The sequence below is a fragment of the Accipiter gentilis genome, chromosome 7 (genome assembly GCF_929443795.1).
Source record: "Accipiter gentilis chromosome 7, bAccGen1.1, whole genome shotgun sequence".
Taxonomy (NCBI): Eukaryota; Metazoa; Chordata; class Aves; order Accipitriformes; family Accipitridae; genus Astur; species Astur gentilis.
Window position 1 is genome coordinate 5,865,433 of NC_064886.1, and position 243,793 is coordinate 6,109,225.

Here is a 243,793-nt window from a genome sequence, read left to right on the forward strand (position 1 = left end):
CGTGGGTTGTATGGGGGGGGCTGCGTGTGTCAAACAAACACGCACGCTCCTTATACAGTCTCAAAGGCCCCAGCTCTATTTTAAAGGTCAGCTGTGGCCAAAAGAAATCCACAGGCAGCAAGACCCCCATATTATGTGCCCAAAGCTGCGCAGAGGTCAGTGAGCTCCAAGACAGCTTTAGGACAGTGGAAGAGGGGTTCTGGAGTCGGCTAACAAGCACTTGCTGGTGGGCTGTCACCCTCATCCATTCATTAGATAAACGGCAGCAGGAACAAAAACATCTATCCAAGGAGAGGTGTGTCATCAAATCTCTGGTGAGATTTGCCCGGAGTCTCTAATGTGGAAGAGCCCTTCAAGTGGAGGTTCAGCCATCCTCCAGAAGCCAACAAACCGCAGATGCTGGTCTGTCACCCGTCACGATGCTGCCTGTTGCGCTGTGCCCTGCGACGCCAGCCCAGTCCCACCAGTGAGGGAAGTACCCACAAAGGCGTAACTCGGGCTTGTACAGCCTGTGGTGCAGTACCCCAAAGTTACCCCCCAAATCCTGACGCATGCCTCAAAGCTTAGCATTAGTGGATTCCTAGTCATCAGCTAGAAGAAAGGGAAAGACGGCAATTAACACGCAACACCTACACTGAATTTCTTACCATCACCTTCAACTGCAAGAACAAAGCTTCTTCACCCCTGCTTTACATGACTAAGTAAGAGATCACAAAATTTACGTCTCCTGCTTTTTCTGAGCATCTCAAACTCATTACCCTGCCACCTTTTCCCTTAAAAAATATGACAAGCATCTGCAGGAACAGAAATGAGCTATGCTCAGTGTATAACACTGTACACAGAAGCTACATACACATTTTTCACCTTCATTGAATTATCAACACTGCCAAACCCGGGGTATTGAATTTAACAATGCTGTGATCCCACCCTTGATGGTAAGACTTAAGTCTACTCTCCCTTGACCCCTCTGTTTCCATTTGGTCCATTTTGTCTCCTACTCAGCTTCGGCTGCCGTGCCTTCCTCATCTTTTCCTGGTCCCTTTCTCCCTGACCATATGGTGTTTATTTTGGCTGCAAAATACATTAATATTATTATTCATGAGAAAACCTCATTCTAATAAAAAAAACCAAAACAACGAAAACCAACCAAGAGACAACAACTGACAAACCCTAGTACATGATAAAATTAAGGAAGACATTTGGTATCTTCCTTGATTCGATATTTCGGTTGTGGAATGAAACATTATTAGCTTTTGAAGAACAGCATTTTTCAGTGGGCAGAAGCCACTAACGACAGCTGTGCCCAACAAAATTGATTCTTAGTAAAACACTAGTCCTTGCCTCAGAGAGAGAAATTCTTGATGGTCTTAACTATACATAGATTATATAATCCTTGAGCCAGAAAATGAAACTGCATTAAACACAGCCAAATGCCAGTACTATATACCTTAACAATGGTGATCAGTGAAAGGTTATCTTACCGTGTGTAAAAACAATGACCAATAACAGCACACAAAGTATATCAACTATCCACAAATTACTCTCACCACCCAATTCAAGATAATTTCTATTTCCATTTACTTTGGAACAAAAACATTTTTGCTATTTGCCTGGAAGTCTTAACAGTTTGGCTTTTACATAGACAAAAAGAATTTGCTTTTTAATCAATTACTGGCAGGGGAAGAAAAGAAAAGAAAAAAAAAAAAAAAGAAGTAAAAGCCTCCTCCTCATCCTACGTGGGTCACAGACCTTACCTTTAAGCTTACTTTAGGCACCCGACATTCCTGTCCGTATAGCTTCACAGGGAACAACCAAACCAAACCAAAAAAATACAAAAGCAGTATCAGTAGCTGCCATTTATTTGCCTGGCACATTAGAAAAGACACCTGGGGACACTGAGATTTCAGAAGCAATGGTTACCCAGTAAATCCTAAAGACATGTTATGTTTACATCTGATATGCAATATACTAAGCTGGACCTTGCCTATACTTGGATTCCAAGCTATTACAACTAGGATTAGACTGAAATCAAAGAAATTACTTCAAGTAAACACATAACTAACTGCAGCTTTACCATAATGCTTTTTTGTCTTGAAAATTCCACAAAATTATATTGCCAGGTTTCAGAAGTTGCCATATTAAGTGATTACTTCTGTTTGTAAGGATTTGAAGTTCTTGCTCCAAGTACCTTTACGGATGGTGTTTCAGACAAACATTATGTGTCAATGCATCCAGTGATCTCAGCGTCTTCACTCCAGAATATGGCTCCTTGAACTGAAGAACTACATAAACGGTACTTACAGAGAGATGATTTCACACATATAGAAGAAGAATGGCTCCTTTAGCAAACATCAGCAGTAATACCCATCGTGGAAGATGGCCCACAGCTGAGCAACACACTACTTAGTCATTAGCAGAAGGGCAGGTTTTGAAGGTGGCAGCCTGTGTAGTTCAGTCTCTGTAACTTCTTGAGCTTAAGTCCTTGAACTACCCGAGACCATACTTGGAATAAAAGACCATAGATTTAAAAAAAAAAAAAAAAAAAAAAAAAAGGAAAAACAGGTAAGAGTTTTGAATATAGGATAAAACACTTTGCACAGTTTGAAGATTAAAATGAATTTAGAGGAGATCAGCAAAGTTCAGATGTCTTTGCTGACAGGAACAGTTTTACTTACTCTTCTAGCTTTTCTTAACCCGCAAAAAATTAAATCCTCCTCAAAAAGCTGGACTAGAAGACAAAAGAAAGCTCAAGACCAGGCATTTTAGCAAGCTCTGGAGGAAAAAAAAAAAAAAGCAAGAAGCAAAACGCGTAATACCAAGGAATCCTTAAGAATAATAAAGGAAAACAACCGTTTTCAGCGACCAGATTCAATTAAGAAAATCAAATGCTCTGTCTTCATACATCAAACCCATGCTAGAAGTGCGGACTTAAGAATTTAAATGCGATCTTAAAGTTAGCCATACATTTAAGAATATACAGTAGTCAAAAAGCCAATGTAGTCTATTCTATTTGGGTGAATGAGCCCTTTTCGGCACTACTTCCACCAAGTGGTGTTCCATTTCTCGTAAGAAGCTGATTTCTTTTTTCCTGTGCCACCATCTAAAAAAATAAAGATCATGCCTGATTATCTAAAGCTACCATAGCCTATTACCAGTCAGTGACTATACAGTAGGCTACACAGTATATTTAGAATAACTTACACCAAATTAAAAAGTGAATGCTGAAAACATTACTATTGAAAATACCCATTTGCTTTTACCATTTAGTTACCTGATCTTTCCCACATCAGTTGCATCCAGCTCACCTATCACTTGTAGTAACTGAACAAGTTACACGAGCAGTTGCTAATATGGCCAAAATGGACATGCTCACTTGCTTATAAATTATGTTTTGCTCAAAACAAACAACCCAAAATACGAAAATAAACTTGCAATACAAAGTCTGCTGCTGCTTCTTTTTATCCATGGTCCAGTTACCATTCTTACAGCGAATGAGAGCGATCACTGTAGTAGTGGATCAAATGCCAACTTGTACAGCCAAATATTCTATGTGATCCCATTCACCATGTGTTGTCTTCCCCCTTACGTTGTTCATCAGCATTCAAAGATACTCACATAGGTGAAAAAGAATTCAGAGCACGTCTCAATGGGGAAGTCAACCTTTTGCAGGCAGTCTTGGCAACACTGGCTGACTCGGGTTCCAGGTCACACAAGACCAAACCCATCCGAAGAGGTCTGGCAGTCTTCAGAAAAGGAAGAGGCTTCCCACCACCCCGCTTCCTCTACCGCTTTCTTATCCAAGAAATAAAAGGAAGGGAGGAGCAATATTTTTTCCAGAACCATGGTACCTTGCCCTCTCAGATGAACAGAGACAACAGTACGTTTCAACTTTATTAGAAAAAACCCAAATGTTTATACAAAGCTCTGCATTTTACAGAAAACCACCTCCCCCAAACACAAAGAAATCTGACATTGCAAGCTGTATGCATTTTCTTTTTTCATATACATACATATATATATGTACATACACATATATATATGTGTGTGGGCGCACGCATGTGTATATATAGTGTGTGACGTATTTTTTTTGCATGGTTTGCATTCATTATTTTACAAAGTTAACATTCAGTAGAAAAAAAAGGATCTTTGTTACCATTATTTTCTCATATAAATAACTGTGAGCAGTCCCTCTGCAGATAGATAAAAAACACCTTTTCGTGTCGTTCTGTAAAAAACAGACATTACTGAAATGGTATTGAAATCTTTCACATTTTTTCAATACCACCATAAAAATATCATCTAGCCCCCAATTCAAAATGCTTGTCCAAGGCATTAGAAGAGAAAGGACTGTAAGACAATTCTGGAAAGATCAGTTCTTTAAGCCATCATTCAGGTAGATAATTTTTGCTGGACCTCATACATTGGTGTGAAATGAGCACAAACAGGAGGCCAAGCTCTCTGCCTGGAAAAGCTGGTTCTTTGCCTATTGTCACCGAGTCAAATTCCAACGAAGCACCCAGCAGTGCCAAGGAGCTGACAGACTCTCTCAGCTCACCCTTCTCAGCTCACAACAAAGCCATAGACTTTCTTGATGCAATTAAGACCTCTACCAGCTCAGCAAATTTCTCCTACTCCATTCACCTTAAAAGGACCTGTTGCACTAATCGTGGCATGGCTAGACAGACATTAGGTTGTTGAATTACTCAGAGAAAAACTTAACTAGTAGGGAAAATGCAAAAATACAACTAAAAGGAAGAAAATGCTATAGAAAAGAGCTACTGGAGTGACTTCCAAGGCTCTGGTTTGAAGAAGCAGGAACAGTAGAGAGATATGAATTGCAGCTCAAAACATCCTTGTATTTACTGAAGTTAAAGGTGACAGTGTGGTCCAAATTAATTAACTGCCTGGTAAACAATCATTCTTTCCGTCAAGCACCATGATGGGGAGAATGGCGAAGATTTTGAAGGCAATACAAGCGGTAGCAGTGGTAACAAAGGTAATGAAAGTGAAGAACACAATGATGCCAATTAAATGGAGAGTAATGCCAACGAAGATGTTTCAACTGCCAGAGACGCTGGCAACAAGAAGAATGGTTATATGGTTGGTGCTGATGATGGCCAGAATTCATTCATATGTCCATGTAGTCATCATCTTCATCAGTATCACTTTCCAGTGAGGACTCCTGGCTTGAGGTCTCTAAGATTTCCAAAGCTGGCTGACAAAGGCTCTCCTTCTTTACATTCGCTGCAGACTGAGCAGACAAAATAGCAGACTGATCCCAAAAAGAGAGAGAAAGAATATATTGCTAAATAGTCAGGATAAACCCATGATCACATGGATAAAAGCCAACTGGTTGCTATTCCTTCACATTCAACAGCTCTCTTACTTCCATAAAAGATATGGCATCCTAACATGAAACAACATAACATTTACCAGTAGGCTTCCCCACAATATTCTGGTAGCTTTCACTAACCTAAGAATTGCAATGGCTGCATTAGGTCCCTCACCCGTTTTTGTAATTCTTTCCAATTCCCTCAGAAAACAGATAAGGACTAAGATAGCTATGATTTCACCCATGGCCAGTATTTCACCAGTCCTTAAAAACTGGCTCCTGCTGATAACAGCTAGCATCTTCTTCCACTACTTATATGATCTCTGGTTATGAACTGGGGACAGGAACTGTTGCTCTTTTCATACAAGTACTTTATTGAGGAGAGAATTAAGATGAAAAACAATAATCTAAAAAATTACTGTTGCCCTTTTATTACCTTTAATTTTTGCTTGGTCTCTTCTGAAATGCTGCCCTTTGGAGAAAGGAGGGTGGGAGTGGGTGGAGTGACAGTGATCTCAGGTGGAAATTTGGTGACAGATGAAGGTATGAAAAGCTTTGGCATGTTGGGCAGAATGCGAGTTTTTACTCGGGTGCCATCTGTCTTGTTCTGCTGACTTCCCAAAGTCTGTGAACTGGAGCTGAGTTCAGGCTTGGAACTGGAGGCTAAACAGAAAATAGTAAGAAAAAACATGTTAGGAAGCTACCTAGGATTTCAGATGTCAAAGAAGAGGGAACAGTTCATTGTTAAGACATATGGCTGGCTCAAAAGGCCTTTCTTCAAGCCTTGCTTTAATCAAGGCTCAGAAACAGAAGAAAGGGCCTCAAGATTCTCTAATGACAACTGGAAACCAGTAATAATTTAAAAAAATCTTACCAGACAGCAGAAACTCAATCTGACCAAGCATGAGAAGTGGAAGTGTAGCACTGACCCATCTATATCTAGTTAGAAGGTTACTACAAATTTTCCTACTTGTTGTTTCAGATGCAATCATCTTATCTTTGCATTCTCTAACTGCCTCTCCATTCCGTAATGCAACAAATAAAGCTACTTAGCTTCACTTATGAGTCTTAATTTCCTCCACCATAGTGCTACCTCTTTAATTATTGAGATAGCAACTCCTCAAGAATTTGAGAAAAATATGTGGGAACACCCATCAAAATTTCCTCATTACTCTCTTCAAATCCTGCCATAAAAACCTCCTTGGTGTGCTCATGCCACTGTCTCCCACACTAGTTAGCATTATTTCCACATACTTCCCAAGTGTCTCAGTTTGTGGTCTTTACAATACAAACTTGCTCAGACAGGGCTCATCTCAAGAAGTAAAGAGGGATCCCGCCCCTCCCTAGGCATAATCACATTACAAATAATATATACACAACAATAACCAGTAGAAGACAATGCTTTCACATTAAAAACTGAGAATTTGTTAAAAGATTTCTTGGTTTCTTACTAATAATGCTGCTTCATATGGAGTCAAAACTAGGGTTTTTTTAAGTTATATGAATGAAAACACCAGAGTCTAATCTCAGACTGATAATAATGACAGGTGTTCATATACATTTTTTCAGATTCAGTCTTGTCAAATCTATCTCTTGCCGATTTCTGGAACTGACATGGCCACTTAAACACAGCAAAATAAAATGCCAGCTTCCTGATGCTACCCTGAAAAACAACCAGCAGTAGAACTAACTACTAAAGGGATGTAAAATTGAATTGTATGTTCTCAGCTGTACACAAGAATGTAAGAACTGCCACAACAGATGAGCCACAGCTTTCCATCAAGGTCAGTGACCCGTCTCTGGGCAGCCAATCATTTCAGACTACAGTACCAGAAATGATGCAGTCATCAGATGCAGAATACTCTACCTCTCACAAATAAGGAAAAACGAGATACCCCAAACATGAATATCTAGATTATGCCCATCTGAAATACCAAGTTTTACATTTTTCAATTAAAACACCAACTCCTACATCTCTTGGGAAAGGGGCAGAGGAGGGATAGAAAGCATTAACTGCTGTAATGCTGGTTTTTATGTTTACTCAGACTGAGTCAGGTTTTGTGAAAAATTGTCTCCTTCTGCTAAATATTGCAATAGTGTAATCCAAAGCGTTGCCATATTGCCCCGTGCAAGATTTCAATTAAAAGAAAAATTCTGCTTTAAAGGATGCACAAACTATATAGCATGATAGCCTGGTACCGGGAGGTTTTTATTTATTTGGCTTTCCTGCCGTGGTATTTAGCATGTGAGTCATGCACCAAAAAGAATAACCATTAAGGGACGACAAGGCACTTTCCCAGGAAGCTGGGACATGGCCAGGAATGCCTCTAAACTCTGGAATACTTGACTGGAAGGCAGGCAGAGAAACTGAGGAATATGAATCACAACTATCCAATCAAGCAATCCCCACAGACTGATCCACAGCTAACCACCCGTTTACAGAATTCTTTGAAGCATAGAAAGCTCATACCTTGGGTACAAACATGTCCCGAATTTGTGCTGGTCACTGATTCCACTTGCCAGCAAACAGGTTCTGGCGATGGTGCAACAGTAGCCATTTTCATCTGCTGACAAAGCCGTGACTCCTGTTGCTGAAATCCAAGCCCCTCCAAAGGCACTTCAAGCTCTTCTTCCTCTTTAGTAATGAAATATAATTCACAGATTAAGAAACATCCTGATGTCTCTCCTAAGCCTCAATCCTTTTGCTGTCCAACCAACACATAGAAATTTTTTTTTAACCCTTGCTCTAATTTCTAAACCATAACATGACTGAATGAAATTAAATACTGGCAAGCTAAGATGGCAACACCAGCTTTTTCATACTTGGTACCATCAATTCAAACTCTTAAGAAAAAGTAAATGTCATTAAAAAAGCGAAAGAAAAAAATCTTGTTTATGACATTTTGTTATCTCTGCACATCTGCAAGAAAAACACATGCAACTGACCATTCTCTTTTGGAGATGTGAGGGTTGAAACACCTGCCACACATGCAGAGCAAAATCCATCACCCTTAATGATGAGCCAGCTGTGATCAGTGGGTGCCTCTCTGATCTGCAACCACACGTACAGGCTACGCTGAAGTGCAGCTTACTGGTAAGTAAGATTAATTACTGGGAACATCCAGTAACAGGGCCAAATCTGTTTTTTATTAAACCAATATCAAGTTATACTAAATGCCCACTTTTCACTGGTATGTCCACGGTACCTCTATAAATACATTAGTCTAAAATTCCCACCTTCTGTTATTCCAGAACTTGGGATGCTTGTAACTCAGAATCCACATATGTGTGTGTACAATCTCTTTATTACGTACAAGCTGTATCTGCTTTTAAACTAATGCAGTGTTAAACCAGTTTTCTTACACACTGAGCTGCATATTGTACAGAACAGGAGTAATTTCCACTGAACTACTGAGAGCTACTGGTGCCCTTTCTGGGAAGGGCAGACTGAAACTGCAGCAAGCCTTTCAAGGCTATGGACACACAAACAAGCTCTTATTCTCCGATAAAAATGAAGATACCCTTCAAAAACAATGGGCTGTCTAGTCTAATTTGAACCACCTTATATTTACACAGGCTAAGGTGTGCACAAGTAGCTATCACAGACCAGCAGATGCAACGTATATTCAGTCTAACTTGCTCTGAAATTCTTTGTATGTCCATGCTCTAAATTAATTTAGGATTTTGACAGTGTGATGTCTTAAAAAGGAATATATATTTCAGCTTTTTTTCATTGGAAAAATACTCCCACCCCCTCAAGTGTTGAAAACACTTCTCCATCTTCATCAGTGTAGATAAGAACTTGGAATTTACCATGGTAATATTCTCCTGTACAAGAGTTCCCCTTGCAGAAAATGCTTGAGACAACATTACAGCTTGACAGCTTGGTAAAAGTCAGATCAATGCAGTCTGAAAGATGCAACTTTTTAAATGAATCAGATTTTCTAGGGTTCTTGAATAATTTGTACAAAAAAAGGCTTACCAAAGCAGGCTGTAAGTTCTTTCATCCACTAATTTTCATTGGTAAAGAAAAGAACCCATCATCTAAACTTGTAGCTGATAGCCAATATAAGCCTTAGGATAAATGAGTTTGCTTGTAGAGAATTCTCCAATAGTTCCCAAAAAGGAAAGGTCACGCACTACAGCAAAAATCACAGGCAGCTTCTGTTCTGTGATGTTCCACTCACTATCAAGCACAAAATGGAAAGGTCTAATGCAGAAGAATGTAGTTCTCATTCTCAGCACTCTCTTGCACATTTCTCTATGGATACTTCAAAATACAGCATTGGAAATAGGAAAACAATACTTGCATCTATACATGTATTGTATTAATAGACCAAATCAGCTTAAAAACAACACAGAAGGAAGTACTTAACTACAGGAATCTTGACTAGGAAAATCATAATTCCTTGTTTCCCTGTTTAAGAAGCAGAGGATAGCTGAAGAATCATTTTGTGTATCTGCCTGCCCTTTATACCAGATACATGTATGATTTAACAACATGCTGACAAAGTGCAAGAGACTGTATGAAGAAGAATCAGCCCTAATGTGGCCTGAAGCCAATATACACATATCCCATTACACTGCTAGCGTCTGACGATAAACTGTAGTCTAAACCCAGAAGACTCCCACACTGAAATGGCTACAAGACACTTGATCAAAAGATAGGAAGAAACATTACATCAACATTTGAGGAAAAGCAAGATGAAAACGATGATTTCAGAAGATCACCCTACAAGACAGCTAAGAAGTCAACTCCTTTTTAATTTACTCCAACACTCCAGAATCACAGTCTTAAGTATCTAGGGTAAGTACTAACAGAATCTTTCTTATCCACTTACTAATCAAGAATACAAAACATTAATAAATTTAGCAGATACAATACTATATACGAATAAACTGCAAATCCTACAACCTCAACTATACTGCTAACTGAGAACAGTTTTGTATATACTCGACTGCTAAATTACATTAGGGACTTATTAGTTCACCATTCAGAATAAGAGCTCTGATTTGCATTATTGTTTAATGACAAAACTCTACCTCTTATGCTGATTACAATCCTTGTTTAATTATAAGATATATCATTGCTTAAGATTTGCTGTGCTTTATTTTAACTAAAATATGCCCCACTGACAAAAGCTCTTTTGAGCAGCCTATTTCTAGGATGATGCTACAAACACTGGTATCAGTCTATGTTCTTTTATGAGCAATCAGCATACTCATATGCATCTCCATCTTCCATGTCATATTTGTTTTTGTTAAGTTTTGAAGATCCAGTTTTATAGTGTAGTAAAATTAGATTTAATTTGAATAAAATTATGTGTCAGCCCTTTTTCATGTAGAAGTGAATGGAAATGAAAGGGCAGGAGTCTGGCACATTAAGCATGTTATTTCTATCACTGCACTTCTGGAAACAACACTTGTTAATATTCCATTAGGCTGCGTCTTTCAGTACATGAGAAATCAAGAACCGCTGTCTGTTAATCGATCCCTTGCTGTCAGAGGTGTTAAATACATAGTGACTGAATTCTATCCCCTGACTGGGTCATACAATATATTCTTTTAGGACTGTGCAATTTTAATTTTTTTTATTTTTTTTTTTTTTGTAACAGTCACTTGAGTGCCATTATTTCTAAGTTGAAAATAAAGTTAGTAAATATAATATTTTTAAGAATTCTTGAAAATGACAAGAATTGTTTGTTTCAGGTGTATATATCATATTTATAATTTAATATAGTGCACAGATATTTACATCTTTTTTCATTACAGACAAAAAGGGCAAAAGAGAGAAGGATAATCAAGAAGAAACACACAGTTGGATCCCCTATTATTTGTCTAAAACAGATTTCTGAAGAGAATGTCTTGATATTTGTCTTGTGGAAGGTGCTGTTATAGCCCTGAACATGATGTCCTAGTTTTTCTAATAAAAACTTTCCCCAGGGAGGTAAAGACTCCACTAACTCACGAGCCACAATATTCTGCACAAGTGCAAGAGCACAAGAACATAAGTACAGCACATTCTGAAGGTGTTCAGAAGCTCAGCTTTAATATCAGTTAACAAATCTTTTGGTAATACCCAGTACTTGTACTGTCCTGGCAGGTTCTCAAACGTTAGCTCTACAAACCCAGTTTAAAATAAAATCAGTTTCTGAAGACATCATATGCAATAGTCACTTCTCTCCAGGCTGAAGACGGGACAGGTACTGTACTCTGGAGATCCATTTAGCACTCTCACCCCACAACACAACACACAAAAATTAAGCGCATAGAAAAACCCACAGCTTTGCAATGCAAATTATTATTTATATTGAAAAGTTCATCTCCAATCGAACTGAATTACAAGTATTTTTTTTTAGCCTCCCCTTTCCCAACAACTGTCTAAATACATATAAAAGAGTATACACATAGAAAGAGGGACATCATACCTTTCAACATCTCCCTGCTTTAGTGAGGAAGAAACAAGCTGAAAACAATTCAATGCAACAACCTACTCCAGCTTTCCTCTCCAACCTCTTTCCACTTGTTGCCAGGGTAACCAGTGTTTGCAGATGCCTATAGCGGGCGCCTGGGTTCATGACTTCATCACAGTTAATATTCTCGCTCTCGGTCTCTCTTTATACAGAGGATACACTATATACATATATCCACACACTATAAACATACAGATTATACAACTCCTGCAACCGGTTTTGTACTGAGACAATTTACTTTGCTATTCTGATGTGTATAAACTCAAAAATAACACCGTAAAAAATATTCACTTGGCAATTTGCAGATGTGGAGAAAGTTTAAAAGCAGTAGTACTGTAACCAGTAAACAGCTGCTCTGGTTTCTCTGCACTGCACTGTACACTTAATCATTTGATTTCATCAGGCTGTCAGGTATGAGAGACATTAACATTACAGTGTTATAAAACATTTTATGTGGAATTTCAAAAAATCCTTTAGTCATGCACTAAGCCTACTTCATGACAACTGAAAGACAAGCCCAGAAAATGTGACTAGCACCTGGAAAAAAACGTTTTCCAGTTTCTGACGGAAGCAGTTTGAAGTATTATAGCACAGATATGTTAAAGGATACAAGCAACTTACAGTGCATGCACAAAACATCATCTCATTATAGGAAAAAGGAAGGAGCTGAGCTTTGAACTCCAGGACAGCATACTAACATGATTTCAAAAGCAAATGCTTGGAGAAATGAACAGACAACAGCCTCAAGTGATTAAATAAAGCACTTCCACCACTTGCCTTCATCCCTCTGCAAAACACCTTCCCCAGCAGTTCTGTGTGTCAAGACAAAACGCCTGAAAATACATTACTATGATTTAGCAAGTCTGTACTACCCTGCCTTCCAACCACTTCAGAAAGAGTAAGGACTGAATCCCGTGTGCCTACAGACACTAGGAAATACTTGTTTTACTAGTCCCAGTAACAACTGGTTTACTTTGTATTTTAATGGCCACCCACAGCACATGCAATTGTTCACAGAACTGACTGTTACTCCTTTACCATACAAGGTAGGCTTTTTTTTTTTCATGGTGATGGAAATGGGTCTGATCCTTTGCTCCCTGGCACAATGGAGTAAGTATCTTACCACATTTCCAAAGAACAGTGCTAATGTGAAAACAATTACTTTTCTGTATTCCATCTGCCTCACCCTCCAGCGTGCTGGGAATTAATACAGTTTTTTTCCCCATACAGCAGTTGCAAAGGCCATGGAAAGCTTGAATTTGAAGAAGCTCAGAGTTTCCTCATATACTGTCCTACCAAGTCAATGGAAAGACTGCACTGGAACACAGGTTAGTTCAGCTGAACACAGTTTGGTTAAGGATGCTGACTTACAGAAATAATGAAGGCATCAGCCCTCAAACTGTATCTGCCATGAGGTACTACACCACGGCAGGCAGTGAGACTACTTGGTTCACCACAGGATGCAGTAGGTATACTTGGCAGCCTTTCCTTACACATTTTCTTTCTCTAAATTCATTCCAAATACCCTGCCATGAAATTTATTTCTAAAAAACCAACACTAAGTCATAGCTGTAGAAATAAGTATTTGACTTGAAATGCCACATTCAGGAAATTACATTCAAAGCTGACATACAAAGCCATGTGTTAAAAATTAAGCGTCAGGGTAATTTTGGAGGCGAAAAGCTGCAGAACACAAGTTCTATTGCCCCCCGAAATGCAAAAAATTCAAGCAGTCTGGTGAACAGAAGTTCGCACTGTAATAGCACGGCATACTGCTATATTTATCGCTAGGGTCCTGAACAGAGAGTCTACTGTACAATTATATGAGACATACCCCAAAATGCTTCCTAATGTTGAGGTCAGCTGTCACAGCACAACATTAATGTGATTAAAACTTAGAACAGGTGGCTGCTCTGAAAGTGCTTCCTAGAAATAGTCCCTGGCCCAGTCTAATGGCAGAGATAGTGGAGTTCCCATGTCCAAAAACACCTCCTGCCACTACCAAGTTTCCTAGAGGTGCAGAAAGCTGGCATCCATGTTGGTAAAGAAAAGCCCTGAAGTTCAATACTAACTTTCTCTCTCTCTTTTTCAAACAAAACAAAACAGGACAAAATAAAACTTCAATTAAAGAAACGCGTACGGGCGTAGATCAAAAAGACAACAGTTTGATGTTCAACTATATGAGCTTTCAAATGGCATTATAAAAATACAGCTAATTGATATTTGTGTGTTAATATCTGACTCAGCAAGCACGCATCATCTGGAGAGCATCATAGTAGTACCTGTGGATAGTTAACAGTCACTCATTTGTGGTCTACGGCTTCTGAATTTTATGTACTTGTTATCTAATGAAAGCCGTAAAGCCTTTCACGCTCTGTATTTCATCTTTCTTTGGCCTGACAGCCAGCTAAGCACAATGCAAATCAGCAAAAGCAGCTGTTAGAAAAAATCTCTTAAAAGAATATAATGACACCCCACAATTTTCTACAAAGTTTGTAAGTAATGTAATACCTATGCAGTAGGCTTACAACTAGATCTCTCTCCAGTCTTCATTTGTGCAGGAATATATGTAAATTTTATGCTGCTGGCAGTAATCTAAAACCAGTGAAACTGAAACATATTGGAACAATATAGTATCATTACCATGTTCTTTTACAAAAGGTCTCCAGAAAATGTGTTCCATTAGTGTAATATATCCATAGATCAGTGACTCCCCAGGATTTTCAGGGGGGATGGAAGGGTGCAGGGGTTAGAAAGCCTCTTGGACCACAAACCTGCCCAGACCGCACCAAACCCCTGGCTACGTACCATCACCTCACAGGCCACAGCTGGGAAGCTGCTGCTCCTGTCCTATTTGTTCTTACTGATCTAACACGGGTACATAAAGACGATGACGGTTTTAATTTCAAAGGATTTTCTGCACAGCATTGGATTGAATAAGTAAAACTTTAAAAATTTGAAGAGCAAAGATCAGAAATAGGCATTTAAGTGTACTCAAAAAAATCTTCTGGAATGCATTTGTTGCGATAGCAAAGCAAACCAGCGTAATTCCAAAGGGAAGAGGAAAAGACATGACTGACTGGTACTGTCTAGGCACTAGGCAAAGAGGAATTAAGAGTCATTCACAAACAGGAAACCTCCTGCTGACATTCAGCAGTGAAGTTGTTTTCAGAGTGCACCCATTGTGAAAAAGAAAAAGCTTCATGAAAAGCAAGGATCAGACAAGGGGAAGTGAGAATGCCAATGCCAAGGAGACTGAAGCAGCAAGAGATCAGAGAGAGCAAACGCAGAGCTAGCTGAAGGCAGCCTGGTTGATTTCTATTAGCGACCTGGCAGTCACTAACAGGTGGATAGGAGCTTCTACCCTAGGATGGTACAAAAGACATGGGGTTACAAGTATTTAACAAAGAGTTTTTAAAGCCTTGGAGGAATTCAGCCTTGGGAACTGAGGAAGACAGCTGCCGAAAACCAGGATAAGTCAACGCAGGAAACAAAGGAGAAAGTAATGAAAGGAAGTTGCATACAAGTGACACAAGAAAATGGAGTACAAGAACATGTGCATTTAAGAGAGGATCCTCATATGCCAGGCAACTACAATACGAAGAAGGTTCACATGAGGCCACAGGTCCTTGGCCAGCCTAACCTTTTCTGTGTTTCAGCTTTTTTGGAGCCATCTGTTGAGAACAACTCTGTGCTCTAAAGCACGATTTTGAATTCAGCAGAAAAAAACAAGGTAAGACACTGATTGCAATTGAATGTTACTACTTCCAGTCATTTAAGAAGTACCTGAAAGTTTGAATTGAAATCCATAGTTAAAATAAGGTATGGCCAACAGGGCCATTGTTTTGTGTAAGCAGAAGGTTTTCTGTGCATTGAATTACAGGCTCTTAAAATCCATGTTTTGTCTTTAGAAATTTAGGACAAGCAAACTCAGAAGACACCGAGATCAGTATGTGGCTAAACTCCATTCAAGATGACAACCTAGAATCCCTATTATTTCACTCAGATAGAAACAGGTATTGTGAATGTCCACTGATGTCTGGATATCCAGAAACCATAAGAAATCAAGGTGAACCCTTGTGGCATGCACTGTTCTAATACAAAGACAGATGCTACGAATGCAAAATTATAGAGTTGACATTCTTTGCAGTATTTCTCTCCTCCTCACGTAAATTGCCTCAGTCTTCTGAGAACTCAGTATCAACCTAAGGTCATTTATCTGTTGTTAAAATAAACTAAGCCACAGACTTCTTGGAAAAGATGCTCTTTACACCTTAAAGTACTCTTATGACTGTGACGCCCAGTTAAAAGCCTACAGGATGAACCACCATATTACATCATTACCAAATTCTTAGGACTTAACACTTCAAACCCCTCTTTCTTTTGAACATCCGTCTTTTAGGGAGTCTGCTGCTGCCTACACACACATAAACAATTTAACTTCATTGCTCACTATTGCAATAGTGCTACTTACCTTTCCACACAGCTGTCCTCACTTCCATTTACTTCTTGTACTTCTAAAAGTTCTACAGGTTGACATACATTGACACCTCTACTTGCCCTGTTATGCCTAGACAACAAACATCTGAAATTATAGCAGGATATTCATGTGGCTTATTGAGGGCAACTTCCCTGCACAATACAGAAAGAATCGTCTTCCTTAGCTCTCAAAGTTTGGACAGCTACATCATGACTCTGGTTTTATATTGAAATGCTCGGGCCTTAAATGGACAAAAATTTAATGTGTGTGTGGGGAAGTGTTACCCCTCTACTCTGATTTTATATTCCAATTTGGTAAATAGCTAGCTATAAGCAAAACACATAACTTTAAATCAAGTATAAAAACCTTCTTTCGGTATCAAAACTCAGATGTGAATGTTTTCCTGTTCACCCCTTACAAGAATCATTATTAGAATAAGGATAATGAAGAAGAAAATGTCACGATTTTTCAGCAATTTAGAACAGTATAATACTGGAACAGCGTGACAGGCTGCAGAGGGTTTATCTTAATTGTCCTATTTTAGTTTCCCCACAGAAAATTTTAGGCTGAGCCACAAAGGCCAATAGTCCCATGTACATTTATGCCTAAATGTAGGAAGCTCCTGTGCTGAAACTACTGCTATCATTGCTTTGCTGCTGGACTTCATCACACTGTATTCTGTACCAGTTAGTCATGTACTAGACAAAATCTCACTAAAATATTTACAAAAGAAATGAGTGGCATAGCATCAACACTGCTTGGAAAGCCATTCCTTTTTCTGGCTGAAGTCACAGAAAACAATAGCAGCTAATACTCTCCGATGTGGAATACTTTCACATGAACAGACAGGTACAGGAGGTGACAAGAAAGAAAAAAGATGAAAACAGATTACTCTAAAAATGGGAGGAGTTTTTACAGAAACAGAGCTAACGGAAGGCAGATGAAAAAGGGTTGTAACAGAATTATTTTAGAGGAGGTGGATGCAGAGATAGGAGAATTAAAAAGAAAAGCAGAAGAAAGGACACAGCAGTAATTGGTATGTGTCTCAGCTAGAGAAATGACCTGTCAGGTAGGTCTGAGAGCCAGAAAGCCAGATACAATGCATGCATTCAGCACTGGAATAAGAGCTCTGCAGAGAGAGCCTCTTGATCTTCAGACACTGTTTCAGGGGTGTAGTTCTGGCAGCTAATCCTTCCATCTCCCTCAACCAAGATGATGTATAGAAAGCACGAAAGAAGAATAATATGTAACTTTACAACCTTAACAAAGCCTAGGAAGTCAAAAGATTAAAATAAATGTTCCAGTCACTGCAATGTGGCCTGCGAAATTGCAGAGAGGAAAGCACCTCAGAAATGCTTGTGAGTTTTGTTTGAAAACCAAAAGAATGCAGGGGTTCTTAGCTGCATTGTCATTCCTACCAGTCTCCTTAGTAAGCGTACAGCAACTTTACAGAGGATTCTTTTTTTTTCTCCCCTGTTGTCTAGGCACAAACCCGAATTACTCCCTGTTGAACAAGCCTGCCAAGATATCTTATGACACCATGCAACTCCATTCCTTAGTTTCATAAGGACAATAACAAACGTCATTTACACATTGACTAAGCCATTTCTTCCTTATCACTCCCCTTTCCTTTCTTCCCCTCCCAAGACAATCTCTTCCTGGATTTGTGAAAAAGGAAAATTAGATGATTATAATGCAACTGCTAATATTGGATGTTAAATTTCAGTTTCGTCCTGTACTCAGAGATTAGCAAATTGGGAAAACTGATTTCTCCCTAATTTGTTCTTCATTGCTGACAAATTCAGAAGATGATGTGCATTCGGATGCTAAGGATGATTACATATGGAAAGAAATTAAATAACAAAAGTATAAACATAAAAATTTCAGAACATCACAATAACAGATTAACAAAACATCCAGACTAGATCAGTCTACTCATTATTAATATTATGCATGATTAAGTCTCACAAATCCAGGCACTATTTCCACTGTATCCTCACCTGTCACTTTCCACAATAACTGTTATGTATATGGTTCATTCATAACTTTACCTGGGCTCCTATGAATTTGTCTATGGCATTTTGTGAGCATGTTAGAGCCCAAGCTTGTGAACAGATGGAGTGAGCACAAGCAGCAGCAGACGCTTTTTCAGAAAGTGTTCTTGCTAAGGTTGCAAGAAAGTGCAGGCTATGGCAGGTGCTCTGCCACCTTAACATGCACAGTATCCCACAAATAAGCACAACCATCTCTTTTGGGCATTCGAGGCAAGTCTGAAATAGGGTCTAATCTTACTTAATTCCCCAAAGTGGAGCAGTACTGCCCTGCACAGTGATTTTGACTACTGCTAACAAGCCAGCCTGCCATGACAGCAGTAGAGACAGAGACAGCAGTAAAAAAAACCCAACCAGCATTCTCATTTAATTCTTTCCTCATCTAGACAAACTGTATAGGACCGAGTACATAACACAGTCCTAAAATCACACAATCGTGCTATAGAATAACATTTGTTGTGTTTGTGTTTCTTCAATCCTTTTCTGTACTCTAACCTTGCACGTAAACATACTAAGGCTATAAATAATGTATTTCCAACATTCCAGTCCTGCCAGATGCTTCTTTTCTCAAATGTGAAAAGTAACAGTGATAATACACTAACATTATGAACCATGTAGAAGCTTGGAATTTTCACGGTGTTATGTATCTCCACACACATATACAGGGAAGTGATAGCTATGCATCTAACTATGTTAATCAGGCACTTGTAAGTCAGCTGTAGGCTGTCCACCAGTTTATTTCAATTGCAATAATTTCTAACTTTTTTAAAGATTTAAGGTATTTTAAAGAACTAGATCCTCACCTCTTTGAAGAAAATAAAACAAATGGGGACGGGAGGGGGAGGTTATGCTACTAGACTTAAATTCTCTATTTAAAACATATGACTATTTTTAAGCCGCTATTCCATGATTTCACATGCAAGTTACATAGACAGTGGTCACTCTTTTAATCTACCCTAGTAAGTAAAATACATATTAATTGTGTAGATGTGCCCAATTCAGGACCAAGACAAAAATCTCTGTTTGTGTAGCCTTTTTGAATGTGGTCTAGTGATCATAATATGGGACAGAAGCAGAACTCGGGCACTGACTCACCATGTGGCCTCAGCAAACCATTTAGAGAGGGCCAAACCATTGTTGTCTCTCTGAGACTTACCACGTGTAAGATCACTCATGCTGGGAGCAGTCTCTACATTTTGACTCCGGAGATGCTCAGTGTCCCTGTGTGACTCCTGGGATGGAGGTACTGAAGATGCTGAGGAAGAGGAGGAGGAAGAGGAAGAGGCGGGTTTGGATTTGGAATGCAAATCATTCAGTCTCAGGAGATTTTCAGGAGTCACAGTGTCTGGATTCACTGGGGTAGGATGCAGTGTGGCTGGTGTAACTGGGAAGAAGCTCTCTCTGTTGTCCTTTGTATGCTTTGGGGTTGTGGGTGTTTCTCCTGTGGACTACATAAAACAAAAAAGGGCAGGCAGAGAAAGTGAGAAAATACGTGCCAGTAATTCTGCATATGCTACCTGCTTCAGTGACAACTGCAAGCAGTACAACTTTTTGTAGACAGAAAACACTCTCGCTCAATTGAATATAAAACCAGTCACTATTATAAAGAAATCTTTCTCCTTTACGGATTATTTTTCTGTCTATTTATCAAACTAACACTTGGTCATTTATTCACATTCACATTTACAATGCTTTATTTAATAAATCCCTCACAACGTAATATACTTTCCTGAACTCTGTTTTTAAGCACGAATTACAAACTCCCATGAACAGAAACACATTTCTTTCATTTAAAAATATGTTGACAAACCCTTGACCTGAACAAACAGACCTGCAGTGCTTTAAGGGAATTTGCAAATTCTTAAAAGAAATTATTTTTAATGAACGATATGAGGAAAAAAAGAAGAAGGCATAAAAACTTATTTCTTGCAAAGTGATCAGCCTAACCCCAAATCATAAATTCCCAGTAACTGCAGAACTGAGTAACATTGGTGTCCAACTTGGAACAATGCTCTGGAAGATTTGGTGCCTTTGCAGTGGCATCAAAAGCGATGCTCTTCTCCAAAGCCAGAGCTAAGAATTCAATGCAGTGTCACTGATTATATAGACAGAAGGTAGAAGGGTGACATAAATTTACCAAAGAAGGGAATGAAAGTACCCATAAAACAAGTATCTTCCCTGTAGTTTTTATCAGCAACCAAATAAAGTATTCTTGCCTGTCATGCTCTTTACAGTCTTCATTTAATGGATACTTACTGGACCGTAAAAGATACAGTTGAATGGAATCCTCAATTGTTTAATTGTCTGTCTCATACCTCTGCCTCGAATGAAAAATCATTTTAAACACGGTGATAAGAGTATGAGTGTTTGAAATAGAAATACGGAGTTCTGGTGTCAAATGTAAAATCAAATTGGGCCCTAATGTCCTAGATGACCAAAGATTTATTACAATGCCAGAAGAGTCAGCAGAATTTCACTGAGAGAACAGAGTAAGTTTCAGCTGCAGAAAATACATACTTAAAATGCAGAGGTGGAAAGCACACAAGTACTTTTTTTTTTTCCTTAATAATTGGTGGAATGTATTTTTGAAGTTCCTGAACTTGATTAATCAACCTCTAAAAAGCATACGATTAAAACCTGCCAGATTCCATCTGCACACAAAAAATAAAATATAGCAGCTATAGTCACAACAATTACCATATTGGATCAAAAAAGGTCTCTTCTGCCTCTGAAAGCAACACACTTCTGACTTTTAAAGCATTGGTTCCAGAACTAAAGGTCTCAAGACACAGAAATGGGATCACACAAACCTGAGGGAAATTAAGCTGCAGAAGAAAGCCTTAAGCCAGAAGTGAGATCACTAGAGGAAATGTTTTCAGCCGTGATTTAGAGGGAAAACCCTTCACACCCATGCACTTCATTAACTTACATAATACATTATGTAGAACCTGACGTTTCTGTGCTTGTATTGTATCCAAAATTTTCTCAGCAGAAATACACGAAGGTACTACTAGTTAGGTACATATTTGTTAAAAATATATCTGCATCTCAGACTATAATTCTATAAAAATGCACAGCTATTTCCAGAGACAGAAAGAGGACATTTGGAAAGGAACTCAGCAATATTTGGATAGTACTCAGAAGAAAAATGATTAGTGAGAGAAGGGGCACAACGTCACGGAGTAATTCCTGCTGGAACGGACCTTCAGAGGTCTCTAGTCCAACTCTGTGCTCAAAGCAGAGCTGACTTCAAAGTTAGATGAGCTTACTGAGGGCCCATGTCCAGCCCAGTTCCAAATACCGCCAAGGATGGAGATTCCGTAACTCCTCTGGGCCCCTGTTCTAGTGCTTTACTACCTTCACAGTGAATATTTTTTCCTATCACTTCATCCAGATTTCTCTTGTTGCAACTTTATATAGTGCCTCTCATCTGTTTTCTTCCTCTCTGGTGAAGACAGCAATTCCATACCCCCACCCTCCATTAGTCTTCTCTTCTCCAGGATGAAGCAAGCCAGCTCGCTCTGACTTCACTGCCATAAGGGCACACCGTTGACCTGTGTTCAACCTCTTGTCCAGGGCTCCAAATCCTTTTTGGGAGAGCTGTTCTCCAGCCAGTTATGGTGCACAGGGGTCATTCTGGCCCAGGTGCAGGACTTTGAATTTCTCTCTGTTGAACCTCCAGGTAGTTCCTGTCAATGCAATCCTCCAGTCTACTGAAGTTCCTTTGAACGGTAGGTAGCCCTGCTCTCCAGCATACCGGTGTCACTCAAAGAGTTCACTCCAACCCATCATCCAAGGCATCAGAAAGGATGATGCCCTGGTGTAAGTCTAAGGAATGCCACTGGGAACTGGCTGCCAGGTAGAATCCCAGTGGTAGGCCAACACGCATTTAACTAGGCAATGGAGGCAGTGACAAACATTGAAAAGGCCATCTTGTAAGTTGTAGATGATCCAGCACATAGAAAAGGTTGAGACTGAAGCAAACCTTATTGGTGTACGTAGATAGAACCAAATTCATATTTTATTTCTCTCAAAATGAAGATGATGTATCAGGGACAAGAAATACACGTAAGTTTTTATTTTGAATTGGTTCCTCCAGGTTAAGATGTGGTTTGGGCAGAATAACTTTTTTTGCAGAGAATCAACCTGCCTCATAAAGAGAGTAACATTTTATTTGCACAAAAGAATAAAGCTGAAACTAACGTGATGTTTCTGTCTCAGTATAATCATGACTAAAAATTCTAATGTGTAATCAAAAAGTGCAGCCTTGTACCAAAGAATGGCAACCAAAGATTTATGGCTTTAAAAGGAATCTTCCAGATGTGACCTGGTGAAGAGTTGTCTAAAGCTTCTGTAAATAGACAGGTTCTTTTCAACCCAATGAAACAGAGCCCTTGAGAGGAGGAAAAAAACCCTACCTGCTCAATGACTTCCTTCTCTCGGAAGAGGGGGTGGGGGTGGAAGAAAAAGGAAGAGAAAGCGATCTTTAAAATAAGAGTCAAAGTGTTAAACACACCCTTGGCTACTGTGTATTCTGCAACTTGCATGGCCCTAAGAAAAGGGATTGAAACCTGCTTTGTATGTTTTTACTGGACCCTGAAACTGAAGACCACCCAAAAGCTGTAAGCAGAAAGCTAAGACAAGCACCACAATGAGGCATATGTTCCTTTCTTTTAAGAGATTTTGAATTTAGTATAGGGGCAAGAATTCCAGTGCCTCTGATCACTAAGTGATGCTACTCACAAAACCCAGGTCAGGGCAATGTCACTAACTATACTACTCAAGACATATGGGGCCACATTTCATCAGCCTGCAGGTGACTGCCTCCAGGAAAACACAAGACTTTGTAACACTGCATCTGAGAAATAAACCCAGAAAAACTCATTACAGGAAGTCTTGGATTTCCCAGAAGCACTTTATGTTCATCTAGTTCTACTGCTATACCAGTACTAAAGCATAATAAAGATTATTTTCCACAAACATACAGTAGGAAACTGAGGAATGGTGACAATCCTTTACCAGTGTTTTATGTGGTTTCTCATTAGGTGTTTTTTTTCTAGTTTTTGCTTTGTTGTGGCACTAAGTAAAAACTACAGAAATACTCCTTCCCCCTCTCCAAACCACCTCACTGTGCTGAGCGTCTGTTACCACCACCGCATTTGAAATACAGCAGCTTTATTACAAAGTGGCTTTAGTCACCAAGAGGAAAGGGATCTTTTCTTACATTGATGAGGATGCTACTTACAGAAGAAGTGCATATAACTGAAATAAGAATAAAACTCTTTTATCTGCCTTCTTCCTATCTTTCATTGTAATCGCAGGTTCATTTTGTCAAGATCAGACTTCCCTCTGGATTTTTAAAAACAAGATGAGGTACTGAAGAGTATGCAGTACTACTTCTGTCTTGACTACTATACTATCAAAGTGGATGTAAGAAACATTTAAGGCTTATTAATATCCAAATGGCGTCATAGGCGGTGAGAATAATAATCCATTACTTCCATAAGTATCCACTATCTTATTTGCTTTTCTTTAAAATACTTAGCAAAAACATTCTTTGTTATGAAGTCTGTATAAAGCTGAAATCTAAATGAATAATGAGCATGCATGTTTGTGTGAACTGTGACTATTTCTGACTTATAAAACCTTGAATATTTCAGCATACGCCTCTTCTCGGAGAGTTCATTCAGCTTCACAGAGATTATGGACAAACCCTTCCCATGTTGAAAGCTGATGAAAGTAAAGAAAATGCAGGAAAGCCAGCACTGGGACAGCCTTCCACCGAGAAAAGTAGCAGCAAAAGTACAGAATTTTTTCAGGGATGTTAGTGGAAAAAACAGCTCCCTATAGTTTCCCAGTGAGGCACTTCAGTAGTGAGACAACAGCGGTGGCAAAAAGAAATTCAGCATTAAGATAAAACATGAGAAAAATTTTACTTCCTAGACTAGCTGCAAAGTCATAAACCAGACAACCTGACCAATGGTTTATTTTTACCATACTTACTGTTGTTTTCAAAACACATTTTGATAAACAAACAAATCTTACAGGAACCTTACTGACAATACTTCTGGAATGGCTCACTGCTCCAGGCCTGTGGGAAAAATTAACGATCAAATGTTCCATAGAACGGGAAAGCGACAGTCTTCCCAACAGAAGTTTCCTAATGAAAGATGCTGGCACTGCAACCATTACGTAACATTTTCTTGGGTTTTGGTTTTGTTTTTTTTTTTAATTATTCCCATGTCTGAGTTTAGCACCCTAATGGGACTGAACTCAGAATCCACCTAACAAAAAGGTGCATCTTTTTAAAAGAATACCAGCACATCACCACAAAGCCTGGAAGCTGTCACACAAACTGGCTAAACAATATGCTGGCCACATTCCACAAATACCACTCCAACTTCTGTTCAACATTGTGTTTTAATTAACCTATGCCTATTCATATTTTTTTCTCAATCGCTCTGCAGCAATATTTGAAAGAAATGTCCTTTGGAAGTTTTCTTCAAGGTACATTAGAACTAGCAGTAATATTCATGATCCAGATTCTAAAGAACCTTGTATTTCCTAAGATTACAGTTTTATTTCCCAAGATTAAAGTTTTATATACAGAAAATAATGAAGGTTTATATACGTATGACTGAACTGCACTCTAGCCTAACAAAATCCTCCATTTACCCAAATGCAATGCAGGGGCTTCATGTCCTGCTCTACACAAGCAGCCATATTCCAGCAATGCTTCCATACACAAAAACATCATTATTGGATCAACAGAGATAAGGTAGTAGGATGAAAAACACTGATAGACAAAGTAAAAGATAAAAAGTGACTTTTCTTTCCTTCATGTTCACTTAATGATTGCTTTCTGCAGGAGACAGAAGGAGGAGAGCTGTTAATTATATCAAGAATACACCTCCAGGATAGAGTGAGAGGGGGATGCCATGGCAACTGGCAAATGCAACAGTGAAGAAAATGGTCACCCTTTGGTAGGAGTGAGACCATGAAAGAGCTCGTCCTTTTGTCCCCCCTATCCGCACCTCCTCCTTCCCCCTCCTTTCTTGTCATCTTTGCTGCATTAATAAAGCATACCGACAACTCAGGAAAAACAACTTTTTCTGTAAGCAGCCTCTGACGTCTTGATGTGCAGGAAGAAAAGATGAAAATTAGCAGCATGTGGGTGGAACAAAAAGGGGGGGAAAACACGAGGCAGAACTAGAGATGATTATTTTATAATTATTTAATATTTTACTTATCTCCTCCCAACCTCAGCAAAGTGCCTTTATAGAAGGCTTTTAGCTGTTTCTTGAAGAGAACAGCTTGGTGGTTTGTTGTTTTGTGGTTGTTGGGTTTTTTTAAAGCGAGAATTTGAGAAGAAAATGCTCTAGACATTCAAGGCAGTTCAAACAAGTCGCTCACAAGTTTTCTCCTTGAAGAAAAAAGCCTGAAAGACCATGTCACTGCAGTGCTGACTGCATTCCACAGCAGAAGGGGAAAAATCCCCTGAAGTGCCCTCTAGCTTCACTCACAGAAGACAGTTTTTTCCATTCCAAATAAAACGTCACATTCACTGTAAGGTCCAACACAGAGATTGTAACACCACTAGACTGATGCTGCAGAGTCAATCTGAGCACTTCTGAGGTTGCGCGGGGTTCCAGCTGCAGGACCCCCCCCAGCAAGCCCATCACCTATGATCCCCTAAAATTCTTCAGTACTAGGCTGCAGTTTAAGATTACCCATGGCCAGCACTGGGAAGAGTTAAACAGCGGTGAAAGGAGAAAACAAGACCTCAGTTACTTGTTTTGGAACGAGGGTAGGGCAGTAACAGCAGCACCGAAACAGTGCCTTTCCTCAACAAATACTGCTTTTGTATTATAGAAGCAGCAAAACTTTGTAAAACCAGGGATCACGTTGGCAGCCCGCCAGGAGCCTGAAAGGCACGGCTGATTTGCATAACCTGATTGTGCCTTTGTGTTTATAATAAAATTTATTTGTTTTGATTCTACTGGCAGCTTCTTCAGGAAGCATCATGTTTAATTAGATCTGACACTGAAAGCTGCTGAAGAGTTTTGACTGCAGGTTTAGAAAGGGAAACAATGAGAGCACTGGGAGCTTGGCACCAGACAGTGGGAGAAGGTGGTCATGGATGTGTTACTTTGGAAGAGGCAAGTGAAGCTAAGGGAGAAAGGGAGGATTTGATCAGCCAGAATGGTGCAGGGAGAGCTCGAGGTTTGGCAGCTGGAGCGGGAAAGGGTGGCTGAAATTTTCTTTTCTCTCCCTCACTCTTCAGGGATGGAGTTGGTCCCAGAGCAAGGATTTTTTTTGGCTAAGGCAGCAGTGAGTCTTAAATAACTCGGTAATGTTGAAATAGTCCCTTCTCGTGACATTTAGATGATATACTATACTGTGAGGAGCCAATAGAAATTTCAGCTGCTACAACGCTACCCATTACTAGGACTTTCTACATACAGTCCCATATTCTCAAGGGTCACAACACAGGACTAGACACTTAGTGGCATTTTGGAACTTTGCCTTTGAACATTCTTGTATTTTTAGAGATGTTAAATCCAGCCCTGTGTGCAATGTTGATGTCTGCAACTTTTTAAGCTATTTGTTTTATATAAATTCAGTTCTCAGGATTGGCCATATGCAGTATAACCTAACACACAACCACAAAGTTTTACCTGTCCTCTTTAGGCTATCTGTTGTGACAGTTTAAACAGTAGTGAAAGCTGTAATTTTAGTATTAAGGCATTCAATATTAAGTCCACAGTAATAAAAATACCTTTTCAAATTGCAAGTCAAGAAAAAAAGACAACAGATATGTTCTTAGACTGAAGTATCTCCACATGCATTAATAGAGTATTGTGCACTATGAAGTTTCATCCTAGCTTGTGCTGCAATAACCTTCCCATGTCGACACGTCCTTAACAGTACCACAGACATCATCATTCTATATAAAATTACGAATTTAATATGACCAATTTTAAGCAGTCAGTGGAAAGGCTTATTAGAAATTCTGTCATTATCTAGAAGCCTCACAACTGCTTTCTGCCAGCACATCCTCTCCTTGGTCCTCAGGAACACACATTTAAGTGTAATGCTACATCAAGGTCAAACTAGTCTGCCTCTAAATCTTTCACTGTCCCTCAATAAGGCCTCCTTGGTATTCCATTTCCAGGGACCATTAATTTCGCATGAAAATCATAGTTGGCAAGACTAAAAATATATCTTATAACTCCGAGCAATAGCTGACTGCTTTCAGGATCTGGAAATCTTTTTGATAACATTCTTAGACTGAGAAAAATCAAAGAAAAGAACAAGCACACTTCAAAATGCTGCTTGACCACAAAGTGAATTAATCTCTAGTGTAACTTTAGTAACTTAACTACTAATGACACAGTGACCAGTACTGCATAGCAATTTCAGCCCATTTGATGCGTGTGTATCAAAAATCTTGCTCACACTGAAGAACTTAAACAGAAAAGGACAAAAAGAGGAGGAATAACTTTCATCCACACCTGTTCTCCAGTCCTGTGTGCTGCACGGCCATACAAATGCCTGTGCCAGCACAGAGGAACATACACCACAGCAGAGGAAAGAGCAGCCACCAAGGAAGCAGGCTTACTTCTAGCAGCAGTTCTCACTTTAAAGTGCTGATTTAACTATGCTATGTTCTTATACTATGACTCACTATCATGTCTTCCAGAGGTATTACTTTTAACAACAAGAAAGTTCAGAAGACTCCAAGACCATCACAAGTCATTCAACCAGAACTACTTACTTTCTTCCCTCAGTTACTGCTCTCCCACCTTTTCCAATCGCAGGACTACTCCATGACTTTAAATACTAGCATAAGCTATTACATATATTTGAGTCACAACCCCACTCCTGATGGGTCATTACTGGTGGTCATACACCCTTTTTTGGAAGTTGCCATAGTCTGAACTAAATTTAATTAGTCTCTGGAACTTTGGCCTCTTGTTTTTAAAAACAGTTCAATAGGCTAAAGGGTCAATAGGCGATACTAGAAAATGTGAATATTTGGGAAGATATTTTGTTAAATCCTCAGCATACATTAGTTTAGTCATATGATCAACTCAGCGATTTCCAACAAGAGCAGTTAAATATGCAACAAGCAGCAAAACAAAATTCTCTGAAGGGCTGATGATTATACTGTTGTAACAGATAAAAAGATATTTATTTTCAAAGTCTTCACTGGGCAATCTTCTGTAACACTGAAAACTGATCAGACAATATTGCCCTTGTCCTCTTCTCTGAGGATACAGTAAGAAAGATAAACAGCAGCATTAATATCAGTGTTTAAGAATGTTGCATCGCTACTCTTTAGATTTTGAACAAAAGTGTGCTGAAATTGATGAATACATCACTTTTAAAAATTATTATTTTGGAATACCAAAAGATATCTCCCAGCAACTTACACTGAATACATTTTTATATCAATTACTGGAATCTCATCCATGCTACTCTGTTCCCACACACCATAAAGTATTTTCCTTTTCATTAAACACAAAAAAACCCTGTGTACATTTTAGTCTTCCCCCCCTTTCACATTCACGTTAGATAGTGTTAAAAGCTCAGGTTTTACTTCACCATTATGGTTTAACAGTAAATACTTCTTAAAGTAACACTTAAAGAACCTAGCCAAATACAAACAAAGTACAAGTTATTCATAAAGTTAAGATCTCCCCCCCCCCCCCCCCCCCCAATATGGTAGTATACACGGATTAATTTATATTGCATGTACTAGCAGCTTCTTCAAGCTCACAAGTCTCTCTTTGGTAGCCTCTTTGAATGACTGTTTCCCATCTTCAGCTGCTTCTGCATTAGACATTAAAAACTCAAAGCCCCCATGAGCAGGATTTGGTAAAGCAAAACTGCGTTTGCTATGGCAAAACATCAATTACTCCTGAAAGCAAGAGTTGGATCCAATTAAGTTTGAGAAGATGTTTAATTGATAAGATGATGCTCAACTGATTTTGCTTATCTGGTAAGGTTCCTCACCCCACTAGAGGTCTAATGTTACAGCATTTTATCCAAGCCTGTACTGAGTACACATAGGTGCACCTTTCTGTTAAAGCTATTACAGTCCAAGCACAAGCATACCGTTAAGCATCCTGTAAAGACATTAAGCAACACCTGAACTATGAACAGCAGCCACGTGTATAAAGGACCCCTTGCTGAAACACAATCTTCTGTCCCTGGCACAAGCAGGCTATGTCGCCACCCTAGGCAAGATCTCATGACAGAGCATCTACACTTGTTTCTTCGTTGATGTATCATATTTCAATAGAGAATACTTCAATTTCAACAGTTCTCCAGGAGCACAGGAACTTATTGTAGCAAGGTTTTGTATCACCATGTTTTTCTGCCTTCTTCAAAGCTGGGGGCCAACCTTTCTAAGCCTCCTCCCCAAGTATTTAGCTGACTTTGTAGAAGAAGTTGTTAAGAGTCTCATTGCCTCAATACATGTTAACATTGGATTAGTCACAAGGACTACAGAGGATTTCTAAAATCAAGTGAAAGGGTCATAGCATTGCCAAGCTATTAAAAAGATTAGATGTCATCACAAAAGCATAATAACCCACTCCGTCAAATTCCATTTACTGATTGCTGTATTGTTTCCTGCTTATGCCTGAAGAGGCACATAAAAAGATTTCAACGGAGTTGTTAAATATTTAGGTTAAAAACTCTGACTGGTTTGGAAGAAAGTTGAAAAGCCATAATTCAAATAATTCCTAATTTTAGTAGCAAGTGAAAACTTTCATAAAGAAACCATATACTGCCTGGACCTGTAAAATACAACAGCCAACAGAGAAAGACATACATCAAGGTGGATTTTGTGTTCACTTTTTTTTTTTTTGACTGTCAATTTCTTGGGATAAGTGACTGAAGAACCACAGGCCCTGTAAACCTACTCAAACTATCCAATAACAAAGCACTTCTCTGTGCTGCGGCAGCTCTATACATGACTCATTTGTTTACAGAAGGCAAATACTTGCCAATTTTAAATACAACAGGATTCAGTCTGTTGAAAACAGACAGATGTCTACGAGAGTGGCTATTCCTGTGTCTCCACACTAATTCGTACTGTTACACTAGCAGTAGGGCAGCTTCACAGGGCTTACAAGATCCTGCTAGAAACAGACAAAAATGAGAGTGCAGTATGTAATAGTTTCATTAGCTGGGACCGTTTCCTAAAACAGAACGCGTGCAAGCTTCAAAAGTGCATCACATTAAGAGGTATGTTTTATTTCAAGTGATTTAACAGGAAATCTCATCACTTCCGGCGCAGTTAAATACTAGCTCACCTATTCTATCTACTTTCAAGATTAGTTTGTGTGCAGGTTTTTCACCATTCTGATGTTTTGCCACATGCCTCAGTAACTGTTGACTTTGCTGGAAGAGCTGGCATAGCAATCGCATACCCAGAATCCTCAACAAAGCCCAGCAAGTAACTTGGCTGATACATGCAAGTTTGTTGAGCGGTTTTTAAAAAGGTGAGCACATCCAAAAAGCAAACAGTAACATTACTTTTTAAAGCAGCTTATTAGCAAATTCTTTTTATTTTGAAGTCATAAATCAGTGTGATGCCGCCTGTTTTTTCCCTAAGATAAACTAAAAAAGCCTTAACATACTGAGCCCAGATTTCTTTATTAAAAAAAAAAAAATAAAATCTTAAATACCAGACTAGGAACAAAGAAACACTTCTATTAGAATACCTCTCAACATTGCTGTTCATTTCTATAGTTCAATGGAAAAAAGTTACTAACTTCCTGAGGGGCACAAATTGGAGAAAGTTACCTCCAAGAAAATCTAATAAACTCCCTTTACTCTTACATGCTCTCCTGTTACTCTGCTAAGAGATGCACTGTACAAATGCACATTTTAACTAAATACACTGTTAGATAATTTTTATCCCAGTATTAACAACTGGAAATTTTTATGGTTACTCAAGACTCATACTTTCTACACAGCATGGGGAAAAACACAGGTCGGCATGCCTCCTGACAACTAAAATTAACACCATTTCAGGAAGAAATGTAGTGTGAAGGTAATCTTGTCTAGAATAAATGCTGTGTAACGGAGTCTGCCCTGAGGGTTTGAACCTCCTCTACCCTCCTGGTCAAGGCAATAATCACCAGTAAAACAATATTCATCAAAATGAGATGAGGAGAACAAGTACCCATAGATTCAAGAGAACAGTGCATGAAAACACAAGGTTCAAGCTCCACTGAAAGGCACATATCTTAAATGGAAAAAACAACAACAAAAAATCTGGAACCTTTCACAAAAGACACAGAAATATCTGCTTTTCCTAAAGTTGCAGAGTAGACAGCACTAAACCTTGTTACAGGAGTTGACCTACAGCCTCAATTTTCTTCAGCTCCACTAGGTGGAAAAAACTAAAAGGCTGGCCTCTTAACTCTATATAATACAGAAGGTTCACCTTCCAAGTTCTTCTACCTATTAACCAGCACCTCTAACACAGTTGCACTTGAGTTCTGAGAAGCGTTTGTCATGTACGTGCAACACATTGAAGGAAGGACCAGGCAATGTGCATTATTTGAGGTTACGTTGAAAAGATCTAAAGAACAGAGACAGTGTTCTGGTGATAGACAGGGGATTTGCTTCAGGAACTGGAAGAACTATCTGGAGATTTAAAAAATGCATTTATTTTGAAAAAGACAGGTGAGGTAATGTGAAAAGGATTTGAATACCTAAGACAATACTTCACTTGCTAACATCAGAGATGGACCTCCTCAAAAGCTTATGTTTTTGCAAAGCAGATGGGTTTATTTTACAGTAGAAAAGCCTCATCCAACTATGGAGGATGAAAAGAAATTCTGAAAGACTTTTACTGTCCTTCCATTTTAATGAAAATTAGTGCCTAAGGCAGAGGGAAAGAATCAAGTGATGGAGAAGCAGGCAATTCTCCCCATCCCTGCAACCATAATACTTTTCTTCTGGTAACTGGCAAGTTGGAATGCAGTGAGCGGGTATCTCTAGACTAGTCAATAGCATGTACTTCTCCTTGCACACTTCTACTGGGTAAGACACATGACAGGAAGTTACAGATGATAGAAGATGAAATAATAGCGGAAGAGATACTTGAGGGACAGAAAAGACAAGCCACAGAAAACCAGAATAAATTTCTGCAGCTCATAAAACAAATGTGTTCAAGACACTTCTGAAAGAGCTCTACTTTAAATCAGTACTGAAAATGATTCAACAAATTCATATAGTTATCTACCTTTCTTGTACAGAAAACCTTAGAGATGGTTCCTGGTTTACACTTAAGCATGATACAGATCACCACACTCAAAGACAACAAAAGGTTTCTAAGTTGCACTCCAACAGATTTTTTTCCAATGTTTTTAGACAAATATTAATTACTTTTTGAGCTAGCAATCAATAACACATACTACGTTTTCATAGCATAAAACATGCACAAAGCCCCGAGCAGTATTAAAACACAGACTATTAACTAGGAACATAGATTTTTCTTCTAAACATGCTTTATCTTCTAGTCAAAATCTGCTGAACAACTGCTTCATTGTGTGCTGGTGGCAAAAATTACGGGAAGTACAAAACTAGAAAATACTTTGGGGCTTTCAGCTGATGGTTTGCTGGCAAAATGAATGACCACTAAACATGTCATTCATCCAGTTTTCTTATTGGCTTTGATTTCACATTAAGGACTGATAAATAACCATCCCTTTAAAGCTCTCTAACTGTTTGCTGGATAAACCCAGAAACTACAAGCTAAAAACTAAACTGAGTAATGTAACAGAGTTAAAATCAGATTCTCGACCATGCAAGTTGAGAGGAAAGATATTGGGTATCTCTGGAGCAGAGTGCAATATTAGCAAGGGAAGAGCTGATGAGGTTTTTAGCCCTTAGGGATCAGAGAGAAGTAATTACCATCCATGAAATGCTAAGGAAAGACGTGGACATTTAAGAAAATGGTAGTGAGCCTTAAATATTTCAATTTGAAAATTGTCTGGGGTTTCCCCAAAAGCTTTTGGGCATGCAAACTATCCTTCAAGCGTGACATAAATGGCAGCAATGACCCTAACAAAAGGGATGAGCTTCCTACACTGATGTGGCCCAACTTATCATAGACGACAACTATACAAGGGAAGTAGATATTTCTAATTGCTGCAAACACTCAGCAACAGACATGATCGTGCAGACTAAGTAATAAAAGCTTGTTACAAGCAGTCAGGGACTTCACAGAGCTTACCTGTTTCTGTGCTGATGCCCCCATATGCACCTGGCAAAACTTGACTGCCTGTTCAAGTGCTGCTTCTTCATCCACCTGAACAGAGAATCACAACTAATGAAGCTATAATTAGCTCATCTATAAATCTAATTAAATTCAGATGAAATGGGGATGCAGAGCATGGGAGTAAGGAGGAGAAGCAGCACTTCTATGGCTGAACAGTGATCTTAAGTTATTCATGAGGATTTATTCAAAGATACACAACTCCCTCTTAATTCAAACTAACATTTAGCATGATCAAATCCCATATAATTGGTATTATAGCTCTTCAACTGATTTCAGACATTTAGTTCCAAAACATGGAGGGTCCTACTTTCCCCCCCTCCCCCTGCAACAGTCTTGTCAAGACAGTGGTTCTTCAGAGGTATTTATCTCCCCGACTTTTGAACAGATATAGGGCCAATTTTATACTGCTTTGTTTGGCAGTTACTGTTACTCTATAATCACGTCTGACATCACACAGAGAAATTACAATTAATGATAAAATACTTCACCTGTTTAATCAGCATGTACGTTTCAGACATGATCTTCTCAATTTTACCCAGGTCGTAGGCCATAACTTTCTGACCTTGCTGCCATACTCGATAAGCATCAAGCAGAAGTGTTTTCCCAGACTCCACATCCTCAAGTAATTTCCTCTTCCTGCTTGATCTCTGGACAGGTTCTTCTGTAGGTACTGCCTGAACTATTCCTTTAGCTGCCTGCTGCTGATGTTTTGAGCTGATACTTAGCTCTTCCAAAGAAAGTTCCGGAGTCCGGCTCTCTGGAGCTCTCTCCTTTGAGTTCCTGCCAGATTGAAGACGGTCTGGCTCACTGCGTTTACATGAAGAATCAATTTTTTCAGGGTCATTGGAATATCCATCGAGATCCATAGGCTCAACTGAACCAGGCCCAGGGAGCTCTTTAATTTCCTTGTCATTCTTGTCATCTTGTTCCAATATGTCCATAGCATTGGGAATTTGTCCCTGGGTCACTTCCTTTACTCCATTTTCAGTACTATGTACTACTCCATCTGATAAAACTGTTTTTTTGGGAAGGACATCTTTTCCCTCTTCAGCACTAGCTTTATTAGAGACGTCTGTTGTCATCCTTCCTGAAGCAAGGTTGGAAGACTTGGAATTCTGATCTTCTGAAACCTTAACAAAAGAAGTCATTCTTCTCTGTTATTATTGAAATCAGAAAGCACTTGCGCACAGCTATGACTACCACAAATGGACCATGAGTACCTTTACATTGCTGTCTCTGCTGAAGAAAATCAACAACATAGGCTCAACCAAAGCTGCAATGTTTCCCCACCCCGCCACTACTTCAGCCTATACTGTGGGATCCAACTAAATGAAACCCAAGGTCTTCATAGCACAAAATTTTCTTCTAACGTATTGCAGTAAAAACTGAACCTGTTTCTTTTGGCAGCTGCAGATCAACCTCAAATTTAAGAATCTTCCTTTTGGTTGCTCTTACATAACTTTCTTCTTGTTAGTAGATCAAGAAGTACGCTAAACTCTGCTATAGAATTTTAATTTTTGGACCTTTACTTTGGTGATGGTCCAAAGGTAGAAAACCTTAGTACATCATCTCTTCTTTCAAAAATCGCTAGTGATACAATTCTTCCATCCAGATTTACGAACGAAGTATTTCATACACAGAGTTCCAGTGTTCTTAAGGATGTTTTCACTTAATTTGTTAAACCTATACTCTGTTAACTTGGAAAACCCTTAGGAACAAGCTCTTCCTTGAATGTGTTTGCCAAATAAACTTCCAATTTCCAGTCATCTTAACCTGGAAACTGATTGGTCTCTATATGACTTTTGAAAATTAAATCTAGATTATAATTAAATGTAATAGTAGGTGTGGTGCTGTCAAGGTCTAGCAGTTAAAAATGGCTAGGCATGTCATATCTAGTTGTCTGGTTTTGTTTTGCAAGAGGAATCTTAGTTCATTTTAAAATGAAATCTCCAATAGACCCCACCTGAAAATGTAGCTGTTCTTATACTCCATGTAACTACCCTGATTTGAAATTCCAGGGACAGTCAAACCAAACTTACTGCAATCCATTCTCAACAACTGCATTTGTTCCTGGATTTCAAAAATGAAAAACAACAATGCTGGAAGAAAGTTTTCTGTCTGGTTGCATATAAACAAAAGGTATTAGAAGTAAGTGATAGTAATGTAGCCCTTCAGCCTCAGGAGATCTAAGGAATGAAGAGTAAACTGAACCTAGAAAAATCTAATTACTAAATCAATGGCCATTAAACACACTGCTGCCTTACCTGCGTCAGATCGTTGAGAGTGTCCTCCAACACTTTCACTGTAAGCACAAAGGCTTGTTGGGCCAGAACTTGGCGATCTGCATCACGCAAGTACTTCCTGTGCCACAGTAAGAGAACAGAAATTAAACTAACTGCCAAAATCTTATAGGACTTTAAAAGCAAGAACCAGGACATTAAAAAACCAAACCAAACCACAACACAACACCAACCCCCCAACACAACAATTTTAAAACAAGTTAGAAGAAAGCAAACAAAACATATACAGTTGTATATTGAAATATTACACTTTAGCTATGCTTCCCTCCCCTCCGCCCCTCCCCACAATCATCAAAGATGATGTGCATAAGCAAAAGAGCGCTATCTACAAACAGAGGGGAGGAGAAAAAAAACCCCCAAACCCAAAACAATAACAAACCAACCAATCAAACCGAGAGCAAAACAGACAACCAGAATTACAGTTTTCTTGTATCAAGCCTTCTGTGCCCCTCAAATACCAGCTTTTTGTTCAAACCTTTTCTTGAAAAAGAGTATTAGTCACACAAAGCTATCTTGGAACTGTCAGGTGATTTTCATGTTCTGGATAAACCGTGCATGGGAGATTAAGGACATGAGCAAATCCTTTCTCGTTGGTCATATCAGTCGTCTTTGAATCAAGTTTTTTTTAGAGCTAAAACACTGGTGTGGCAATACCTTTATTCCTATTTAGCATTGTAAAAAGATAATATTGTGCATGTAAAACTTATTCATTCTACAGCTTCATTTAATTTTCTACAGCACTGTAACTTCTGTGTATTCTGACACAATGCTTTAGTTCACTTTCAAGGAAAATGTTTCCAGCCATCAATCCCACCTAACTGAGTTTGATGGAAAACTGAACTTCTATGTCAGAATTGGTTGGTTTTATTGAGGGCTAAAAATCAAGTAAATAACTTTGAAGGGTACTATTTCAGTCAAAAAGCCAACATTTTTAAAACGCCTATTTTCTCTCTACAGTATTACATTAAATTGGTAATTTTACGGTTTGCTTTTCAGCAAAAAGATACAAAAAACTGGCTCCTCATTACTTCAGTAATAACTAAAGTTCAGCTAAAAACACCCTATTTTTAAAAATAGGGTAGTTACAGGCATATACCAGACACACCCAGCATATTTGCATTTATAAGTTCCTGTAACGATTATAGTTCACCATAGCTGGCACTGGCTGATCCAACATGTCCAATTACTTGTTTGTTAAATTCAGTCTAGACTTATAAATAACATAATATTTTTAGTACAACTGTGGGCTTGCTTAGGACAGAATTTAAACCTTCTATGGTCCAGTACTTCTGATATGCTAAAAGTCAAAGTATTTTTGGCTTCAAGCTTGCTGGACATGTGGCGACATATTCCCAGACATACGACAATCTATGCAAAGTCACATGCACTCACACTCAAAAACACATGAAGAAACCTTCATTGCCTCCAACTTATTGCCATCAATCTTTCAGTTCGACTTCTTAAGCATTTGTCAGAGACTAATTTCAACATTTCCCACTCGGCAAGCTACTAGAATTTTACCTCAATTGCTTCAATGTTTTCCTTAGATGTTTATTTTGGTCTTCACATTGATACAGATCTGTATATAGCTCACATTAAATGGCTTCTTTTTTCTTAAATAAGGTTAATGCAATTAAAATTAGATCACCCCTGAATAGGATAAGCTTTTTAAATAGCATCAGCTGCCAACAAGCACATAACCATTGTTCGGTCTGTCAAGGATTACAGGAAGGCAGGATGCCTGGGCTGTGACCTCCCTCACTGGACACAGCTCTTATGCAAGAGGCCAGCAGAGGGGTGCAGAAGTCACGATGCTCTGTTCCACCAGCGAATCCCTCCGCATGACAGAAAACCTCTGCAAGTCTGTTAAGGCAGCTGTATGGCTGCTCCGAGTTTCAAGAGAAATTCAGAGAAGTTCTAGACTCTAATCCTGAGAAAAATTACCCATCATTCCACTATATTCCTGAGGAAATCTGTCTAACCACTTTTTTTCCAAAACTAAGAACATCTTTAAATAAAATAGTTACAAATTGAACCAAATATACTCAAAGCTTTACAAAGTAACAGATTAAAATAAATATATCATACTTTCCCTGATCAGGGGTTCTCTGTAGCATAGACGAGACTTTCAGCAAGGTGTTGTAATCCTTTAGCTGTGACAGCACATTGAGCAGTAAGACAATAGAGCGGTTCATATGAGATGCAAAACTGCCGGGGCGGTCGATCTCATCCACGGGGATGCGCCAGATTCCCTGCAGAAAAAAGAAAAGAGGAAACCTCTACAGAGGGATCCAACTGAAAAGGACAGAAATCTTGAAATACGAATCGGATTCCACAGCATACTGCATTTCACTGAGGGTCAGATGAAAAATGGATAGACAAATGCTGTGGTCCTTCAGACACAGAGATCTGGATTTAAAGCCAACTGATTCCTGCCAGCAGCGAAAGAGGGAGGCTTGCAGGAGGCCACAGCACACCGAAATGTTCTTCTGAACTATTCCCAGAAAAAAAAGCAAGTAAAGCCTAAATTATACTGTGCATTTTTCTTATTATGTCTGTGAACATGTCTTCCTAAGCCAAAGCTCAACTACCATAAAAAACAAGGAGTAACTTAAAGTAAGCTTTCCTAGCCTGAAAGCTGCTACTTTTGTGCAGCCACAGCAAGCTTCTACCTTCAAATAATCTGTTACTGAATGTCTTAGGAACTTGGTTACTGCCTTGATATCATCAGTGTTCACCATGGCACTAACCAGTCTGTTAGGAAGAATCAGATTCCTCAGCAGTATCCATTTTCCAATGGCAGATTCAAATCCCTCTAATAAATTTTGGGACAAGGGAATCTTTAGAGAGCAAGGCTGGACACCGATAGAAAATACAATTTAGTTATGGTTAGTCAGCTCAGATTTGCAATATCTAATAATTCTAAGGAGATTTTTTTCAGGTGTTTAACATGGATGCTGTCAACACACTAGTCAACCATATTTGAAAAAATGCAATGCAAATATTACTATGCTTGCATGTTAGTATGTAACTTATATTATGACCTTTCACAAAAACTGCTGTTACATCACCCCAAACCCTTCCCTTGTGCTTTATTCAGTTCTGAAACTTTTCCTGTAGTAGCTCTTTAAGATGAAAATCCTCTGGTCATGTATACCATTTTGTGACAATACAGGAAAGAATAGTTTCATTGATAGCAGTACTTGCTCTCAGTACCTGACTGAAAATGAATTCTGCCTTCCAAACCTGTTCAGAGAGCAGGATATACAAATATTTACTCTTTTATCCTTGTTTAAAGGTCTTGCTTTGATATTTTTAGCTTTCCTTTTAGTGTGAGCAAAATTCTTCAGAACTTAATGCAACGTGGAAGCAAAGAAAATGATTACTACAATCATAAATGACATTTGACCACAAAAGAAGTAGATACGTAACGGGCCTGTCTACAGCGGACCCTCCCCCTGCATGTCTTCAGGGAATCTGCAGTTCTACTCCATAGGATGCATAGGAAGTTGGGAAAAAAATACACACAAATATCAGTGTTTTTAAATAGGAAACAATGACTTCAACTAGATATAATGCACAGACTGTTCTGCCAAATTTTCTTACTCTTGCTTTTCCTCATGCTCTCTACTGTGATCACTGGGGGGGGAGTAAGAGAAAAAGCCATTTTTCCTCTTTGCTCCCTGAAGCTTTCTTGCAGACTTTTTTTTGTAGCTTCCCTTTTCTAGAAAGTACCTAAAACCGAACTATGACTGACCCCTGAGGCACAACCGTCACTTCCTCCTATGCCCAGCTACCAACGTCCACAAGTACCTTCTGCGGCTTGGTGGCAAAGATCTTATCTGCTCATGCAGCTCAGTAGCTCTCAAGCATGTACAGATCTTGTAGGTAATAGTTCCGTAAAACAGCACATACTTAATTTAAACAGACAAGCTTTTTCTTCCCCCAAACTATACAGTGACTTTCCTTTCAGGCTACAGATGAAACACACACATTCTGGAGCTGATATTTTTTGCTTCTCTGCACATATGTAAACTGGGTTTCTGCCAAATCCTAAAACAACTGAATGCCTCATAATGGCACCACATTGCAAGAACCTACGTAGCCAATTTAACTATACAAAACAATTTATGGTCAACTTAGATGCATACTGTAGGAATGGAAGACAGCCAATGTGTAGGTTCCTGGTCCTTTTCAGCATTATCTCATCCTTCATTTGAATTAGGCACATCAGTTGAAGGGAGCTTTCACATGCCGTATGTGGAATCAGTTGAAAATAATCTTGCAGCTCCTTCTCACATGTCCTGTGTATACATTTTAATGCTACCCCAGAAATTAGAATAATGCAGTAAACCCATTCGCAATGACAGAATATGCTAATTGCAGCTAGAAAGCTGTGAAAGTTATAAAGTGCCTCTGACAGAAATAAAGTTGTGTGTTTTGGGGAATGCTGCTCTTCTTTCTACAACAGGGCACCTTGGAATAGCTTAAATTAAAACTCACACTAGGAGTGCTTGAGTTTAATTTATCATTGGCATTACAAAAGAAGGTCTGATTTTAAAATGAAAGTCACTACCTTTTCATGTGTTGACTTGTAGTTTTATAAATGCAAAACAGCAATAAATAAGATTACTGTCCTATGTAACATACCTGCCTATTTCACATGTAGCCTCAAGCCAAAAGCAGAAAGAAACCTGCCATCAGGAGTCAGAACAATCTTCGTTCCACCATGATTTTACTAAGCAATACGCAAAACACTGATGTTAAAGTGAGTTTATCAGAATTTATTTAATGACTGATGTTGAATTCTTTTTAAGACTGCAATTTGAGTCAGAGACTGAAGAAACAGTCTCATTCAAACCTCTCCCAAAGAGAAGTTTAACTAAGCCCATCAGGCATGAATTTTTCCTTCCTAAGTATCAATAACCTTCAGGAGGAATATTTCTGAATTCAGATCATATATTACAATTTTTTTAAAAAGCTGAATGCTAGGCTTTTTATTTTTAACAAAACTTTAAGAATGATACAAATGGAAAGCTTGTAATGAAGTAACTGGGGAGGATACTGGAAACAGTTATTCAGTTTGACTAAAATTACAGTTTTCGAATCATCATTTGAAAATTCAGATTTGTTAGAGAAGTACCTCTCTTGAAAGTACACACACAGAGGAGTACAGATCCTTGCGACAAACATTTGCAGTTCTTTGAAAGGTTTCGTTACTTTATCACCACTCGGGCCACTTGACAAAATGTCTCCGGCTCTGGCCACCAAAAGGATTTTACGTCCAACACACCGCTCCTGTTTGCTGGCCACCATTCCCACAGTCGAAAGGTTCTCCTCCCTCCCGCAACAGCCAGCGAAGCTGTTTACATGAAACTAGAGGAAGGAGTGAGATGCTTCCAACAACTCCAAAATGCCTCTCAGGATCCAAAACGTCAAGCTGCTCTCCATGCCTTCCTGGCTAAACAAACACTCTGTAAGAGCTGGGGGCGGGGGAAGCAAGCCTGATCTGGGAGCATGTGAAAACGCTGTGGATAACTTAATACTGAATTTTACATTAAATGTGAAACTGAATAATCCAGTCAGTACGCCACATTCCCGGTGACAGTTTTTTAAACTGTCTTTCAGCTTGAAACCTGCTGCACAACCTCCCCTTGCAGAAGAACTGAAGACTCGGGAGGAGGGTGAGGAAAAGAGGACCACGCTGCACAGGGTTTTGTGAGCATGAGCTACAGCAGTAGTGGATACTTTCTAGCTCAGTGACTGAAAATAGAAAGGAAGGAAGTGCTTATTATTCCTCCACGCTGCTTACTCCAGAACTTTACGGGAGGGGATTCCCTGGGGTTTAGGAATGCCTCTCTGAGGAGGAAAGGCTGTCAGTTCTCAACAAAACCCAAACTTCTCTGGGGATGGCTGCTGCTGACACTGCAGAGCTTCAGAGTAAGCCATTTTCTAAGCCGAGATCAAACTTTACTCTCTCACTGCTCCGTGGTTTCTCTTAATGAAATGGAGAAATGCTAGCCATACTTCAGATGTTCCAATCCACATATAACAAGCAAATGCATATAAAAACTACTGCTACAAATAAAGACCTCCAATTACTTACGACTCAATTCCCTCCTTTTTTTTTTTTTTCTTTCTTTTTTCCCAAGGAGTCCCAGAAGTGCAAGCTGCACCACATAAAACAAACTCAATTCCACTGCTGCCTTCAAGTGACCAAAGCAAAAACAAACACTTCATTTGTCAGTCTCAGTAATGTCCTACTAAGAAGTGCCTTTAGTAAAAACAAAACTAATTTAAGCACTATTTTAAGATTGTTAGAAAATATGGCAAAACTAACAAACCAACTGATAAAGTGGTGCAGGGAAGCCACCAATTAATAATGCAACAACCTACACAATATTTTAAAATCAGAAGTTGAACTGGGTACAATTACATAATCCCTGGAAAGCTCACACTTCCCTAAACTTTTTTTTTTTTTTTTTGAAGTCTCTGTTTTAATACAGGGTTAAGCACAACATACTGAAGTACTACTAGCTTTACTCCTGCCCTCTCTTCACAGTTACTTAGGTCAACATTAACATCTTGCCCTGCAGGCCTGAAAAGAAAGGAATATGGTTTGGGCTGAACAGTTTCAACACACAGGATTTGAAACTTCACTCTTTTCAGCTAGGAAAGTGCAGAACGGACCCCTGAATATCCCTACTCCTCTTTGTAAGCATCGCTCTATTTAATGTTCAAGTCAGTAAGCATGTGTTTGCTTTACTCATGACTTCCTGCTAGTTCCGAGTATAACCATTAAAACCACTGTCCCCTCCCCCATTTAGCAAATTACTAAACCACCTTTTCTCATCCAATCTTAACATGCTCCCATATCTCTTATTATTTTACTCTGCCACCTGATTTTAGCTTTTCTTCTTTTCTACAGACAATTCTATTATTTTTCTTCCTCGGTTCCTCATTTCATCCACACAGCTATTCAGTATGTAGTGGAACAATTCCACCCCTGTGAACAGGAATGCAAGTGGGTACAAAGGTATTAAGAAATGAAAGCAGCTATATTCAGAATATTAAAATTATTAGCTGCAGGGACTTGTGTCATCAAGAAAAAAAAAAAAGCAGCCCCTGCTTTCTGTAACTTTGCCAATTTCAGAAAAATCTTACAAACTTTTACGGAGTATTTAAGGAGCACTCCTCTTGTCTATTGTTAGTCTTGTTCACATAGTACAGTAACAGAATATAAAAAATAGCATGACAATAAATAAATGACATTTTATCAGCCTGGAAAAGGAAACAGAAATAAGGCAAAACTGCAGCAACTTCCTTTCAATAAGTCAGAACCAAGCAGGATTACAATTCCTGGTCTACAAGGTAAATATTGTCCATTTCTTTTTTTCTTCTTTTTTAAATACACACACACTTGGAACTGAATAAACAGCATGTATGCCTTCTGGAAAAACTCTGGAATTCTGCAGCATTATTTTAGCAAGGGAGCAGCATGAAAAATACTGACAAATGAAAATTCTCCACATGCTCCAATTATCATATGCTGATAAAGAAACATAATGGACAATTTTCACCTCTTATTTCTCTCTCCAAAACACAACGCATTTTCAGAGTCTTAAATTTCAGATTTTTCAATTTCTAGAACAATCATTTTACAGCTGACTCGACATTAAATTGGTTTTAACCCTATGAAAAGAACACTCAAGCCATATCCACTTGGAGAGACTATCATGTGTAAGCGTGAGTCAGGGATATACACACACGAGGCAGGGAAAGGGAGTAATTTCCTTGCTGCGTAAGCAATTACAAAAAAAAACCCAGAAATGCCTTGTTAAGATGATGAGTTACAACTTCAGGTGGAATTTGTGAAACAGAAACCGAGGTCTACAGATAGTTTTGCAAAACATTGGGTTTGGCCGTTTGCCAGGCAGAATCTAGAGGTTTTTGTTCACTCTGTCAGGAGGCTTGAGGAGTTTTTACTCAGATGGTTCCCATGTACCATGTGATTTCACAACAACGTCAACAGAAAGTCACATCGCCTCTTTTTAAAGGGAAATGGCTAACTAGACTATAAAAAGAGGAAATAAAGAATCCATTCTACTCCATGGCTACAACGGAAAGACAGACAGAGAAGACAGTGAGAAGGAGCCACCAGGCTGTTCTCTTAAAACCTGTTTTGAAGGTGCAATCCTCTTCAAGCAATGACACAGCTGCGTTCCCTCCGGAGCTCTGCAACGGTGTGCCTCAGGCAGACATCACCCACTTGAAAATCCAGGAAACACAGGAGGTATGTGCATAATGCATCATCCCCTGGATGAAGGCAACTGCTCCCCACACTAATTTTCTGGGTTAACGCCGGCAGTGCCGGTGGAGTATCCTTCCCCAGAGTACTCTAAGAAACAAACCTTAGATTCCCTCTTGTCTAGCCCCTCATTTCTCTACTCTGCAAATCTAGGGTGCTAAAGAAAAGATGGATTTGAAGATATAGCTGTGGAACGCTGATTTCTTTTTTATTTTATTTTTTTATGCGTTCCCTCCCCGCCCCCACTGCCAACATTAAAAAAGGTTCCCTTTTGGACAGCTGGACAACTCCTCAAGCTGGAAGGTCAGTTATTGATAAAAAGACTTTTGGACAAATTACTTTAGTACATTCATTTTATTTCCTCAAGAAGTTGCTCCCTTTTACCAGCTGTATTTTAGGAAAGAGAGAAAAAGTGACTGGTCGGGAAAGGAATTAAATTATCAGCAAAGTTTCACTCGCTGTGTCTTGCAGCCAATCCAGGGTTTAAGAAGGAGAGAAAGAAGGTTGCCAAAGGGATGCAGAAGAGCAGGAGTCATCCAGAGATTTAGTCAGGCACTTTATGTACTGAAAAGAAAACACCGAGCAAGGTGTCTGCTCACCCATGTTGGAATTTCTTATTCTGCCTTTGTTACTTCAATATCTTTTTCTGGGGTACATTTTGGTTTATGTCCTGTCCCTGTCAGAAAGAGCCTGGAATTCTTTCTTTGGGAGGATATAAAGCACAGAAATCCAAAGAGTACAGAGTGCTTCTAGATCTTCTAATAAGCAAATAATTTGATACAGAAACCTAATAAAAGAATATGAAACCCTCAACAGTAAAACTACCAGGATTTTGCATTTCCTTAGGCATTCTCAGGGGCCAGACGCAGGAAGATTTCTTTAGCACCAAAGTAGGTGGTTAGCAGGGCACATCTAGAGATTGACAGGGGTTCTGGTTTTGTCTAACAGACAGCCTTTCTTTGTCTTAAGCAAATTTTTCTGCTTAAATCTTTTCTGCATACCTGCTACAACCAGACTGCCTGGCATCAGATGCAAATGGTACTCAAAGCTAATGAAACAAGCTTGGTACAGTCCATCCATGTGCCTGGAAGTGGGCAGGCTCCTGCACTAGCTCCCCTGCAGACATTAGCAAACTCTCTTTTTTTTGACACGTGGGATTCATTTAATCTAACTCCACATTTTATAGATATGATATAGACACATTCGTTTAATGGTATCACCCAGAAACCTTTTACAGAGAGAAAAAGGCATTTCGGGAATGTGGCTCACCTGAGCTATTATAGGCTGCACCTTAGGATGAGATGGCTACACACTAGAAATGACCATCTCCCTTGAACGCAAAGGATGATGACTAAGTCATAAAAGATGACAAATGTTACAAATGCCAACCAGCAAGTCTGCAAGGCAGTTCTGGTCTCTATCAGTGGCATGCCAAGGTCGAGCCCCACTACTCATTCTTATTCCTAAGGGAGGTGCTACAGAACCAGAAACAGAATTGGGGCTAACACAAAGCTGTCGGTTGCTAGAGAAGAGCAGGTTTCAGGATCATGAGATTTTTTTACCTAGACTCCTACAGTTCTGTCACTAGAGTGACTGTCCCCATCTTCCCAGAGGTTACAAAATAAACAGTTAGCAGTGTACATGCATTTTAACCACTATTAGATTCTATCTGGTGGAGGGAGTGTTACCTCAGCCTAATTTTAAGAAAATCAAAACCTGCTTCAGAACACAGAACCATCAGCTATCATCTTTGCCTACATCTGGTAACAGCCAAAATTAGTGAACCCAGCACAGTGTATTGCTAACGTTATTCTGACAACACTCCTGCCTTAAAAGAATACAAGAGCAGTACAGCATAACAAAGCCTAGGTATGAAGAAAAGAGATTAGAAATACCTAGCAATCTAATGCAAGGACATAAGAGTTAAAGTATGGAGATAAGTCTCAAATGCCTCACTCTCCAAAAGGTAGCCTTTCCACTCCTCTGGGAATAACAACAGGACAACACTTAAACGGAGAAGTTAAACGCAAGACAGATGTTCAAAAGGATGTGAAAAACGATACAATCTGTGGAATGTCCAAACGGGCCAAGGGCAAGGCAGCTGCTACAAGCAAAAGATGACAAGATTTTTCACAGGACCATCAGCTAATTTTCAAATTGGGTGGATGAGTACAGTATAGGCAAAATGCTAAATCTTATCTACCTGCCTTACAGGTGCCTAAAGTTGTCTATCTCCAGACAGCTTACACTGATTCACCTCCATCATCTAGTGCAGTATACATGAGACTAGAAAGGAAAGGAGGACCAGAACTTCATAACATTAAGAGGTATGCTACTGTTGAGATTTGGCACACTGTTAACGTAGAATTACGAGTTGTTCGGAGATTCTTCATGCTGAAACACTGCAGAAAGTGTCTCCTTCTAGTACAGGATGTCACCTTTTACTATTTCAGTAGGCTTGAAGGATTTCACAGGGTTTAAATAAACACATTTTCACCTATTTCAACATCCACATTCTAGATGTAAACTACTGATTACCCAATATATAAAATGTGATTACCCTTTTAATAGCAAGGCAGTCTCCACATACAAGACTCAACTGATTTTGAGCATTTTAAACTAGGCTGTCAGAGTGCTAAAAAGTTCTTTTACCAAAATACTCAAATTTTTATGCCAAGAAAACCTGCTCATCAATCCTACATCCCTTACTTTTCAGCAAACAAAATGCTTAACTGCCCACTCCTGCCCCACAGCTGACATTCAGCATCCCTGCACTGACAGCACGCAGTGTCTTTCAGCTTTTAGACTCTCTTCTACAGAACGATGCACACACTAAAATATCAAGATGAGAAGCTGTAAAACCCCAGTGTTTGCAAAGTATTTCAGCATATTCATACAGTGCTTAGAAAAAATATCATCATCCACCTGTATGTTTTACAAATATATCACCAAATTAGACTCAAAATCTCAGAAAATACCAAAAGCTAGAGGGTCTCAGGTTAGATCAGTAGTGCGGAAGAAAATGCTATCATTTCAGAAAACAACATTGATGAAGCGCTCAATGTTCTTTCTTGTCGGCATCAAATCACTAGAATACAAGGCATTAGGAGATCATGTTGAAAGAGGTCTTCGAGCCTTAAGGAACATAAATCAAAAGGTCCAGAGAACACTTGCTACTAGTTTCCATCACAGTTTTTGAAAAGACAAAACCCTCTAAAGCAGTATCACATGGCAGCTCATAAAATACAATCAAGTGATATCCTTTAAAACTACTAGGAGAAGAGCCTTCAGCTTAATTTCATCTTGATAGAAAATTTCATCTTCATGTAACATTACCTAGAAACATTCTCCTTACACTACCTTCTGGCTAAGATGCATCCTTCAGACACATGAGTTTCTCTTATCTCGGAGCACTGTGGGTGATCATGCAGCCACATCATCTAACTTTGGGGGCCCACATAAGGACTTTTCAAAAGAGTACATTTTTCCTCAGCAGCAACCCGTTGGGCATAGCTTCTGTCGACTGACCGAGCAAGTACGAAAAAGTAAGTAGGTTTGAGGTGATGCAACACAAAACCAAACAGATTTGTGTACTGTACATACTGCAACTTGGTCAGAAAAGAGCCATGTTGTCATTAGTAGGTGACATATCAATATGTAGTTGTAACAACTACCTCTGGCTGGATACCGGCAATCTTTCATCAAATTTTCTTTAGGGTTGTTATGACCTCAGACTCATGTTTAGTAGCGTACAAGCCACAGCCTTCAAAATATACATAGGTAGGGGATTCTGCGGTTTATTTAGGAACAAATCTAGATTACGGAAAAAGCTAGTAAATTTCACCGAATAGACTGTGAAGTTATTTACAAAAATTAAGACAGCTGCATATTCGAACGTAATGAAGAACTGTCAATATTTTTAATAGCATGAATATAAACAAGTACCACTAACCAGGAGAAAACATAAAATGCCACACATACCAGGAACGGTACTAAAAAAACTATACTCAACTGTTTGTTATTAGCCATCAAATTCTAAAAGCCTTTTCGAAAGCAACAAGAATGGCATGTTCCATCATCAGCTGGTATTTCGGTATGCACAAACTATCTGGAAGGGCAGAGAAATACTTGCATCTTTTGTCAACATTGAGAGCAAAAGTAACAGGGAGCTGAAATGAACAAAAATTTAAACTCCTCTAGTGTTCTGACAGAGGTAAAGTGACAGCAGGAGCTCATGGAAAAGCCTTTTAATCTCAAATCAGAATCCTGTAAGACCTGAGTGGGGTTCCCTATTCTTTTTTTTTAATGCCAGTTCTATAAAGATATGTGTTTGCAAATACATGACTTAGGTCATATTTGAAGGTCACAGTTCTGTCTGAGGTTTCATACTGACTTAGGAGTGACAGAAGCACACGTCCTGGATTTCAAACTGTTTGTCAGCTGAAGTTGAGGGCAGAAAGCAGCTTATTTAAAATAGGTTCTAAGAAACAAATATCCCATATTAGCAGTTATGAACCAGAAAAAGACCTATGCAGCGGTAGAAAGCAGGCAAGCCTTGGAGAAAACATATCCTCGCAAACAACGAAAGCTCTACGTGAGTTTGCACATTTCATCCTCACCAATTAAGATCTTCAAATCAAGTTATTAGAGGCTGACAGATAACTCATTTCATTATCTCTTCTCCACCCACTACAGCAGCGTCCATAGAACACTTCCCTTCTCTGTCCAGCAAGTGGAGGCCCTGAATGAATCCTGACTGCTATAAAAGGCAAAAAAATCTCTTAGTGTTATGCACCCCATAGCTAACCTCGGAATATCTTTTCTCCTCTGATACAGGAATTCATGCAACAAAGCAGAATTTCAGTAACCTGCTATTCAAGTTGGTTGGTTTGGGGTTTTTTTTTTGGAGAGGGGGTGGAATGTGTGTTAACACCTAATGCTGTCTTGCTTTCAGAGACTCCCAGGGCTTCCTCAACAATACAGGGTTTAAAAACAAACAAACAAAAGTAGTTCTTTATCCAATTACAAGAGTTAGTGGAAATGTCTAATTCGAGTAAACGTTTAGGCAGAAGCCTGCCTAGCACCCCAGGTGAAGTTGACTGATCTCTGATAACACGAGAGGAACAAGACATTGCAGAGAAGCTATAATTCAATTACCCTATTTACAGTAATGTAAATCACAGTATACACAGGGGATCTTCCATATTCAACCAGCAGCAATACTACGACAGCTTAATCTAGCACAAAGCATGGCAGTGACTCAGTTAGCTAGGCAGAAGACAGGGTACAGTCTGCTGGTGTTTGATTTCAGGGATATTGCGAGATAGTTCCTATTTGTTTGAGAACAACCAGAGTAATTACGGAGGGGGAGAAGGAGCGAGGAAGGCCTCAACATTTAGAGTATTTCAGACTCCGGTAAAGATGCTAAAACCACACAGAAGTCCTACTATTGAAAACAACCAGAACAATATCTGGGTATTCAAGATGTCAACCTGAATATGCTCCAATAAAAAAGACACATCTCGCAGCTCCCTGGGTAATAAAAACCTCCACAGCATATGCTTTAATTCCTAGATCTCCTAGATCTGCTTCACGCAAAATACCCACAGCACACACAAAAATCTGCCGTTGCACAAATAAACACATGCTGCAGTAAATTAAAAAAAACAGAAACACGAAGCTGCCACAGCCAATGCCGCAAACAGCATGTGGCACTCGCTTTATGCACAACACCAGAATTTACTGCAATTAAGACATACGTTCTAAAATTATAAACACGTGACCAAAGCCGACTGGTTTTAACAAACTGCTAATTAAATTGGAATCCTCTTATCCTCTCTCGCTCGCTCTCTTGAGCTGAATGAAGCGGTGACTGCTACAGCATAGTAGCTCATGCAAAATAGATACTGAACAACAGGCTTTTCTGTTAGGTCACCGTTAAGAAGGGGAATCTCCAGCGTGAGCCTGGCTGTCGTAGGCAGAACAGCAGAGCGCACACCAGAGATCACAGCTGGGCTGCTCTGTGCCAGACGTGATTTTTACAGACCTACCATCTCTTTTTCCTTCTAGACACGAAAGCCTCCCCTTGCAAGCTTTAGGGCTGAATTGAAAACGAGGGTGCTAAATAATTCATCCCACTAAGGGGCTGGAGGAAGGAGACCGAGAAATCCCAAACAATGCAGGCAGAACAAAACAAAAATGCCTCACCCTTTCGCCCCCCCTTCCAAACTTCTCTCCGCTCCTCCGTTCCCCATTGCTGTCAGGATTTTCCTCCGCGCAGCAAAAGCAGGTCTGTTACACCCTCTCACCGAAGGCGAACCGAAAACTAAGGGAATAAGTATTTCCCGACCACGGCGGCAAATGTCATCCGAGCGCATCGCAGCCGGCTGCCCGCTCGGCGCTGGGGGTGAACCCTGCGGGCGCCCGGTGCCCGCCCAGCCCAGCCCAGCCCCGGGGAAGGGATTCCCCGCGGCGGCCGCGGGGAACGACCAGCTGCTCGGGGAAGGGCTTTAACACCCGCGGCCAAGCCGAACGGGAGGGAGCGAAGGCACGCCGCGCCGAGAAACGCCCTGCGATTTTTTTTTTTTTTGGGGGGGGGGGGGGGGTTGTTGGGGAAGCCGGCAGCTATTTGTGCTTGTGCCGGCAGAGAGAAAGCAAACTTCGCCACAACACCTCATCTGTCCCCGCCGGGGAGGCCCCCGGGAGGCATCTCCCCGCAAGCCCAGCGCCCTGCCTGCAGCCAGCAGCACCGGCGCCTTTTCTCCGCCGAGCGAGAGGCGCCTTCCCCTCCCGAACCCCCGGCCCGGGCCTCCCCACGGGGCGGCGGCGGCGGCGGGTGGGTGGAAGTTTCCCTCGAGCCTCCCGCACCCGCCCCACGCGGGGCGTCCGTCCCGTCCCCCCCCCCCGCACTCACTCACTCACTCACTCACCATTACCGAGGCGGCGGGCTGGCTCCGCCGGAGTTCCCCGGCGGCCCGCCGAGCCGGAGCGAGCGCGCCCGCCCCCGCCCGGGCCCCCGCGCCGCGCCGCCCCCGCGCCCCCACCTGACCGAGCCCCGGCTCGGCTCACGCTTCCTCTCGCACCGGAGCTGCGCGCCCGGCCGCTGCAAACCGCGTACCTTAGATTTCCTGCCGCCGCGGCTATCGATTTATTTAATTTCCACCCACCACCACCTCCCCCCCCCCCCCCCCTTCTTTGCAAGTGGGGGCGGCGTGCAGGGCTGGAGCTGTTTGCTCGCTCTCCTGCCGGAGGACGGTCTTGTTTGACATAGGATGTTGCTCCCGATTATTGTCGAGCCTGGCTCCGAGCCATCCCGCTTAGGGCAAGTGAGTAAACAGCTGCTCCCGTCGGTTCGCAAGCGTTAATAAAAACCAGTTATCTGCTTCCACCTGTCCGCCGAACCTTCCCAAAATATTCCCTGACCCAGTTTAACCCCGCCGGTGCCGCTTCATCGCCCTTCACCTCGCCGCCACCGGAGGCCCGTTCCTGACCTATTTTTCTCTCAGCCTGGCCGGGTCCCCGCTCTCCTCCCCGCAGCGCTGAGCCGGCGGAGCCCGCCGGGGTGCCGGGAGCGGAGGGGAGAGGCAGAGGCCTCCTGCCACCCGCCGCCTCCTCCTCCTCGCAGGCGGCTTCCCCGCCGGCAGCAGCTGCAGCCATGGCTGCTCGGTGCCTGCGGGGGCCTCCGCCGCACGCAGCAAGTACAGCTGGGCGGTCGCCCCCGCGACGTGCGACACTCCGGGGCTCCCCTTCGTGTCACCGAAACACCTTTCACCCGGGGGCAGGACAACCCTCTCGCACCGTTTCCTTGTAGTTAGATGCTGTCACCTCGTCCCCTCCCCCCAGGACTGGGGGGGGGGTGGGGGGGGGGGGGGGTGTTAACCCATCTCCAGCTTCTGCAGTGCCAGGGGGGCTGGTGGCACCTTTCTTGCACCGGTCCTTCGCCACCTCTTTCGTGACATCCTTCTCCCTTTCTCAAACTGTTTGAGGGAGAAAACAAAGGTCTGCCCTTGGCCTTTCCCCCCCGTAGTTCCCTCTCCCTACTATTGATGATTTTGGTCAAGGCCGTATTAAAAGAGACCCAAACCACGCGCCAGTCCGCTGCCAACCTCAGTCCATCTAATCCTGCCTCATAAACTGACTGGTCTTTCTCAATCTGAGTTTAGCACAGCTAACTTATCTTCTTTTCCCAGCCACTGCTCCCGATTACCTTCACCACAGAACTTTAAACACTTTATCTTTACTGGTTCCTTTTTCTCACTTTTGCAAGAGGGGCAATTGCTTTGACTTCCTCCTTGTCTTTCTAAGCACTGCAGGGGTTTATTTTGGTTCTCCCCCCCCCCCCCGATTGCTAGGATTATTCTGAAGTGCTCAAAATCCATCCTATTTACTAACACCTCAGGTTTAATAGCCTGCTCCACAACTGTGACAGTACCTATATGCTCTGTAGAAGTCTGTTGCTAAGATTATCTTTTTTTTCCCATGATTTTAGCCACTTTTCACCCATCTTTTAATTTCTTCGTGTTCCTCTTAACACTTCAATTCTAGGCTTCTCACACTGAAAGCCCTGGATAGCTTGCCCCTTCCTACTTATTTGCATACTTTATATATATATACACACACATATTTATGCTTAACAGCATCTTGACAAAAAAGCTAAAGAATCATTCAGCTATCCTATTTATCTGTTATAAGATTACATTAAACAACAATAGTCTGTGTCTCTCCACTTAAAGAGACCGCTTCTTTGTTTTAAAGATTTCACTATGGGCATTACCACTCTTTAAAATAACCCATGTCTTTCTTCATCGCCTCTTACATCTTGCTACCAAAGGCAATAACCCATTCTGTACTGATTAACAATGCAGCCTTGGCACTACCACTTCAAAAATCCATTAACCTTTACTCTTTTGACTGTGTAACATGGATTTATGTTTTAAGTACAGAACTGAAATGAATACTTTCTTTCTATATATTTATGCAAACAGGCATCTTTTTGACCTGCCCTTTTTCAGCTGCTCATTTAGTCACTGTTAACAGCAGAGCTCCCATCTCCTCTATTGCACTGGAGTTTCCGCCAATGTATTGTCATTTATTTATGCAAATTAAGTCGTGGTTGTACCTGGAATTAACTACATCGTAAAGTGTTTAAAGGTAATAGCCCAAGGACTAGATGTTCACTAGATTGGAAATTATGTCATATAAAAGTTCTGCACAACTAAACACCTGTAAGCCATAAGCATGGCAATGTAAGGGGATTTTGTTTTCTAATTAATACCTCTTAGCTGTTGCAGCGAACAGTCACGGTACCATAAAAAGCAGCAAGAACACAGACAGCTTTAAATGGTAATAGAAGGTAAACAAGAATTATAAGAATACTTACTTACTAGATTTCAATATGCTTTACAAACAAGCAAATCTTAAAAATATCACTAATTGGAATATTTACTACATGTCTGATTAATTTTTCCTTTTGTATAGAAACATTATTTGGTAAAGGTCCATTACCAACTTAAATTCATGAAACAAATTTGTCTCCTTAGAGTTTAAAAGGATATGTTTTTCACCACAGATTATCTTTGATTCTGTCCAATTCCAAAGGTTTCTTACCAATTCTTCCCTCTCTCAATCAGCATGTTTATTAATCACCATGAAATTTCCCACGTTTGCACTGCAGACTCCTATAGCACACACTATGCAGTTGTCTGAACCATCACAAGCAGAATGAATTTTGCGCTCTTTGCACATGCAGGCATGCAGGTGTTCATAACTTACGGGGCTACTGAGCAAAAGAATTCCAATTTAGTTACCTAAGGTAAAAAATACAGACGCTCAGTGAAGTGTAAGTGGCATCCCCTGTACTTGCAGGAACCAGCAACGTATCATGGGACTTCCACATTCTGGATATGGGAGGTAATTACAGAGACACCTAAATGCAGTAGGGTTGTGGCAAAAAGTGGATAAGACTATTTACTTGGTGTTCCCAAAAAGGGAGTAAGTGTTCGGTGCTCGTGTCAGAAATAACCTCGAGTTATTCACACGCACCCACAAGCACACCTCGAAGCTACACCTCTGGCTTAGGTTGTCCTACTCCCATTGCTGCCTGCTCCAGGCTCACTGGTGAAACGGCTGCTGCAGAAGATGGCTGGCACCATTACGCCCACATTCTTGGTTCAGACATAACACCATGTATATCAAAGGCCCTTTCATTATTTTTACACAGCACGGTACTTGGGACACTATTCAAGTCTTTTGGCTGATTGGGGGTAAAAGATGATAGAGTATTTTCTTCTTTAATTAGGTGGAGAAACTGTGCAAATGAGGGCTGTAGAAACAGCTAATATCTACTGCTTTTTCAGCTTAATTTAGGCGATACAGGAACAAAACAATGTGACTTTATGCATTTTGGCAAGGAAGGATGGATGGGAAAAAGACTGATAGAGCAATTACAGGGAACTTGAAACATGCCCAGAGTCAACAAGATGACCTAACATTTGTCCTTTTAAAAATAAATACTCATAATGAATACTGTCAGTTGAGCAAACCATCTCTGAGAAAGAAGAACAATTATTCTAGGTGCAACTGTTAATCCTCGAAGACCATATCCTATGCTCTTCTTTCAGTTTTTTATGATGGGAAAGGAGGAGGGGAAAGCACTATTCCAGACCATTAAAAAGTGGCAAGTTTATATTTCAGTCCACGTTTCCTTCTTTAAGAGTCTCATTTCATCAAATGCACTCCCCCACCCTTATTTTTTTAAATCTTCTGTACCTTCAAATCAATAACAACCAGAGAAAGTTTGAGGAACATCTCAGCCAGAATCACCTATTGGATGTAAGCTCTAGCCCGTGCTCTCCAGTGCCACAATACCTGGAGCCAGATGGAAGTGATTTTACACGTTGAAGCACTTTCAACTTTTGCACACTGGGATTTCTTGATGAAATGTTCTGGGGTGAATAACGAATGTTCAGAAAGATTCCAGACCTCTCTGCGTTGTCGATATAAGGGTGCTAGCTTTCCTTGCAAACACGGCATACGAGTTTGTTAAGGTCAATATATTTGAAATTCTGTTCCTTTCAAATTATTTTCTTCAGTTCAGAGGATACGCATTGTAAATCCTAGCATGAACTCTATTTCCACTTAGGAAGAGTCGATTTCATCTTTTGTTTTTAAGGAAGTAGGACATTGTTTTCACTTATATATAGCCTTTTTTTTTTTCTGCTTGTAGAGATAAGAGCAATCTTAAGTTTCCAGTGCAATGGAAGTCCTGCAAGAACTAGAAAGTATTCTTCCTTCAGCAACAGTATTTGCTTCCTTTAAGTAAAGTATTTTTCATCTTCTTGCAGTCAGTCAGATAACAATAGCTACCAGATCAGAATATTTGCCTGGAAAACCCAGTCTAATCCAGCGTAGCAAGTTTTGTGGTCTTATGTAAGTATTTTCCAGGCAAATTTCTCTTGTCCATCACTCTTGGAACTACCGTAAGGAGACCACCAATGCTGAGCAGCAGAATTGGCTGCTACCACCAAAACCAACAACGTACCTGCACTAAAGTTAAACCCACACAGTGGTCAGTAGGTAACGGAAAGACAGAGGTTAAGGAGAGTGAAGAGAAGGGAGGGGAGAAAAATGTATTTCACATTTCATATATTCACCAATTTTGTTATCCAAAGATGCTATCCTGTTTATACGCAGGTTTATATTTCTTGTTTATTAGGAGGTAATTTTATTCCCTTCAAATTTCAAAGAGGAACATAAACCAGCAAGTGTCAAATCTGGACCTTCAGAACACTTGTACCTTTTCAAAATCTGTCTCTTTCCAATATTTAATGAGTAAGGGCAATTCAATCCCTTCTGACAATTACTATTTTGCTTAAAAACCACAACTTTGATTGTAAAACAATATTTTAACCAATTAGATATTATTTTATACCTGACAAACTTACTCTTAAGAACAGGAATTTCTATGGATAAAGCTCTTATTTGGCGGATTTCATATGGACCATAAACTGTCTTTGTCTATAGACAAATGCAAAATAATACCTAATTATTTGTCCACACTCTACGTTTAAACTGCTGTTCTTAAAGGGGCAAACGGGAGAAGAAATAATAAATGCAAATGGAAAAATAGGAGAGGAATATGTCAAAAGGTAGCAACAGGCAGAAGAGAAACTGAAAGGAGATTTGGAACACAAAACTGTGGTATATCATCTTGCTGTCTTCACCTTGCTGCCCACATACTTAAAAGACTTCAGATTCAGACTCATCTCCTGGTGGGCCTTTCATTTTGTCAGCTTCAGTCTGCCGCTGGAGACAGCTCTCAGACGGAAGTTTTCAGGAAGAAAGACACTTTGCTTTGCTTTACCTTATCGATTTAAGAACATAGAGAGGCAGGAAATTTTTTTTTCTGGCTCAATTATTCACAAATAGCAAGCAGAGACTTGTCAGATTTTGAAGGGAGAGAAGTGACATATTGAAAAGACAGTGACAAAATAACCCAGAAAACAGGCCTACATGTGAATGGTTTACCTGCCTACATTGTCACAGTAATGCTGTGCCCAGAATATACTGTCTGTGATTTCTAGCAAAGATCTCAGAAAGACAGCAGTACTCACTGATTGCTAGTCTACAAAGACGAAACCCACCCTTCTGCTTAAAATTATTCTCCCTTTTTCTCCCATACTTTGTCAGCAGGGTCACATCGACTGATTGTCTAAATCCTAGGCTGAGAACTCTCTGGGCATGAAATGTGTAAGGCAGTTAAGATCTCTCTGTCTGTCTGTCTCCTCTTTTCTTCCCCAATTCAAATCTTTTTCCTTCCTAAGTGCCTGGGTGCCAGGTGGCACAAGATGAAATCATAACTTTTATGACATGGTAGTTGATACTTCTAAATTTCAACATAGGAACTGACTTTCTGAAATTTCTCATCCAGACTGATGATCTCTGAAGCAGTCAAGATTAGTTTTTGTAAATTTCTTCATTTGAAATTCTGTAATGCAACCTAGCAATGCTGAGAACCCACACATGTTTCCTGATCAAGGCCCATTAGACCCTCCAGTTCAAACACAATGTGCAGTCCCTCATCACTGAAGTACAGCAAATGCACCTTAAAGCTCATTTCCACTCTTTTCTTTGTGATTGAAAATAGCTGTGACTGGACTCAAAAGTATTATTTCATTCTTTTTAGCTTTCATACGTATACAAGACATTTGAATAAACTAACAATATATTTGAAGAAAGTACATTAGTATCTCGCTATGCTACTATCTTCTCACCAAAAGCTTAGTTTTGGAATTCAGTCACCGGAGTAGGACTAAGTCCTCTAGCCAGCTAGCCACTGTTAAAGATAACATTTCTCTCCGATTAAGGTTAGTTATATTGCCTAATATATTTTAAAATAATAGTTCTTTCATTTTTACCCTGCCTTAAAAAGTCTCTGTTCTTCAACACTATAACTGTTCTTCCTCGTAAAATACACATAAACACATACACACGTGCATGCATACAGAGTAAAACTCAAAAGTCCTTTTACTGTTGCTCCTGTTTAATCTCTGCAAGTCCAGAATTCACTGCCTGCAGAACCCATTTTACTGATGACAAAGCATTCAGGATGCATTTTCCTATGTGTTCCCTGCTCCCAGTGGAGAAAACTGTTATTTCCTTTCTTGGATAATATATGGAACCATTGTGCTGCAATGACTGAAGACCAGCTATGAAATGGTGAAAAATTTCATTCCTTTCTATACTATTGTTTTGGGGGAGTTACTGTTGCACGGTTAGGATGATAAAAAAAACCCAAATCCCAAAAAAAGCCCTTCGTACAACAATGGCCACAAGAACTATGGGGGGCAAAGTCTGAAGACTCTTCCTGTATATGGCACTAACTGGTGAATTCTCATTTGCTTAAAGTGAAAAAAATTATTCACAAATATTTTTTCTTGCTTTGCTGTTCTTGCAAAGCAGCAAGAACATCTCATTATAAAACATACAGAGGAGATGCCACGTGTTTAGTTCAAGATTCGTGCAAAGGAAGAACTAATAAGGAACAAATGTGCCAATCAAACACTAATTGTTCAGTTTTTCATTCTCATCAATTCTGATACAAAAACCAAGACTAGCTACTGTTAATTTCAATTTTCATCAGTTTCTAGTACTTTTATACCTTAGTGTTTATTTACAAACTATATGCAATATTGCTTATTTGCTGTTGCAGTTTAAATATTAAAAAAAAATTTAAAAAAAATTTGGTAAAAGCTTAAGCTTCCAAAATCTCAGTCTTTGTTTTTAATTAGCTTAACTTTCAAAACATCAGTCTGTATATATAGTTGCACATTTTACTTGAAATGCTAAAAAAATGAAAGTTGGGTTTTTTTGGTCCCAAAAGCAACATGTACTTTAGTATAATTAATTCAGAAAAATACTTCTGCTTTCTTGATTATTGGAAAGAAAATTACAATGAAAATATCCTGATCTAAAACCTGTTGGGAAGTAATTTTCAGTAAGACCTGTAGTACAGAGCTGTCAGACTAAGGGCAAAGAAAGCCAGATGTTTTTTCTTTTGAGCCTGCTGAAACAACTACTTCATTACATGCAAGAAAATATCACCTTTATGTGTCACCAAATATAATTTTTAAAGATTAAGTTCATCCCACCGTCAGTATTTCAGCTTACAAAGTAATTGGAATGTACACTTTACTTCAACACTTGCATTCCTGTTATGAGTATTTTCTCCTACGCTCCAAAGAAAATGCTTTTGAAATCACTGCACTGCATTCACATCAGAAGTCCCATCTTCATTATACAACTATATTGGCCTGTAATCTGTATTTCTTTTTAAAATCTGCTTCATAATTCTATTGAAGTTTTTTAACACTTAATCTGCCACTAGCTGTGATACATACATGGATTATAAACAGATGTACTCTTATATCAGGCAGATCAGTCATAATAAAAGTGTTGAAGTGTCACAGAGTTAGGAATGGCTACACACTTCTCCATGGATGAGCTACATAGACATAAAAACCTGTCCTGTCTTCAGGTTTGTCCAAATTTTTCCCACTGGAAATACTTTAGTCACTTCAGAGTCAGTATCACTGGAATAAGAGGAGCTCAGTGACCCTGAAATATTGTAATTGATAGTTAGAGCATTAATTAAGGAAAAACAAGCAACAAACCCCAACACATACTCTTAAACCCTTAGTGCAGTCTGTAAGGAGGAACAAACTAGGCATGTGTAACAAGAAATCATTTTAGCTGTTATGCCAAGCTCATTAAATTATCTCAAACATCTGAATACTTAAGAAAACGCCATTATATTAATGACTCACAGTAGTTCCAGTCTACTAAGCAGGAGATCATAGTATAAGTGCTGACATACTTTGAATATACACACAGGGAGCAGCTGAAGAGATAAAGATTTAAATAGAAAATGACCTGGTAGGAGTTTTCAATTCTGATTTTTATTCTGTGTCAGCAAACCAAATAGCCAGCAAAATTCATAATTCATTCTGAATAATTGTTAGGAAGTGCTTCAAGTGAAAGGTTTGTGTTTTTTCTGATTTTGCTTCCTCTACCCTACAGAAAAATTAAACAACTTCATAAAAGCAAAACTTGTGAAACTGTTTATTGACAGGAGGCAAGTAAGCAAACTGGTGGCGACAAAGTGTAGGCAATTGAAGTGAACAACGGTCATAAAGCTTCTGCAAAATAAGCCATTTTTCACTCAAGCTCTTATAGGAACTTCCCTTCTGGGATCACAGTAATACATTTGAGTGTTCAGAGGAGCAAGCTAAAATACTGACCACTATGAACTTCATTACCTTTGCTCACCCACTCAAACATATTTTGTTTTAATTCTTTTTAGGAGACTGAGAAAGTCACCTTGTTTAAGTGGTCAACCCTTGCTGTTTCACATAGTAGCTATCACGCAAACTCCAAAAGTGTTCATATTATGCCAGGAAATCCTACCTCCTCCACAGGAGCCAAACAGTCTGGAACAATAATACACTATACAATATTCAACATTTTTACTCCTCTAACTTTAGGAATTTTGCCAAAGATGGAGTACTATTACTCAGAGAACTCCTGCTTCAGTATCTTCATCTAAGCTCCACACAGTGATATTGCAGTCAGCTAGCAAACCGTTCATCATACACGAGCTACTGCACAACCACAAAATATGTTCTTACCTATCATCATCTGCCACCTTATCTTCTCCATCTTAACGTTTTTAATTTGGCCAATTATATCCTGCTGTAGCCATTAAATTAAAATTTTTTATCTATAAATGCTATCCACTTGCACAGACGTACACATGGACTTGTATCATGCCGCTCTCATCCCACATTATTCTGTCTTCATTTTTACACTAAGGCAATGTACATCCACAAAAAATACTTTGATTCTTCTGCTGAGAACTGTAATTCCAGAAACATTTCTCATGAAATATGCTGCTTTAATAAAATAATTTCACTATTAATTTTTGTCTTTCTATAAGGATGAAAGTTATAATAAATCACCATAATGCCAGGTAAAGTAAAACCATCACAGGTGCAGAATGAAATTGTCACAGGGTTTCAGAAAGGTAGTATGAGCCGTTTGTCTGATGGTAGCTGGTTTTATATTCACTTACTGCCATTTGGCTCCTTTAACCTTCAGGGTGAGATTGGTATTTTTACACAGACAAGATACAGGAACGAAAAAATCTGTCATACCTGGAATACGGAATAGACAAGTGCTGTATACTGAGCAAGATCAGATACAGTCTGATATCTACCTCAAAAGCAGTTCTGGAAATATCTACAAAATTAAATATATAGAAGAGGAAACTGCCTTGATTAATGTCACAGAATCCTCTTGACATACAACTGGTAGAAACAGCTCACTAAGAAGAAACATACTTCATCTTGGTTATACCACACATAGTTTCTCCTAAGAAAAAAAGCGCTGAAGAAAATTGCTCTGAGTATGTCTTCATTCTGGCTATATATCCATTAAATTTATGTTCCTCAGAGTAATGCTATCGGTTTTAGAACAAAAGGAGAGGGTATTTAAAGACGAGGTATGACTTCAGACACTTACATACTATTTGCCTGTTCAACACACTTACACATTGATACTAAAAGGAGTTCTGTCAAAGCTTTCAGTCGGAGCCTATAGGAATTTGTGAGGGAAACGAAAATGTTAATGAAAGCTAATTAAAAAGATTCAATTTCATGTCTTACGATCTTCTTCTAAGATTTGAAATTTCCTCTTTGCTGGTTTTGTTTGTTTTGTTTATGCAGCATTGTACACTGACGTAACTGTTCTTGCCATTTATTTCTATAATAAAACTAGGATAAATAACTCATAATAAGAAAATGCAAAAACTAGTCTTATAACCACATAGCAGACATATAATATTAAAATACATTTATTTTAAAGACCTTTCATGGCTCATCACCTTTAAAACTCTGCTCTCTTACTGTATTTAAAAATCTATTTAGTTTTTTAAAAATACTATTTAGATTTTTTTTAGAAGGAAAGAACCTAACCTAGGCTTAAAACTAACCCCACTAGGTATCTAAAGGTAGCTCTCTCATCCATGTGATACACAGCTGGCAGATGGAAAAATCAAATTATGGATTTATTCATTACACATTTATAAAAGGACGCTCTTCCAGCAAGCCTGCACCTTTCAAATACTGTTTAGAGTGGGTGAAATGGTTACTGTTAAAACTTTTAAGATTCAGCTTTAAAACTGCCTTATGTCCTGTAACACACTACAACCTCCATGATAATGGCACACTACAACATCCATGACAATCTCTCTTCTACAAAGCTGTATCTTCATTTATTTCATGGTTATTTGTTCCCTAGCCTACCTTCATCTAGAAAATTAATCTACTCAACAAAAGAAGAAACTTTTCCTAGGGAAACAGAATGGAAAAAAATAGCTGTTTAATATCCACTGGCACAAACGACAGTTCAAAACCCCATGCTTGTATCTCCAGGGATTTAGATTTATTGGCATCTTTACTAGCTGGGTCTTGGAAGCCTGCAAAGTTAGCCAGAAAGAACAGAGTGTATATATTGAGACAGAAAACTCTGTGAACGACGGACATTTTTCACTGATGAGTTCTGTTTTTCCAAGAGGATGGAGTGAAGAACTGTAAATAACATGTTGGGCAGAGGTTGAAAAAGTTATCTAGCTTTTTATAGGCAACTTTAAGACTTCATTGCTTACTTGGTTTCTGGTCTTAATCCAATCACTATGAAAGTTTCACTTGCACAGTTAACTCCTTGCTTTCCTTTGTTTTCAGAGTTGGTATTAAGGTTGCATAAGAGAGTGAGCACACACGAGAGCAAGTGAGAGAGAATGAGAGAACAAACTCCTTTGTACCTACTAAAAGCATTCTTCCAATTAAAACATTAGAAAATCTGGGCAGGAGATGTACGAGTAGAATTACATTAACTTTACAATTGAAAAAAAAAAAGGGGGGGGACAAAGAAGGAAAACGGCTTGCTACTGGCAAAAGAACAACTATCAAGGGTGAAGTCAGAAAAGAAATAATGAAATTTTTAGTCTTATTGTAGGGGCAACTAATATCACAATTTCCCACTTCCCCTTCCTCCAGTGGAAGCCACTTACCACGCTAGACAAGAAAAACAATGGAAATTAACATTACTTGACTAAAATATGCAGATTCTCGAAAAGCTACCTTTTTCCACACAGAAAATATCTGCCTGTTTCAAACATAGACATTAAGATGAGTAAATCTAATGGAGTCAGAGAAAACTAATTCTCTTCCATACATTCACTTTTCTAAAATTGACTTTTCAGTCACGGTTTGAGAGAAGGGCCAGGCTATCACCTCATTATGCATTTTAATGAACCAACTTATCAAAAATTTAAGCATTCATTAAAAAAAAAGTTTCTAGACTTGATGCAAAAATAGCCTTGTATATATGAATTATATTTAATCAATGCAAATATGCCTTCCTGAATCTGCAAGCAGGTGAGACAATGATTTTTTCAGTACGAGTTCCTCTATCCTGTAGCTCAATGGATATTCAGTGATGGGTGTTGGGAGCACCATACCTGTGACACGGTGTTGCTCCACACGAGATATAGTGGAGGGAAGTGGAGAAAAGTAACAAAGACCAAAAAGGAAGAAAAACAAGGAACAGAGGATGGGAAGACACTGATTTGGTTTCACTCTTCAACCTTCCAAACTTTAGCTTATACTATAACCATAAAACAACTGCCATTTATACAGCTGACTATTTACAAATCAAGGCATAGGATTATACAATCATTTGGCTCAGAAGAGACTTCTGGAGGGTTTTTTTATTTATTCCTCAGCAGCTTTCCACACAAGTATGTCTTCACCACGCCAGAAATGGTTTCCTCACACAGACGAAGAACAATAGCTTTATAATGACATTATTCAGGAACGTAGGAAAAGCGATGAAATACTAGTTAAAGTTACTGAGGAAGCAGGCCAGGCAGGCAGCATGTTAGCTCCAACATATCTCCAATGCAGTACAGCAAGGCCCTCGTTATCTCTTCTTAAGGAGAGGTACTGGATGACCCATAGAGCCTCGGCTCACACAAGCACCTCTGCAGCAAAGCTTCCCCGCAGCATAGTGCCTCCTTACAGCACACCAGCACGCTGCTGACAGTCCTAGTTTCTAAATTGTCAAATCATTTCATAAAGTAGCTTGCTCTTCCTAGCACAAGAAGAAAATACATAGCAGGGAGATGTTTTTTACTTAACATCCAAATACTTCACAGTCAGTAGAAAGCTGGCAGTAAGAATCTGCATTTACTGAACGGCACTTTTACAAAGCAGAAAGCTCACTCTTTCAGGGCCTATTTCCTGCACAGTAAAAACACACATATTTCATGGCTACAATATGTCCATCTCCTGAAAAGATTAAAGACAATTCTATCTTTTAAAGTAGGTAGGGATTTAACTATCCTCTAACCAGATGCCCCTATCTGCCTACCCTAAGCACAAAAAAGAAAAAAAGAAGCATAAAAATATTAGACTATTAACATGTGTTGTTGTTATGGTATCGTTATTATTTCATTTTATGCAACTACACAGAAGGTCAGTGGTAATGCTGGAGGTCACCTCTTCCAGACACTTTTTCAATATATATATAATATACTGCCTATTAAATGGTACTAAGTCTAATAACTGGTTTCAAGTGTTATCTAGTTGCTGGAATAAAAAAAAATCGGGTTTTGGGTTTTTTTTTAAATGATTCCTTTACGGTTTCTGTTCCCTTGTTGTTGCATAAAAATGGCATCTAAAACACTCAGAAGCAAGAAGGGCAAAATTGAATAACTAAACCCTTGTGATTTCTGGGATGTCACTTGTGATTTCTGGGATGTCACTTGTGATTTCTGGGATGTCACTTGTGATTTTTTTTTTTTTTTTTTTTTTTTTAAACTTCAGTTGGCAACCTCTCATACTCATTTTCACACAAAGTGTTAGAAGCACTAAAAAGACCAACATTTTTTCAGAAAGTTGCAACCAATCATGATCAAGCTAAAACACAACCATTAATTCTCTTAGAGCCATTATTAAACTCAGATTCTCACCACACCGAGACAAAATCTCGACTCACATGGAAACACAGTTAAGTTTCTTCAAGTTCTTTCCTCTTCCCCCAACCTGACTCAAATGGCACTATTTTTCTCAGAAGACTCATGTTCCATATAGCAGATGTCTAGGAGCTGTAAGCACATTTGCCAACTGAAAAGACACACACCAACTATGAGCAGGAGGAGGGTAACTCAGATCTATCACCAGCCAAGGACAGGAAGGAAAGCAGAGCAGTAAAAGTTCTAGGAAGGTGATTTTAGTCTGCTGTTGCCTCCAGTTTCAGTTTTCCAGTACATGGTAGAAAACACTGAACCTGAGGCTTCAGTCAGGTTGCCACAGTCAGCCTTGAAGAGCTGCCCTTGGCCCTGCGTGGTATTTGGGGGTTCTTCAGGTCAACATTAGTGGCAACCTCAGACTGGGCAGAACAAATGTCTAGAAGAGGTTCAGACCACCCTAAGGATTTCCTTTTTCCCTTTCATGATATATATCCAGTTTTCTCTATTAGAGACATTAAAATCTGTAACAAATGTTTAATTTTAATTCAAGTCATGGGAATCATTAATGCTAAGGTTACACTTCAGGACCTGGGAGAGAAACAAAAGGTGGCTGTATCAGATCAAAAGAAAATCCCATATACTCACTCAGTACCGTATTTCTGACAGTGACCAGTAATGTATGTCTAAGGGAAGGTATAAAAACAATTGAGGCAAACCTCCTTGATACAATTGCCCAGCTTCTGGGAAAGCTGAGGCATGTTGCCTTTTTTCCCCTCAACAGTCCCGTATACTAGGGACTTCAGAACAACCTTCTTTCCTACATCTCAAATTCACCTGTATGGCTTTGGTTGTACAGAATCCCAAAACAGAGTCAGCCCTTGCACCTTGCTCTCCTTTTCAGAAACAACTTTTCTCTGGTAATACAGAGAGACATAACTCTTAACCTGAAACACAACTAGGGAAAGAACCTGCTACGCAGGGAGAGCAACAGAGGAAGCACCCACTGGTTATCACCATGCTATAATAAGAACTACATCTAGAACCTTGCAGCACTAAACTTAGACTTTATCCTTCAACTACTCAGTGTCCAGAATTTGCAGTTCTGCACAGCAGAAGTCTCCTGCCAGCACCCAGTCACACCTGGTATGAACAATGGCTAATTAAAGTGAAATCACTGCGCTCTCTCAGCATCTGACTCCCAGTGGATGCTGCTACCTTAATTTGACCCTGATTACTCAGACCACAGAATGAAAAGCTTCAGGAATACAGCAGAGAATAAACATACTGTGTTTCTTTTGGAGTTAAAAATAGAACAATTATCCTTAACAGTTTGCAGCAAGACTTCATGCACATGAATGCCTGCATTATAGTATATTGTTTGCATGCACAGCTTTCATATGAGGGGAACAGTTACCAAAGATGGACATCACAATCTTTGTTACAACAGATTATTATTATTACCACAGAAGATGTGCCAGGAAAATACAAATACTGTATATTAAACAATATGGAGAAGTTACTGGTACACTGAGCTCAACCATCAAAACGCTTCTTCCACAATCACCACCCACCCACAGACTGATGAATACCCATCATCTGTGCACAAAGTTTAACTTTATTAATAGTGGCATGAAATCTGAATATACAAAAAAAGTTCCCTACTATATAAAGCAATGTTTTGTGATTATTTTTTTTCTTCTGGTGAATTAATTTCTAATTTAGTTACTATAGAAACCATCCTGGAGCCCTCTTAAAAAAAAAAGTCTCTCTATATTTACACACACACAGACACACAGATAAAGGATAAAAGCTAGAGTGTACCTGTACATGCAGTTATAGAGAAACATGTAACTGGCCGACGAAAAAAGATTTGGTATTCATTTATAGCAACACAGTTAAAACTCCTTTAAGTCTAACTGCAGTAATCATTCATACAATGACTGCCATCGCTAGCACGGCCGTCAACATGCAAACACCTCTGGTCCTAGAAAATCAGGGCCATTCTTTTCTGTTTGGGAAACAAACAGGTACCATAAAGCAGTTAGCATTTATTTTTTTTCTTAAAACCAAAAAAGGTAAGTTCTATGCATCCTGACATTATTCTAGTATGTCAAATGACAAGAAATCAGGGCTAAGTGAACATGCCTTTTTTGCTCATTCTGAAGACAGTAAAAAATGAATTCAAAGAGATTTCGGTTGCAGCTAAGTGACAGCTAACAAATTAGACAACAGACCATGACACACAGATTCAGACCAGCAGTTCTGCAGTAAAATTTAACAGGAGACAGCTTTACCCAGGTTTCTTTCTTTTCATACAGTGCTATCATAAACATTTCATAAATAATTCTACTAGGAGTATGCATGATTTATAAAATGTCTGGGAGAAGCAGGCTGGCACAGTCCCTGCTTGTCTTTGAGCTGCTAGCTTTCTCTGTTGCACACTGTTGTTTGTACTTATAAAACTGAGTCAGCTATAATTTCAACAACCCTGAATCTTCTGTACAAGAGATTAAAAACACTAGTGCCACTTGCCCCAGAAGAAAAAGGTATTTCAATAGTAAAGTATGCACAGAAAGCCACTTAGACATTCATTTAACTTTTGTATCATGAAGGCCAAAGAGTTTTCAAAAATAAAACCAAATGCATTTCATGGAAGCAAATAAACACTTCAGGCAAATTGTTTCTCTTGAAAATAACCCAGGAGGACATTAATAAGCTTAGAAAATCTTAAGGTTGGCCATTTAATTTCTAAGATTAGATGCGACTACTCACTTTTGTAGAGCTCTGTAATTTCTGTTTTATCATCCGACTCTGTATATGAAGACACTAGCTGGGACAGTGGGCTCTAACACCATCTGTATGCAATGGATGACACACAAGTCTGTATTCTGAGCACTGACCCAGATGGTGCAGTACATTTGCTTACCCACTGCCTGGCTAGGAGCTTTGCATGAGAACAAACTAGTTGAGGTTTAACCCAGACAAGGTCAACGCAGTGTTGAGAGATTTTTTTCCAAGTTGTTCACAGATTTAGGTTTGTCCAATTCTGGAATGTCAGATGACACTAACAGCTTTTTTACATGGGCACTTGTAGCTCTTTCTCTCTCGGATCTGGATTTTCTCACTGTGCTATGTCTGTGTCATCTGTACTGGATTATTGCCACATGTTCCACACAGAGTGTTACTTGAAGAGGATTTTGAAAATATAGCTGGGTAGAAAACGAGACCACCAAAATATTTTACCATGCTAAACTCATAGCGTACACTGTACCTGTTAACAGGAAGACTAACCTACGTGTATGCAGCAATACATCAAGATGTTAGCACCAATTCACAAAAGCCTCAACACGTTGTTTTGCTGTCTGAGGCACTCCATGTGCTAGTTATGCTATCGCCATAGCTGAGACACACTGGAGTTGAGTCCCCGAACTGAAATTTCTCAAGCCTGGCAGCAGCAGACTCCATAGAAGACTCTAGACTAACATTGTCTTCATCTGTTGGTAGAGCCACATTCAAGCTGAGAATGTAATTTTCACACATCTTTTCTCTTTTCTAACAGTATTGCCAATATATTGCACTGGGCTAGCATATACCCTCTGTGGAAGGTTCTCTTTCCTGTCAAAGCGTATTTTACTTCTTATTAAAGAAAATTAATAATATTAAATTATAGGAATTAAGTTTTTCTTGATTTACAAAATAGAATTATTATACAGCTGTCTAGTACCCATACTAGCACTTTTCATCCTTCAGAGTATAAAAAGATCAATATGCAGAATAAGTAATGATTATTTTTTGAAAGAATGCTGGAAATATCCACCTAGGGATACAATGGAATCTACCTTTAAATTAAATTATCTAACATTAGTATTCAAAAACGAGACACGATTTAGGTCAACCACTGATCTCTCTTAATGTGGTAATTCACGTTTTCAAGTAGAAACACTCCCTTATACACACTGCTCACTTCCCTACTTACTGCTCATGGTCCTCATACATGAAAACATTGGATACTCTTGACACTTAACCCTGCAATGATGAATAAGTCAGCCTTGATCATGCAAAGTTCGCACTTCACTTGAAGCATGTTGAATAATTTCATTAACTTCTATGTGAATACTTGCGTTATCTGGATCTGAGCCAAAGTATTCACCAGCTTGAAGTGTTAATCACACTGCAGGATTCTTGTAAGGAAAGCAGGCAGATATTGCAGGGAAATAACCAGAACAAAGCCACATAGTCATCAGTCAGGTCACAACCGTTTGGTCTATACCCTATCAGGCTTACGGTATTTGTTAATCAAAACTTATATCCAGAAAGATGGAATGACATAGAAGCTCTTTTTACAAACTGATCCACGATACAATTTTGAACCATTGTCAGTATTCCTTAGTTGTGCAACCCACCTGAGGGAATATAATCAGAGAAGAGCATTTACCTTATACTTAACAGAAGTTTGCACAGAAGTGCTAATTAACACAACATACAGCAAAACTGAAGATAGATGTTAACAGATACAAAAAGGAAATAAATTTCACAATTAAAATATTAAAACAGAAGCACTGGATGGGAAAGCAGAGACATAGCCTTCTGTCACTGCCATCGTAAGCAACCATGTAACAGCTACACAGTCCAGAAAGACAAACATAACATCTCCAGGTTCTCACCACACATTGCAAGCCACAGAACAGCTACAGAATCCTATCACAAAAGAGAAGAAGGCACAAAACCCTAGAACATACCACAGAAAAGCCAGAGGTACTGGAGACAACAGCAATGTTTTAAGTTGTAATCACAGCAGGGAATTTGATAGATAAATGCTCATGTAAGTCTCAGAAGTATTCTGTGTCCCATGTCACCGAGAGGCACAGACACCCCTGTGGGCTAGAAGATATCACAGACACAGGGACCATCTATACGACAGTGCTGCTACTACACTGTTGGACTTGGAAATACTCTTTCTGCTGAACCACGCTACAAAAGCTGAATACAAGAAAGCTCCTTCCAACTCCGGAAATTTCTTAGAGCAACCAAGCACTATTTTTTTTGTCATGAGAATTGCAAGTCTAGTTGAGAAACAGTAAACAAGAGGATAATTAACAGAATTAGAATTTTTATAGAGGGCTGAACCATCAAGTATACGGTAAATGATGCATAACTAAGAAATGTTGGTGCTTGTCTCCCCATGTTTTCAAGCGCATTGAAAATAATCCTTCTAAAGTCGTTCCCTTCAAGAGAGGAAAATCCCAGTAAATATCTCTGTAATACGATTCTGCCTTTCTTTTAGCCATTCATGGCTTGTTTAATGCGCCTTTGCTGAATTTCACATTACCGTCCCTTTGCAAACTTTTCAAATGAGAAACAGGTGTTAAGATGATGGCTGAGAAAGTACGGGTGTGTTTATCAGCTGTATAAACTTACGTTGAAGAAATTTGTCTTGTTCCTCTCGCAGAATAGGCCCTGTGCAGGCATGTGCTTCAGCTGCTGCCAGGGGACCCCACTGCCCAGAAGCACGTCGCGGGCCCACTGCAGGTTCTGTGGACAAAACGGGGTAGGTGAGTTGCAGGCAGGAGACAGAAAGGCCACCACAGGTAGAACTACAAAGTGCTCACTTGCTTTTATTTATTAACCTGCATTGTCATTTCTCATTTTCTACATAGCTGCTTCCGACAGTATTTGTACAGGCATATGATTTGGAGAAGCCATCCCTCAGGAGAGAGAAGCCAGCTTGCTTCTCAGAGCAAGCATCCAGACTGATCAGCCCCAGCAGACTAGCCAGTCCCCTACAGCTGCTGAATCCAGCTTCATATCATCAAGTTTTGCTTTCTCTTCTTTTTTTTTAACCTGTCTTCATTTCATTGAGATCCACCCTCCATCTCCTATCACCTACAGAAACCTGAACTCCAGGTATATTTAAAACACCTTCATTTTTTTTTAAAGCTGAATTTTAATGCTCAATATAAAATAATTTATATATAAAAATATAAAGTTTCTAACCAAACAGTGGAACTTACTGTCCTGGGTATCCTGCAGTGTTTCTCCACACACAAGGCCCCTCACTGCCTCCCCCAGCCCTCCCCTATCCCTCAGTCCCTCCAGTTTCCCCCCACACACACACTCTGGAAGCCATCCCACAGCTCTTCCCTAGAGCTAACTACCTGTGAGGCATAGCTGCCAGCACCCAGGCTCAGCAGAAGAGGCACCTTTAGGCTTAAACTGCAGCCTTCTTCTAGTGGGGTGGTGCATTCAGGCTTTTTACCTCTACCCAGCTGTTGCCCTCCATGTAATTTCACTTAACCTCTCTGGAAAATTCCATGCCTGTCATCAAATTTGGTTAATAACGCTCAATGAGTTAACAAGAAAGTATCAGCAGGAGACCAAACGATAGACAACAATCAAAAATTCATAAAAGCACCCCTCTAAGAGTCCAGTGCACGAACATCTCTTGTGTCGTTGAGAACGAGGGACAGCTGTTGGCTCCAGGCAAAACATTACTAACAGATGGGACAATTATTAATTGTAGGGTTTCACTGATGGAAGTTTTGTTTTACTTCATTTTTTATTTCAGTATTAGAAAGTAGCATTTGAGTTGCATTAGACTGGCTTTTTTAGAGACAACTTCACTACAGAGCAGATAAAGAGGGAGATGTTTGGTTCATAGAGACAAATGAGAATGTTGAATTCTGATTTGTGTTCTGTGGGCTGGAAATATGCTTCTGTGAATCATAAATGATTAAATTATGTCCATCCAAGAAGTATATTCCAGTTGTAATATCTTTTTCTTTTCTTTTTTTTTTTTTTTTTTTGGGGGGGGGGGGGGGGGGGGGGGAGAGGAGGGTGTTATTAGCAAAGTTCTTACCCTGTCTTCCAGATTATTTTCTTTACAAGACACTAGTGAAACAGTAAAAGCGCTGCTCAATCATAAGTGCTTTTGTCCTAATGACAGTAATCGTGCAGAAATCTCCAATGTCTTACCAGAATTAGAGCATCCCCTCTAGCAAAATGCTGATTATGGATTCATATGTAAGAGCACTGAACACTGGAAATACTAACCAGATATTTACGGATGTCAAAAATCCTTCATTCAGAGAGCTGATGTAGGTACTTATACAGGACCTTCATGATTATAGTGTAAGACAGTCGAGGGGATTTGGATAGTTTTCTTTTGGTATGGAACAAATACATGTTCACTCATAAACATCACCAGGCACTTTCTGGCTAGTCAGGGGAACCAGTAAATTTAATTATTATCACTGAGTGTCAAATTTAATTAAGATTGAAGCAAGCAAAGTATATAAACTTAACTGTATACTAACTTTTTCCTATGGTATTTCATTTGTAACATGTATTTCTGTAATCCTGTTAACGTAAGCCTGCAAAATACTTTGAAATACGTACAGAAGAAAATACAAACCAGAAAAGAACCTACAAAAATCTGGTCTTCTGTGAAAGTCATCCTTTTTTGAATAAAATCAGAATCCAGCAAAAATAAGCCTATCATAATGTCCAAGATCCAAGCACATAAATGCTTTATTTTATTCCAATCATAGTCCTCAGAAACATAAGTAAATTCCAAGTGTGAAAATGAAGCAAAAAACTGCCTAATGTGTGGCAATCTGAATCTTACAGTTAAAACTATCACATAAAAATTAAAGGAAAACAAAACCCTTAAGAAAGCTACCACTACAAACCTTAAATATAAAATCCCAGTCTAAACAAATTTTAGCTAGGGATGTATTCCTGAATCTAAGTTTTACAATGAAAATGTTAAGAAATCATTAAGTGTAGCATCATGCTCTGGTGATTGCTGTGCACATTACACTGACCATCCATAACATGTATTCAGTACGTATAATTCATAGGCTTTTATTGAACAAGATGATGACAGTAACCTAGCTAGGAGGGAAAAAGATCATTCAGACAAATGAGGCAATTACATGGTAACTTCACACAATCAAAACTAATAGGAATAAAAGACGTAGTTACAGATTTTCCACTACCCTTCCCCTAAATCAGCATGATCAGTTATTCCCAGTAAATACGCCTGAGCAGGTCTCAACTCATTAGATTTCAGAGTCTGCTCTGCTTGGTTTTTAGCTGATGAAGTTATTAGGAGTGGGTGAAGGGATCCAGGACATAGCAAAAAGGATTTATTCTTCTTGGCATACTGCTTGCCAGTCTGAAATGCTGGATTTGGCTGTCTGACTCAGGGCAATTATGAAGTACTCTTTCCACTTCAGCTGTTGCCTCCCACATCTTTATCACCCCAAGATTCAAAGACAAGATGACTGACAGGGTACAATAACTTGCAAAAAAGTTTACCAGCGTTGTTAAAGTGGAAAAGGAAAATCTCTTATGGTCAACCAAGTGGAAATCTGAGTCACCTGAGATGGTCACCTCTTAACTCGACAGTGTCAGAAGCCACCTTTACCTAACTTGGAAACTCCATGACGTGCTGCTGAGACGTGCACTAAATATCCTGTTACACCTTAATCCTTCCCTCTGTTTTCTTTTATAGTCTGTTAGAAGGCTTTGTGTCAAAAAAACCCCTAGGGCTACTGCATCAAATAAAAGCAAAATAAAAAGACTATTGACCTTGAAGAGTAGCCTTCTGAATGAACTATCAAACTGTTGCTACTTGAAACGCTTACATCTATTATGCTTACAGATTATGCCTGTCTCCAAGTATATATTAAACCTACATACATATATATATATAATCTTGTAATTTTTACAAGAATGTATTATGGCTAGTTTGACGAAACTGTCATGCTACTGATGTTATGTCATACCTGACAAATTTCCCCATTAAGGGTTCTGTTAATAATGCACATAATAGAAGATACAAACTACCTGTGAGCAGATTCTTTTGGGATTTAGGATGTATTTTATTTCAAGATAAAAAAAAGCATGTAGGTAAATATTTTTATTTCCTGACAATCTGGTGGTGGCAGACCATCAGACCAGTTCTACATACTGATCCATAAGGACCATAAGGCAAACACTTTTCACACAACTTTTTAGTTATACTGACAAACAGCATCTTGCCAAGTCCTATCTTCTCCTTCCAAACTGTGCCAACACTCATTTTGGAGGTAAAAATCACAAAAGGAGTAAGACTTTACTTCAAGACAGAGAATGGGAAGCTAAAACTACTGCCCAAACTGGCAATGAAGTAACTTCTGAAAATTCATCCTCACTTTCCTGCACATTTATTCCAGCAAAAACCAGCTATGTACAAATTTGCTCTGATAACAGAATAAAACAAAGAGAAATAGCGTCCAAATAGTAAGCAGGATTTTGCAGGGGGAAAAAAAAACAGAACACATAGCCAAACAAAATGTTGAAAGATTTTGAAAAGATGTTAAAAAAAGCACTCAACAACTATTTTTACTAATCCCACAACAGCAAAACCTGTAAAATGGGAGAAAACAGATTGCATATGGAAAACTTGTTTTTCTATGCACTATGGAGACCTGCCAATCCTCTCCTTTCCCAGCCAACCATGAATTTTGGCCATCAGTCTAAATTCTTCATACAAATTCCTGGCACTGGTACATAAATGCTGAATTTTCCAAGATGGTTATATGCATTTAAAAATTAATTTCAGCTTTCTAAAATTTACCAGTAATTCACTCTTCCCCCACAGCAACTCAACCTGATGTAATTGATCTCATTTTTTAAATCAGGCTTATCATCAGTATATCTAAGCATACTTCTTACTCGTTACTCCTGAAAATGCATAGATGCATTTTGTGTTTTACGTTTGTTCAGAAGCATAACTCCCACTGAAGACATATTAGTGTACCATTAAAACACAGACATTTGACACTGCTCTACAAAAGAACCTGAATGAGTCATCAAAGAAAGAAAATTACAACCTCATAAAAGTATGTAGTATACACGTATCAGTCAGAAGTTTTTTCTGCAGTGTTAAGTAGTTGTTTGTTATGCAGAGAAGTAATAAAAAAGGACAGTAAAACCCAACAATGCTAGTTGAAACCAACCTGGTAACTACTAGTCTCAAACAGGCAACATTCAGTTTTTCTGAGTTCCAAGAGGAGATAGGTTTAGACAACAATGCATATTTCATACAGAAAAATATTACAAATTGTTAAGTTGGTATTTATATAAGAAGAGAGATACAAAAAGCAAAAGAGAAGGCTTCATCAGGAAAAAAAAAAGAAGAAAATATTTTGCAAGTAGTTCCTCAGGCAAGGACATGTTATTTGAACCAATAAATTGAAAACAGGCAGCCTTTTTTGTTGAATGTTAATACAAAATCATTTGTCAGCAACAGTAATGACAGATTGCAGAAATATACGGCTCCTATTAATGATTAGCTCTATGGAAAAATTAACAACTGTCACATACAAACAGCATAAGAATGTTTTCAAAACAAGCTATCTTTAAAAAAATGGTAACATTTTTCTGGATAATCACTGTACAGCCAAATGGAATATGCATCACCTTTCAGTAGATTGGCAAGACATGCTACTGGTCAATTTGCCTCTACTATGAGGCAAGGGGTATGATTTGTTTCCATTACCTTCCCTTCCCTATTATTCACACAAGCTTCAGTACTGAAGAGGAGAATTCAGGAAGCCATGCAGCACAGCATATGACATAAAATAAGACTTCCAAATACGAAATCTGTGAGTTCAAACCTTGATTATGACAATTAGTGAAATGATTCTGATAATTTCAACATACTATTCATAAGCATTTTACTAACCGATACTTCAGAAAGACAAAGGATTATAATAACAGAAGTATGCAGAAGTAAAATAAAGAATGACATAATTTTAAAACCAAAGCAATGATAATTCATACCAGAAGGCTTTTGAAATTAATTTTATTATGAAGCATATGCAAGGGGCATGCTGGAAGAAGCAAGTTATTTTGCCCTGACCTCAAACAGGAACTGATACTATTACAGTTACCAAGAAATGGTTATTCCTGTTTAATCCAAAATCACTGGCTCGTGAGCAGTAGGATCTCCGACTGACTTTCACTTGGTGATTTCTAAACAGTAAATAAATTTTTCCTACTCAAGATGACTATGCTCTGACAATAGGAAAACTTTCATTCTACAGACAAAGACCCAAGATACCCAGAAAGTCTGTGTCACATGATGTGTTTACACCGATACTGATGAATTTCTGCTTCCAAGTCACTTTTCAGTCCACTTATTCAGTAAAATAAATAATTGCTGTCATTTTCACAAGATGATCTTAATTTATGTGACATATCTAAAAGGTAATTCTCTGCTGAATGACAAAAAATCACTTAGTTCCGCAATAAAAAAACCAAATTTTCTACTCAACTGGCCTCACACACATGAATCAGACAACCTAGGAGCTGAAGACTTCCCAGAGCACAGTTCCAAACTAAACTGCATTAAACAAACTTACCTACTGTATTTTAACACTAAGATTTCTGTATTAGTACAAATGACAATACAGTTTGTTTAGTCGGGCAATAAACACAGTTAAGTCAGCTTTGTATTAATGGTCTGCTTACCTTGTGTGTTTTGCTGTACGTGTACAGGTATGCCAATCTGTAGAGGCTCTTGTAGTGCTGGGGAAAGCGGCTGAGACACAAACAGAAGGAGGCAATACACTGCTCTGTCAGGAACTTTCGCTGTTCCTCAAGGTCTGCTGGAAGACCATGAGGAAATTCAGATGCATCTCCACAAGGTTCAGCTTTCTTTTTGCAGTCCCACTGTGAGGGTGGGGGGATTGCAGCTTTGATGGGATTGCCAGAGGCAGACTGAGGATCCACCAGAATTTTTTGACCAGTAGGTTCAGCAGGATTGTAAGATTCTGAGCTCTCCAGCAGCTCTTCTGACTTTCCTGCAACTGGAACATCAAGAGAAGACAAGTGTGACAATGAAAATGACAAAATGGCAAATGAAATATACAAAATGACAAGAATTAAATGCAACAAATGGTAAACTTTTTCTTCATTAAGGCATAGACAGAATTATTGAGTGGTTCCTGAAAAACTGATGACTATTCCTGATGTTTAATGAATAAGTAATCTTCAGCTCATTAACAAACAGAGCCACACACTGGTCTCTCCATTGCCTTTATCTGGATTTTTCCCTGAGCTATAGTAAGAAATCAGCACACCTTACACAATGCAGGATTTTATATACTGTTGGAAGATGGGGGAAGAGGGGAGACAACAACAAAATGAAAGTGTAAATTCAGTAAAATTCTATTGCAAAGAAAGGAAGAAGAAACAGAAAATTAAAGCCATCCTGCCAAGTGAAATGTATTATTATTCTTAACAATCTACCCAGAAGAACACAATTCCAGAATACAATTTAGGCTTAGACAGAATGATTAGCAGCAGCTAACCTGGCCTTCTGGATAATGTAGGATCTACAGTTCCATCCAAATATTTTTGCAATTAACTTGGTAACTCATGGCTCAATTGACCCATCTTTTCTTGAAGGACACCAAATCTTTCTTCAGAAAACATCTGACACAGTGAAAGCTTCCATGTTTCCTGTTAGCTAATCATTATTACTGAAAACATGCATGCTACATGCAAATTAATTTTTTTATCTTTGATTTTTAGTCATGGAACTTTACTGTGTCTTTGTCTTTGCTAGGATAAAGAGCCTCTTACATTAGATCTTATCTCCTAGCAGGCTACAGATATACTAAAGTATACTTCATCCTCAAGTACACAGCTGCTCTGTAACTTTTTCTCTGATAAGGCTGAACTTTGAGTCAAACATATTCTCCAGAACAGAAATTTTTCAAAATTTACTTGCACAATCTATGTGTCCATTATAGTTTTACTCTACAGATAGCTTTATGGAAAAATACAACTTTTATTCTAATAGATGTTAGTAATGTAAGAATGCATTCAACACAGTTTTTCTGACAGACAACTTGTGACAATAACACAACTCACTGCAAGCCTGAGAGACATGTTTTTAGTCTAGCACCCAAAAGATTACTGGATTTAGTGATTATGTAAGTACTACTTTACAAAACTAGGAACTGGCATCTATTTCACCATATTGATGCAAACATTACCACAGACTTCCCTAGCTTAGGCAAGACTGAAGTAAAATATTCTTAAAAACAAGAAACCAAGCTAATCCAACTCTGTGAACAAAAAGATCACTAGTCAGCAGTTGTTCCTAGTGAGAGAGATCAGTGAGTGAATCAGGGCTATCCACATACCATGGTTTCTGGATCTATGAAATTGGAAAAGACTAAAGTGTAGCGTGAACTGGCAAAAAAGACTTAACATCCTACAAAGGGCCACAACCCGGAAAGGTGGGCAAAATTTAGACATTGGTCTTATTTGTCTTTCCCTGCTGAAGTCCAGCCTCTCTATCTACTGCCACATCCAACTGTACAAACATCAGACAGGGAAATTCCAGCTAATGGATTTTGAAACAATTTTTCCCATGGAATACAGAACACTTAGTACTATTATACATGGAAAAATCTGGTAGAGAACAATTCTGCTTCTCCACTGAAATAAAGTATCCAATGGAATAAAATATCTAATTCCACTACTTGTGCTCTTCTATGTACTAAATATCAAGCCGCTAATGGGCCAGAACAAAAAGGGCACATATACCTGGGGAAAGAAAAAGAACTGTTTTGCTTGAGATTATCTTCAAATAACTACTTAAATTATTTAGAGATGTGAAACACTGAAAAAAGAATAAATAATAACCTAAAAGAAGGCAAGCCAGTCAAAGGGCCACCACAGACAGCAGTTTATCATTATTCTTTTCTTTGCAAGGTTTAACAGGTAGTACAAATTGGGATGATGGCTATATAAGCAAAGCACAGTTCCAATTTTAAGCTACACACATACATGCAGCAATAATGCCTAGTTAAAATCCTCAGTCACAGTGCAGTGTATTTCAGTACTTCTGCATGCCATAACAAACATTTTAATGAGAATATATCATCTGACATTATTAGATCAGGCATACTCTTTTCCTCTGTAGATCCCAGGGTCTCTTTGCTGGGCATCAGTGTATCAGCACAGGTAGTAGAAATCCTCTTCTCTGTGTAAGTCTTCCTCAGGCTGTCTTGAGAACTGGCAGGCTCATTAAACATATCCTGCGTGGAACTGGAGTCAGACAGCACGGCTGCAGTGCTATCCTGACTCCTCTCTGCAAAAGAGATAAGGAAGGAATGCACCATTTCATACTCATCAAGCCGTTACTTGCTGCTAACAGCAACATAAAACTGCAGCCACTCTGCAGACCTCTTACAAGTGCAATACAGGATCCTTAACAACCACCAATTCTGTTGTCTAAAAGATATTTATTTTCTTTTAAGTTGTCTACTTCAAATTATCATTTTCCTCTCACTTCTTTGTGCTAAGAAATTAAAACCCCAGTCGTCTTTCGCTAGGTATTACTTAATGCTAATGTAATAGAGAGGTCCCAGCCCCACCACATTTCTTCCTAGAATATAATCTTGGAATTTGATTCAAAAGCAATGATGCTCAACTTTCAAAAGCAGTTAGGCTGAGGATGCAATATTTCAGCTAGTATGATCCTATAAAATTTCCCAGGTTTACTGTGCCATTTACCTTGAAAAGCACCCAGTATAATTTTCAGTCTGACACAAGCAAAGCTCAGTTGACAAGAGAAAACCATGAACAACAATACTGGTAAAAATTACTTGTGAAGGACAGAAAAACCAGTACCATTAGAGGGCAGAGACTTACAGGAGTGTTCACTGGTGCCATCTATCCTTCAGGTGTTAGATGCTGTTCACCAAATGTTCTGAAAGGTGATTTGATATGGCAAATAAACAATCCATCAAAGAACTAGGTCTAAGATAGATAGGAAAACTCTTGGACATCAAGGCAGTAGACAGAAGAAGTGACTTTGTCTTGAGAGTGGAGTAGTGTATGTTGGCTGCTGACTACATTACAGTTACAACTAAGTTGTCAATCTGCTGATAGCTGTTACAGCACAGAAGAAATTGTACAAGATCGTGACTTTATCACGGGGGATAAAATTCACACCTGAGAACAAAACAGGCAAGTGAAAACCTTCCACCCATGTCTGAAACCTGCCCGATATAACCCAAGTTCTTCTCCATCAAGAGTAATCAGACACAACCCTGCATGACTAAAAAATGCAGTTTAGTAACTCCAACAGAAAGATGCACGCATATTCCTAATGAGATGGGAAATTAGTGTTTTTCTGTAATATTGTGCCAACACAATTCAGTGTCCAACACAAAATTCCAATATACGCAATTTGTCTAAATCTGTCACACAAAAGATTAATTTCCAGTTTCTGCTTAAGATACAGGAATAGCTTAACCAAGAGGCATGTTACCTACATTGTCTAGGTAGTTCCACTGCATTCTTATTCATTAATTTTCTTGATAAGATCAAGAAAGAAAATTAAAAAAGCAAAAGCCCTTGCTTTGAGATGAGCTGATAATTTAATTAAATTTCTTCTGTTCCATCTGAATTGCACTTGTTCAGGAGAGAGCTAAGGGTCTCCTATGAATTTATTTTATCAAGATAAATCCCTCTGCAGACCTTCAGCTTGCAGATCAGGTTCTGCTTATTAGGATTCCAACAAATTTAAACCAAATTTGATGCACTCCGTAGGCTTTTCACTACCACACAAAGAAAACCTTCCCTTTCAGTGAACAGATCTTAATAAAACTGTATCTGGAAAAAGAATGGGGGAACAGTATTTGCTTCCTAATTGGAAGTTATATAGCTGGTTAATGATGACAAGTTTTATACAGAAAGAATATAATTATAAAGAATGGGAAGGGAAGGATTCTGAAGAGAGGTCAGTCAAGCTTTAAATGACTCATTTATAAAGCTTTAATAACCTTCTGTGGTACAAATGGATACTACTGAACTCCCAGTTGGCATCAGGGAAAACATTTACAGTAGCTCCCTTGATATTTTTTTTAAAGGAAGTTTCTGCATCTGTGACAAAGAGGCTGAATTACTCATCTAGGGGGAAAAAAAAAAAAAAAATCGCAAATTTCCAAATGTTGCCATAAGCCTGGAGGTCAGTTCTGATGTGTGGGTTATGACAGATGAAGCATTAGAATGTAAATCAAGAACTGCTAGACCAATATGTGAGAACGATATCAGATCACTAGGAAATGACACTAACTTCCCAGCATGCAAAGATAGACAATGATTGAGCATGTTGAATTTCAAACGTATGCATGACAGGCAAGCTTCTCCCTATGGGGAACAAATGTAAATACCACCTTACAATTAGCTAGCTACCTACTTTTATTTGAAATTTCTACTAAAATGAGTGTAGCTCTAGGTATGTATGTTCACTCTCCTTTTCTTTCAACACATTAACTATATAAAAAACAATAATGATATTAACATTTGGCTCCTTAATCACTGAAAAACAGAGGAAGACTACTATTGAGACAACTTCCTATTATTTTAGATATTTCCTGAATGCAGTAGATGCTTTCAAACTAAACAGGCCTGATAAAAAAAACACCACAGTAGTTCAGAAATTAGCAGCAGCCACCAGTTATTAGTATTAATTTCTCAGAAGTCACAGAGGATTGGTAAAGTTCCATGGAACGAAAAAAAAAGTGTAGTACCTATCTTTACAAAGGATAAAAGGTCAAAACTATTAGCCAGCTGGCCTTCATTTTCCACAGAATTATGTGAGCATAAATAAATAAATGCATTTATAAGCACTTAAAATATAACAAGGTCAGTAGCAGAAAATGTGTGTGTATCCCAGCACATATATTCACATGTGCCTGTAAAGAATTAGTGATTCTCAAGCCAGAAATGGCCAAAATGTCATGCTATTGTAAAAGCAATCCAGTAAGCTAGCACACTTGAATGTATAATCAGTAACTTCACAGAAAAAATACATGAGAGTCTTCCTGTTCTGCTGAGCGCTAATGAAAATTAAGCTTAATTATGGTGTCTTTTTAAAAATGTGCGTCCCAAATACAGACACTGAATAACTAGAATGAATTCAGAGGAGAGGAAAAAAAATGAGGAGGAAATTAATGAGATGGCATATAAGAAAAAACATTGGGAGAACTGGACTTATTTATCGTCAAAAAGATGAGGGAGAATTTCCAAATACATACAATTAACCAAAATAAAAATACAGTAATTGCTTTTCATATTCACTAAGTACAGAGCAAGAGGCAATAGATTTTAATTGCAGCAAGAAAATTGCTTTTCTTTTTTGTTTTTTTTCCTTAATCTCTAACTTAACTGTTACATACAGTTAAAAAATTACATAAAGAACCTATAGAATTGCTGGAGGTTCTCAAGGACTGGTAGACAAATAGCTAGGTTACCCAAGATGTACCTTAATATAATAATTATATAATATAATATAATACAATAAAAAAGCTCTGTCAATACCTAAATACTGCAGTATGTAATGCAGAACTCATGGCAACTGCACCAAGTCACATCCTAACTCTGCTTTTTTTAAAAAAAAACAAAACCAAAAACACCCCCCCCCCCAAAAACCCTACATCATTTTCATACATGAAAGTACTATGCTTTTCTAGCCTAACTCACAAACATCTTTTATATATACTAGACAGACATATGGCATATATTTTTACATTCATTGTGTTTTTCCTTCAGCTTTTCCTTCATCTGGTAAGTTGACTGTAGTTCAGACAGTCATTAGTGTTATTCAACCTACACGCCAAAGACCACTGCAGCCAGTGAGACATGAGAATTAATTCCAGATTCCCAACTGCTATTGATACCTGTCATTTTGAAAGATGCAAATCCAAGAGAACATCAGTCTTTTTTAATAATTTCTGCTGTAATTAAAGACAATTTAATGCAACTCAGTGTAATTTAAGAGTTAAAAAATTACGGATTTTGGTATTTTGTTTACCTAAGGTATTTTCTAAGTTCCTCCATCTGGCAATAGCAATAAGACAAGCTTTTCCAAAAAGCTGAAGTAATCCCTCAGTTATAAGCAAATGATAAATCAAGGACTAAATAGTCTTTTGAGGTCCCTTCCTGTAAAGTTTCCTATTATTTCAAAAGCTAAGATAAAAATACAACTGGGTATTAACGTCCCAAAATTATTATCTATAGTGGAAATAGAGAAAAGAGAATAGGGAAAAAGGTCTACTAAATTGTGCATAAGCAACTGCAACAAAATACCTGTTAAAAATATGTCCTGATACCAGATTCTCTCTTTGGTGTTGTTATATTTTGTGTCATTACTTTGTTGCATCACTCCTTAGTTTCAGGAAGATTTCCAACATGATGAGCTGAAATCACTATTCGATGTAAAGTTAAGTATTTCATGTTTATTTCTAAAGATTAAGGAAATGGTACTTGAGAGCCTTTTTTTTTTTTTTAACTCATTCCTCATAATGTATGCAAATTGTGACATTTCAGGGATTTCCATGTCAGACCGTATCACCTACTCTGTCAACAGGTGAAAAAGAACAGCTCTGGACAGAAGACGTAAAAAGGTCAAAAGGTAGAATCTTGTTAATTTTCCAAGATGTCAGTAAAAAAATATTAATTATCATTGGAAAGATGTCATTGGGAAGAAAGAACTTTTATGTTCATCTATACTGCCAAGACCTTCATTGTATCACAATGAAATCCTGTCAGTCACTTGGATATTTAAGAAACTTTCATTACTGAAACACATCTGTCTTAGAAAAATACCTGTAGTCCATTTGACTTAATTCTACGCTCAAGAGCATTTTAAGATTAATCTTATCCTGAATGAAATAGGTTTACTGGGTTGACTTAAAAAATCCCTATTCCACACTATTCCTCCATACCAGAAAAAGCCATTAGCATGTCATTGTTACTGCTCCATTAGCATTCAGGCACAACACCTGCATGCCTACCAATTAACAGTAAAAAGTTGTGTTAAACTTTGGGGAATCTAAATGACTATTTAATTTCAAAATACAACAGGAAAAAAAAAAGCTCAATACTTCACTAGCCATTACTCTGTGCCAGCGTTCTCCCATGGGCACCATAAGCCCCGTGGACCATATACCGTAAACCTTGTTACCTAAACTGTGTCCACTCACAGGGCTGAAGGAGGGAAGAGAAGAGACAGTGATGTGTTACAAGTGTTAAGTGACCTGAACTACCAAACATACAATCCTAATGACAGAGCTCTTACTGCTAAGTATGCTGACCAGGTAACATCTCCCATCGTACAAGCTTACATAATTTATTCTCAGGGGAGCTGAAGTACAGCTTCATGGCGCCAATATGAATGAGGTATTCCGTCTTTGTCAATTAATTACTATGCAGCTCAGTAATCATGTCGTCTGCCCTCCATCCTCTGAAACTTTTTGGAAATTAAGAGGAGGGAGAAGACCTCTGAAATATCCGCATATAGGGGTAGGTTAACAGGCTCAGAAAGCCAACAGAGTGTTAACTCACTCTTTCTGAATAATATCTTTTTCTGTCTTAAATATCTGAAGGAAAATGTATGCCCAGCTATTACAAGATGGTACCTGAAATGTGATGAACAACCAGCTACAAATCAAAAATCAGAAACGAGGGGGACAGGAAGCTTTTCTAAAGAGCTATATACATATGCTAACTCAATTTACAGTAAAGAACAATCCTGCTGTATAGTTCGGAGCTTATAACTAACTATATATTATTATTAAAAAAAATAATCTTGTCTCATGCAATAAAGGTGGGTTGTTCACAGGCTGTGTATATACAGAGTCTCTCTGTCCTGCCTGCCTGGCACCATATCTCCCCTCTTCTCTTTACTTGTATGTATGAGCATTTTTCTTTATTGATCTGTAGTCAGAAACATGATGTATCACACAATTCTCTTTCTTGAAACAGATTCCACCCGTAACAGAAGACAACATTCAGCTTTGTATCAAAAGGCACTTGCACATTATTAAAAACAAAAGAATTGCAGAGATTTGCATGGGAGCAGATTAATTACTTGAGGACAGCAAGTCCTCTGAAAGTTTAAAGGGAGTTCTCTTATAACATGAGTCAAAGATGAGAGTCTATGTTTTGTCTGGCTGCACTGAACACTGAATGTGTATTGGTAACTTGCAGTCATATATTGCTGTTCTTCTGTCTTTAAGCGCAGAGCAAAAGTATCTCATCAATGTTCCATTTATTTAGTCAAATTCTTTTTACATAATCTCACACTAAATGTCAGTGTGATACTTTTACTAATCAGAGAGAGGTTAAATTGGGGAAAGGTAAAAATGGAGCATACTGCAATAAACTGTATCTGATTCATTATTCATGTAGTCCAGTATGCAGTCCCCATGAACAGTCAGTACCATGTGCCAAAAAAGGATATGTACTACAGACCAAAAGATTTCATTTTAAACTGCTGGAGAGAGAGAATTTTGAAGGGTAAGATTTCAATGTTACAAAACGCAATGTGGATGTTCTTTTTATGCACAGAAATATCCACTCCATCTTAGAAGCATATTTAGTTTGGCATGAGTGACAACCTGGTGCAAAAAAGTTTCTCAGAGATCACCTTTGTCTCATCAGGATGTTGAGAACCCCCATTTACAAAAAACTGTGCATCTTCAGTTTGCAGAATTACAGACCGACAAACTATGAAGTGAGACTTCTCCCACAGCATGAAGCAAGTAGCCTTTCCCAGTGAGTTTATCATGCAGGTTTTGCCAATTATTAAAAGCAAGCCGTGACAGGTAAAAGCAGGAAGAGAATGCCTGGGGAACAGAGATTTGTATAAAGGTTAGAGGCAGCACGGGCAATATTGGTTGCAAAAGCAATCAGGCAAAAGACAAAACACCAAAAAGGACGATTACATCTAACTACACACAACATACTACATGACATGGATGAAGACTTAAACAATATGACATTTTAACACTGCAATAGCAATGGATACTGAATACATCATCTGCATACCACCACATTAATACAGAATTGAATATCAACACAACAGCATACTACAGCAAAAAAGACCTCACAACACTCTCCCAGTCCACTTTTTGGGAAATAGATTTCTCACTCAGATTTTTTTTTCTTTTAATACTTTTACTGCTTTCTGAAGTAACTTTAATGCTTAGCACAAAATTCAGGTAAATTTAAACTGCTTGAAATCTGTACTGCAATTGGCCTTTACTGACTACATACATCCAGCTTGTACACAGGAAGACAATGAGCATGTCCGTTTTGATATGTAACACTGGCCATTTAGCTGTGCAAATACGGTGACATCTCAGGTAATGGCAGTCTTGGTCCCTGCTGAGTTCCTAGTTTTTCTTGTTTCCTACTTTGCTCTTGGAAAATAAAGAGAGTCTAAACCTCAGGCTTCTACTGTCAGATGCAAGTTTTCATTTTGGAGGATTATAACACAGCAACAGGTAGGGGTGATGACAGGAACGACAGGATTAACAGAAGAAAGGAAATATGTTGCCGAATGGAAGGACAAGAAAAGAGAAAGGAAGTTGCCTATTTTACACACATGACAGCAGCTAGTCAGCCAGCAAATAACAGCTGCCACTCGGCAATACTTCTGTCTCCTTGAAAGAGATATATGCTAGCAGCTGCCACAAGGAAAAAGTAGTTTAGTTACTTTACAAGCTGTTATTTACTGGTTGCTTTCTCCCGTTTCTATTAAATATATGGCTTAAAATTAGTATCACCAGCATTCACTGGATATAAAGCTTCTCAATACTCTCAACTTTAACGGTGATTTCTGCATATCCTGGTCTTCTTTTTCCACCAGCAAAACATGCTGGAGAGCTACAGAATTATAATGAACATTTAAATATAATGTATCCAAAATAAGGCTGCCCTCACAACTTTACCTATCTACAGATGAATGCTTGAAGATCAGAGTGCCAATATTTTGAAGAAAAGATGTCTAGCTGTACAGTAATTCTCTCCTGCTTATAATGAGATAATTTGCTGCACTAGAAGGCACATTGTGGATATCTTTAAAAAAAAATATCAAAATCCCCACAAACAACATAAAATTAATAGAAAAAATAGGGCTCAGAAGGAACTGCAAGAGTTCAACTAGTCCATTCTTTTTTCCATCAGGATAAATTACATCTCCATCACTGCTGGCAGATGGCTGTATTGCCACTTTTTAACTACTTCTAGTGCTGAAGTGTTGCAGTGTTATACTACCCCCAAGAATCTACCATAGTGTTTCACTTTTTTTTGCTAAATAGTATTTCCTAATACTACTCAAACACCATTTTCTAATGTCCAGATTGAAAATGCACTTTAAGTCTAATATTGTGTGTTCAGTCTCCCACGGGCATGGAAATCCTGGGGTTTTGCCTCCAACTCTTTGCACAGCCTTCAACACTACTTAGGTCACACTGCTGTCAGGTCTCCCCTTACCCTTCTCTCTAGACAAACCATCCCAATTCCTTCTCTCTTTCCTCACAGGTCATGTTTTCTTGAAGCAAAGCACACAAAAATGGTCAAAAGAGGTCTCACAGGTCAGCAATGACAGGGATCCCAACTAGCATGTTTGCTTGTGGTAACACGAAGAGAACTTTGTAGGTAAGACTCTGTAAAATGCTCTTATTTTGTTTATGTCGTATATGATCAACAATATCTATACAAGAGTAAGAGTAAATAAGAGCATTGTCAGGCCTCAGAAAGAATAAATACCTAGGCTGAATTTAGGCCAAATTGTGAACAACAATATAGATAGTTTCATTTGCTATCAGAATGGTGAAAAAAAATATAAAGAATAATCAAATGATGGATATTTTCTTGCTATTTTTAGGAATGGTGTAATGGAAACACAGCGACCAGTTTTCTTCAGTGATGTGATTATGTGTAAGATGTCAAGAGCATTTTACTTCAAACGTATATATGTTAATACAAGTAAAATGCAAATCCACGCAGAGGAGCACAGTATTCGTAATAATGTAAAAGTGGAAGACTTCTGGGCATTGCTCAGCCTGTTAGCTCTCCCTCCGCCTGTAATAGCCCCAAGGCAAGCAAGTATTTCAGTTTCCTGGGGCTCTTCAGTATGCTGTACCCAGAGTTTAGTTGTGCCAGCAACTTATAAAACATTATGAATGATGCAATACTTTGCAATTCTACTTGTCACGGTTATACACAGCCTTCCTAAATGTCACCCTAACTTCGCTTCCTTCAGCGCCTGACATTAGAATTGCTTTGACAGCAGCAAAGCTTAGTCCTAGCTAGGCTAAGTTAGCAGATCCAAGAATTGCTACTTCAGCCGTGGCAGAGGTAGACGTTCCTTAGCTTGCACCTTCAGGCTTTGCTAAGCAGCCAACTTTGCTCTCATCGGGCAATTCACATGCCACAGACCATAATAACTTACTTTGAGTGAATGTACTAACGACACATACTGGAATATTTATCCAAATTATGTATCTCCTGGGAACATTTCAACAGTGTTCAGGACCTAAGCAGACGTAGTCTTAGGCAGAACTGCTTCTCTCGGGGAATATTGTTCAGGACATATTTAAATATTTGCTCCCTTCTGTGTTTGCTGTGTCAGAAGACATCAAAAGGCTAATATAAGAGCCTAGTCACTGCATAACCCGTTCACACTAACACACTACCTGTGATATTAAAACAGTCCAATTAATTATTGCTGATTGAAATGTAAGCATGAATAAATTGAACATTTCTCTATTCAATTTAGTGAAAGAGATGAAGGATCTTCTGTCAATTTTGCCAAGTTTTCTTGGGGAAAAGGAATAAATTCACCTTGCAGAGTTTCCAGGCATATGAACATTTGTTTCAAAACTATGTCAAAGTTATGTACAAATTACTATTCTTCAGAAAATGACAATAGAAAGCAGCCCACCCTCCAGAAATAAATTCATATCACACAGAGCATTTCTGTGGGGCCTGCCACATTCTACCAACACTATGCTATACATTGCAGATATTTTAGTCCTTCTTGAGTGCTGATAGTCACAGATCCAGATAGATAAACAAATGGCCAGAAAAGAAGAATCAGAGTAAAATTCCTAGCCAAATAATAATGTCAGGTTACTTAAATAGTAACTTAATTTCTACTATATATGTATATGGCAAAATCTTCATTAACACTGTGATACCACCCTACCTTCTGCATTTATAAGCCAATTATTTATTATATCACTTTATATTCTATAGAGATGAGCTGCTAACCAGTCATTGTAAATGATAAAGAAAAATTAAAAGATGAAGTCTACTGGACTGTCATGCAAATCACTTCGTGCTGATACACAATATATTCAAAATAGTTGCCACCTGCCTCCTTCAAAAAAGGATAATACTATTTTGCCTTTTTAACAAATTGTCGTTTCAGCCACAGTTCAAATTTTCACCTGGTCATTTCACACAGGCACTGAAACACAGTGTGCGGTTTTCTGAAGACTGAACTCACATCTTTTCTAATAACCTTAGACAGACATTTAGCTCTGGAGGGGGGGGAGGGGAGGGGAAATCACTGAAAATTCAGTCAGCTGCATACTCCTCCTATTGACATTCCCATTTTGACTAAGTGACAGTTGCCAATGGTGGCAGGTGACAACTTTGAATTTTATATTTAAAGCTCTGACTGTACATTGATTCTATTTAAAGCACTGAATTTATAAAGGTAATGAGCTTCAATATTGCCCGTGTTACCACATACCCATCACCCTCCTTGAAATGAGCAGTTTGATCATTCCTGGTCAAACCCCCCATGATTAGAGCACCTCCCTGTGCTGCCAGTATTGAGAACAGGGACTGTACCGTCCGGCGTTGCCTGCTGACGGGGTTTTTTACATTTGACGTAATCGTGGTCAACTGGAGTGGCTGTGTAAGGTGGGGATGTCAGACCTGGACCAGAGGATGAGGGGAGGGAAGTCCCAGGGCCCGGCACTGTTCCAGCTGAAGAGTGAGAGTCTTCATCAATCATGCAAGCTTTTTCCCTGGGAGGGGCAAGAAAAAAAATAAAGTGTTAACATACTAGGGAAATGTACAAAGAACAAAAGATGACTACATGTTCTTATGACATTTCCAATACAGGAACTGAATCTTACTAACAAATTCTAAATGATGGATTTTTAAGTACAGGTTATATTCCTCCCTTGTCACTGGTCAATAGTAAAACATTCTTTATTTTGTAGTAGTTAATGAGACAAATTAAGAGGTCTAAAGTCTCTTATCCTTTAAAATAAAGGCCATTTTTGCTTTTGCATTTGTTAATAATTGATTAAAAAAATAATTTTATTAATAGAGTGGCTTCAAAATGGATCACAAGATCAAAATTGTTCTATTTTATTCCCTTCCCATCTACACTGTGCCAATTACTGAGAAGATCTCAGAGTAGCATGTAATCTTACTGTTCATGATACCTGAAAACTGCAAACATCAGAATTAATTCGAATAACTTTGTTTTGTTTATATTTCATTCAGCTTCATTTTAATAGTTTATTATACAGTAGTTTATAAGTACGGTTTCAAAGGATACTTTGGAAATTTAGCACTCACTTTTCTGCAACTTTTGGGGTGTTCTTCTCCTCACCCCTGGCAAATGGTCCCTCAGAAGCTTCTTTCATGAAACTAACTAGTATCTCTGCATCTACTCCAGAGTCTGGTTTCCCCACAAGTTTCAAAATAGAAGCATGAAGTCGAAAGTATACCTAGAAAACACCGAAGTCCATTTGGTAGCAGAGAATTCATAGCTCTGCAACCTATTACAAATAGTCTCTTCTCTGTAGAAACTGCAGGAGTTAGTAAAGACAGTCACTTGTTACCTAAACTTACCTGAATAAGACTTTTCCTGCCTTTGAAAGTTGCTTGTAAATTACAAGATCTGAACACTGTAAAAATTCTGCAACTGCAACCTATGGAATACAACAATGAAAGGAGACCTGGTCTCCTTGGAAGCAAGTCCTTGGGTATGTTCTAGATACAATATTTTTACCAGACAACACAGTGAAAGCAAAGGTGTTGTGGCTACTATTCCAACTCATGCATGAACTTTGACTTTCACAGGTATGCAATCCTTGTGAAACCTATCCATGTCTGATTTTGATAAAAACTGACTAATGAACTGTGTGCAGCCATATCCAGAAGTGGAACTTCTGCCTGTCTGTCCAATACTGAGACCGTATGCATAAACTGCCTTTAAAACAAAACCAGCCTGAACAACAGGCCCCATTTTATTCTCCAAGTTAGTCCTGTAAATGTTCCCAGATGCAGAGCACCATGTACATATGCCTAATAGTATGAACTAATAATGACTGGTATTCCATTATCTGTAGAGAACAAGGTTTTCAAGCCCATGTATTTATCTTTCTCTTACCTCCAACGCTTCCATGGCAAGTTCTGGAGGATTATGGTAGTGAATCTTCTTTGGGTATCGGGCAGCCTCCTCATGCAAGTAATGACCTGCCTGTTTGTAATGAAGCAGATAGACAACAGGAGGCTGTTTCTGCTTCTCTGCAATCTTTCCCAGCATGTAGTGAATAAGCCACTCCTCTTCATCGCCATCTCCCTCACAGCGAGATGCTGACGTAAAACACAATTTGGCTGTCTCCAACATACTGTCTCGACGCTCTTCCATCTGTGATCGAACAAAGTGTTGAGAATACATGAATTCACTGTGGCTGGGATGAAAAATTCTAAAAATACACTCCTGCATATAAAAGTGCATAAACAAGGTACATTACTTAAAACACTTTCAACCTAGAAGACACAGAACATATCCAAGTGATCAAATGCATCCTGATGACCCACAAAATGTGTTTAAGGATAGGTTTTTGTTCATTCCAGTAACTGCTGACACAAATAACCAGAACAAAACAGTAAGACGGAAGTGTAAGAATATGCGTATAGATATAAATGTGAAAAATAACAAAGATACACATCTAGAAAAATTTTACCACTTTTTCAAAGCTGTAATTATCTTAACTCTTAAAAAAAAAAATTATTTGTTTTGTTCTGCAACTGAAGTCTGCTGGAGCCACACTATAGACCACTATCATTTGTGAAGAAATGTATTTCATCTTGCTTGCAATGCATCTAATTTTGAGCTGAATATGGCAAGAATACTCTTTTTCACACCCCCCCCCCCCCAAGAAATTAAAACCAACAGCACAAATTAAAGTTAACTGCCATGCATTAATGTAATTTTCTCTCTTTGAAAAAGTTTATAAATTTAAATTGTTGGGCTATAACAGAATCCTAAGCACTTGTTGCACTTCAAGAACTATAACATAGCCTTTCCTTTCCTAAATATTTTATAAGGAGAAGAGAATAATAAAGTTTTTATGTATGAGAAACACATTCCTGAAGAGATATCTCTCTGGAAGGGAGATTGTATTGTTCCAATTTATCTTTCACTATAAAAGCACTTTTCTTAGTAAATTATGAGGTTTTAATACATTCACTTGAAAAAAGAAAGATTCAAATAGTCCCAAATAAACATTCTGATTTAATCCACAACTTAAGATGGCTGCTGTGTATTTACCCTTTATCTGATAATAAGAAATAACTTCAGCATTATCCCTGGAATTCTTCAGCAAGTCCCTCATAGCCAAGAGGCAAGACAGTAAGACCAAACTTTTGATAGATCGAAGGCATAAAATGTAATAACTTCATTTTCTGAGTAGTTAGTTGTGGAGCTTTTGGCCGTAATAACCCTCAGAAAGAAAAATCTATTGTTAGTTGTAATTTCAAACATACTATTTAATAAGCCATTTGTTCTCCTTTAATATGCATGCTTTCATTGTCTTTTTTCTTAGAGGATCAAATGCTGTGTAAGTGTCTCTGGGAAGTGCAATGTTAATACAGTTGCATAGGCAGATGCAAGACCCATCACCTTGCTGTAAATACGTTCTCCTGGAAACAAAGGATGTTCGCAATACCGTTCTCTATAGTTCAAACACTTAAGGAGTTTTTACAAATTACAGCAGGTGCTCAGGAGCAGCACTTCTCTTTTTCATTCTGCTGCCAGTTGTGGACTACATAATATTTGTAAGTCAGAAGAGTTCAATCAGAACTAGAGTTTACTGGTCCAAAAAGACATACAAAACATTTCCCCTAACAACTCTTATGACTGCCTGCGAGTATTTAGAATTGCTCATTTCGGCTTAGCAACAAATTTCATAATAACTCTTTTTCATCATCATCATGCATAAAGAGCTAATGAACTTTAAACAACTTTGTCTATGAAAATTCTACCAATCTCCTAATTTTGATCATTTGTTTAAGTAAATAGTCCAAAAACAGAGAAAAGGGGGAGGATGTCTTTAGATACAAGAGATGACATATGGACACAGATACCAGAGCAATTCCTGATCTTTTCACTATTTAAATATGTATACATTTCACCTTTTCCTGGAAACATTATATGACATTTACAGAAAGGAAAGGTAAATATAATCCCCCTTTCCAGAAGGTTACAATAATTTTGTGTCACCTTCAAAAGATAATTCAAAGATCAGGCTCAAACTAATTTTACACAGGAAGAAAGAAAGAAAAAAAACCCACCAAACTTCAAATACGGCTTGACACCAGCAGCTTAGATGAATGAATATTAGAATTTCCAATATTACGAAGTAACCATACAGTCTAATATGTGGTATACAGCATGTAAATATTTAATTTAAAAAGTTACAGTGTTAGAAAAGATAATTTAAATATTTAAAATTTCATACTGCTCTCAGTTAGACCCCACCTGCTGCACAACTTCAGGGGGGAGTTCTGATTTCCACTGCTTAAGCTGTCGAGATGCAAAAGAATGTAGGGCGTAGGAAATGGTGCCATATTCTATCCACAAGGAGAGATTAGAGCTGTCAATCTCTAGGGCTCGCTTGAAGCAATTCAAGACAGGAGTAGAGTGCTTCCAGATTGGACCATCACTTTTCAATTCATTAGAGTTCAACTTGTCCTGAATACGACTTGCTCGAGCCAGGGCCATCCCAGCCCATGAATCAAACCTATGCAAGCAAGAACATAACACATGAACAATTTCCCCCCTAAACATTACACTGAATAGCAGAGACAAGATTCATTTTGTTATATCCGCAACTTTCTCTTCCTTTCATCATACATTCTCACAAAATAGATTTCTGCACCTCCTCCTCCCTTCATAGCAGAACAGAGGCTGTATAGCCTAAACCATACTGATTTTATTAAAAATAGTTCCCTAATAAAGCACTGTCCCCAGTAATTGTCACACATAGAAAAGATGAAACAAGCAGCTTTATTTCCCACACAAAAATAGCATATCTGTATTTCTAATGGCAGCACTCCGACTGATTTCCTTTCTCAGTAACGATGCTCTCCTGTCCAAACATTGTCACCCTTTACTTCTGTAGGCCAGCAGACAGCCATTATGACATTTCGTATTGTTGGACTGAACTGTGAATGGTCTTTATCATCATCATCATCATCATTTTCCAACATAAAAATCAACAAAACCAAAATGCATTCATGCAGGAAAATTCTGATGAACAATAAAGATTGCTTACTGAGGGGACCGTTCAGGATCTAGTCCTGTGTTTATTAGATCATCGACAACACAGTCTGAAGAGTAGTTTCTATATTCCATAACCTCACATTAACATCTGGGGTCAATGGGTCTGGAATTTTTCAGTTTTACCATAATTCTAACACCAAAGGAATAATCATAATGTTCTCACATTTTTTCTTGGAATTTCTTCCTGACTTCAATTGAAAACCCATTTCTGGGTCAAGTGACCTCAATAGTCATATTCCTGAGGGGAACGGAAGGGGAACTGTAATACAGACATTTGAAGAAGTAACATCTATGACTGGGGTAAAAATACTATGCTACGACATAAAGTATCTTCTGAGCAACAAAATGTCACACATTAAAGTAAAAATGCATTCCACTGATTTATTTATGAATTTAGGTTTTAAAGTATCAAAACTACAGAAAAGGGGGGGGGGGGGGATACTGGTAAATTCTTTATCAGACTTCAAACAAGAATTTTAGCAATCTGCTAGTCACAGTTCCCAGACTAGAAGATTCAATAAAACATTAAGCTACAGCTATTTCCTTGTAGATTTCACATGTAAAATTGCTCTGTGCCTTCACCTTCCCTTTTGTCTCTGTTATGTGACCGGATTTAGAAGTAGTTTTCTTGTCTCAAACCTATCAATCTAGAGTTTTTGTCTCTGACCCTCATCTATCAACTTCAAGAAGAATTTAAATGATAGCTAACACATAATATGCAAACCCTATATTTAATCACTAAATTTAAAGGTATTTAATTTCATTTTAGAAGACTTATTCAAAACATGCTTTATTTTTAAAATGAGAGTGCTTAATCTTGGTGGTATTTCAGTAAGTTGTAAATTATCAATAAACAAGGTGTTTTAGTTTGAATAGCACTTAAATACTTTACTTGAGCTTGTATTCTCTGAGTAGTTGTCTAGCAGCAAGATCAATACTTTTAGAAAGAGGTCAGCCTAAACAGTTAATCCACTAAAGAATGCTGTTTGTGCTATAGCTATGCTATTAACCAGTGATATTTTTCATTCCTTGTCATGTAGAAACATGCCAAAAGAAAGAACAAAAGGTGTAAAAGAGAAATATGGATTCAGTCCTTGCCCTTCCCAATTGTTCTTTATTTTAATATAGCTTCCCCCTCCCCATTTTTTTGTTTTAATTTCAAAACAATCAAACACTTAACACTAGGGTATAGGTTTGTTTGTTTTAGAGATGCCTTTAATTATACAATTGACTTATGATAATGGATCACAGGTGGGTTTTTTAGGTTTGTATTTTTTTGGTCTTGTTGGGTTTTTTTAACTCCTAAAACCAAAGTAAATATCTTTTGTTGTCCACTTTTCAGTACTGAAAGAAGTGAGAAGAATGAATGATGTGCAGCAGGATCCAATAATACCAACCTGTTTGGACAAATACAAATGTCGTGCATGTAAAATTTAATGGCCTTAGACTGTTCTTTATTCTTGAAATGATAGTCTGCCAGAAGATAGTACAACTCAGTCACCACTGGTGGAGAATAGTCTGCACCATCTGGGAGAGATGGTGCCTGAAAATAAAAAAAAAAAGTAAAGGTTCATATTAAATAAGATGTTCATATTAAATGAGCTGCACACTTGCTTCTTCCCTGTAGTGAAAGTAGCCTTTTCATCATGGAATATGAAGGTATTGAATATGAAGACAGTGAAAGCATTCCACAGATATACAGAGCACCTACAAACACTAACGAACATCTCATACTGACTCCCTGTTAATCAATATCACATCTTGCCATTCCAAAACTAAAAGCTTTGGTGGTGTCATTCTTATTTCATTTAAATGCAATTACCCGAGGAAATCCAACATCACGGAATAAATCACTCCCCCTGTCTCAAAGTCAACATAAAAATAACAACAATAATTTTTACTCCTTTCAATTTTTTATTGTTTTTAAAGCAGTTCATTATACCTTGCTGCATGTTCCTTCAATGTAGGCAGATACAGCATCTAGGCTCAGCATAGGCTTGTCTGTTCGAGGAACAATTGTAGCAGTCTTCTTCAAAAGGTTGGCCAAATCAGCAGACACAGTGCTGGTTTTGTAACTATCAAATTCTGGAAGAGTTTTAGGCTTAAAATATTCAAACATGAACAAAGCATCTTCCCATGTTAGATCAACCTGAAGAGGGAGGTAGATTAGACGGAGAAAAAAACTATCTGAAATTCCAAAATTCAATAGTCTACTAATGATGAGTTTCTATGGCTTTTCTAGTTCATAAGAATATACATATTACTCTAGCAGGAAACAAACTTCCCAAGAGCAGAATGACTAAAGGCACCATTAATTTATGCTGCTCACAAATATAGCAAACTGCTCACTGATTTAAAAGACTAAGGTATTGAGCTGTAACTTATTGTATGCCACTGAAAAAAAGGTCATTCTATTTGCTTAGAAGAGTTGCTCAGAAAAGTTGTTTATAAGCAAGAGTCAATTGCAAGCATCCTGAGTGACACTGAGATCATAGGTAAGATATGGAGCAGAAAAGCTTTGCACCTTCAATTTCAAACTCAAGTAAGGAGAATAAATTAAACGGGAATCAGACAAAATTCTGAGACTCAAAAATCTTCAAACTCTCTACAGAAAGGTACTTTCAGAATTTATTCCTCATTTTCCTTTCACTTTTCTTTCTTCAAAATAGTAAATAAAAAAATAAAATAAATTTACAGTTCTCTTTTGCTAGACTAAGTTTTTCTCCTTTTATTGTTCACCTCATTCCTTACGTAAATGTTGCTTCTGTACTGAAAATGGGGAAATCACATTACTAGAAATCTATTTGTCAATTATTCCAATAAGAACTTTTTCATCCAGAATTGCCCAAATGTAACAGATGGGGGGAGAGCGGGGCAGGGCGCACACAGAGGGTAACGTCCTTACCCTTCCCTTTTTCTTAGTTATTCCCATTTTCTTATTATCTTAATTTTCTAACAGGTAATTTTAAGAGACAGAATTCACAACTATTCAAGAAGTAATAACATAACAGTATTTGTGTATTTAAAAAGGTCTGTTCAAAGGAGCCAGAAAATTGTTTTGCTTGTACGAAACTGTTCTTCATTTCTAACTCTCTAATCACTTGTGTTTGATAAATGCAAAAATCATCTGAGCTTTCTGAACAAAATCAATGATGTTTCAAGGCAGAGGACTACCAACCTGCTTTTTCTGTCCCTTACTTAATATTACAACCCTCTTCCCAAGGCACTCTAACTATTCTTCTCCCAAACTCAACTGAATTTCACACATTTCTCATAAAAAGCTACCAGATATTTAACACCATAGATTTCAAAATAAGCTATAATATAATTTACTTGCATAACTTTTTAAAGTGACATTTTTCACTTTCATAAACTGCAAGGTTTGCTGCTAAAGTTTTCTTCTCCCAAGCTGACCTTTTTCCTCTCTAATTTTCCTCAAACTTGAACTTCTTCTCTGTTGAAAACAGGAAAGTCATGGCTCAATAAAATCGATTTGTCAATAGTTTAAAAAGGGCAGACTACTGTGAATAAGATTATACTAGCATTTCATTTCAAATATCTGACCATCTATGTTCATAAAGGCTTCCATGTTTTTTAAATTAGTTTATTTTCTACAATATGTAGAATACATAAATTTTATAAGGAAATAAAACTAATCTTTCTCAAAAATATATTAAGGTGCATTAAAACCAAACAAGGGTGTATCTTTCATCACTTCAGGATATTCCATGACATTAAATAATATGTATCTTACCTGCTGTACTGAATGTTCTTCTAGGTACCTTGCTTTGCTTTTTTTGCTAGGGAAGCCATATAAACAATAAAAACACTGTTCCAAGGCTGTTTCCAGCTCTTCTTTGTATGGATGAGTATCTTCAGAAGTGGATGCTGCAAGTTCTTTTTGTAGTACCTGAACCTACAACACCACAAATATCAATGAAAAAATCAAGGCAATCTTCAGCTTGCAGACAAGTTGCCTAGTTGTCTGAAGACAGATGATGAAAACGACACTAAGGTACTACACGTGCTCTTCCCCAATTACAACCAAACATTACCCATATTTCTGTAAACTAGTCTCACACAAGAGTTTTAAATGGTATTGTAACTGCAATAAAGTGCTTTTACTTTTCTTCCTATGTTAATTCATGAACTCTTGTCTTCAATCAATGAGATTAGATACTAGCTTAATGTTTCAGACTTAAGATCATTCAAAGTTTTCCACTACACCGCAAGTTGCTTCTATGAATATAAACGCTACCATTTGTCAACCCTGTGAATAAGGAAAAGGCACAGAAGAATTTCTGCCCTAATTCACAAACATCAATTTCCTCTGCATGGAAAAAGGGGAATGGAGAGGACTTTGCAGAAAAAGAAGGGATGGCTAACGAAAATCTGGCTAAAAGGGATATAGAATTGCATAGTATGAATAGTATTATACAGATGGCTACACACCAAGGAAAGTGGCTGGATTGATCCCAAATGACTAAACACTGTAGCAAGTTGCTATCTTTAACTTCAACATTACAAGAAAAAGTACCCAACACTAGCATATTTTGGAAGATGTTATTGCTCTAAAACATTCATTAAAGAAAACAGCAACTGAATGCCAAAAGACAAAAGGTTAATTCTTTGAAAATTTTCACAAAGCTTCCTTAAAAAGCAAACCAAACAAGAACACATTCAAGGAAGACATTTCAAAGTCAGTAAAAACATGTTCACCAAGAATAACCTTTGTAGTGGGATTTTGCATCTTTATTTCAAAACCAAAACAAAACCCACACTTTTTGACTGAGGTTTAAGAATCAATTCCAACATGTCCCACTACGAAATTTAAATTTAAATGAAATGTGTAAGTAGAAATTACATTCGTATCTTACACATGCAACAGTTACATGTCATGTGGGTCCCCAGTATCAGAATGCACCTGTTATGTCTAAAGAAAACTCATTTGAGGTGGTAGAAGAGAAATGCTTCTACTGTAATCATCACTTGGGATACTGAAGAGTATAGAAAAATACCAAGTTCTCCACTGTGATTTGCCTCTAAAGTTTTAGGAAGCTGTATACAACCAGGAGAGTTCGATTAACTGGTAAGTAATTTCCTTTAATATTTTTCCTCTGATAGAAAGCATCAGCTTTCATTTATTCATTTTAGCAAGATCTGACCTCTCCAAATCAGCCACACCCATTCCTCAACACACTGGTTAAATTTAAGAGTCTCCTCAACGGAAATTTTGCAGTCATAAATTGAAAATGCAAAACATTCACCTATTTGCAATTCATATAAAAGCTCGTCATATTACTTTTAAAGTACTTCAGCTGCCTGTTTATCACCATTTATCGTTTTTAAACATCTAGGATTGTAAACTCTATTTATGTATATGATGCATGCTACAAGAAGTTTCTTGTTATGATTGGCTTTCCTGACACTACAAACACTGCACATCATCACAAGGCAAAATTCTGTCATTCTACATGCAAGAAGCTCATTCGTAAGCGCCGAGATTAACTATAAAATGTTAATTCTCTTTTGCTTAAAAGATCCGTGCTAAGAACAAGGTACTATTTATTAAGCCAAAACCCTGAGAAATTAAAGACAATTCTTAGAAGGCATTTCAATTAAATTTTGAGTCACAGCAATCGTCTTTGAGTCACAGCAGACACCTGATTTCCACTATTTTTCCTGTAAGAATCTGTGAACAATGTTTGAAATTTATCAAAAGTGTAGATAAGTAAGTTGAAAGAAGAGGTAAGCATCACAGGATACTGTAACAAAAGCATGATATTCCTACTGCCGCAAACAAAATCACATCTAACACCACTAACAGAATTCTCATTTGAACCGTGTTCAAAACAATCTCCTGTGTTCTTATAATTCTTGGCAGTAACCCAGGATTGTTCTTAGTAATTCAGACTTTGATTATTACTAAAGGACTTAACTACATATTAATATCTTCTCTTGCACACTACCTTGAGCAGACAGTTCACCTACAGAAAGTGATCATTTAATATCAGTCTTTAAAACATACTTTTGTTTAACATTCTTGAAGCTGCCTTTCTCTTCAAATAATTCACTCCATTTTATCTTTGTCTTTCCTTACCTTTCCAACACACTCTTGTCTCTGAAAACAAAATCCTTGTGCTCAATAATACTATGTAATATTTCAGTTTAAGGAGTAGGCAATTCTGTGGCTGAAAATTGAAGATTCTGTTCAAAGTACCTGATGACATTTGCAAAGATCTAGCTGTAACTACATTCACAGCTCTCAATTATCTGTAGTTTATCCAGGTTCACAGAGCATACTATCTGAGTCCCCAGGCTGTGGATACAGGCAGACTATACAGTCACAATTTAGATTCATCACTTCGGAGCACCGCATCTAAGAGCAAGCTCGAGCCTGGAAACAGGCTATCTATTTTCATGAAGCACAGAGCCTGAGCTAATAAGCCCTCTGCACCCAAGGCAGACCCATCCAGAGACAACTCGGGTGTATCAGCATTATGTTCCTAATACCAGGGAGACTGAGGAGAGTAGGATGCAGAGATAATCCAATAGTCCTACACTAAATCAGCCTCAGTTCAAACACTGTTCATTAGCTCCAGCCCTACCAGGGTGAGCTGACTCCTGTAGAACCCCTCAGGCTCTCCGCACCATCCTTCCTAGCTGTCTAAATTACTGTCCTAGACACACTGCCGCTCAAATGCAGAGGTAGATGTGGTCTGGCACTGAGCTGTGGCTAATAAGCTCCAGGGAGTGCTGAGAAGGGAAATTAAAGAGATTCCTGAGTAGCTCTATGCAGAACTCGTCATGATTTTCTCTTGGCTGAAGGTAATAAACCTCTGTGAAGTCAAGCTGAATCTGTAAAGTGCCACTGAAATATCCCTGTAGAGCAGTGCCCAATGAATGCCATGGTACTGTGTATCTGGGTTTTGCCAACAGCCAGGCTACCCCAGACTGTCAGTACTTTGCACAGTGAAAACCTGACTGCACTTTAGTTTCTAAGCTAAGGATAAAGTGAGGCAACAGCAATACACAGGAAATTTCTTTCCTGGTGTAACAACTAGACCTGAAGGAATAATCTTAAAAAGGTCAACAATGAATGGGTAACTCCTTTCATCTAATAATGCTACAGCATTACTGCCCAGACACCCACTTCTCGAGCATATTAGATCTTTTAACACACCGATTTAAAAAACAGATCAAAGAACAGCCTTCACACACAGGGAAGTGAAGAACTGAAATAATTCTTCATTCTCATCATCTTTGTTCAGTAGATGAACTCTAGATGTATATTTGAAGTTACATTTAGTTAATAACATGAAAACAATAAAATTACTATTTTTTTCAATCTGTGGTATAAAATCAAGGCAGGTATAAGCAAACAAATCAAATTTATCAACAGCAGAACAGCCAAATACATCACAGCTTCAGGACCAAATCTGGGTAACACCACACAGTCTGTGGGCAATCAGTAGCATTCCACATGCGTAACTGAGGACACACAATGGCCTGCAAAGCTTTACTCTTGTGACTTGGAAGAAACATATAACCAAGTTTAACTGCAAAATTCAAAACGCAGTTTTCCTGGCTGACAGTTAAATATGCTCTTTTTTACATGTTAAATAGTATTTACCTATATTGAAAATATGCAAACTTTACGTAACACTTGACAAATTCTGTTCTGTAAAATGAGCAACTTCTTTAGAATCACTGAAACAAGATGAATATGGAATCCCAGTGGGTTATTTTAGCAGCAATTTTAAAGAAGTAACACTGCAGTTTTTCTCAGCGTGTGAATGAGGTACAGTACTATCAGACTGCTTGGTTATTCCTACTTCTCTTTCAAATCCTAGGAACAAAATAAAATACTAGTGGAAGAAGCAAAACAGAGGAGAAAACTCAGAAGAAAACAATTATTATTCTCAGCAAGGTAAGTCCACAGAACAAGGGGAATTATGACAGGAAATAAACTGTTCTCAGGTTTATTTTTAATTTTATATCAACACTCAAGTGTTCATTTCTATTACTCACCAGATTTTAGAAAACTGACTTCCAAACAGGACATAACTTTTTTATTCTAATACTTAGGTATGCTGTCATTCCTCTTATATTTACTACTCTTAATGTTTTCTTTAACATAAGAGTTCTCGCAATTAAGATTTTTGAATATCATTTTGATTATTGAACATAAATGAGCATGATTCTTGACTTCTTGTCTTTCTAAGAAATCACCCTTCAATGTATTTTTAAAAGCAAAGACTATACCCATTCTTCCTCTTAAAGGTCACTAATACTTGAAACTTGGTCTCACAGTCTGTGGTAACAGAAAAATGTCCTTAAAAATTTAATTTTGCTTTATACAAATTTAAAATACTTCAAGCTTCATCTGAAAGCAACAGTTACACTATTTTTGGTTTAAAAAAAAAAAAAAGTCCATGTACTGAGTTGCTCAGCTTTGCTGTCAGCTATCCACATCCCTACTACCAACTATCCACATCTCTGCTGCATCCATTCTTACATTTAACATCTTTGACAACATGATAAGGTATGTCAAGGATAATCACTCCCCCCTTTCAGCACAAGTAAGACTTCTACCCAAGCTCGCTCTGTATCTTGAGCTAGCAACTTTTGTGTTCTGGAGAGCAATAAAACAAAAATGAAAACCTAGGAAAAACCCTACAATGAACAAAATAAGTTACGCAATGCTTTACAAGAGCTTTGAAAAAAGTCTTTTCTGCATTTTTACTTCATGTGAATGATTAGATCATCCTTCAAAGCACGAGACAGTTATCTTTAGCAGTATCTAAATTCTGCATATCTTCAGTGGTACTATAAATTATAATGAATTAATGATGAACTCAGCATTGTTCAACAGAAAACACCTCAAGTGGCTGCATATGACATTAAGTATTTCCCTTTCCTCCTTCAGTCTATTATTTTAAATCCCTTTTATCCTTGTGTTATTGGACTGGGAGAAAAAAGAAAAGTAGACCTGAATATAATTGAAGCTGATGGGAGGAAAGCACATGGAAGCACATGGGAGGAAACAAAAGTTTGCATTGTCACATCATGTCTGTCTCACCTATGCATAACTGAATAGAATTCTAATACCATCAATTATGAGTGTTAAATCTACTTAACTGCAAAATCCTTATCAAATACTGGAACTCTGAGGAAATAAAGGCACAGTACACAAGAAAACTGGTCTCTCTCAGGAAGAAGAGCTATGCAACATTACTGGCAATCACTGCAACAGCATTTTTCCATTCAAGATACCTGGTACTCATTTCTGGGAAATTAACTGGCTCATTCTCCATGCTATGGTTTGGTTACTTTCTGGATCACACTCCTTGTGGGTAACCAGGGTTATCTGCTCCTACAGCAAACTCTGCTAAGCCCACTTGCTTTTTTTTCCTGTCTGAAAGACTGAAGTGCACACCCACCAGAACGCACTGCTGAGATGACACACAGCTCTTGCCCAAAGTTTGCCACTTCCTACCTAACTTACCTCCCGGCTGGGGGACAAAAGTCGTGGTCACTGCTGGAATATTGGAGCAGGAAGCATGCTCCAGCCACACAGACAGCTCACCTTCCAGCAAGACACTTGAGAAATAAGCAGGAAAGATGGGATTTTCTGGTTTGGCTGTTATTTTTCCTGACAATCCTCATGTGCGAACTCTCTTTCTCTCTAGCTAGCAGACTCGGGGCAATTGTTCACCTTCAACAGTTATGAATCTAGAATTGTTATTCTTAATCCTCAGAGGACAGCTAAAAATTAAGAGTTATTATGAGCAAAACGTTATTTGGATATCTAAAATAAAATTTTGAATTTAAATCAGAGTAAACCTTTGCTGCAAGCAGGGCAAGGGTGTGGCTGAACTACCAGACACAGAAGGAGAAGATAAAGCTGGATATAGATTCAGTATTCAGGTGTTCCCTTTCCACAGGTCACAAGCTGCATACGGTTTTATATGTTCGTTACCAAAAATAAAACCCAAACCACCTCTGACTTTACCACATGGAAGAATATACAACAATGACAAATTACCATATTACCAGTCATCTGGATGAATGCTGATAAGCACCAGAAATTTTTATTAGCTTCAAACATTACCTCTGTTCATTTTTAAACAGTAGAAGATGCATCTTCTGAAGCTAAGCACCACAAAATTCAAGTCATTCAACTGAAGTTTTATCATGATCAGTGGCTGATACAGGTCCACATTTATCCTAAGTACTCAGAGTAATCACTTAACACTACTCCAGTGCTTTCTCTTTCAGGGCAAGGTAGATTATTTACTAATTCCCATCTAAGATGGTTTTATAGTACAGAGTTGGTTATCCAAATGCAACTCTTGTCTGACAAAAAGTCCTGTTTAGAAAGCATACCGATGGGTCTGGAATAACAAGCCTTTGCTATTCAGATTAAACTGACTGAAACATTCATGTGTTTGTCTGGGAGAACAAGGAAAGTGGATTTAAAAGTGTATTTTTTTTAACATGAAGGCAAGGCAATAAACAATCTAATATAACTTTGAAGTTGTTCCCTGCTTTGAGATGGGGGTTGGCCAGATGACTTTCAGAGGTCCCTTCCAACCTAAATCATTCTACGATGCTAACACTTACATAGAACTTGAGAAGAGCGCCATCCGAATTGCAACACCAGGATCTTCTTCCCAAATACTCATGAGCAGTGTTCAGCAGCATGAGTGAAGAAGGCAACATAGGGGTATCTGGACTCACTGGAAGAAAGAAGTTGGCAAATATTAAAGAAGCATAGAACTGAGTTAAATCCAACTAGCCTGTTGTGGTTTAACCCCAGCCAGCAACTAAGACCCACGCAGCCGCTCACTCACTCGCCCCCCCCCCCCCCTTGGTGGGATGGGGGAGAAAATCGGGAAAAGAAGTAAAACTCGTGGGTTGAGATAAGAACAGTTTAATAGAACAGAAAAGAAGAAACTAATAATTATAACAGCATTATTATAATAAAATAAGAACAGTAATAATAAAAGGATTAGAACGTACAAATGATGCACAGTGCAATTGCTCACCACCTGCCAATCGACACCCAGTTAGTCCCCGATCGGTAATCCCTCCACCCCACTCCCCCTAGTTTATATACTAAATTTGACGTCCCATGGTGTGGAATACCCCATTGGCCACTTCGGGTCAGCTGCCCTGGCTGTGTCCCATCCCAACTTCTTGTGCACCTCCAGCTTTCTTGCTGGCTGGGCATCAGAAGCTGAAAAAAATCCTTGAATTTAGACTAAACATTACTTAGCAATGACTGAAAACGTCAGTGTTATCAACATTCTTCTCATACCTAACTCAAAAACATAGCACTGTACCAGCTACTAGGAAGACAATTAACTCTATCCCAGCTGAAACCAGGACATAGCCAACGCTTCATCTGGCAAAAAGAAGTTTCCTCTGTGATAAGAAAGTGATTTTTGCATACCCCTCTACTCCCTTGAGCCAGCAGGATAAGATGACAAACAAGTATTTTCTTATTTATATTCCAGAGTTAGATGGTAATGAGCTCAGCTCCAATATGTAAAGGAGCTCAGCTCCAATATGTAAAAATGAATAATTAACCAACCTTCTTCTCCCTGGTTCTGCTGCTGCTGCTGCTGCTGGGAGCAAAGGGATCGAAAAGCATCTTCCTCATGCTGGATGATCCTGTGCAGGATAATCCATGGAAGCACTGAGGAGACATATGGTTCTTTTGGTTCTTCTTGGACTGACATGCTGCAGTCTATGATCTAATAAAGAAACAGACATTATACACACAAAGTGATACAAAATAAACATCAGGTGTGAACCCTTTCCAAACAACCCAAAGTTGGTAATGCAGTTTATCCTAAGGAAACAATCTAAAGGTGAGTCTCAGCTTCTCACAATGAGTGATGGTAAAGTCCTACAAATAAGATCAACTGGTATGGGGAAGGGTAGAAGATCATTTTCCCTACCCTGACATTCCTCTTGCATCATCATTTACCAACTAGTTATTTCTCTGTTAATACCATATACAAACAATTCAAAGTAAGCAAATGCACAGCATAAATTCTTAGTGTTAGTAGGCCTCATTACTGTACAATTTATCTACAACCCAGCAAGGAAGAGGAACTTAGTTAAAAGAATTCCTGAATTCTTTACCAGGTCTTACAACAACTGTTAAAGACCAACTGAATACATTCAGAGCAACACAATACTGTGTCACAGAACTGTTGCCCTAGCATTTCTCACAGACAACTGCCCATTTTATTCCCACACTGCCAGAAATTTCTGAAGTCCTACACTTTTCTTACATTCTTTCACACATACAACAGTTTTTCTATTGGTATTTATGTAGCTAAAGAATCATATTTATTATTACTACAGAAACCATTTAGGATATTACAATGAATACTCTGTTCTCCAGAATTCCATTACATTTCTAACATAGTAACACACACAACTTTACACAATGAGAGTATGATTTTGTGAGTAGTGAAGGTCCTTGGCTTTTACTCAAGTAAGTGGAGATTTAAGAGTTGCAAGCACATTGAATTTTGACATTGACTAGACTAGCTTCTTAACAGAACTGGGAGTCTGCCATTTGTTACCTGGACTGAAAAATATTCCTTCAGTAGTTTTAAGCTTTGAAGGTACCTTCTTTAAAAGGCTAAAATTAGCTGTATTCATAATGCTAGAAACAGTCCACACATCACTTTTTTCCTTGCCCTCTTCTCATCGCCCTCTCTGTTTTTACTGGAAAAAAATCTTAGCTTGGCCAGCACTTGCAAGCAACTCTACCATGTTCATAAGACTTATGAGATCTTGTTTTCTAGCCCAAAGCACATACAGCCAAGATCAGTGCCATAACTTACAAACTGAACCCAGCCAGCTCAATCAGTCTTCCCCTTATCACCATTTCAAATAATGTAAGGAAATAGTGTTGTTCCTTGGGTTGTCTTAACTACCATTCTTTGATTATTTTAGGCAGCTTGGTGTTTGAAGGTACCTGCTGCTACTGATTCTAGCACAGGTGTGCTGAATGCATCTCTAACATATTGAAATGAAAATCTTTCCCTGACCTTCCCCCAACAAAAATGTAACCCAAAACGTCACTGCAAGTGGGTGGCAATTCAGACAGCAGCCGTATCATGTCTGAAGGTCTGTAGCACACAATACCTCTTTCCTAGCACCGCTGAACAGGTTACCTGAATCAGGTTGTTTGTTAATCGAATGAGGCTTGGTGTTACAGAAGAGTCTTTCAGGATGCTGTTGACTGATGATAATGAAGTATCTATTCCTGTGAGCAGTTGTGTTACTGTAGCAACCCACTCTTCTTTAGCAGAGGCTGCTGTCATATTAATCATCTGCTGAATTGCTTCATTCAAGGCAACTTCTGAGCGTTCAAAGCATTGCTTGTAATCTTTCAGTTTGAGCAGGGAGTCCTAGGGAATGTAAATATGAAAAAAAATCTATTACAAGGATGAAGGGTTTATTTTAAACCATGAACACACAGCAAAGCAAAGCAACACAATATATACGGTTAATGTGGTTACTTCAATGAAACGATAACAGGACACCTTTAAATATGACATTTAAAAAGGACAACAGGAGGTCCATGGACCATGGATGACAAATATACAAGTAGGATCTAGATTTCAAAAAAATCATCACTGAATCTTTCTGCTTTAGTTAAGAGATGCAAGAAAAAAAATTATTCAGGAAAGGGATGGCTGTAGGTCTAGAATTCTAATGATATGCAGTTGAATAGAGGCCCTACAGAAACAGGGTTTGGATCTTTATGATCTTGTCCTACCATTTTATTACTTCATAAATAACAAAATAGCAAGTATAAGGCTAGCATTATAGCAAAATCCTCCTGCTTCTTTCTACTTTGCCAAGTTTCAGTCATGAAATGGCATGGAGGCTGTAGGATTTGGTTCAATCCAGTGAAAAGAGCATTAGTCTTTTTTTGTGCAACCTTTTTTTCCCCCCCAGAGAACCTAATAGGTTCAAATTGTTCCTATAGCTGAGCTCATTTGTACACTTATTTTCATAGTGTCAAATGGACTAAATCTACAGCAATTATACTGGATGTACTTACCAATGGTTTTTCCTTCACGCAGGACAGATACACTACATCATAAAAATCATTCACATGCTAGGTAACTTTTAAGTCGCAGAATGATTGTAAATTGCCATATAGTCAACATCAGCAAAAGCAGGAAGTATTCACAGCAGATGCAGATAGCATGAATCCACCCATAAGATAACTCTGCAAATGATTCAAGTTTATTTGAATTCACAATTTTTCTGGCCACTTCACATAGGCCTCAGACATCTTGTATCTTTAGCCACGTTCTCAGTTAGCAAAAGCTGGCATATTGCTAATGATGTCAATAAAACTATGCTGTTCAGACCATTTACAGATTAGGTTCCATGTTTTGCTTTGTAAATAAGACTCATTAACTATTAACACTCACTCTAGAATTCCTTTCATCCTGTTTTCAGAAGTAAATCCTAATCCGCTACTAAAAAAGATTTTTTAAGAAACAAAACAAACCTGTAGGAGAAGCAGCTGTGCTGGTCTCTCTGGTATGGATGTTACAAATTCCAGATGTTTTGCCCTGCCATAACCATTAAAGCATAATGTTGGACGAAGCAGATGCACCACTGCATTATAATCCCCTGCCTCATACAGTCGCTGGATCTCTTCCAAAGACTGGCATCTCTCCAGAGATTTTAGGTTCTTTTCAATCTGCAAACATCACAGGTGGTACAATCCAACTTTCATTTTGTCTTCATATACATTTGACTACTGCCATTTCTGCTAGCAGTTTAGCTGTAAAGCTATGTGAACTCTACAGCTACATCCAGGAATATAAACCAGGAAGAAAACACCTGCTATGTAACACTTCACCCATTCCACAGATTTTTAATTATTATATAGTGTATGACTTCAGTACTACAATGATTTTTAAACTTTTTTGCCTCAAATCCCAAAATCACACATTTCTGTACTGCAAGAATACATCCATCAGATGGACTTCAAAGTGAAGATGACAGCTCCTGTGTTGGAGTTCATTCCCCAAAACAGCAACAGAAAGAATAGAAGACGGACATCCCTTTGTTTAAAAGTATATGGAAATTGTTATGTGGAAAACAGACTGCTGAAGTAAAGAGCTCATTTAAGGAAAGCTGAAATTTGTTTAAGAACAGAAAATGAAACACTAATAATCTACCATTCTACGTGTAGCTGCTCTAATATTTTTATTTTGCACAAAAGCAATCTTAAGTTGTACAGGACCAACAGATCCAAAAGGCATCTTTTTGAAAAGGAGATGATGGCCTTGACATCATCATTAAACTATGAACCTGTCCTTTCGGTCTTAGAAAAATTCTAGGACAGGTATGGTAAACTTCCATCACGAGAGAGCTAATCCATAGATGACCATGAAAACTGGGAGGGATGGAATGGGAAGAATACACCTACAAATTAATTCTTACCTCTTCTAAAGAAACAACAGAATCAACATGTAGATTAGGTAACCGTATTACGATGCTGCATTCATTGCCAGCTTTAGCTTGCATTGTAGTGGAGCTCTGTAGCATTTCAGTGCAGATATCATAGTTTTCAAGTGCCTGTTCCATGTCTCCCTACAGAAACAGTTCAGGGGAAAACAAACAAAAAACCCTACAGTTCTGTCTGCAACAAGGCTTTCTAAAGCATGTAGAAAATGTTGAATTTCAGTGCAAGCACTGCTAGTGTGATTACTGCACATCCTCCCAAATAAAAAACAATTCCAGTTCATAATCTCAATTTTAAAAAAAAGCAACCCCCAAAAAACAAGTATATCTTACCAGTGACTTTAATAACAGGTAAAACAAATCAGAGAAATAGAATTCAGCTTCCATAAATCTGAAAGATTAATTTGGATTGCTAAAATGCCTTTCCTTTAAAAACATGGAAGAGTAAAACAGTAGAAATAACTCTTCCATTTTTGCAAATAAAAACACTGAGTCAAGAAACATTCTTATATTCTGCAAAGTGAATCATTCTACTCGCTCTGTCCAACTGGAGTAGATACTGAAGCTGAGTGGTCAGGAGAGGAATGCAAGCTGCACAGGCGAAATTTTACTCTGTGTATCTAAAGAAAAAATGGCAGTAGCCATATAGGAACTCTCATTATTCCTCAAGTAAGTTTATCAGAAAGGAATCCTTAGAATAAAAAAATAAAAATGGAAGGAACTGGTTAGTTCACACTTACAAAACTGACTCACATTATTAGTCAACAATTGACTTAAACATGATTGATGCATAAACAAACCCTGATGTCCTCAGGAAGCAACACGTGGAGAGAAAAAAAGGTCTGGGATCAAATAACATTTCTTTCAGATTATTGCCTTAAAGATAGGTTTAAAACCCTCTGCTTCAAAATCTGCATATTAAATTAAACGTCTCCAAAAGAAGAATCATGATACCTTGAAAAAGCAGAGGGGAGAGTAATTAAACATACAGTCTGCTTCAGTTGAAAGCTGCATTTTGTTCTGTCTGGGACTTTGGTAGTATCCACTAGTGTAGGTCCCCAAAAATCCGTGTTCTGCAGTTACACAATACTACTCCAAACAACTTCAGTTCAAATATGTTTTTTTAAGCTGAACATGAGCTAATATAAACCAAGACTTACATATTAAATATATCTGAATATTAGCTTAGCATGTGAGACCTCCTACTTCATTTCCACCTCTACCCTTAGGGATAGTTAATTATATTAAAAAGTAAAATGAAATCACTATTTTTGAGTTGATTTTATCCGCACGCTTAAATGAGCTGAGATTCCCAAATCAGCTGTAGCGTCTCTGAACAACATTCATTTTAATTTGGGAAAATTTTTATTTATTAAATCAAAACAAACCTGCAGTGCTAGAAAGCGAGCTTTCAGCCAATACACCCGAGTGACAAACTCCATCCAGCCTTCATCAAATAAATCTCTCTGTGAGGATGCAAATGACAGCTGCAACAGGTCTCCCAAGAAATGAGTTCCTGGGAAGTCAGGACCAAACTTTCCATTCACAGAGGCAGCAGGGCAATTTCGTGGAGAAACTGCAAATCAATTAATTACATTTTATCATAAAGTTGCTAGCACCCCATGAAAAGAGCCCCACATAATAGTATTTCAAAAGTACTGATCTACTTTAAGGCAAACAATTGATAGGCCAATAAAATATAGATCTGAAAGATATTCCTTAAGAAAAAATAGCTTCAAAATCCAATGAATTCCTGGAAACATTTCTTCATATACCTTGAGTGGTTTTAGAGTCTGAAGAAAGTAACACCCAGTTCTCACCTGTAGAACTCTTCCCTTTTGTCAGTAGCCACTGATCTAATTGCAGTTCCATGCAAGAAAGGCTCATCAACATCATATCCTTCAGAAAAAGTATGGAGATAGCAAAAAAGAGTATACAGGAAGAAACACATTAAAAGAAGAATAAAAAAACCTACCACTAAATTTGCAATTTACTTCAAAGAAAACCTTCAATTTGTCCTCTTGGGATTTCTATTCCCAAGCTGTAACTAATTCTTCCTCTGTCTTAAGGTGTGTAATAGCATTTACAAATCAACACATAAAAAATAAAACAATACTTAGAAGAAGCATTAAAAAAAAACTCAGCTCATTAAAGAAGGCATTGCCTGATGTTAGAAAAGAGTGACATCCTTAATTTTGTATCCAGCTGAAAGAAAACTGTATTAGATTGCTAAATCATGCTAAAAGCATGTTTCCAGAATATAGTAGAAGTACTGATACTTGAGAAATAAAAAGTCTATAATTTTTTCAGTATTTAACTCCGTGAGACCAAGTATGTACTCTAGTCTTACCAGCTTATTAATGCTTGCTGGATAAAGTTCAGGAATATATTAAAAATCACATCACCATGGATCTCTGCCAGGTAGTTTTGTGCAGTGAAGAATATACTACTTTCTGATTAAATTGATATCAATAAGGGCTACAGGTCCAGCTGTAAAAAACAGGTGCTTGTGAAAAGGTTCAAAAGTCCAAACACATTACCATAATAGCCTTTTACAACCTTAAAACCTGCATTTATTACACTCAGGATAGCTTGCAGATCAAGTTTAAAATAAATTCAAGGATGAAAAAGAATAGACAAGCATGAGGACAGTGCTGTTTAATAGTATAGCTACAAAGTCTTGACTTTTTAAATTTTACATACAAGCAAGCAGTTACGCAGTCATAATGAGAACCAAGGGAATACATTTATAAATATATTTATATTTGTTTAAAAAGGGTATGTAGGTATGAAAAATATACAGAAATACAAAAGCCACAGGATGTATAAAAAATTTAACAGCTGCTACATAGCAATACTTTGTTTTGTAAACTAAGTCAATGAAACATAGTTTTCAGAATTCATTTTTAATTTGCAAAAAAGTAGAAACACAGTTGAGCTGAAAAAAAATATTTCAAACTGCAGTCATACCAAAGGCAAATAACTTTCCAAATGAATACACATTGCTAACATTGAAAAGATAACATAGGCAGGCTCAGTGGACAAGAAGTATCAGTACTAGTTTTTAATTCAGGAAGTATCATCTTGTGTCACTAAGCCAGTTTAACACTAATTTAACAAACTTACCATTTTTTCCATTTGTATTTGTGAACTCTACAGATTTATAAAGGTAATAAAACGGTAATACTGGGGGGGTGGAATTGGTTTTGGTTTGTTTGGGTTTTTTTTACTGTAAATTGCAGGTTATTTTAAAATTAAACGGTATTTACTCTATTTAGAGCAGAAATGCTGACACTCAATCAGCCAGTGTGAACAAAGCAGCCTCTCTACTCACCTGATGACAAAACAAAACTTTGTGTCATATCAGAAGCCAAGGGAGGAAAGAAAAAGAAAGAGCAACAACAGAGTAAAGGAGTAAAACATATTTATGTCTATAGCATTTATATTACATCTGTATGCATGTGTACATATATATACACACAGATATTATGTATAGGGTATACTTGCATGTAGCATCACCCAGATATGTTCAGGAGCTCAGGAACAGTTAGGCTAGCTGCAGTATACCAGTTTCTGAAAGATGCAACAGCTAGGACAAGCAGCTCCCCAGAGAGAGCTAAGTGAAATCTGGGTCTTATTGTTAGATTTCAATTAGGTACTCTTGGTGCACAGAGAGCAACACAGCAGCAAACAGAAGTATAAGGAAAAGTGTTTCATTACCTTGATATGCTGATTACTTGAGTCCCTCAGTAACGGATTGGGAAGACTACTACTGTGCTTTCTCCAGCTATTATAGATACTAAGGACCACCTCACACAAGCCAGGAGGCCACTTCACTAGGAACTTTTGGCTGATGACTTTTAGATATCTCATCATCAGCTCCAAGATCCCACCATTGTTCAGGTTATCCAGCAGGAATTCATGAACGTCCTGCTTTTCTAGAAAAAAGCAGATAGACACAAAGCCATACATGTTTAAGGTCAAGGCAGACCATAACTTGAAACAATTAAGTCTCAACAGTGTTTTATGGACTAATCTTGCCGCAGTTCTCCTGTGCTGCGTACATGCAGAATTAAGTTAATGTATTCCAGTCTGTTCAAATGGGAAGCTCCACACAATTGAGCTCTTGCACACAGTAATTAAGCAGTCCCCAAGACTTTAAAAAAAAAAAACCAAACAAAACCAAAACACAAACCTGTTAGCAAGATATTTCTATGCCATAAAATTATACTTTTTAAAATAGCATATACTTCTGTATCTTCTAGATATGATAGGAAAACACAGTAAATAAAGCATGCAATATGGAAGAAACAACAGAGAAAGAGTGAAGGTTATAATGAAATCCTTACCAGATTCCATAAAAGTTGTAGAATCAAATGACATTCTATGTGGTCCAACGTGCTGGAAATTCTCCTCTTTGATCTCTGACTGTACCTCATAGTTATTGAAAGGATCCTCCTCCTCCTCTGGATCTAATTTCCTTAATCTGTGTGAAAGGGGGGGGGGGGGGGGGGGAGTGGGGAGGTGGGGAGGGCAAAACCCACGATATCAACAAAATCCTCATTCTTTCTTTCACTAGTAAGTGAAACCTAAACATGGCATGTTGTGCATATTTTAACAGTGAAAGTACATTAACTGAAGCAAATTCAGAGATTTACATCCAGTCCCCGTATTTTGTCCAAGCCAAGATTACCTTCTTTGTTTACCTTATCCATTTTGACATCTGCATTGTCCTCTAACTCAATTTCAAGTTAATAAAAGCTTTCTTATTTTTCAATTAGGTTTTAGTAATTTTCACTAAAAACAATTTTATTAAATTTATGAGAAGACAACACATCACATGTGCTTCAAAGAATAACATGGGTTTAGTGGTTTTAAGGTTGGGGCATATCAATCAAACAAAAGCCCAAACAGCTTCCTCTACTTAGCTCTTGAAATTCTCATAATGAAAGTTACTGCTGTACAGTACCTGGAAGGAAGGAATTTCACCAACAGCTCTTGAAAGTCAACCTTCTCCTCTTTTTTACACTTGGTGTTCCGGACTCTAGCAGATCTCCTTTTTGCTGTTTCACCACTATCTTCTGTAATTCTCCTTCGCTTCACACCTTTCTTAGATTTATCACCTGCAGATATGTCACCTAGAAATAGAATTAAAAAAAAAAAAATACTGACAGGTTAAATTGCCAAACAAGAAATGGATTATTTTTTTATTAAAAAAAATTTATTTGTGGCTGACAATTTATTCTACAGCAACACTTGAGATTCATTGGTTTCCTTCTAAGACAGTGCAAAAAAATTTTAAAATAATTTAAAAATTCACTTTAATATAAACTGGCTATCTCATTTTGCAGAAAAATGCTGGTCTGAGGCAAGAAGCAGACTTACTGAAAATTCTGCATTTCATTATTCATTAGAATTCATTAGTTTAGCCTTCAAGAAGTTTCTGAAATGGGAATCAGAGCAGTCTACCTTTAGCTTCACTAACACCTGTAAATTCCCATGAATATCAACAAAATACTGGAAACTCCTTGATAGTTTTAGATATGTAAGTACTTAATACAGCTACAGTATAAAATATTCAAACCTCTTGCTACAGATTTCAGACAAATAGAGCTGACAGCTTACTTCTCTCAGGTTCTTAAAGTAACACATGAGCAGAGAATAATCCAGTCATCTTTTTCTATAACAGCTCATTCATTCTAAGGAGCTCAAGACTCTTCACAACATTAAAAGCTTGATATGCATCACTGTTGGAATGGAGTCATGATTCTTCTAATCTTAAAGACTGAAAAACTGAAGCATGAGTCAATAGCACAAAACCAGAAAAGGTTAGCTACTCCTGCACTGGAGTATCAAGAACAACAAATCAAACTCTCTCAATTCCATTAGATAGGAAAGTAAGTCCATTGTCCTGAACACTGGTCTTACGTCTTAGTCAGGAATCAATGATTTTCAGGCAGTTTAGGTGGCCTTCCTTTTCTAATGTAAAGGGTTAACAGAACTTAATTTTATAGAGCTCAACTTCACTTCTTTTACGTGATGTTATACATATGCCAAAAAGGTTCTGAATCCACCAACGTGCAGTTTAAAGACAGCATTTCCCAATGAATTCTGCAGTGTTTTTAATACCCAGGTAAGTAGGAAAGATATCTTGAATCTTAGACTGAAGTACCTTGCTCACCTACAGTAGCTCCTGGTTCCAATGAATTCTGACTGTGACTTGGAAAGTTGGGTGTTGTTGGAGTGTAAGGTAATACAGGATCTGGCATTGTCACCACCGGATTAGTGCTGACAGGAGTTGGCTGAATAACACTGACAGGAGTAGAGGTAGGAGAAAGAATCAAATGTTGAACTGGGTCTCGGTATTCCGAGAGATCAATTCTCTTTCCCAGACTGGGTCGAGGAGGATCACATGTGGTGAGGTAGTGATACATGGCAAGTAAAGCTTCTCCTAAACACTTCCACCTGCACATGGAAACACAATGGCATCACAACTCGATTAATTCTCGTCGCATTATTTTCTAAATTATATTTACAAACTTAACAGCATTCAACATTGTTTTTCTCCTATAGCTTGAGAGGTGATAAGAGCAGCTTTTCAGTGGGAAAGGAATACACCTTGGAGTGCCAAAATCTGCCCCACAACTAGAATAGCTGGAGAGTAATTTTCTGTATTTCCTGTGGACCATTGACAATTTCAGGCCTGGAACAGAGGTCCTTAGATACTTTTCTTCAGAATACACCACTTAGAAAAACAAGAACAAACTGTGGCAGCAGGCTAAAGTTTTCAGAGAAAACTGGTGAGTTGGCTGCAGTAGGAAGAAAATGGGAGTCAATTATGTGCCTAATCTCAAAAAAATGTCTCTAATAAAAAAAGGTCTATGCAGTAGTTGTTGAGGAAATTACTCTATACTGAATCCTAAAAAAAAGTAGTGTCAAAGGCACCATTTTCAGGTTCTGCATTCAATCAACAACAGATCTCACCTTTATCCACAAGTAGAAGCAACTTCTCTATAGCAGGATCTACCTGCAGAGTCCATTAATATTCCAGAAGAATATGTGCAATAAAAACACCAAACCAAACCCCAATCCTTTATGCCTTAATAAAGACATATATAACAACTTATTAGAATCCTTATTTCTTTCTGCAAATAAAGAACTGTAATTTGTTTCCAAGTTGCTATTATCCCAATAGTAAAAACAACTTTTAAAAAGCTAAACTTACTTTGAAGTTCATATGCAAACTAGTCATATATGAAAAATCCAGTAAAACACTTAGAATGGCTGCCAAATCATTCTTAGTTAAGATCTTTTTTTTCATCACTGGTTTTAATTCAAAGGTTCAAAACTGATAGATACGGGGTTTATGCTAAAATTGTAAGCACACCAAACCAACATATAAACTCACAAAATATGAAAACACTGAGGGGTTGGTTTGTTTGTTTGCTTATTTCTACAAGAAAAAAAAGTCTTCTGAAGAAATTTGAAGTGCAACACAGTTGTCAGTGTAAGTGGCTTCAGAGAAACCTTTTAAAAAGAGAAGATATAAAGACATACGTGAAAAAGGGAATTGGCTGGACCAGTCTGAGGTCTGGTTCTCTGTCACGCACTAGCAAAGCTTGTCTTTTCTTACGTAACTCCAGTGCTTCGTCTATGATTCTTCCTGTTTCAGCTGCACTCACATTTACATTATGGATAGACATGTCACTGCGAAATAGTAAGAAATGAAGACAAGTTAAAGTTTTTGTTTGTTCGTTGGTTTTTTGTTGTTTTGGTTTTTTTAAAGCCTGGGGAGATTCATTTGATATCTTCCTATACGGTAACAAAAATAAGCAGCGTTAAAACAAGCACTCAAATAACGTTATTTTACAAACTTTATAGCATGCATATAGAAGCGTTCACCATCCGAAATCGTTGTTCTGCCTTAAAAATTAAAAGATAAAGGGAGATTGTCCTATTCCATTTTCCAAACACTTAGAAATGAAAGGAAAGCAGGAGGTTTTGTTTTCTTTCTGGGACAGAAGTTTTTGGTTCAGAAAAAAAAATGGTATGGCTGAGAAATCCCTTTCATTCCAAAGTGCTATTTCGAGGAATTCATGTCATCACAGATTTGTATAGTCTGAATCTTGGAAGGAATTTTTTAAAGTGAAAAAGAATCCACTTTTTCAGAGATATCACAATCCAGAAACAAAAAACAAGTGGCTAAGAGCCCTGGCCTAATTCAGCATGTGACTCATTTTAAGAGCCAGACCTAAGGCAGCTTAATAACTAAACAGGACTTTCTGTTAGAGGTCTACTGCTATACTTAGAATCCTAGAGCCTTAAAATTTAAGTTATCCTTTCTCTTCTAATACCTTCTAAATACTCTGTACTTTCACATTTTAAATGTTAAGAGTATAGTAGTCAAAAACGTTAAACATGTTTTTGACTGATTTATTGCATAACTTAAGGATGCGTGCCAAGATGCACACTCCACTTCCATTTACTACATACAACTTATATAGGGTACTGATGTTATCTGCACATGCAGCAATTACTATTCAGTGAGACTGAACTATAATTAAACTAAAAACTTAACTTTCTTGAATTCTGCTAACCACCACAGCAACATATTACAGTATAAGCAGCAGCTCTGATGCTGAATGGTCTGTTAACTTAAGTCAGATCCTGTGAATTTTACAGGCCTCTACCTTCTTTTCTCCCTTTCCTCCTACCCACTCACACTACAAAACCCACACAGAAAGAGACAGTCCACTTTGCAGAGCTACCTGACACCAAGCTTTTACATCCTGCAATAAAAAAATGTAATAGTAAAGGACTAAAATCTCAACCATAATATTGCAAAATATTTTCAGAGTTACGGTGGTCTGAAAGCTTAATAAACTAAGAATTTCTGCATCTTGGGTACTAATGAAACATACGGTGTCTTCTGACTGTACTCATTTGTCAATAAAAATCAGTAAGACTTACTGAAATGTACTGATATGAGAAAATTGTATCAAGTCCCAAATATGTAACTGCTTAGAAAAGCAGTAACGTGCGGGTTTTGGGGTTGGATTTTTTGTTTGGTTGGTTTAGATCTTTAATTAGGAAAACTAAAATGAATGCTGCAGATATCAGCTGCAAATAAGTAAAATAAAACAAAGGAAGATGATTACAAGAGATCTTGGTATGAAAATAAGTGAGCAGCAGCCAATGGATTTTTTGCCTCTACCTCCCTCCAAAAGTAATTACTGAAGAACATTTTGTCAGCATCACCAATTCTTCACAGTGATTTATTATTTAGAAGGCAGGTCAGCAAGACATTATTATAGCTTAAAGCATTGTATCTCACCAGCTTTTCTGAACTACCCAAAACCCCAAATTTACACTCCAAATGCAGTATATACTACAAGATGACATTCACCATTTGAGAAACATCCTTAAGGAATCTTTCCGGAGGCAAGGCTGCTCCTCAAAGATCTTCTCCTTCAGAACCAATCCTTTGCTATATAGACAGTCTTTTTCCAGAGCTTTGCAGATAAAGTACAAACATGCTGACAGAGAAATAGAAATTGAATGGTCAATCGCCGTTTTGGTTCATTCAAAAGCTCCCACTTCTGGGCTTCATCATATACAACAAATTCCAACTAAATATGACATTTACATAAATTAGAGCAATAGCTTTGTAACATGTCAAATAATTACACACATACAGTTAAAATAACCTATTATGTCTTCCCAAGTATTATATCCAGAAAAAGAATACCACTAATCTTGTTTAAACAATGTTTGCAGTACATCTTTTATTTACTTTCAAGACTCCATTCCTGCACAAAAGAAATTAGAATCATAAAGCAGAATCACAATCATATACCATTTTCATGTTACCAAATGTCTTAACTACAGATTCCATTAGTGTAACAAGCAATGTATTCCACCAGGTTTTTGCTCGCATGGGTAATTACATGATGAGAATTAGGATCATTCCAGTAGGACAAACCTAAGGAATCAGATTCAACGTTTCTGCCATCTTGCAACTTCTCTCCTAACTTCCTTTGAATCAGTTCATCCACTGGATACTACTCAAATGTAAATTCTTAGGGTCAGTTGTATCAACTGCTGTAACTACAGCTAATCATACTACTATGAACTAGACTGTAGTTTTATACCCAAGCCCTGGAACTATGTGGCTGGCAATGACTAGAAAGACAAAATTAACATACATTGAAAGGCAAGAGAACAGGGAAACTTCTTGCAGAGGCTCTGATCTAACAGACCACAGGCATTTATTTCTAGGGTAACCAGAATTGATACAAACCATTCTACTTTATCATGAAATAAAAAAGTCTCTATCGTACCCTGATGTACTGCTTATGCAAGATACACTTTCTCCTATACGATTGCATTGTTACAATTTTTTACTGATACGTAAAATTACACATATCTTGAGATTTTTTTTGGTGTACTATACTTACTTGTGTAGTCACTGAGTGTGTATAAGATTGTGATAAGGTTATCTAAACAAGGCCAGTGATCAGGATTACACCTGAGACCTTCTTCAAAAGCATGACGAGCCAGAGGTAGGCGAATTAGTTTTATCGCCACACGACCAATTTTATACCATAGGTTGACATCAGTAGAATCTAGCATTACAGCCTAGAAAGCATAACAAACAACATTATTCACATTTCAGACACGCACAGCCACTTGTCTATAGGGATTGGCACTGCTTTAGTTTTCAGCAGGGTTCTGATTTGGGGACTGAATGGTGGACCAGTTATATCACATATAATGTCAGAAAGTACACATTCAAATTATATATGCTGAAAGGTGTACATCTGTATTTTGGCAAGTTTTTGCAAACACTGAGGTCCCAGTGTTTTATTTCAGCTGTACTGTACCTCCAAGTAAAACTCCATGGCTGTCTCTAAGTCATCCCGTTGTGCTGCCAGTTGTGCTAAGTTTTTATAGGTGGAATATTTTAACATTAAGCCTGGATGTTTCAGCCCTTCTTTCTCATCACCAGAAAGAACTGCCTAGAAATGATAAAATAAATGCAACAGGGGCATTAGGAATTAGACAAGTAAGAAGAACAGCAAACAACTTGCCAATTGAACACTGACATTTCTAATTAGCCAATAAGAAATGAAGTAATACAAAATAAAATAGTTTCTAGAGTTTCATTCTCTAAAGGTCACTGACCTCTCGCAGAAGACGAATCTCAAGCAGCTCATGATAAGCTTTAGCAGACTCTTCAAATCGGTCATGTTTCTGAAGGTCTAAAGCTTTGTGGTACAAAGCAAAAGCTTCTGCTTCCTGTGGTTTAAAAAAATTAGAACCTATTTTGTAGGGCAACTTTATTAAATATACTTATTACAATATATTTATGATGAGTATCAGTGGTTTCACACTTTCAATACTTTCTGCTATATAGCAGTCCACATTCAGACTGTATAGCAGAGCATTAGCCTTACCGACCTAATACAACTCATTTGAGTGAAGTTTTAGCTTGCTAAAGGAGGGTTCAAGAGATAAGACAGTAACACAACTTTCTTAAAAACAAAGAATTATAGCTGAACGATCCCTGCAATGAGAGGACAAAAATCCCATCAAGACAAAGCTTCATTAAGAAAACTGCAGGTTTACTTACTTGAGCTTCTTTTGTCTGTGTCTTATGACTTTTGAAGGTACCTTCGTAGTCATCCTCAATCGTGGAGCTGGCATTCAGTGCTGCGATTCGAATCTAGAATGACAGTCAAGGTGGGACAAATAAATGTTACATCTACATGTGTCACAGTTTACTTTGCAAACTGGATTTTTCTCTTTTTTTTTTTTTTTAACTTTATTTGGTAAATGGACAGTACTGAGAGATCTCTACATAAAGTTACAAGAACTGTAATGAATTTAGTCATCACTAATTGCGAACAATAAAATATCAAAACAATTCCCCCCCAAAAAATCAGATGAAAAAACAAAATTTCAAGTGTCTTGCAAGCAACAACTTCCCTAGAACAGATGTGTGCATTACAGTGAATTTTTTCAAATTCTTAAATTTATCAATAACTACAATCACTCCACAAATAAAGTTCTCATTATGCTAATTTATTCTTAGTCATAGGGAAAGAGAAATTTTTCTATTTTATTTCTACCAAAACATCTCTAAAACCATCCCAATAAGCCCTTACCATGTTCACAGCTATTCACACTGTCTTTCTCCAGGACTAGGAGGAAGGGCCTAACACAAACAGGTCTGGAAAGCAAACAGGATTAGACTATTTATTCTGTCCATAAAGAAAGCATTCAGAAGTAAAAGACAGGCTGGGAATAATTTAATCAATAACCAATTAACCACCACCCCATGCCAAGAGATAAATTGCCCTACCACATAGGAACAATAACATTGAACTGAATTTTAACTAGAAACAGAGAATAAAATATGAATTTAAGCACATCCATTACTTCAGGATGGCTTTCAAGACTCTAGTCCTGGCAGTCAGAGGGGGAGTGTAAGTATTGGCAATGTAATTACAGCTATAAGGTTATTCAGTTGCTGTATAATATTTTATGAACATACATTACATTAACAACATTACAACATGAATCCCTTTAATGACAAATGCTAAAACCAAAAAAGCTTCTTGAATACTCTGACATTTTATGAGCATGAATCATTACAGCTTATGAGTTTATCTTCCGTTCCTTTAAAAAAAAAAGGGGGGAAGTTTTCCGCACCTTTTAACTATAGCATAAACCAGAGTGCTCTCTCATGTCTAGAAACCACAGCACTTAATGGATATTTACAGAACAGAAAAAGAAAAAAAATGAAGGTTATCTGTGTCAGATTGACCTTGCAGCAGGCCAGAGTGGCTAGTTGACCCATTGCTCAAAACATTGTCTGCGCCTGGAAATTCCTCTAATTAAAAATGTTTTCATTACTGCTATCCCTACTAGAACAAAACCAGTGTTTATAACAGAGTTGTCTTTTCCAACTATGCTGACCAACTTCTACAGACTACTTCTAATGCAAAAGCAAGTTATAGCTACTGCATATGCACTTAGATGTATTAAATTTATGCAAACAAAAGAACCTCAACTTTTACTAACTAGTATTTCTTCATTCTGAAGGAAGGATACTAATATTTCCAGTCTTCTTACCACTGATGAAAAGTTTGAAGGCAAAATATACGTTTATAATCTGCAAGTCATTTCTCCTCATAACTAAACCCAGAATTTATATTCTATTAACTGCCTGAAACATTGTATTAGTAAAGGCAAAAAATATGAAAGAGTTCTGCGCTGCTGTTTTAGAAAAGCTTCACTGCTATGTGATAAAACCTCCCCATCAATTCAAACAAAAAGACAACACATGCAAGACAGGCTAAAAAGTGTCTTTAATATTGGAGACCACATTAATAGAACAATAAGTCCAGAATTAACCACAGCAGGAAGCAGTGGGAGTTTTGAACTGTAAGCTGAATTGACTTATACATCATCGTGATTAGTTCTGCATGTAGAGAAAATAATGCTTTGACAGGAATTTCATTCATTCAGCAATGGTATTTTGCTTGCCCATGCACCACTTACTTTCCTTGCTTGCAGCTAAATCAGACTGACAACTGCACAGCAATAAAGCATTTTTCTCTTTAAGTCACTAAATAAACATGAATAAAACCTCAACTCTCTTTCAAGACAAGGCTTCCTTGTCCACTTTGCATATGGATAAAATATATGCACAGAGTAATGGTTATCTCTTCCAGAAATATTGAATGCCACAGGTTTTAACAGAAAGCGCAGATGCTTATGACATCTAAATAAATAAGACTGCATGATCCCAAATCAATTACATATGTAAATCAAGTCTTTTTAAGTTCACTTACAAATATGCCTATATTCAGAGATATGCTCAAGTCTTTTGCTGAATCCACATAATCTTGCTCAAGATGGCAGAGGAAGTCAACAGGAGAGAGACTACAGTCAGGAGCTTACTTCCGTGGTTAGACAGCCAGTGAAACTGCAACTACAGAAAAGGTGGGGAAACAATTTTAACTCTACATTTTTACAGAAAGTTTGTAACAAATATTTAGCACCTCTCCTCTCTGGTGTTCACAAGTTGAGAGAGCACAACTGAACAGAACAATGTAACACTTTTGAAAAAACAGGACAAGGATATTGCCTCTGCACAGCTTTTATACTGGTGTGTCAGGCAGGTGGGGGGGGCTGTTTCATTTTATTTTTTTTTAACCAGGCACTGTACACAGCTATAAACCTAACTGTGGACTGAGTTACAACAGTGTCATAACATCTAGGAATTAAGTATGTCACTACAAGCACTTTCAGAGCAACATAGCTGCATCAATTAGGCAGGAAAAAAAGAATTAGTCTTTAATAAAAAGTATTACAAATCGGTTTGAATTGTTTCAGTTACAAGAGTGTCTCGGCTATAAATCTGTGGCTATGACAGGGAAGCACATCCTCAAAAGGCAACAATACCTCTTTAAAGCCTTTTGCCTTCAAAATCTTTTCTCTTTTACCTCAGTAGTTTAAAACTTAAGTAAAAATCTCAAACGTCAGCTCCGGTTCTCACCCACTGCTTGTGTGATTCTCAACTTCAGAATAAGAAACAAAGGGAGTGACTTGGGCTTTCCTGGCTTTTGTTGTTGTTGCTACACTTGGGATCCGTACACTGCAAATACACGTTCGTTTTTTAAAAAAGCCACCTCACTTTTGGGTTGCTTTGTTTTTTTGTTTTTAACATTGCCAAGATCGCCACCGACCTCATTTTAGCAAAAGCCGTTTTTACCGAAATACGGTCGCTTCCCGCAAAGAGGAGCGGGGACGCCTCTCACGCTGCTTGCCAGGCTGCTCTTCCCGGAGGCTGGCACAAAGGGCCGGGAGCAGGCGGGGGAGGGAGGGAGCCCCCGCTCCCCTCTGCCCGTGGCTCCGTGAAGGGGAGCAGCCGACGACCCGCCGCCTCAGGCCGGGCTCTCGCAGCCCTCACCGGCGCCCTGCCCGGGGGTAGGGCCAAAGCCCCGGCGGCCCCTCCGGCGCCTGCCACCGGGCTGAGGCGGACGGGACACTCACCTCGCAGGGCCGCCCCCGGGATGCCGGCGCTGCTCCCGGCCGGCGGGGAGCGACCGCCGCGGGGCTCCCGGAGCGGCTCCCTCAGGCGAGCGGCGGTTCCCCGGAGACGGTAACCTCCTCCGAACCCCCCGGAGCCCCGCGCGCCAATAAAGACGTTGCTCATTGGCCGAGCGGCCGTTCCGCAGACAGCCAATCGGAACGCTGGGGACGGGCAGGCGCGGAGGGGCGAACGGGCGGGGCCGCGGTGAGAGCCGGGTCTGTCAGGCGTCGAGGCCTGTGCCTGTGTGGGATGCGTGTGGAAAAGCTTCAATAAATTCCCGATGCTCTTTCTGCTGGGTGTGGAAATCATCCCGGAGTTACTGGTTTTCGCTAAAACTTGCCGTGGTGCTAGCCACGGAGATGGGGACGTGATTTTATGCCCCTGGGAGGTGTGTGTGTGTGGGGGGGTGTTTCTGTGTGCTGGCAGCGGGACAACGTGAGGCAGCGGCCCAAGGCAGGCAGTAACCGCGACGGCTCCCGGTGGAAATAGTTTTATTTAAATGCAAGGTGATCATATCGCAGCGAGTCTTGAAGAAAAGGCATGCCATCTGCCGCCCGATGGAGGCCGCCTGGTGCGGGCGCGGCGGCAGGACAGCCTCTGAGCAGACAGGATGACAAGGGCAGGCTCGGGCCTTGCTCTGTCTGTGGGGTGTAACCACAGGTTTAAAGCCACCTCTTGTTACGACAGGTCACATCACACTGGTTAAGTTTGTGCTCAGGCGTTTCACTCAATCAGCATTTAGCACTACAAGGAAGAGTCCTCTTTGTCCTGAATGTGTGAACTCCGGGGTCCTCCCGTTCATGGGGAAAAAATAATGCCCATCTTTCCATCATGACAAACTTTCATCCTGAACGTGTGAACTTGGGGTCCCATTCATGGAAAAAATTAAAGCCTATCTTTCCGTCCTGACAAACTAAGAACAGGGTTGCCGTGGACAGCAGCACCACACTGTTGTGCTTGGAGAATAACTTCCAAGGCTACTGTGACCCTGTAATACTCTTCTGTCAGTAGTGCCCTTCAGTGTGCTCAGGGCCTCGCTGGTCCTCTTGTGCAAATACACAGAAATACTGTCCTCGCTTCAAAGGTTTGAAGCTAGGAAATGGTTACACAGCGTTCAAAATCAGGTACTTACCTTTGAATTTGCAAACATGCCTACACAGAGTTCTCAAACAAACCAACAGAGGCCCTTTCTGGGAGCAGAAATATTAGTCAATCTTAGGAGGTTAAACCTGGAAAGTTACAGAGTCAGTGCAATGGTAAAAAGATCTACCATAGCTGACAAATACTAAATCCAGATGTGAGGCAGGCTCCTTACCATGGAAGAGGGACAATCTGCACATAGCATTCTAGGGAAAGGGATTTTATAACATTATTGCTGAGACTTAGATAAGGGTGGCATACCTAATTTTCTCCAGCTAGGAAACACAAGCAACAGAGATGTGACAAAATGTTTCCTACTTCCGTTGGTTTCTGTGTGCGTGCTCTAGGGTGGGTTTCATGGGGCTGCATAACCCCTTTGCAGGGTATGCTTCTTGAGCCCTAAAATATTGTACGAACCTACTCTAATGTTAGCTCAGCAGAGGAAAAATAGGCCATCTCTTCAGATCCACATTAACATAAAAAGCATATTCAGCATCAGCAGTTTATGAAGGAAAACAGCCAGCCGCAAGCTCATAGGACTCTCTGAACCTCGTTCTGTGCTGACAAGCCCCGGCACCAAAAAAGTTATCAATTGGCTCAGACCAACATGCAAACAATTCATAAGCAAATTATCAATCCTTTGATTAATATTTTAACTGCTCTTATATAAGAAAGCTCAAAGTCCATGAACCATATCATTCTCTAGATGGTCCTTGACCCAGCACTTCCACCATGATTATGCATTATTCTAGGATGTTTTGTCAGATAACGCCAGAAGGCAGACACAACATGGAAGTGGGTGGGAAAGTCACACTGAGGACCCATTTTATTCACACGTCTTTGCGTGGCATACTCTTTTCCAAGCTTTCCCTTTCCTTCCTTATCTCTTCCTGCTCAGCGCTGCAATGCTGGGAAAGTCACTCCCAGGTGTCACGAATGAGATTTTGTTACACGGCTTTGGTTTAGCAGCAATTTAGGATTTATTAACATTTTTGAGATAGATCACAAGATTAGGTTGTATAATTTTAACAGTACTTAATCATCAGCCAATTTAACAGAGTGATTGGGTGGAATTTGTTACAATTAAATTTGCGACTTAGTTAAAGATTAGAAAATGGCAAGGATCACCCGAAACTTACAGAAGTGTTGCACACAGACAGAGGTTAAATCAAATCACACACAGAGACAGATAAAACAGTTCTGAACAACACAGACACACAAAATGGTTTTGAACCAAACCACACAGAGACAGGCAAATAGTTCTGAACCAAAACCACGAATGCACACACACAGATAAATCTGTTCTGAACCAAATTTTACCTACACACACACACAGAGGTTAACCTATGATTAAAATTTCCCTTTCATGAGTTTCGTTAATTATTCACTTTTATGTGCCAGCATTCAACAACAGACGGTTAGCAAACCTCACAAAATCAAGCCTTTAAGTCCCTACGAAATCTACCCAGAGAGGCATCCCAGCTCAGGGGGAGATACTGGGTCACACAGCCCACTGGGGTCTCAGAGAGCTCAAAAGGTCTCACCTTGGATCACTATTTATAGGGTCTCAAAATGATCAGCTTCGGTCATTATTTTACATTCTGGCCACAATTTGTGCGGAGTCATTCCGATACAAAATTCAGGCAGCAAATGGCCCAGGTGTGGCCAGGGTGTGCTTGGCCACCCCAGCCCCAGGCTTCTACACTTGTAATCATGGTAACAGCAGAATGGGAGGTTTTCCCAAAGCATGCACAGCTTATCCTGAGATGTCAGAATGGCCCTGGGGGGGGCTGCAACACCACACCAGCCGAGGGCGAGGGGAAGCCACAGAGGCTGCAGTAGTGCCTAGCAGTGGCAAACTTGGCCCGAAAAAGGAGAGAGCTGGGGCACAGGGCAGAGCAGGGTTTCTCTAAAGGAAACACAGGCTTTGGCAAGAGTTTGTGCTTGTTCATGGCACAGAAGGACCTCCAGGAAATGAGCTGTCTACAGATCAGAATTAAAGCGTTATTATTTTCTGCATTTCAGAGTATTTGCCTCAAGTTGGTCAAGCCCTTTGCAAAGCCAGGGCTGTCCACCCTCTTCCCTGCAACAGAGTACTCCTGAGTTACATGGGTGTCTCAGATTCAGTTCACTCACCTGTTCATTACCTGAGTTTCAAAAACTTCTGGTTGAAGAGACCTCCTGAGAAAATGCAGAGACCTGGGCAGCCATGATACCTGTCTCCAAGCACTAAGACCTACAAAACCCCAATGTTGTAAACCAATAAACTGACACTTAACAAAAGAGGCTTCGATACATTTTATTAACCAGATAAGGTGTAGTCCCCCCTAGCCTGATACATGAATTTGTGTTTGGTATTATATTACTGACAGATTTTGCAAACATAGAAGATGTTTATGCTGCACAGAGAACAACCAACTTCAAATGGTAATTAGAAGGAATATTTTCAACTATCTTGAGACCTCAAGTCATCATCAAATAAAACTCCAATCAGAATGACAAAGGAGCGCAGAAGCACCCTTCAGCCTTGCATTCCCATGTCCCAAAGGCATGCTCTCAGTTCCTCCGGGCTCCCTGTCTGCAACCTGACCAAGTCGCAAAGTGGAAAGGAAACTGATAAATGTTTTCATTACCGGTGGAAGGCAAAGATGACATTACACACAAAAAGTACCGTGCTTCTGTTTTAATAAAATGCCATGTGTATTCCAGTTATAAAGCGAGGGAGTATATGGGTCCTAAAAGCCCAAAACACTTCTCTGCAGGGACAGTGAGCTGAAAATACCAGCCACAGAACACAGTGAGATGCTCTGTCGTCCCAAAACTCCCTGTAACAGCAGGGTGAGGAAAAGTATTTTGAACAATTGGGCAGATAACAGGAATTAAAGCAGTAGCAGAATCTTCAAAATATTTTCCTGTGGCACAGCGCAATTCTTCACAAGCAACTCCCTCCTCTACACGCTGCCATCAGCACACAAACATTCAGCTGTGAAAATCTTGCGGACAAATACAAGTTTGTAGGAGCAGCCACCAGGGGTGGCAATGGTAGAGCACAGAGCACAAGATCTGACATAAGCCTTAAATAAAAAAATTATGTAAATGCATAAACTTCCCTTCCGATAATCACATCCCTTTCCAGAAAGGCCTCTTAGGGACCCTGAAAAGAGAACAATTTGTCTTAGTCAGCCTGGGACCCTTCTGCTGCCAGAGAGAGGATCTTTCCGCCTTGCAAAGGACGAGGCAATCTGGATGAACCCAAGAACCTCTCTGGTTCTCAATAAAGCCAAATATGTTCTGGAATTAAACTTTTCACTGCTATGAGAGCTTTTTCTAGACCCACATATGGCCATTTACCAGACTGCAATGGCTTAGCCATAGGCACCGGGAGAACCTTTGGGCTATGAGACAGGCTTGAGACAAAGACCTTGAACTATTTTAGTAAAATCAGTATAGCTGATTGCCCCACTCTTCAGCTTTGTGTGCACAGGATGAAAAGACAAAAGTGAATCGTACAGGTGAAGGTGCAGAGCTACACAGATTTGATCATAAGAGGAAACAAGTAGATGGAAGGAGCTGATCATCTCTGGGTCGTCTTCATCATTGCTTTGTTCCAACTGGCCGCTCAAGGGATCACAGGAACGTCATGACTGTTCTGTTCTTGCCGATCTGCCAGGGCTCCAGTGGGTAAAAGCGGATGATGATCCTTTTTCGGGTACAAAAGCAAAAATGCAGTGGACAGGAAACATTATTTTACGACTACGATAAATATTATGCCCAGTTTGCAACAAGGTAGAAAATCTGCGCTAAGCTCTTGCTGGCTCACACTTCACGGTGTTAATTTAACAGAAGCAAAAATAAGCTGTGTACAGGCAGGGTACAAACAGGTGCCAGACTCCATCCACACAAACTGAAAAGCAGACTGAATTTCAACACGGTTTGTACGAGACACATTTCTGAAGGACCCAAGCAGCTTGTAACCTTGTCGGCCGTTTACCCTGACAGCATGCAAGAGGCAGGGAAATGCTATTACTCTCCTTGGGGAGACGGGGAAGAGGGGCAGAGAGGGACATGGCTTACCTTCAGGAACAGCCCTGTTCCAGCATTTGGCACGGTGACCCCACAGCGAAGCTCCACCAGTTCCCACGGGGTTCTGCGCCAATTACACCAACTGGAACTACTCACCCTTCAGAGAACGCTATTTCCCAGACTGTTCAACAAGCGCAAAGCAGTCCATGGTTTTACCTGGACCTAAACAGCCTGCCTGGGCCTTCGGCACCCAAGAGCACTTAACGTTTGCAATCTACTCTTGGCTCTACGTTCCACCTTAACCTCACAGAGGACGTAGGAACCTACACCATCATCATCACCATCACGACTTTTCTTCGCTGTGTTTCCTACCCACCACAGAAACCTGACGAAGAGGCCGTCTCCCCCCCCCCCGCCCCGGGGGGGCAGCCACGCAGTCCTCGCCCCTCAGGGCGCAGGAGGTGCCGAGGCAGACACACCCCCCCCCCCTCGCCGGGCCCTCACTCACCGCTCGGGGCCGAGGCCCAGCTTCGCCGTCAGGACGTCGAAGAAGCGGGCGCTGTGCCGCTGGTTCTGCTCCGCCGAGCCCACCACGCCGATGGAGGAGACGAGTAGCTGGGCGCAGGGTTCGGCCGACCCCCCCAGCACCATGGGCAGCCCGCTCCGCACCGTCACGTTCACCCGCTGCCGGCAACGGTGGCACCGTCAGTCACCGCCGCCCCGGCTCCCCGGGCCCCGCCGCCGCCCCCCCGGCCCCCGCGCTCACCTCCGCCGGTTTACCCAAGATGTCGGCGGCGGCGGCGCACAGCTCCTGGGCCAGCCCCGGCGGCAGCCGGCCGGCCGGCAGGCTGGTGTCCAGCTCCAGGAACGGCATGGCGCCTCGGCCCAGCGCAGCGCAGCCGCGAACCGTCTCTGCCCGCCCGGCCCGGCCCGGGCTCCGCCTCGCCCCCGGAGCGGCCCGGGCAGCGGAGCCCCGGCGGGGGCGGGAACGGGAACCGGCAGCGGGGGCCTTGCGCCATCCCCACGGCTCCCGGGACCGCCGGCAGGAACGCGGCGAGCATCTCGCCGCCCTTCCACCCGCCTCTCGCCTCGCACTGGCCCCGGGGGAAGGGGGTGGTGTTGGGTTTTCTCTGTTTTACCCCGGTTTGCAGGAGCTGGCTTTCGGGCCTTTTGCTTTTTACGGTGTGCGTTGGTGGGATACGTACGGGAGGCTGTCAGGGCAAAATATGTCATCTCACTGAACGGAAGGGTGAGACGAGCTTTGCGATGGTCCTTACTGCCGGTGGGAAGTCATTTCTGGTCACCGCGACGGACGCTTCCGCGCCTGTCTGCGCGGGGAGGGTTGAGAATGGAAGAGCAGTGATCTCGGACCAGCCAGCGCTACAAAAAGTTAAAAGGCAAGCAGAGAGGTTTATTGTTTTATCCAGTATATATAATTACCAAACTAGCCTCTGCAATCAGGACTTTGAGCTCCGAAGTTGATAAAAGTGACCCCAGCAGGCTGGCTCGCAGGGAAGATCAGAGGTGTCTGATCTAGAGATCAGAGGTTTCTCAGAAGCTGAACTACTGTCCACTGAAGGTTGCACGTGCTCATTTACAGCAAAAGGTTATGAGCCCGCTAGATTAAAAGGTCATCTCATCTAAGACACAGCACTGTTGTGAAAATTGGCCCTGTATAATGTGACGTTTTGGTTTTCTACAGTTCTAGACAATCCTAATGAAAACTGATGGAATTGCTCATTTTTTTGATGGGGTCATTGCTTGGCCTTCACTTCTACTAACGACAATACTGACACGAGGAGCAGTGTGTATAAACCAGTCAGCAATAAGGCTGGAAAAAAGATTTCTAGGAGAGAGCTTGTGGAGAGACCCAACCGCAGAGGGGACAGGGCACGGCAGGCTGGCGGGGGGTGGCTGCTTGCAGTGGTAAACAGTAATACAGACGCTCCCTTCAAATCCAGGAAAGCAGCAGAAGAAATAACCCAGGAAAACTGTTAGATTCCAGGGTTAATTTACAGAAAGATATCATCTTATAAAGAGAACAGATGATCCCAAGTTTGTCACCGAAATGAAGGCAGTGGGGGTGTTCTGCCACCTTGCAAACTGCGGGTGCAAGCCCACCACCGCCTGATTGCTGGGAGTCATTGCCTCCAAGTAAGATGCCATTTAGGATCCATTTTTCTATTTCTTTTTCATTCCTTCAAATACTAAAAATATCTTCCAATTCCAAGGCCAAAACCCCCCACATGACAAGAAGCCAGCATATCAGGCAGCCTCCAAAAGGCAGAGAAGATTCAAGTATCAGATGTCAGCAATTACAACAGGACACGGGGCTGTCAGGAACATCTTTAATGATATGCGTTGTCCTTCACTCTTGATCGTTCACCATGTGAATGGCAGATTGTTCATGACCTCCCAGAGTTTTTAAACTAAAGACATTTGTTTTATTGTTTCTGTCTTGGAGAGGGCAATTAAAATGCTTGTAGGGGGATGAACATACAACCAAGAGAAGACAGCACAGCAGCAAGTGCTCTCAAACACGCTCAGCCTTTGGAAAATCATGGTAGCTTTTTTCCCTCCTGCAGACATTTGCATGTGTCATCACCCACTTAGCAATTCCACTCTCAAAATTATCAAAAGAATCAACCACTTCCCACTTAAAATTTAACTCAGTTGTAGACAATATTTTGTAAATAAAACATCAGTAAAAACATACTATTCGGCTAATGTTTAGGAAGAAAAGAAGGGTGGGAATGAACATGTGCCTGTTTGTAATATTTTTAGTTCATGAAAAGAGAGGGCCTTCAGTTAGGTCTCTTGTCTTTGTAGAGAACATAATTACAAAACAAAATTTCCTGCTAATGCAAGCTGAAGTATATAATAGAGTCCTCTTTCCAAACAGGGAATTTAAAGATCTCCCTAGGCTCTGGACTAAATCAGTAGTACCCAGAACTGAAACCTTAGTGAAAGACATCACCAGAACACGTCTGGTTTTAGAGAACTTAACAGCAGAAATATCACAGCCAAGACATGGTAGTACTGGAAAGAAAAGAAGATATTTGATTAGCGAGAGAAGCTATTCCTGAATTATTTACTCATTTTGTCTTATTCTTTCCAGGAAGAGTCCTTGGGCAAGGATTTCAGGGTAAGGTTCAAGGGCAACAACTATTTATGAATGGAAATATGCAGAGATATATAACCCACCAGTTTCTGCATCCTTTACAATTTGCTATTTTCAACTGAAGAAACTAGAAATGGTTGGATTCTCTCAGTTTTACCTCATAAATTGTGCTGCAGTACAAAAGGGGTTTGTATTTGAGCTACAGCTAACCAGAAATAAACACAGCCAAGGAAGAGCCCAAAAGCTCCAAAACAACTCTCTGCCCTTTTATTGTGATGCAAATGTTGCTCAATGCACAAAATCTCTCTTATTACTTCAGCTGCACAGGGTGACTTACTTGGTGAACTTCCATTCAAAACAGTCTCAGAAAAGCACATCTAGATTTATTCCCCCTCTGCATTTTCTAGAAGAAATGTGGATTGCTATTACAGTATTATCGCAGAAAAAAAAAATTTGATTGCTGTTATATTCTCTTTCAAGAAATCACTATGAATGCATTCTTTCAGTGTATTCCCTATATAACATCAACAGAGTAGGTAGGCAGTTATTCGAAGGCTGTGGCCACCCTCAGCTTTTTGAAGTTGCTTGGTCTTTACCACACGAATCTCCAAGAACAGCCCCTGCCACATGTGTACTGGCAGACCAAGCATCAATGAAACCCAGGCTTTCAGAAATTGAGAGTAGTGGTTAGACTTAAGAATTAACGAAGATTCACAGTTGTAGATGAATATGAAGAAACTTTTCACAGGAACCTAAAGGCAAATAGAAGAAGTGTGGAATGTACATGGACAGCGAGATACCTCAGCAATAAGAAATTTAAAAGAAAAAATAAAAATTCAGTGTCTTTTTTTCACTTTTGAGACTGCCTGTAGTTTTGTTCTATACTTGTCTATGCGGACATGTGCTGGGAAAATGAGGATCAGGCACGTTTTGCAGTGCTTGTCACTTGAGAAGGAGCTGCAAATGTTAAAAACACATGAAAACAATGATCCTCATCCTTTACAGTTCTCTTAATGTTCCCAGTTTGTAGGCTGGCTCCAATTTTGTCAGGAAATACCATTCGTGTCTCTACCATCTCTGAGAAGACTGACGCTGAAATAAAACCCAGATGCACGTGTTAAGTGACCTGTAGGGCCTCAGCCTTCTGTATAAAATTAATGTTTCAGGTCTTAAACCTTCCCCAGCTACCACCCCCAAAGATACAGGAAAGGCCTGTCGGGGGGGGAAACACCCTGCAATTTTGCAATTTCTGTGTTAGAATTACAGTGCTCTTTCCAGTTACATGTAGAACTGGAGGTCAGAGAAGAAATTAAAAAAAAAGGGCAGGAAAAATGTAAGATAGGTTAATTCATTTCAACATCTTCATCAACATAGGTGCCAGATGCTCTTTCAGCTGTGGATCAATTTGAATGTTGCTCAGTTCTTTGATATTGAGGATCATCTCATGGGCTTGGAAGAAAAGCTCCTTCCCCACAGCATCCTCCACCCGCCTGCGCCACTCCATCAGCCTAGGTCTGTCTTCAAAGATGTCACAACCAACTCCAACAGGCTGCAGAAAGGGGGAGAGAGCAACGGTGAGGCATTGGGCAGTCACTTCTTCACCAAGACAACAGGTACCAAAAGTCTACCTGCAGGTACAGGTAGAGGAAAAAAAAATAATGAAGAAGAGCTCATAAAGGAGCACTAGGAAGGAGGAAAAAATCCTCTGGTCGGGTGTATCTATCTGGGGGACACAGAAGCTAGCCTATATTTAAAGGGCACTTACAAGTCAATTCCTGAGTGCCAAAACAGCTGTTAGGAGCAGCAGAGATGACTGCGGTTTCCTGGGAGTGATTTTCAGCTACAGCATTGAAGACATGGAGGGCTGACAGTTCTAGGGACAACTGCACAGTCCACAGTATGGAGTGCTATATTATATAGCAAAACCACAACACAAAATTCTAAGCGTTCAATTGAACTGATGTCTTAATTGACATAATCTATCCCCCTTCTACTTTCTGCCTATGCCACTCTCTGGAACACACTGCTGTAGAGAAGCAGAACTGCTATTTTTCAGTCTCTGGGATATAGAACTGGGAGAAAGAATCACTTCTGGGCTGCAGGATCCAGGCCCTGATGGTCTGGCAGAGAACAACTAGTTTGTAACGGACTTAATTTCATTGCCTCCGTCTGAGATTCAGTCTTGCATCTTCCAGACATGGCATGGGCAAGTACCATCTGAAGAAGAATATTCTTGTATGATAAAAATATTCCTATATAATTTTCTTATTTCATCAGACCTGTCTGCTATTGCTTCTCACTTTTATATATTACCTCCTTCTCTGGAGGTTAAAAATAAAGTCCCAATAAAGGATGAAGGAGAAGTATTGTTAGAGAAAAGAAACAAAAGGGATCTGTTGCTGCCAGTTTTTTTATTTTTTAACTGGTTTTCTGAACCTACTCCCATAGTGTCCTCATTGTCTTAGGCTAGTTTTGTTGAGATATGCCCTCATTCCTCTTTCTAGTGAAGTGTTGCCACATGCTGCACCCCTCCCTGCCCAGCAGCATCAGTTTTCCCTTGTGCTGACACTTCCTTACCACCCTCCAGCACTCACTTGCATCAGCTCCACAATGGCCACAAGGTCTGCCAGAGAGATCTCACTCCCGATGATAAAAGCCTTGTCCTGCAGAAACCTCTCCTCAAATTGCTTCAGGGAAGTGGACAGCCCCTCCATAACCTCCTGGAGCTTCTCGGAGGGCAGCGGCTGCCCTGTGAAGAGGGGAATCAGCACCTGAGGAGAGAAGAGACTTAAGAGTACAGTCATCCATCTTCTCATGGATCTGGTGGGAGTCGTTTACATTACACTCCATGAACTACTCATGATCATCAGTGATCCTGCAGCAAAGCTGCAGGAGGGGATGATGCTAGAGCTTCACAGGCTGCTATGGTTCCACGTAGCTCATGGACAGAGAGCACAGAAACAGTCCTAAGTGGCTGATCTGCCCTGACAGTAACCTCCAGCTAAGGGGCAGCAACATGGAGAACGAAATCAAGGATTCATCTTGTTTTGTGCCTGGCAGTTGTGCCCCCCCCGCTCCACCTTGGTGGGTTGCAAAAGAAAAACAGCCAACAGCTCCAGGGAAGACAAACGTCTGCCACAGTCACCCCTGCTATGTCCTCTGGTTTCAACAGCCTGCCAAGACGTCTCGGCAGGCTGCCTGCCCACCAGCCACCCGTGCTATCCACCCTGTTGTGTAACTGGGTGCTGGCGGCAAGCAGACAGGCAGCTGCCTGTCCTGCAGCGTGATGGAAAGGAGGGCACGGTGGTGGCTGGGTGGTGGCTGTGGCAGGGAGCGTAGGAGGGACTGGAATGCATCAACACTGGCTTGAGAGGCAGGAAATGCATGACAGTAGTCAGTGAGGCTGGGAGTGGGCAAGTACCATTTTTACACCAGCCTTTCTGTCGCCTCCCAAGCATAATTTTTTAAATCACTAGAAATTTCTTCCAGAGCAATCATATAAGCACGGTCCTTGTCCCCACGGACTTGCTGGCACAGGAGGTAGTTGCCTTTCTGTGAGACTTGTCACCGTTCACAGAGGCATACGCACCGTCAGAGCCCGCAGTGCTTCACAACTATGCTGCCTCCACCTACCACAGCTAAAGAAATAGAGTTTATTTAGAGAAGCAAAATTAAAGATATAAATTTCTGTCAGTGGGAACGGACTGGATTTCTACTTACTGCTAGCATATTCAACAATTCAAATTGGGATTGCTTAATCCAAGCCAGGATTTTTGCCAAATACATGTGGAATCTATTTAATCAGAAAATTCATGGCCAGTTCTCTTCCTAAGTGGTTCCAATTATGCATGATGGGGTTGCTGGGTATAATCACTTGAAACAGCATCTTCATCCTTTTCTGTATCTCAGGGTAGTCTGCCTTCTCCCATGTCTAGCTAATATGCCTTCTGTTATATGGTGGCTTTATACGCTTCCCTATTTTCAATTATTCTGAGGACCTGTCCTGTATCTGGGTTATCTAAGCAGCAGCAGCAATGAGTTGGATTTCTTTCCCTTGGAGCACTGCAATAACAGCCTGCAGAGACTGGAAGAAACTGCTTCTTGTATGAATCTGACTCATATTTGAATTGTTTCTCTGTGCCCTCTAGCCAAGAATTCAAATGTCAATAAATCAAAAAAGCTAAATGAGTCCTGATATGCTTTGTTAGGCACAAACAAGGACAAACTTTACACAGGAGGAGTGAAGTTCTTACCTGCTTACTGGCAACCCTGATTTCATCTGAAATTCCACACCACAGCTGTACTTGCAGGACTATATTTGCACCTGGGTCTCTCCAAGAATAGTTGCATTAATGGTCTGGTGAGTTGGCTTGAAATAGGGGTCCAGCAAAATAATCTGATACTAAATGATTTTCTGTTGCAGGGTGATTCTGGTAATTTTGCCTAAATGTAAATTGATCTGACCACACTCAATAAAGAAATTCTGCCATTCTCTCTGTGTCTCTATTCTGTCTATCCCTGACCCCATTTCAGAGAAGTACCTAAGTGTGCTGGAAGCAGAAGGCTCCTTCTGGATTTCCACCCTGATGAGGCCACAGGGACTTCCTGTATGAAGAACACAAGCCTTTCCAGCAATGAAGCACATGCTCGCCAAAGAAGCAAAACTTCTGCCTATGTGCACACTCTGCACAGCTGTGCAGTGAGGGGGAGGCCCTTGGAGGCAATATCCAGTCTGTTATATATTTGTTCACAAATCCAGGCAATGGAAGTCTGTTGGGCTTTGAGACCTTCTGTACGAGACCTACTTTAAGGAAAAAAACAGAATGACCAAAGCTGCGTTTGCCAGATCCTGACATTGAGCAATTAGGAACAGCTCCCTCTCTGACAGCTCCTCTCAGCTAGGAATGGCCTAGGTTTGTTATTTCAGCATGATAAACTCCCTCTGAACTGGGGCTGTTCAAATGCTTAGTATTCGCCCAGGAAAACATCACTTTATTTGCATTTTAATATTGAGTCTCCTTACCTTGATCCACATGGTCTTAGGAGCATTAGCCCGGATGTTAGCATGATGCCATGAGAGGTATTCGTCTACCTGGGCCCGTTTTTGTATGTCTGATGGGTACCAGTGGTCGGGAGTTTTGTACTTTCGACTCAGATACAGCAGAATGGCAGTGCTGCTCAGACATTAACAAGAGAGAAGAAAGTGGTCAGGGAGTCATGATGCAGAATGCTTTTGCCTAAGCTCTCTTTCTCCTGCCCCTTCTGAACTTGCTGCTTCCACTAAAAAGCATTCCAATCAAGATTTCCAATGGAGTCTAGGGACCATATAGAGGCATCTAATTCATGTTGACATCAGAGATGGCCCTTAATCACCTTAGCTCCCGTGAAAACTTTAAGCTGCTGGAAAATCACAGCACTGTTTTGTGGTGCAGAGTACTGCTGGATAGTACTGGGGTAAACAAAAAATAAACCTCCAAAATCATCTATCAGCAATGTTAACCTCACTTGTTCCTCGACTGTTCTGACCCACGTCTGCGAGACCTGTGCATGTTTATGTGCCTGTGTACTAAATGAAACTCCCTAATGTTGCCTTTTCATCAGATCTGCCTCTAGCCTGCAGCTTCCACTGAAGTCAGTGGAAGTCCCAAGAAGGAGAGCCTACAGAATCTTTTTGTGTTTGTCCAGATGTTTATACTTTCACTAATTGGCAGGAGAAGTCAGATGGAAAAATATCTTAGTCATCTGGAACAATATGTAGGCTGTTAATACAAAAAGAGATGCCACAGAAAATCCTGTGCAGACAAAACAGAAGAAAATGCAGACCCTCCTACTATGCTGATACTACTATAGTTCAGTGATGTCAGTATTATGACACCATTAACCAGTCTCCATATTAATCTTATAATGTAAACCCTAAATTTTATCAAGTAGGTGTTCACTTGGCCTTTATGACTAATTCAGATAAACAGAATTTTTTCCTAGGGTAAAAAGGATTTTTATAAGCTTTAAACATTTCCCAGAAATGTTTACAATCCCATTTTGAGGTAAGTGCATTCAGGGTAAGATCAAGAAGTTAAGTCAGCTGATTTGTTTATATTCTGAAAGATAATTCAAACAGAAAATGGAGACAGAGCAAATGAGGTTATACTATTAAAAATAACCAACACGTTCATAAATTCTGTGATCCTTAATCATTTAGCGGGAATGACATCTCCTAAATGCTGCACAGATTACTGGTACCCAAGGAAGTCTAAGGACTGAGTTCTTACCATTCTGCTAGGGTGAAGTCTCCGTCCTTTAGTGCTGGTACTTTCTTCAAGAGGCTGACTTTGCTAGCTTCTTCACTGTTTGATGGCCCTAAGAACATGAACAGACAAGTCAGAGGTTAGAAGTGTACCTGCCAGTGAATGATAAATCAAATACCTGTAGCCAACTGGACAATCAGTGAACTGTGTTAGGTTTTCCCTATATGGTGATATTTCACAATTAAAAGGTAATGAAATTGAAGAGTCAGTGTAAAAGCTATCTGCAGAGGGAGGTCAGCTCAGGCCAGGCACGTGGCATGGAGCAGTTCACATTTCTATACAGGAATTCTATTGCTTGACTCGGGTACCAGTAACACTTGCAAAACTTACTGAAAAAAAATCACTCCCTGAGAGGCACTGACATACCACAATGAAGGTACTAGTATTGAAAACACTATTGCAGATAACCAGGAACAGCTGACTTGACTTGAGAACAGTGTGTCCTACGGCTTTAGAGACGGGGGGCGGGGGAGACAGAAGTTAGGGTGAAGACAACTGAGCACCTAAAAAATACTTAATATTTGACAAGGAAGCAAGGTCTGGAAAAGTTGAGTTTGCATGCAGAGCATCCTCATGAGTGCAGACAGTTGCTATTCCTACTCCTGTTCCCACAGACAACACCAAAACAAAGTAATCTTCCCGCAGTTTGTAAATTTGGCTGACTAGCTAGGACGGAGTCATGATGGAAAGCAACTGAAAAGCCTTGTGCCCACAGAGACCACTGCAATGGCTAATTAATCAAAGAGAACCCAGCTGGCTTACAGACACACAGAGCAAAATCTTTTTCCTGTTTGTTTGTCTCTGAAGAGCAGAGGGAATTGAGCATTTACAAAGAAAGTAAATGCTGTCAACAGAGCTGATCCTTCAGCAGACATGCAGTTGAGGATGTTTCCAGGGTTTTTGCTGGGATGGGAAAAACATGAATGCCAGCAATACAACAGTAGGCTCATGAAATCATTCACTCTGCCACGGTGGACATTCGCTAGGGGCAGAGAAGCTCAAACACCTCTACCCTGCATCACGACTGGCCCTGTGCTACTCCTGGCTCTGCATGTCAACCTACCTCTGTCAGGAAAATGCAGGAGGGCGACACTATCTCGTAAGAGTTTGAACTCCACAGTCCCTTGGAGTTTGGAGGTATTAACAGCTGACTATCTAATCAGGTCTTCAGTTTCCTGCTGCAGGCACTAGACTTGCCAGTCAGCAGTTAAATGCTAGGGAATTGTACAGAAGCCCAGGAATGCCTACGTAAGAAAATGTGCGAGGAGTTTGTTTGCTTTGCTTGTTTTAAGTGCTCTCTAGGAAACATGACATTTAGGGTGCAAATCCTGATCAAATCAGCATGATCAGCAGGAGATCTTGTACAAAAACACCTTTGTTAAAAAAAAACCTGTAAGGGCCGTTAACTAAGGGACAGTGATCTACATTCCCAAGAACTATTTGCCCCCATTCAGGAGGCAGTGGCAACGTCTGCTTTACTGGACAAATATGCAGCAGGAAATAGTCTCCAAGAAATAAAACCAGCCTTTGGACTATCACATTTATTTGCAGTTGGCTTTAGGAGGAGGTGGGAGAAAGAAAGGTTGCTGCATCACAAATTACAGGCTACTTTCCCAATATTGATTTCACATAATGAGACAAATCAGGCAGAGCAAACATTACCACCCTAGCTTCTACCTTGTTTCTTCTTTGAGAAGTGCTTTTTAAAATTCTGGCGTAAGTAGCTTCATCAGAGACTAAGGTTGACATCCATCTGTGATCTGAAGGGATTCAAACCCATGTCTTCCATCTCACTGGGAAATATCTCTGCCTACCTGCAGCGATGGTGGCCTCCAGCTTAGCTGGGTAAGAGGTTCCACGTGCACAGCAGAACCAGGCAGCATTGTCAGGAGAGGTAGGAAGAAAGGGCTTCTTAAGAATATGAGCCAGACAGAAAGTGCAAGTTAAGCCTAATAATTGAATTTGAATATAAAAAAAAAAATCCCCAAAAATCAAGCCCCGCTTGCCAGCAGGCAAAATATAAGGACAAGGTGCCTTACACCCATGATTTATATCATAAAAAGAGTGAAGCAAATTTGTGTAAATCTACTATAATGCAAGGCACTGCTCTGGGAAGCTGCTTGGTCCTGTGCTTTTAGAAGGGCTCCAAAGGCCAGTGGTCATCACACACTCAGCTCTGGTGAGATCTGTAGAGTTCAGGTGGTCCTTGGAAAAATGCAGCAGAAAGTTGCAAGTCAATAATGCTTACAACTAATGATCAGTCAATTCTCAGACCTAGCTGTCTGGTTGTTCTGCTGTCTGTATTATCCAAGGTAGTGGGCAACTGAGAAACAACAATATGAGAAGTAAGCAGCAGGTGAGGGCGGCCTGAATCAGATTTCAGCCTGCTCTCATTGTGCAGCAGTCCTAGCAGGAATACTGAACATATTAGTACCCTGATGGGACTAACATGTCATTACAGCAGGTTGAACAGTAGGTCAGTGTCTGTTACACAGACTGCACCACAGCCCAGAGATGGCATCTTATTTGCTTTGGCTCATACAGGGTCTTTGCATACATACATAAAAGACCTGTGCCGAGACTCCGCGACTGAGCTGCAAACTGATAAAAAGCCTCGGTATGAACACTAACTCCAGGTTGCTTCATTGGGACCGATTGCTTATTGTATTAAAATACAGACCAATGTTTGTATTTGCCGTTTAGCAGAGTTGAAGCTTATGCCTCTCTTTCAGCAAGCAGAGCCGGCCTTTCTGTCTAGTGGTATTAGATGGCCCATCTTTATCATTCCTGTGATGTTGACTTGACTTACAGTGCTGTTTAACATCAGTTGCATCTGGTGCAATTAGTTCTCAATGTCCCCCAAGGATATATATATACACACACTGTCTGTATTGCTGGGCTTTGAGGAGTAACTTCAATAAGCAGAGTGTACACTGTTAAAAAGCAGGGCAGGCTGCACACAGGAGGCATTATTAAGCATAAGTCATAGTGCAGGGAAAGACATCTACTGGTGGGTAAAAAGAGCAGTGGAAAAGATTTCACAGAAGTAGAAAGGAAAAAAAAGTCAGTCTATTTGCCAATCACGTCCCTGCTTAATCATCTCCCCAGCCAAGGATTTCCAAGTACTATGCTTTGCCTTAGGCAAAAAAATAACAATTTACTAGGAAAATGCAATATGTAAATAGGCAACAGTCATCTTGTACAGTTGGACAAGTCTGAACAGCTGAGTGTTTCTGCTAAGTACACAGTTCCCAGAGCACTCCTCGGCTGTCACTGTGACTAATTTGCTAGAAATGGCTGGAGGAACATTCCTTGGGGATCCACAAAAATAGATGTGGCACAGCTATGAGTCCGCTCTGGGAATAAGAGCTGCACGGTCAAACCATTGTATTCAGGCCCCTCGGCAGCGCATGCATTTAAAATCACTCAGGTTACCGGAGGAGCTAGCCCTTCCCTCCCAATGGGCCAAGCCGAGCTTCCAGGGGCTGGGGGCAGATTCCGCTCCGATGGACAAGTCTGGGCAGGCTTGACCTGTTCACCCTCCCCAGGCAGGATGGGACCCTGTCCTGAGAGGACACCAGTGTGAGACCACAGATAAGCCTCCTCCGAGCTCTGCACCCCTGCATCCCTCTCACAAATAGGTGATGTCCCGCTTCCACTAGCTCCAGCATTTTGCTAGCTTCCATGGTTCAAGCGTGTCCTCCTTCGGCTGAGGCTGAGCCTCCCCAGGGAGAGGACCCTTGCGTCGCTATTCATCTGCAACAGTCCAAACCGGCTCAATAGTCAATTCCCAGAGAAGAAGCAGCAGCCCGGGGCAGGAGAGTGAAAGGAGGCGGCGGGACCCTCTTCAGGGAGCCGAGCCGGAGGGCTGACGGCCCAGCACCCCTGCACGCTTCTGCTCCTCTGCCAGGGAGACGAAGGGGCTCCTCTGGGGGCCGTGAAAGCAACACTCCCCCCCCCCAACACACACACCCACCACGGGCTGCGGGATCCGGGACCGGAGCGACGGGCCCTTCTGCCTTAAAGGTCGCGGTCGGGGCCCAGCGCGGCGCTCGGCCCTGCCAACGGCCGGGGGCTCTGCCCGGCCCCGGCCCCGGCCCCGGCGACAGCCCCCGCCCGGGGATCGCGTTACAGGGCCGGGGAGCTGCCAGCGCCCCGAGCGCGGCCTGTCCCCTCCTCGCCCGCCGGGCCACCGCCAGGCACCCAGCGCCGCCCGGGATCGGGCCCGGCCTGACAGGACGGACGCCCCGGAGGGGGCCGGTGCCCGCTGTGGGTCTCCCCCCCCCCCCGCTTCCCCTCACCTGTGCGGGGCTGCTCCGCGCCGCTCCCCGCCGCCGGCTTCTTCCCCAGCACCGAGTCTGCCAAGAGGCAAGAGAGGGGCGCTGAGCCCGCGGCCCCCGGTGGGCTGCGAGCCGCCCCGCCGCCCGCCGCCCACCCCCGCCTGCGGGACGGCTCGTTGGCGGGCGGGCGGCCGCGTCCGTCCCACCTTTGAAGAGCTCCACCTGCTTGAACTCGAAGGGGATGTTGTTGCTGCGGGCGAAAATATAGATGGAGCGGCAGGGCTGCGAGAGCAAGTCCAGGTACAGCTCCAACCCCATCCTGCCGCCGCCCGGCCCTGTCACCCGCCGCCCGAAGCCGCCCGCCCCGCCTGGGCAGGCGGGAGGCGCCCGCCCCCGGGCTGAGGGGAGGCGGCGGGCGGCGGCGCTGAGGGGAGGCGGCGGGCGGCGGCGGCCTGCCCTGGTGTGAGGGGCGGGCGGTAGCGGGGTCTGCGCCTTGAGGGGAAGCTTCGGGGGAGAAGTCTCCTGCGGGGGGAGGACGGGAGAATGCCGGAGGACCCCAGGAGGGCGGGGAGGCACGGCCGGAGCCGGGGAGAGGAGACGGGGGGGTGGGGACGGGACGGGGACGGACAGGGTTCCCCGTCCCACACAGATAGGCAGCCGTGGGGCACTGTGCCTATAGGGCAGCTTCGGGGAAAGAAGGTGACACGCGAGTAATGGTAACTTAGGAGTAATGGTAAATTACCAAGCTCAGAAGAGAGGTCGGTACTAAGTGCTGAGGGAGCAGGGGCTGTCGTGGCTCCCCCCACCCTGCCGCAGCCCTGGCTGACAAGAGGAAATGGCCTCAAGTTGAGGCAAGGGAGATTTAGGTTAGATATTAGGAAAAAATTTTTTTACTGAGAGGGTTGTCAAACATTGGAATGGGCTGCCCAGGGAAGTGGTTGTGTCACCATCCCTGGAGATATTCAAAAAGCGAGTGGACAGGGTACTTCAGGACATGGTTTAGTGGGCATGGTTAATGGTTGGACTCGATCTTGAACGTCTTTTCCAACCTAAATGATTCTATGACAGCACAGGGGCTCGGGAGCCCGCGCTCACCCGCGGCATCCCACCACGGCTCTCGCAAGGTAAACGCTTGGTTTTGTAACGCGGTCCCGCAGGGATGCGTCACGCTGCAAACGGGGCCCTTGCACGACGTCCTCTAAGCCAGCGTTAATCTCGCACCGCTAGATCTCAGTATGGTTTTCAGTTCAAAAGATAATTCTTTGGTCACGTAGTCTCTGCCAGGCGCTGCAAGGTGACGCCTGAACGGCAGTGAAGCATGGAGGACTTCTCTGTGGGCATTACCTCTGCATACTCACAATGAAGTGACTTTCCTCTCCCCCTGGTATTTGTCATTTCAGATTTCCATGCAAGCGGAGGAGAACTAAAGAAGCTCAAACTGAATTCAAGCCCTTGCATGGAGCCCGCAGCATTTCACAGCTGTGTGATTCAGGGAAAGTGACATGCTGGTTGAGCACAGGGACTTCTGGGTCTCTGCAAGATAGAGCGGCTGAACCACTCGGAGCAAAGTCACCCCCAGTCAAACCCACCTCGGCTCAGCTGACACCTTTTTATCAGTGCTGTGCCAGAGAGATTGTACATCACGCATGAATCCTTGGAAAGAGCCAGAGGAACCTCAGGGAGAGAGAACTGTGTAAAGGATCATTACAAAGGGTGGTGAAAAGGCTTGGATACTGAGCCAGGAGCTCGTCAACTGGATAATTTAGAAACTAGGAACACTTTCAGGTGCTTCCCTTTATACCACTTTTCCAAGACTTCAGCTCTGAGAACTCCTTAGGAATGGGGCTTACTGTTTTCAGACCAATTCAGTCTGCCAGTCTGGTGAACGAGCTGCGTCTCAAAATGAAGTATTGAGTCTTCTGTACCACGCACCTATTTTCAGAGTAATTGTTCCGATTTAGAACTGCACGATAAGAGTATTTCAGTTTCTTGGCCAGAATAGGGAGAGGGGCTGTGAACACCCTTCAGCTCCCCTGCAGTATAGTTTACCCTCTAAAGCACCTGCACGCAGCACCAACACACCAGAGATGAAGGCTCATAGAGTATTGTGGTAAGTGCTTGAGTTCATGTCAAACTCCTTCAGTGCAAAGAAATCTTAAGGGCGTGGGGGAAAAGAGTGTGAGTGTGGCTCTGCACAGGTAATAGTCCAAGAAGTCTTTGTGCTTCAAAATAGCTGCATTTCCCCACTCAGAGATAATCACTGAGAAGAATTTGTTGGTCTCAGCGGTGGGTAGCAAGATTAGCAGCGTGGATTTGCTTTGCTCCTTTATTTCTGGTTCAATTGATCCATTAGTCCTGTCTGGACTTCAAAGATCTTTTCATGTGCCTCCTGGAAATGTTCCTTCCTTAAGCTTTTCTCCAATTTGCTGCGCTGCACAGCCCACACAACCAAAGAGGTATTTTTCTCTGGTCATGTTATATGGCATTTGATTGCATTATTCCTGGTCCTAGGCTAGTGCTCCTAGCACTGTATTTTCATTTGGCTCCGTCACCTGAAAGGCCATTTTTCCTGCTTGTGCTTTCTCTTTTGGAAGTGGGAACAGCATAGAAAAAAATGCAGTAAGTTTTGCAGTTTCTTTCTTGTTTAGAAAAGGTCTCAGGACGTGTATCTGTTTTTTAAACATTCCTCCCATTTTATGTGTCCCAGCTTCATTTTATTGTTTCCAAATAGCCCCTGGCAAGAATTGAGGAAATTGACTCAGAACAGCACATTAAACTGTCACTGAGGTGTAATCTCTCTCCATATTCAGGTGAAAGGGGAGTGGACACAGAAGAGACCTTGCACTGAGGAAGGCAAAACTCTTGCACAACCTGTTGGATTTTGGCAGGCAGCTCTTGGGCTTTCAACCTAGGAGGTGGAACTGGCCAAGATCAAATGACACAAATTAACAAAATGAGGGAGGTGGAGGGATAGCAAAAGGCAAAGTACGAGGACAAGATGACTTATCTCCACGATTTATTTCAGAGCAAAAAAAGAAGGCAGATTTATCTGTTGTACAACTCTGTTGCCATCCAAGGAGTTACTATGGGGAGGTGCTTTGTCTTGCGTGCATAGAAGGGCCCAAAATACTACTGCTGACTGCACACAGCTTCATTGGGGGAGTGAACCTACAGTTTGGGTGGGCTTAGCACAGAGAAGACTATAGGAAAAACGATTTAAAATCTCCTTTTATCACCACGACCACGCTGGACTGAGGCAAGTGCATTTATCATTTGTGATGCTGGCAGCTGACAAGCACCAGACAACAAGCTCTGGACATAGTTCCAGCTTGTTTTTGAAGGCAGATGTCCTTGCAAGAGCACACAACGCGTGACACGTAAGGAACTTGTGCCTTATTCAAACAAGCAGAAAATTGGCTCAGGACTCTCTTATATGGAGCTCTTGTGCTGGAAGTACCATAAATAAGAAAAAAAAAAAAAAGACACTTTATTTCATTTGGCTAATGCAATGGTTTTGCATGCACAGCAGCCCTATCTTGAGATTCTGCAGGGAGATGTGTATCAAGAAAGGTCCTGCTACCAAGCCCAGTCTGAGATCTGGCAAGATTAGCACTCTGTAGATTAGGCTCTTGGTTTTGATTATTTCTCTGCCCTGCTTCTACTTGAACAGAAGCTGTGTGAAGCACTTATTGTGCTGGTAGGATGTTTGCTCTCTACAAGAAGCGGAAAAGTTTGAGGTCAGGAATCTGGAAGTTAGGCAAAGTACAAATGTGCTAACAGGAGAGAGTACAGCAAGGCTGGGCAGCTTTGGTGAGGTAGCAAAGAAGGACCTCCTATATTCTGGTGGTGCACAGAAGCCCAGCTGGTGGCTGCGGTAAGCTGCAGGTTACAGAGAAAAGGAAGTGGTTGGCGGTACAATGTAAACAGGCCATTTTTTTGTAGGTTTAGCGCTGCAGGCAAGCTACTACTGCAGAGCAGCAGTGCAGTGCCTACATGGGTTGCTGCTCAGGCACCAACCATGCAAGCACTCTCAGGATGAGAAGAAAGCTGCTGTCACCGACTTTGCAGGCTCTCCTCAGCAAACTTACCAATAAAAAAATCAGATAGGAAGACAAATATTCCTGCCTGTGTCAGCACTGAAACTGAAAGAGTTTGGGGGCAAACCTGCTTTTTCACCACTGACATTTAAGATTTCCTGCAGGTTGGAAGAACGAAAAGGGACCAGCCTGCCTGCTTGGCTGCTATAGCTCAGCGCACAGAGATGTGTATTGCAAGCTGTGGTTCGTGGTGCCCTTTTGAACTAAAGGGCAGGTTTACTCAGGAAACGAAAGCAGAAGAGGCAGCTGGCTCATTCCCCAAAACCAGTAAGTCCAGCTGAAAGGATGTGCAAGACTGGTCTGAGGAGCTACTTTCACGTTTTCTGAGCACTGTAATAATTTGACTTGCATTAAGATGACTGACATCTCACAGTCAGCATACTATGCGGCCATCTCTGGGGATGGTGTAACCAGCCAGCAGAGACAAACAGACTTCCAGATACAACCAGAGGTTAACAAGGAGGGAAAAAAAACAATTCTGCAAACTGGAACCGTCCTCATGGCTTGTACCTGGAAATGGAAGGTCACAGGGACAGGCAGACAGGAAGGCGGGAGGGGTACAAAGGGACACAGGCAAGAGGTTGTGAAGGGCCACTTCCTTCCAAATCCCGATTACAAATCCAAACAGAGCTACAACACACGGTAAGCGTAATCATTAACTTTACTGGAGAATCTCACATGACAGAAGAGCAGTGGAACTGTACTTGAGGCGTTACTCAGCTCATACCCTGTGTGTTCTGCTCACCCTGGGGCTGGCCAGCACAGCTCCCTCTACCACCAATGCTGGCCCAGCCACGGCAGCGCTCATCAGAGCCTCCTTGAATGGCTTCCAACGAGCTGACAAAGCCGCTCTGGGGAAAGGCCAGAGCACTGATACGGTTTGCAGAGGGCAACCGTGTGGTTGGCAGCAGCTTCACTTCAAAAAGCAGCTTTTCTCAACTGGGCAGGCTGTTCTTTGTAGAGTATGGCATGAGTCTATGGTTGAGGATCTTTATTCATGGGACTAACCCCATCGTTCCCAGAAGCTGGAGGCCTCACTTGGGTACCTGCCCAGCCCCTCTGCTCCTAGGCACTGTGTCCCTTTGCTCCCACAGGTGACGCAGCCGCTTCTAGTGGCCAGGTGTTCTAGGAGAGCCCTGGCAGGGTCCCCACCAAGGGCTGGGTCCCGGCCTGTCTCTTTAGTAAAGAGCAAAAATCTTCCAACTGAGCGTCTTACAAAGTGAAAGTAATTTTCCATGATTTTTCCTTGTTTCAGACAGATCTGCTCTGCCATACCCTCAGGAAGCCTTTGCCCCTTCTATAGTGCTGTGACCTGGAAAACTCAATAGGGATGGAAAGGGCAGTTCTGAGTGGCCCCAGTTCCCACATGGACTGAATTGCCTCTGTCCTCAAACAGATCCAGTGGTGTTGGAGGAAGAAAAAGCCTATAGAGCTACAGCTCATACCTGTAGTGGACAAGAAGGGAAAGCAGCTCACTGTAGTCTGTTTAAGATGTAGTTTTCTTCCCTTCTAAGTTGCAGAAAGGCTGTGACTGAAGTGCGTTTTGTTGAATGATGTTCCTGTACGTTTTTTAGAAGAAATGCTGAAATACTACAAAAAGCCTGCAGAAAAGAATCCATTTTACTTAGAGTATAACCCCCTAATTCTGGCTGGCCTGCTTTAGGAGCTGGTGCTTGAAATGCTCCAGCAGTTCGGGTGCGATCTTATCAGCAGTCAAGTTCTTGATGTTCAAGATCCCTTCATGGGCTTCCTGGAAGAGCTGCTTCCCCACTGCTTCTTCCACCCGCCTGCGCCACTCTGCTAACTTCGGCCTCTCCTCAAACAGGTCATAGCCAGCACCTACAGGCTGCAGAGCGAGAGCGAGTCAAACAACACATTTACCAGGGATAGGACCAGAATGACACACAGATATGTTTTTGGCTCAAGGCAGCAGAGAGTCATCACATAAGGTGGAGTTCATCTCTGGTTCTTAGCTAGTAGGAAGCAAGTGTTGTCATCCTCAGCAGCTGCTGTCCCCTGGGAAGTGCTGCGAAAGACCACTGCCATGGCTAATCCAAGAACTGTCTAATGCAGAACACAGAGGTCCATGCACACCAACACATCTCTTCCAAATATCTGTACTTTCTCTGCCTAGTTTGTAATTTATCTTTTTTCTCCTGAGGAATTTTGCCCATTCTTCTATAGAGACAACTGTCTCAAAGTAGGTGTGCCCTGGCAAACTTGATTATGGTCAAAGTCAAAAAGGAACAAGATTTAACTCCACTAAGGAGTTAACTGCAGGGAGAAAGATCTGCCATTAAAGAGGTGGTGCTGCTGCAGCCACACCTTGACCCGGCCTGGCCATAACCCAACTTGTGGGGGGGCTTGATGCTCACCTGCATGAGCTCCACCAGTGCTACAAGGTCTGCTAGGGAGACCTCGCTGCCCACGATGAAGGGCTTGTCCTGCAAGAACTTCTCCTCAAACTGCTTCAGGACAACGTTCAGCTCTTCAGTAACACTTTCCAGTTTCTCTGGAGGAAGTGGCTGGCCTGTGAGGAGAGGCAGCAGCACCTGACAGGGAGAAGAAACAAGTTGCTTTTTACATATTTCCCTCCAAACTCAGTCCACACCCTCCCACTGCTGCCTTCTAAGGATCCCTTGCCAGCCACGCACGAGAACAACCGGTACTGCTAATCTCCTGTTGCAGATTAACATTAATGTCAGTCATTAATTCCCGCTTGTCCTTGTCTCCTCCCCAGAAAGTCTGAACTTTCAGCCACGAGAGTCTCCTCTCAAGGGAAGGCTGCACCATCTGCAAGCAATTCCATTTTGTTTTCCAATGGGAGGTTTATTCTTTCCATGAAGCTGAGCAGAAGGCAGTGTGCAGTGTTTGGTGTTAGTGGCTTACCCAGGACGAATCTGCTCTGGATCTCACTGCATGCCCAGACCTGTGGCAGCAGCATGAAGTATTCGGGACACTTCAGTTAGGCTCAGCTAAGCAGGCGAGTCAATTCCAGATCTAGTTTTGTTCCTGTCTGTCACCTGGCTTGTACATTTGCTTAGAAGGGCCCTGCACACAGGAGGTACTTCCTGGGCCATTGGCTAAGAGCCACAGCTCTTAGCACTTAGTTTTTGCTATACAATGGTCTTACCTTCATTAAGAACAGCTTGCTCCCCTTCCCACGAATGTTGACGTGCTGCCACGACAGGTACTCATCAACCCTAGCCCTTTTTTGCAGGTCAGATGGGTACCAGTGATCAGGAGTCTTGAATTTCCGGGCCAGGTACAGGAGGATTGCAATGCTGCCCGGAGAGCAAGACAGACCAGTGAGCTGGTAACCTGAGATAAGAGCACCAGCTCACAGATTTTTCCACAATCAACGCTGGTCAAGTTGCTTACATGAGGAAGCTTCTCATGAAATACAGGTTTATGTTATGTACAAGTGGAACCAGTAGGAAGGCGGCAAAGAAGTACCTGGGCTGGAGTCCCAGTAGCGACCGAACGGTACACTGGCAGAATCCAAGCATTAGGATAAACAATACTGCAGTATGGGCTTGAGCTTATTTGAGCCTTACCTCTCTGCTAAGGTGAAAGAACCGTCCCTTAGCGCAGGCACCTTCATCAGGACATTCACTTTCTGGAACTCCTCTGTCCTGTGCTGCCCTGAGGAGGGAAATGAGAAGTTGTACTTGGCAGTGATGCTCAGGACCTGTCTGCAAACACCGGAGGAATCTGTGGGGACCAGCTGGCCTCAAGTTCCTGGTTTTGAATGTACAAATACAGTCTCATTTAAGTTTATAAGCAATCAAAATGTGCCACAAGGTAAATAGGGGGTTTGCCCTATGATGTCAGCCTACTTGCTTATTGCCTGCATACCAGAACCACCTCTCAACAGAGGTCAGAACGGTTAAGAGCCCTTTCATACCAACAGTGCTTGTCAACTCGGGGCTCTATCAGCTTTAAGGTTGTGCCTGGAGGTACCTGTCCCGTATAAACCCAGAGTGAACACTGAGATCCTTGGAGGAAATGTATCTCAGTATCAGAAACATGAACCACAAGGACAGTGAGAAAGCAGACTTTTCCCCCCCCCCCCCCCCCCCCCCCCGGAAGATAATGTAATTTATATTCAACTCTCTTTTTAGTCCTCAGATGAAAATAAATTTCTATGATTCCATATAAAGACATGGGTACTTCATTACAGATCTATCAATCAGCTCTCTTTGCAGGTTTTGCGTATCTTTAACAGAGCAAACATGGATTTGATTGTGCTTTTAAACTATCTTGTAGGTCCCCCCGGAAAGGTAGGCAGAGTGAACCGGACAGGAAGAAGGTGCTTTGTTCATCTGAGGTCTCAGCGTGCTCCACTATGTTTGAACTCAGTCCCAGAAGCCTTGTTTTACATGACTTGTTCGTGCCAGCCTCTTCCAGCTGCCAGCTTCAGTCACACATGTGTACTTCTGTATTCAGGCTTCTCTAACGTCTAACCCAACGCCATGTCCTGCTACGTGAGTCACCTGAGAATCTCTGTGCTAGAGGATATGCTCTGGAAACAGTTTTAGTTTTCCCACTACTTGGCAAACCTCATTTCTGACTATTCCTCTGTCACTTGGCTCACAGCCCGTCTTCCCCACCCCCTTTCAAAAAGCCACTGGGATTTCCTGCACGCGATGCGCAAATTCCAGGTCCTCGGGTGGCCCTGGAGTGTCGCGTGATTTCTATCTGTTCTCACTCTTTCTACCCATTTCGTTGAGACCTACCCTACTGGGGGCCCAAGAGCTTTTCTGGGGGGACACATTCAACCCACCAGCTCAAATCTGAGTATATGTTCCCTCACCTGATCCTTACATACTGTGCAGTGATGGGTACTAGTGCAGCGAGGCTGCCCGCACCGTATCCCTGAGTAAGTGCACATTTGGGGGCCGGTGTGCCCACACGTGTCTGCCGAGCAGCTGGATGCCGAGCTAACCCAGCTGCTGGTACCAGGAGTGCTTCCCCACGGCTTGGGAGGTGGGCACACTGCAGGAACGGGCTGCACCTCTAGCATTCCTGTAAGCCAAATTACCCATCTTAAATACACTGACCAGAAGCAAACGCTGATGCCACAGGGCACAGAGCACTGGGAAACTGGGATTTAATTCACTTTCCTTCCTCTCAGTTCCCTGATAACTGTATTTCAGTTGTTCCATTCTCCTTGATGCTTCCATTGCGTGCCTGCCAGTCTCCTCTCCTTCGTACCAGTGTCTCACCACAACAGTTTATTTATTGGGAGAGAAGGAGAAGGACACTAGATGAGCCTGCCCCCCACCAGAAAAAATAGCAACATCTTTTTCCTGCAAGACAGGTCTGAGGAAAGCCGCAGTAAGGTGCAATCAATGCAGAGCTAAGGTGTGCAGGGGAACACCCAGAGACTAAACCACAACACGCCTGAGGTTTCTTCAAGTCACAGGCTGGAGCCTCTTTTGTTCCTTTATCAATTTCAGCCCCAGAAGCCTTCTCATCTTTCATTGGTTTTAAGCATTACTTACCAAGGCATTCTTATGACCAATACATTACCTTAATTTCAACTCCCGCAGAGCTTTGGAAAAGTTGAAGGATAGCTTTTACCAGCTTCAGTTACAAAGAAAGAAGATATAGATCTTTAGGCACTGTTGGGTGAAAATATATGATACCTCCTGGGCAGGCTCCTACCAATTATCAGTTGGTTTGAGTACAAACTAAACCATGTTCCCTTCATTTCTCAGCATTCAGATCCCTGACGGCTGCATTGTCTCGCTCCCCTGCCTTCGCCGAGCCTGTCCTCAATCCTCTCAAAATAACCTGACCATAAACAGGAACAACCTAAGGGGTGGCCTGCCTGGGGAGACATCAGCAAGCTCTCTGCGTGAGGGCTCTTCCCAAGGGGCTCTTAGCCCCTGCTAAGAAGGGGAGAAAAGCTGCTCTGCAGCAACGGCTGCTGCTTAGTGGAGCACAAAGTTTTCTAAGGAAGTTGAATTAGAGAGCAAGAATCGCACATCTCCGCTATCCTCGCCCATACGTGAATGTCCCATCTCTGTTGCTTTTTGCTTCTCGTTTAGATGGGGAACGGCCTCAGACCTAGCCCATCCTGAGCGTTTCTTCTCAGAAAAGCAGTCCTTTTTTCGGAGGCCCACTTTCTGCTGCGGTGGGGCTGATTTCAAAGATACCGCACGCCTTTGTCGTTTGTTGCAGAGGAGCGCGGGCACCGAGACTGCCACTTCAAGTCAGGGTTTCTTTAGGAAATCAGGTTTTGCTTTTATTTTGACACCAGAAGCCTTCTGCAGCTGGAGGGCCACCCCACCCTCTCGAAGCATCTTGTGCTGATGGGGACGATTGAGTAACCCGGTCCCACCCGCGGAGCGGCTCTGCGTGGGGGGGTGTGTGGGGGTGCTGGCAACCAGCGGTTTGCCCTGGAGATGGGGAGCACCGGGGGGACCCCGGGGTCCCAGCACCCCGGAGGGGGGGAAGCAACTAGCCCCTCCTGCTAACCCAGGGACTGGGGGACAGAGAACCACCCCCCAGCCCCGCCACAAGCCCCGGCCCCCGCTCACCCTTCATCAGCTCCACTTGCTTGAACTCGAACGGGATGCCGTTGCTGCGGGCGAAGATGTAGAGCGCCCGGCAGGGCTGCGAGAGCAGGTCGAGGTACAGCTCCAGCCCCATCCCTGCCACCGCTCCTGCCGCCGCCGCCGCCACCACCACCCGGCCCCCGCCCCGCCAGCGGGGCGAGGCTGCCCCGGTTCCTCCCGCGGCGGGGGCGGAGCCGTCCCGGGGAGAACTCGGGGCTTCCCCCCCCCCCCGCCCCCCGCTGCCTTACCGGCTTCGGCCCCGGAGCGGGGCTTCTTCAGCCCAGAGGGACCGTGGTGCTGAGCAGGACCGCTCCCGGGTGGGCAGAGCTGCGGCCGGTGGCTGCACAGGACGGGGGCTATGGCGGTTTTCCAGAGCAAAGTTCCAACCGGGCTCTGCCGTCTCCTGTTTGAAACTCGGGCTTGGTTTAGTGACTGCCCTGAACTGCCTAACGAGAAGGAAAACCAAAGCCAGGGTGATGGGTGTAGGTGCACAAGAGGTAGATACTTGCTTTGCTGACGGGAGCTCACAGCTCTTGCAGAAGAGAACTTTCTTTTCTGCTACTCTGACGCCAGCCCAGGCACCCGTGCTATGCAAAAACTGCTCGAGTCACACGGTAGGAAGCCACACACTACTTCACTGCTATAAAACCCCACATTGCTCCTACCTTTACAAGACACAACCACCCTTCCTGACACCCAACCCTCCAAGATTGCCAGCCCTTCGTTTTGCTCCAACAATGTATTACTAATGCTGGTGTACCCTTACTTTGTTGTTTTACAAAATAATAAAGCAGAGCTGGGGCGGTTCCTGCCGAAAGTCTTAAAAGAGTAGGTGCAGGCTGCAGCTACGTGGTAGCTCTGAGCCTTCTGCCAGGGGCAGCTAAAAATAGCAGGGGCATGTCTCAAATAGATTTAGGCCTTGTAGTGATACTAGCTGACTCCAGTATATTCATATTGGACGTCCGACATTTTAGTCTGCATTAACACCAACCTAACACTTAGTAAGACCTGCTGTTACCACTGGTAGTGAATAGTGGAAGGAAACAATATGACAAGAAATGCACGAAACTATAGAAGTGAAAAAGCCCTTCAAGGCAATCTCCATCCCTGTACGCAGGAATCTTTATTAGACACCATTTTAAAAATATATATAGTATTTATTTAAAAGTTACAGTCACTTCAGCCTAGAGCAGCTCTCCAAACACACTTCTGCTATAGGCACTGTATATGTGTTTATGCATTTGCAGATACAGCTGCCTGTGCAGTGAGACGGAACCATTAGTTGTCACAGTTCAGAGGCACAAAGGGCACAGCCCTCACCTTTGGACATCGGCAGTTCCATCAGGCCCATCCTCAAGTGCTGTGTAACAGCTCTTCTCTTCACTGGGGGTAGTTTTACATATACCAGCAGGATATAACACAAAGTCCTCTTCAGAACAACTGTATCTCAAATTTTTTTGTTTGTTTGTTTTAAACCAGTAACTGAACTCTGTTTGCAGTGTCCTTGAAAGGGGAATGAGGCCTGTAATAGTTGACTTTGCATAGGATAAGGTTGAGGAGCCAACCATTCAGTGACCATGTCTCATTGTTACCATGCTGGGTAGTAGCCCGTGACCTATCCCGCTCAGCAGCTTCAGTGCCACAAAACACAACCTTCTCAGCTTCCATTCATTCAGGCTCGTTTCTGTGCTCGCTCGTTCTGTTCAAAATTAAAAGTTGAGAAGGTGACTGAAGATGCCCCTGTCTCAGAGTCACACAGAAGGGACTTTGGGGAGCAATGGGACAATTTAATAATCCTTTCTGCCCCAGTTCTCAAACATTCCTAGTCTACAACTCAAAATCATCATTTTTCAAGGAGTCCTCAAATTAGAGAGCAGAACACTTGCCTAAATCATACAGCACAGAAAGTCTATTATGGATCCCCTAGCCCACCCATCTAGCAAGTTAAATGCTACCCTGCTTCTGTCTGAAAGCTCTCAACCTTCCCACGGGTGTATTAAGAATGGCCTGCAGAAAATTATTTCCTGGTTTGGAATACCCAAACTTCTAGTCAGCATAGCTGTAAATTACAGTCTTATAACTCTGTAATGACAAAAGGTTTAATCTCTGCGTTTTGTTTGCCCTCCTCTGGGTAGTTGCCAAAATCCCAGCTCCAGAGGTAAGAGAAAGGCAGAATAGAAAAGGAAACACCGCAAATCATAGAATCATAAAATAGAATCATAGAATCATTTAGCTTGGAAAAGATCGAGTCAGCTGTAAACTTAACATTGCAAAGTCCACCACTAACCCATGTCCTTAAGCGCCATGTTTACATGTCTTTTAAATACCTCCAGGGATGCTGCCTACCTTTCCTTTAACAGAAAACCTCTTTCTCTCCTCCCCACCCTTTCTGAGTATTTCATAATGAGGCACCCACACATGCTGCCTTCACAGTGAAATGGAAATGTCTCAGTTAAAGGAAAGGGTCCTGGACACTAATACTTGTGCTAGTCGTGAGTTAAAATATACTGTGCAAGTCGTAGTTCGAATTTTTTTTTTTGTTTTCTTCCTCATTTTAATTACCTTGACTGTCTTCTCAAGCTTACAGAGAGCTTCCTCATATTTCTGCACCAATGGCTTTAGTGAGTTGCCCTTCACCGGGTGCTTCTTTATGTCTTGGATGCCAGCATCCTTCAACATCCGCAGAAACCTACGCTCCTGCATAACAAAATGGACACAGGAGATGAGACACCCCACTGCCTATCAGCTAGAAAATGAGCACATTTTGGAACATGCTGCCTAGTCAGGAAATAATCGAAGTTTCCAAGTACAAAGCTCAGCTGACTGGAAAAGGAGGGAAGTAGTATGAACCTTATCTTCCTTATGCCCCTGCATGCATCCTTACCAAATGAATCCCACACCAATGACGTACCTGAATTCTAAGGACCAAGCTGAAAGCGACGCCCACTTTTCCTGCACGAGCCGTTCTTCCAACTCTGAAACAAGAAAAAGTAGCATCAAGTCAGTTTAGCCACACAGTCACTGCCATTATCAGCTCCAAGAGTCTGATTCTGAAATTCTCCAGATTTAAGAAAGTCTGATTCCAAGTTTTTTGAGGTTAGCACAGCAGGATTAGCCATATGTTACAAAGGGTGAACACTTTCAGGGCTCGTTCACAGCTGCTGTGCCACTGCAGTTTTCTGAACATCTAGAAACCCAATACTCGATGCTGTCTAGGACAGTATTTCTAGTTCCTGTAAACTACATTTTCTGTAATAGGGTGCTAGGTGTCTGTTTCAATGCTGCATTACTCTGCTGATGCTACAGGCTTAATTTCAATTAGAAAGCTATTTGCATATTAAAGTACAAAAAATCCAAAGCTAAAAACCCTTTTAAGTGCACATCACCTTTGCTAAACATTTCAAAGTAAACCAAGCTCAGACATCTTCCCTTTGTTCCTGGTTGTCTTACCGGTGAATATATGTCCTGATGAACTGTGGTGCATCATAGTTTATTACATAATTCACTCCTTTAACATCAATCCCTCGTGCAGTGGCATCTGTACTGATTAACCTGGTTTTAAACATACGTATAGTCATTTTCAGGTAACATCTCTTGCACTACCGCAGAAGCAAAGCACAAGTGAACTCAGCACAACTCTTGCTAATCTCTGTTCAACCTGGGCAGCCAGCCTCTGACCTCTGAGCATGACAGCAGCATTGTAAGTCACTCCTTATTGCTACTGGCATTTTTAACTGCCTGCAGACCTCCAAGCATCACTGCAGGCTTGTCACCTACTGTTGTGCATGAAAAGTTACTGGGTGTTTCCAGGTTCTCCAAGCATGTGACACTAAGCCAGACAGCTCCCACCACGTTGGAGGTTACAAATCTGTAAGCTACCTGAACATTCCATAAAGGCACTTTAAGTGACCTCTGCAGACAGCAAGGTGTGAAATTCCAGCAGTCAAGGAGGAATTTAAACACCGGGTTTGGATAAAAAGAAAATCCAGAAAATAAGTGTTTACCTTCTTCTCAGAGACATTCCACAGATGCAATCCCATACAGCTACCAAAACCACATGGCAAATCAAACACATGGATAGAAGTAAGTCTGTATACCAGTCTGATCAGGGATTTTCTTGGTAGGAAGCACTAATACTATAAGTAGTTCTAGTACCAACATCTATTTTCTTCCAACAAGTGCCAGATGCCAAGCACACACATTAAACTTAAGGTTTTCTGAACTGTATGTGTTTTGGGCAACTATATGAACAAGCAGTTACATTTACTGCTTGTTATAAAACAACACACAGAAATTCAGGTTACAGCTAGATTAGAATAGGCCAAGTTACAGGCAGGGTAACAATTCAAGTCACAAGTCCAAGTCTCACACCCATTCTGCAAGTTGGTTCCTGCATGCTGTTTTACACAAGACCTCATTTAAGTGTGTTGGTTCTACCTAGCTCCTCACACTGGAAACGGCCTATGTTGGAAGAGACACAGGAAACTCATTTAAGATGCTCACAGTTGTATTTTTCCTTGTTCAAATTCTTTCATGGTTCTCTGTCTTTCATTTGGAGGTAACCGAGAAGAAAATTCAGCCACAGCGATGCCACCAAAGGCTTGAACCAGCAGGAACAACCTGTAGGTAAATGGGATGGAAACAGTCACTTCATTACCTCTGGAGCATTACTTGACAGATACCTACTATAGTGATCTGATTAATATATTCACCTGTGAGAAGCTTCCCTGGAGTTGGTAAAGCACAACACACGGGTAAATTTCATTTTCAGCATGAAATACAAGAGGAGCAAAGGCTTAGAATTCAGGTCACAAGGCACGTAACATTGCTGCAGTTGACAGGGAAGAAGTTCAGAGAGAAAAATTACTTCTTGCCAAGGCTGTCTACTCTGAAACCCACCACCTGTCCAAGACCTACATAGGCTTTGATGTTTTACAGCTGACTAATAGCAGCCAAACCAGACCCCCTTTAGAACAAGGCCACCCCCTTTAGAATAAGTCACAGTTACAGGCTGGGATGATACAACACAGGGTAGAGACAGGAGATCTGCGTTGTTCTAATGTCCTCACTTCTCCACAGCAAGTAACAACACACACTGCCTTCTTGTCTACAGGGTGACCTCTGTCTACATGCCCCAAAATGCATGTTATACGTACGGACTGTTGATAAGTGCTACTACATTATTATTACTTCATATCTTAATTCTGCATGAAGAGTTTAATTAAAAAAAAAATAAAAATTAATCCAATCTTAACGACATGAACACTAAGCAATGAGAAAACAAACACGCAAGAGATAGAGCTCTCTGGGTCATAAATACTCCCAAAGCCACTTTCGCCCAGCACCTCTGTCGTGCAAGGAACCATATGGAAGACATATTTGTTTATAGGGTAAAAACAACTACAGACTCCAGAGTTAAACAGATCTTCAAGTATAATTTGTTCAAGACAATTAATGTCATACCGATAGCCCCTCGGGGAGTGTGTATTTCTTAGTATCTTGTTCAGTCTCTGTTCCAACTCCAAATGTTTTTTTCTCAGAATAGACAGACGTGAAGAGGCGAGGCTGGAATAAGTCCAGCTGCTGCAGTTTCTCTGGGTCCTGAGTCAACGTGGCTGAAAACAGCAGTTTCTGTAAGGGTATCTGAGGATAGCAGGAGCTGAAAGGAATAGCACATAGAAACAGCTTTGAGGACAGGGCAAAGGAGCTCCTCCACAAATGCCTTCAGATGATGTTATGAGGGAAGCAATTAACTCTTTTTGACACTCTTTTCCTGTCCTGGGCCTTTCCTGTAGGTTCTTTTACACCCTTGTTTTATGGTGGAGTTCACAGATGGAACTGATCAGCGCCCTCAACCAATTGCAAAACCTGCATCTGTTAGCCCTGCACACATTCTTGCATCCTAGTTACCTGTGTCCTCATTCTAGTAGCTTCCTTCCTTGGTTGATGATCTCTGTTTCTGATACATCTCTACCATGCTGTATGAAAAGCAGCAGCTGCAGATAGATAATTCCAACAGTTTTTCTTCAAATCCATTACTCAGCTCAACTAACTCAAATAGTTACCATGCAAAAGAATCACAGACTTGCAATATTTGTGCATTCTTTTGATGCTCCCTTAGTCTAGTTAAGGAAAGCCTAGAGAATACAATACTTAAGCTTCAGTCTAAAAGACATCCTGTACTATCAGCTGTTCACTGCCTGCTTTTTCAAGCTTTGAAAAAGCAGCTGCCTTACTTTGGCAGACATTTCTCCAACTAAGCAAACTTTGGGAGTGCCTGTGAGAGAGTACCGTGAAGCAGGGCAGTGACATCTAAGTGCTGGTGTCCGCGCTACCAGTTCAAAGAAACGCATTCTGCAACTTACCTGGCTGCTGTTATAGGCCCTGGTTTGGTCCTCTGAAAAAGCATGTTGGAGCCAGAGTCATTTTCTACTTGGAATGCAGCTTTGACAATTTGGTTCAGACAGTTCTGGTGCATGTCATCGATCATACGGTCAGCTTCATCTACGATCTGAATTCACAAGGACAAAAAACACTACTTGTTAAGTACCATCTAGCACTAGGGAGCTTTTATTTTCCTTTTGTATCTATAACAAGTGAGCCAGAGTGTAAGATAATGGAAGCTTCTAATCAATAGAAATATTTTCTTTGCCTATCCTCCCTCAAATGAAGGCAGAAGTTTCTATCCCAAAACTGAATTTTGCTTTTGTTTCAGTGGCTCAGTAGCCAGCCTGACACTCAAACTACACACATGTTCATTTGCACATAAATCCATTCCATGTCTCCGAAAAAGAGATAAAAAACTCCACATCATGAATAAGATTGCAACTATGTTTCTGCAGACTCCTATGTGGTGGAAGCTACTACAGTCTGATAATTTACCTTGACCTTGACCAATAAGGCTTCACTCTGAGTTTGTGTTTGCAAGAGGCTAGGAGAGAAGTGGAAGTAGGTGGATGCCTGGGTGTCACGAGTTGGAATAAAACATCTCATCTTGGGACCGTTGCCTGAGCAATCTGGAGCATAGAACGGGACCATACAACAGTTCCAACAGAGATATATTTATGTACCATGCAAGAACAAAGCAGTAATTACAGCTCTAATGGGCCTTGCACTAAGATGGGAGACCTGTGGAGTTGACTCACCAGGAAGCGAAGCTGCGTCAGGCTAAACCCCGCGGTCTGGCTAATGTGATCTGTGAGCCGCCCTGGTGTAGCCACAATAATATCAGCCAGGCTGCAGTAGCCTGTCACTCTGAAAGAACAAGCGGCCCATTAGTAAGTTTCTCCCTACACCATAAAGCACGTAACAGAGATCCTTGGTCAGCAGAGCTTAAGATTTTCCTACTACTCACTTAACTGAGAAAGAGCAGAATTCAAATATGCGCTTTATGTGGAAAGCATGCAAAGGCAGTGCTGGACACTAAACCCTCATTTTAAACAAAAAGCATAATTCTTCATTGCTCTTAAAAAAAGCTTAGTTGCAGCAAAATCCTGTAACAATCATTTGTACCTGTGGGTATAAGTTAAATGTCTGCATTCTACTCAGCTGGTGAAGACCCCCCAAAATCTAGTAAAATACAACAATCATAAAAAAGGAGTAGTAGCAGGCACTTTTGTCAAAGACAGAATGACCAGTGTCTAGCATATAAACCCACTATCCAAAATTATTATTGCATGATGGTGTGATGCAATAGCCTATATTTTGACCTCTGCTTACTGAGATTAAATAGTTTACGATCTCTATAAACCTTATCAAAAGACCTTTTAACCTACTTTTTCTGGACAAGCATCTCCTGCTCCTTTGCAAAAGATTTCTGGCCAGTAATCAGAACGACCTTCAGACCTGTCCCATCAGTGTAAATGTTGAACACTTTACTCACCTGCAAAGAGATGGGCTTTGTTAGCCACAACAAAATCAGTTAAAGTAATACTTTCCATTACGCTAACAACATCAAACCCACTGATGGGTCTTCAAACTGCTTCACAGAACAGCCAAGCAAAGTACTGTCTGCACCAGCCTTTCCCTCGGTCCAGTTCCACTCAGAGAGAAGGTGAAGAGCCACATACCTGTTGTGCCAGTTCTTTGGTGGGCAGAACAACCAGAGCTCGTACTTGGCAAACTACTCGATCTAGCAGAACCTGCCAAAACAAAGGCCGAATGAGTTCCTGAAAGCAGTGGGGAGAGAAGGAGGTTCTTGTATCTAAAGAAGGAAGAAGAGATGGGCTTGACACATCCTCACGGAGTTTTATGTTTCTATTTTACTTCCCTCCACCCTCCCAACTTCTCGTGCTATGCCTTCATGAGATGAAGGGGACTAGTACAGCTCCGAGCTAAAAATTTGCTGCTTTGCATCCACAAATTCTTTTCTGACCTACTTTTGCTTGAACAAAAGCAACCCCAGCATTTTCCCTACAGGTACTTTACTGGGAGTAAACTCACCTGTACTATGGGTATGACAAAAGACAGGGTTTTACCACTGCCCGTAGGTGCTGAGACGCAGATGTCTTTGGGGCGGTATCCTCCCTGCCCAACCAAATACCCATTGGATGCACTCTGTAGAATAGCAGGAATCACCTCTGCCTGAACTGAAATAAAACGGAAACAAACATTAACTACAGAGTTAACTGGACTAAAACCAGTGTAGCCAGGAAAGCAGTTATATAGAATGAATCTGTTTCTACTTCTATGCTGTTGTTGCTATAGACATAATAGAGGAAGAAATCAAAACCAGTTGTCAATAGAAATGCTATCTGCTTTCACCTGGTTCTTGTTCATGCGTGGAAGCTTAGCACTGAACAGAGAGATTTTCCTCTCCAAGAATTCAGCTACTTCTAGTGCTCAGCTAGGATGTTACTGTGTTAAATATTGTTTCCAACTCATATCTGCCTTCTTGTTCTCACGTTAGGATGGCACTGGACAGATTTAAAACCTATGAATATTTATCTGTAAGCATCCTTTATTTGAAGTACAAACTGCTCTTATATATATAAACACAGAACATGCAGCACGGCAACACAGCCTTACTGGCCAAGGAGCAAAATGCACAACTCCTATACGCTTTGGAGTTATTCAAGTTTGCCGCAGGAGAGTACACAAGGACTGAAGCAAACAGTCCTGTGCAGACAACAGCTTTGGCTGTCATGCACAAACTCTCTCCTTTCCCTGTCCCATGACGAGCCCTGACAAACCGGCCAACTTTGGTTTATCTATGAGGTTTAGCAGCCAGGGGATCTAGCTTCATGACAAGACCATACTCAGTGATGCATATGATGTATGACTTCAGTGGACACCATCTCTACCAGACAGGGCGTGACACTGCTTGATTCATCTACTACCAAGTGCCATAACCTGGACTTCACTTATGAGAGAACACAAGAAGTTGCTATCAGTAAGCTGTTATGATCTTCCCAGACAAAATAAGCAACAGCAGTTAGACTAAAATGTTATGTAACAGAATATAAAAAAAAAAAAAAAAAAGATGACACATGCTGCCTTTCCAATGTAACCTTGATGAGTCTCTAATACAGTCTAAGCCTCCAGGCTCAGCTGGACCAAGTAACTGACTGCAGGTCAGAGATCCCACCTTCCTCCCTCCTCTCCCATTGCCTCCTTTCCTTATCCCTGTTTCCAGCTGTGCTTTCTATTTATTTAGGAGCTGGCACTTACTGCACTTTTTTGCAAAACTAGTAAAATAATGGAAAACCAACTGTTTTTTTTTCTTGAATGGTTTTCTGCTGCTTTAATGGGGTTTCTAGAGAGGTCCAATTAGCAGCAGAGATGGTGGAAGGTAAGGAACTAAAGCACAAGCCTGGTGGGAAGGTGGGAAAACAGGAGGACACGAGTAAGACCTCCCTCTTTTGGCAGCTGTGTGCTATTACGTCAAGCTGTCATATTTTGTGGAGCTACATTTATGACTAGATAACACACTTCAGTTACTCAGCCTAGGTAAAACTTTGAAAAAGAAGGGTTAAAACTAGTACAATCACTTTGATGCATTAAGCTTGTTCTTTTCTATGTTTTACTTCACTGACTACATAAAATATACAGCAATAGACTGTAGGAACTACCTAAGTCAGTTTAGAAAGAAACAAAAGCACTATCAAATTACCTGGAAAAAAGGACTCTATCCCATTCATTTGTAGCTTTTTCAACAGCCGGGGATGAATTCCTGGAACTTCTCCGATTGGAACTAGATTATCTTTGATACGTTTTTGCACTAGTTTGGGTTGAGCAAGCCACTGCGGTAAGAAGGCCTGAACCTGAGGTGGGGAAAGAAGAATAACAAAGCATTTCTGCCATCAAACAGACAATACCATACATAAAATAAGCTGTTAAGATGCATGCTCCTTCCTAACCATCATCAAAATTCAGTCAAGCTAGTTACCTTCTGCACTGGCTTTCTGTCATAGTCTCCAAGAACCACCAAACTGGAGGGTGGAAGATTTGTCTCTTCCTCCAAGGCTGCTAAGGACAGCTCCTCCTTTGTACTCTGACTTCCTTCAGCTCTTGGACTGTTCTCTTTCTTCCTTGTTCCAGCTCCCTTTGTTTCCTCATCTGCTTTCTTCCTTTGAGAAGACTTATTTTTAAGGTTGCTTCTATTTTCCTGTTGCTTGATGTCTTCTTCAGAATCTGGAATTTGGATAACAAGAATACAAAGCTACAGGTCAGAACGTGCTACAGAAAAGGCATGTAGGCAACATTTTACAACAACAGACTTCAGCAAAACTTGCAAGCTCCTCCTTCTTCCTAAATTCAGGTGCAAAAGCCAAACATTTGTTTGTTGGTATGGAGGCAACTGAAGACCGAGGTGACATGCTTCCCCCCTTCCCTTACACTAAACTGATCCCCAAAGTTTGCAATATGGGGCTTTCCCCTAGAAAGCGAATTACTTTGGGAACATATTAAGCAGAGGAAAACAAAATTTACCATCAGGTAAATTCAGTAGGTTACTCAAAGGGTAACTTGTGTCTCCTTCTCCGCTGAGAACTGTCGACCCCAATGAACCAAAATCCTACGGCCTCAGTTTAGCGTTACCTGCTTCAGTCCTCTCCTGCGGCACTTCCGATTTTCTTCTACTGTCTTTCTTCTTCGATGGAGTGCTGCCATCTGCTGCCTCCTCGGCGTCCGCCCTTTCTTCAGAACAGCTGCGAGGCCGCTGTTTCTTCTTGAGCTTCTTCTGTCCTTGCGCACAGGACTGCTCTTCACTCTCCCCCTTCCTTTTCCTCTTTCCGCCCCCGGGGCTCAGCCCCGGGTCGGCTCCTCCGGACGGCCCGCCTTCCCCTCCCTCGGGCTGTGCCTCCTGCTGCTTCTTCAGCTGCCGGGCCTTCGCCTGCTGGCGCAGCCGCTCCAACAGGACCCGAGCCCGGGCCTTCGCCTCAGCGTCCTCCTCCTCCTCATCCCCTTGCTTCTCCTCCTCCCCGCCGTACCTGCAACAGCCCAGGACAAAACCTCCTCAGGCACAAGCCGCCCGCTCCCACCGGGCCCATCCGGCCAGGCACCCCCACTCGAGTCCGTGCCGCTGGGGGACGCCGGGGCTGGGCCGGCAGCGCCTGAGGCAGGAGTTACCTGTTGATGCAGAAAAGCGCCATGGCCGCGCCGGGCCGCGCCGACGGGGCGCCCGGAGATGACGTCAGCGGAGCCCGCGCGGCGCGAGGCAGCGGCGGAAGGCTCCAGAAGGGCGCGCGGGGCGGGGAGGCGCGCGCACCCGCCCGCCCCCGCCTGCTGGGGAGGGGCGGTCGCGCCGCGCGCCCCCCTGAGGGGAAGGGCGGGAAGGGCGGCTGAGGGGGAAACGCTGGAGGAGGAAGGCTGGGGAAATGCTGAGGGGAGAAAAGTACCTCACAGTCCCGGATCCCCCCCCACCCCGACACGGAGGCCCAGGAGAGCGCACCATCACTGCGGGGACTTGTGGGCAGAGAGCGACAGAGGCTTACCACAGTACTGAGGGGCACCCCTGGCTGCCTGAGGGGAGCCCGTGTAAGCCATATGGATAGCAGCGTTTCAACTCAGTGAGCAAAAGTACTCCTTCCTTGCTTGCTTGGTTGGCCTCACACAGGTAGCATGTTAAAGGAAAGCCTCCCTGAAGCAGCAGGCACAGGGCTGGCCCAAGGACTGCTTCCGCTGTAGCAACGGAGGACATAGCCAAAAAAACCCAAAGAAAACTCAGAGCAACGAGAAACCCTGAAGGCACCCACAGCCTCGAGCCCAGCAAGGTAAAAATGACCCTGGAGTGCTGTCAGGCACGTGCCACTCAGTCTAAGTGTACTGTGAAATACCATGTCTGAGACACAGAAGCAAGCTCAAAAGTGTTCCTTTTGTTTGCTTCAGCAGAGTGAAACAGATATGTTGCCGATTTCCCAGCTCCATCCCCAATGCACCAAAACCTACACCAGACAGCTTACTTCTAAATCTTTATTTGTTTTCTACACAGAGAAAACAGGAATGTTGAAGCAGCAATATTTAAACACACTAGCAAGGAGCCATCGATCTGTGAGAGTGCACAAAATGCAACACAGGGCCATTTGTGCGGTGGTCTCTGCTAAGGGGCAGGATGAGGGTAGGTCCAGGAGCAGCCTCTTCAGACAGCCGGGAGAGCTCTACGCAAAGGTGGAGCCATTCCAGCCCACGTTGGCAGCGTTCATGTCGAAGTAGTTGATGTACACCCTGCAGAAGAGGCACAGAAAGACACAATGACCTTAACTCATTTATATAAGTAATGAGCGAGACAGGACAACAAGACAGGGGACAGTGCTTCCCATTCCTCTAAAGAAATTTCAAGCTTAATTTTTACTGAAATCTAGCTAACTTCTCTGGTACAGCCTCCAGTCAATATTCCTCAGAGTCCCTAGAATTGTACTTTTTTTTCTTTTTTAAAATACAAAGTCTTCTTCAGTCAGGGACTGCCCAGACACCAGACAGCTTTTGGTTAGCAGCCTGTAAAGATATTTGAGATCGAACCCTTTTGTTTCCAAATGCTGCCATCCTTCACACATGTCAAACAGACAGGCAGCCTTACAAAAGCCAAACAGGCCCTCGGGGCTGGCTCTGCACTTCGTTCCAACCCCAACATGTCACTGGCAGCAGGTTCTTCCCAACCTTCACCACTGTACGCAGACACTCTCCCAAGGCTCCGCAGCCTGCAAGGGAGCTGTTTACAGCTTGCTGGTTTCCACTTCTGTCTTTCAGCTCCAGCCAGTTACTGCTCCTCCCTTGTGCTTTCAGCCTCCCATCACCAGAGGATACCACACCTCAGGGGTGAAAGGCACACTACAACTTGTCAGACCTCTGGTATTTTTCTCTACTCTGAGAACAGGAAGCCATTTAACAGAGGACTCTCACGGGAAAGACGTAGGCATCAAACTCTTAACTGGACATGAAAACACTGCAAACGATCACTTGTTTCTTTTCTCCAACACGCAGACTTATTCCTGGCTCTTTGTATTTTAAAATAAACTTTTCAAAGCAGTTTCAGAAAGCCAAAAAAATAAGGTTAAAATCACATCCCAGCCTTACCTGTCTGCAGATACATGCAAGTGCTTAGAGATCAGATCACACAGGAGCTTGGTGTAAGTCTTGTTCTGCTGCCCTCCTATTTTGCCGATGCTGTAAAGGCTGCAGAGCGCGCAGGGATCGGTGGAGCCCCCGAAGGACATCATCTGATCAGGTATGATGTGCACAGCGATGTACTGGGGTAAGAGAACAAACAGTTACAGCAAATCTCGCCTTCCCTCTTCTGATGCAAACTTGCTTTAGGTACCAACTTTACGCAGCGCAGTTGTGTGCTGTATTGCGGCCCAGGCAGTTCCCCAGCGCTGCCCTCTGCCAGGCTCAGTGGCTGCAGCCCACACGGGTGGGACGGCAGCGCACGCTGTGTGGATCCCCCCGAGCCTGGCTCTCAGAACGAAGGTTGTGTTTGTGTGCAAAGCCACAGGCGAGATGGGTACTCCTGCCTGCCACAGCACTGCCGCGGCGCAGGGCAAAGGGCACGTGGCTGGAGGTAAAGGCCTTAAAACAGTATTTCTGTGCCAAAATTCACACCCTCAAATCGCTGACTGAGCCACCGGGCCTGTCTGCAATTCAGCCTTACGGGGGTTTGGCTTCTCAGGCTGCAGTGGTCTGAGAGCTCAAGAGGGGCCGTATCTGATCCCGGGATAACCAGAAGCAGCTCGGGCGGAGGAGGCAGCCCGGAGGAGAGCTCCGGTATCCGTTACTTCGCTTTGCCAGGTTCCCTGGCCTGGCAGATACCAGCCCCTTCCCCCAGACGTGCCGCTGGCACAGCTCCGCGGCCGAAATCCCGACTCCTTGGCACAAGCGCGGACAAATCTCCGGTGTTGTAGGTAATCGAGCACCGAATTTACCGTAGGTCACGCCGCTGCTCCGGGAGGCCAAGCCGATGGGCCTGGGGACGGGCTGCAGCGCAGACGGAGGCGGCGGGAGGCCCGCCGCCGCGCCGCGGCTCCCTCGCCACCCCACCCTCCCCAGAGGGCTCCCGGGGTGGGGGAACGGGCACAAGACCCTTTCCCTCGGAGCAGCGGGGCCCGCAGTCCCGTTGTGCCCGCAGACGCCGCCCTCGGCCCCATCCCCGCTTCGCCCCGGCTGGGCGAGAGAGCGGGCGTAGACCCGCGGCCGCCCCGCCGGGGCCTTCCCCTCGGCGCCGGGCCCGCCGGACCCTCCCGCCGGTCGCCGCACACGTGCTCGCCCCGCTCCCTGCCCAGCCCCCGCCAGGGCGGCCCCACGCTCCCGCCGGGCCGCGGCCCTCTGCCTCCGGCGGCAGCGGGCCCCACGGCCCGCCCTCACCTGCGCGGGCTTGCCGGTGGCCTTGGCCAGCTGCTGGGTGAGGTCGCCCAGCAGGCTGTCGGGCACGGCGTCCTTGCAGACATTGGTCTGGATGGCGAACATAGGCATGGTGGCGGCGGCGGGAGCGGAACGGTGCGATGCGGCGGGACCGACGGCGACGACAGAGTGGAACGAGGCGGCGGCGGCGGCAGCGCTTTTAGTGGGCGCGGAGCCGCGCCGGCCTTAAAGGGGCCGCGCCCGGCGGGGAGGGGAGGGAGCGGGGCGGAGGGGGACTGCCCCCCCCCTTCCCCCGTCTGCTGCCCTGGCTGCGGCTTACGGCTTCCCTCCCGCGGCAGCGTCCCGGCCAGAGCTCTTCCCCCCTTACCGCCGTGATTTGTTTGCTTTGTTACTACCATTGAGCATTTTGAGGGGGGATTGGTGTAGCTCCTCCCTGGAACTGAGTCCTGCCGCGCTGGGCAATTCATAGATAACCTGTTATCAGCGCATGTGGTACTACCAGTGTAGTACTCCCACTGGCTTTTGCAGGATCAGGGCCAAAAAGGACTAGAGGCCCTAGCTTGGCAGTTGCAAAAAGGGATACTTGCCCTGGCTCCGAAGGGAATTTTTTTCTTTTGCAAAATGAAGGCACGTTTGTACGGTTTTTGTTTTAACTGCGTGCATAGTTTTAACGGGATGCAAGAGAAACATCTGACTTGCCGACGTGTTAATTAATCTCTAACGTTTTTCAATCAAATTGAGAGTGATCTATTACTCCTCAGCATCCTCATTTTCACAGCATATTTTTCTGCTGGAAATAGGCAGAAGCGATCTGGCTTTGCTTAGAAATGAAACGGTGCGTGTCTACTCGGAGGTGAGAGGTAGCCTGCGAGATGAGCCTTCTGCTGGGCTGTGTGATGCGATGCACGTAGGCTGCAGAGGGCACGACTCCCCACCCTGCCTCTTACACCGCCGTGACTGCGGCGCAGCTCTGCTGTGCTGCTTGGAATGACTCACGGGAAGGCAAAGGAGGATCAGGCCCAGAGCCCTCTCCACACAGACATTTTTACACACAGAAATTGAGCACGTGTTAGTTTTTAACAAAGTCCCAGCACTGCTGCTGCTAGAAAGCTTGACCATACATACATGTTACACATGTGAACACATGTAGCCCTGAACAAAAAGTAAGGGACAGTATTGTATGGAAATGCTTTAGAGTGGCACAGGCTAGAAGACTGAGAACTGGCAGGACCAGAGCATTTATTTTTTTAGTGATTAACAGTGCTATTGAGAACTAATATCGTCAGCTCCCTGCCATTGTGTAGTGCCTCCCAGAGTTGTTGCATGGAGGTGGGGTGGGAATTCTGGCACCACCAGTGTGCTTGCTCTGCGGCCTGCGAGGCCCAAAGCAGCAGACCCTGCCCATGCTGCCACATAACAGAGACACATCTGTGTTTTCATTCTCCTTCCCCCCCTTGACTATGGAAGATGCAGTGCATACATTTTCATAGCTTCTAAAGAGGCATCTTTAGAAGTTAACCAAATACCAGTGTACTCGTGCACACCCCTCGCTCCAGTGATTGCTCCGCACTCATGCATTCATAATACATTTTCTTGGTGAACAGCATCTGTTTTAAAACACAATCGCCTGTAATTAAAATAGGAGCAATGAAAAAATGTGTCTAAGAGCAAAAAACTGCAAGGTAAATTGTTTTGCAGAAATATACTAAAGAGCAGTCTAATGATGTGCCAGAGACAAAGAAAGCTTTTACATTCCCTTTTAGAGGGTATAAGGACTATTAGCAAGTAGAGGTGGTCTTAATTGTACTAGTGCCATGAGGTACCGTAGGATCACACATTTTGGGGTTTGGATGCTCTGAGAATAACTCTGAAAGCACCTAGCATAGGCTTCAGAAAATATGCGGCGCAGGCTGAAGCCTTTCCTGGAGGCTGACTGCAAATAGCAGGGCTGGGGCATTCACAGTTTGCCGTTGTACATACCCACATGCATCACAGTCAAAACCTGAGCACAAAGCAACTGGACCAGGAAGGAGGAACCAGGATAACGTCAGAGAATGCTGGTGCTGTGTCTTCAAGAACAGGCAGAGGCAGCATTCTTTGACCAGGTGGCTCTATGAAGAAGGCAGAGTGATTTCTGGAAAAGGGAACTGCCTCCCCATGGAAAGTTCTGCTGTGTTTAAGGGCTGCGTAGCCAATCTCTGCAAGCAATTCTGCCAAAAGACTACCTACCTCGTGCCATGTCTTTCTTCCTTGGGCAGCTCTGCAAGGCATTAAATGGAATGAAAAATATTTAATAAGATACACTGTATTTAGGTGCCCAGAAGCATGCTGCTTCATTGGCTGTGCTACTTTGCTTCATCAAAGCAGCTTTCATTTGTTATCTGAACAAAGCATTTTTGCAGGTCAAGGTATAGGCTTGTGTTTAAAGACTGTGGCTGCAAAGCAAAGCTGTGATAGGGACAAAATGGGATGTTCACAATAGAGCTCAGAACAGGGGTAAGGTGGGTTTGTTCTTCCAGGAAAAAAAAAAAAAAGTCACAATACACCTAATTTTAGAGATTCGGGAAACAGATCTGTACTCAATCTTTCTGTTTCACTCTGGAAACAAATGCTCTTATTTGACCCAGGGCTTGGATAATAAATATTTATATGGAAATCTTCCTTTTGTAAGTAATTCATTGCTTTGGCCTCTGGGAATGGCTCACTGTGCCTCTGCCTCATTTTGAGCTGTGCTCTAATCTTCCCTGTCACTGCAAATTGTTCAATGGATGAAAAGGGGAGGGCAGAGCAGTGAACAGTGGGTTTTTCCACTTACTCCCTCTGCCTATCTGGAGCCCTGGGAGACTCTTGCAGCATGAGTTTTTCTGCTAAACAGCTAGAGGTGCATGGAGTGTTAAGATCTAAGGAAGACCTGGTCTGCAATCCATCCCTTTTAAATAAGAGGCAATCATGTCTGTCTTCTTTTTGAAGGGAGGGCCATATGCCACATGGATAGCCACATCTAGTGACTTAAACGTAAGTGTATTTTGAAATCGGGTCAATATAACTGTATTTAAATTTGGCCAGGCTGTCCTGCACAAATAGTGCAAAGGCATACCCACATGGAGTGTTCATCTTCACACAAAAGACTAAGTTCTTTTTAAAAAAGAAAAGCTTCTGTTAAGAGTATTTTGAGAAAACACCTTCTATCTCAACCACATGCCTTTCCAGAATAAGACAGTCTCAGTCATAAGGGTCCTGCTGGATTTTTACTTTTATTTAAGCAGCAGACAAGATGTTAAACAGCAGCGGGTAGCAGCAACTAAGGTACCACTGCCTTTTGCATTTGTGCCAGATACCGGTAACATGACTAGAAATGCAGCGCTCAAAAACCACCGTGAGGGTTCAGGAATAAGCTGTTACCACCCGAGGGCACCTCAAGCAAAGGTTGTGTTGTTCCAACCTACGTTGCTGGCACTGATGTCAAAGAAGCTGACATAAATTCTGAAAGGGAAGGCAGACACCGTTAGTTGCCGAGAGCAGAGCACTGCAGGCTGGCCAGGGTGTTCCTGGAGCAGGACACACAGAGCCATGCTGCAGACTGTCCCGCAGGGCTTTATGCTTCTCAGGCCTGCACTGTGTCTCAGCAAGTTACACATTTCCTTTTGCAAATTCTGGCAGGTATGTTCGAGTGTTGCATATTCCACATGCCCTCTCCCCACTTTTAATGCCTTGCCTACTTGCATTCTGGGGTTCCTGGTATTTTTCTACTTCTTTCAAGGAGATCTCAGGATGCTGTGTTTTATTTACAGTCATTTCTGGAGCAGAGTGGTGTACCTTCAGGAAAATGACTAGAAATGCTTTTATTTAAGCAGAAGCTTTTATAATAGACCTTCACTTGTACCCCACAGGCAGCTGGGAAGTGTTGGTACATGTTACTCAATTTATCAATTAATGACATCAGGTTATTCTGCCTGTACCTGGGGTTTCACACACATGAGATCTGTGAGTACATGCAGTGCCTGAGTCTCCATCATTTCAACTAAGAGAAATTTTACAGCTTTTGGGCATTGGCATTGCAGCTCATGCAATTGCTCCTTTCTTCTTTTTAATTGGAGAGTTGCTCCACTGACTTCGCATTAAGCCTCTCCAAGCAGAATGTTAATAGAGGAACACTGAAGGACAAGTGTGGGTTTAATAGTTTTAATCTGTAGGAAGCCATGTCAGACAAGTTGCTGTATGAGCTCACCTGTCAGGTGATATTTTCAGCTGTTTGTTCAGCAGGTCACAAAGCAATTTTGAGTACACCTTGTTCTCCTGCTCCCCTATCTTACCAATGCTGTAGAGAAAGCACATAGCACAAGGGTCTGTGGAGCCACCAAAGGACATCAGCTGATCAGGAGAGATCTGTATTGCTAGATACTGTTGGAAGAATAAGAAAAGAATGTTATTTTCCTTTGCCATGTTAGGAAAAGTTTTGAAAATCCATGAAGGTATTTGTGTGCCTAAACTGCAGTGAAAAATAGGTGAATGCCTATCACTCAAGCTTTTGAAATTCTCCTGCATGTACTTCATTGCACTTCCAGACTTCCTAAACATTTTTCTGCAAGTCAAAGATGACAAGGTATGAAATACAATCACATTCCCACAACATACCCTTTGGGAGCAGGCACTGCCATCACAGTTCTTTCATCTATTGCAGAATGGCCGTATTCTTAACTAAAAGTACTAGCAACACATAAAAATAATAATTATAAAAGAGAGCAATCCCAAGCACTCAGAGATGCTTTTCACCACTTACTAAAACACAAATAGCTTCACTCTTCAGTTACCCTGTTGCAAAGATCCTTCCCTGACTGCTGTCTTGCAACCTTCAACCCCAGTATACCCAATTACCTACTGAATGATGGGTTCTGGATGCTCAGCCCAGGTGCACCATTAGAAGGAGGACCCTGCAGTAACATCTCTACCAACTCTGAATTTTGGGTAGAAAGTTCAGGTGCTCCCAGAGCTCAGCGACCTGCAATATCTCCAGAACCTCCTCTGAGCCACTGGGCTCTCCCTGCCTGTGCAGGAAGGCTGGGTGCAAGTGGGGGTGTGCAATTTCATTGCTGCTGCCCTACGTTCCAGAGAGATTTTGCACCTCACTGGCTCCTGTTGCAGTCTTCCCTGCTGAGGTACATGTGAACTGACACAGCAGAGGTCTAAATCAACATCCCCCTCATTAAACAAAATACAGCCTAATCCCACTTTTGTTCTTGATAGCAGGAAAAATAGAAGAAAGTATCTATGTTAATATTAATGACCAGCCTGCAATTTTCCCTGCTGCTAATACACAGTGTCAGATCCACACAAGGAGGAATCCAGGGATCAGTTCCTTTGGCATCCATCTGGCTCCTGTTCTGTTCTTACCCACGTTTATTAGCAGCGCATCATTGAAACTCAGCAGCAATTAACCCTCTTGGTAAAACAAGCTAGCCTGAGTACCAGGAGTTGTCTGGGTAATTAGCCTTGGCTGTCATTTACAGCTTGTTTGGGTGCAAGATGCATCAGACCACAGCAGTACAGGTTAAGCCAAGGAGATCCTGCTGAGGTACCACTTTGCTTGGCCCTGTTCTCTCCCCTGGCTGGACACCCTGTGCTCTCAGTTTTATACCAGATGTAGGTACCTATATGCCTTTAACATCTACCCCAGAAGCAGATTACTATTAATAAAAAAAAAAATCAAGCTGAAGTGTTAATCAGCATTATTTTCTTCTTAGAGCAGTTTGAAAATGTTTGAAACAGTTTCTCCAGTAGAAAAAACCCTATTTGATGAAAAATAAAAATCAGTTTTTTTTTCAAATGGTACCATTTCCTGCAAGAGGAAAGCTCTGCATTCCAGCCCACCCTAATCCTTTCCTTCTTTCTGTGTTATAACTAAAAGACTCTCCCTTTCCTATTGCCTCCTTTGTCACGAAGAGCTTGCATGTCCTCTTCAAAAAAATCTTTGTTGTTCCCTGTATATTTTTAAGTCCCATTACATATCCCTTCCACACTGCTGCACAAACCTGTTCCAGCTGCATCCCAGCCCTGGCCTCTAGCTTTATATTCAGGAGCTGTTATGCAAGAACTACCAGATGACACCACTCCACACCACCTCCCCGCTGCTGCCCCCCCCCCCACCCCCAACAGCAAGTACTTGTTTGCTACATTGATAAAAAATGTTTTTTTTTTTTTGAAGAGGGATAGAACACACCAGTTTTACATAAGAATTTCATTATATTACTGCATGTGTTGGAAAAAATATATCGTACTCCCATTTACAGTTTAGCCTGCTTTCTGTGGAGACAAGGTTTATACAAGCCTAAAACATGCTTCTGTTCCCCAAGATAACTGACTTTGGTGAAATTTGGCAGAGACTGATTTCCTACATATCTAATGAGACTGGTTGATTTCATAAAGCTCCATTACTGTCCCTAGAGAAAGAGGGACCCCTTTATCAGACATCAAACAATCTGCCTGGAAGAGACACAGTAGAACCAGGCTTCTCCAGGTCGGCTGGCTTTTTAACTTGACATCAAATCAATTTGATGAGAACATCCAACCATATAAAACTGTCTTTTAAAGTCTACAGCCACAAAATAACAAATAGAAATATTCTAATTATCAGTGCTGAACTGAGAATTTCTAATTGGTCAAAGAAATGTCAGTGTTATTAACCATTCCACCACTGGTAGGGTTGATGGCACAAGTCCAATGCAGAACCTGACTGGAAGTCACAGAAACTTTTAAAATTTTCCTGCAAGATCTAACTGAAATCTTGCTGCAGGTTAAGCCAGCTGCTTCCTGCCTTATGCCAGAGAGGAAGGAAAAAAAAAATGTTCCCATCTTTTCCATAACAGCCTCCTTCAGTCTTCTCTCTTCTAGAAGAGCCAGAATATCTGTTGATCCTTAAATTCTCTTATTTCTCTAGTGTTTTTGCTTTGGTGCATCTCTAATCTGCCTACATCTTTCTCACAGTAGAGAGGATGGATGGAGTATTCCTGCTGAGGCTTACTTCCACCTTGTGCACAACAAAAATGAAATTCCTCTCCTCCCAAGTATTGTCTTAACTCTTATTTGTGTTGTAACCCATAATGCTCCCCAAATCTGTTCTGCTTATATGACTTATTCTTTGTCTTTTGTGCAGCTTGACTTATTAATCAGCTATTGAACGAAAGCCTCTTGATTTGAGAGGATACCTCTAATTACGTTCTTGAATTCTTACTCTGTCTCCTGTGCATACAAGCTATTGTCATCTGCACACCCAGTCCACCGAGTTATTAACTGGAAGTGTGGACTAGATCTGAGCATGACACTACTGTGGAACTATTTAAACTGTTCCTGGTTTTGACAAAACCATGCCAGCTGCTCAATTTTCCTCTTACCATTTTTAAGACATTCAGAAGTTTGTTCTAATATTCCCAGTTATCCCACTTGGTTTTTATGTTTGGGTTCATTTTTCCCCCTTCTTCACTTCTCAGGACACTTCCACCTGTGTCAGTTATCAAACGATTGATAAGGGGTTCCGAGACATCTGTTGCCATCTTAAGTAGACCAGAGTGACTACCATTTCAGAGCGCTTTGTTTCCATGAAGAGCAAAGACCTGCTCAAGAGCTTCAGATGTCCCAGTGGCAGAAAAAGTTTGCTGGGGAGCCCTCGGAATCCTTTCTGTAGACACCAGAACTTCATTCTTTCTACAGTTCCAAAGCATCACTCCCAAAGTAAAATAAGAAACATTTTGTGAAAACACTCATTTGCTAGTGAATACATAGTCAGTGCACTTCACCAAGCTGCTAAAGATCTACAGGCAATTCATTTAAGTTACTACTGCTACAGCAACTGAGGAGTAGCTCACGTTATAAAGCTTACAGCTCTATAGAGAAGCATTCCCTTTGTTTTTTTGTATTCATCAACAGTCTTCAGTAAACAACTGATAGAGTGACTAGTGACCTTTCAGGATTAATTAAGAAAATGAAAGCCTTATAAAACCCTTAACAATAATCTTTCAGTACTTTACCTCAGTAGCATCTTGCCAGGGGTTTTGGCAGGTAAAAATCCCTCAGTTTTCTAATGAAACCAGCAAGCAGATTTTATTCTGGTGTTTTGACTACAAGTAGCAAGATGTTACATGGGCATTTTGCTAAGTGTCCAAGCAAGCTGAATGCCTTATTTTTTCCTTCAGCTGTAACAACTAGGGTACCAGCAATTTGGTGGCAGGTAACAAACAAATTCATCAGGACTCAGCAAGGAAGTTAGAAGGTGAGGCTTGCTTTTGGTCAGCTAGATTCTTGAGAGATATTCACAGAGATACCTGTGTATACATACCACCCCCACCACCCCCCCAGTGTCTTGATCTACATGGAATACCATCATACACAAAGCTAGTTTAAATACTTTAGGTGTTTTAAGACCTCAAAAGAGCTAAGTCACAGCAAACAAGTATTTGACACCTGTACAGAGAGAAAGCTCTAAATACTGGTGAGCTACTAGGTATATTAGTTTATAGAGGCTATTGCTGAGAAATAGCTCATTGCATAGGCACAACTGACTAGATAAGGAAAACATTCGAACATCTGTTCTTACCTGTGCTGGTTTGCCCATTGCTTTTGATAACTGCTGGGTGAGCTCTCCCATTAAAGGCTCTGGAACTTTATCCTTACTAATGTTTGTGTTAACAATGAATTTAGGCATCTTTGGATCGCAAGAGGGCTTGCTTTTCAGCTCACCTCGTGCACAGCTTTACTCCTAACTCACCTACAAGACAGCTTACCCCACCGTGCTACTAAGTACCTCAGGAGCCTTTAAATAGTCAGTGGTACCTTCCGCAGGTGCACCTGGAGGGGTGGGAGTGCCTGGGGAGAGGCGAGGTTGCATGTGCCATCTGCAGGCTGCTGGCTGCTAATGCAGATAGTCAAGGTACAGCTTTCGGGGGGCGGGGGAAGCGGGCTTTTGGCACTCTGGAAATCAAAGCATCCAAAATGGCACTGGATACAGCCTGATCGTGAAAACCAGTGAAAAAGCAAGTGTTTCAGGGACTGTTTGAGAGTGGGAGAGTGATAATGTGCCTCTTTATGCAAGTCTCATAATTATTTAAAAAATTTAGATGGACATCTTAATTGTGAGGTCTGGGGCTCTTTCTGTGGAATAGACCATAACAGAAAAATCCCGGTAACACATGTTGTGGAAATCTTCCTGAACTGTGACTAAGTCATGACAAAGATGCCTTAAAATCAGGGTCTTGATTTTCCACTGTGGTGAGCACTGGATTCTACATACTCAGAGGAGGCTTGTTTTCAACTTGCTCCTTCGTTGTGCACATAGTCCCGTAACAGTCAACAGGATCTCCTGAGAGACAGGAAATCCACAGGCTTTCTAAAATGAGAGGGTTTTATCCAGAGCGGAGCATGTGGCAGAGCTGGGATCAGTTCTCTTTGCTGCCTAGTAGAGTCTTACATGAAAGAAGTGATTTAGAGGGGTCATATGGTAATTGGTAGGGGGTGTTCGCAGTGAGATGTGTGTGTGGAAAGCAGGTTGAAAATACTGACGGAGATAAAATAAATGTTTTTTTTAATCTCTCCATGTTAAAGGTGATGGGTATCTTTATGCCCAGTAGTTTCTGTGAGTTAAGGGCTTTCCTACTCACTCCATTCCCTGGTCTGTGGAAAAGAGGGAGAGCTTTCTATAGTTTATGCTAAATGTTTGTACTGCAATGGTGTAATTTAAACAAATACTTTTAAGTGGTGAAAAACCTCCATATGAACATGTTTAAGTTGATTGTGTGGGGTATGTTGATTTTAAATCAGTTCCTTCATGGTAGCGCCCTTGCTGTAAAAAGCCAGCAAATAAAAACTCAGGAGATTAATTACTATGTGACAGTGCTCCTCTACAGCTTATGTTAGTGGATTGTGCCTCCTGTATCCAAAGCATTCTGAAAATAATGAAAATCCTGAAAAAAAACCATTCAGAAATAAAATCTGTTTGTGCAAACAGCCTTTTCAGGACGTTTGCTATGTCAAAGCACTAAAAACAAGTGGCAGCTCTATCTGTAAGGAGAGGAACTGCTGTTTGTAATATTGATGAATCTTTTCTGCAGTGATTAGTTGAAAGCAGGTGGCATGATCCAAAGCATTTAGTCACAAATCACACTATACTTCTTCGTGGTCACTTGGAAAAACTTAGACTGTATTTCCAATGAACTTCACAAACTATTTTTTCTGCTGGGTACAATAGTCACTCCTTATTCGCAGTTTGCTTACATAACAAGAAAAACATTTCCAAAACAAACTCTTTCTCCTCTGAAAACATCTGATGTAATTCCCAGAGGCTGATGTACCAGGTTGGAAATCAGATCCTTAGACATCACAGATGCTCTTGGGAGTGTGCTTTATTTTATACCAGCCATTTTACTTCTTTTGCATACAATAATATCTCTGTTTGGCAGGTCCTTCTCTCTGTCCAGAGTTACTGTGATGTTCTCCACTCAGATTTCCATTACTTCTCCAGAAGGATTGTTGCACAGTACAATTTCACCTTCAATATTTTTTTCTGTTATCATGACTGGAAACTTTTTTTCTAACTTACTGTGGTATGTTGTGAATCTGTATCTGCTTGGGTCACCCTAAACTATGTATCTAGCTTTTCCTCTGTCAGCCTGCTAGTCAAATATTTTAGACTTCTGTGTTTCCCCAGCCTCATGAGTGATGATCATTTAGATGTCTCAATCCTTCCTTCCCTTGGTTTGTCTTAAATTATTTCACTTGTTCCTTCATATTTCTGATACTCTGAGCTATTTGTCAGCAGTTTCCTGATTATGAGGTGCTTAGAGCTAGTGAGGTCTCATTTAGGAAAGCTTACTAACAAACCGTTCAGGTTCCTGTGGCATTGGACAGGACTCCTGGGAACAAGAGAGACCAACTGAGGCCCAGGGTTGTGGGTCCAGGGATGTGAGCAGAGCCTGTATGTATGTTCTTCTAGCAGGATTTGGGCCCTATGAACTGCTAACAAAATGCTTTAAAACTTTATAAGGTAGACTAGCATAAAAGGTTGGGGGCTTTTTAGAAAAAAAATCTCATTATATCCAGTAGATCTTAAAATGGAGTGATGAAATTTCCTGTGAAAATATTTAGATAACAGCAAGAAATAAAGCACCAGCATAATGAATTTCTTATCTATATTAAAAAAAAAAAAAAAAAGAAAAAGGGAATAAGAGACAGAAGACCTTGCAGTCTGTTTTTTAATGTTTCCTGTTTAGTTCTATTGCAACACTGTTTCCTGTCTTTCCTAAGAGATGCAAATTTCTGCTCTGGACATTCAGAGTTTAGTGCAGAACAACTGTTCCTTAGGAAAGCTATTTTCAGTGACTGAGGTTTCTTTTCTTCCAAAATTCAGCTTGTTGAATTCTGCTTTTATTTCCATGATTGACTTTCCCTTGGTCTCAGGGAGATACAGGTAGATGAAAATTGCTGATAAAGCAAGGATTCCCAAAAAGATAAGGAAGCAGAAGGGTCCAAGGTTATCCTGCAAGCAGAAATGGGAGACAGTGTAAGAAATATAAGAATCTTATTTCTATTTCCCTGTCCTTGGGTACAAGTCTGTATCTTAGTAATTAAAATTCAAAGGTGTGCTCAATAGACAAACCAGGACAGGTATCAAACCATGAGTTTTTACTGGCCACATTTGACCTCAGTCCAACTGCTGCTCCTCTGACAGGCCTGGGGGATTCCTGAGCAGGTTTAGTATTTGGACAGAGCTGTAAGCTTTGCATGTCATTTTAATTTATTGCTATTATTTTGCTCCCTGTCAGCATTCAGAAGTGGATTAGCCTGGAGGGAGGGATCCAGTTAGAGTCACTTACAACAATCAGTGGAAAAATCATCCCAAGTACAAACAGTCCCATCCAGTTGATGCAGCCAACAATCAGAAAGGCTGATGGTCTGAATGACTGGCTGAAGATTTCAACCATGATAGATATAGTGGCTCCAGCTGAAAAAGAAAAGCAAAACACAAACCAGGTATATGTGTATCTTTAGTTCCTCAGTGCACATTTCCTCTGCTAGAAGATCCTTACAATGGCAGTGGTAGAAAATGTCAGACATGCAGAATAGGTGGCCTGCTGGCAGGTGGCCTCTGCTACATGGGTGATTGATTCCAGAAGGAGACTACAGCTGTTAATTTCAGACTTAAGCTGTTAATTTAGGTTTCTCTCGTACATACTGGAATTCTTTTTCTGGTGCCAGTGGTTCTGTGCAGTTCCATATTGCACTGGTAGCCATTATTAGCATGCAGTAATTTATAAAACTGACTCCCCTTTTGGGTCCTGTGGTCAGTTCCACCTGAAGCATGTTGGTAGGCAAAAAGCTTAACTTGCTAAGTTAATGAGTTATGATTACTATGATGTATGTGGCAATGCCTAGAATCCTGGGTTTAGCTGAGTATTTTAAAAATAATTCTGAAATCTCTGTCTCAAACCCTCTGGAGAAGATGACACTGTGTTTTAAATTATTTAGAACCTGTGATCAGCAATAAAATTAAAGGTGTCTGTATCCTTTTCCTGTCTCCCACTTGTACATATCTGCCCTTCTCTCCTTAATTTCTAGAACTTTTTACCATGGGACTAGACTGTTCTTCCTCTGCCAGTTGTGTCACTAACCAATATGATACAAAATGTCCTCCCAACATTGCCACTGATATACTCACATGGTCCAGTTCCATAGAAGACAACGAATAGGAAGATCAAGATAACACTGAAGTAGTGCATCCAGAAAAACTGATGCTAAAAGTGAGAAATCAGTGATATCAAACCATTAGATAGATGACAGAATAGCAGAGCTCTGTATTTTCTGCCACTGACTCAAGTTTTTGTACATATCCTGTGAGGCAAGACTGGAAAGGTGGGCTGATGCTGGGTAAGTGGCCAGAAGGCTGCTGCCTCTTTACCTGCAGTGACAGGGTCATGGTAAGGAGTGCTAGCACAGAACACATCAGCATGTATCCTCCCCATAGCAGCACCTTCCTCCCAAATCGGTCTATAAGGGTGCTCTGAAAAGAAGAAAACGTGGGTCATAAATCCCAGTTCTCAAATGAAATAATTCCTCCCCTCTCCATGTGTTCTTCACAGAAGACTTATCTGAATAATAGCCAAAAATCAATGTCACTTGAGAGTCTCTTAATTCCTAATGAGTTTGATTAGTTTCTTCAAAGCTAATTCATTATTAATTAAGCAGTGTTTATTAGTCAACCCTAGGCTGTTGTTAGACAGTTTCCTTTCTTGCATGCTGGTATATATCAAATTGTGCCCACATACATACACACATCTAGTCCAGAACATCACAAAATTATTTTACAGAATAAAAATGAGTCAAAAGGCATACAGTTGTGCAAATAATTTGGGAAAAGATCTGCCTTTTATCCTGCATGTGGTTTTGCAGAAGCAGGAAGATGTGTCTTAGGTTATGCAAATCTTCCCTGAGCCCAGTTACAAATGAGGAAAAGTACAATCATTGACTACATTAAATTTTTCCTTCAAACTCAAGTCTGAAGAGACTTACACACAGTATAGAGGATAAGCATTCACACAACCCAACTCCCAGGGACACGTATGGGATAAGGTATTCTTCAAACTTGGCTGTGTGGAATACTTCAAAAGAATAGAAGTATATCTGAAAAATGCAGAGAGGAAATGCACCTGTGAAAAAAGTGTTGCAATTGTGGTGCAATTCTAAGCTGGTATAATAACATTAATTTAGAGGGGTTTGTAATGCTGCCTAGAGTTGTCTCTTGTTCTGGGGATAAAGAGAGCACTCAACTGCATTGATTCCACACAGCTGCAAGGTGGTCATGACAGTCATCAAAATGTAAAGTTGCCAGCGCAAAGATCGCTCTTTTATTACTTCGAGGACACGCAAGGTTTTTGTGCTTGTCATTGTAACCTTCTCCTTCATAATGTCATCAATTTCTGCTTGATGGTCTCCTTCCCCCCAGAGCTTCCTGATGGCTGTTGAGGAGAAAGAGGGGAGTGGATTATTCTACCAGTATAGCTCCATCACGAGTGGTTATGTTAAATGCTTTAGTCTCCCTGTCCATTGGTGTAGGAGGTGGTGTCATTGCTGTCTGCTTCTGCCATCTGGTTGCTTCTGGGGCAGTAGGCAAACAGAAGAATTTTGTCTCTCTGGTTGTTATTATAGCATAACTTTCTAATGCTGAGCTGACTTAATTGTAAACAAAGTAAACATTTAAGTATGTTTTATTTAATAAAAACTGAACTGCCTAAACTATTTCCTTTAAAGAAATAAAGTAGGGCCCACCAAAGTGGGAAATGTTAGACATGTTAATATATATCTATCTTAACTTGTTAAATTAGACTGAGTGAGGCCCCAAGTTAATACAGATGTATTTCTGTGAGGACCTCAGCTGTTTTATTTAGAATTGCCTCTGCTATTACTCTGTGGCACTGCACTGTGCTGCACGGCTCGGCCCTGCTTTCTTGTCTTCGACAGAGGCTGTCACTCTAACATATCAAATGAAGTGAAGTAAGTGAGGAAAGTAGACACTCTACCTTTCCTGCAGGCTTCCTCATTACCCTTCTGTATCAGGAGGTAGGATGGTGAATCAGGGAAAAATGGGAGGGTAACCAGTTGAACCAATGCTGAAAGTCCACTAGATGCTAATAACCATGGCCACAAAGCTTCGCTTCCTAAAATCTCCCTGGAAAGTGTATGTGAAACAAAATTATGCTGAAATAATGGAGTGAATGTTCAGGAAGTTTTTCTGGGTGATGAAGATTGCTCAAATTCCAGTCAAGGGTGCAGTGGAACAAAAACCTGAATTGATAATTTGGCAAATTTCACAAATTTGACTATTTTTATTTCTGGCAATTTAAAAGGAATTATCTGGCATTTTGAAGAACTTTCTAAATATCATCAGGATCCAATATAATGACTAGAGAGCTGATGAGACTCATTTGATCCCTGTTTGACCACAGGATCAAAACATCTTGCTAAGACTTTTCATGTAAGTATAGTAAATTTTTAAGGGGAAGTCCCCTAGTAGAAAGGCTGTGGAAATAAGAATAAAACAGATTATGAGTAATTAATTTTCTGTCTTCTATATTTAAAACTATATGTTTGCCTCAATTACGATCAAAACTTTTCTTCTGGCATAAGCTAAGGCCTGTTTTGGGGAAGATGTCAGGGTTTCTCAGTCACTGACTAGGTGAGAGGATAAGGTTATAGAAACATTTCTACTATTTTTAGTGTAACCTGATAGAAAGATTGGAGTATTTACCGTAGTCCAATAACCTGTCCTGTGAGTTTTCCCAGTGTCAGAAAAACAGCAACTGTGGAGTTGGTAAATCCACGCAACTTCTTGGGTGAAATCTCTCCTACGTACTGAGGATGTATGTTGAGAGAAAAACCTTTAACATAGAACAGGATAAATGACTGTTAAAATATTTAGAAAAGCTTAACTTTTCGACTCCATCCTCTCCTACATTGTTTCCATTCACTCTGGTATTTGGATCACAATTTCTTGCAAAAGGGATGATGTGTTTCACATTTATTAAGTGCGTAGTATATTTGCTTTAAAAATGTCTCTCCAAGAATGGCAATACCTGTAGAGGCAATCCTGGGACAGCAGGTATGCTTGCACTCCACAGTGGCATGAGCACATACCTGTACCAATGCCATAGAGAAAGCGTCCGACCAGAATCATCTCAAAGGATTTGGCTGTTTTACTGAAGGCCATGAAAAGTGCAGCTACCAGCATGATCAGGTTGGTGCACATTTGGCACTTTTTTCTGGGGGGGGGAAGAAAAAAAAGGCAAGCCAATGAGAACTTAGTGTAAAATGAGGACCTCTTGTACTCTTTTGACTAATCTTTCTGTGACAGGAAGCATGGTACAGCCATTCCTGCTGTTTTGAGGAATGGCTGAAGTAATTTTGACTTTTTGGGTTTGGATGTTCAAAATGATTCTTTAAGATTTCAGGATCCTTTAGATTTGAATTTATTAATACTTTTTAGCTTAGAATTTAAACAGTTGGAACACTTGATCAGCATTTCCACGGTACAAGTGGGGAAAGAAGAGAGATCAAAGAACTGGCCCAGCTTGTCACCAAGATTTTTAAATGGGTAGAACTCCTCATAAAATGTCAGGTTGTTCCCCAGAAATAATCTAAGTCCATGGCTCCCGTTCTAGAATGACTCATATTAAAGACACTCATGGCTAAATGGATGTGGTCTGAGATGGCAGAAAGAGTTTTAAGAGGCATATTTCAAAAGACAGTCTGCGTGAATTGTGGGCTGGTATGTTCACAACCCTGATGTCTCAGGCTCAAATCAAAGTCTTTTTTGCTGTGATGTTTGCTAGACAAGAGTCCTCTTGCATACATTAAAGATTCACAGAGATATTGTGTTTAGAAGACTGTGATTCAGCACTTAGTTTACCGTGTGTTAAATAACCCATGGGAGAAGTGCATGATCTTGTTTCCAGTCTTGGGAGATGCCCTGAGTGTGGGATGAGGCAGTGTCCCACAAGAAATTTCTTGGGGGCACTTACCTGATAGGAAAGAACACAATTGCAGGCAGGCTAAGATGGTTTGTTGAGACCCATATGAGGGGCCTCTGGATCAGTGGGTTGTGGAGCAGATCTTTAAGTGGGTCACACCAAGTAGATATGTTTGCCAATTTCTCTGTAAATGAAATTAGTGGTGTTACACACAAGGCACTGAGAACAGACCAGACTGGTGAGGAATCCTTTCTCCAATCAGTGGGAAAAATAGTTTGGAACTGATTTTCAGTAAAATGGATTGCGAAGAACAGAGATGTCTCTTGGAGAATTTGTTTTGGCCCTGATTGCATCTTTACAGTGTAGTTACAGGTAATTTATTTTTTTTTCTATTCTCTTCACATTTTCATTAGGTTAGATCTGAATATTTAATGTAATGCCATCACCCCAAAATGAGTGTATTTAAATGGAAATCTGGCTCTTCTTTGAAACTTAAGGATATCTTCCATACAGTGGTTAGAGTAACTGCATATAATGTGTTACAACACAAGACACACAGCTCCTTTTTTGGAGTTTGTAAAGCTGGGGAGATCTTTATGAGAGTCATAAGGGATGTTGAAGAGAACACGAGGCAGGTACACTATCCTGCTACTCCCAGAGGCACTGATCTAGTGATGTGATGATGAATGCAGCCTTTACAGAAATACGGTTCACTGGGGAGGGCAGATAAACAAGATAGAAGACTGCTTGCTTCTTGAAAGAGGTGGATGTTCTAGCAAACCAAATCAGTTGTCTTCAGTTAGACCACTTAAACCAAAAAGAAGTTTATTTGTTGACTTTGGTATTTCCCTGTACTTTCTGACTATTGAGCTGTTACAAGAAACACTTACTTCCTGTATTTTGTAGTCAGGTAGCCACAGCAGATGCTCCCCAGGAATCCTCCTATCCCATAAACAGACACAATGAAGGACCACAACAGCATGATTGTCTCAGGATGGAGGGGAGAGCCATGTCGCTCTATCCAGGTTTCATTAATAAACTTCCTGATGTGCTGAAAAATAAAATGAGATTTGAGTGGATAATGGGTATAAGATCCCTTCATATTATTTGGCTGTTGTACTTCAGATCTAGCCTGTGGTTCTAATATTAGACTTATTCTGAAACTAACTTTCTTAGTAAAACAAGTTAGCTGAGATCACATTGCAAAATCTTCAAGTTTTTATCAGTCAGTAAGTTTCCCGGGAAGCATGATAAAAGCACATTTTCTGTCTTCCTTTGGAGGCTTGTATACTATGTGGTAACAACTTATTTAAAACAGAAAATGCCATCCTGTTCTTTAAAGGAGAAAAAGGCCTCTACACATTTGATGTTACTGTTAGGCGAAGAAAAGGCATAGATCTATCAGCTGAATGCTCAGTAAATTTGAGATTTGTGGAAGAATGGAGAGCTCAGGCTCTCCATTTTGTTTTCAACCTCGGGGAGATGCCCACTTACCACAGAAGGATAGTTGATGACAGAAATGTGGAATCCATATGGGAAACTACCACCAATTCCCAGCACTAAGATCATTTGAAATAGTCCCCGGAACTGAACCTGCGAAGCAAAAATAAAATGCTCCATCAGCTTCTTATTAGTCTAGATTTGTGCAGGGCCAGAGTCTTTGTAGCCACATTTGTCCTCCTCCTTTGTCTACTTCAAATCCTCTTGAATGTAAACATTTTTCCCAAATCCCTCTAACCTACTGCCAAAGTGCAATCATCAGCCACAGGGCCATAGCAAGACTACGTGCTAGTATAAGGGTGATAATCCACCACTTTGCTTGCAAGAAGGAAAAAGGTGTTTTAAAAGGTGTTCCTGATAGTACAGCTCTCACTGTATGCCTGCAATATCTGACAGGGTGGCTGGATAAAGGTGTCAGTCCTGGATGCAGGGAAGAGGGAATCAGTTTCCTTGTCTGCAATCTACAATAACCTATGGACATCAAACCATAATGTTATGCCACAAAAGTATAGCATTAAAAATCAACAGCATTTTATTGTACTCTCTGCTTTCATTTCTGACTGTGTCGTATCTTTAAGCATAGTAAAGAAATGATCCTTTTAACATTTAGCTTTTTCAGAAAGGCATGGACTACAAAGAGAAGATAATGATTTGGAATAGCCCCTGTAATTGCATTCAAATAAAAATCTTCCTGACTTTGATTTGGGATTTCATTTCTCCTTTCTCAATATTTTATTTTTTCTATTTATTTAACCATGAAAGTATGTGCTTGCATATTGAAGGGCTTGGCATCTTCCAGGCTAGGGAGATACTGTCAATCTATAATTTCCTTGGTCAAGGATTAGGGACTGAAATATGCTGACTGCTCTGGTGAATGAAATAATTTTAAATGTAAATAAGGAAAAAACATAACATGTAACTACTTAGACCTTTTTAAGGTATGTGATATCACTGGTCATCCATCCTGTTTCCAAGTTCCTGCAAGGCTAGATGGAGTTACCCTCAAACAGCTTAGACTGTACCTGGTAAAACAAACCTAGGACAATTGCAATTTTAGCCCCATCAGGATATGTTCAGGGTTCTTTGGGGTTTAACTGCATCTCCCTTTTTTTTTCAGCACATCACAGACCAGGACAGTAACACCATCTCTGTATAGAGGACACTGTGCTCTGTGTTCTTTTCATGTCACATATGAACTTCATAAACTCACAGCTATTTGGAGATCAGTGCCTGGATGAAGAGAAGCTGGTAGAAAATGCAGCCAGGCAGGAACAAAGTAATGTTAATGTGAATAATGCTGAACTGGGAGATACTTAGAAGAATGCTCCTTTTTATGGTTCTTAGGTCCATCTTTCAAGAGCTTGTTACTTAATTAGTCCACAGCTGGATTTTCCAAGTTATCACATGACAAGAACCAAGAAGCTATGGACCAGAAGACTCTAAATTTCCTTAAAAACCCTGTCTCAAATTCAATGGATTTGCTAATTGACAAAAGCATTCAAACAAATTAAAAACTCACCTTCTCACTTTTCCTTTTTTTTTTTTGCAATAGACTTACAAATTAACAATTTTAATACTCAAAAAGGAAAGCAAAATAACTTCTTGCTGGCAGTTGAGAAATAGAGCAAGAAATACTTATAACTTCTTCCCTGTTTAAGACTATGGAAACTCTTGATGGTTGAAATGAGGAAAATTATTTTAAAGCTTATGTCATTAATTTCTTAGCCTTTTGCAGTACAGTTAATCTATTCATTACTTTGGGTAGTAATCAGAGTGCTTAATAATTAGTATTATTTTCAGTAATTCAGAAGACAAATGTACAGTACCACTGTCAGTGGTGGAACTGCCAGGACTTTTGCTAGTTTTTATTTTATTTTATTTTATTTTATTTTATTTTATTTTATCTTATCTTATCTTATTTTTATTTTATTTTGCTAGACTTTATTTTATTTTATTTTATTTTATCTTGTTGCACAGAAAAGACCATGCAACATGATTTTCATGGCCCCAAGCCCCATTGTTCTTGGTGATGTTTAAATGATGAAGAGAAAGATGGTCTCTGTCCCAAAAGAGCTTACAATCTTTAAGGAATCTGGATCGTTAGTATTACGTTAGCTTTGTCCTTTATAAGTCAGAGGCCTGAGAAAAAGTGACCAGATACTCACCAGGTCAGAGAAGAAGGTAGCCATATTCTATGAAAGAGCCGATTCCTGTTGCTTACTGGCTAGTACCTGCCAAAAGAACCAAATGCTCACATTATGCAATAGCAGTGTCAGTGAACTAGTCCCGTGTTACTGAAGTTAAATTTTACTTCAAAGGTTTTTGAGTTAATTACACATATTTCAGCTGTTGTACAAAGTTTAGAATTGTTGGATTAAATATTTCAACCAATGGTTGTGCCTAGCTCAAGTAAACAAGATGGTCTCCCTTGCGGTGAACCTGTATACTTTATGAACTCTGTCTTGTGCTAGGGGTAGAGGGAACTGAGACATCAATTTTAAACAGGATTCCAGTAATCACTTAGTTTTCAATATAAAGCTGAGAATCCTAAAGACAATGTTATCTGTTGGGAATCTTAGATGGAGCTTGGGCAGTGAGCTATAGGACTTTGACATATAATAGGAAAGAGCTATTCTTTCTTCATGTGGCAGCAACTGGAGCACATCGTAACTTAATCATTACTTAAAGGAATTGAAATGCTCCATCATTTTGGAACGGCCTAGAAACTTAACGATTCTACAGTGGCACACCAGGCTTGACCAGCTAAATACTTCATAGGAGCTGATTTTCCTTTGCTGGGAGAGGAAGATTTCAAAGTCATGCACAGTTTTGTCTGGCATTTCCATTAGTCAGTATATTTATTTATGTGTCTGTGAGAAAAAAAGAGTGCTTTGAAACTGTCCTGTAACCTCCAAAGCTGGAGCTTTGTCTCTTCCTTCAGATAGAAAATTCTCAGGTTTTAACTTAATTTATTTCATAGTTAAGAGCGTTTTGTATGTACTAAATTGGTAAATAGCTTAGTTATCATTTGCCATTTACACTTTGGTTAAAGAGGATGAGGATGAAGACATCACAAAGGGCTTATTGGATGCAAATACTCATATTTGCTAGGAAATACATCCCATGCAAAGAATATTCACAGATTCTCTAGCTAATGTCTGAAATGTAGCATGTAGCACCACCCTGCCATTTCTCCCATTGTTATGCGATCGTCATCATGAAGTTGACTTTGTTGTTGATGTGTGCTGAGAGTTCATGGCGGGGTTTTTTTCAGATTAGGTTCTCCAGCAGATAAGCTGTTGTTAAAGCACAAATGAGACTGTCCCTTTGATGCTAAGAATTTATTTCCTTTTCTGTGAAGTCATACAAAGTTGAAACAACATAATATGCATTTGACAAAGGAAAGAAATGCCATGTTAGCTGCTAGTATCTGTCTTGCTTAGATGATACTGGGGGAAGACACAAGCAGGCAATAATATGTAGCTACCAGCATGGGGCATTCCTTCTCAAATGAAGCCTGTTGCATATATTTTCTTCTGTTCTACTTCACCCACTTCTACTTAGTATACATTATACATATTGTAACTTTTCACTGTTGTACTTTAATTTAGGATTCCTACTTTTGGGAGGTTAAGAGTCTTCATCCTGTAATGCTCTTAATGCTTAATGTCATTTGCATTTATGTTGATTAATTACTGTACTGCTTCTGTGGTCTTATTACTTAAGCAGTGCTGAGTGAGGCCCCCGTTATTAGATGTGCAGTTTTGTGCTAATTGTAGTTAGCAGATATCTTACAGATATCCTTTAGTCATAATTGTGATCAGGACGTAAATCTTACAACATCAGGTTATTTACTCGTTTATCTTGCAATTTTACAGTCACATGTGACACACATATGCAAAGCTGTGCTAGGCCTTCCTTAATATAGGCCAGATCTGTTTTTTTTGTGACTAGTGACAGCAGTTCACTGATCCAGTTAAGTGTTTCTATCTGGCCCAGTTAGAGTCAGTATTTGAGGCGTACCTTACCAATCAGCTGATGTCTCTGCAAGAAAATGTACATGTAGTGTTCCTGAAACTTCTGAATGACTCTTTGTCTCTGACACCTCCCATGTATATTTGAACCATACCTTTTTGCTGTTTCATGCCTTGACCAGAATGTTACTGGAACACAGCTCTTGCTCCACTGAGCACAGGCAAAGGTTGACCTGTGCTCCAAATAGCTGTTCCACTTCGTTGTCACATTAATGTTCCATAGGGCATCCGCTCGCTTCCTGGTGAGGATCTTATGGGGAGGCTTTCCTAATAACGTCTAATGAATAACTGAGATCAGAGAAGTGGCTCACTAGAGAGTGACTCCAGCAATGCTACACGATACCATTCTGCTTATGTCTCCAAAGACTTCAGGTATTGTTGTAATGGAATGAAGGATGTTTTCAGAATGACTGGTTAGGAAAAGAGAATTCTGTTTTGCAAAAAGTTGAGGTTTCCTTTCTATATTGGTAGTTGTCTCCAAAATAACTGGTAGTTTTTAATCATGTTGTATGTTTATGGAACACTACAAAATTATTGAGCTTTTCTGACTTTAATGACACTTCATGTTTTGTAGATTATCTTTTAGTGAGAAGTCTTAAGTGTCCCTCAATACTAAAGACAGGAATAACGAAAAACCCCAAACATGTAAGGGTATGCACACCAATACCTTTTTTTCTAGTCATCTGTCCCTAAGGAAGATCCTGATGTTGGGAAAGAACCATTTGTGGAGGCCAGAAGTTTTATTACAAGGCAATTTGACATTTTTATTATGTTTAACATTTTCAATTAAAAAGTAAGCAGCAGTTAAGATGAACAACGGAATTAATATTTTGAATAACCTTTTTGAGTTGAAATACATGCCGGTCAAAGCAATATCAGAGATAAACCCACTTATTTTACTGTGCAAGTCTAGAGTTTGGATGTTAATTTGTATAGCGTGCTCCACTGTGAGCCTTAGCTTTGTTTGTGTTCTTCCTAATAGTATTGCTTTGTTACTAGGACTGTGTGAGCCTCTCATTAATAGAGGGAAACGTGCAGAATATTAGATGCTTTCGAAAGAAAAGAACCATGAGTTTGCATATTTTTTAAAAATTTCTGGTGAAATTAACCCCTGTGGTACTTTACAAGATCATGCTATCCCATAAGGCTCACAAACACTTTTCACCTTTAACTATGTATAGCAGGAAAAGGAATGAGGAACTAGGTATTAGATTGCCTTGAAGATCATTCACAGTTTGAAAGCCTGCAGTATGTGAACTCAAGCACAGATGTTGACTATAGATCAGTGTACCCGTTATATTGCACCCATTCCTACAACAGACATCATTGGGAATGGTATATCACACTAAATCTGGAAGTTAGATAACTTGCATATGATATGTTTTAACATAGTCTCTCACTTTGTTTCTTTGTGCACACTACATGCTTGTAAAAATTTGCAAAACTCCTATGAGAGACTGTAAATTAAACCATAAATTATTGTTGGAAATGCTTAAATGAATGCCTTAGAAGTTCCTTATGTTAGAATTACATTTCCCACTTTTACTGTAAATCCTATCTAGCTGTATGAGTCTAACAAAATATTCACAGCATAAAATATTTACAGTCATCTCTACAGCTGTCAATCAGCATGCACACTTGCAGTGAACAATAACTGAAGAGTCTGTACTGATTACACATCCCTGAAATATGAGTAAGTGATCACTTCTTAGTCATGATAGAAAAAATACACCCTAGGCAGGAGCCCTGCATGTATCCAAGAGCTGGAGGACATGACTGAACTTTTGCTGACAGTCTGCTGTACATACAGCAACGTACTGTACAGATGTCTTTAAGAGAAACTGTAAAGCAACAGGTATTCTGTTATGGCCAGGAGTTCCAGTCTGGGGCAGTTCTTCTGGGGTAAATTGGGTCCAGGTAGCTGAAAGTCACACAAAGGAAAGTAGCAGCTAAATTGCTATGGGATTCACAGCCTATGAGATATCTGTGGGAGCTTGATCCTGGAATAGGAGCTACAGACTGGAGATGATGACGGTGATGGGCAAGATAGCACAGAGTATCTAAAATGACTCTAGATGCTTGTGTTTTTTATAGCAAGTGGATTCTATCCATGAGTCCTTTAGCTGTATTGCCACTGAAAGGCGCTATTCCTTGAGAAGAGTTGTATAGGAACTTTCTCCCCACAGTTTTTCATAAACAAGTCTGAGCTTAGGATCAAATGGCTGAATTTTTTAGCAAAAAATTAAATTTAAGTAAAAGCAAGGATGGCTGCTGACATTGAAAACTTCAGTCCAAAAGGGTTGAAGTCTGTCAGACTAAATACAACACAAGGACAACATGGAGTTATGCATGGGAACCTGGCAAGGTTTGATTATTCAGTTGAGTCTAGAGAAACAAAGAATTACTCTCCTATTCCACTAAATTTTTTCTTTAATCTGTTATGGATTGAACACTAGCCAGAGATAGCAAGCCAAGAACTTCACTATTCCCATTTCAGGGTTGTAAAAACACACTCAGAAATCATAGAGAGAGAGAGCATCACAGGTCTTCCCTTTCTCTGTGGTCAGCAGAGTGTTTATAAATTCTACATGTAGTTTCAGTGTGTATTAGTTGCTCTGTTAAGAAGAGATTTACACATCAGCAAGTTAAGCCAACATGCTCATGATTCACATGAGTCTATCCCGTTAATATGAGCCATCATCCCTTTTCTAAGCTGTCCAGAGTGGAGTGCTTGAGAAAGGTGCTGGTTTGGCAAAATGGGAACCTTGTAAGTGACAGATATGAAGGCTGACAGTCCATTTGGACTGACTTGCTAGTCAGAAAATTACAAATATGTTTTTTCCTTCCTTTTAAGAAAGGCTCACTCTCCCTAATGGCCAGTCAAAGCCTGGTGCAGAAGGTGTAATCCTCTGTGGCAAGATTTGGAGTTGTTGTAATACGCTTCTTTTTAAAGTTTAGCTTATTGAATTCTTCTGTGATTTCCACAATTGATTTCCCTTTTGTTTCTGGAAGGAATAGGTGGATAATTATCCCTGAAGTGAAAAGTACCCCCATAAAGATGAGGAAGCAGAAGTGCTCGAGTCTTTCCTGTAGGGAAGAGCAAAGTGAGAAAGAGAGCAAGATGAGCATATCTCTTCTTTTGTCACTTTCTTGGCACAGTTTTTGTGTTTGGGTCCCAAAGTACTTTTAATTTGGTAAGGAGTTCTTTGCATTTTGATCTTTGACAAATACTTCAGTCTGAATAAGTATCTTTGGCAAATCAGGGCCCTTCAGTTGTAAAAGTGGACTGGGGAGAGCAGGTGCCAAGGCCACTCTAAATTGACATGGCATTGTCATCTCCTGCTGCTCTTCTTCCTGCTCCCATGGCCAACTCGAGCTTAGTGTCCCTGAGGAGTGTTCCAGGGAAAGTCACTTACCACAATGAATGGGAAGGTTATTCCAATCACAAAGACGCCCAGCCAGTTGAGAACTGAACTGATCACAAAGGCAGGTGGCCTGCATGAGAGCCTAAGAATTTCAGTCCTAATGGAAACTGTGGCACCAGCTGAAAGGAAAGAAGAATAAGAATTATTACTTGTTGATGTGTTTGGTTTGGACATTTGGATTGAGTGTTACCATTACACAGTCAGCAAATAGATGCTACTGTGATGGACTGGCATTCAAAAGACTTGAATATGTCACTGTTTTTTAGAAAAGAAAATGTTTGTGGCATCTTATAAACTGCTAGACATCAGCTTATTAAAATGGCAAATTATTCAAATACATTTATTGAGGAGATTCAAGAATTAAGCAGTTAACACTTGAGAAAGTCTGACATCTCATGAAAGAAGCTGTGTAAGGATGGAATAACAATTATTATTACTAACAAGAATTCAGCGTTATACTGCTAGATCACCAATGAGTGATCTTCCCAGGTTCACTTCCTGGGCATTTAAGTTCTGTTTTGAAGTCACAGGACTTTGACAGCTTTGAGTTAGGAAAATAATTCAGCCCTGTCATATGGGAAGGCAAACATTTTAAAAATGAATAGGCTTAAAAAAAAACAAAACAAAAAAACGAGCGGATACTATATGCTAGGAAAATAATTACTCCAAAGTAGGTCTTCTGCACTGCTGTCTATGTGGGATAAGATGTAACATTATACAACACTGAATTTAAAAGAACACTTGCTTTTCTTTTTCTTTCTTTTTTTCTCAGTATTTTTCAAAAATTTTACCCATCTGCTTTTGTTCTATTTTTGCTGTATTTTTCCAGCAAATACTTTTTGCCTTCTTCCTTTCCTCTTGTTAGCAAAAGCCAAACCTCATGGCATTAAAGTTTCTGGCCAATGATTGGACCCACAAGGTTTAAATGACTACAAGATTAGGTTAAATGAATTTACTTATGCTAAATGTTATGCAATATTATGTAGTACTTTCCCAACCATATTAATAAACTCACATGACTTGATTCCTTTATTTTTTTTGAATGAAGTACTCACCTGGCCCAACTCCAAAGACAACTACAAACAAGATAATCAGACAAAGGCTGCAGTATGGCATCCAGAAATACCAGTCCTGGGAAAAAAAACCCATAATGAACTTCTGGGTGAAATCTGTTGATAACCATAGGTGAGAAATGCTGTGTGTTTTCCAACACTGTCACCTCAAGAAAAAATATACAGTGTGGAGGGGAACTGGCAGAGAAATGTGAGTGCTTTTTCCTGTGGATGGAGCAGTGAGGTTTTTGTTAGGTAAGCAGAGAAGCAGGTTTCCTAGTGCAGAGCAGCTGTCAAACTCGGAAGCCTTCAATTAAAGGGAAGCCTGAATTGTACTTTTCTGCCCTGTCCTCCTTTCTCCTTGACGCCACGATGCTTCCCCCAGTTGTTAGAGATATGGGAAGGCCAAATCATATCTTTCTTCACTTTTGTTAAGTGATAGGTTCAATAATTGGTACTGAAGAGGAACTTTCCAAGATCTTAGTCAAGAAGATACAAGACTCCATGCTTTAGGAAAAAAAGATTTCTCCCTCCTATGTTTGAGATCCTTCATGAATGAAACAAAAATAGAAGTCTGCTGCCACCTTGCTTCAAGGCTAATTTTACAGTAGTATCTGTAGAGTAGCTCTTGGATGGATACTGGTAACCCAGGAGACTTGCTTCGGAAGAAGCTACAGCAATGACACCGTGTTACAGAGATGAACTGGTCTCCAGTCTGTGAACAAATAAGTGCATTCCCAGCATCTTCTGCAGCAAAGTTAATTTTCAAATTAACTGACACAAAGAGTCTGGGTTTTTGTTGTCACTTGTTAAAAACTGCATGAACAAAAAAGGCCATTTTCCTAGGATTGTCTTTTGATCTACGCTGGCCAGTGTTTGGTGCTTGCAATCTGATGAAATCAGAGTTCAGTGCTAGTCTCCCAGTGTTTTATGTGCTCCTTGCTGAGCTTGTGGGATCCTGTTGAAAGGAAGGCAGGAGTACAAGAGAGTACTTTCTGAGAGGCAGTTTAATCCTATGTATAGACAAACTTGACCTTTAGGATATTGCTCTCCCGGAGGGTAAGCTGTTAACACAGAAGTTATTTTGGCACTTCTAAGCCTCCCTTTCCTTTCTCAGCAGCATGGTCCTGCCTGTGAGCAGAGGTTATCAATAGAATAGATAGAGAAATCTGCCATGAGAAGAGTTTTCTTACCTGTAGGGAGATAGTCACAGTGATACCAGCTAGCAGTGAGCCCATGATCCAATAGCCTCCTCTTAGGAGCACTTTCCTGCCCAGTCGCTCAATGATGGAGCTCTGAAGGACAGAAATCACACCGGTATCAGTGCCAGAAGAGCAAATTGTGACCCATTCCTGTAGTAATGTGACTTACACAGACTATAGTAGCCATGAGTTCAGAGAGTCCAACAGAGAGGGACATATAGGAGATCATTTTTTCATCAAAGCCAGCTGCCTGGAGGACTTCAAAAGTATAAAAATAAATCTGGAAAAAAACCACCCATAAAACATTAAGAGAGGAAAATAACTGATTTCTTACCCATACCTGTGTGACACTGCCCTGGATAGGAGCTGCTGACCAAGGAGCATGCAGATCAGCTTTGGAGTGAGCTAGAATTCTGCACTTTTGGTAGTATTCACTTTATTGGCAGACAAAAACACTATAAAATGTAATTAATTAATTAATTAATTAATATGATAAAAGATAAAATGCTGGGATAAAAGGTCCTCCAGCTGCTGCAATGTTATTAGGTTTGCAAAGTCCTGATTTAGGTGCTTTAAGAAACAGTCAGGTCTATTTTCTCTTCTGGACCCCATCCAAAAACATCGTTGTAGTATATTCTCAAGAAAGAAGAGCATGGGTTATGGAGTCTTGAGGGGGTGAAACAAGCAACTTTTCAAGTATCTCTGCTACTGTTTGGAGATATGCTGAGATGATAAAGGTTCCAGTTAAACTGTGTTATTTCCTTTACAGTTGTTGCTGTATTGTGATGATAGACGTAGAAGAATCACGCTGGCAATTGCAAAGCTGTGGCTTCAAAATGATCCCAGAAAAGTGCTGCTGTGAGGAAGAAGGGGAGAACTGCAGAAGCTGCCAGAACAGTGAGCAGGCTTGTTGATTAGTTCTAAAGGTAGAGTGAGCATACTGCCATCCCAGCATCTTAGGATGGTAAGAGCCAGGGGGCAAATAGCAGCAGTTGCAGGGAGGAGTAACAAAAAACTACACTGCAGATTTTGCCAAGATAGGGTGGGCTCATTTGTAACAGTGGGTTCTGGAGCCTTGTAACGGCTTCCAAACATGGCTGTTAAATAAGCCTAACTACTGAGGAAGGTAACTCCAGCAAGGACCAAGAGCTGGGCAGGGGGATGTCACATGGAGAACCTGGCCAAGCTTTGCAGGCTGCTGATGCCCTGTAGGAGGGCTGGCAGACAGCAAGTTGTGGCCTGAGAAGCCTGAGAAAAATGGCTGGAGCTTCTGGGAGCCATGATGTCTCCTTTAAGGTTGTCAATAAGTGTTTTGAGACTTTAAGGGGGAAATACACTCAACTGCATTGATGCCACATAGCTGAATTGTGGCGCTCAGAATAGCTATCATGTACAGCTGCCAACGGAAAGCTGGTTCTTTCATTAGCTCCAGGACACTCAAGATCTTGGTGTTTTTCATTGTTGCCTTCTCTTTCATGATGTCATCAATCTCTGCTTGGTGATGGCCTTCACCCCAAAGCTGCCTTATGGCTGTGGAGGAGAAGGAGAGCGAGACCTGCCATGTTAATTCGTCTCTGTTGGTTGTTGCCCAAGGAGTTTGTTGAGTAGGTAATGCATGTGTCTGGCAGCACAGCATGTATGGGCTGTGGCTGTGGTATGAGGCAGAGATGTCCTATAGGGTGCTCCAGAGCCCTGGTCCCCTCCTGCACAGGGGGACCTGTTGACAGAGGGGCCTAATGGGGTGCACAATGACTCCCTCCCTGCCCATGGGTCCACTTCTCTCCCTTCCTCCTTCTCCCAGGGTATGAGCAGGGTACATAGCCAACAACCAGAGCTAAGGGGTGCCCTGTGAAGCCCGGCAGTGCAAACAGCCATTTATAATTCATAATTTATCATTTATCATTAGATTGACAGCTCAGGTGGTGTCAGCTGAATGCAAAAGGTTTTGTAATACAGAACTATAAAGAGAAGTACTTTCATGTTCTATGTGTGGACTACAACAAAAATATACTTAGTAGGTATTCACAGTCATCTTGGAAATGAGCAGGGAGAAACTTTGTCCTGTTTAATTTCTCCATACGGGGGACAGCAAGGTTTGTAAAACAATTGAAAGTCAAGTGGGGAACAGGAAACTGGAGCCTTTGGTTACCTTTTTTGCAGCCTTCCTGGTCTCCTTTATGCATGAGGAGATATGGTGGGGACTCAGGGAAGAAGGGCAGAGTGACCAGCTGGACCAGTGCTGGAAGTCCACAGGAGGCCATCAGCATGGGCCACAGGGACTGGCTGCCCAGCAGCTCCCTGGTGGGGATAAAACATATGTGTAGAATGAAAGTTCATTGCATTGGTTTTGAGGAGAGAAAGGAATGAATGGAAAAGCAGAGGAAGAAAAAGATAGAGGGGATCCAGAAATTAAGTGAGTGGGAAATAAACTGTATTATACCTTTGTCCTGAAATTTGCCCTATGGCTTTTCCCAGTGACCAAAATAAAGATGAAGTAGAGTTTGCAAATCCACGTAACTTCCTAGGGGAAATTTCTCCAACGTATTGATAGTGTAGAGGAACACAAAGACCTTGAGGTGAGGAGAGAATTATGGGAGAGAAAATTGCCTGTAAATAGTTAAGCATTACAGAATATAGCTTCCTTATGCACTAAATTGTTTCTCATACCTCCACCCACATAGAAGACTTTTTGGTACTAGGTTTCCTCATCTTAAGAAATGTACAGTTTTCCATTTTGGGTGTGGGTAATATCCTCATCATAGTATCTCTTATGAGCCTTAGCGTATTTTAAAGAACACAGAGTATGCAAGTGCTGAATAACTAAACACCTGTAGTAATATTTAATATGCTTATAGTTAACCCACATAATCTCAACATTTTCTGACATAATGCTATAGAAGAGCTGTATGGTAGAAGCATAGCAGATTAAAATATACAGTGCTATATTCAATGTTGATTTGTACATGATTTAGGGGGAGACACAAGTATTTCTTTTTCACTGTCCAGCAATGATTTTGATGATTTCAGGCAGAGTTGATGCTTCCAGCTATATGTGAAGTACTTAATAACTCAGACATGCTAAAAACTAGTCTGGTAACAAAAGCCTTTTCCTGATATGGTAGTCACAGCCCCTTATATCTGTTTTGAAAGCAACATGTTCTTTTCCTGGCTTTACGTGATGGCAAAACAATGGGGATATACAATCTCTTTAATAAAAATTAGGTCTTTGCATGAGGCATGATAGAGGTTCTAGATCATAGCAGGGTGAGTGCATGGGTAGTTCTCAAAATACAACTGTTGTTCTTCAATACAACTGTATGTCAGAGAAGCAACGTACAAAATCTGGTTATTTGAAAATTAGACGTTAATTTCTAATGAAGTAAGTTAAAATAGGCATCCTATGAACATACAACTGAATGGAAAAGCAACTTTTGGTGTAGGAGACAAATAGAAGGCATACTAATACCAGCCCAGGATGTTTTCACTGCATGTGGTTTACCTGCCAGGAGTGATTTTGCTTGATTATGCCCAGCTCTTTGTACTAACCTCAAGGACTTACTGCTTTGAAACAAGTTGAATACCCTTGTAGAACATACCTGAAATATGTTCAGAGTCAAAATTAATTGGCCATGGCCTTGAATAGCCTGGTTGTCTAGAGCCTTATGAGAGTACTAGCTTTAAACCATATACCATATAATTTCCAGTACTGCTAACCAAAATTAAGATAATATTCCAAAATTAAGATAATATTATACATATTTTTCCATCAGAAAAAACACTTGTTTCATATTGTATCAAAACATTCCTGACAGCTCTGAATATTTATGCACTTAGGAAGGCTGAATTTCATTTGGTACCACTGAAATTAGTAGTAAATATGCTCTTTATTTCGGGGTGTTCTAGAAGATCTTCTAACAAGGGATCACTGACTTTAATATTTTATTTTCTTAATGGAGGGTTATTATTTACTTTGAATAAAGATGTAAAATTTTGGGAGACCCTGCCGACCTGTGGGAGGAATCACTTACCTGCACTTATTCCACACATGAACCGTCCAATTAGAATCATCTCAAAGGACTGGGCTATTTTACTGCAGCCCATGATGGATGCTGCCACTATCATGAGCAGATTGTTGCACAGGAGACATTTCTTTCTGTAAGTGCAAGAATGTAAAAAGAATTTTTGTAAATCAGAAGGAAAGTGGCACTTAAGCTCCTGGCACGTAGGATGTCTTGGGTGAAATTGTCTTGCTAGTTTTGTGAAATTATACATATGTGGTCCAGGACAAAATAAGCCCTTCCAGACTGTTGGCACTGGATACTCTGGACTCATAGTGTGCTTTGGCACACAGCTAGACCTGGAAGTTTGGGAACACTTCTGGGTTTTGTAGTGGAGAAAAGTCTTAAAGCTTTTCTTCACTTGAAAAACCATCATCAAACACATTGATATAGCGCTTAGGAGCATTTCAGTGCTGCTATATTTTGAGTAGCACCTCCAAGAAACCCATTCTGTCTTCATCCAGGGGGCTGCCTTTCCTCCTTGCTGAGACTAACCCAATCTGAGTAACTGCATCTGGTGTGACAGGCTGGCAGCACAGTTGATTAACCTGTGCCACAGGACAAGGGCAAGAAGCAGCAAAATCTGTTGACACCACTGCTAAGGTGGCTGTATTACAGCCATGACTAAGCCTAAAAGTCTGTCTCACTTTTAAAACCTCAACTGTCATTTCCTTAAGCTAAGATTCAATTGACAAATTGCCTTTAAACATACATACTTGCCATACTTGACAGTCAGGTATCTACTTCCTGAAGAACCCAAGAGACCTCCTATACCAAAGATGGACACAGTGATAGACCATAGGAACAAGAGGTTATCCTGATGGATGGGGTAGCCGTATCGCTTCAGCCAAGTTTCATTAATGAAAGCCTTAACATGCTGAGACAGAAAAAACAATTTTCATTAACAATAACTGTGATCCCAGTGCATGCATTTTATTATATTTAGAACATAATTTTGTTGCTTCAGCTAAGGTCACTATTTCATATAGACTCTAAAAGTGTGCATTAGCTAACAGACACAGTGTAACAGAGTATGGTGTGTTCATTTTGCCATTAAAAGGAGTTCATTCCTTGTTTTTTTGTCTTTGAAATCTGAGGAACTGAGGGATGGACCTGTAGTGAAGAAGTGTCAAATGAGACCACTGAAGTAGGCACATGTGCTGTAGGTTTATAGGGATGACAGATGCCACCCCAGTTAGTGTGTGTCTTCTGAGGAACAATCTATAAACAACAGCTTGCAGGTCTCTCTCTTTTCTTCTATTTTCAACACTTTGGCATGTTCTGCTTTACATGATAGCATAGTAATGGGAAAGAATCATGAGAGGAGAATACTGTGATTAAACCCTTGCTAACTGCTGGAAAGGAGCATCCTCAACAGGAATGTAGACTCAGTGCCACCATTAATGACTGTGCCATGTACATCTTTGCCTACCTGAGATGTGTAGGTGATGGTAGAAACTTGAAAGCCAATTTGGAATGTTCCACCGATCCCCAGGACAGGGATCATTTGAAAGAGCCCCCGATACTGTACCTGCAGAGTTAGAACAAAATCTTCTTAAGCTGGTAGCCACATCAGGCTGGTCTTGGAATGTGTCTTTCATTCTCCAGAAATGTCTCATTTGTTCAAGGGATTTGCAGATAGGCATGTTCCCTCTGCTTGCCCTGGTGTGAGGTGTACATCTTCCTGTGATTTTCCTACATCCAACCCAAGGAAGCCTTTTTCTATGGAAACCAGAACATTTCCCTACCCTTCTTGAAAATTAGCCAACAGAGTAGAAAGCTGAAGATCATTCCACACATACATGTGAGAGTGGTTTTGAGGAGGGAGGTCTTACTTTCCTTTCTGCCATCTGGACAGTGGCCAGGCTATCTGCAGCTCAGACCTGTGCCCACAGTAGTGACCAGGCCTTCTGTACCCAGACCTTTCCTATCTTATCTGAGAGAGCGGCTGCTGTGCTAGCTACCCTTCAGGCCCTTGAATAGGGGCCAGTGATCCCTCAACTCAAGTTTTGTGGCAAAGCCTCCTGAAATTGCCCACAGTAGCTAAAAATTTTTTAAAAAAAGAAGTTTGAAATCAGCAAAAAAAGAGGCTGATGTTGCTTGTAGCATGTTTTTCCACTCAGGTTTCTGTCAATGTAGCAGCCCATGGTTTTTTACCTAGATGGAGAGGTGGGAACAGCAAGGAAAAGTCTTGGGACAGAATGTTCCTTCTGCACTGGTTCTGCTCAAACTGTGCTGTAGGAAGAAAATGTCTTTTCTAGCTCTTATTACCATCATCACTTCTCAACTCTTGCCCTTCCTGCCTGTATCAAGCAGCTGCTCATCTTAATCTCTTGGGAGCTTTGAGAACAGGCATCCCACTTTGATTTTTTTCTAGTCAGTTACAGATCCAAAAATACACAACCAGCACAGTACTTAGGTTTACACTACAGCAGCCTTTGCCGCAGGGCATAGTGAATATGCCATGAATGAATGAAAAAATGCCAGCCCTTCAGAGGTGCCCTGACATATTCCACCTTCCTGGACAAGCGGTTAAGTGTGCTCGGCAGGAGCTGGGAGCTCTTTCTCAAAGAGATATTATCCTAATTGGAGGTGCCTCACTGACGTGTGAGGGTTCAAGACTTAGCCATAGCCAGGATGTAAATGCTGCAGGCTCCCACAAACATCCCTGTCAAGATGCCACAGCTGCCAACATCCAGTCCTGTTCCTTGCCTTTCAAAACCTCTGCCTGCCATCTCTTGCACTAAATAATTAGTGATATATTTAACAAAACTTTTTTTTCAGCAGTCAAGCAAAGCAAATTATGTTTGAGGGTAAGCAAATATTTTCCAGTAAATCAAAACATTTAAGAAACATTAACATATTGATAAAAATATGACAAAGATGGACGGCAGAGCATATGAAGTGCAAACATCTGTAGTATCTCAAAACTGTGGGCAGAACCACTTCTGAGATGCTTTTCATGAATAGGAGCCTTGTTGGTTTTACTGACATAGATACTGATTTTTTTTCTTTGAAACACTAGTAGCATACAAAAATGTCACAGATGTAAATACCCCACCAAGTACTTACCAGGTCTGATAGGAAGCCGGTCATCTCTGGCTAGGGGCTGGTTGTCCAGTGTGTGATGTGTCTTCGTCATCACAGGCTTCTGTGTCTCTGTCTCCTGCCTGCTGGTATGGCAGTGGGCATTTGGCTTCAGGGACCAGAGTTAAATTTTTACTATTATTTCCTCTTCATTCACTTATATTTACTTCAACTGGCCAAAGTTAACACTGCTGGATTAAATATTTCAAGAAATAATTGCGCCTAGTCCAGCCCACAGGGGGAAAGTTTCAAAGGAGAGGAAGTTTGCACCCTGGGAGGCAGTAAGGGCTTTGGAAAAGGAAAGGAGAACAGTTCAGGCAAAAAAATCTAAACAGTTTTCCAGGAACAGCAAAATACTTTACTTCTATGATACAGACCAATGAGTACATCTGCCATAATCTGCACAAAGCAAAAAGCAGCTGGTACAAGGTTTAGGTACTGTTATTTATTATTAAGTAAAGTATGTGGTGTTCTGTTTCAGATTCATTGGTATAGTAAATATAATTTATTAGATGAAAAATAGGTGAATTTCAAAGCCTAATTCTGCTGTTCTTGCTTTATGTACCAGTTAGACTGTACTGAGAAAGGGTATTTCTTGTCTGGTGTTTATGGGGATGTTTGTCAGCCAGGTGTGGTGAAAAGGCAGTAAGAGATATTGTGCCCTGGCAGAGGCTTCTGGAATAGAGCATCTGGTCCTGAAGGCACTTAAACCAGCCAGTAACTAAGACCCACCTATGAGAGTAGTCAAAGAAGGTAAATATTCCCTAATGAGTTAGGATGGGACAACCGGGATCTTAATGCCTCAGGTTTCATCTTTGACACAGAACAACTCCAAAATCAGTGTTGCAGCCATTGAAAAATCACCTTTGCTTCCCAGAGGCTCCTCTCTTGTGAGGTGAAGCTCAAACTGTAGCTCTACATGGCTTCTGCTAGAGAGAGCACTTGGAAGAAAAAGGTTTGCCTGGGACTTCTGTGTGTGGTTGATGCTCTGTGCTGTTCCTGCTTTCTCTTTCAAGCGTTCTGCTCACTCTTACTCATGCCAGGGGACTTTCCCCCACCCCCAAGGCTTGGGGTGGGGGCAGATGGGGAAACGGAGTTGTACTGAAGCCCTCAGTAAATGCCCAAGATCACCCTCAGGACTTGTACTTTCAGTTCATAAAACACAGAATGCAATTATTTACAGAAGGGTTTACTGCAAATACTGTGAGTCTAAAGAAATGAGAAAAAATACATGTTAATAATAAAACCTTGGTTACTTGTGTAATTCCAACTATTGCCTATACAACTGCATAGCAAATGGTGTTTATTCTGGCTTGCAGTAGCATTTAGAATGATTTGGCATTTTTGTAAGTATTTTCTCTTGAACTCCAACAATTGTAATATTTTGGTTGTACAAAAATGCAAGTTGCATATCTATTGACTTTTGTTTCAAAATGTTAATGTTTCCTTTTTATTACATAATTTTTCTTAAATTGTATCAAAAGGAGGGGGGTATGTCATAAGGATTGCTACACACCTTGAAAATAATTACTGAGGAGCTCAAAGAGCAACAAATACCACCAGCTCATAGTGAAATTTCTCTTACATTTGGGGGGATTTCTAGTGATTCTGACCTGCACATGACTGTATAGCATCGTACTGTTTCACCTATCAGCAATTTTAGGAGGATTTTATCTTAGAAGTTTACCTCTTGTATTTTGTCAAGTCAATGGAATTGACCATTTCTGTTAAAAATTTCACCTATATCCTAGAAAAACCTCTGTTACACTATGAAAGTTGTGCATGGTTTCATGTTTAAGGAATTATTGCAGTTAAAGAGATATTTTAATTTGTTCTATATAGAGGTGTAAGAAATGCTTGCTGTGAAATGGACAAACACATGAAACTCACTTTTATGAGGTGTGTCATAAATTTATCTAAAGAGCTCAAAGCTGGGCTTGGTTCTAAGCCAGCTTGATCTGCACTATATTGCACATTGTGGATGACTGAAGCCCTCTGCAGTTTAATTTCACACTGAGAGGAACTCAGTAGTTTCTTCTAGGTTTGATTTGAGACTTTAGTTTGTTATAACCCCAAACTCCAAATTAAATTCTGAATAATAAAATCACAGAGACTGGAACTAAAAAAAGCATGTAGACACAAAACATTTCTTAAGTGAAATCTATAAGATTAGCATAGCACATATTTTGTGTTATGATGACTAATTGATTATTGACTGCTCCCAGGTTTTTAAGGTGATACGAGAGTGACTTTCATTCATGAAGACTCCACTTGGGCCTGTGAAGGAATATTCATATATTTTCCAATGATGGAAAACAAATAATTTACCTCTGTTTTGTTTTGCAGTCTGCAAGCATCAAGGTCCTTTACGACCTTACTTAATACATGGTTTTTCTGCTGACCAGCTAGAAGCTAGTGTAGGGGATATGCTCCTCAAGAGAAGTATTTCCTGTAAAGGAATGAGATCTCTTCCTAAAAAGTAAAGCACCAAATTCTTCAGTTATTTCCATAACCAAGTTCCCCTTTGTCTCTGGAAGGAAGAGGTAGATGAAGATGCCTGAGGTGATGGGGATCCTGGTAAAGATAAGGAAGCACAAAGAGAGGTTTTCCTGGAAATAAACCAGAGAAAGATTTTTTTTTTTTTTTTTTTTTTTAAATTTTTGCTTGTCCTTTTACAGCACTTTGAACATGATGACAAAATGATGACAATGATGACAAAGTTTCACTTTGTAACTGTCTACAACCATTTTGTTTTGTTGCTGTGACATGAAACACGCCAGTCTCTAGGTGTGAAACAGCAATAGGAATAAAATAGTTTAAAATTTCTTCTTACCTGAAGGGAGAGAGTAACTGTGAGGACAGACAGTGCCAAGGCCATGAAAGCACAGCCCTTGCACAGCAGTGTCTTCCTGCCAAACTGCTCAATGGTAAAGGTCTGGAAGGGCAGGAAAGCACTCACTTCATGGTAAGCACAGCTAAAACCTGAGTAACACACCGATACAGTGTGCCTTACACACAGCAGAGTGGGAAGGAACACACAGAGACCAACCCCTAGTGATACATATGGAATAAGGCCTTCTTCAAACCCAGCTGTGTGCAGCACCTCAGAAGTGCAGAAATAGACCTAGAAAACACAACAGAAGAAAACAAACTTGCACTGGAAACAGTGGATTGCATGTGTGATATCACCTCTGATGTCAGGACTGGTAAGCAAGCAAAGAGGGTACATTTCCACCAGTGACCTGTCCTTTTTGCTGATTGTTGAGAAAAGACTTCTTTTCAAGAATGGGTTAGGAATAGAAAGCATCTTTTTAAAAGCTTTTCACATGCTTTTAACAGAAAGAAACTGCTATAATTTTCATTTCAGTCCTTCTCTTCATCTGATTCAAGTCAGTTGTGGTCCAGAAAAAAAAAAGAGATACACCTATCATCATCATTTAGCGTTGGACCTACAGAAGTGAAAATAGAGGTGTTAATGATACATGAATTTCCTGAAGAAGATGAGGGAATTCACATGTAGATTTTTCCTTTCTCTTTTCACTATTGCTACAGCTATTCTAGCCCCACTATTTCCAGGCAGGCTGAAGAAAAGAGACAAAAATATGGGATGAGAAGGCTCTAGCAGGCAGTAGCTTGAAGACGCTGTGCTCTGGCTTCTAGACAGTTTTATTAGCTTTCCTGACAACCACAGCAACAGCTACCAAAGCCATAATATTTACAGAACATAAACTTCTTTGAACAGATGCGACCATAACCCTGACACACTAATGGTGATGTCACTGCTTGTATTCAGTTCTGTTGGATGCCAGCTGCAGCCTCATAACAGTTATTTTGGCCCTGATGCATGGGCCTGTACTGAAATAAGTAAGGCTGGATGGCATATAAATTTCCAACTTCTTCCTGAAGCTGTCAGTCACAGCAATGACACTGAAGCAGTAGTACAAAGATGAAAAAGCTAAAAGAAAAAGCCTAGCTTACTTGTTTTATCTCTTTTGAGTAAAAGATAGGCAGGGTCAGTAGTCAAAATAATTTGAGATGTTGCTTGCAGAAGTATGAGAAAGAGGGGCCTTGGCATGGGGTTAAAGCAACACACAAACATCGATATTGGCAGGTTAATCATATACTGCCTGGTTTATCAGTAACTGCAAGAGATGCAGCAATCATAAGCATTTGGGAGAACAGGCCTCATGAGGTTTGGTACATTGGATTTTTGCAGCCTGGGAGGATGAATGCTTGAGATGGAAAGGCTCCTTAAGCCATGAAGTAGTGAAGATGCCCAGCAAGACTACCCGTGAAGGATTGACTTCTTGCAGGAGACACTGGAACTATATCAGTGAGCATAGCTGGACTTTGTAAGAGAGCAACAGAGGGATCCAAAGCTCATGCTTTTAAACCTGACATGGTGCTGTGTGACAGGGATGAACAGTCTCTCTGCAATGTTCCAGCTGTGCTTCTGCTGAGACTGCTTCCTGCAAAAGGACCAGCAAAGACAAAGTGATGCTGACCAAGATGACAACAGAAAATTCTCTCTTCTGTATATGCAGAAAGGTTGAGACTCCTGAGAAGAAGATATGAAAGAGAGAAAGAGGAGAGTAAAATCAGAGAGAAGGAACTGACAAATGGAAGTTGCCACAGCAGAATACACCATTGATCTGGTACACTGATCCTAACATGTATTTTTCCATATATCTAGTTAGCTACTCTGTGGCTTTAATGTCTCTTCAGTGTAGTTCAGAAGTATTACCACTTGCCATTGCACCACATTGTGAAATCTGTGCAAACTGGGAAAAGAACAGCATGGAAGAAGATAAATGTTATATTTGTGTTCTGTTTGGTCTCATGCTGTTCTTATTTTCAAACAAACAGGCAACTCAGGCATTAGAAATTCCCCTTTACAACATTGTTAGGGAAGCTGCAAGCTGTAGAGAAGCACTACGACAGAAGGAATGGGGGAAGAGAGCATGGTGGCAAAAAGAAGCATCAGATTTCATCCTGGATACAGGCAGCACCTTGTTAGTGGTTTTGGAATCAATGAGGTGTGTGGGCACAGGAGCTGTTGTGGGCAGGTTAACATATACAAGCCAGTCTGCATGTCCATAATTTAAAACTTTTCTTAAATAACATGATGCATTTTTATAGCACTTTGCCAGCTCAGTGAAGATCTCTGTTTCTGTCAGGTAGATAGATAGTGAATGCCAGTTTTCCAAATAAAGAGTTGTAGATGGATGGGCAAAAACATCCAAAGCCAGATCAGCAGCCAGTCAACGGCAAGGAGTAAATCTCATGACTGCTTGACTCCCACCCAGATACAACTTCTTTTATAGTGTCTGCAAGCTTAATCTGCAGCACTTTCTTATGGACACCTAAGAGTTGTTTTAGTGTGTGGAGAGGGGAAGATACCCAACTGCATTAGTGCTAGAGAATTGCAGAGTTATGATCACAATAATCAAAATGCACAGATGCCAGTGCAGATTTTGGTCTTCCATCACTTCCAGCACACTCAGGATTTTGATGTTTTCCATTGCTGCCTTTTGTTTTTTCAGATCATCCACTTCTGCCTGGTGCTCTCCCTCACCCCACAGTTTCTTCACAGCTGTGCAGAACAAAGAGGAAAGCTTGATACAACTGTGCTATTCATGCATCATAATATTTGTACAAGCAGATTTATTTAAATTCTTAATTAGTTATTCCCCTAAGGTTTCAGACATCATAATATTAACAAGCAAGGTATGAGAACACTAGTTACATATGGTTGTATCTTGTGTTCACAATCTTGCAGAAAATAAGATCCTATCTCACAGTTGTTAGTATATAAACCTTAATTAACACTATACAGTTCTCAGAACATCAGTACAGTCTCTGATCTCTCTCTTTCCCTGTCTGATCACATGGCTCTTGCTACAGCACCTTGGAAGTGCTTTCCTTGAACCTGAACAGAGAAACTATGGTCACAATAAACTGGCAGCTCTTTGCACTGATAACGTAGCGTATTGATTAATTAAAGGGCTTTGTGTTTGTATGCATATGTATATGCATACATATATGTTTTCATGTAGAATTACAAAGACATGCTGTATTGGGACAGATTTGTTGGAAAGAATTTGTAGTAAATTGATGAAAGAATTTATGCAGTTTGCTGACAAGATGAGATAGCTCCCAGCAGGCTATCTGCTATTTCAGTTAGGTGGTTGTGGTACCCAAATTACCTCATTTAAAATTACCTTACATGATATCTTTTGAAAATTTTGACTGCCCATGTTAATGGGTGTTAAGTGGCGAGACCGATGTATTTGTTACCTGGGTATGCCCACTCAAAGGCAGCTATAGCGTAGCTCTTACTCTTTTCTTCTGCAGAGAAGGGGGATGGAAAGAGCTGGGAATGGAAAGTCAATAGAAACAATTTGCAACTTGTTTTGGGAAGCATCCTCTACATTTTGACCCCACTACCAATGACTCCTGAAGATGCTGTATCTGCTTAAACTTTTCTTACCATGGCCAAGTAGTTGTTCATAGAGATTTGAAAGCCAATTGTGACGGATCCACCAACTCACAACACAGAATTACAAACAACCACTGGTACTGAACCTGCAAGGAATAGTACAAGCTCTTCTTCACATTAATTAATTAGCCAATCCACAAAAACTTTCTTTTCAAATGCACAATTTCATATCACTATCAGGCTACTAGCTAGGAAATCTTAATAGTATCAGTTGTACATGGGAAGGTGTAGGAGCAGGTGAAAACAGTATGGAAATGCTTCACTATTTAAGTACTAGAGGACTTTTACAATTTTTTTTTTTTAAATCCGTTTCTCTACCCAGCTGGAACTTCCTTCAAAGTTTTCATGATGACTTAGTCCAGAAAGTTAATTCTGTGTCTTTTGATTTTTTATTTTAAATGTTAGCTCTAATTTTCACAGTAACAAAATTAGAATGATTATCCACTGTCCACGCTATTATTTTGAAAACAGTTTGGTACATATGTATTGTATTTTCTTCAGGAATGGTAACTGCAACAGCAACCTCTCAATTCTTCTGAAAGCTTAATATTAACAGCCGATACCACCAGCTGTAGCACTCACCACTTCTGAAAGGAGCTTTTCCATCTTATATCGAAAGGGTGGCTTGATCCCAGACAGACAGAAGTCTCTTAGACTGAGGAAGTGTTTTCTGTCATGCCTTTTCTGCACCTTCTGCTTAAGTAATCATCTGACTCTGAGACTGAGGTTAATGTTTACTTCATATGACTTCTGTTGACTGATTTTTTTGCAGCAATTGGACAGTGCTTAGAACAGATGGATTAAATGTTTCAATGACTCAACAGGAGAGGTTCTTCTGAATGAGAACATTGTGTAGCATGAGTGATCCCTATTTTGATACAGGTCAAATATAAAATCTAACCCAGGTTTCAGTTGCTGGAACACACACTGGTGCTTTGCTATTAGATCTTCTTTTGTGGCTCTTCCTTTAGAAGTAGCAAGCTCATTATTTGAAATTTTTAAATAGAAAACTCCCTAAAACTCAAATTAGATTCAGTGCTCCAGCATAATGATAATCAATATGAATGGTTAAACTGCAGAAAGATAGGTCTTATGGTCTTACTAAACAGGAGGCACAGTATACCTCTTGTAACTGTGACAGAAAATGGAAAATAATTGATCACCCTATACAAAGGTAGAAGAGTTTGGGGAGGGAAGTGATTAAATGATTAAATGCTGCAGTGGTCAGCAGGATTAACAGCTCTTGAATAGCAGCAGTACATGGGTGCTGTGGAGCATAGCAGTGATAAAATGTATTATTGTATGCTGATGTGCACTAGCAGAGTGCAATGTGTCCTAGGCCAATATACAGCTAGCAGACACTGGCTATCACAGCTTCTGCCTTTTTCTTTTTTTTTTTTGAGCAGCTAATTATTTATAAAATGGGCTGAACTTTCAAAGTGTCTACTCTCTCAGTACTCTCTCAAAGTGTCTTACTCCCTGTCTCACTCCAGGGCTCTGGACCTCTAGCTCTCAGCACTGGTTGTATGTTTGTTAACCCTTGTGTCATCCATGAGGTACCCAGAATAAGGCTGAGAGCACTGCTTACACTACAAAAACTTGCTCCAGATTGTGCTACAACTGGTATGCATGGAAGGTGCAGTCAGTTTGCTCCAGAGGATACAGGTGAGAGTTCTTCTGTACCAAATGCCCAGGGACTGAGGCTGATCCCTGACAGTCATTATAGAGACAATCAGGACATACAGTTACTTGATGTCAGCTCAAGAAAATAGAACAATATTGAGTTCTCTTTGTTATTCCACCTGGCATTTGTTCATGTGCAGTGTTTATGATCAATATTAGGTCCTTTACAGTGTGATACCATGAAGACATGACATGAAAATTGTTTGCAAGAACTATGTTTATGTTTCATCCTCTCTTCATCCTGAACTTAATCCTGAGCAGAGCTTTCTTACAAAGTAACAAACATAGAGACAAATCTTGCTTCTTTAAAATGATAGCGAAGGAGAAAGACAAAATAAAATTTATGTGTTATGCTTGAAAATGTTTTCCATGTGCCAGTTCTGAGAATTGTGTGTAGTTACTAATGTCTTCCTGCTACAGAGCTGTTCTAGGAAGGAGCCATTGTCTCTCACCATGAAAAGCAAAGATGAATATAAAATAGGACTACTATGATTAATGACAAGCTATCTGTGGATTACTTTTGGGATTACATTTTATTGAGGAAAATCCATGTTAAGGTTTAGCTTTCAGTTTGATTTTGAGACAGGGCTTTTTGTCAGTGGAAGTTGCTTATGGTGTCCTATCAGAGCTTGGTGCAGAATGTCTTTTCTTTGGTAGCATTGTTCTCCACAGTCTGATGACATTTCTTCTTAAATTGGCACATTTTGAATTCTTCTGTGATTTCAGAGGTTGACTTCCCTTTTGTTTCTGGGAGGAACAGGTAGATGAGAACCACTGAAATGACCAGCAATAAAGATGAGGAAGCAAAAAGGACCAAGAAGCACCTGGAGTTAAAAATAGAATAAGATGAGTGATTTCCCTTGCCCAAACAGATTTTTGAAAATCGTTGATTTGTCCCTGTGAAATGAGTAATAAGTTGATTTTACAGAAGGAATATTTATTAATGTTTTCAATCTATTCTTGAGGCAGCAGATGATATCTGAAGTCTAGGGAAGTGTTTTACATAAATGGCCTCCATATACCAGTAGTAGTAAGGGATTCACAGCTTTGATCATCTACAAGGCATTTCATCCTTCCTGTCCAGACCAACCTAGAAAACCAGTATAAACTGATAGAGTCAAAGAGAAGATTTGAATCAAATTACATACAACAGCAAAGGTGAAGATCATTCTAGTGGAAGTGGGGCCTAGCCAAATGACAATTCCACCAATTACAAAAGCAGAGGACCTTGTTGAGAGGATGAAGATTTCATTCATGACAGATGTGACAGCTCCAGCTGAGGAAAAACCATTAAAAAAGCAACAGAAACGTTGTAGTTAACCATTTTCTACAAAGTGAGTGAACTGATGTCACTGGTCAAACACAGCCCCAGTAAGTCAGGCTACCATGAGATCATTTAAATTTCATCAGCACAGTCATGTCTATCTGAATTCCCCTACAGACTTCTCTTATGCATGGAGAGAGATGGACACCCCTGAAGTGCAGTTTCTATCCACCTATGAAATATGCAGACGAATGGCCCTAATGGCCTATTTCTCTCCATTGCCCATAGAAGACACCTGGGTTCTGCTACCATGGGAATTCTGTTAGGTTTTCAAGATATTCATGGTCCTCATGTACAGCTTTTACAATAATAAAGACTGCCATTTGTATCTGGAGACTGTAATAACTAAAAGTGGTGTTTAGTCAGGGAACTTTCAGAGTAAATATTGGTCTTAGGAGAGTGAGGTCCTAATAGAGAGCTGTAAGTTTGGTTCTGGTGTTACAGATGTAGGTGATTCAGAGTGACATTAAGAGAGGATGAGAAAGGACAGAGCAATGCTGAGAGACAGACTATGTGTGCTATCAGGTATCATTCTTTAATAGAGCAGGATTTTACAGGTGAGTTGAGAAAACTGTGATATTTTAGAAGAGGCTACCTCTGACCTTAGGCAAAGATGGACCAGCTGAGCCTGTGTGCACTGAACAGCACTCACACCCTCCAAAACAAGTGTTTGTGAGTTGATTAACAAGTAATTTTTGGCTTGAAGCTGTAATCCAGTGAGAGGAAACAGGGTCCTGATTCATCAGGGTCTGAATAATTTCAAATAATTTTTTAAAGAAATTGTTTCTTGGGTCATTAGTTCATAAAAAATTGGGACTCCCCCAGTTTCAGTCCAAACTAAGCTGCTGATTTTCAAAGATAATATTCACACAGTCTAGTTCTACTTCCATACATTCATGGCCTGTGCTTATCCATGCGGTCCAAGGTTTCCTGTTGTTGCTTTTATTGTTGTACTCACCTCGTCCTATTCCATAGCAATGGTGAATAAAAGATGAGAATAACACTGCAGTAACGCATCCAGAGGAACTGACCCTAGACAAAGGTGAAAGGAAGGAAGAGAATGAAAATTAATTTTATAGCTGTAGCACAGCTGATCCAAACATACAGGAGAAGCAAATTTGTGAAAAGCCCATGACACTGAGCTCTGTAGTAGATGTTCACTAGAACTACTTACCTTTCTCTACTGAAAACAGTAGAAGGCCAGAAGTAGCCTGCACTGTTGTATCTACAGAGGTGAGCTGAACTGCACCCTGGTCTGAAAAACAAGCAACAAATTCCAAGCAAATTATAGAATGGGGAAAATTGTTACTGATTTAACCTAATTGTCTTATTGAATTAGACAACTTCAGAGAAATGTTTAAATCTCTTGTGAACCAGAAGATATCTGTGAAACAGAAAGAAGCTGAAAGTTTATGGGCTGAGACCAAAATTGCAATGCAGTGCAAAACACTGGCACTGCTGAAGCCATTGATGCTGGGTTCCTCACTGCTTTCTACCATCCAGACTGGAAGTAGCTAGAGAGCTGCACTATGTAGCTGGATCACTTGTATCAAGGGTGGAAATTGGTGGCTGTTGGAACAGTCAGTACACACTGCTGCTGCTGCAGGAGGCATGGGATAGCAAACAGGAAAGGTGACAGCAAGGATGCCATCCAGGGATTTAAAGGACAGCAGAACAAGACACAGGTGAGGTTTGAAGAAGTCAGGCAGGCAGAGAGCTAGAGGAAAGCTATGCCAGACCAATGGTATTACAAAATGTTTTTCACTGACTGAAAGCCTGATTAAAAAAGATTAACTACAAGGCAGGACAAAAAAAAAAAAAGCCTTGCAGAGAAGCTCTGAGTTTGTATTCAGAAGATATTCTTATCTGCTATTTTGGACATGAAAGCTAAGGCTGACTATCTGCCATCCTGCACAAAGAATTCTGATGCAGGTCTGGTCCCAGAGATGGATTCATCCTTTCTCAAGAGAAGGGCCTTTCTCTCCCCAGTGAATGACGTGGAACCCTCGGTGACTGGTATGGGGTAGATGCATCGTTTTTGACAGCTGTAGTTAAGCAAAGTAAAACCACACCCTTAGTGTATGTCCATCTCTAGGACTGGGAGAACTTGCCTGCCATACAGAAGAAAAAAAAATAGAAAATAGGATAAGAAGGAGTAGCACAAGAACCATAATTCAAGAATTCTTGCTACAGCTTCTCCTAGTGCAAGAAACACAGAGGAGGTCACATTTACAAATCCATGCAACTTCTTAGGTGAGATCTCTCCAGCATACTGAATGTGGGCATTCATATTTATTCCTAAAGTGAAGAAGACATGAGAGGCTAAAGCTTCAGAAAGCAAGAGAGAGGATCCCTTTTCATTTCACTTTTGACTAAAGGTAGCTCTCTCCTCTCTCTTCTGAACTGTTTGCCATATATCCTCCACAACCATAGGCTGAAAATGTACCTTTTACTTTAAGCAAGATGTTTAGGTAACCCATCAGATTTCTCTCTCAACAAGACCTCTTGAAGGCAAAGGACAGCTCATCTTACCTTTCCCCAATCTGTTCCTTGTTCCACTGGGGTTACTGTGCATGCCCAGGTACTCCCAGCAGGAAGATTTCTGTATCCACCCCAAAGAAGTCACATTAACATGGAGTAGTGGGGAGTCCTACCAGCACCAATGCCCTTGAAGAAGTGCCCAGTCAGGATCATCTCAAAAGACTTGGCTCTCCTATTGAAGCCAGTATGCAGTGTGGCTACTATGACTACATCATTGAACAGCAGACATTTCTTCCTGTAACAGCAAACAACATGTGGGTATGATCCACATTTTACTTTTTCATCTTTGACTAATGTCTGCCTGTTCTTGTCTGGATTTACAGACCAAGCCATGGCCATGTTTAAATCCATTGCTTATAGGACTACTATATCTGATTATGAAAAGGCATGATGTCTTTGCAGGGGAGTGGAAAGGGAGAAGCTAGATTCCTCTTTTCCATCCTAATACTATGTAAGCACACCATGAGGCTGAAGGAAATTCCTGCAGGATAAATACTGATAAGGAGTGGTCTTTTTTGGTCTTTTCCACTTCTTTGCTGTGGGTGAGGGTCCCATCTCAAACACTGCACGTGTCCCCAGAACAAGGCAAATCCAGCTTCACTGAGAACTTGCTTCACTGCCCACCTCAAGCTAAGGAGTTCTGGCTTTGTCCGTTATGGCCACCCTCAAAGAGAGAGCTCTGAATGTGGCTGGAGGGACTTCTGCTTATCTTTGCTGAAACTCTGATTATTCTTACAGAGGAATGAACCTGCACATTTTTTTAAAGGCTGCAATCAATTAAAAAAAAAGAAGCTTTTGCCTACAGAGCTCCCTAGGATATTATTGCCCAATAAAAAAATTTCAGAGGCTTTTTTTAACATAAATTTCAGCAAAAATACAGTAATTGTATGGCATCAAAAACTGTGACAAAGGAATCAGAAACAGTTGCATATGCTTGTCTCTAATGTACCCAAGTGTAGTTATACATGCTGAGTAAAGTCTGCACCAGAAGGGGGCAGTGAGAATTCTGAAATCCATTATATTAGGTGAGTAATTTCTTCCCTTGTTGCAGTCCTGATCAGCAAGCTGTTGGCAAATACGCCTACTTTCTGTATTTTGCAGTCAGATACCCACTACACAGACACCCTATCATTCCACCTACACAGTACATAGACACGATGAAGGACCACAATAATGTGTCTCCTGATGCAGCACAGAACTGTATTGCTCCAACAAACTTTTGTTGATAAACTTCTGAATGTACTGGGACAGAAAAAGAGATTTTCATTTCACTGAGGCACTAATGACAATAGTTGTTCATAATGTTTACAACTTAAAAAAAATAGATCAATAGTCATTACTAAAAGCATGTCTATGGGATACTTATTTGCAAATTAGGATTGATATTTCCTCTCATACAGCCTAATAGTGTAACAGAATCTTTCAAAAATTAATTGTACTCTTTAGTCTGTTGAATCCTGGCTCTCCTACACCAAAATATTGGGACCTTTTCTTGATTCTAGTGAAGTGCAAGTGTTCTTGTTGCAGGTAGTGGATACAAAGAGAAAAGGGCTGAAATGAAGGTTGAGACTCAATCAGCTAGTTTTTAATCTTTTTTCTCCATGGCATAATCTTTAAGGAGGGTGTTTCAATATGTTGTCTCCACACAGTTCTGTGAGAAGTTGTCTTTGGAGCAGAGCTCCTAACAGTCATGCAAACTCATTTTGTCCTTTGATGGTGGACAGTATGGCATTGGAAAGAGCTGGGAATAAACTCACATAGCAACACCTAACAGATTTTTTAGAGCATCTTCAAAGTGTAAGGCCTAGTCCCATGAAGAACAGTTACAGATGTGATTTTATGAAGGCTTTGCTTACCAGAGAAGTATAGTTGATCACAGACATTTGAAAACCAGGTAGGTGGGTTCCACCAATTCCTAGCACCATAATCATTAGCAATAGTTTCTGGTATTAAACCTGAAAAAGGTGATGAAACACATCCAAAGTTCCTTATACCAGCATGGCTTTCAGACCATGAGATAATTTATGAGATCTTATATTGTCACATTTCAATTATTAAGAAGGGTTTAAAATAAAAAAAAAAAAATTTGAATTTTTCAATAATCAAGCAAAATTGCTGGGAAATTGTTAAGATGCAAATCTGCACATTCCTTTATCTTCTTCTCCTGGTTATTAGCAGCTTGAAAAGATGCAGTCTCTAATTCTGTTACTTCTGCAAGCCACAGAAATAATAATAATAAAAAATCATAAAAGCCTTGTTCAGATAGTTTGTGTTTGCTTTTGTACTAGTGAGAAGCTACAGCTTTCTTGAATCCCCTTTTTCCTTCAACTTTGCCTCCTCAGAGACATCATTCACTGGTTTCCAGAGTTTAATCAAGTCTGTCCTCTTAAAACTTACTTTTTTTTACATTTACTATTATTATCCCCATAGGAAACTGCATTTTTAGAGTCCCTACTTGAATGACTCCTATTTGAAATGTTGTGTTTCCATGATGTACACTGCATTTTAGAGCACCCTCCAAAAGCATGTGTTTTCAGGCATTTAGTCAGGTCACACCCTAAACAGATGAGTATCTTCAAGTATCCTTGAGACTGCAGGGCAGTACAGTGTGTGTGGGGGAAGGTTCTGTTTTGTCTTTTTCCTTGCTACTATTTTCTCTATCTTCCTCAAAATGCTGATTCTATCCTGGTTTCCCAGGTCCTCTTTTAAACCTCTCACTCTTTTGTATTTCTAATATATTTTCTGGAGATGCCATGTAGTCAGTCTTATTGCTGAATTAGTGTTGTCCCAAGCATGTGCTCTGTTGCTCATTTTTGTTACAAGAAGGACTGTTTGATTCCCTTTGCTGTAATCTTTAAAGATCATGCTGCTGTTAGTGACTAGGGCTAGAAGACAAGAAGTTGGATACTCACCAGGTCTGAGAGGAAAACAGCCATTTCCCCTTGAAAACCTGCCTGTTCTGAAAGCCCTTGTCAAGTCTGTTGGATGAGAGATATGTTTTCTATGCTTAGATTATAAGAAGTTGGGATCATAGCACAGAAGTTAAATTCTAACCTTGTGGCTTTTAGTGAATTGTGTCCTCTTCCAACACTTCTTGCTGGTTTAATTATTCTACGACCCAGATATGCCAAACTAATTACAACATTGGTAAATGTATATCCTTGTATTGGGAGTGCTCCTCCTTACTCGCACTGCTAAAGTAACTGCATGTTCCTGTTGTGTGAGGAGTCAGACAGTGCTACCATCTTTCCTTCAGGGGAGCTGAGTCCCCCTTCACCTCTCTGACAAGCAGCTTTGGCAGAGTGTGTTTTCCTCCTCTCCAGTCTCCTACAGAGATAAGCCGCTTAGTATTGTAGCTGAGCTGCAACACCTCTTCTTGCATGCTATAAGATTTTCAATTGCTTGAAGTGATTTGAACAATTTCGCGGTTGCAGGACATGAAGTATCTGAATATTGGCGTATTGGGTCCTTGCTAAACACCCGGTTCTTTACAGAGGGTCACACTGTTTCCAGACCACTCAGAAGCCTCCCTCTTTACCTCTCTGTAACAATGGAGATGGCCTACAGTGTGCTGGAGCGGGATGCTCATTTTGTTTTGGGTTGAGAATTGATTTTAAGAAGTACTTTTCACCTTAAAAAAAGAGAGTTTGAATCAGCTAAAGACTTGACCATTTAAGAAAAGTGTAAGTTAATTCTTGCTTCCTTCAGGCTTCTATGTATTACATGTAACATTTTGTATGACACTGAATACATCGTAGTTCACCCCATACTACAAAGATTTGACTGTCTATCATTAGTGCCAAAAGGGGAGATGGGAAGGTGGGGTTACAGTTCTGAAGGCAACACGGTGGAAGCACGGACATTCCTCTTACAGTCTGCTTTTCACATTACAGCAACTGACAAGAGCTCCACGCTGTTCACTGGGCTGTGTGCCCTGCAGCACAGGGCAAGCTTGCTGACTCACACCTTGACCTTTCTCCTGCTGGATGTCCCAGTAACGCTCTCTATCCAACCTCTCTACCTGGGTGTCTTGTTGCACATCAGTACAACACTTTTGTTCAGTGAAATAATTCAAGCTGAATTCTTCTTTCCACCCATTCCATTTTCATCGTTCCTGAAATCTTCATTACCTCCACATCAGCTGTGGTTTTGTAATTTATTCCTTCCCCTCTTAGCACAGACTCCTCAAATGTTATCACTTTCTCTTCTAAACCACCCCAGAATCTACCTTTCTCTTCAATTACTACTGCAAAATTCCCTGTCTTTATTTAGGTTTTCTCTTGCTTCTTACAAATTCCTCCTCTCAATCTCCAGTCACTTCAACGCTGGCCACTGCCCTCCCCTCAGCCAAAGATTTTGCTGTCACAGAGGAGACTGCAGCCAGATTGTACAGCTGTCCCTGGTCCTCTCTTACCACCACCACCAGCCACTTTATCTTCTAGGATCAGACCAGAACTGTGTCCAGCAGAATATGTCAGAGCTGTCAGTTGCAAATAACAGTTGCAGGCAAAAGCATAAGAATTGAGCAAGTGTGCAGTGATGCTTTGCCTGTGCGTCTTCCAGGCCCCAGTGATGTACAGCCCTGAGACTTTGTCAGTCAGGATGATGTCTTTAGATTTGCTCCTTCCACACATTTGCCAAGATCCTCTTTGAACTCTTGTAAAGTTTTGTTGTTCCCAACTTCTGTGGCAGAAAGGTCTAATGAGATACTTGAACAATTCAGTGTTACTTCTTACTTTCTGTCAGGACACACTAAAAGCTACTTTTGAAATAACTGTCCTTCTCTTTTGCTGTTTCTCTTATTTTATCTTTCCTTTTAACATTTTCTGTTTCCTGTATCAAATTTGAATGTCATATCTCTGTTTCCAGACCTTTTTGTGCTGTCCTGTCCCTTGCAAGTCTGTTTTTATTTTTCTTTTCCCTCTCAAAGGAGTTGTGTCAGATTAACAGCAAACCATTTTGCCAGACTCAGACAGCAGTCTTCAGGCACCTTGGAGTGGGGCCACAGGCAGGGAGCAGATAAGCCTGAATGAACTGGAGGGGAAAGGACGATTTGCTCTGTGAGCTGAGGATGGGTAGCTTGGCTTCTGGAAGGATGGACCACATGGCAGCTCTGGGACTTTCTGGAGCAGTTTTTAAACACTTTGTCTGTCTGTGGCCAGATTTTAACATCCAGTTGATCAAACAGTCCCTGTTCCTCTTCCTCCTGTTTGTGTTTCTCCCAGAATACTCATACTGCTGTCTCATTTCTATCTGGCCTCACACTTTTGTTCAGTGCTGTAATATGGAAAAAGCAAAACTTAAATGCCTAGTATAGTTCTACTTATTTTCCTAAAGAAGAGGACAGGATGAGTCTTTCCACCTAGGATTTGAACACTACAAGAAATGTGCTTGTTCCAGCCACAGTACTTAGCTCACCCAATACCTTTGGCTTGGAGGGATTTTGTTTTCAAAGATGCCACGTGTTGAACTTGTGTGATCCTGGAAATCAAATAGATACACTGCAGATTCACAAGTACCTCTTTAACTTTTATTCCCAATCCATGCTAGTTTATGGCAGTGTTAATGATTTACCACACTTTCCCTCTTGCAGACGGTATTTACTAGTAGGAGAGAAGAAAGGAAGAAGTCAGGCATGCTGGACAAGATCACGCTGTAGAAAGACATGTATAAGCAAATGAGTTTTTAGTGTCTTATAGGACACTAAAAACTTCCTCACTGGGAAGCAGTAAGGTTGAGAAAGACCAGGCCAGATAAAGACTTTTAAAATAATCAAGGTCTTACCTAATCCTTTCTTGTCACAATTCTTTAAATGTTTCTTCTTTTTTTTTCCTGCACTTTTGACCAGAAGAAGGAATTTATGTTGGTTTTTACTGTGGTATTGTGCAATCCGTGACCTCCAGCCTTGAAACTATAAACTTTGTCTAGCTTTTCTTGTAATATGATGATTGTCATAGAAAGGATGGCTATATTGAGGAAGTCCACTGCTCTTAGTATTAGCTCTTGGCACTGCTACAAATATTGTTAGAGGACGATGTGAAGATAAAATAGCAGGAGCCTTAGGGTTGTGAAAGAAACTGCTGCTCAATATTCAGGTCCTTTTGCAAATTTTATTGTGCAGAATCTGCAACAGTCAATAGTGAAGATCTCATTTCCAGAACAAGACAGACACAATATTCCCTGACCCCAACAACACACTCCAGAAGATGGGCCCTCCTGTGTCCCTGACTCTTCAATCAATGAAAACCAAATGCAGGCATGATCAGTAGGATGTGTTTTCCTAGTCACTGCTTTTTATTTCCTTATCAGTAAACTGCAAAGCATGAAGAAGAGCAAGAGTGTGTCACGTCATATAGCAATGAACACAAAAAATGAAGCCCTTTTCACCATGTTTTGTAATGAAAACATGGACTATTCAGAGACCTGGAAAGAGAAGCAAACCCTCAGACTTACAGACTGGGTTCCCTGGGAAAGGCACCGCTCTTTTTTGTCTCATCAGTACCAGTTAACTCATGGGAACTCAGTTCCATTGAAACCCAGTGTTCCTTCTCTCTGACATGAAAAAACTCGAGGCTGAAGACATGCTACATAGTCATTGCTAATGGAGAAGGAGAACCTGCCCTCTGTGGATTAGCCCACTCATGATTTCCTGCAGCTCTGCTTTCTTTGCTTATGCTTTCTTTCAGTGCTGACATATCCACATTTGTCCCAATAGCAGAATCTCCAAAATCTAGGCAATTACCATGCAAGAGGTTTGGCTTGAGGTGAGAGGTTATGCTGGGATGCTTCTCTAGCATAGTGTCTCCTTTACACCAGGAGTTTATACCTCCTTTACACCTTTTTTCTTCAGACGTAGCAATGAGTTCCCCCTGCCCCCTCTCCAAAAACAAAGGGTGAAGACCTTGCTCCAGGTCACAGAATTATGGTCATAAGCTCTTCAAGAATGTCCTAGTTGCCCCTGTACGATGTACTTGGTCTTAAGTCTAATTGTAAGAGGGAGGAACATTGCATACCGATTCTGCCTACTGATAGGTAAGATACTCTTCTTCCATTGGTTTAAAGAGCTAAACACTTCTTTTCATCTGGACTGAAGCTCCTTCTCTGGGAAAGCTCAGTAGCACTGACTTGTTAAAAGGAGCAGATAATTTCAATGTGAAAACTCTGCTGCCTTCTCTCAGTTTCACAAGTATGCTGTACATTTGAACTTTTCACACTCAATTCCTCCAGTAACTGTGGAGTCCTGGTTTTGGTAAGAAAATTAGCAGATCCTGTGTTTTCAGTTTACACAGCTGCTAACTTGCAGGGACTGACAAAGATCTTATTTATACACTGTGTTTAATTTTTTTCTGCAGACGATTTAATTCAGCTCATATTTCAGCAGTTGGAGAGAACAACCAAGTTCATCCTGCATCCTGTACTGCAGGTGATTATTTTTAAAATACACATTTGTGCTGTTTGTGGAGCAATGGATTCTCTCTTGCTTAGTGAGGCTTCTGGGCACTACAGTAATAAAACAGCAAAATATGGAGTAGAGAGTTTGTTATTAAAGTCTAGTAACAGTCATCACTGAGCAGTTACTCTGCTGTAGGGCTGTCTGTCTCTTCTTTCCACGGTAGTTCAGGCGGTTGAACTCCTCCATGACCTGCAGCATGGTCTTTCCTTTGGTCTCTGGCATCACCAGGAAGACAAAGATAGCCATGGACAGACAGTATGTCAGGAAAATGATGAAAGAGAAGCTACCAAGACCTTCCTGTAGGAAAAGAAAGAGACAAAACAGGTTCATATAAATTGATCTAGATTTCTTTCTCTTATGATATGAAGTTTCTGGTTTTGTATTTACTAAAAAACTTGATCATGCACTCAGTAGATGTAAATCCTGCTTGCTGCCACCTGGGGAATGGCACCGAGTGGTAAGATGAATTCTCCTTCCGTTTTAAGGAGGAAAGTTGTATGCTCGGCAGAGATTGATTGTCACTGACAATTCAGAGAAGCGCTGAGCTTCAGTTACTCTTCCTTTCTGGTCCATCCTTCTCAGTCTGTGCTAGACTGTGGAAGGTACATAGTGTGTTAGCTCTGTCCCTCCTTGCACAGTCCAAAACTGCAAAGGCTTTAGTTTCCTGCTACTTACAAGTGCTGGGTGAGATCTCTGGGACTACCCATTTTCCACATTAACTCCAAAGGAGATGCACATACAGGACAAAGGGGGAAAAGAAGGGAGTCCCTCATAACATTCAGATGACATCTGACAGTGTTGGTGCCTCTGTCACCACTTCTGTGTTTGCCAGTGTCACACTCTAACTGTGTGTAGAGTTAGCAGCATTTTGTGGTACTGCTGGGCTTTCACTAGAAAGCTGGGTAAAAAGAAAGAGGCCATCAGAACTGCAATTAGTTTGGGCTCTGTCCTTTGCATGAAGTGTTGAAAAAGAGAAGTACGCTCTGGGCTCAAGAAGGGTCTAAACTCCTCTGAACCGAAACAAAACACCCTACTTTGCTTACCACAATGAAAGGGAACAAAAGTCCAAGGATGAATAGTTGGATCCAGTTTGTAGCACCATTAAAAACATAAGCAGCTGGTCTGTATGACTGAATAAATATTTCTGTGGGCAAGGGGCATAATACTCCAGCTGAAAAAAATGTTGGAGAAAAAAGGAAGTTTAGAAATTTTGCAAGCTGCTTCTGTAACTCACACTTCATATTGCCACAGAAGTTAATGGTTTTAACTGACCTGGAAGTGTTTGAGGTGCTGCTTGACTCTTCAGGAGGAAGGCATGTAGGAATGCAATATGAAATGAAGTTTTACCTCCTACCACAGTATGGAGGGCAATATCTACCCCTGCACTGAATCAGGAGTAGAGATTCACGCTAACTGTGGAACAGCTATGCCTGGGACCTCTCCTAAAGGCTGCAGTGAGGAAGGAATGAGTTTATGAAACCATTCCAGTAGAAAATACCAACCTGGCCCAATGCCAAAGCTCATGATGAAAATAAAGATGAGTGCAACAGAGCAGTATGGTATCCAGGAAAAGGAATCCTATGGTAGGAAATGAAAAGCAATTAAGATTTTATTTATCCAGCTCCATTAGAACATTGATCACTGCTAAGTGTGTCAATGCTGAATATACATCTGTTTCCTCTACTTCCAGAAACTTCACAAGAAGATAGTCTTGGCAGTGATCATGGTTGTATTAAAGCTATTGGCTTTAATCTGCATGTACATGGCTGGGAGCGGGTGTCTGCTAGTACGATGGTTAGCCCCAAAAGTACTTCTACTCCCACTCAAAAGTTATTTGGGTGGAGGGAAATAGTAATATCTGCCATACAATAAAACATGAAGACAGGACACAGCTCTAATGTGTGAGGTCTTACCTGTAGTGAAAGAGTGACTGTGAGGAGCCCTAAAGTCAAGGCCATAACAGTGTAGCTTTTCCACAGCAGTGTCTTCCTCCCTGCACGCTCAATTAGGAAACCCTGCAACCAGGAGGATACGCTGTCAGCTCCAAAGGACAGACCTTAAAGGCAGGCACCAGTGAGCTGCTGCAGTAGCTGCCTTCACTGGCCAGGTAGGGGATGTCTTCAGAGTCAGGGACTGGGATGTGGTACCTCCTCTGGGAGGGTGAGTAATGGCATCTGGGGTCCTGAGGCATAAAGGCATATAGGTCCTGAGCAGGACCAAGAGGTGCAGGGAGGCAGGGGAAGGTGGGGAGGTGCAGGGCCTGCAAGGAGCATTGCCCAGGCAGAGGAGGCCTGAGATGGCACTCCGCAGGCAAAGGATAGCAAGGGAGCAAAATGGAAATGTTTGCACTGTTAATTGCCATGAATCCTACAGCCGTTAGTCTTGCTGACAAGTGGACTCAAGGATGGTCACCTGCCCTTCTTACAGGGGAAATTGGAACTCCCAAGGCTGGCTCAGGCTGGGTCGTGATTTTGAGGGAAATACTCTCCTGTCCTACCATAAATTGAATATAAATGCCCATGTTTGCATGGTGTGTAGAGATGATTTTGTGTGATCAGTGCAAAGTACTATGGTTGATTTGTTGCGGAAGTTTGATTCCTGAAGCTCCTTTTACAGTAGTTCTGAGTATTGAAATGAACCATGCATTACAGCAGAATGAAATTCAGCTGAAGAGCCACTTACACACAGAACTGTGGTGAGGATCTCGGTGATCCCAACTCCCAGGGAGACATAGTGGGTTTGAGCAGGGGGGATTCCAGCCTTTATAAAGACACTGTATGCATAAAAGTAAACCTGGAAAGCATAGAAATATGTGAAGGCTGTACCCATGTGATCAAGTTTACACTAGCTTCTGTCTTTTTTGACAGAAAATAACTAATCAGGCCTTAACAAAAGTGAAAATCTTGATTTCAGTAACTAATCCTCAATGTTTTCATGTGGCTTATTTGTGCCAAACAGTTTTTACTAGCAGCTCTGTGTTGAACTCAGTAACAAATACAGCCTTTTTCTTCTTTTTTTGCTTGCTTTCAGCACTGCCTTTGTTTTATGTTACAGGTTATAATTCTGACATCTTCCACATGTATTAGCACCTCATGTACTTTGGATGAGAAGCATACAGGAATGTGGACAGTATATACTAAACAAATGGTTTAAATTATCTTTCTACATCATCTTTAAGCCTTTGCAGTGATTTTGATAGTCATCATTTTTTCCAGATGTAAGCACTCCTAAAGCATAAGAAACTCCACTGTTAATATGTTCAATTTCTACTGGTCCTTCATGGTATAGTTACTGCTGCACTAGTGAGGATAGAAAGGGGTCTTATGAATCTTGAAGTCTTTCTGAATTTGCAAAATTAATCATAGAATCATTTGGGTTGGAAAAGACCTTTAAGATCATAAGTCCAACCATTAACCTAGCACTGCCAAGTCCACCACTAAACCATGTCCCTAAGCACCACATCTACACATCTTTTAAATACCTCCAGGGATGGTGAATCAAGATAATCTGGATTTTGAAACTTTCATGCTTTTACCATAAGCTCATTTTATACAATAACTATTCCAATACTCAGTACTATCTACTGAAACATATATAGAGATAGTTACAGAGAAAAGATATATTAGAGAGTATATATCAGTAACTGGGATGTTGTAATTGTCTGCAATCTGAGAAAGTGCAAAGTTAAAGGATTTAAAAAGAAACCTAAAGAGGTAAGAGTATGGAAATGCACTGCCAGTGTACGTTACAAACCTGACTGAGTTTGTACTGAAATGGTTGAACAATTTTGGGTAGTGCATTCTGGAGTTCAGAGACCCAGAGGAGGTTATGCTGTTCTTTTCTTGTTCTGTATTTGGGATTTTTTTTTATCCCCTTCCATTCTCTTATCATAACAGGGTAATCCATAGAGATGCCTTCAGATGACACTTGCTAAAACACAGTTCTTGACTTATCCCAAGTCCCAAACTCCCACAGGAAAACATTATAAGGAACAGTAACAACAGATCCCCTCCTTACAGTCACTGTTGCAGTCAGCATTTTACTACTCTTTGCAGAGCTTACTTTTTGCCAAGAAACTGCAAGCAATCTAGAAAGCAGAGAAAACTAGCACACGTACCACATTGACGCCAATTAACTGCATGCATGAGGCGACAAGAAAGAGAGTGATGAGCTGCCAACGGACAGATTTGTCACGAAAAAGATCACAAACGCTCTTAGCCTTCTCCCCACGGATGGCTTCCTGCTCTGCCATCATGTCATCTATTTCGGCCATATGGTCGCCATCTCCCCAGAGCTGCTTCACAGCTGGAAGGAGACAAAGAGAGAAGATGACTCCTGGTCCAAGCTAACCAGTACAGACATGAATTCAGAGGATTATTTCCTGCCTTGCAGAGTGTCTTATTTGAGCTTCAGGCTCTGTGCTTTTGTGAACTTCCTAGAGATCTGGGTTCAGATTAGGCACAGATCCAGTTCATTGCTATCTATTTTTACCCATAATCACAACCTCACCTTTGGCCAATAGCTGCTTACAGTGTTTCAATATAAATCACACCTAAAGTCTTACCAAACCTTTCCCAAATACTGTCCTGCTAAAGGTGCAGTTCTAGTGCACACATCAAAACACAGACAAGGAAAAATGACTCCTACGTTAAAAATTAAGTCTATATCTAAAGAGTTCTCTCTTTTTATAGTTAAAAACCCACAAAGGCTGTTTCTCTGTTTATGTCAGTAGTTGCTGTTAGGGTTACCGAAGAACTGGAATGCTTACGGATATAGCATGACAGTAAAGAGCATCTCTTCCTTACATAGAGCCAGAAAGTACCATATCCACACCCTGACTGTTCAGGGCAGAATCTGTATTGATGGAAATACAAGCTCTGTGTGATCACGTCCCTCAGAAGATCCTGGCAGAAGGTAAGGGAAATACTAGTGCCAAGACAGCACTAATATCAAAACAGAAGAAGCTGTCTTTCATTTAAGCTGAAGGTGGTTTCAGTGCCAAAAGACGATTTCCTTACCTTTGATGCATCCCTCTTTGTCCTTTTTGTCAATGAGCAGGTAGCGGGGAGAGTCTGGGAAGAAGGGGAGGGTGAGAAGCTGAAAGAGGGCAGGAAGCGCATTGACTGCCATGAGAACAGGCCAGAGAGCATCTACTCCGAGAACTTCTCTGAAACAAAACCAGCAGAGTGAGAGGAGCTGAGCAACTGCTGGCCATGTGAGCACACGCTGACACAGGGTGGTCCCTCAGCCCTGCTGCGTGTGTCCTGGCTGCTTGCACCAAAAAGCCTCCAGCATTTCTCAGCCCAGAAGAATGAAAATCTCAATGGGAGGTGGAAGGGGAGAGCAGAGTGCTGTTGCCTGCAGCACACCAGTTACACAGTGTAGCCACCTGTTGCTCAGTGGCAGTGCAGCAAGGCTAACTGCATCCTCCTGCAGCAGCTGGGGGCCCACAGGGATGAACAGTGTCCCTGCACAAGCGCTGAAGAAAGAACCTGTGGTGGCTGATCCCTCTGATTCTGATCCAAAGTCTCAGGTTACAATTAAGATAGGATCTACGGGTTATCAGCCTGATATTGACTCCCCCAAATAGCAGCCACTGGGTTTTCTGCAGCTTTGAGAAGACTGTCACCAGAATGATGCGTGCCCTGGGAACGGGACGGACCATCTTTGGCACAGGACAGACCATCTTTGGCACAGGACAGGCAGAAGAAGCCTGTGCTAGGGGAAATGAATCCATCATACGTTTCTGGTTTTGCGCGTGTGTTTGATGAGTGGGTGTGCCAGTTTGTGTGTATTTTCAAGAAAGTTTGGATGGATCTGATATTCCCTGCTCCTTCTAAAAAAATAAAACATAAAGGTCAGTTCTTACAAAAGATAGATTTCTTTCAAACCCATTTAAATCTGTTAAAGGTTTTTATTATCTGTATTTTGATCTGTCTTTGCCAGGAAGCAACAGTGTTCTTCAGGGTTAAATATTTTGTATGATTTCTGTCTCCCATTCACTTAAGTCAGGAATCTGGGCTGAGCTAATTCAGTTTGGCTGCCTAGGGTACCCTGAAAACATGTCTAAAAATAGTTACTGATTTGCCTATCCTAAGCTTGCATTGATATATGTATATATTTTAATAACAATAAATTAAATAGCTCTCAGACCCCCTTACCTGAGACCCAGAGCAAATCCTACAAACTTTCCGACAGCAGTGGCAGTAGAAGCTGTCATGGCAATCAGGCCGCGGAGCTTCTGTGGGGCACATTCCCCAGCATACATGAGATGGATATTCAGAGCTAAGCCTGCAGTGACAAATGACTGTTAGGTCAATTCAGACTCCCATAGGTCTGGTGTTTTGGAGGGGACCATTACAGGCAAAGCATATAGGGTTAGGCTCTGAGACACTTTTTTAACCGTGCTGAGTATGTGTCTGCCTGACATGAAGCATGTTCCCACTACAGTGGCCTTGCATCTTTGCTAAGTATTTCATTAAGCAAGTATGTTCCCCTGGGAAATCTGTCCTTCAGCAGCCTGGCCTTCTCTTACAATGTTTCCTACAGCCACATATACAGGATTGCTGTTACTCCCTTTAATCTAGATTATATATTTCAGTGTCTACTCAGGATGCTATGTGCCTTATTTTGTGCTTGAAACCAACAAGTTCACAAATGCTATATATTCCATTTGCTTAGCAAATTTTTTTTTTGCTAGTTAGTATTATCTTTATCCAATTGCTCAGAGATTGAAAACACTGACAGAATGTAACCTTCTGAGGCATGTGGAAATTAGAATTGCCCAGCATGAAAACCATTCCCTTGTCTGTAATATGAAAGGCCGTATCAGCCACAACAAGCAGCAACAGAAACAACAGAGGTCAGCTTTCTATATAGTGAGCATGCTCCCCTGAAACATTGCATATATTGGCTTTTTCACAAGTTGGCAGTACTTTTTATATGGATCGGATGTAAAGATAAAAGAATGAGAAATGGAGATGTCACACATGATTAATTTAATTATGTTTCTGTTTTCTTATTTAGTTAAAAATGCATTCAGCAATCAGGCCCTTTGCAGAGTTTAGTAAAAATCTGTGATCGGTATACTCAGTTTGGCAAATCTTTGTGACCCTCAGTCACTGGTTCTCCCAACTATTTAATACCATAGGTAGGAATGCTAATTCACCTCCACACACTCCAGAAAATAATCTTCCAGCAATGATCATCTCAAAGGATCCACACAGCCGGCTAAGTCCCATCAGAGTTGCACTCAGCAGAGCAGGGATATTGGCGAACAGCATGGCTTTCTTCCTGGAATTCATTTAAATTCATGTAAGCATAAATATTGTCCATGTGTCATTCACAGCCTGACAGAAGCGGCATGAATTGTGCCATGGTTAGACTCTGTGCCAGCCTCTGAGATCAGCTGCAGTGAAGTAAATGGGAAATGGGAATGGGAAAACTTTGTCATAGACTGATAAGCTAGTTGAAGCTTTTGATGCCTCTAGTGGAGCCAATATCTACACTGAAGAACAAGCTTTGTGAGCAGTTGTCTGTGAAATTCACTTTAAAATGCATGCACTCCTCATGTGATTCCTCTGGACTGGATTTACTTTGGAATTTATAAGCAAGAGGCTATGATTTTCTTTGTGATCATTGGCAGATTTTGCCATTCTGTTTCTTCACTGAACTGATCCTTCATCTGAAGCAGGTCTGGGCTGCTCACAGTGCCACTTTACAAGCAGTGTTTCTCCCAGGACATAATCATTTATTTTTGCAGTTTGGGGTATAAACAGAAAGACTAATGTAATCACTGTTCCTACCTTCCAAATCTAACAGACAAATATCCAGCAGACAGGGACCCCAGAAGCCCACCGATACTGTAAATGGACACAACAAAGGACCACATCAAAGTAATCATGTCTTCGCTGGGAGAAGAGCTGTATCTCTTCAGCCAGGTCTCACGGATGAAACCTTTGATGTACTTTAAAAGAAAAACAGAAACCAATGGACTCAGTCAACATGTTTTTGCATAATTGCACCTATTTTTTACTTCTCTTACCTGCTTACTGCTCTTTTTGCTACATTTCTATCGACACCTTGGTTGAAATCTTAGCCCCAGTGAAATCAAAGGGAATTTTGCCACTAACATCCCCAGAGTTAATGTTTTAGCAACAAGGTGCAACAAATAAGTCTCTCAATATTAAATATCAATGTTGAGTGTCACTAAGAGTGGCAGGTTGGTCTTTTGATAAGTGCTAAACCCTGATTGTTTTGCTACCTGATCTTCCTTGCCATTCCTGCTTGTCTCTCTGTCTCTCTTGTCCACCTGCTGGTTCCTGTCTGATGCCTTGGGTGAAATCCAGGTTTGACTTCAACTGACTTCAGTGAGATCAGGATTTGTCGCTTGATGTGGCCCGTTGTGGGGTCTCTCTGACCTACTGTTCATAACCTCCATGGCACCCTCATTCTTGATGAGGGTTCCCAATGTGGTAATAGTATGAGTTCAATGTCCTTGGCACCATTCAGGATGACAAACTTGTCCCCTGATTTTCCTTTTCCAGCTGCAGGTATCAGTGCTGACCTCAGCTCTAGAGCTACAGTCCTTCCCTGTCCTATTTCACCTTACAGTCACTTAGACCTAGTGTATGTGGCCAAGCACATGGTACAAAGGACTCCCTGAGCACTGGAAAGAGGACAATGTCCTATAAACAATCCAACTTAGTAAGGGGGAAATGGCTGACTTTATAGATATCACTCATCCTCCCCTTTACCAGTTCTGTCACACCAGACATTTAACTTCTGCTAAATGCAACAAAAGAGCAATAGCAGCCACTCTTAGAACCAAGAAACCACAATAAGTCTAGTTTTGAGAGCAGAAATGAAAAAGTTATTGATTGCATATAGAGGCAGGAATACATGAGAACACTGAAATCCATGCTGGTAGCTCAATTTTTGAGCTGTCTGTGCTTACCTCAGCGGGAGAATTGATAATAGAGACCTGCAACCCATACTGGAAAGCTCCACCAATGCCCAGGACAAAAGCCAGGAGGAAGAGATTGTAGTTCATTTTCTGGCAGGAAATAAAAACAGCAAACAAAGCTGGTACAGCTATTCAGACATGCCCCCAGCGGTCCTGTTTTACCTCCAGGAACTCTAACAGCTTGAGCAATGCCATGCACCTGCCTCCTCTGAGGCCAAGGAGCCAGTGCAGAGTGCAACAGAAGACCACAGCTACTAAAGCAAAGGACAGTGAGAAATTTGAGAGGCAAAGCTTGTAGCTGTCTCCCAGAACCCAGTTACACACTTCAGTGCTTCTGTTTTCAGCTTTGGCCATCTTAATCTGCACTATCATAGGGTAACTATTTGCAGGAGCATGGTGCAATGTGCAAGCATTATGTGCATGATTCTATTTGTCCTTTCTTCTCCTTCTCCTTTCCCACTTGTTATGTCACCTAAATGAATATTTTGCTCAGTGACTTGGCTAAGACTGGATAAACATTTGGGGATTGAAGGGCATTCCTGGTTTCATTGTTTATTCATCCTTTCTTAGAACTATATTGGGGGTTACTTAAGAGTAACCCCCACAATATAGTACTGTGATACATGCATACCCCATCCCTCCCACTCCCACTGTTCTCTGTTACTGGGTGTCCTAGTGATATTCTGTCCAGAAATGATGGCATGATGCTGCACTTCTATCTCTAGAGCAGATAACATTCAAAAGCAATGCTGAACAATGACTGCCAAACATTTACGAGCTGATTTCTAATCAGGTGAATGCCATTGTTTGAATGGGCATCAAATTTATCCATGTTGCAATATCACTGGCTTCAAAGGCGTCAGCTCTAAATAAATTTGGTATTTGGCACGTTCATATATTAAATGACAACAATGTCCTGTTTGTCAAAGCACTAGGAAGAAATGAGATTCACAGTCTCTACTACTAGACATCCCTACCATCCTTTGTGCTACAAAAAATGTCACACATCAGCTGCAAAAAAAATCAGTAAGCTCTATTCTAAGTGCAAATTTTATATCGCACCTGCAGCAAATTTCTTAGTCTCATCCCCATTCTGTACTATAACACCACCGCTTGCTTCTTCTGTTGCATCTCTTGGGTGATTTTTCCAGTCTAATAGATTTTAAATTCAGGAAAATATTTTAACTTCATAGTCATCCTAAAATTGGTTTTTAAAAACATTTTTGTTTTATCTTTTCTGGGTATCCATTCCTATACCTCCTTGACTAGAAAGGATTGTTTTCCATCCTTTGGTGTTTACATCTTGCAGATACTTTTTTATTCATAACTCTTATTGTGGAGGACTTTTTCAGTCTTCCAGGCTTCCTCCATCTATCAAATCATATAGCTTTTTTTTGCTGCTGTGGTCTGAACTCCCTTGGTTTGTCTTTCCCTGTTATGTATCAGACATTAAATATAAACACGCTCTTAAATCCAGTTTTCTTTGCTTTTAAAAGATAATTCCTTGCAAGATATTTGGTATCTTTCAGATATGACCTCATATGATTATTTTAACCACATCTGATGCAGATTTTTTTTTTCTGTACTTGATTTATGCAACAGATCTTTTAGAATAGCAGAAAGGAAAAGTAAGCAAAAATTCTATTTGGGGAAAAAAAAGATAAACATATACCAACTTGCATGCAAAGGTAGTCATCGCCACTTGCAGACTAGGTCTTTCCTGATGCTTTCTTTGGTTACTTTGGAAAAAAGTCACTCTATATATAGAAAAAGAGTAGCCTGAGATAATATTTCAACATGTCATTTCATTCTTTCTCAGTGTTTACACTCCGTTTGGTTTGTCATGAAGTTCTTGCTATTTGGTTTGTCATTATTGTGTTGGTTACTGATGAAACTGCAGATAATTTCGGCAAGCTGTGCATTCATGCCAGGTCACTAGGGAAAAGAAGCTCCAGCAGCAGCTGACAAATAATATGAGCTGCAGGAGATGAGTAAAGGACAATAAAAAAGGCACTGATGGAAGCCAAAGTCCAGATACTGGCGCAAACTAGAGTGGACTGGTGTGGACTCCCCAGGTCATAGGTTGGGTAATCAGTTATCACATTTAAAGGAAAAGTTCCTGACTGCTACTTTGAGCCTCCATACAGCAAAGCCTTCTGAAGCCTGATTTGACCAAGCCTGACTAAGCCTATGCATTCAACTCTTGAATTATGGGATCAATTGACACTTGTAAGAGCAATGGTCATTGCCTGAAAGTTCAAGTGTGTGTCCCTGTAATACATGGTAGAAGGTAGGAAAGCTGAATGTCTGTCTTAAATCCTGACTGTAAAATAAATAAATTACATCTTTACTTTTATCCGTAATACTCAAAGGGCCTCTTTATCTAGCAGTCTCCGAGATGGTTCTGTTAAAATGCTTTTACAAGTTATTCAAACAGCTTAGGGGGAGATTCTTTCTCCTGGTGAGTGGCTGCACTTGGCAGTTCCCCAAGCTAGGATGCTGCATGTCTTTGGTGTCTGGAAGAATCCCAGCCCCAGCTGGGTTGGAAGTGAGAGGTGGCTTGTGCAGAGGAGCATTGTCTGAGGACAGCAGCAGTAACTATTTTTCTCTGGTGTTGATAGTTATTAATCAATCCAACAGTGCACGGTGATTTGATTTGTAAACAATAATATGAACTATGAATCTCTGAGGATCACTTTTCAAGACGTATTTTTGCTTAACACTTCACAGGGTAAGAAAATTGACCCAAACAAGTGTCATATATTTTTTCAGTTGAAGGTGTTTTAATTCAGTAACAATTAACCAACTTGTTAAATGCTGCAATTAAAATGTAACCGATTAGACCAATTAAAATGTAACCAGTGTTTGTCTTTGCTTAATCAGTCTAAAGACACCTGATTTCAGGCCATAGTCATAAAAAAAGCTGGAGGTTGGAATTAGTGTTTTCTGACACATGTACTCGCAGATTGGTTCCAAAACTCAGGAAGTCAAGTAAATGTGCATAATTTCTGAAGAGGTGCGTTTCATACTGTCAGGTGCAGACAGCCTCCATCCTTCCAGGGCTCTGGGGAAAGTCACAACAATACTGACTTGTGGGAGTAGCCACAAAAGTGGCCAAGGTGAGGACCTCTGGACATTGGAGGACTTCTCCCAGTCTTAACCAATTCTTCTCTGACGTGTACATCTCAGCAGTGTGTGCCAGGTCCCTCCCTCTGCCCAGGCAGTCTCTTCAGTCCATCCCCTGCTTCCTAGCCTGTATCTTTTCTACTGCCTTGTTGTCTTTGCTTCACTTCTGTCTCCTGTCCTTTCTCTGGTCCTCACTAAAGGAATGACAGAATATTTTGATACCATCATGATGGTACCAGCACTTTTTGCTTTGACTGTGTTTTTTATTCTTTCCATCTGCCCCTTGCTGCTCTCTCCAAACTATAGAAATGAAAAGTATCTCTGCAGTTCCCAGCTCCATGGAGTCCTGCTCTTGATTGTCTTGTCTCAAAATCCTATGTATTTCAAAATCTCAGTGTCGTCTAAGAGCAGAGATACCTGCTCTTGCCCATGTCTGTATATGAATGACTTCTAAAATAGCAGCAATCACAAATGAACAAAAGTTTAGTTTTATTTTTCCTATGTTATAAACCTTAGGTAGTGAAAGACAGTTCCTGCACAGATTCCTCTTCTAAGCAATAGATCTGCTGCTCCACTCATGCTCAGCATGACAGTAATACACTCTGGAAATGTTTACAGTCTTGTTATTCAAAAATGTTGTATTTTTAAAAAAATGCAGTTAAAAAATATACTGAAAGAAACTTTAACTACTTATTTTGAAAATGTATGTGTTCTTTGCTGCAACCATCAGCAGTGCTGTGATTTTCATACAAACAAAGCCAAAAGAAAAGAGATGGCTTGATTATGATTTTGAGAAGAAACTGGAAGAAATTTCACCAGTCAACCCAATGCCTGTGAAAGCCAATATTAAATGAGGAGTGTTGCCCTGTTCTGTACCAGGTTAGCTAAAAAGAGTCAGTACCACATCTGGGTCTTTTCCAATATGCTGTATGGAGACAACAAGAACACGCTGTGAAGAATGTTCTGCTGTGATCTAAATCGCCACATCCAAAATAAGCTGCTGCTATAAGAGCTCCTCACCACACCCTAACCTTAACAGAGCGCAGATGTAAAACCCAAAAAGATGCACCAGCAGTGTCCGTGAGAGCAGTACAAGTTGGACTAGAGAATTACTTGTGCTTTGCTACACAAGTTGTCTGGAAGACAACAAACAAGCCATGAAGAAAACCAGTCCAGAATAAATAGTCTGCAAAAAATGCCCAGAAGTCAGTTGTATAATAAACCACTTAGCAAGTACTAGAAGCTTTCTTCCTAATTCACATGTCACATGTTTTTATATCTGAAAATAATTAACTGCTCACTATTGCTCAACAAGTAGGGGTCTATTTGAAATCACTTAATAACAGAAACAAGGGGAGCAGCAAGACAAGGTACTGAGAATTCCATCTGGTGTCTGAAAACAGAACTTAATCATATTAATTTCTGTGTTAGGGAGCCCAGATTCAGGGGCAAGGAAAGAAAGGCTTCTGAGATGGAAGTTACTGTTTGTCTGGAGGAGAAATATAGAAGAAATTCAGAAGAAATTTGCTAAAGCATTGCATGGTGTTGCTTGATGATAGAATAAGGCATCATTCTGTCACTCTCTAATATGGATTCTAAAATATGTATGTGTTACTTAGCACTAAAAATTGAAAACAGATTACTAAACTTTCGTTGGGATATATCAGTTCACTTATATCTTTTCAAGGTGAACCTAAGAACCTAAGCGTAATATATTGTCCCTAACCCTACTTCTCTCTTAGTGTCCCTGCAAAAGAACACAACCACTGCAGAATTTCCCCCAGATACCATCCTCCTCTCTTCTGCTACATGGTGGGTTTGATCTCTTCAGGGCCTTTATAAAAAACTGCATGGGTCTGAGCTTTGAAGTTCCATTTCTTGAACTCCTCCAAGGTTTCCAGGAAGGACTTTCCCTTTGTCTCAGGAAGGAAAAACCCAATGTGCAGTGCAGATGCAGCCCACAAGGAATGGGACATAGCAGAAACGTGCTAGACTTTTCTGAGGAGGAGGAAAAAAACAAGACCGTGTTGGTGACATTCTGTACGACGAAAAATAGGCCTCTGATCTCTGTTCCTGTGTGGACTAACTTCACCCGGGGAGTATTTCTGTACACCCTGGTGAGGGCCTCACATGCCTAGATGCAACAGGTCCCCGGCACAGTTTGGGAGATTTGACAGAGCAGGAAGAGTAGTATCTCAAAATATCTTTTTCTGTCTTTCTCTCTATATGTAATTGTATAGAATGGGGACCCACAGTAGGAAATAAGACAGGATTGGATATTGTGGAGTTCTGCTCCCTTTCACTTCAGGAATCACCTTAGGGAATGATGCCAGGGTCTGGCCAAGGGAAATTACATCACAAATCTAGTCCCAGCTGTTCTCAGCTGAGGACAGAGGAGGAATATTGGTCATCCATGCCCCATATTAATTGTCTTCCTGCCTCACATCAGAAATCACAGTAGGGAACATGGAGGAAGTTTGGTTTAGAGGAGTTCTGACTACTTTCCTCATAAAGATACTTTTTGTGGCAGTGCTATCTTGCTGTGTGACTGCAGCTTGTGATATTCCAGGCCCTGTCTCTTTTCCTGGTCACTATAAGAGCCTCTTTCTTGTACAAAACACTAAAGAGCTGCAGGTGGTTGCTTTGCCTTGGGAACCCACCACAATGAATGGAAGGGCTGTTCCAACCAGAAATAGGTTGAACCAGAGCAGAGAGCCACAGAGCATGTAAGCAACTGGACAGGACATTTGATCAAAAACCTCTGTGGGGAGAATTCCTGTTACACCAGCTGGACACAGAAATGGAAAGAAAGTTAATAATACCGTTAACATTATATTAAAAACCAGAGAACATATACTAACAAGCAAAAGCAACATGAAGTATATGAGAACAGTAAATTATTCTCACTAGTCAACAATGCCAGAACAAGTGGTAATAGAGATTAACTGCAGTGGGAAAATTTTAGGTTAAATATTAAGGACTGGCTAATTATTCAAACTCTCTCATGTTAGAATAAACTGCCAGGAAAGGTTTTGTAATCCACATTATTCTCACCAGGACCCAACAGTGAGAATGGCTTATAATTAATTCAACCCTATGGCACCATAGGGACTAAGACAAGAAATTACTGCCAACTCATGTGGCATGCAACAGTGGCAGCTTGGTTCTTTTCTCACTTGCCTTCCTTCAAACTCATGTTACTGAACAGAACCTCACATCTACTCACACACGGCGCAAACATCTGCACACTCACACAGCCTGTGTGCTGCCCCCACGACCACAAAAACTAATGGATTCTGCCAAGAAAATGCATGTTAGTAGGCTAACAAATAGATGGGGAAATTGTGCTTTCAGGTATCTGCAAGTAAATAATCAGATGACGTAGCTGTCAATCTCTAGGGTTAAAGTGAAGCATTAGAAATGCTGGTCTACAGCCCTAATGGATTGGGCAGCAAATCAAAACCTTGTTGTCCATTTAAGACAAGAATTGCCTCCAAGTGCCATCACAAGATGGCTGTAAGGAGGAATGAGACAGAGAATGGCACAGACTGTCCCTGCACAACACTGACTTCCAGCAGCATGGAAGCCCCCCGTGAAACAGCTGAAAACTGCTGGCAGAAATTGCCTCATTCTTTTGAGTGTGCTGTGGCTAAAGAGGGTCTTAGAGTTTCCATAAGCTGCTTGCACACACCTCCAAGCCCCTGCAGGACCCAAAAGTTTCAGTGAAAACACTGAGGAAACTGACCTGGTCCAATTCCAAAGCTCAGAATAAGGGTGAAAATGCAGGCCACGCTGACATTAAGGCATCCACCTAATCTGAATCTACAGCCACAGAGACCAACAGAAAAACAGTGAGGGCACTTACACTTATTTCCCACCACTAAACACCCCAGTCATACAAAAGGCAAAGCTCAACTCCATTTCACTTAAATAATTAAGTTTATTACCTGCTGGCTCAGAGCAACCATGAAGACAATGGCCCATCCTGCCATGAAGATACATCTGCCCAGGAGCAGTGGCCTCCAACCAGCAAAATCTAGAATCACATTTTGCACAAAGTAACTCAGGGAAATAAACCAAGATATTTACCTTGTGTTTATATTTCCTGCCTGCTCCCTCTTCCCATTTCAATACTCCATGCCTAGTTCGCTCTACAACTACTTTAAGGATGTTGTCCACTTCTTAGCATAAAAAGGAAAAGTCAAAGGAAAGAGTCTGCTGGCAGGAGTCAGGTAAGAAGGGTGTTCAGGGGAGATAAGAATGTCCCAGCTGCAGCCTAAACTCTGCCACTATCTTGTCACTAGCAAGAGAGTTACATTTTTTAGAGATCTCAGACAGTGACGATGATGCAGTGTCTGACAAAATACTTCTGCATTAACCTGTCTGGACATGAGTGCTGAGAGACTGCCTGGCTGCTGTACATAAAGAGCTTCCTTGGCATGAAAAGCAATGTAAATCCAAAATTTGTAATTAACAGCCTCCTCACCGACTCAACAGAGTCGGCATGTCAGCAGAGTGCATTAAGAGTCTCACACAAGTGATAGACATGATCAGATCACAGCTCCCCATGATGATTACAACATATGGGATTTTGTTCTGAGGAATTCCAGCCTCCTGGAACATGTAAGATGCATAAAAATACATCTGGGGAGAGAAAAGAGAAGAAAGCAGTGAGGGAAAATGTCTGAAAATACATCCCATTGTTTTTCCTGAAGGATCACGCAGAGAATGAATAATGCACTGTCATACTGACTATTTTGACAGTGTCCCTCTGAATCTTGCCATAATGCACAGGTGTACTTTGGGAACTATGCACCTGAGGTCTGAAGATCTCCACAGGCAGAGCAGACCACTATTCATTCTTCCCCTGCAGCAGAAATGTTACACCCAAGAGCTTGCACCGATGTCTCACGATACAGCAGTGCTACTGATTGCTGTGGCTGCCAGGCTGCTTACTGAATCATTCCCACAGAGCCGCATGGTGCTGCTCAGCACAACGATACTCATCAGCTGCCACCTCAAAGCTGGATTTTGGAAGAGCTCCCAAGGGTCCTTCGCTCTCAGATCCTTAACAGCAGCCTGTTGAGCCAGCATCTCTTCCACTCAGGTCACTGTTGCCTCTGAGCTTCTGCAGTGCTGCAAGGACAAGGGAACCCCTAATTCCCTGAACTTTACCTTCAGTTTGCCTGCTCTGCAGGGTGATGGGTTGAGCAGCAAGTGATGGCTGCAGAAAGCTGTAGGACAGAGTCTGTGATCATGGTGTTACCTTCACAGAGATGGCCAGTTGTGGTGCGGCCAGTTGTGGTGCAGCCTCTTGAAGGATTTGGGGGAAAGGAGTGCAAATGCCTGACCATTGTTTGATAAGACAGTATTTCCAACCAGTGCCATTTTAGCAGCCATGCTTCTGACTCAGATCTCAAGTGACTTCCCTGGGACATGCAGGCAATTAAGATGTTCTTGGTACACAGCACATATTCCCTGGAAATTAATTCCAGCCACTCTGTATATGGGGATTTGTATGCTACAAATCTAAGCAAATCCCTTCATATGAATTGGCTTCAGATTTGGTCATGAGCTCTTCAACCAGCATTTATTTCACTTCATAGTTACAAAACATATTCGCCATTGTGAACACAAGTCCCACCTTTTGACCCTACCATTGTAGCAAAAACGTCTTTTGTAGGAAGATGCCTTTCAATTACCTCAATAGATCAAAAATATTTAAGATTATAGGATGTTCTTCAGTTTGGAAAGAGGAAGTGATTATATTTGGAACTTGATATGATACTTCTTACATGCAAAAGTTGTGGCACCATTCTCAAAATGTCGGGGCCCAAGACTGTGCACAAAAGCAGGATGCAAAAAAGCATACATTCATCTGCGTTCAGAATTACTGTGGATGTTCATACAAATACATACCCAACCACCACCTGGGCGCTATTTAAGGGTGCAGCAGCTAATGCAATTACAAACATTGATGACACCACATATTTTGTACAGACCAAGTATGGTCCTCTGGTTTAGAAAAATATTATCCATGGGACTAGTGACACAGCCATGGTATTGGGCTTAAAGCTTTTATGTTCATCTAAGGAGGCTAGCAGAGTCACCAAACAGAATATTTGTCTCAGACATTTCAATCTGTTTGGACTGAACGTGCTGGACTATATGTTAAGAATAGGCAATCAACCTTCTCACTGTTTATGTGCCCAGTCAGTAGATCTCACATGCTCAGTGAGAGGCTAACAGTCACCCTAAACTCACCAGAGAAGCAGGATTCTTTATCTCCATGGTCAATCAAGAGGTATCTGGGACTTTCAGAGAACCAAGGCAGAGCCATGAGCTGGATCAGGGCAGGCACCACATTTCTAGCTAAAAGGAATGGTCAGCTCTCCTCCCCTCCTAGTAGCTCCCTAGAGGAAAAAAAACGCAAAACCAGTACATTTGCACAGTACATTTTACAACCTGGCAAGAGCCCAGCATCCTCTGCTGCATGTGGACACTCAAAAAGAAAGAAAAAAACAGGGGTAGTAAAGAAAAAAAAAAAAAGAAAAGAAAAAAAAAGGACAAGAGTAAGTATAAACTGGTCTTCTTGCTCTACATTACTTGAGTCCAACAACCTGTCACATCACCAACCCCAGAGCTGTAAACAATGCAGAGGTCAAGGCCACAGCTCCTCTGAGCTTCTTTGGGGCACTTCCTGCCAGATACATGGGCTGAATGTTCATGCTTACTCTTGGGCAAGGCAGACAAGTGCTGACCTCAGCTTGCAGACAGAGGAGACGAGGACAAATGCAGTCAGCCACCTCTCGAGGTTGCCAGCTGGACCCTTCTGTTGTAGGCCATGTGATGACTGATCTACTGTTCCGTCATGATTTCCTATTTAAAAGGATGGCAGAAAACTGAGCACAGAAATGATGGTGATTATGTAGTGGTTACTGTGGTATGGAGTTGAGCTGAAATCCTTGTAACACTTCAGCTGGGTCAGAATATGATGAGAAGGTAATGTGGGGGAAAGAATTGTTCCCCATTGGGTTTTGAGACATTAAATACTGCCGTATTAGGTAGTTTCTCCCTGCCAGAATGTTAATGGCAGACTGATCTGTGATAGAAAAAATGTTTTCATTATTTTTAACTATGGCGGGTATTGTGCTGTAGGGCTCATAATTCCTCTTGGACTAATGGAAGCTGCAAAGCTTAAAATAAAATCCAGCACTCTCTTGCCTTCCCAATATGATGGCCATGGGACCAGCAACAACAGCCGCAGTGCGTCCTCCCAGAGGGCACACAGAGACAGTGAAAGACCACAGCAGCAGTATCACGTTGCTCTCAAGGGGAATGCCTGTGCACTCCAGCCAGGTTTCATTCATGAACGTCTGGATGTACTGAGGGAAGGACGGTGCTGCATAGCCATGACATAGAGATGAAGGACACTGAGAAATGTAAAGGCTTCCTTATCAATATATCTGTTTATTCTGTGTACATGCCTCCAAACATTTGGTTGAAAATGGCCTCCAGTTCTTAGATGTGTTTTTAACAGAGGGTTAGAGTGTATAACTGTAGCTGTTGAAAAGTTGTACTTGGTTAGTATCTGTATGTACCTACCCTGGATAATTTAAAAATGTATTTCATGGGTCCGACTTTGAATTTAAGGGCAAAAGTCAATTTCAAAGGATGCAGGTTGGAAAATTTTAGAATTAGATTTGCTAAAGCAGTTGAAACAAGGCTTCTGAATAAATTCTTGTGACACTAGGTCCTGCTCAAGGGTGGCTCTTGACAACAAAGTCCTGTACCTCAGATGTGAATTATACAGAGGGGACAACACATCCTTCCCTTCTCACCCTCAGTATTAGCAGACTACATATTTTCAGTGGCAGGCTACTGTTTATAGCCAGACTGACAATACTGTAAGGAAGTGTCTGTCTCAGGAGGAGGCTCTCAGACTAGCAGTACTTACTGAAGTTGGAGCATTGATGATGGAGATGTTGTAACCATATTGGAAAGTGCCTCTAATCCCAGCGGCACATATTGTCAGGATCAGGATCTTGCTCTGAAGCTGAAGAACATGGATAGAAAATGAATGGCTTCCT

At 40.9% G+C, this 243,793-nt stretch overlaps 11 protein-coding genes across 20 annotated transcripts; all 11 read right to left on the reverse strand.

Moving 5' to 3' along the window:
• Positions 1–3,884: 3,884 nt before the first annotated feature.
• On the reverse strand, positions 3,885–125,009 carry CABIN1 (calcineurin binding protein 1). Of its 5 annotated transcripts, none has more exons than XM_049804401.1 (38): positions 124,885–125,009; positions 123,681–123,820; positions 121,989–122,053; positions 121,454–121,546; positions 121,006–121,119; positions 120,705–120,839; positions 120,279–120,459; positions 119,228–119,357; positions 117,379–117,528; positions 116,003–116,286; positions 114,791–114,959; positions 114,171–114,307; positions 113,542–113,759; positions 111,642–111,720; positions 111,210–111,397; positions 109,801–109,950; positions 108,857–109,051; positions 107,502–107,738; positions 105,899–106,061; positions 104,926–105,041; positions 98,054–98,215; positions 96,242–96,448; positions 95,697–95,842; positions 93,496–93,757; positions 91,120–91,380; positions 90,303–90,454; positions 89,649–89,740; positions 78,811–78,993; positions 76,359–76,696; positions 70,257–70,370; positions 38,032–38,195; positions 35,908–36,004; positions 34,132–34,773; positions 33,599–33,673; positions 19,493–19,784; positions 7,803–7,967; positions 5,769–5,995; positions 3,885–5,272 (listed from the first exon to the last, which is right to left on the reverse strand). In XM_049804401.1, the coding sequence occupies exons 3-38, from the start codon at positions 121,989–121,991 to the stop codon at positions 5,129–5,131; spliced, it is 6,465 nt and encodes a 2,154-aa protein (XP_049660358.1). In that variant the 5' UTR covers positions 121,992–122,053; positions 123,681–123,820; positions 124,885–125,009; the 3' UTR covers positions 3,885–5,128. The 5 variants fall into 5 exon arrangements, with proteins under 5 accessions (XP_049660358.1, XP_049660354.1, XP_049660356.1 ...); XM_049804397.1 differs by having other exon boundaries at positions 89,562–89,740; XM_049804399.1 differs by having other exon boundaries at positions 115,994–116,286.
• Positions 125,010–128,347: 3,338 nt separating this feature from the next.
• DDT (D-dopachrome tautomerase) lies at positions 128,348–131,123 on the reverse strand. The gene is made up of 3 exons (XM_049806315.1): positions 130,854–131,123; positions 130,596–130,771; positions 128,348–129,764 (listed from the first exon to the last, which is right to left on the reverse strand). The coding sequence occupies exons 1-3, from the start codon at positions 130,959–130,961 to the stop codon at positions 129,692–129,694; spliced, it is 357 nt and encodes a 118-aa protein (XP_049662272.1). The 5' UTR covers positions 130,962–131,123; the 3' UTR covers positions 128,348–129,691.
• A 2,330-nt stretch (positions 131,124–133,453) lies between these two features.
• LOC126040765 (glutathione S-transferase theta-1) lies at positions 133,454–144,155 on the reverse strand. Its single transcript, XM_049805628.1, has 6 exons — positions 144,000–144,155; positions 143,815–143,871; positions 139,478–139,565; positions 138,232–138,382; positions 135,803–135,979; positions 133,454–134,757 (listed from the first exon to the last, which is right to left on the reverse strand). The coding sequence occupies exons 1-6, from the start codon at positions 144,109–144,111 to the stop codon at positions 134,557–134,559; spliced, it is 786 nt and encodes a 261-aa protein (XP_049661585.1). The 5' UTR covers positions 144,112–144,155; the 3' UTR covers positions 133,454–134,556.
• A 4,378-nt stretch (positions 144,156–148,533) lies between these two features.
• LOC126040766 (glutathione S-transferase theta-1-like) lies at positions 148,534–154,597 on the reverse strand. Its single transcript, XM_049805629.1, has 5 exons — positions 154,439–154,597; positions 151,448–151,535; positions 151,024–151,174; positions 150,266–150,442; positions 148,534–149,736 (listed from the first exon to the last, which is right to left on the reverse strand). Exons 1-5 carry the CDS (start codon positions 154,548–154,550, stop codon positions 149,530–149,532), a joined length of 735 nt encoding a protein of 244 aa, XP_049661586.1. The 5' UTR covers positions 154,551–154,597; the 3' UTR covers positions 148,534–149,529.
• A 970-nt stretch (positions 154,598–155,567) lies between these two features.
• On the reverse strand, positions 155,568–166,101 carry DDX51 (DEAD-box helicase 51). 2 transcript variants are annotated; one of them, XM_049806171.1, is made up of 16 exons: positions 166,025–166,101; positions 165,494–165,885; positions 164,844–165,088; positions 164,568–164,718; positions 162,899–163,044; positions 162,526–162,597; positions 162,232–162,338; positions 161,602–161,710; positions 160,822–160,967; positions 159,920–160,115; positions 159,169–159,284; positions 158,960–159,076; positions 157,907–158,008; positions 157,368–157,431; positions 157,019–157,153; positions 155,568–156,155 (listed from the first exon to the last, which is right to left on the reverse strand). In XM_049806171.1, the coding sequence occupies exons 1-16, from the start codon at positions 166,045–166,047 to the stop codon at positions 156,129–156,131; spliced, it is 2,148 nt and encodes a 715-aa protein (XP_049662128.1). In that variant the 5' UTR covers positions 166,048–166,101; the 3' UTR covers positions 155,568–156,128. The 2 variants fall into 2 exon arrangements, with proteins under 2 accessions (XP_049662128.1, XP_049662129.1); XM_049806172.1 differs by lacking the exon at positions 157,907–158,008.
• Positions 166,102–166,853: 752 nt separating this feature from the next.
• LOC126041265 (macrophage migration inhibitory factor) lies at positions 166,854–169,520 on the reverse strand. The gene is made up of 3 exons (XM_049806688.1): positions 169,253–169,520; positions 167,969–168,141; positions 166,854–167,119 (listed from the first exon to the last, which is right to left on the reverse strand). Exons 1-3 carry the CDS (start codon positions 169,358–169,360, stop codon positions 167,053–167,055), a joined length of 348 nt encoding a protein of 115 aa, XP_049662645.1. The 5' UTR covers positions 169,361–169,520; the 3' UTR covers positions 166,854–167,052.
• A 3,145-nt stretch (positions 169,521–172,665) lies between these two features.
• On the reverse strand, positions 172,666–177,944 carry LOC126040915 (macrophage migration inhibitory factor-like). Its single transcript, XM_049805984.1, has 3 exons — positions 177,837–177,944; positions 173,478–173,650; positions 172,666–172,732 (listed from the first exon to the last, which is right to left on the reverse strand). Exons 1-3 carry the CDS (start codon positions 177,942–177,944, stop codon positions 172,666–172,668), a joined length of 348 nt encoding a protein of 115 aa, XP_049661941.1.
• A 1,699-nt stretch (positions 177,945–179,643) lies between these two features.
• On the reverse strand, positions 179,644–189,443 carry LOC126040933 (solute carrier family 2, facilitated glucose transporter member 11-like). Of its 2 annotated transcripts, XM_049806031.1 has the most exons (12): positions 189,420–189,443; positions 187,249–187,347; positions 186,645–186,805; positions 184,922–185,046; positions 184,536–184,665; positions 183,808–183,956; positions 183,059–183,246; positions 182,801–182,911; positions 182,190–182,291; positions 181,950–182,025; positions 181,108–181,235; positions 179,644–180,770 (listed from the first exon to the last, which is right to left on the reverse strand). In XM_049806031.1, exons 1-12 carry the CDS (start codon positions 189,441–189,443, stop codon positions 180,564–180,566), a joined length of 1,500 nt encoding a protein of 499 aa, XP_049661988.1. In that variant the 3' UTR covers positions 179,644–180,563. The 2 variants fall into 2 exon arrangements, with proteins under 2 accessions (XP_049661988.1, XP_049661986.1); XM_049806029.1 differs by lacking the exon at positions 189,420–189,443 and having other exon boundaries at positions 187,249–187,374.
• On the reverse strand, positions 189,424–204,271 carry LOC126040934 (solute carrier family 2, facilitated glucose transporter member 11-like). 4 transcript variants are annotated; one of them, XM_049806035.1, is made up of 12 exons: positions 204,098–204,271; positions 202,458–202,556; positions 201,742–201,902; positions 200,996–201,120; positions 199,408–199,537; positions 199,117–199,265; positions 198,310–198,497; positions 197,137–197,247; positions 196,959–197,060; positions 195,769–195,844; positions 194,705–194,832; positions 189,424–189,485 (listed from the first exon to the last, which is right to left on the reverse strand). In XM_049806035.1, exons 1-12 carry the CDS (start codon positions 204,119–204,121, stop codon positions 189,447–189,449), a joined length of 1,332 nt encoding a protein of 443 aa, XP_049661992.1. In that variant the 5' UTR covers positions 204,122–204,271; the 3' UTR covers positions 189,424–189,446. The 4 variants fall into 4 exon arrangements, with proteins under 4 accessions (XP_049661992.1, XP_049661989.1, XP_049661990.1 ...); XM_049806032.1 differs by lacking the exon at positions 189,424–189,485 and adding an exon at positions 192,027–194,375 and having other exon boundaries at positions 204,098–204,270; XM_049806033.1 differs by lacking the exons at positions 189,424–189,485; positions 202,458–202,556 and adding an exon at positions 192,027–194,375 and having other exon boundaries at positions 204,098–204,270.
• An 8,645-nt stretch (positions 204,272–212,916) lies between these two features.
• On the reverse strand, positions 212,917–219,095 carry LOC126041204 (solute carrier family 2, facilitated glucose transporter member 11-like). Its single transcript, XM_049806578.1, is given in 11 exon segments — positions 212,917–213,082; positions 213,084–213,118; positions 213,443–213,603; positions 214,605–214,650; positions 215,594–215,663; positions 215,787–215,916; positions 216,273–216,394; positions 217,245–217,335; positions 217,338–217,401; positions 218,016–218,114; positions 219,072–219,095. Coding segments are annotated over 11 exon segments (1,008 nt in total).
• Positions 219,096–223,686: 4,591 nt separating this feature from the next.
• On the reverse strand, positions 223,687–241,994 carry LOC126041193 (solute carrier family 2, facilitated glucose transporter member 11-like). Its single transcript, XM_049806561.1, has 13 exons — positions 241,968–241,994; positions 232,569–232,667; positions 231,418–231,578; positions 230,781–230,905; positions 229,774–229,903; positions 228,631–228,779; positions 227,730–227,917; positions 226,295–226,405; positions 225,526–225,627; positions 225,115–225,190; positions 224,885–224,962; positions 224,656–224,783; positions 223,687–223,909 (listed from the first exon to the last, which is right to left on the reverse strand). Exons 1-13 carry the CDS (start codon positions 241,992–241,994, stop codon positions 223,703–223,705), a joined length of 1,581 nt encoding a protein of 526 aa, XP_049662518.1. The 3' UTR covers positions 223,687–223,702.
• Between the last annotated feature and the right edge of the window lie 1,799 nt (positions 241,995–243,793).

Coding starts and splice junctions, on each gene's coding strand:
- DDX51 (XM_049806171.1), bottom strand. CDS start 166,047: ATGGCGCTTTTCTGCATCAACAG. Junction 162,339..162,525: donor CCAAAGAACTGGCACAACAG/GTATGTGGCTCT, acceptor ATCTCTTTGCAG/GTGAGTAAAGTGTTCAACAT. Junction 159,077..159,168: donor TCCAGGGAAGCTTCTCACAG/GTGAATATATTA, acceptor ATTTACCTACAG/GTTGTTCCTGCTGGTTCAAG.
- LOC126040765 (XM_049805628.1), bottom strand. CDS start 144,111: ATGGGGTTGGAGCTGTACCTGGACTTGCTCTCGCAGCCCTGCCGCTCC. Junction 135,980..138,231: donor CTAAGACCATGTGGATCAAG/GTAAGGAGACTC, acceptor TTCTCTCCTCAG/GTGCTGATTCCCCTCTTCAC. Junction 134,758..135,802: donor CCATTGTGGAGCTGATGCAA/GTGAGTGCTGGA, acceptor CCCTTTCTGCAG/CCTGTTGGAGTTGGTTGTGA.
- LOC126040915 (XM_049805984.1), bottom strand. CDS start 177,944: ATGCCTAAATTCATTGTTAACACAAACATTAGTAAGGATAAAGTTCCA. Junction 173,651..177,836: donor CAATGGGCAAACCAGCACAG/GTAAGAACAGAT, acceptor TTCTTCCAACAG/TATCTAGCAATACAGATCTC. Junction 172,733..173,477: donor CTGAAAATATCACCTGACAG/GTGAGCTCATAC, acceptor CTTCCCTTTCAG/AATTTATGTCAGCTTCTTTG.
- LOC126041265 (XM_049806688.1), bottom strand. CDS start 169,360: ATGCCTATGTTCGCCATCCAGACCAATGTCTGCAAGGACGCCGTGCCC. Junction 168,142..169,252: donor CCACCGGCAAGCCCGCGCAG/GTGAGGGCGGGC, acceptor CTCTTACCCCAG/TACATCGCTGTGCACATCAT. Junction 167,120..167,968: donor TTGCATGTATCTGCAGACAG/GTAAGGCTGGGA, acceptor CCTCTTCTGCAG/GGTGTACATCAACTACTTCG.
- DDT (XM_049806315.1), bottom strand. CDS start 130,961: ATGCCGTTCCTGGAGCTGGACACCAGCCTGCCGGCCGGCCGGCTGCCG. Junction 130,772..130,853: donor TCTTGGGTAAACCGGCGGAG/GTGAGCGCGGGG, acceptor CGTTGCCGGCAG/CGGGTGAACGTGACGGTGCG. Junction 129,765..130,595: donor CTGGGCCTCGGCCCCGAGCG/GTGAGTGAGGGC, acceptor TACCCGAAAAAG/GATCATCATCCGCTTTTACC.
- LOC126040934 (XM_049806032.1), bottom strand. CDS start 204,121: ATGACCGGCTTCCTATCAGACCTG. Junction 202,557..204,097: donor CCGGCTTCCTATCAGACCTG/GTAAGTACTTGG, acceptor CTAACTCTGCAG/GTACAGTATCGGGGGCTCTT. Junction 194,376..194,704: donor TAACCTTCCCATTCATTGTG/GTAAGTGACTTT, acceptor TCTTCCCTACAG/GAAAGACTCGAGCACTTCTG.
- CABIN1 (XM_049804396.1), bottom strand. Junction 106,062..107,501: donor TAACAAACAACCTGATTCAG/GTAACCTGTTCA, acceptor TTTCTTTATTAG/ATCATAGACTGCAGCATGTC. Junction 96,449..98,053: donor AAGAACATTCAGTACAGCAG/GTAAGATACATA, acceptor CTCCCTCTTCAG/GTTGATCTAACATGGGAAGA.
- LOC126040933 (XM_049806029.1), bottom strand. CDS start 187,374: ATGGAGCATTTTATTTTTGCTTCGCAGGTTCAGTTCCGGGGACTATTT. Junction 185,047..186,644: donor CTGACTACAAAATACAGGAA/GTAAGTGTTTCT, acceptor TCCCCCCCCCAG/AAAAAAGTGCCAAATGTGCA. Junction 184,666..184,921: donor TCTCTATGGCATTGGTACAG/GTATGTGCTCAT, acceptor TCTATGTTAAAG/GTTTTTCTCTCAACATACAT.
- LOC126041193 (XM_049806561.1), bottom strand. CDS start 241,994: ATGGAGATAAAGAATCCTGCTTCTCTG. Junction 232,668..241,967: donor TAAAGAATCCTGCTTCTCTG/GTGAGTTTAGGG, acceptor ATTTCCTGCCAG/AAAATGAACTACAATCTCTT. Junction 223,910..224,655: donor TTTTGTTCCCTTTCATTGTG/GTAAGCAAAGTA, acceptor CTTTTCCTACAG/GAAGGTCTTGGTAGCTTCTC.
- LOC126040766 (XM_049805629.1), bottom strand. CDS start 154,550: ATGGGGCTGGAGCTGTACCTCGACCTGCTCTCGCAGCCCTGCCGGGCG. Junction 151,536..154,438: donor GCAAGTGGAGCTGATGAAGG/GTGAGCGGGGGC, acceptor TTCCCTCCTCAG/GGCAGCACAGGACAGAGGAG. Junction 150,443..151,023: donor GCAAGCTGTTCTTAATGAAG/GTAAGACCATTG, acceptor TCTCCCTGTCAG/GTGCTGCTGCCTCTCCTCAC.